Source organism: Homalodisca vitripennis, chromosome 6 (genome assembly GCF_021130785.1).
Source record: "Homalodisca vitripennis isolate AUS2020 chromosome 6, UT_GWSS_2.1, whole genome shotgun sequence".
Lineage (NCBI taxonomy): Eukaryota > Metazoa > Arthropoda > Insecta > Hemiptera > Cicadellidae > Homalodisca > Homalodisca vitripennis.
Window position 1 is genome coordinate 161,092,753 of NC_060212.1, and position 288,358 is coordinate 161,381,110.

At 34.2% G+C, this 288,358-nt stretch overlaps 3 protein-coding genes across 6 annotated transcripts in view; 1 reads left to right on the top strand and 2 right to left on the bottom strand.

Annotated features, from left to right (window-relative positions):
- Window positions 1-16,392, top strand: part of LOC124365107 (monocarboxylate transporter 12) — a 194,756-nt gene extending 178,364 nt beyond the window's left edge. The window contains exons 3-8 of the mRNA XM_046821048.1: window positions 826-969; window positions 4,917-5,508; window positions 6,319-6,532; window positions 7,053-7,218; window positions 7,726-7,926; window positions 13,305-16,392. Of these exons, the coding sequence (XP_046677004.1) occupies window positions 826-969; window positions 4,917-5,508; window positions 6,319-6,532; window positions 7,053-7,218; window positions 7,726-7,926; window positions 13,305-13,447 (1,460 nt within the window). The 3' untranslated portion in view covers window positions 13,448-16,392. The remainder of the gene's footprint in view (window positions 1-825; window positions 970-4,916; window positions 5,509-6,318; window positions 6,533-7,052; window positions 7,219-7,725; window positions 7,927-13,304) is intronic.
- Window positions 16,393-36,514: 20,122 nt separating this feature from the next.
- On the bottom strand, window positions 36,515-157,005 carry LOC124365108 (rho guanine nucleotide exchange factor 7). 4 transcript variants are annotated; one of them, XM_046821050.1, is made up of 14 exons: window positions 156,684-157,005; window positions 139,906-139,981; window positions 130,233-130,359; window positions 126,013-126,175; window positions 119,637-119,755; window positions 119,355-119,454; window positions 113,720-113,918; window positions 113,375-113,596; window positions 108,871-108,949; window positions 100,133-100,278; window positions 88,897-89,005; window positions 88,381-88,470; window positions 40,006-40,096; window positions 36,515-38,398 (listed from the first exon to the last, which is right to left on the bottom strand). In XM_046821050.1, exons 2-14 carry the CDS (start codon window positions 139,972-139,974, stop codon window positions 38,233-38,235), a joined length of 1,680 nt encoding a protein of 559 aa, XP_046677006.1. In that variant the 5' UTR covers window positions 139,975-139,981; window positions 156,684-157,005; the 3' UTR covers window positions 36,515-38,232. The 4 variants fall into 4 exon arrangements, with proteins under 4 accessions (XP_046677006.1, XP_046677005.1, XP_046677007.1 ...); XM_046821049.1 differs by lacking the exon at window positions 119,355-119,454 and having other exon boundaries at window positions 119,537-119,755; XM_046821051.1 differs by lacking the exons at window positions 36,515-38,398; window positions 40,006-40,096 and adding an exon at window positions 48,848-52,498 and having other exon boundaries at window positions 156,684-157,004.
- A 33,029-nt stretch (window positions 157,006-190,034) lies between these two features.
- LOC124365110 (mitochondrial fission 1 protein-like) lies at window positions 190,035-216,143 on the bottom strand. Its single transcript, XM_046821053.1, has 4 exons — window positions 215,925-216,143; window positions 199,934-200,143; window positions 193,995-194,100; window positions 190,035-190,719 (listed from the first exon to the last, which is right to left on the bottom strand). Exons 1-4 carry the CDS (start codon window positions 215,967-215,969, stop codon window positions 190,625-190,627), a joined length of 456 nt encoding a protein of 151 aa, XP_046677009.1. The 5' UTR covers window positions 215,970-216,143; the 3' UTR covers window positions 190,035-190,624.
- Between the last annotated feature and the right edge of the window lie 72,215 nt (window positions 216,144-288,358).

A 288,358-nucleotide genomic window follows, 5' to 3' on the forward strand; every position in this document is an offset into this window, starting at 1 on the left:
AACCAAAAAATGGCAACAGGATGTTTCTAAAGAAAACACTCGTATAGGAGATTGTGTTGGTACTGATTGCCAAAAATTGGCCTAGGAAATGTTGTGTATTAAACTTAATAATTCATGATGCATAATTTTAAGTGATAACAACAGTATTACAGATATTTGTCTTTGTTAAGTGTTTAAAAAAAAGCAAGACTTTTCAAAGATTAGAATTTGCTCTCTTCTTTAGGTCCTAAATTCTAAATCACAAATTTATCTAAGTATGCTAAAAGTATTGGATTCAACACATGATGATGAACACATCTGTCAAAGTTAGCAGCAAAAGGTTTTATGTTTAAAACAGTAAGAAATAAAAATACCCAAAACTTGTGTTAATGTTTTTATTTGGAAACCTGGCAATCCTAAAAACCAATGCCAATGGCGCAGTGTAGCGGGTACGGCGGTTATCACAAGATAACCAGATCAAGCAACGTCGAGCGTGGCCGCTGCTTGGATAGTTGACCGCTGAGCGATCCTGTCCTTGCAAGCGGCCCGCTTGCCCGGCCATTGGTGGTGGTTCGGAAGTCACCTTTAAGCCGTTGGTCTCCAGGTTAAGTGTTAGAGAGGGCTTCTTAGCCCTAACTTTGCCTGGTAAAATAAGACATTCTTTACTTTTTTTTCTTTTTTTTATCCTTTAGGGAATAGATATTTTAGTGGTTTCTTTAATGGCATCTTGAAACAATGTTGTTTTTTTTTGTGACTAAACAAAATTTGTATATATTTTTTGTTCATTGATATTTATATAACTAAATAGCAAATTACTAACAGAGCTTATTTACCAACGTGTTGCAGGTCCCATATCGAGTGCGTTTGTCAACAAGTACGGATGTCGACCAGTGACCATCGTGGGGGCTATCCTGGGCAGTGTCAGCCTTGTCGCCAGTGCGTACGTCAGCAGCGTATACATGCTTTACATTACTATTGGTCTAGGAACAGGTATTCTATTACATTTATTCTTTTTCCTAAATTACTACAGCTTTGTCTGCCCTCTAGTTATAGATTTATCAGACAAGGAAAGTTCCACATTGGTCCTGGATCAGGACTGAAATGGCAATTCCTCATTTATCAGTTCAACAATTCACAGAGCATTAATTTGAAAACCTTGCATTGAAATGAAATATTACAGTCAGGTATTTTTATAGATAAATTATGAAAAAATGTGAATATATATTGTTAGGACCTGACTAGAGTATTTACTGTGAAAAAGGATAATGACTACAACTACAAGATCTATTATATAAGAATTATATACATGAACACATTATAGTGTTGAAGGCTCAATGAAAGTGTCAACAAATTTCAAATTGTGATTGTTCTAACATATTACATAAATCATTTAGTGGGAATGAAGGTATCAAGTAAAATAAGAATCAAGTGCACAGATTTAAGGAAATATAACTAATTTTATTCTCAATCACTATTGAAATTTACATAAAATCTTTCATTAATTTTTCCCAATTGAGAATCTTTTAAACCAATGGCCAGTTTGGTGGATCTTTTGTCCTTTCTAAATTTGTATACCAACTAAATACTCATCACCATTAAACTATAAATTATCTTTTTAGTGTTGATTTCCCACTATTAATATGTGTATTTGAAAATGAAATGGCCAGAAATATATTATTATAGAACATGTACATTTCTTATTTGGTTAAAATTTAAATGAGTCAGTGAAACATAAGTATCCTATCTTTGGTATAATAGTCTAGTCTATGCTTTTTCAAGAATATTTACTGTGGTTAAACATACATCAGTACAACTGATATTGTTGTTGTTCAATATAGCAAACAAATTATTTTGTATACCAAACAATTTTGTGGAAGTAAAGAGTCATATATATTGGCAACACACTACAATGTTCCATCTTTATTATTTGATCATACTTGTATCCAAGTAATTGTATCAAAGCTAACACAAGCTTGTATGTGCTGTAATTTTATTTCCTGATGATGGAATATTTATACCGAAATGCACAATCAATATTAAATTTTGGCTGTAGACACTGTATGTTCTAACCTAAGTATTATTGTTACTATTTACATTTTAGTGCCCATTTCTCAGGCTAGCCCTTCAAAACCACATCCATAACAAGGCAAAATATAAACAACAGACCACCCTGCTTTAAATAACAGCCCACATCTCAAAGTTAGCTCCTCAAAACCACAATCATACATCAGGGATGCTACAGGTCAGGGAAATCAGGGAAGTCAGGGAAAAGTCAGGGAAAAAAAAACAGGACTGGAAATCAGGGAAAAGTCAGGGAATCCGGTCTCAAGTCAGGGAAAAGTCAGGGAATTTCGACGTTGGTCAGGGAAAAATATAAAATCCCTTTACACAAATAAACTTACTGCCGCAGCGCCGAGTCCAAGCCTGCAGACGACGCGGCGCATGAAGCAGGCAGCCGAGGTGGCTCGGCTGGCTCACCCATTAATTGCCAAAAACCCTGGGGATTGCGTCGAAAAAGGTCAGGGAAAAAATGAAAAATTTGGTCTGGAAATCAGGGAAAAGTCAGGGAATTTCATTATTGGACTCCTGTAGCAACCCTGTACATCCATAACAAGGCAAAACATGAACAACAACAGATCACCCTGCTTTAAATAACAGCCCACATCTCAAAGTTAGCTCCTCAAAACCACAATCATACATCCATAACAAGGCAAAACATGAACAACAACAGATCACCCTGCTTTAAATAACAGCCCACATCTCAAAGTTAGCTCCTCAAAACCACAATCATACATCCATAACAAGGCAAAATATGAACAACAACAGATCACCCTGCTTTAAATAACAGCCCACATCTCAAAGTTAGCTCCTCAAAACCACAATCATACATCCATAACAAGGCAAAACATGAACAACAACAGATCACCCTGCTTTAAATAACAGCCCACATCTCAGAGTTAGCTCCTCAAAACCACAATCATACATCCATAACAAGGCAAAATATGAACAACAACAGATCACCCTGCTTTAAATAACAGCCCACATCTCAAAGTTAGCTCCTCAAAACCACAATATCATACATCCATAACAAGGCAAAACATGAACAACAACAGATCGCCCTGCTTTAAATAACAGCCCACATCTCAAAGTTAGCTCCTCAAAACCACAATCATACATCCATAACAAGGCAAAACATGAACAACAACAGATCACCCTGCTTTAAATAACAGCCCACATCTCAAAGTTAGCTCCTCAAAACCACAATCATACATCCATAACAAGGCAAAACATGAACAACAACAGATCACCCTGCTTTAAATAACAGCCCACATCTCAAAGTTAGCTCCTCAAAACCACAATCATACATCCATAACAAGGCAAAACATGAACAACAACAGATCACCCTGCTTTAAATAACAGCCCACATCTCAAAGTTAGCTCTTCAAAACCACAATCATACATCCATAACAAGGCAAAACATGAACAACAACAGATCACCCTGCTTTAAATAACAGCCCACATCTCAAAGTTAGCTCCTCAAAACCACAATCATACATCCATAACAAGGCAAAACATGAACAACAACAGATCACCCTGCTTTAAATAACAGCCCACATCTCAAAGTTAGCTCTTCAAAACCACAATCATACATCCATAACAAGGCAAAACATGAACAACAACAGATCACCCTGCTTTAAACTACAGACCAAATCACAGGCTAGCTCCTGAAAATCACATCCATTCATAAACAAGAACATACATCCTGCTTTAAACAACTCTCCATTCAATGAATCAGCCTTTTTCCTTCCACTTTAATAATGTCAAATTCCAGCCATAGACTACATGCTCTCAGATGTTACCCATTCTAACTAGTCGTAATTTAGTATATCTTAGTTGGGTTTGGGTAGTGCCTGATTTGTTGACAATGAACATGGTGATGAAGTGAGAAGAAAACAGGATTTTTCTGGACATTTACCATCATTCAGTGATACAATACAATCAGTAATACTACGTTTCGAGATATACGATCTGATCTCTTCCTCAGGTGAATAACTAAAATAATGCATGACTACAGTCTAAACTAAAGTTAACAAAACATACCTGAGCGTTGTGACATGCATAAGTCAGGAACCACAACAGCCATGTTGTGTGTCTATTCCATGCACACTAACTCTAAAACATGCACTTAAATAAAAAACTAAACACTTATTATTAAAACTGAAGTACAGAATACAGGTCACAATATATCTGCACTCACCGGCTAACCAAACAGAACTAACCAATAGTAAATGGCAATAATTACAGCAGAAAAAAATGGCTGCAAAAAAGGAGGGATGGCAGTGGACCTTTTTTATTGGTTTATTCTAGATGAACTTCTTATAAACATTCTGTGACTCTGTATTGGTTTATTACAAATCTCTAATCTGTTTGATAATTTAGGTTTTATTTTTTGTTCATTTTTCAGGATATTGTATCACTGAATGATAGCAAATGTCCGGAAAAATCCTGTTTCTTCAAAATCCTTCCATTGTAAAAAACAAAAACTAAACAAAGAATGATGAACAGGCTAGAAATGTCTCACAAAAGAAGTCTCATGAGACCCATATTCATGAGGTCCCATGGGCCTGAATCTGCCGATAGCATATGTAAGTCATTGTCTGCAGTGTTTCTCTGGAGAGGCACCAATACTCAGTTCACGCACTGGTTGTTGAAGCTCAGGAGGCCTTTTGAAGAACTTACCATTGAAGACCATGTAAATTTGGCACTCAGTCTAAGGAGACTGTCAAACATATCTTGAAGTGAGAGGCTTGGAGTTTAAAAGAAGGACTCTAAGGGAAAACGCATATACTTTTTATTTATACATGCTTTTTTAATTCAGTTCATGGATTATGTACAGAATGTATATGTAAAAGTTATTAAACAAGTTATTTTTGCAGGTTTTGGATTTGGTCTGATCTATCTACCGGCCATTGTGAGTGTCACATGCTACTTTGAAAAGTATCGATCACTAGCTACCGGTATCGCTGTGTGTGGGTCCGGCCTAGGAACATTTGTGTTCGCCCCCCTAACACAATGGCTGATCGAAACTCTCGGGTGGCAAAAGGCCCTCATAGTCATGGGCTGTCTGGTGCTCAAGTGTGTCATCTACGGTGTGCTGTTCCGCCCACTAGAGATGCCAGCGAGTCGGGCGATGTCAATGGAAGAGATCAAACCACTGAAGGAGAATAATACTCCGATCCTGAAGGCAGTGTTGAATGGCAATGCTGATGATGAACAGAGGAGGCCCCACAGTGTCCACACTTTTGTCACGCCTAAACATGCAAATGGCTTGACTCTGACAGCGGTGGAAGACGAGGACATTGTGAGAACGGCACTTAGCCAGCCGATGCTGATGACTGATGTTACAACTGGCGGCCGTGTCAGACTTCACTCTGAGAGTAGCAGTGTACGCTCAGCACAGAGTGGCATCATGTACCGCAAGGACGTCCTGTACAGAGGCAGCCTCCACAATATTCCACCAGAGAACAGGTAAAATCATCATATTATTTAGTAAAAACAGTACTAACTAGGTAAGTACTACGGTGAAGTGAAAAAATTAAAAACAGAAATTCTAGAAAACTCTCAATTAGTTATTTATTAGGTACCTGAACAACTCTGTTGTTGAAGAAGTAATCTTCATTATGTACCTAAAGTGATGTATTTCTGGGGGATCTCAACACATCATCATAATACACCAAACATCTCTGAAATGTGTTGTTTAGATTGGATAGTCCCAGGGGTTGAACAGTGTTATAGAACAACTCATAATTTGAATTATGACTAATAAACACAATGTTTTTTCAAGGATTACAGTCAAAATTATAGTCAAGTTCATCATAGTCATACTTGTTTCACTAACAAATAATACTTATTTAGAATTACCACAAAACTCTAATTAAGAGTTTAATTAATCTTAGAACAGTTAAGTGTGAACCACCACTCAAGAGAATTATGCTAATTTAGTAATATGCGTCGTTAGGATTAATATATATTTGATCCTTTCAGGCTTTGGTGCTACAAGTGCAACAGCAATATATAAATTTAATTGTAAGCTTTTGCTGATAAGAACAATTTTCCATTCTTTTGGAAAATGGATGGAATTAAAATGTTGGAATTGGTCTCCTTACAAAATTACTTAATTCAACAAGATAAATACTTTTAGATAGCATATAAGAGATTTGTGTGTAAAAACTTATCAAATATGGCATTACAGAGCTTGTTGTATTTAAATTAAACTCTAATTCCTTAGTCTTCCTCCTAGGACAAGTAGTTAAAATCTACTAAACATTTAAATTCCAGGAAGAACTCCAGCATCCCAGAGAAGGTTATGATGGGCAAGGAACAGGACGATAAGGTGGTTGTCTGTGGCTGCTTCCCTTGTCATCAGGAGACACGTGACACCCTTAACGAGATGTTAGACTTGTCACTCCTCAAAGATCCCATCTTCATCATCTTCTCCCTCTCTAACTTCTTCACTAGCATCGGATTTTATGTTCCTTATACATTTATTGTTGTAAGTATTAGCTGGTACAGTTTATTATTGCAGAGGCTAAAAGTTCTTAAAGCAAAATCTCAACCCATAAGGATGTAAATAATCACAAAGTGTAAGGTACTTAAATAGATTTAGAACATTTGAAAAGGTAATGTAAATATGTATATTCATGTAACTGTTCAATAACTGTATCAAGTTTGTCAATTGTTAATTTACTACTTTTTAACAGCAGTAAGACAGCACTGTAATATTTCATTGCAAGATTATTGCCATATGTCATAAATATATGCTACAGAAATATGGTATTTCAATTCTACGATATTATACAATACAACACTATATTACAAATCTTGTCTATTTTTCTGATGCACTAGATTTTACATACTGTATTGTAATATATAATCTATAATAAAATCACAATATCATATTTTATGTGAAGTGGTTGCGCGCATGAAACGAAAATTAGTCTTTGCCTTGCTTTTACCTTTGTTTTATCCTTTTTATTGCTACTAACAATGTAAAAAATGTTCAACTTGTGCAGGCGATGGCTGAGGTCCAAGGACTGAGCAAGCCGGACCAGAGCTTTCTGTTAGCAGTTATTGGAGTTGCCAACACTGTGGGTCGTATTGTGTTAGGTTACTTGTCAGACAAGACCTGGGTGAACCGACTTTACGTGTACAATGTGTGCCTCACTATCTGTGGAATTAGTAAGTATAGCAGTTTTAACTCTATAAACAAAGTCTTAATCACGGTAAATATCAAAAAACATTTATTATTTCTTATGGTTTAGGGCAACACATTTTTCTACTTATTTCACATTTATGTCGTAAATAAATGATAAATAATATTACATCAACAAGTTATCCATTTTTAGGGTTGTATTAAGAAAATTATTACATTCTCATAAACAATGCTTTCAATATTTTGTTTGCTTTCAATGAGATTTTTAACTGATTTTAACCCTTTAGTATTATACATTTTAATGTTCATTTTAATTGAATTAAAGCCTGCAATTAATCAAAACAAACTTTTTTATTCGAAACAAAAAAATAATTGTATCTGTTGTTGCTTTAATTCAAAAGTCACCTCCAAAATTGCAGGAGAACAACAATAACAATTTATTGGATTGAATTAACAAATTATAATTTATGCTAATGATTTTTTAGCATTATTTAAATTGATCAAATGGTGTTTGAAATTGTGTTATTTTACAGGTACTATATTAAGTGCCTTATGCTATGACTTTCTCACATTCTGCATTTATGCTGCGACATTCGGCTTCATGATAGGAGCTTATGTCGGCCTGACATCTGTTATCTTGGTTGACCTCTTGGGACTGAACAAGTTAACCAATGCTTTTGGTCTTCTACTGCTATTTCAAGGAATTGCCTCATTTTTGGGACCACCAATTGCAGGTATGGGTTTTCATTTATATTCAATAATTAGATATATCATTGTACTTATAATGCTACCAAAGGAATGTTATTTAACTTTAAAGAACTATACGTAATTCACACCATTAGTTACCACTTTGAAAAGTAAAATAAAATTACCACTTATTTTAAAAGACTTTTAAATTAAAAACTAAATAATGTTCATAAAAGTTTCCAGGACAGATTGGAGGATACCAAAAGTATGAGATTATTAATTGAATATTATACTTGAAAATTTTAACTTCTCCTCATTTAGTAGGCAGTAGAGAAAATCATTAATTTTAAAATGGAATATTTAACTGCTAGTCATCTGTAAAGTATACTAAAGATTATTAAACCTTTTGATCATGTAAATATATTTTGAGAATTGAGGTCAATACAAAATATTTAACCCTAGAGCTGGTACGAAACGAATTTTCGTCGCCAAAGGCCCGTCCGATTTGGCAACGACGAAATTTGTCGCCAAAGTAGACATGTACAGTTTATTGAAATTGTAGGCAATTAACCCTCCATCGGGCGCTAAACGGAGTTTTCCTCCGTGTATGTTTTATTATTAAAAATAGTACTACTTTTCTGATGTCGGCAGTCGTTTCCCGCAGTGTACTTCACGAGCATCTTTCGGGGAAACGAAACAATAGCCTCCCGCTTTTATTTATCAAAATGTGTCAGTATGAGGTCTACTTCCGTGCGTTACTGGACGATTCCTCCGTGAGCGCCCGATGGTGTGTTTGTAGTGCTTGGACGAAATCACCGTGAGCGCCTTATTGTGTTTAGTTTTTTATGTTGTAATAATCCGTGTGCGCCTAAATGTGTGACCTGTGATGGTTTCTTTTTAAATTTTACTATATATTTTATTTGAATTTTGTGAAATGGAGAATGAAGACGAGAGACTTGTTAGTACAGTACCAGTGTGCTAGGGAACATTTCAGTAATGATTATGGAGTGAACATTGTCGCTATAACAACCAGAAGGAAAATGTTTTGAAATTTTGTGCAGTGTGTAAAAAAATTTTTAGTAAAGAATAAATTTTTATTTCCGAGCAATAATTGACATTACAATTGTATAATATCTCAAGAATTGAAGTAAGTTGTTTTTGTAAGAAGTTAAAAACTAAGTTAATTTCCATACATATTTACAGAAGGTTAAACATTTTTACAATTAATTGCATTATTCCTTAAAATTAATCATGTTGTTATTATACAATAACATTTTTTAAGATTTTGAATTTCTTATTTGGAAAATTCATTATATAAGAGTGTAATTTTTATTAAATTTCTAAAAATGAATATATTACATTGTAATTAAATCAGTATGAATATTTAAACAAATAAAAACAGTTTAAACGATTATGATATATCCATTATTCGCCAACCTGGAGGAAACCTCCGTGAGCGCCTGATGGTGTTTCTAATTTTAAGCGCCCGATGGAGGGTTAAAGTCATATAAATGATTTTTATTTTATATATTCTGGAAGAGCAATAACTATAATACTGATTTACTGTTCTTACTTCGATTATTGTCTTCTTTGTTTACCGTAATACATAGTTTTTTTTTGGACAGCTGATGTGAACGTAGTACTGGTCAACCACATTGTTGTGAAACTGTAAACAAGTGCCGGGTTTTGTGTTTGAGGTTACGAATCCAATAGTATTTGGTGTTGTTATTATTGTTTTTTTCAGCTTTCTTAGGTTATAGTTTTAGTTGTTCAGTGTGGGTGAAAACTTTAGAGACCGATCAAATGATCTTAGAGAGCTCGCAGGGCAGGATCTAGTGACGCTGAGTGAAAAATGAAACTTTGTATATATTGTACATATGTAAATAAGGTAAGATTAAAATTTATTATTTTATTTAACTTTTGTTTTAACTGTCATACTTACATAAGTATAAATGCAGTCAAGAGATTATGTTTACCCCACGAACAATAATATTTATTTAGAAATGTACGCATTTTTGAAAATAAGTAAATATGGGTGCTTTTTCACACAAAGCATTGTAACACATATACGTTTTGAGGTAAAAGTTACAATAATTATATATTTTTGGGATCAGGAAAAAAATTTCGAATACGTTATACATTTACGGTTTTGATGTAAAGCTTATTGCTAAGCAGTTACACAACGGAATATTTACAAAAAAATTTCCAAAAAACATTTTTCTTACATTTTGTAAAAAAAATAAAAATAGGTTTCCATGGAAACAATAAGATATTGTTATTATAATGCTCTCCAAATAGTTGTGAATACATTGACATATAATAGTTTAACAGGGGGCTAATGTCTAGAAAAAAATTATATTTTAAAGTTGATTTTATTTAGGCATAACTTGTTGAGCTTGTTTTAAAATGGTTTAAAGTTGGAATAAAATTTGCGGAACTAGATCAAATATAAAAATAAATCAAACTTGATATTAAGGTAGTTCTCTAGGCCGACAAAACCAGACTTGTAAGCTAATGGTTGTAAAAACAACTAAACTTGTATGAATATATTAATAATATTCCAAAACAACACTGTGAGGCTAAGAATAAGCGTTTGTGTTGTTTGAGTTAAGCATTCAAGTTTTATAAAGATGAAGTAAATGTTTTATAATTTGCTTTGGAAGCAAGAGTGACTTGAGTATGAATATTGGATAAGTGGGTCAAAAACAAAATGTTATCAGTCTGTAGTTTTAGTATTAATATGAGTGTAAGTTTCATACTGTCAACTACAAATTATGACGTAGTTAAGTGTGTTAATTCATAAGTGGGAAGGGTTGATTCAATACAAGAACACAACATTCGTATTAACAGTTATGAGTATGTAACCGAGATTGAGATGTATTGCAGGTTGGTTGTAATATGCCCTGCAGTCCTATTATCCTGAGTTGTACAAGACGGGAGGTACTCAAGCTATCAGTGTTCCCACATGGCCAACTACTAGTTATGAGTATGTAACCGAGAGATGTGTTGCAGGTTGGTTGTAATATGCCCTGCAGTCCTATTATCCTGAGTTGTACAAGACGGGAGGTACTCAAGCTATCAGTGTTCCCACATGGCCAACTACTAGTTATGAGTATGTAACCGAGAGATGTGTTGCAGGTTGGTTGTAATATGCCCTGCAGTCCTATTATCCTGAGTTGTACAAGACGGGAGGTACTCAAGCTATCAGTGTTCCCACATGGCCAACTACTAGTTATGAGTATGTAACCGAGAGATGTGTTGCAGGTTGGTTGTAATATGCCCTGCAGTCCTATTATCCTGAGTTGTACAAGACGGGAGGTACTCAAGCTATCAGTGTTCCCACATGGCCAACTACTAGTTATGAGTATGTAACCGAGAGATGTGTTGCAGGTTGGTTGTAATATGCCCTACAGTCCTATTATCCTGAGTTGTACAAGACGGGAGGTACTCAAGCTATCAGTGTTCCCACATGGCCAACTACTAGTTATGAGTATGTAACCGAGAGATGTGTTGCAGGTTGGTTGTAATATGCCCTGCAGTCCTATTATCCTGAGTTGTACAAGACGGGAGGTACTCAAGCTATCAGTGTTCCCACATGGCCAACTACTAGTTATGAGTATGTAACCGAGAGATGTGTTGCAGGTTGGTTGTAATATGCCCTACAGTCCTATTATCCTGAGTTGTACAAGACGGGAGGTACTCAAGCTATCAGTGTTCCCACATGGCCAACTACTAGTTATGAGTATGTAACCGAGAGATGTGTTGCAGGTTGGTTGTAATATGCCCTGCAGTCCTATTATCCTGAGTTGTACAAGACGGGAGGTACTCAAGCTATCAGTGTTCCCACATGGCCAACTACTAGTTATGAGTATGTAACCGAGAGATGTGTTGCAGGTTGGTTGTAATATGCCCTGCAGTCCTATTATCCTGAGTTGTACAAGACGGGAGGTACTCAAGCTATCAGTGTTCCCACATGGCCAACTACTAGTTATGAGTATGTGACCGAGATTGAGATGTGTTGCAGGTTGGTTGTAATATGCCCTGCAGTCCTATTATCCTGAGTTGTACAAGACGGGAGGTACTCAAGCTATCAGTGTTCCCACATGGCCAACTACTAGTTATGAGTATGTAACCGAGAGAGATGTGTTGCAGGTTGGTTGTAATATGCCCTGCAGTCCTATTATCCTGAGTTGTACAAGACGGGAGGTACTCAAGCTATCAGTGTTCCCACATGGCCAACTACTAGTTATGAGTATGTAACCGAGAGATGTGTTGCAGGTTGGTTGTAATATGCCCTGCAGTCCTATTATCCTGAGTTGTACAAGACGGGAGGTACTCAAGCTATCAGTGTTCCCACATGGCCAACTACTAGTTATGAGTATGTAACCGAGATTGAGATGTGTTGCAGGTTGGTTGTAATATGCCCTGCAGTCCTATTATCCTGAGTTGTACAAGACGGGAGGTACTCAAGCTATCAGTGTTCCCACATGGCCAACTACTAGTTATGAGTATGTAACCGAGAGAGATGTGTTGCAGGTTGGTTGTAATATGCCCTGCAGTCCTATTATCCTGAGTTGTACAAGACGGGAGGTACTCAAGCTATCAGTGTTCCCACATGGCCAACTACTAGTTATGAGTATGTAACCGAGAGATGTGTTGCAGGTTGGTTGTAATATGCCCTGCAGTCCTATTATCCTGAGTTGTACAAGATGGGAGGTACTCAAGCTATCAGTGTTCCCACATGGCCAACTACTAGTTATGAGTATGTAACCGAGAGATGTGTTGCAGGTTGGTTGTAATATGCCCTGCAGTCCTATTATCCTGAGTTGTACAAGACGGGAGGTACTCAAGCTATCAGTGTTCCCACATGGCCAACTACTAGTTATGAGTATGTAACCGAGAGATGTGTTGCAGGTTGGCTGTATGACGCCCTGCAATCCTACAATCCTGGGTTCTACGTAGCGGGAGGTACTCTGGCTATCAGTGTTCCCACATGGCCAACTACTAGTTATGAGTATGTAACCGAGAGATGTGTTGCAGGTTGGCTGTATGACGCCCTGCAATCCTACAATCCTGGGTTGTACGAGCGGGAGGTACTCTGGCTATCAGTGTTCCCACATGGCCAACTACTAGTTATGAGTATGTAACCGAGTGATGTGTTGCAGGTTGGCTGTATGACGCCCTGCAATCCTACAATCCTGGGTTCTACGTAGCGGGAGGTACTCTGGCTATCAGTGTTCCCACATGGCCAACTACTAGTTATGAGTATGTAACCAAGTGATGTGTTGCAGGTTGGCTGTATGACGCCCTTCAATCCTGCAATCCTACAATCCTGGGTTCTACGTAGCGGGAGGTACTCTGGCTATCAGTGTTCCCACATGGCCAACTACTAGTTATGAGTATGTAACCAAGAGATGTGTTGCAGGTTGGCTGTATGACGCCCTGCAATCCTACAATCCTGGGTTCTATGTAGCGGGAGGTACTCTGGCTATCAGTGGTCTCATGCTGTTTGTTGTCCCCACTTTACAACGAAGGCTAAACAAAAATCAAGCTCTGTGCGTCAGCTAGTACAAGATACATTACCCCTTCGTGTTCAGTGCCATTACCGAATTGTGATCTCTCTAAGTTAGGCAGAGTCTATACATTTATTTTGTATATTCATATTGTTATATATCATGGGGATGCTTCTCTTACTTGTACTATTTTTTAGTTTAGAGACGAGATCGTAAATAGATTAGGTTGCAATTGTTTTACACTATATAGCTGTTAGTCTTTAAGTGCTTTGATCAAAATTAAAGTATAAGGTTTTCATTTTGTAAGCTTGCACAGAGGTGTGAAAATGAAAAGATAGACTTACTTTGTTTGTTGGACAATTATCCAGGAAATACATAAAACATTTTCTCAAAAATATAAATATATGATCAGAGCAAGCAAGAAAAGTGTGTTTTGTTTATAAATAAATATATATATATATATATATATATATATATATATATATGGCTCAATATGATATTTAAGTCATAAATAAAGCATTACTAAGAATTTTGAACAGGGAACTTTCTTTTCCCTGATTCATCCAACAAAGGCTGCTGCCTGAATTCTTTACTTTACTTCATTATTCTATTATCCTAAATAATAATAAAACAGAATATTTTTCTGTGAATAAGTTGAGTTTATTTTAATATTAGTACATGGTTGTATTCATAGTTACATATAAGATACAAAATTATGGATTATTAAAACAACAAAATAAAAAGGATATAATAGCAACATTATTGATTTTACTGCCTCAAGGGGAAATGTATTTAATCAGTTAAAGCCTCTTAAATAATTTTATTTATCGGTGTGTAGTAGAAAATGTAATGCAATATTGTTGTAGATCTTGTTTTATATTTCTTTTTATTCTAAACCTGAATTTGGCTGCATTTTATGTACAGGTGTTTTATTTAATATTAGAAATAGACAATAAGAAAAACTCCAATGTATTATTAGTGACGCCAAACTTCTCAGAAAATATTTATAACTAATCAGTTAATTTTGATCAAACATATGAATTGAATTTTTAAAATACTAACTATGAATTGAAGTTTTTTCATGTCTGTTTATTTTATCTTGAGTACATAGATAATGAGTTGATAGAATGTGTAATAATATTATTTTCCTTGCACGCTATTTTCCAACAATAAACATTGTATTTACTTTTCACTTTGGTTTAATTAATATTGTAATAAGTAAATTTATTAAAATTTAAACAATTGGATTATTAATGTTATGTGTTAAGCTGACATGTGGCATTGCATGCCAAAAATACATACCGTAGTCATTTACTTATTTAACAACCTAAATTTTTGCCTATACTCATAACACCTTATTCCTGTTTTTTTTTTGTGATGACAGATAAAAAGACAGATAATACAGTGCACTGAATTTTAGTTTGTTTTATTGAACTATATGCTTAAATAATCTGATTTGTAATATAGTAATACCTATGCTCATACACACAGCTAGGCTAATCTAGATTATATATTGAAAATAGTTAATATTCTTTTTACCTTATGAGAATAGCAACTTGCCAAAGAAAAAGGATCATCTTCAAGGAGTAAACATAGTCAACATCATCTTTTCCTTCACAATATAGTTTGAAAGATATCAGATAATGCAGTGAAGCTGTGTACTTGAAACACTGCTATTATGTTTCAGTGTGAATGATGGTGTGTATGTTTTTTTGCGTGGAAATGTTTTTGCATATATCCGCATGTGTCTAGAGTATCCTTTGGGAAGATAAGGGCAAGACTATATTTTAGATAAATGTGTGTACATTTACATTGCATGGAGCCATGTTATCAGCCAATCAATTAATATAACTATTTGATAACTTTTGATAACTATACTCTAAGAGTATATATTGCATTAATTTTTGAATGGTGCTAATGAGTACCTTTTTATTTTGAATCCTCCTATCTATGTTTTTAATATCTGCGGTTTTGTACTTCCATATTGACAGTATAAATCATATTTATTTAAGTATTTGCTGCTCTGTTGTTCCTTGCATTTTTATACAGTTTAAAATGTTTAGTTTTTGTTTGTGTTGTATATTTCTGTTCTTTGTATTTCATAGACTTTGAGGTACCATTAGAAAAAAACCTGTGAACTATTTACTCCACACATAGGCTGATGCTCAAGTGACAATAAAATTAAAAGATTTATTTAGTATTTTTCGTTACTTCTATGTAAATTCCTCTTTATTTCTATGAATAATATATTATTATTATTATTAATACATCATCCAATATTATGTAAATGGCGGAGAGAGTAAAGTAAAATTTATTTTTTAAGTAAAATGTTAGACTTAACTTAATTGAAGGTTGTAAAAACATATGCTTATGAATCTTAACCAACTTTACAAGGCTAAATAACTCTAATCCTCTGAGCTCCAGGTGATGATCTAGGGGACTTGAAAGAATTTACTGTGCTCTCCTCTAGGGTTAGAGGATTAAGTTTCAGATGACTGAATTGATCCTAAGTTTCGTTTCATAATAACCAACACTAAATCTTAAACAATGTACATACATCCTATTGTCTATCGTCTAACCAGCTTTTACTTTACATTCAATGTTGTGAAGTTTCAAAATCCCTGCATCAGTCAACTTTGGAGGGGGTTTAATAATGCTTTAATGAAATTGTTCTGTTTTCACTAATTAAAATAACTGTTGTAACTCAATTTGTAGGGTATGAAGATTGGTCCCTTTTCCTTGGCAGACTATATTAGATTTTAGTATAAGGTTTTCAAACTAACCTCATTATTGTAAAATTAACTCTTAATAAGAAACAATGTGATATGCTTCAATTATTCTATAATGGGACTCAAATAAGTATTTCTTTATATGATATGTGTAAATAATCATACTATATGGGTAATGTAATAAACTGAATGATATGTACATAGTTAAAAGGTATAAATTTAAGTCTATTTTAATGCATTTCTTTATGTAATAAAACAATTGACCAAAGTATGATCATCTGATTAGTTATATCCTGGGTCACTGCTAGTACTACAACATATGAGCCTCATCCTAATTCTTATTATGAGGCCTCATAAATAGTGGTTGACATACAATTTATCAGTGGTAGTTCTTGGAGCCTTTCTCCATAAAAGTGAAGACATCACAGACTGAATATTGATTAATTGACACTGATTGTTATTCTTTGCTCTATTTGCTATTTATACATTTAGCGAGAGATCTATTCATGAATTTAGCAATCAGTTGCAGACAAAGTGGTTACTGTGATCCTCTCTCACCTTTACCTTCTTTGTGAACTAGTTTGTAAAGAAACAATATAAACTTGTATCCTCTTACTAAACAAGGTAGGAGTACGCCACACCAAGATCGTATAAGATTTTTCGCTCCGGTTGAATGGAAAATTTTAAGTGTATAGTTGATTTAATTAGACTACATGTGTCACTACATCATATGTTACATTTTTGTATGATTGTACCTGCGAGTTCTATGGGTAAGGTAAGGTAGGGGCCACCTCCTGTCAAGTTCCAAGAGGAAGGATTTTAAGTATTAATCTCAGTCATGTCTCCTTGGAAGAGGGGGGAGCCAGTTATGTACCAGCCACTCCAGTCAAAGAATGCAGGGGGTGGCATGCCCTTATGTCCAGGCTAGCAACACCCCTTAACACTTAGAGAGCCCCACCAACTCCAACAGTAGACTAGATCTACCAATCTACCCTCTCGACATTTGCGATGAGTGATGTACTCCACTTGGACATCCATACAGCTGCCCAGATTTAAATGACTTATCGGTTTCTGCTACACTCTGGTTCAACTGGAAGATATAAACCGGCCAGACATGAACCTTACTGAGGAACTGCTATTATGTTACCAATAAGATCAATGTAAAAATGTTCGCTAACGATCAGTTAATTTCTGTCGAGTGACAAGCACCATCATCAAGCCTTATATAGAAATGAAGCTTCATGCAAAGTTTCAAGTGTACAGGTTAGTTCATTTTTTAAAACAGGCAGAATTGAACTTTTTTATATCCTTAAGTGCTAGGTTTTGCTAACACTCAGTCAATAAAAGGAATCTTTTCTTTGTTCTTTTCATATTTAGGTTTCATGTTTCTCTTTATCAATATTAATTTACTTACATCTTGAATATTATACAAATAAATTAGTCTATATTCATATATATAAAGAATAAAATGCAATAGAAATGAAACAGCATTGTTTCCATAATTGAAACTGCACAGTAACTGATAGGTGGCGCTATTGCTGGTTTTTTAAACACAATAAATTTGATCAGTAAAAATGTCCCACTCTGCCTACTATGAAATATATTACTGTTGTATGATCAACAACACTGTTCTTATAGCATTCAACACAGTGATATTTCTTATTTTGTTTTTACACGTCATAAAAAAGGCATATAACAGTAAATAGTAGATAACAAGCCAGTTTGTTAGAAACATCTATACTAAATTCTAAATATAATTTGAATAAATAAAATATTTAGTATTAAAACTTATGTACAAAAAATTGAACGTGAATAGAAATTATCGACAGTAAACAGTAAATTCCAAAACACAAAATATCAAAATGATTGAAACCTTACTGTTTGTTATTCAGTAAGGCTTTATTTACCCTATACAAATATTTTTTTTACCAAATAATCCTAAATGTTTTTCTAAAAGAACTCTAAAGGATTCTCTGATCTGAGATCATTAGGCAAGTTTTTATAGAGACATATTCCTGCACATTAATGTAATTTTCAAAGGCTTGTGTTTTATGTAATGGATGAAAAAGAATGCTTCTGTGTCCGGTGGAGTAATCATGTACACTGAGGTGCAAAAAAAGTGGGACACTCTATTTTTGTTTAATATCATTTTTATTTTCTTAGTTTAAACCAATTTAAACACAATATTACTCTCAAGAAATAACCTAAAACACAAAAAATCAAATCAATTACTTAAAATGTACTCGTATTATGTTTTAATTAAAAAAAAAAGAAAAATAATGTTTTCATACCCAACAAAACTCCACACAATTGAGTAATAGTGTTCTTTTCAAGGAGTTCTTTTAAAACACTTGGTGGGTTTTATGTATTCCATTTCAGAAAGTTCAGTACCTCGTATTTCCTCCCCGAGATCTGATGACAGCTTCCAGCCGCCTAGGCATGCTGTCAATCACGTTCTGTATGTTCTGTTGACCAATATTGTTCCATTCTGCCTGTACAGCCTGTCGAAGTTGATCCAAAGTTAGCAGCTCGCCACGTTGACTTCTAATTGCTCTCCCAATCTGGTCCCAGATATTTTCTATTGGATTTAGATCTGGGCTACGTGCTGGGCACTTCATCGTACTAATTTGCACATCCTGAAGGAAGTCATGCACCACTCTAGCGGTATGGGGTCGAGCATTGTCATGCATGAAAACAAAATCTGGCCCAACAAATCCTGCATAAACTGTAACATGTTCTGCTAGAACCTCTTTGACATACCTCTGACCATTTAAAGTTCCTCTATCAAAAACAACTAAGTCCGTTCGAGCTTCCCTTGATATTCCGCCCCACACCATGATAGAGCCACCATTGAAACTGTCCCTGACTGATATGTTACATTGCGCATATCGCTCACCTCGCCTTCTCCACACCCTTTGCCGACCATCAGGTGATCAGAGAGAGAATCTGGACTCGTCAGAGAATAATACTCGACTCTACTGGTCAATAGTCCAGTTTAAGTGGTTTCTTGCAAATCGCAAACGAGCTTGCCGATGACGTGCGGTCAGTCTTGGGCCAGTGGCAGGCCGACAAGCATTTAATTGTCTTTCCTGCAACCTTCTTCTTACAGTCCATCTGCTAATATTCACTTCCCGAACCCTCCGAAGTTCATTTGCCAGTTCAACAGAAGTTGAAAGAAGAAGAAAATCCTGTTATCTCAGCCACCTGACGCAAGCTATTGCCATTTTCAACTAATGCCACCACTCTAGCCGCATTCACTGGTGAAAGAGGCATTTTAAAAGTAAAAAATGAACTGCAACTTAACAACTACAACTGTATTAGTTACAATCAGAAACAGGAATGAGGATATGGTGGCCAACAGTGATGTACAAAGGTCAAGATTTGGCTTGATAAGAATAGACAAGTACATTATTACAATAATAGACATGCAGAATGAGACTAATGAACAGGTTTGTCAAATTTTTATAGGCAATTAGCGGTTTTCACTTAGAACTGGAACTCATACATTGTATTTATTTACGTAAACACGATTCATGCCCAACAAGTTGATTTAAGCTAAAGGCATTTAAGAAAAACAGTGCGTCCCACTTTTTTTGCACCTCAGTGTTTTTTTTTTCCTTGGGGCGGTCTACTGCCATGCACTTAAGCCTCAAGGGCTTTTTGCCCACCCCGGAAACACACCATGAGGCCCACCAGTCTATAACTTCAGCAGTTCAACAAACCACCGAAAACAACCTATCAAGTCCTCCTGGGAAAATTCACCACCCCTGTCCAAACTACCAAAGATGGCATACCGCTCTCTTGCTATTGCAGGGCAATCAAAGAGCAGGTGCTCAGCAGTCTCCTCCTGCTCATTACACCTTCCACAGAGCGGATCCTCCTGAAGGATGCCAACTCTGTGAAGATGCTTCCTCAGGTGACCATGCCCCGTAATGAGACCAATGACCTTAGAAGACATTGATCTGTTTAATGAGAGAAGGTCCGAAGCCACCTTGGAGGAAGGTGACTGTAATACCATTCTACTCACTCTCAAACCCGGATGCAACCTCCACCTTCTCCCATGCTCCGCGCGAATCCATTTCGAGACAACCCTAGAGGATTCACACCTTGGAACATCGCAGAACGGTTGAGGGCCCGTCATAATTGTCGCTGAGCCCTGGTTGGCCAGGGCATCAGCTCTTTCGTTCCCAAGAATCCCCTCATGACCAGGAACCCAACAAACGGTTACATTGTTGATTCTGGCAAGGGAGGAAACGGTCTGATAGCAATCCCAAACCAGTTTGGATTTGATCACGCAAGAATCCAGCGCCATCAGCGCTGCCTGACTGTCCGTGAAAATGTTAATCGTCTTGCCCCTATATCGCAGACGAAGATTCTCACGAGCACATTCCATAATAGCTGCGACGTCCGCTTGAAAGACTGTCGGATACGGACCCATAGGAACCACCAGCTCCCTACATGGTCTCACTCCCAGAATTCCAGCGCCTGTGCCGCTTTTTGTTTTGGAGCCGTCTGTGAACCATTCGAGCTCCGCTGGTGGAAGAGGTTTCTTCCCCTCTGACCAATCATCCCTTGAGGGTAAAATAATCCTAAAGGGTTTGTCAAAGGAAAATTTTTGTGGCATCTGATCAGAGATCATGTGCAAAACATCCTCCTGTATCAGAGTGCTAATTCTGCAGTGCCCACCGCTGCAACCCGACCAGAGTCCCATCTGCTGAAGACAGTAGGCACTCCTCCTGGCCATAGCTCGAATGACAATGTCCAGGGGGGCGAGATTAAGACAACAGTCCAGAGCCGCGCCTGGCGCACTAGGAAAAGCCCCAGTGATAGCAAGGCAGGCCATCCTTTGGATACCCGCCAGACGAGCTACCACCGTCTTGGCCTCCGTTTTTGGCCACCATACGACAGCTCCGTACATTAGTGCAGGTCTGACCACGGAAACATAAAGCCAGTACAAGCACCTCGGCTTCAGTCCCCAGGGCCCACCTATCACACGTCTGCATTGCATTAGAGACCACTTACCCATGGCAATGACCCTTTCTAGATGAGGTCCCCAGTTTAGAACCCTATCTAGGATCACGCCCAGGTACTTGACCTCAGACTTCAGCTCAACGGGTGAGCCTTTGAATAGAAAGGGACCAATGCCCTCCATCTGTCGCCTCCTGGTAAAGGCAACCACAGCAGCCTTGGTGGGGTTGACGGTGAGGCCAACCTTATCACACCAATTTCCCACCATGTTCAGAGCAGCATTGGTCAGTTCCGTGATTGTTGTGTTGAACTTACCACTCACAAGAATCACAATATCATCTGCGTACCCTTGTGCAAAGACAACCGCTGCTATTCAAAGAATTTACCAGGTCATCCACAACCAGGTTCCACAGAAGAGGAGAGAGGACGCCGCCTTGCGGACAGCCCCTCGTAGCCTTCGCACTAACACTTGCTCCCATGAGGGTTGTAACAACAACCCTGTCCGTGAGCAAGGCCCCATATCCAGTCACACACCTGACCATCAACACCACGTCTTGAGACCGCATTGATAATCGCCTGAGTGGCTGTATTGGCAAAGGCTCCTTCAATGTCTAAAAAGACTCCTATGGCTACCTCTTTTGCCGTCAGCGTCTTCTCAATCCTGCATACCAATTGATGCAAGGCCGAGTCGCATGACCTTCCTGGAGTGTAGGCATGCTGGTTAGGATGCAGAGGTCGCTCCAAAAGAGCTCCCTCCCAAACAAACCTGGCAACCATTTTCTCCATGGTTTTGAGAAGGAAGGAGGACAGGCATATCGGCCTGAAAGACTTCGGCCGATCCATGCCCGCCCTCTCCTGCTTCAGTATGAACACCACTCTGGACACTCTCCAGGATAGTGGGATATACCTGAGAGCCACGGAGGCTCTGAACAGTCTGCACAGCTGGGGAAGGAGAATGTCCAACCCCCGCTGCAAGCAAACCGGTCTCACCCCGTCACCCCCAGGAGCTTTGTAAGGACTGAATGAGTTAATAACAGCCCATTCAATCCTACTGAAGGTAACAATACGGTGCGCCAGACTCCACTGCAAATGGGTGGCGCGACCCGCATGTCTTCCCTCACTGTCGGGTGGTTGATCACCCTCATGAACAATACAGTCCGGGAAGTCTGTTCCCATCATAACTTTTAGAACTCCTTCTGGTTCAGTAATGTAAACACCTTGATCGTCCTTGAGACTACCAAGCGGCGAGATGGGATTCTTTGCTAATAGCTTTTGTAGCCTTGCACAGCCCTGCACACTGTCAATATCGGTGCAGAGCTTCTTCCAGGCTAACCTCTTAGCCGTACGAACCTTGCGGTTGTACAGTGCAAGAGCCTCATGGTAAGTGTCCCAAGTTTTGGCTCTCCTGAATAGAGCCCTGACCCTCTTCCTCAAAGAGGCCAGTTCAGAGCTCCAACAGGCTACCTTTGATCTATTTTTATTGATAACCGGGCAGCTGAGATCGAAGGAGCCCACAATCGCAGAGGTAAGACTGTCGGCAGATTCGTCAAGCTGCGCCGCGCTGTGAATCCGTTTCCCATTAGTGGAATCAGAATCCAGCTGTGCCCTGAGGTTTTCCTTGTATGATACCCAGTTTGTGTTCCTCGGATTCCTATACTGAACTTTTTCCAGCATCTGTTCACCGATCTTAAAACAGATGTGAGCATGATCAGAGAGGGAAGGCTCGTCAGACACATGCCAGCCATGCATCCGACCAGCCATACCCTCCGACATCATGGTCACATCTAACACCTCCCTTCTTGTCCTCGTGCGAAACGTGGGCACATTTCCCACATTTGCAATCATTAGACTACGGGACATTATGTATTCTATAAGTAACTTACCTCTGTTATTGGTGTTGGTGCTGCCCCACGCCTCGTTGTGCGAGTTGGCGTCGCATCCCACCACCAGTTCCGATCCACTCCTCCCAACATGGTCCACCAAGGCAGCCAGTTCCCTGGAGGGCGTGGACTCCGCATCATCATACGGTAGATACGATGATGCAACTAGCAGGCTCGTCCAGTACCAGCCACCATCAGCCTAACTGTGGCTAGATCCCTGCAACAAAATTCCAGAACAGGAATGCTGTCCACCTTGTTGCTTACAACAATACATGTCCTGGCATTTTCAACCTGGGCACTAACAATTTTCACCCCTGTCATTGAAAGCCCTGATATTTTTCCCTTGCTGATCCAAGGTTCCTGTATCAGAGCCACATGAAAATCTTCCGACAGGAAGCGTCTGCAGAATACAGCCGAGGCAGCTTTATTGTGCTGCAGGTTGATCTGAAGGACCTTGATCCCCATGATCAGCCGCCCCACCCCGCGCCCTCAGCTGGACCTGCTCCACACCAATGAACACCCTCCAGCCCCTCCCCTTATATTGGAAAATAATCTGAAATTTGCTGCTTTTCTCGATGATAATCAGTATCTGGTAAATATAAATTATAAAGATATAGGCATCTGCTAGGTGATATTAATTTGTAAGTTATAAAATGTGTGCCAACCTTTTTACTCTGAACATGGTGTTAGTCTTAATTTTTATAAATAAATAGTGTGGAAAAGAATGAAAGTTTACTTTTGATGATGAAATGATTGTGAAGGAAACAGGATTTTTCTGGACATTTACCATCGTTCAGTGAAATAAAAAATCAGTAACACTATGTTTTGAGATCTGCAATCTGATCTCTTCTTCAGGTAAATAACTAACCTAATACATAATTACAAACTAGGTTAAAATAAACAAATCATACCAGAGCGGTGTGACACGCCTATGTCAGGAATCACAACCACCATGTTGTGTGTCAACTTCACTAACTCTAAAACATGCACTTAATAAAAACTAAACACAACACTAATTATTAAAACTGAACTACAGAATACAGGTCACAATACGTCTGCATTTGTATACCAACCTCCTACGTCTGACCAGAGGCCAAAGGTAAATGGCAATCGTCACGGCAGAAAACAAGATGGTGGAAATAAAAAGGACGGGGAACAGGAATGGGCCTTTTTTTATTATTATTATTGGTTCATGCTAGATGAACTTCTTAAAACCATACTGTGACTTCGCATTGGTTTATTACAAATATCTGATCCTTTTGACACTTTTGGTTTTCTTTTTAGTTCATTTTTAGGAATTAGCAACCAGAGCGGCCTAATCTGACTGATGGTTGGTCTGCCGATTTAATGCATGTTGCCTCTATTAATTTCCTTTTAAACAAAATGTGGTTCCAATGTACTATGTTGGCTTCATCCCAATTCATATAATGGTCTTCGGACCAACAATGGTGTGCAATTATTTACTTTTCTGTGAGACCCTTTCTCATGTTTTCTTTGTGTTCTTTTATCCTTACATTTAATGGTCTTTTTGTCTCGCTTATGTATTCCCTATTGCACCTACATTTTATACTGTAAACATAGTTTTTGGAATCCTGTGTGCTTTTTTGGATTGTTTGGTTTTGTTTTTACAAAACTTTGTCTAAGAGTATTATGTGTTTTAAACACGGTTCTAATGTACTTTCTACCAACTCTTCTAATTTTCTCAGATAATCCCGGCACATAAGGGATTGACATAAACGTAAATTTATCACTATTCTGTTTTTCTGACTCGAATGATTCTTCTGGTTCGTTTGCGCTTATTTATCACTGATTGAGGGTATCCATTGCTTCTAAAATCCGATTCGACTTTCTTAAATTCCTCTTTTAATCTATCTTTTTCTGAGCATAAGCTCTTTGCTCTATCAAATAACGAGTAGGCCACGCCTCGTATCCTCATAGTTACTACCGCTTTGCCGCTTACAGTTACCGCTTGTATAGTGGCCAACGCCCGAGACCATCAGTCGGCCGACTTTAATTGGCCAATGGACTGTTACATGTTTGGGGAACTTGCCACAACACAGTGGTAGAACTAACCAAGATAAACTTGACTACATTAGTGGAGGCAATCGGTGGCACATGTCACTCGCAAACATACAGGTATGTATATCTTCATTCACAGTTTCACGGAGCACGCCACGTAAAACATGATGTTTTGAAAATATCAGGTCCTGATACAAGGAGGACTCAAATTATCTTGATTTAATAAGTTGTTTGAAACAGAAAAATGGTTTTTGAGTTTTTTCCCACTTCTAAAGGAGGCTTATTCCCGGTTGGGTGGCCACCCTGTTTTATGTCTACCAAATCAAAAGATTAATAAATAGACAAGGAAATAAGGTTACCCCTATCCTAATCAATCTTTCTCGTTTTCCTTAAATTAAGTGACATTTTATTTTTGGGGGTCAGGGTATTAGAAAATCAATGCAATTTTCAATATGTTTATTACATAAAAATACTACATTAAAATACAATCAGTCTAGTTATGCATACTAAGGGGGTTTACTATGGAAGACATTATGCGATTGATAAAGAGATGTCACTTTTATTAGTAAGTAAATTATTGCACTTTAAAAGTTTCTACATATAACTGTAACATATGAAAGTTTTCATGCTCATATTCAATTAAATTTTACATAATACAGGATTCTGATGATAATACACAAAAAGAATGGTAATACAACAGATTTTATCAAATACAATACGTATAAACTAATCTCGAACATAACATAATTAGTAAGAAGAAATATTAAATTTCATACCAAACTGAAATTTGGTATTGCAATTAGATTATGATTAGCTCTTACAGTACAAATGTCTAGTCTGGAGACAATTAACAATCTGTAAAACTGGACGAGGTAATGAAAGGGTAAGACAATTTAGAGAAAGCAATTTTACGAACAATATTATTTAACTCTTAGAGGTAAACATGACTATATACAGGCCGCCTCCAGACAGGTACTGTTATAGTTTCACAGTTCACTAAAATGTATCAGACCAAAAATGGTAATTATCATGCAAAGACTTGCACCTGGTCATTTGTTCACGCAGGTTAAAAGGCAGTTGCCGAGAAGCCACACCAGAAGGACACAGGCTACTCTCTTTGGTTGTCTCAGGTATTGTTCAATGCTCTTGCTAGGATAGTCTGATGGTGGACATGTGGCTTGTGTATTGAATGTTGTTAAGTGAGGGTGATATAAAAACTATTGATCAGTATATACATGTACATTTTTCACGCAATTTGGATGGATCAAAGTTTTGGAATTGCAGAATTTTAAGATAACATAAAAACAAGGTCATAAAATTGTCAGATCTGAAAAAACGTTTAGGCCTAGTTTAGGGTGAAATTTTATTACAAACAAATAGAAATGAGTAACCAATAGGTATAACTTTTTGAACATTAAATTATCATTAACATATTATACAATGATAGCAGATGTGGAGGGTTATAAATTGAAACTCCACACTAAACACCAGTGCCTAAAACAAGCTACACTCCCTTTCTCGCACATTTTCGGAAGCAGACAATATATAGCAGTTACTTCCCTCTAAGTGTTAAGGAAGATTATTCTTATTTCATGCATTTATAATGCACTTTATTAAATAATTGTGTAATATATCTTGGTAGACTTTCTACAGTTTCCACAACATATAAGATTTTAGATCATAAAAGCCTTTGTAATATTTTTAATAATGAACACATGAATAAAACAATATTTAAGAAAGTAAGAAATATATTTTTCCTTATTTATTAGAAATTGTTGAATGTTTAGAATACACATTGCTTTCTGTGTGAATAAAAATCAATTACATTATTACCTGTTGTAAGTCAAAAGCAAATAATGCTTACACGAATTTAAAGATTTAAAACATTGTCAACATGAGTTCTGCAGTATAATGGTAACGAATCAAATATGATTTTGAGACATTAATTAACATAATACTGTAAACCACAACAATAACTTCGCTAAATCACATTTCTTTCTCAGTTTGGCAAGACTATTAAGGCACACTACTATATAAAACAAAAATATGTACTTATGCTAACAAATGATTTCCTCAATAGTATTTTACAAGATAAACACTCTCTTTTAACAATGTGTAATCAATATTTTAAACATTAACATGTCCCTGTATAAAAAATGTAATAATAAAACATGATTGTGAGATACATGAGAACAATATTTAATACAATGACTGGTGACTATTGGACCTCATTCTATCTTTTTAATAAGCAATGAGAAAATGGTTGGAAATAGGAAGAGTTTACAACAAGTGGTTGGAAAATCTCAATTCGGATCAACACGTACAATTGTTGATTACAAAATTAAATTCGGGAATTTATGCTTTGACAAAGATGTCTTTTATCTGTAGCACTGATACATTGAGTACAACCTATTTCTCTTATATGCATTCTTATACTGCATATGGCCTGTTTGTATGATACTACTAAAAAATCAAATCTTGATAAAATCCTCCGGATACAGAAAAAATCTCTGAGAATTATGTTAGGCCTAAAAATACATGATTCTGTGAAAGAATATTTCAAGGAATTGAAAATTTTAACTGTCTACGGTCAATATATAATGGTTACAATTATGTGTTCTAAAATTAAAAACCTAAATACTGATAACACCAACGTAATTAATTTGTATAATATACATAATAAAAATGATATTTTAATACCTCGCCATAGGCTCATTTCTTTCACAAAAAAACCAACACATTGGATCCAAATTTCTTAAATCCACTCCACTTACTATCAAACAAGAAACAGAACATAAAATATTTAAAAGAAAGCTTAAAGCATACTTGATAGACAAGGCTTTATATTCATTAGATGAATATTTTGATTTGCAAATCAGGTAGTTTTATTATAGCGTTATTTTATATTAGTGTTCTTAGATAGTTTAAATTGACACTATTGAAATGTTACATCATTGTACCTAAAACAAATAAAGAGTTTTTGACTTTGACTTTAGCTGTTACCCAATGGAAAGTGTTTAACAAATATAACACTTGAATGTTAACATTATACAGTATTAAACAGTTGACGTATTGTCAAGCAAACACTATCATTTCCATGACTATGGCGAAGTATATAAAAGAACATAATTTATTTTTTTAAACCTATTACCACACTCCATTGTACATTTTTTATATATTGGATATATAAAAAAATTGGGTGTTCGTTAACAAAATTATAGAAAGTATTTGTTTATGATTTATATATATATATATATATATATATATATATATAATAAATTTAGTATTTCAATAACATACTACAAAGAAATACAGAGTTTAACAGTCACGAAAATTAGAAAAAATGTTAAAAAATAATTTACTAGTGACAAATGTGGCCCAGTTACCAAGATCGTAAGTATAAAGTGGACTAATTCATAGTTGTGTACTAAATCTGCATTACAAAAGTGAGGTGAAACATTCTGAAAAAACATGTTCACAGGAGAGGTGTATCCATGATTTGAGCCTGTAGGATGTGGCTATTCTCTTATGAAGTTATGTATTAAAAGTACTGTTGTTTTGAAATTTATAATCAAAATTTTGATTTTTGAAACATAAACTTTTCTTCTACAATTGAATGTTTTCCTACAAGCAGACTTCCTATAGTTCATTTCCTCTCCTGTTATTAATAATCATTTTCCAATAAAAAAATGTATGTTGCTAGTAATGTCATCTAAGAAAAGAATGGGCAAAAGAAAGAATGTTATCTATATCAGTATTTATTTTTGATAGTCACCATGCCAACAAATAATTTTGGTTCACAGCACTGTTCTGATAGTTGAGTAACAATCTTTTTAAATAATCTTAACAGGTTTCAACCTTAGTGTCTGATTTCCTGAGTTAACAGAGAGCGAAAGGTATTGGTGTCTTCATGGTAATAGGGTCACTCTGAAAGTTTGAGAGACATTAGGTGTGTTCAAAGTAATCCTAGACATAGACAATAGGCTTTATTTGTACATTCTTAGAGAATTACAATTGTGTCAAAACAAAAGTATAATTCAGGGATAATACATGTATGGTTTTAAGTGTCAAGATTCCACTGAGTTTTCCAATATAAGAACTCTTCAATTGTGTAAAATGGATGATGCAGCGACCATCTTCTTAGCTCTCTCTTCATGGCATCGCTACTGCTCTGTGATTTGATGTCTTCAGGCAGGACATTAAAAAGCTTGGATCCCATGTACGATGGCTTCTCTGAAAACATTGCCGTTCTGTGTACTGGTAAGGTAAAATCTGCAGCCTGGCAGGTGTTGTGTGTGTGAAGGTCCCTTCCCCTTGTCAAGTTTTTATTGTATGCGTACATTATCACTTGAAGTATTTATAGAGACACCACAGTGATTATGCGGAGCTCAATAAAGGCATATCTACAAGTTTCTCTAGGCTATAGACCAGCTAAAATGCGGACACATTTTTTCATTCTCTCCATCATCCATGCACTTTTGAAATCAGATTTCCACTTGTTGAAAGCATCCAGTCACAAGACTTTTGAAATGGAGTTAAAATGTTTATGAACCTCATCATCAACTTCAACTTCCAAAGAAAAACAACAACCACACAAATGTTTCTTCGTATTGAAGAGTAACCAGATGTGGAACATAGTGATATCAGGTGAGTAAGGGGGTGCTCCATTGTTTTGATAAACAAACTACGAAGTTTTTACAGCAGTGGGAGATGAGGCATTGCCGTGGTGCAAAACTAAATCCTAATCGTAAGTCCAAAAGAATTTCTGGCAAGCATTGTTCAGTGTACCAACTTCCTGTGATAGTCCTTTGTCCCTCCAGTTCCAAACTCCTGAAGAAAACAGAGTACATTACTTTCTTCAATGATTGTCCTTCCTTGACAATTGTGGGAGATGGCTCATCTTCAAACACACACATGACTTTCCACTCGAGTTGGATGATATATGCATTTCATCACCAGTGACAATTTTGGAAATAATTTGATGACCACCCTTATTAAGCAGTTTGAGGGTCTGCTGGCTAATTCTCACATGCTCAGCTTTTTCCTCATCTGTCAAATCGTAAGGTAGGCATTAAGAAAATGTTTTCCTGACTTTCAATAACTTTTGCAATATTATTCGGACTTTTGAGAATCTAATTCCTAGGGAAGCTACAATAATTAAATAAGTGCACTGCTTGTCCTCTTAGATCATAGCGTCTTGAAGAAAATTGTGGCCCTTTCAAAACTTTGAATATAACCTAAAAACAGTAGCACGAGATGGTGCTTCAGAACCAAAGCCAATTTGAGACATTCTACGCATTCTTCTTGGGAAAAACCGACTTTAAAATCTTAGCTCAAAAATGTTTTTATGATAACTCCATGACTTCACAAAATTGATATTTTTGAACAGACGATACAAGTATCCAAGTTGCTGTCAGGTACTGATACGAACAGGTGCTTAGACAATCACAATAAGAATGAAAAAATTATTGCAGTATACACTGTTTGCTGGTATCTAAAAACTTTCAGAGTGACCCTCGAATTAAATCACTTAACTAAGCAAAAGCCTATGTAAGTAATGGACAATCGTCACTAAACAACTGATTATTACACCATTAATATGATTTCTGTTGCATATTTTTTCCTTCAGAGATTTCACATTAATATAATAAAATGATTTAAGAAAACTAAAAAAATCAACTGCTTGTCAACTAGCACCGATGGTGAACAGAAAAGATTAAGGAAAATGTAACCTGGCCAAGCTACTCTTAGTTCTGCTGTGTCTGTGGCCCCTGCAGCAATAAAAACCTAATTATTTTATAGTTATACATCATAATGTTATTATAAGAGTAATGATTAAAAAAAATATTATACTGACTTGACTTAAATGAGTTTTTATGGTAGCAGTAAATACTACTGACATGCAAATCTAATACAACAAAATCTAAAACAGGTAATAGAAAACATAAGTTTTAAAATTACTTTGTTCGTAACAGGTTCTGTTCCAAGTTAAAAAACTTTAGTCTAAAAACACAATAACATGGTCAATCAACGTTAGCACCTTAAAATATGTAACTCATACACATCAGACAATAGCAAATTATTTAACAATAACTAAATTTTATTTATCACAATTTAATTCTCTAACTTACTTTGTTCCAAGACAGACAGAAAGCAGCCGTTGTACACAGTCATATGGCTGCTGTCACAACCACAGGAATACTGATGGTTACTAACAAATTCATGTATAATACTAATTATATAATTAGAACAATTATTATAATTAAACCTAGTAGTTAACAGTTAATAAAATTAAAATCCACCAATACTCAACTATATATTTATGGGTTCACACAAAAAATAGTAATAAAAATGTAATGTGATTAAAAAAAACTTATATCTTGATATTGTACAGCAACTATCTACACAATTACTTACATTTTTGTATATGACTACCCATTAAGGAAAACTTATGGAGCAATTATTAAGTATCCGACAGATTCTTCTTAAAATCATGTCTCTCTGGCTGTGTGATAACATTTGATAGACAGGTCCTAGACATTTTAAATTTGGTACTTATAGAGTTCTTCCTCTTGGCATAAGGAAGACATCTATTGATTTTTTTGTAGATTAAAAGTCAAATAGCAGCAAAGTTGCGGGTAACTTATGGAAGAAAGGCTGTGATGACCAGTAACTTAATAGATAATACTTTTAGCTATGAATATATGGTGTACACAATCTAGAAACTAATAGAACATCAACTGCATGAATACAAGTTTGATGTTGTCAAACTGAACTATCACAACAATAATAGATCATCTGTCTGATCTATTTTTAATAATCCAAAAATAAATCATAGTGTTTCAGTCAAAACTTTGATACATTCTGTCGGATTCAAAAATAATCCTATGTATAATTTATTTCTTGTAACATATCTAGATTTTAACAACTTTAACTATGTGGTTAACAATTCCTGTAATTGTTCTATCTTCTCTTAAACTAATGAAGAGGCACTAGTAGTGCCTTATAAATACCCTGTCTTACAGATTGAACACTTTTAATACCAAGTGAATTGTTGCCAAAGAATTCGATTAGTAACTATTGTTTTTATTTTGTCCCTTTTTTATATTTAGTATATATATTTGTAAAATATTAAATACTCTTCACTATTATACTATTGTTTAACACATTAACTGTGGCGGACACACCTCACGACTATCTCAACTATCCTAATGTCGCCACCTGAGTCGTGTCGCAGTAAATGTGTAATGAAAAATAACAACATATTGAATCACAAATTATACCTGAAAGGTTGGCAAAACTCAATCCGATTGTAAATAATGGCAAACATATATAGTAATATAGTTCAATTATATATCCCTGTGTAGCCATCCGTACGTCTGCTTTTAGTTAATATTGTAGGAACGATCATCACTCAACAATTTTTAGCAGTACAACTTATTTAAATGGTCGCTATGGATAGCAGGATTTTGAATTATTGTCATTGTTAAATGTTACAGAACAAGTGTTAACACTTAACCCGATGATATATTCATACTGGGAAAAGATTTATGAGCCAAGCTTGTGAATCTTAGGTTAAAAATAGGGATTTTCTGAGGTTTAAAAAATCCATATTTTAAGTTCCATAAAAGATATTATAAATGGATTCCTTTATAAGAAAAAATTATAAGAATAACCTTACCATAACTTTAGCAGGTGACATACACAAATAAAAAAGATGTATATTTGTTCTTACCAATTTCTTATTAAAAAAACTAAAAATATTTTACCATGGGAACATGTTTATATGAAATCTATGTATTGTAGAGCACAATTAAACAAACTGGAATAATAAGTGGTCTACCTTACAACAGGTGTCCAGAAGTATTATACAGGTGGATCACGCCTTGACTCTAGTGACTCTAGGGCAGGGTTTGGTATATACGGCCCAGGAAGAAATTTAGCAGTGCTACTGGGAAAAAAACACCATGGTCTTCCAAGCAGAAGTCGTGGCAATAGAATCATGTGCCAGAAGATGAATACAAATGAGGCCAAGAGGAGCATAATACTTAATACTTTCAATAGTCAGGCAGGATTAAAGGCACTTGACCCCTGTTCCTTCCACTCTAAGTAGTATGGGAAGATGTACTAACAGAAGTGGCAAAGAGGAACAAAGTTACACTTTGTTGGGAGCCAGGCTACAAGGCATTCAGAGAAACGAAAAGCAGATATCCTCACCATTAAGTCAGAAACCCTTATGGTAGGCCCAGAGTCAGGCTAAGGAGTAGCTCTCGTCTACAGCAAAGCTCTAGTAAAAGTGGATTAGATCCTTAATATGGAGAGGGCCTCTGAACTATGAAAATCTAAAATGTTTATCTCTTTATGCAAAGGGTGATCAGCTCTCCCAGGAACAAAGTAAGGAGGATATGCGACTGGTAATAGGGATGTTGACAGGACATGGCTCTCTTAGGAAACATCTGAGGAATGTGGATCTAAGCCAGACTGATGAATACAGACTCTCCGGAGAAGCAGAAGAATCAGCGGAACATACGAGGTCTGTCCAAAAAGTAACCGACCGCCTACCAGTAGGTGGCCGCGGCGTAACCGACCGACTCGAACCGGTTATTGGAGGGGAGGGGCGAGCCTACTCCTTCCCATATTAGGCATTGAATACGATCCGGTCACTCAGTGAGTCACAGCGCTCTGTTCCGTACAGTACTGCCGTGTGTTTGCGTCGCATTTCAATATGACTGAACATGTTGAGCAGCGCATTTGCATTAAATTTTGCCAAAAACTTGGCCATTCAGCATCAGAAACGATTACCATGATACGGAAAGTTTATGGTGATGTGTCTATGGGCGATACATAAATAAAAGAGTGGTTTAGGCGGTTTAAAAATGGCCGTATATCAGTGGAGAGTGATGACCAATCTGGCAGGCCTTCAACGGCCAGAAACGCTGAAAATGTTGAACTTGTTCGTGCAGCAATTAATGAAAACCGTCAATTGACTGTTCGAGAGCTGGAAGAAGATTTAGGAACACCAAAATCGTCAGTTTGTAACATTTAACATGAAGATTTAAAAATAAACCGTGTTTCGGCAAAATTTATTCTGTTTGCTGACAGAAGAACTGTTGACTTGAAATCGCACAGGGCAATCTGGATTTGATAAAAAGTGACCCAGAGCTATTTAAAAAAGTTATTACTGGTGATTAGTCATGGGTTTATGGCTACGACCCTGAAACAAAGGCTCAATCTTCACAGTGGAAAACTCGCGAAGAGCAATGGCTGACAAAGTCGAAGCAATGTCAAGACAATGCTGACAGTTTTTTTTTGACCAGGACGGCGTTGTCCATCACGAATATGCTCCAAGAGGCCAGACAGTGAATAATAGCAGTGAATATTATCTTGAGGTCCTAAGGCGGCTACGAGATGCAGTGCGAAGGAAATGACCTGAACTGTGGACAAGCCGTGACTGGATCCTGCACCACGACAACGCGCCCGCTCATTCCTCAAATCTTATTCAGCGTTTTTTGGTCAAACACCACATCAACCAACTACGACAACCTACCTACAGTCCTGACATAGCTCCTTGTGACTTCTGGCTATTTCTGAAATTAAAAATTCCTTTGAAAGGAAAAAGATTTTACGATGAACAAATAAAACAAAATGCGATGAAGGACCTGTTAGCCATTCCGCAAAATGAATTTAAGGAGTGTTTCCGGAAGTGGGAGGAGCGTTGGAATAAGGTAGTGGCTTGTGGAGGGGAGTACTTTGAAGCGGACCAGATTGCCGTTGCCGCCGAGTAACGTCAGTTCATGCCAGACGTCAAAGTCGGATACTTTTTGGACACACCTCGTATATTGCTAAACTGTCCTGCCATATGTAAAATTACAAAAACATTTCTAGGTGCGTTTCTTCTCAGCCCTAAGGATATCAGAGAACAGGAGCTCTCAATCTGTTGGCTTCTGTAAGTCTCAAACTCTGAGGGTATAAACTTAAAGTAAGGGAGGCGAAAAAGCCCTTTAGGACTACGTGCAGAGACTTTTGTCTCTTTCCCTCTAAACAAAAAAATGTTTCTATGGATTTTTCAACAAAGCGTATCCGCAGACGAACCACCATGCTCAGCCAGCTAGGAGGTGAACGTGAAACGAAGAGAACTAAAAGATTCACTATCCATCCATACGGTCTTTTTTTACACAAAGAATAAAATTATAATCAATGAAGCTTCACAGATGAAGTTCATAGCCTGAAACCTTAAAAAATGATGATGTCAATTCAAACAACACCATCAGATCAACTATATATACGGTGTGGTTAGAAAATAGCCGGATCACTATTGGTAAGGCTACAGAACGAATGAATAAGGCTGAATATTGTACGGCCAGTTACGTAACTTCTTCTCCCACTCCTCCTCGAGTTTTGTGTGTCTCCCATACTTATTCCGCCTGTAGCACCATTTATAAGCAGTTAACCTTTTGTCTCTGTATCGGGAAAATGCTTAGTATCCAGAAAGAACAACGTATGAACATAAAATTTCTTTTCAAACTTGGAAAATCTTCAAATGAAACATTTGTAATGTTACAAAAACTATATGGTGACGTCAGTTTATCATGAACACAAGTGTTTGAGTGGTTTAAATTATTTAAAGATTGCTGCAAATTTCAAGGCCATGATGATTGTTTTTTAATATCTAAGGTTGGGTACATTGGGTTACATTGGTTGGGTACTGGAGGGGCAGATAATAAATCAGAATTACTACATTAGTGTCCTAACTACCCTATGTGAGCATGTATGAAGAAAACGGAACGTATTTTTGAAATACAAGTCATGGATCCTCTACCAGGTCAATGCTCCAGCTCACAAAGCTTTGTCAGTGAAGATGTTTTTGACCAAACACAACACCTTAGATTATCCACCCTACTCACCTTGACTTGGCTCTCTGTGACTTTTTTGTTCCCTAAAGTCAAGTCAGCTGTGGAAGGGATAGTATGGAAAATGATCTGCAGCGTTATTACACACAATGGAAAATTCCCATGGAGCAGTGAAAAGATCGAGGAGGGGAGTACATTGAAGGGAATAACATCAAATTGTGAATATCTGTAGGTAAAATTTGTTTTCAGCCACAGTCCGTTATTTTCTAATCACACCTTGTATAGCCGGTTGATCTTTTTCATGTGAATATCCATCTATTATATATATATATATATATATATATATATATATATATATATATATATACATATATAAATCCAGCCAGTCTCTCACTTTCTTATCTAATGACAATAGTCGACTGGTATCCAAAGAGTTAAAACACAATGTTTTGAGACCTAGCATTTATCTTCATATGTAGATGTCAAAACTTATGCTATGTGATTAATTTCACATATATACGAAAAAAGGCAAATAAAAAAAAACATGGTGATGAACAAGAAAAAGCCATCCTAAATAACAAAAAAAGTAAGTTTAGTTATGTTTTTTATTTAGTAAAACTTTGGCGTGTTCGTAAACAGGTTTATATACATGAAGATAAATATATATATATATATATATATCTGTTCTCCATTTAATGCCAAACACAACACGAAATGTATCAATATTTTAGGAAATCTTCCTAACACAGTGTTTTTAGTTAGTCAAGATTGCTGTATAACAATTTCAGCCCCAGGCGTCTGTTTACTCTACAACCAGTGTAAATATTCTAACAATGTAAATCACTCATTTTTTAATAAATTGGGTTATCACTTTTGTGTGTGATAATATGCCACTAAAAGATTTACAACACAACAAATTTACAATATATCACTAACATAAAAAACTATGTACGTAGCAAAAACAATTTTACATACCTCAACTCCTAATACACTTTGAAGACAACCTTTCAGGTATCCTAAGTGAAATTAAATCCGGTAATTATAATAAAATAAAAAAATTATCACTGTGAATTTCTGTGTCGTTGGTTTCAAGTTGTCTTATGTTTCTTAAATGCCTTTGATGTCACCGGTTCATTCAACTCATCACATAATCACGGGTAAATGTACAGATTTTTCATATCTGAATGTTTATCCAACAACAATAAAATATGATATGTCAGGTTTAGTTTATAAAATGACACAATTTTTAGCTATTTAAAAAATACGACAATTAACTGTTTATACTAAAATATTTGCCCTTTCCACTCTCACTGTACACATGTGCCTCCAACTGACAGTAATTAACATGACTGTTTCAACCTAATAGCCATACAAATTTGATGACATTTTAATTTGAAATTTCTGTTATTGTTTAGTAAATCAAACCACAATTATTTTAATTTAATTTTAAAAGGTGTTCGTATATTTTTCTGTAGTATTCATACAAAAAAGAAAAACAGTAAAAAGAAAGTTTTAAAATTCAATTTATTAAAAACAAATATTTTAGATTATACAGATTTTGTATATGCCTCAGTAAGTTTTATTGCTATTTGGCTAAAATAATATATTAATTTTTATATTCTTTTCTAAAAATAGTTTGGTGGGAGAAAAATTGTTCCTAGCATATTTCTGTAAAATTTCAGATTTGGTAATTGCATACTGTTTGGCTTGATACAGTAATTTAACTGTATCATGAACAAATAAATTAAACGAATTCACAAATCCTCAAATAATAAAAACAAAATTGTCATAAAAGCAAATACAAAAAATATTGTTATAAAAAGTTATTGCTATAAAATTGTAAACCATGTAATTGTAACCATGGAGTATAAAAAAATATATAGAAAATGAAATAGAGAAATTCTCAAGATATCAAGAATAGATAATAAGCAGAGACTATGAGCATGGTGTAGCAGAATCCAATCGTCAGGGAACAGATCCAGCATAGTTTGCAGTGTGCACCAACCTGAAAACACTTCCTGCTGTGATCAGATCCAAAGACACTGTCAGGTGGAGGTTTTAACTTGGTAGTAGCAATGGAAAAATTACAATGTGGACATACAATCTCTAAAAATAATAAAATTATGAAGTCGACTAGTGGCTAAGAAGTGATAGAAACAGAGAATTACAATGCCAGCTGAAGGCTGATGTACTAGTGGAAAGGGTTACGGCCTAGAAATATAAAATATAATCTAAACTAAAATCACTTACATTAGGTGGGTAAAACACATCTATGTATAGATAAAATAGAGATAATGCTATAGCATAATGAAACTGATCTAGTTTCATGACAAGTTTATCATGTTTAGTTGCTATTTAGTGGTGAAAGACACAAGAGTTTAATGCAAGGTTAATCTATAGAGGTCTAGTGTGAGAGGAGGCCATGAGCAAGTTGTGTACGATGGCTTGGAGATGGTTCCTGGCAACCTGTTCCTCTTCCAGCTGCTGACTTACCGACGACATCTTGTACCGGAGAGTCTTCATCTCGTCCTTGAGTGCGTAGACAGTGTCCACCAGACTCCTGTACCACAGATTACAGAAATTACATCTCTAACAAACTACTAAGTGATAGAGTAATTTATTTCTTTCATAATAATCATTTATAAGTCATTTATAATAAAAAGTTCAATCTAATTATGTGTAGAATTATAATGGAACTGTATTAACAAACAGTTTTATGAATTTTAAAAATAAGCCTAAACGGCCCTTAATTGCCAGGTTGTTGTCTTCTTTTGATGAAGTTTTCAACAACCTTCATACTATAAGTTTTTATACCTTTTGACAATCCAAATTCTCAAATATAATTACGACAGGTTTCACTGGCACAGCAGTATTTTCAGGAAAAAGTATTATTTTAAACTATATTTAATTTAATACCCAACATTGACTAAATAGTATAGGTCTAGATTAAGACACTGTAAATATTTAAATTAGATTATTATGTTTATTGACACCATTTCATGTTTGTGTACATATTTGTTTTTATGTACACATTTTGAATAAAGTTTAATTTAAATTTGGATGGCAATGATCACATGGCAGTCACAATATAAAAAGAGCCAACTTGAACTGACCAAATAATTGTATCTTTTCTCACTATTGAAGATCAATATTGATCTGTTGCACTATCCTATCTGTTTTTGAGAGTTGGGATGAAATAACATGTAAATAGATGTTGTGGAGCAGTAGATAGATGACCTGTATTATATGATGGATGTGCCTCACCACTAGTCATTGCACTCATAGTCCAAACCCACCAATCAATTACAGCCGTGATGCACATGTTGAACTACGAGTGCACTAATTTTAAACTGTAAAAATTTGTTCAATGTTATTTATTTATTTCTTCATTCGCCTTGAGTGTTTCATTCATGTAATGTAAGTTTTATGAACAATCTTTAAGGAAAATACTGCTGTGTCGGTGACACCTGTTGTAATTATATTTGAGAATTTGTATTGTCAAAAGGTATAAAATCTTATAGTATTATTGTGACATCCTGTATAGGCAACATGAATATACTTATATTCTGTTGTTATTGACTTAAGAGCTTTTGACCACATATAGATTTTTTTTATTTTTGTGTATGTATAATCTGACGCCTTAAGATTTTGTTCAACTTGAGAAGAGGGTAGATTCCTATCTTGAAAAATACTGGAAATAGTTTTATATATAATTTGTTCCCCTAATGTATATCACAAGCTCCACTTCCATTACAATACGCAGCCTACACACAGATCCACTAATTAAACAGTACATCACAACTGTGTTTTCCTTGCCTTAGAGATTCAAGGTTGGCTCAACATTTTAAAATTACATTAAGATGGCACCAAATGTTTTTCCGCCGGTGTCAAAAACCTAATGACTGAGATGTGATGAATACAGAAATGGTTGTGACAAATCAAACTTTATTCATCAAGATCCCATCACTTTTTTATTCATTCAAATAAAAACTTAATGGGAACAATTATTTTTCAAGTAATTAACTAATAATTTTTAATAAGCCTTGATATCAAATGATGAATAAAGATCTACTTCCAGATAATAATTGCTATATTCTATTAAGCTTCCATTCATAAAATTCCAAAACATAAATCTATTTATGTACAATGTTCAATTAATTGACTTACTTTTCTTGTACTCCAGTCTGATTTTCTCTTGAATCTTCCTCAATGATTTTCTCTTCTTCAGCAATCAGAAGTGGAGGTGGATCCAAAAGTGCTACAAATAAAACAATACTCATGTAATAAATCATGTTAAATATACAGAAAAATAATAAATATGGTTGAATGAAACCAATAAATAAATTAATGTTAAGTTTACAGAGGCAATAAGTACCGATCTCAAATTGAATTAAAATCCAGAATAATTTTGATGATGTACACAATAATGTTCTAATTATTTGTATTATCAGTTCTGAACCACCATCAATTGTGAAGTAAAGTACCATGCATTTCTCAAAACTTTCTTTGTTCAAGTTTAAAATATATGGAACAATTTTGGATTACCAAATGGAAAAAGAGATGCCTTCGGACTGGGAGGAAGCCATAATTGTGCCTTTACACAAAAAGGGGGACAAACAAGAGCCAAATAATTACAGGGGAATTTCATTGTTGAATACTTCATACAAGATACTGTCAAAAATAATACAGAAAAGATTAGAAGTGTACACAGAAGAAATAATTGAAGATCACCAGGCAGGATTTCAAAAAGGAAGGTCGACCATCGATCAAGTATTTGTTCTAAAAGAATCAATAGCCAAGCACTGGGAATTTGATAGAGCATTGTATGGATTATTCATAGACTTTCAGAAAGCTTATGACAGTATCAATCGAAATAAACTATGGGAAAAAATGGAGCAGTATGGAATACCTACAAAACTTACGAAAATGGCAAAACTTAGCTTAGAAAATTCCAAATGCAAAGTTAAAGTGGAAAATGAATATTCACCCGAGTTTGAAGTAAAAACAGGGGTGAGACAGGGAGACAGCCTCTCTCCATTACTATTCAATTTAGCCCTGGAAGAAGCGTTGAAAGAAATAAGAAATAGGAAACTAGGTATAAGCATTGGAACTAAGATAGGAGCACTGGCATTTGCGGATGACGTGGTGTTAGTTTCCAATGACAGAGATGAACTGATGGAGATGACAAGAATATTAATAGACAAAACCCGGTCAATAGGACTAGAAATTAACGACGCTAAGACAAAGTTGATTTATTTTAGGCGAGGAAATAATGGTAGAGAAGATTTGGAAATACTGAACCATAAATTCGAACAGGTTGAAAGATTCAAATACCTCGGAGCAATAGTTAATTCAAAAAGTAATGAACTAATAGAAATCCAAAATAGAATAAATTTGGCAAATAGAAGCATGTACGCATTAAATAATATTTTAAAATCAAAATTACTGTCTTACAAAACAAAATTAAGAATATATAAGACTGTTATAAGACCAGTTCTTCTTTATGGAGCAGAGACATGGATTATAGATAAACAGGCAGAAAAGAAATTGGTTACATTCGAGAATAAAATTTTGAGGAAAATTTTCGGACCTATTAGAGATGGAGATGGATGGAGAATCAGGCACAACCAAGAAATCAGAGAGATGTTTCAATCTCCAGACGTTGTAGGAGAAGCAAAGAGCAGGAGACTTCGGTGGGCAGGCCATGTGATGAGGAGGGAGGATGATAAATTGATTAAAGAGGTTTGGAAACACAATCCAGTTGGAAGAAGACCTCGAGGTAGACCCAAAAATCGCTGGAAGGACCAGGTGGAGAAGGACTTGCGGAAATTGAGAGCGGGTCAGGGGGATTGTGAAGACAGGGAGAGATGGAGGCAGCTGGTTGGCGAGGCCAAATACCACCTAGGGTATCCATGGCCATGGGAGTAAGAGTAAGTAAATGGAAAAAGATAGATTTGTAACATGTTTTATAAAAAACACAATGGATGTTCTATTTAACTTTACCTAATTCAAAATTTTTAACTGAAATTGGATATAGAAAAGTTACGAAAACTGAATTTTGTTCGAAAAAGTATAGGTTGTAGATTACAGTAACAACATTTTGACCAGATACTTCCAAATTTCGATAACAATATGTTAATACCTATTGATTGACAATATATACAAAATAATAGTTTAACTTTTTATGACTTTTATATCATTAATAACAGTATATTGCAAAGTGCAGTTAACATTTACTTTGTTGCGTTTATTATACACTTTTGAGTATTTATTCTTGTGAGGTTTTTGATAAAGACAGCCATAATGGTGAAAAACCACACAGATAATTAGTTTACATAAGTATTAGTTGAATTTAGAGATACAGAACAATAAGTAACAAATAAATACATTAGTTATATTTTTCAGCTTTTTGGAATCCATATTTTTAGTATTGATTAGTATCCATATTGATTAATTCATGCAACAAATATCCTCTACTAACTATCAGTATAGCTTGTTATATATATGTTAACACATGAAAACATTTCTAAACACACACAAGACAAAAGTTACAGAAGAATAAAATAAAACATACAAGATTTGTTAAACAAACACATTTAGATAAAACATATGTTACTAGAGTTAGTAATGAGCATTTGACAGAAAGTTTGAGTTGTACTTTGAGCCAAATAAGAATAAAGCAAAGATTTGATTCTACTTTATTAAATATTTTAGCCTGCTTCCTTTTTATAATAATAAATCTTTATTGCGTTCACAATTTAAGCAAATTAAATACAATCGTCAATATAAATGTAATAAAATGAATTAAACTTTATAAATAAATGTAAATGCAAGTCATTTCAGTCATTAAAAAGTTTTCAGTTATGGTGATTACAATTTAGAACAGAACTAAAGGCCTTGACAAATTTATTTCAATTAACTTCAAATTTAATCCTAGCGGCTCATCATAAACTCTTCCACAGAGTAGAACACCCTCGACACCAATAGGTTTCTCAATCGAGCTTTGAATTTTTTAGCATCATTTAAAATTTTTATTTCATCAGGAGCTTATTTATGAACCTTACGCCAACCTCGGGTGGTAAACGTTCGAATGTGGCAGTTCTGTACTGTTGAATACGGAAGATGTCCCGGACTCTAGTCCTGTATTGGTGAATCACTTGAATCGGCAGTACAGAGCAACCTCAAGGATATAGAGACAGGGCAAAGTCAGCAATTCAAGATCCCTCTACTCTGTTGAAGAGTTTATGATGAGCCGCTGGGATTAAATTTGAAGTTAATTGAAATAAATTGGTCAAGGCCTTTAGTTCTATTCTAAATTGTAATCACCATATTGATTCAAACATGTTCATGTCAAATTGAAAACAACTTAAAAATCTAAGAAAACTCTAATATAAACTGAAAACATTTTCAAGATAAAGTGAACAAATTTTTTAAATATTGATAAAATCTATATAATTTATATTGTGAATATCAATAAAATTTCAACTGGTTTATGCCACTCACTCACCAAAAAAATAAATCACTTGTTAATAATCACTGGTTTAAGTCACTTGAAAATAAATTTAACAAGATTTCTGTTTAGCTAAAAAGAAATAATTAATGTTTTTAATTTACCTTTTGTCTAATTTCAGAATTTTTTGTTTATAAAACATTTGCTGTTAATTTTGATGGAATTTGATATTACAATTTTAAAACCAGAGACAAAGTATGTCTCAAATTTTAAGCAGTAATTCTGAATCTAATAAAACAAATAACACACAATTCACTTATATTTACTCCTAAACTACAAATAAAGTACTTCTCCATTTTTAATCTTAGTGTTTTGAGATGTCCTATTTCAAATATATACCTTATACACATTCAAATGTAATTTCCAAGCTCTATGTTAGTTAATCTACAAAATATCTCAAAAGCTTCTAAAATTTAAACTAACTTTAAACAAGTACAATTAAATTATTCACGATACAATGAATAAACAAATTATATTTTTTGTGTTTAAACCAGATGTATACAAAGAGCCAAAGAACAATCCCACAAAGTGTCAGTAATAATAAATACTGTTTAGTAAGTTTGTATAGTAAATACTTTTAATAATAATATTAATACATATACAAATTATGCCAACACAACACTAAAATCACACATCACAAACAATATCCCTCCTCATAAAATAGTATTTTAAAATGTAAATGTGAATAAAGCATCAAATTTGTAAGTATAAAATCATTAATTTATTTTCAAAATGCTATTTCTTTGTATAAGGTTGGATTTAAAAATTGCTGATTATGTAAAAAAACCTAATTTAGTCATGTTTCAAGTATTTGAAATAAAACTGGATATATAAGAAAACAGGCTTTAATTGTTCATTCAAATATCAATTCACTTCTTTAATTAAAAATTGTAAGAAAATATTTTGACAAATAATAACACTGAACTGATATAGGAGGTATTTATGAACTGATTTGATTACTCGAACGATTGATAAAAGAATTGATTAGCTATTTCTATGAACTATAGACAAGTAAAACTCTTTGTTAAAAGTAAATTGAAAACTGAAATACTAATAGAACAACATCACACTTACACAATCCTGTAGAAACTATGCTTACCACTGGACTCAACCATGAAGAGTTGAAGCAATTTTCATAAAATAAATTTACCAATTTAAAAATGTCTACATGTACTGAAAATATTTCTAAAACTCCCATAATGCATATGAAATGGCATGTAATGTATTGAATTACACAGGATTAACAATATACTATAAAGGCAATTAAACATTTAGGTATTACTTCTTTTCAGTTATTATTTATTAATGGAGATATTTTCTTCAAATAACAGTTCGGCATATTGATTTTTGATTTATTTCCATTATGAATGAAATTATGATTTGGTTGTTAGTAATGATTCCACTCATTTAACTTATGCAAGTTAGCAGTAAATGTGTAACTAAATAATATAAGCATAAGTTTTTTAGAATCTTAAAAAAGTGTCTAATCATTGTTTATTGTAATCGATAAGGTTTATTTGACATCAACTTATTGGATTTAAAAATGCTATGATGTTTTGGATATATACATATACATATATATATATATACATATATAGATACATATATATATATATATATATATATATATATATATATATATATAATATATATATACAACATTATTTTACTGGTAAAAATATGACATAGTTTAATTTAGTTTAAGTTTATTTACAAAATTCTTAGTATTTTGAGCAATCATTTTGACAACACAACTTAATTTTACTGTGTTACAGTAGTATTTTGTAACAACTACAACCAAGGATATAGGATCCATACATAATAATAAGAACCACCCATCATTTTATTTAACCAAAATATATTTGTTTAACAAAATAAATTTCATTATAAACAACCTACTTACTTTATAAATTAAAACATTACAGGCAGACCATTAATTTAACTACTGTATTTTTTAGTAGTAGAAGTAGAAAGATTGAAACCTACTACTTAAGGAAAAGTAAGGCATGAGACACTACTATGTTGTTTTAATTATTGTTTTAGTCTAACTAAATAATAAACTTATACATTTTAAGTATAAAAAGAATGTAGAATAAGAGCTGTCTATAACATAACGTTTATGTTTATCAACATTTGTCATGTAGCAATCGTCACACATCTACTTACTCTATTGTTTCACTCGTTTGAAACATTGCAGGTGAGGGTAAAAATTTCATTACATCAGATGATGAATATTTTATCATACTTGTATATCATTGATATAAATGTTGTTTACCTACTTCATTATTGTAAACAGTTTTAAAAATGTGTTATTCTTCAATGTATATTTTGTGCATTTAATTTAGTATTAACACAGAGCAGACCAAAATCAGCTATATAAAATGGTATCTTCTGATATATATATTGACAACATAACTTTACCTGACAGGATTTAATGAGTTCAATGTGGATCTTCCATCGTTAAGCAAATTTGTTTAACAGTAAAAATTATTAAAATGTAGACAGTAGACAAATGCTTTATTTAAAGAAAGTTACAATGCTTTCAAACATTCTAAGAGCTCACAGAGCTCACACGGAAATACCATGAACACAATAAGTTATTTTAGCTTTAAGGGCATAGCGGTTCACAACTGAACACACAATAGCAGTATCGTCTGCATACGCAAATATGGAAAAATTTAATGGAATACTCAATAAATCATTAATATAGATCAGAAACATTAACGGACCTGCCACCCCACTTTGAGCAACACCGTACCTGATATGCAATAACTCGCTATACATAGTTTATTTTAACTGTTTGTCTTCCGTTTTTTCAAAAAGATTCTAGTAATTTACATGCAAGGCCGCCTATTCCATATCCCTTAATTAAAAAAAATAATATATCAATATCTACAACGTCAAACGCTTTCTTAAAATCCAAATATACAACTAAAGTACACCTAATATGATCAACTAATGACGCTAATGTCCACTGCTGTTGAGAACTCTCATCTACAGTGATGTAAAATGTACGCTGTTTTGTGTTACAAAAATTTACTATTTAGTGACCAATGTAAGTCAACAGTTAATGTTAATTTGTCTACAGATAATTTGTCTTTCATTAGTAATGATGTTCAGCAAGTAAGTTGAATGAAAAAACTGAAAAGGTTTTGATGCCATCAAAGATATTTTCTGTAAACAGGCTAAATACGGTGGACGCATAGTGGCTGAGTAGCAAAGTTGTGTCTGAGAGACTGAGGTGATTATTGTTAGTTTTTTGCTGAGTTGTAAAGCATCTCTATGGTGAGTTTTAAAGCAAAATATTGGGAAAAGAATAATATCCGGGTGAAAAAAGTTGTTTAATTTTCACTACAGTAAGTGCCTTAAAAAAGGTACAATTTATATAGTAAATTACATAGTGACTGGATCTTAAAATTAAAAATACAGGGTATCACTTGACCCATGTGAACCTTTCAGAGAACTTTCCCCTGAATCTTAAAAATATAAAATACAATATCATTGTGACTAAAACACTTACAGTAGTTCTTGTTTATCGTTTTGGGGTTTATAATTTTAAAAGTCAAACATGGTGCAAGTTGAAGTTTTATACTTTGCCACAGTTTTTCTCTTATTAAAACCTAACTCTCGGCTAAAAATTATTAAAATATTTTTGCTACTCTAGTTATTGTGGCTATTTAAAAATGTTAATATTAAGTTTTAAAACAACCAAGAAAAACTGAGAAAATGCATTTTTAGACTTAAACCAAAAGTGAATATTAAACATTTCGAAATAAATGGTTGTACAATAGTGTCAAACATTCATTTACAAGTTATTTTCCATCTGATCTAAAAAAGTAAATGACCAAATATTCAACATTTTGACGGTTTTTTTCTAACTGTTAATGCGTGGAATTCAATACTAAATATCTAAAACAGCCACACAAATTTTGAAATCTTAGAGAAAGTAAAGAGCCATACTAAATTACACAGCTATAACTTAAAACCATTTATGAGTTTTAAGTTAAAAAAAATGTAAGTGAAAAACACCTAAAATCAAACAAAAAGCACTTGAAATGTATTATATGATATTATACGTTTCTTTGGATCCAAGGAACAATGTCTTAATTAAAAAAACCTGTATTTAAATTTGATTAAATATATATTTATAACCAAATGGATGTTATTTTTCATACAGTTCTCATATTTCACACATATGTACTCAATCTATTTGATGGTTTATTGCTTCTTGATTGTGATATAAAATATGTAATATCAGATTACAGTTTTATTTATTTTGTAACTCTAGTATTCCTATAGTGCAAGACATATTAATGCAAACCTGGGTTGTGGTGCGGTGTTACCAGCTGTAATGAAAGAATAACTAATGATGGAATAATCAATTGAATTCAATAATCGAGCAATCGTTGTTAATATTCATCCTTAACTCTCATCGGTCTATGACACAAAAAGTGAAAATAATAATAATAAAAGTAAAAACATAAGAATAATAATAATAATAAAAACATGCACATTAATCGAACACCGGAGAAAAAAAATGTATGTAAACAACAAGAACGAAGCTAGATGTCACATTACCTCATACTGAGAATCAGCTGATACGACAATATGGTAACTCCGCAAGGTGAGGGGAAAGTGGGGTATGGTAACTGCTCATATGGCCAGGCTTGCAACAATGTGTTTCACTATATTTACCTATTATTATATATTTCAGTTTATAAAGGCTAATTTACTTCTGTACTGAACACACTATGTAGCTAGTTATAAATTCATATTACAAATATTATCCAATATGTATATATATATATATATATATATCTTAAAAAATAAAGAGTATCTCATGGTTAGCATAAGAATACTGCTGTTGCAGTCATATGCCTAGGGAGGTTTGTATATATATATATATATAAATAAAATAAAAACGTATGTCATTAGTACAAAATTTTTTATGTTACTATTGTTATTATTACTTTTATTCAGTTGTGTGGGTCCGAAGATGTTCTCATTGAATACGAAAGGCCTCACAAAAATAAAAACTTTATATTATTGGAGAGTTTGTTTAAATTTATATATAACTACCTGTTTCCCGCGGCTTCACACGCTTTTCATAAGCGTTACCCGTGTATGTGCACTTCTGGCTCAAGTAAATTATATTTCCAACGCCGATGTAGAGTTTGCTTTGTTGCCACGATCAAGAAAATCTGTATATGTTTATAGCCATTGTACACGTACATGTGTTTTATTATAAAGTGGTCTAACACTCAAGCTTTAAGTTCAACCAGAAATTTATCTTCAAGACAAATATACATCATAACTTAGCGCCTTCAAATAGTGTTTGGCTATTAAATATTCGTAACTGTCTCGTAATTGCAGTTTATAATGTACAGGTGCTTTGAAAACTATTATCTTTGGCAACGCCACTTGGTGGTGAGTTACATCAATAGACATAGCATAGAAACCTTCTTCGTGGAAAAATACATATACATACAAATTTTTGTAATGATCGGTAAAATAGTTTACGATTTCATAAAGGACAAACACACAAACATTCATTTATATATATATAGATTTCCAATAAGAAAAGAGCTTCAAGAATGTATAACTTCAATAATGGTCATGTGTCAACTCTATCACAAAATCTTTGTAAATATTGGGTGCTGAGGCTTGAAATATGAAGATTAGTTTTTGCTTGCATATCCTGAGAAAGAATTGTCCTATAGACTCATTTCTGTACATGCAACATCAACTTCGATGATGGTGCATGGCAACCACGGAATTTGGCTGAGTGTTGGTGAACAAATTTACACTGATATTATGGGTATCCATGATTTTGATATAGAATACAAAAATGTGTAAACAGAGTGAGTACATTCGACATTTTAACAGGTGACATAGTAACACGTGTAGTGATGTTACTTTATTGAATTGGACGGTTAGGTTTTCTGTCAGGTCTTTCAATACTCCATTGTATGTTTGCTTATACGTTTTGAATATAGACAAGATAGAATTCAATGATGGTGCACGTCTCTTCATGGGATTTGGTTGAGAATCACCAAAGCTCAGAGTGATATTTTGAGAATTTTTACATTTCTTAAGCTATCACTAAGAGCAAAAATCCTTTGCTGGATATCTCACAAACAACTTGAGATTTGAATCTTAAATTTTACAATTTTATTTCTATATATGCAACGTTTGATGATGCCATGTGTCTCTTTGGGATTTGGCTAAGCGTATCCATAGGCTAACTATCCGCAAGATATCTCAAGAAAGATTTCATTAATAGATTTTAAATTTTGCATGAATGTCCATCCCTTGGAATTTAGCTGAACATCAATGAAGACTATCACTCAGTAGGAAGGCTAAATTTCCCTTCTGTCTGTTTGTGTGGCTGTAAAACTATTGTTTCCGTCTGATTGTTTGTCTGTTTGTAGGGCATGTAAAGAATGAAATGACCTATTGACTTAAACATTTTGCGTGCAACTTCAATGAAGTATGTATGTGTGTGTATATATATATATGCTTATTTCATGAGTAACAGTGATTTTTACGGAATATTAGTAACTCATAAATTGTTTTAAGCTTAACGTGTGAGTATTTCTTAATGTGTTATATAATTTCCCTTGAATTCTGCTTTTTATTACACGTTTTGAAAAACATTAAAGTCAATTATTAATATATATATTTGTATGTTTAGCTTTTTACAAACTTCATTTTTTTTAGGCATTAACTTTAATTTTATTCTACATTTTATTTAAACATTCTCTACTAATATAAACATCAAATTCATTTGTATTTTCAGTTTTCTACAACTTATTGTTTCATATAGTGTAACAAAACTAGGACTGAGGACAAAACCATAATCAAAGTGCTTCTATTGTCCAGCTGATACCTCATACACTCAATAACACAAATTATTTCACACCGACTAGCCATCAAGAGAGAAAAATTCTAAGTACATGGACTTAGCAAAACTAATATTGTATTCTGGGCAGCTGAACGTGTTTTTATCAGTGGCAGATCCAGAGAACCCCACCTTCAAGATTTTAACAATAGACATTTTTATGAAAAACTTTCTGTTACCATAAAAAAATTAAATAAACTTAAATTTATGAACTAAACTACCAGTATGAGTTAATTTCATTGTTTTGTTGTATCAAAATGCAAAATTACTTATTACTGTAATAATGGTTAAAAAACTAAGATGGCTCTCTCCAAAAATCTGGACTGCATCCACCCTTGATTTGAATATTCACGAAAACGTGGTTTGAATCCACTGACATCTGCATGAGTGTTCTCAGTTTCTTATTCCTCAACTATCTCTGAACTCTGGGAGCTGCACACCTTATCACTCTAATGCTAAACTCCTAACCAAACAATAAGTATTTTTACAAATAGTATTGCGGTAGCACACATTCAAGCACAATTATTATCGTAGACTGGTGAAAAAAGTACAGCAACTTGAATCCATTATGGATAGAAACAAGACACAAACAATTATTAACTAGTTAATAGTACACCCTACAAAATTAGGTAATACTACAAAAAATAAATATACACAAAATGTTCCCGTAAAACCTACATTACTCAATATTTAAGATTCTAATATACATATAAATATGAAACTAAGGTGGCAGTTCAATATTGGAGCTGAGAAAACAAAAACCAACACAATGAGCTGGAGTTGGTTTAAGAAGCAAACAGGAATTTTATCTAGTTTTAAGTAGCATAATTTAACACAATACTAAGTTAAGTCTCATAACCTCAAATCTCCCAAACACCTTGCCTGTTAGCAGCTAGATAGTAATATCACTAAGACTGGTTAGTTAACTGAAATAACCATGACAGTCATTACATTGTAATGTACATAACATTATAATACAAGTGTTAAGTGTTCCAGATTACAAGTAGTTGGCAAAATTGTACATTACAATTATTTATAGCAACAGAAAAAACTGAAAACTATATATAGGTCTAATTACCACCACATCAATATATTCCACAGACTGAACTTTTTCCAACTTCTCTCTTTAAACAACAGTGATGAAATCTTTATAAACGGTGAATTATGAACAAAATATTGTTTAAACGATCATTTAAAAAAGTGACGACAGAACATTTTGAAACAACACTTAATAAAATATACATTAGGATATACAAAAAGTAAAATACACAAGGAAGAAAAATATGGAATTTATCAAATCAATTGTGAAAACTGTGTTTTAAAATATAATGGCTAAACAAAATGAAATTAATTAAAAGAGAGTTAAGGAACATAGGGCATGTTTAAAATATCAACAATAGGAAAGATCGGCCATGGCAAAACATGAACTTCAAACTGGACACTGTTTCAAAAATTCAAAAGTATTAAAGGAAATCCAAAATAAAAAATTCCTCTACGCTTATGAAACAATTTTTATACAGAAGAACCAAAACGATTCAGTAAGTAATGAAACTGGGCTTTCCAAAATTCACCATTACTGTTTTTGATCTGATAAAATATTAACTTTATTTTTATACATACATAAACACACTTGCCTGATTTTAAAATTTTATCTCCTTGTAATTTTTAATAGCAAATATGTTTTTATTTAAGTATAAAATTGTTTATATTATTATTGAATCCACTTTAATTTCACTTGTGGGTCTGATCATGTTTTCTTTCAAAACAAAAGGACTCACACAAATAAAAATTTTAATATTGGAGTGTTTGTTATTAAATTATGAACACTTCATAATTTCAATCCTGTTCTTAGCAAACCTGTAAGCATTAAGAGTAAGGCATAAAACTTTAAAAAATCATAATTAAAAATATGGTTTACTTTAATTAATATTCTAAAACTTAATACCTACTACTTACACGTACACAATGAAAATAGAAATCTACATAAATCCTTACTGCTTATGGAAGAGAATAGCTCTATTACAACACATTGAATAAAATAATTAACACAGAAGAGAAACAAAGACAAGCATTAATGCTACATTGAACCCCAAAGCAATAAATAAGTGACAGAGTGGACTCCTATTCAAAATGTGCTTTAGTGAGCGTGCGAAGAACAAAGTGGCCGCAACACCAAGTTGAGGCACGGCGAGTTTTGTTGCAACGGTTGCAGGCTTGAGGAGGTAGCAAATCCAGGCGACTCAGGTCCACTGGCAACATGCAACAGAATATGGCGATCATGCACCCCAACCACCACCAATACTGACACCAATACGCACCAACACACACACACACACACACACACACAATAAACATACACTCTAATTGTATGTTTCTGTGATAGCACAGATTCAAAATTTGATCTATCTGCCCACTTTGAACCTTCCTTCAATACCTTTCAATGTAATGGGGAAGATCCATTCACAAGTTTATTCATAAAAATATAAAAAGTTGCCCAAAAGGTATAAAGCAGTTTTTTGCCCCACTGACTGAAATTAATGTAGTAAATAAACTAGATATTAAACTGAAGGTGATAACAGATTCATAGTTTTAAAAGATCATAGAGATTTAATGGAAATCTTATAGTTTCATTGAAACAAATTTAACACAAAATACAATCTTACTCAAAATATAACGGAACCGGAACCTTACCCTTAAAATCCAGCACAGCCAAGATCCAGGAAACAATATTTCAGACAAAAGTTTGAGGAGTTAGTCCTATATTATTGCACCACTTATATATAAATTTAATAAAAAATGTATTGAATACAATTGTAAAAGTTAAAATAGTCTATGTATAAACTTTTATCTTATTTTAATATTTCACAATATTAAAGTTAATTGCAAAAAGTTACACATCAAGAAACACATTTTCTGTGACTAAATTTAATCCAAATAGTAGTCTAACTGCTAATTAATTTATGGACAAATTATTGTTACAAAAAACACAGTCATACAGACACACATAAATACATAACATTCCTCACCAAAACAGGAAACAACCAAACCCCTTCCCAAATTATTCAAAATAGAGAAAGCCTACTCTACTTACTAATTAATTATTTTCCTGCTTTATTTAATAGTTTCAAGGTAATTGAAAGAATAGAAAACATGCTCCATACAGTTATACAGTGACAACACAATCTTACACTGCAACTTTAAGCATTCACAAAATGCAAGTTATCTTTTGCATGCCATACAAATTAGCAGAAAAATAACTAAGGATTGTTAGTAATTATAATTTTTTAGTTTTTGCAGTAACACCAAAACTTGCATCCTTGTTGACACAAAACCTTTTTTATATGACAGCTGTTACAAAAAAAAGCTATTAGTATTTTTATTTTTTATTTACTGCCAAACAAACAGAATTGAATACTATTATTTAAAACGTTTACTATCTACTTCAATTTTAACCCTGCAACATGAGGATTTTCAATTTTGTATTACAATTTGGGTGTAGTTGTGGTATAAATGGTTCTTTAATTTTTACAGCTATTATTACGGTCATGATTAAATAATAAATATCTCGTAAAACATAAAACAACAAAAAACGAGTAGTTTCTTTTTTTAACCACAAAAATATCTAACGTCAGGGGTGGGAATCAATCGAACCCGCAACTCCAAAGCTGATTCCCGCGTCCAAGAGTAGTGCCTTAAACCACTATGATGTAATATGATGCAGTCCTATGTAGGCATACATCAGGTACTTATTATTTCAGTGTTGATGCTTAAGAGTATCAGAGTTCAACGTGATTCTTATATAATGTTTTACACATGTAGGAGCATTTCTGGTTAAATTACTTATATTTCCAACGCACTGCTGAGCCTTACTTGTTGCCTTGATCGAAAATACAAATTCATAGGTCTTGGAAAACTACTTTGGTCAAAAAGCATTTACTTCAATCTTGTCATGTACTTGCGGTCTAAGATATTTTCAGTGTCATAGTAGGGTTTGCGTTATTGTTCCGACAAAGAAAACATATGTAGGTCTGAGAAGCCTACTTTGGTTAAAAGGTGTTTACTTCAAACGGCACTTATAGTGCCTCAGTTTAATTTGCCTTATTGCATTGATAAAAAACTACATTATTATGAAGAATGGATTGTTGAGACATGTCAGTGTTCATTTCCCTATTATACCTTAAACCAATATTAAAATGCCATATAAAAATGTCAAGGAAATCTACCAGTTTGGAGTACCGTACCTGAAAATATCCACAGCTTTGTTCATTAAGGTTGATTTTTTAACAGAGTTTAAATAATATTGCAATGTATTTGATGTTTCAATTCATTACTAGTGCAATCTGGAGTAAAGTTAGATATTAACATTATTTGCTATTTGCACTACACCACTGATCAAGTACTGTACAATTATTATTTTATAAAATTTAAAATGTATGAAGAAACGTGACAGAAGTTTAAGCCTATTTGTCGAACTTAATCTGACAGTGTCAACAGCTGTTTAGTGTCAGTTAAATTTGGATTATGAAACATAAATACTACAATTCTGTCAGAACTTCAAAATATTCCAGGTAATTTCTCTTATCTTTCTTTTCTTATAAACCTTCCTCAGATTTCAACGAATATTTTACAAAAAGAATTTGCAGAATTGATCCAGCTGTTCAAGATTAACACTTATCAAAACACATTTTGCAATTCATTTTTATTTATATGAAGATATACAGGGTAATTCAAAGTTAAGGTATCAAATTTGGTAAATGATTAAACTTGCATAAACAAAGAATAATGTTTCCTACTAAAGTATGTCCCATATTGTTTATTGACATTCTTTTGTACATTATCATAGAGATAAGAACAAGGGTCATAGAAATACATGTTAAAATTCAGTGGTTAGGCATTTTGGATTATTCTGTATATTTATTTTTGAAAGTTGTAATTTGATCACTATAAAAATGGTGATATAAAACACAAATTTAAACTCCAAAGTAAAGCATTACTTAAATATTAAGTTAGTAAAAGTTATTAAATGCACATTATTTAGTTGTAAAAGTACTGTATAAATAGACTGTTTAATGAACCTATTTTTGAAAATAGTAATTTTTCATATAACTAATGAGTATTTTTCAATTAAAAATCAATAATTAAAACAGTTTTTCTCTATCTACTGTTTTATACATTGTAACTAAAATCTAAATGTAACCACAATGTAGCAAGAAATTTACTACATCATTCCTTGAGCAAGGCACTCACTGTACTGTTACACTTGACTGTAATGCTCGTGCACAACTGACAAGACTACTCGGTGTCCGGCTGTACATGTTGCCAGACATACAGCATCATACTTCCTGTCTGTTACCATTCCTTGAGCAAGGCACTCACTGTACTGTTACACTTGACTGTAATGCTCGTGCACAACTGACAAGACTACTCGGTGTCCGGCTGTACATGTTGCCAGACATACAGCATCATACTTCCTGTCTGTTACCATTCCTTGAGCAAGGCACTCACTGTACTGTTACACTTGACTGTAATGCTCGTGCACAACTGACAAGACTACTCGGTGTCCGGCTGTACATGTTGCCAGACATACAGCATCATACTTCCTGTCTGTTACCATTCCTTGAGCAAGGCACTCACTGTACTGTTACACTTGACTGTAATGCTCGTGCACAACTGACAAGACTACTCGGTGTCCGGCTGTACATGTTGCCAGACATACAGCATCATACTTCCTGTCTGTTACCATTCCTTGAGCAAGGCACTCACTGTACTGTTACACTTGACTGTAATGCTCGTGCACAACTGACAGACTACTCGGTGTCCGGCTGTACATGTTGCCAGACATACAGCATCATACTTCCTGTCTGTTACCATTCCTTGAGCAAGGCACTCACTGTACTGTTACACTTGACTGTAATGCTCGTGCACAACTGACAAGACTACTCGGTGTCCGGCTGTACATGTTGCCAGACATACAGCATCATACTTCCTGTCTGTTACCATTCCTTGAGCAAGGCACTCACTGTACTGTTACACTTGACTGTAATGCTCGTGCACAACTGACAAGACTACTCGGTGTCCGGCTGTACATGTTGACAGACATACAGCATCATACTTCTTGTCTGTTACCATTCCTTGAGCAAGGCACTCACTGTACTGTTACACTTGACTGTAATGCTCGTGCACAACTGACAAGACTACTCGGTGTCCGGCTGTACATGTTGCCAGACATACAGCATCATACTTCTTGTCTGTTACCATTCCTTGAGCAAGGCACTCACTGTGCTGTTACACTTGACTGTAATGCTCGTGCACAACTGACAGACTACTCGGTGTCCGGCTGTACATGTTGCCAGACATACAGCATCATACTTCTTGTCTGTTATCATTCCTTGAGCAAGGCACTCACTGTGCTGTTACACTTGACTGTAATACTCGTGCACAACTGACAGACTACTCAGTGTCCGGCTGTACATGTTGCCAGACATACAGCATCATACTTCTTGTCTGTTACCATTCCTTGAGCAAGGCACTCACTGTGCTGTTACACTTGACTGTAATGCTCGTGCACAACTGACAAGACTACTCGGTGTCCGGCTGTACATGTTGCCAGACATACAGCATCATACTTCTTGTCTGTTATCATTCCTTGAGCAAGGCACTCACTGTGCTGTTACACTTGACTGTAATGCTCGTGCACAACTGACAGACTACTCAGTGTCCGGCTGTACATGTTGCCAGACATACAGCATCATACTTCCTGTCTGTTACCATTCCTTGAGCAAGGCACTCACTGTGCTGTTACACTTGACTGTAATGCTCGTGCACAACTGACAGACTACTCAGTGTCCGGCTGTACATGTTGCCAGACATACAGCATCATACTTCCTGTCTGTTACCATTCCTTGAGCAAGGCACTCACTGTACTGTTACACTTGACTGTAATGCTCGTGCACAACTGACAAGACTACTCGGTGTCCGGCTGTACATGTTGCCAGACATACAGCATCATACTTCCTGTCTGTTACCATTCCATCCTGTCTGCCAAGTCATTCTTTTTTTCCAATTTGCATATTTGAATTTACTATAAAGACTGTGTTTACCCACAATGCTTCTCATAGTTTTATCTGTGCTGCCAAGTGCATGAGTGAGGAGACACTTTCTCCAAACAAACCTTTAATTTAAAAACTGTCAACGTTTGGCTCAATCTCAAAAACTCCTACTCGGTTAAACACGCCTGACACAAACAAATTTAAACAAACTGATTTACCATTTAATGAGACATTTAGATGGAGGATTCAGACTTTGTTCAGTTTGCTTTCTTATGGTAGAAGGAGAGTGGGATATAATACTAACTTTAAAATCTTTGGGGGAAACAGGGAAATTTTGTGAACGAATTAAAGGAATTAATGATTGAGGATTAGTTAATAGTTATGTAATATTGCGTCAAACCTCGGCACCTTCCCTCGTAACATTTCTGAAAACCCCTCCCCCTTAGAATATTACAAAAATTTAGGTCCGGTCTCCAAAACACTTTGATTTTTCCAATTGTAATGATGTATCACTGAGAGGCGGTCAAAATTTAAAACATTTGATAGTACTCTCCCTTCTTGGTCTTTGACTTATTCCTCCAAACTTTGCTCACCCTTCATTTTATTGTTTTAAAATTAGTAAGTCTCAGGGTACTGACTTTTCTGTAAGTATACGCATATTATACCTAAGTCCATTATTTTATTGTAATTTGGCCTGTCTGGAACGTTAGACTGAAGAAAGAAAAATATTATACATTTATGTTCTGGTTGTCAATGAACAAGTTATTCTAAAAACGTTCATTATATATACTTTTAATACTTTTACAACAGGTTATATGAATGACTTCAAATAGAAACAAAGTTGAGCACTAAATTAAAGTAAAGAGTTACCATCCTTCATATTATCAAATTTTTTCAAATGAACAGTTATATATAATCTGCAGAAAAATAGACCAAACACCTATTGGTACTTTGTTGCTGATATAAAATTGCTAGAGATGTTTAAATAATCCATTTTTATCATCAAAAAGACTGGACTCTTAATCAGACCTAAAATTATAGTAGCTACTATAGCAACTTAAACTCCTCACTCCACTTTTTTCTGAACCTTGGAAAAACCTTTGTTTTGAGATCACAAAGACAAAAAGAGACCAAGAAGAATTCAAGTTCTCCTTTAATTATATTCAAAGGATTACAAAACACCACTACAATAAGCATATAAAATATTATTTATTTTACACAATATATATATTTCATATTTAGGTAACACATTATCACACAACGAATAACTTAACAAGTAAGTAATATAGTCTTTTATGAATTACTACTATAACATTTTGATATAAAACAAAGATGAAACATAACATGTCCTATACAATAATACAAAGAAATATAATTTAAATGGGCTGTGTACCATTTCAACGATATGTACAATTTGGAATCTGGATGCTGCTAAAAAAAACTGAGATTCTTAACCCTTTGAGTGCTGTTGCCCACTCTAGGCCTTCTGGGATATGTTGTCTGAGTAGTGAGGAGTCCACTCTGGGCTCATAGAGATCTGTCATGGGTGTCACAGTATCCGATCTGCCACGATTAATTTCAGTTGAGTTCTAATTATGCAATCAGTGCTCTTGTTTTGTATGTGTTGTAGATTGTGCTAGTGTGCCTATTGTTTTATGAAGTAACTGTCATGTAAAATAAATCTAAAGATGGCCAAGCTAAATTAAGAGGGAGATGGTGAGAGCTATGGTGGTGGCTTGTAGTGCAATATGGGGGCAGTAATAACCAAAACAACAGTATTTTTTAATGAGTATGTATAATTAATTTCATCCTTAAGACAAATGTTTCAAAATATCAAATCAAAATTTTTGTCCGATTTTAGTTTGATTTGAAGGGTCTTTAAAAAAGATTTTGCCACAATGATGTTGCTTACATGAAATTTTTAAGCCGTTAAATATTTTGCTTTTTAACAATGATCTTACTTATTGCTGTAAAATAAGTTGATTTAGATATTCAATAAAACCAAAATGATTTTGATTTCTAGAAATCAGTCCTCTAATAATTAGAAGTATTGTAGTTATTTGTTTATAACTAGAAATTCAGCTGCTGTTCTGATCAGCTGACTCGGATGTCCACCAGTTTCTCACATTATAATTTTTTTAATGAGCATGGCACTCATAGTACTTTAATGTATTAAAATTGTGATATTTAGCATTTTTATCACTGTATGAATACCAAGTATATACTATATCAACAGTTTCAATGCAAATATTTGGTCAACATGAGACATGTCAATACCGTTATTACTGGTGATGCCAAGGTGTCATCATAGCATTTTTTACATAAATAATTATTTATTTATACAATCAATTATGATAATAAATTAATTCAATCAACTAAACAACGTAGTTTTGGATTTCAGGTGGAAACCCTAATTAACATTATTATAATACATTATTTTATTTGATATAAAATCCTACATTTTCAAGATGTGATCTCTTTGGCACTCAAAAGATTAATATTGGTTTTAAGCAAAATAAATAAAAATCCAATCCTATATTCAATACTGTAATAATAATAACAAGTTATGTGTAATTGTGAATGCCACACCAGGTGTCACATAATAGGCTTCACTGAGATTGTATGCGAACAGACAGGTAGATAAGCAATCGTTCAGACAGTCAAAATTAACATCCCTCCAGCAGAAAAAAAAACTGTTTTGACAAATAATACTTTGCCAGAGCAAGGAGAATAATTATAATATTAATTAATTTAATACTTTAGAGGTCTGAGACTCCACTACAGCCATATAAAACAACAAGATAAGTGTACAATATATGATCACTAAATAATTAATGACTACAGTGTAACATCACTTGAACATACCTTCATTCAATATTTGGCTTAAGTGTTTCAGTTTCTGACAACGCTTCTGCCAGTAACTGCACATTTAAAACCACAAAAACTTATACTTTTTTAACATTGGTTTAAACAATAAAGCAATAAATGTTATGAGTTTCGAATCCAATATACTTTGTTTTGGAAAGAAAGGACTAGCAATTAAATTTTATACAAAGACTGCATAACAAATTTAAATAACTTAATAATGTCAATCCATAAAGTGTTTTCTTACATCTTCTTATAACCATTATTTAATTTTGACAAGGTATTAGCTCCAAATAACTTTTTATACCGTAAGAAAAGTTCACATACTTTTCATGTCTTTCTTTAACAAAAATTTTGCTTTCTCCTTCTATTATCAAAATTTGCCATAAAAGAAAGTAAAACTCAAACACAGTTGTTTTTATTGTTTGTTTTTATAGCATAATGTATCATTTTAAATATTTTTACCTCTTCAAATAACTTGGCTTTTATTGCAAACGCTTTTAAAATTTGTATAAATTCCTAAATATCATATTAAATTACATTTAGTTAACATTGTAAACCATTTAAAATAAGGCAACTATGCTCTTTATTTAAAAAAAAGCATAAATATGTATTACCACTTTAATTTAATTAATGCTATTGTAATAAAGTTGCAATATATAAACGTAAAATATTTCTCCATCATAACAATTACTCTAACTCCATTACAAAAATAATATAATATATTTTTATAGCAATCAACAGTAATATAAAAAAACTAATGCTAGTAATAAATTTATGGAACATAAAAAAATACTTCCCTGAATATGTTAAACAACTCAACAGAAACTTTTTGACATTTAAAAATTTACATTACTTACACATTTAAAAGTATGTTATAATTGTCACACTGTATTAATTCTGTATGGTTTGAGAAAACTTAGGTGTATAATGAATGACAGATTTAATACAAAGTTTTAACAATATTATGTTATTATAAAAATGGCAACTTTACTAAGGCACTTTATATTTTGGCACCATTAATAAAGAGGCACATACTAAAGAAATATAATGAAAAAAATAATATGGGTAACTTATATTAAACATATTAACAACTCCTCTCCTGACTACAGTTATTCTTAAAAATATAAACTAATAGATCCAATATAGATTTTATTAAATTAATAATAATCCACTTAACATTTCTACTAAACTAGAAAATAACAAATAATTAGATAAATATTTTCATAGTTACTATAGGTTATCCATTGAGTAGCACAATGTACTGTATATGTAAATTAGTTATCTGTAGCTTACAATCATTTCAAAATAATATTTTAAGAGGTAGATCATTAAATGTTACTTTTTCAATCTTTAAAGGCATGTGTAAAAGACATATCTTTTTTTACTACGCCTATGAGTTTTCTGGTTCACAACATTTTAAATACAAAATTGAAATTTTGAGATATTTTGGCCTTGCTGTGGAAAGTCATCTTCAGTCAAATTATGTTAAGGGGGCTTGCAACTGAAAAAGGTGAGTCTTTGTACTAATAGTAAAGTTTTAAAACATTTTTCCTTGGAGTAGTACATAATAAAAAAATATAATTTTTATTATACAACAAAAATTTAAAAACTGTTTTTTTATGATTTTGAAAAAGTAGAAAGCGTCATTAGATTTTGGTTGTTGTTGGAGAAGTTAATAATATTTCTTTAAGGCAATACTGTCAACTACAAATTAAGTTCTGATTACACTGGTGCAACTAAATCTCATTTAACATTCACTTTTTTAAATTAAATATTTTACAAATAACTGTTTCATAAACAATGTGGGAAAAATATTAAATTTAGTCTAAAAAAATAAAATTCTCACTTTTCAGGACAAGGCAATTGAATGAAAAAGTGCACTTCAATGTTGATATAGTGAACAAATTATAAAATCTAGGTAAATAAAGATATATATGTTTATATTTTATACAAGTGTTTACCTATTTATTTATATTACCCATGTGTTTTACATAAAGTTAGCATATTGTAGCATAAAATTATAGGCCTGCAAAAATAGTAAATACTATATCTATATTGTGACAAACGCCAAACTCAAAAAAATCTGTTATTTGTTTTTTTCAGGTGAAATTATTTAAATTGACCAACTCCATAGGTTTTCTTAGGTTTACTTTTCGTTATGTCAACTCCTTTTTGTGGGTCTAAGAAAACCTTAGTTTACTCTGGTCATACAGAGCTTTAAAAATTTTTTTATGTAATGTTGACTCGTTTTTTATCTCAATAGAATTGTATAAAAAAATATCTTTTGTTATATATACGTCAGGAATGAACTACTTCTATTGCAAGTTTCTTGTTTATTAGGACCAATAGAAAAACAATACAAGAAATAGTTTTCCAAATTTGATGTTTTTTTCATCTAACAACAATTATATTTCAACAACAATTTGATGCAGAGCAAACCAGAAAACTGGAAGTCAATCAAAATTACATGTGGCAGAGTTCAGAGTACTAACTACTGATTAGTTACAGCTTGACTGTGGCTTCGTATGGCTGCTATAACTAATTTTCTTGAAAGAACAATAATTCCCCTTGTAATTTTATACGGTTTTTGCAAACAGAAAGCTGTTAACACAGCATAATGGGTCTTGAAAGACTCCTTTCATTGGCTACAGTTTTGGGCTTGAGATAGAAAGTCATACATCAACAGCAAGTTACTGGATCACCCAAAGCAATCAAGATTTCTATAAATGGTTGGTAACAATTTATAATGTGCTTAACAGGAGCCTAATTTATTTCCTTGAGGGTGCAAAATTTTAGTGGTCTGTGAAATTAAAAACAAACAGGACATCAAATTTAATACAAAAAGGTGGTCAGGGAGTTAACAAGTATGAAAAAGGGGTTCAATATTTGTCAAGGCTCATAAAATATGCTTGGTACCAACATATAAAACTGTCAATTTCTGAGAAACGTTTTTATTTCCACTACCTTCTTATGAGAACAAGCTATGATGAATTAACTGCAATTTTAAAGTCTTAAAAATTTATCCAGGGTCTCACACTTTGTGAATGTACATTACAGAGATTGTTATGTGAGGTTGTAGACTAGTCAAGCTGTAAGAGATCAACATAGGATGAGCGGTATTGATAAGTGTGACAAATTATGCTATGCTAATTGGTGCCTCATAAACACTGCAAATGTTACCTTGACATGCCACAAGAAATTGAAAAAATAACACATTTAATATCAGGAGATTTTATATTAAGTCATGTTATATGAACATTTTCTTAAAATTTGTGTTATTTCTTATCCTCGCACTATTTCCTGAGAGCTTCAAGTACAAATGAACGACGAGGACTAACAGTCCACCCTAGTGAACTTGGGAGGACAATTGAAATTAGCACAGGGAGAATGTAAATTTCTTATTTTCTTTATATAAGGGTATTATTGGCAACCAATGGTTTAAGTGGAATGGTTGCAGACAAAATTCTACTCAATTGTTTTAACCTTTACAAACAGTATTCTGAAGTTGTTTTGATTTATACAAGAACTACTTTCACTAACTAGACTTCATTGCTTTCCCCCATGGTAATTTACATGTAACTATTTTAATGCATTTTTTTCTGTAATGCTTTTAGTTAAGACTTAAAACTAAAGGTTTTAAAAATTATGGTCAAGACAAGGTGTATTAAAATATACCCCATTTATAACTGTGTAAGGATCTTATCCTGCAAAACACGGAAATGTGTTGATAGAATAGGAGTTGGAAAGTACTGAAGGTTAACACAAGAATTTAAACCTTCATTGTCTATATTTCAGACTCAAAGTTAGATGTCATAGACAGTATTCCAAAAACCCAGATACCCAATGTTTGCTAAATTGAGAGTTAACGCTAAAATTAGCAGTCAATTTATTTTATATTCAGAAAATGTTTTTTGGTGTTACATAAGGTCACAACAAATATGTGCAACTGGAATTATTATCATTAGAATGTATTGCATTTTTAGAAAGGGTAAAGAGCAATAGTAATTTTGGTTATATAGATTTACAATAGTCATTAAAGAAAACCTTACAAGACCATTACAAATATTTTAACACTTTGGAAAGGCTATATTTAAACAATTTTTACGTTCTGGAATTTAGAAAATCCAAGATAGCTAAAATATTATCTATGTTTTTCTTAAGTATGAACAGGTCTGTACAAATATGTAAAACAATATTTAATGATGCGCCTGAATGTAAAGATAGAACATGCCTAAAGATAGGCACTTTACATAGTTTAGCAAGAATAGTAATTAACACATAAGTATTATGTACAATTACATAATGTAGGATTTTTACTATTTAGATTTACCAATTGTACCTATCCTGAATCTTGTGTTTTGTTAACTACTGATTATTTTTACAAAGGTACATAATGTCAATGACAAAATCTGACATTTTGAACACTATATATAAACAATAGTTACTGTAATATATAAGTTTATAATAATATCAATTTATTTAGCCAAAACAAAGGTTGGGGGGTATCCAATGATATACAAAGCATGCATACAATGCATGTGTATTCTTTTTTCATAATATTAGAAACTAAACTTGCCAATAATAAACCTCTTCTATCATTGATGGAAGTAATACTCTGAGTTCCATATGAGTATAGACATATAGTGAGAGTATTTAGTTATTGTCACCTGGAACTGAGAATGTTATTGAGCACTAATAAGTTAATGTTGGCAGTCTTATCTCTCTGTTACCTTTGTCATCAATGGGGTCAAACTAGAGTACTGTCTACTGATTATCCAATTTATCGGTTTGTTACTGGTATGGCAATCGATTATTTATAGTTTATAGTTGTAGCGTTGTTTATTCATGAAACTGTTAAGGAGGTGCTCTATTACTAGTGTGAAAGGCGTGCCTGTAGACTGTCCGAAGATTATTTATAACTGCCCCATACTGAAAGTTGTTTAAACTTTATTACCAATAAATCTTGTAAAACATGAACCAAAATTTCTTGGTTTTCAAGTTTCCAAAAACTTTTACTTTTGAGTAATCCATTATAAAATTTAGAAAGATCATAATGTTGATCTTGAGAAATTTGGATAGGGCTTTATGTAATTTAGCAGTAGATTCTTCAGAAAAGATAAATATTAGTTTACAGATTCCAATGCAAAATCGCTTCCTGAAGACAAAAATGATCACGCCTGTAATCAATTATTATTGTTAATTATTCTGAACAATTTATAATACATAGCCTTTCTCAACTGCCTGTATGTTAGACTACTTTTTCTACTTAATAATTGCATAACTAAAACAATAGATCAGGCAGTTTCTATATCTAAATGCACTGTACCCTTTATTGTCCACTGTTCATATTTCTATTGCAAAGTTATTAATTACATTACTAAAAAATAGATAAAACAGGTTCTTTATCTATATGTACTAACAATTATGTGTCTATGTGCACCATGCCCTTTCTTTATTGTCAATATATCAGTGATTTATTTAAAAATAAATAATTTACATAACAAATATTTAGTTTACTCAGAACAAAAAATTAAATATTTCTATTGGCTGCAAATTACATTGATTTTATAACATTGATCTACAATTTCAAGATAATAAAACCAAATAAAAACTCTAAAGATATAAAAATTATTCTTTCAAGCTCACGACGAAGGCTAACTTCCAAACTTTTATATGCCTTTAAATATTTCAATAATAATGGCAAATAGCCATATCTACTTAAAAGTATGTAAGCTTTACAATAATTAAGCACAAAAAATTGTTTTAATCTACTTTTTCAATTTTTTTGATGTACTCAGGGCACCTAATAAATTAAGCAATAGTACACCATGATGGGGTATATGATAGTCTGAGGTGTTTCTTCAAGTGTGGGCTCATATTTCAAAAACCTCCAAGACAGGCAAACAATAAAAACTCAACAAGCAAATTCATAACAAAGTGTACCCCATCAAACGCATGACGCATTTACGAAAGCCTGGTGTGTATTCGATGTGTACACAACAGTTATGAAAGGTTGCATGTACCTGATGGGATATATGTTGTCATGTTAAAACAAAGGTATTTCATTCCATATTTACTTTAAAACAATAATAAGTGTCGATAATACTGAATGTTTATATGTAATCTTTTTAAAGTGTTAATGTGAAATTTGTGTTCTGTAACAGTAACAATTAATTGTTTGATATTTTCCATCTAACAAATTGTATACTAACGATTTTCCCTATGACAGTAAAATTCGATACAATAAACATATTTCTACTGATATGTTTAGTTCTTATAAAATTTACATTACAATATTTATGTGATCGGTTTTATAATAAGAAAAAATTTTAAAATGTACTAACCCAAGCATTGTTTTTATTAAATTTTAATAAAAAACTTTTATGTTATATTATTTTTAAATTACTGATTTCAAATTTTTAACAATTTTTTAACAGCAGGGAGTTATTTAACGGCTGTTTCTTGCAAAATGCATCTTTGGAGTAACAAATATCATTATGATGAAGTAAAAATAGTGTTTTACAATTTTTACGATTATGTAAAACAGACTGTTTACAGCCACCAAAACTTAACGCATGGGAGAAAGTTCTATCTGAAAGTAGTTACTACTACGTACAGTTGTAAGCGCCTACTGTCTAGTACAGAGTACAGCGGAGGCAAGACAATAAAGCGGAAGACAAGAGTATCACTCCATGAACCAGGTCTGCACACGATGCATGGAGTTGAAGAGGTGCGGAGGCGATACAGGGTTCAGCACTGACAACACAGCACAGTCAGTCTACACACTTTACACTTTGTACTTTAGTACTAACTCTTCATATTTACCATCATACTGTAGCTTATCATTTATCAATTTTTAAGTTTGATATAACCCATTACTTTTATTTTTTTAAACTAGAATGTTTATGATTTACTTATTTTTAAATTATTATTTATGCATTTTATTTGACAAAATAAAACAATACATGTTTAAAGTGCCACCTCTTAAGTATGTGAAAAATTGTTTTCAATAATTGTTTATTAAGTAAGACAAACAGTGAGAGTAAGAGAGAGGGGTGTATGGGAAGAAGTTGCAAATACAGGGTTGAATAAAACCTAGCAGTTGCTATGTCAAAGGATTTTTTAAGAAATTCCATCGTTTCAAGTAAATAAAACAGTAGCATTTCCTAAGGGCTGGGAGTATTTAGGATTATCTACAAACCAAGCAGTTGCTTATAACCGAGTGAATAACGAATGTCCTAGTCCTAAAGCTAAAATTGATAGGTTTCTGTTAAGCCACTTCCTGGACAGGCTAACTTGTAGTTTGTTTGACATCAGCCAAGGCAGAGTTTATGCAAGTTTGAGAACATCAACAGTATAGTGCTTGACAAGAGTTATGTACTGATGGCGAGAGAAAAGAAGAGACCTGGATTCTGGCCTATCTGAAATTTGCAGGCGCTACTACTAGTATGTTGCCGCGCCTTGTTTCGTAATTCCATTATTGTTTCACTGTTCCATTGCTATGATAAACAATTCGCAGGGTTGGCTGTGGGGCGAAGCGCCTGAAATTACCGCGCGGCAACACACTAATACACAGCTGTGCGCCGGCACGGGCCAGGTCTCTTCTTTTCTCTCGCCACCAGTACAGTACATGTCAGGAACAGTTCAGATTTGAGATTCTTTAACAACCACGAGTTCTTTAACGAAACTGACAGTCATGGTGGAGGACAATGAAACAAATTGAAATTTTCGTGTGTTTTGTATCCATTTCTGGTTTTAACTGGAATCTGGTTTATCTGCTGTCAAGTTTGGACCCGGCCTACAGCACACAAAACAGTAAGATTTTTTTATGGATAAAATTATTGATACAGCTAAAATTTTATACATTTTCCATTAATAGTTAAAGAAATAAATGGAGCAAAAATGTTATTGCAAATTTTTATTTGCAAACTGTGGTAAGTGTGCTACAATGTACAAATCAAAAAACCCAGTCTGCATGGGGGATGACTATGAAAATGAAAAAGGGCATATTAGAGTTAATTTATAGAATGCATGTGACACCTTAAAAGATTAACTAGTGTTAGTGCAGAGTAGCTAACATTAAACATAGCTGTTGCTTCACCTATCAAGTGATATACAAGTAACACATACACTACATCTCCCCCTTGTTAGAGATACGGAAATGAGTGTTGTGAGGACCGCATCAGTTGCTTCACCTAACAAGTGATATACAAGTAACACATACACTATATCTCCCCCTTGTTAGAAATATGGAAATGGGTGTTGTGAGGACCATATCAGTTGCTCCACCTAACAAGTGATATACAAGTAACACATACACTATATCTCCCCCTTGTTAGAAATATGGAAATGGGTGTTGTGAGGACCATATCAGTTGCTCCACCTAGCAAGTGATATACAAGTAACACATACACTATATCTCCCCCTTGTTAGAAATATGGAAATGGGTGTTGTGAGGACCATATCAGTTGCTCCACCTAGCAAGTGATATACAAGTAACACATACACTATATCTCCCCCTTGTTAGAAATATGGAAATGGGTGTTGTGAGGACCATATCAGTTGCTCCACCTAGCAAGTGATATACAAGTAACACATACACTATATCTCCCCCTTGTTAGAAATATGGAAATGGGTGTTGTGAGGACCATATCAGTTGCTCCACCTAGCAAGTGATATACAAGTAACACATACACTATATCTCCCCCTTGTTAGAAATATGGAAATGGGTGTTGTGAGGACCATATCAGTTGCTCCACCTAGCAAGTGATATACAAGTAACACATACACTATATCTCCCCCTTGTTAGAAATATGGAAATGGGTGTTGTGAGGACCATATCAGTTGCTCCACCTAGCAAGTGATATACAAGTAACACATACACTATATCTCCCCCTTGTTAGAAATATGGAAATGGGTGTTGTGAGGACCATATCAGTTGCTCCACCTAGCAAGTGATATACAAGTAACACATACACTATATCTCCCCCTTGTTAGAAATATGGAAATGGGTGTTGTGAGGACCATATCAGTTGCTTCCACCTAGCAAGTGATATACAAGTAACACATACACTATATCTCCCCCTTGTTAGAAATATGGAAATGGGTGTTGTGAGGACCATATCAGTTGCTCCACCTAGCAAGTGATATACAAGTAACACATACACTATATCTCCCCCTTGTTAGAAATATGGAAATGGGTGTTGTGAGGACCATATCAGTTGCTCCACCTAGCAAGTGATATACAAGTAACACATACACTATATCTCCCCCTTGTTAGAAATATGGAAATGGGTGTTGTGAGGACCATATCAGTTGCTCCACCTAGCAAGTGATATACAAGTAACACATACACTATATCTCCCCCTTGTTAGAAATATGGAAATGGGTGTTGTGAGGACCATATCAGTTGCTCCACCTAGCAAGTGATATACAAGTAACACATACACTATATCTCCCCCTTGTTAGAAATATGGAAATGGGTGTTGTGAGGACCATATCAGTTGCTCCACCTAGCAAGTGATATACAAGTAACACATACACTATATCTCCCCCTTGTTAGAAATATGGAAATGGGTGTTGTGAGGACCATATCAGTTGCTCCACCTAGCAAGTGATATACAAGTAACACATACACTATATCTCCCCCTTGTTAGAAATATGGAAATGGGTGTTGTGAGGACCATATCAGTTGCTCCACCTAGCAAGTGATATACAAGTAACACATACACTATATCTCCCCCTTGTTAGAAATATGGAAATGGGTGTTGTGAGGACCATATCAGTTGCTCCACCTAGCAAGTGATATACAAGTAACACATACACTATATCTCCCCCTTGTTAGAAATATGGAAATGGGTGTTGTGAGGACCATATCAGTTGCTCCACCTAGCAAGTGATATACAAGTAACACATACACTATATCTCCCCCTTGTTAGAAATATGGAAATGGGTGTTGTGAGGACCATATCAGTTGCTCCACCTAGCAAGTGATATACAAGTAACACATACACTATATCTCCCCCTTGTTAGAAATATGGAAATGGGTGTTGTGAGGACCATATCAGTTGCTCCACCTAGCAAGTGATATACAAGTAACACATACACTACATCTCCCCCTTGTTAGAGATACAGAAATGGGTGTTGTGAGGACCATATCAGTTCCTTCACCTAGCAAGTGATATACAAGTAACATACACTTCATCTCCCCCTTGTTAGAGATACAGAAATGGGTGTTGTGAGGACCGTATCAGTTCCTTCACCTAGCAAGTGATATACAAGTAACATACACTTCATCTCCCCCTTGTTAGAGATACAGAAATGGGTGTTGTGAGGACCGTATCAGTTGCTTCACCCAGCAAGTGATATACAAGTAACACATACACTTCATCTCCCCCTTGTTAGAGATACAGAAATGGGTGTTGTGAGGACCGTATCAGTTGCTTCACCCAGCAAGTGATATACACGTAACACATACACTATATCTCCCCCTTGTTAGACATACAGAAATGGGTGTTGTGAGGACCGTATCAGTTGCTTCAGTTTACCAAAATATGTCTTACAATCGGCTAGATGTTTCTACCCGAATCTAGTGTTTCTTTTATTCACTCCGTTTTGAGCATGGACTAAGGACTACGTTTTATTCACTTTACCCAAAGTTTTGTATAGCTGTAAAATAACTATTCAAAGAACTGAAAAGCAGCTTAAAATTTAATTAGCAATTAAAGCAGTGTTTCTCTGGCGAAAAAAGCATTAAAACTAGGCCAACATTGATAAAAGCCACAAAGCAATGAAAATTGAGAAGAATCTTGAGATTATATTTAAGGAAGCCCAATTGATACTGCTAAAATTAAAAATACTGTATGTAGTATTATACCTTTTAACATCTTTTGCCATAACTGTAAAAGTTATAGACATTTAAATAGATGATTATTTAAGGATGCTGTTGTGGATGCTGTGGTTATTTCTTTCTTCAAAAATACAAAAAATTCGTAACTGCACTGTTCCTTTAATAATGCAGCAAATAAAATTTATTTATGTAACTCAACTAAACAATAATACAGTTTATTAACCCTAGAGCTGGTATGAAACGAATTTTCGTCACCAAAGGCCCGTCCGATTTGGCAACGACGAATATTCGTCGCCAAAGTAGACATGTACAGTTATTGAAATTGTAGGCAATTAAAGTCATATAAATGATTTTTATTTTATATATTCTGGAAGAGCAATAACTATAGTATCGATTTACTGTTCGTACTTCGATTATTGTCTTCTTTGTTTACCGTAAAACATTGTTTTTTTTTTGGACAGCTGACGTGAACGTAGTACGGGTCAACCACATTGTTGTGAAACTGTAAACAAGTGCCGGGTTTTGTGTTTGAGGTTAGGAATCCAATAGTATTTGGTGAATTGTTATTATTGTTTTTTTAGCTTTCTTAGGTTATAGTTTTAGTTGTTCAGAATGGGTGAATACTTTAGAGACCGATCAAATGATCTTAGAGAGCTCGCAGGGCGGGATCTAGTGACGCTGAGTGCAAAATGAAACTTTGTATATATTGTACATATGTAAATAAGGTAAGATTAAAATTTATTATTTTATTTTATTTTTGTTTTAACTGTCATACTTATATAAGTATAAATGCAGTCAAGAGATTATGTTTACCCACGAACAATAATATTTATTTAGATATGTACGCATTTTTGAAAATAAGTAAATATGGGTGCATTTTCATACAAAGCCCAGTAACACATACGTTTTGAGGTAAAAATTAAAATAATTATATATTTTTGGAATCAGGACAAAATTTTGAATAAGTTATCCATTTACGGTTTTGATGTAAAGCTTATTGCTAAGCAGTTACACAACGGAATATTTACAAAAAAAATTTCCAAAAAAATTTTTCTTACATTTTGTTAAAAAAATAAAAATATGTTTCCATGGAAACAATAAGATATTGTTATTACAATGCTCTCCATATAGTTGTGAATACATTGACATATAATAGTTTATATTTTGGACTAACAGTTATGAAATGTGATACATTATAAGAAACGTCTGCAAGGCTGTTAAAATAGAGCCGCCAGTACAGAGTGACACCATTGCCAGCTCTAGGGTTAAAGAACACAATACAATGAATCGTGTCAAACTAATTTATATTGTTTACATCCTAAACACCAAAAGTTCTTGACTGACAGTAAATTTGATAACAAAAACACAGCTGATAATTTTTAACACTACAATGATATAAATATTGTTTACAATAATATAATTGACTAAAATAAGATGCTGTTTTATAGTTTAAAATATTTTTAACAAACTGCGCTTTATTACAGTAAAAGTACAGCATTATTTACAACAACGTTCTTACATGTTTTTTAGTACCTCATAGGATTTTAATACAGTAGCAATAACAAATTTTGCGGTAATAATATAAAGCAAATATGGTTGAACACAATAATTGCTATAATTTTTAATGAATATTATTTACTCACATAGAGTTTAAACATTAATTTTAATCAATCTTACCTAATTAAAAATTCCAAAACAGTGATATTGTGACTTGTTCCAAATTTTTACCTCATAATCCTTAACCCTTCGAGCGTCGGCTGACTTGTTTTAAGTCGACGTCACCTTTCTCTGAACGTCGCCGTCTTAAAATAAGACGGCGAGCACTTGCCGATCAAATTAATTCGACTGTGCTATTATTCGCGTAATATTGTTCTAAATTACATATAACGAAATCCTGTGAATTGTTCTTTACATTTAGTGGTCTTTGCATACCTCTTGGTCTGTACCAGATGCTAGTGTACGTATACCAGCTGTTATTTCGGGCGGGACGCGGCTCGCGCGATTGTTCAGTGTGTTGTTATGAATATATTATGTTATAACATTATGAATATATTCACAGAACCCTATAACCCTGTATATTTATGTGTTCATGACTAAATTTGCTATAATTTGCCTATTATGAAATTGTTGTAGAGGTAATATAACAATAACATGTGGATACTTTTATATTTAAAAAATATTAAAAAAAAATACTTTTTCCCCTTTCTCAGACTGTTGCTAAAAGAACATTGTTTTAAAGATTTTTGTTCTTATACAATCATATTCTGTGATTCTTTTCAAGAAAGATGATGTATAATACACTATATTTAAACCATTCTTAAGATTTTTTATGAATTGTGCAAAAAAAGACTGCAAAAGTTACAAAAACAGGTGGACGTTTAGGGAAATATGATGGACGCTCGGAGGGTTAAGACTGACCATACGTCCGTATTTTGTATGATCAGTTTGTACTTTTTAAGATCCAGTCCATGTCTATATCGTACAAACAAAAATATCACCAAAATGTACATACTTTTAGTATTTATCTAAAATATTTATTATTATTCTTTTAAACTAAGATTGAATTAAAAAAAACTGAAATACTTAAATAAAGAGTGAAATTTTACAGAATATTTCAATGATATTTAGTAATGTATGTAAGGCATTATTATATACTGATGAATCTGAAAAACAAAAATATTACCAAAATGTACGTACTTTTAGTATTTATCTAAAATATTTATTATTATTCTTTTAAACTAAGATTGAATTAAAAAAAACTTAAATACTTAAATAAAGAGTGAAATTTTACAGAATATTTCAATGATATTAGTAATGTATATAAGGCATTATTATATACTCATGAATCTAGTACAGAAATAAATATACTGTTTTAATATAGATTTATTTGCATTGTTTACTTCCTCTCAATCATAAAGTTAAAGGACTCATGAGATAGTTGAAATCAATCTAAAGATATACATAACATTGCGTGTTAAATCCACCCATGATAATGAATCAGAGTAGACTTAATTTACATTCACAAATTTATTTACTTGCCCAGGACCCCTTTTCTTGATATTATAAAAGCATTTTAAAAGAAAACAATTTAAATAATAAAATCAAAATTACATACTGCATTACTCATGCCCTCTAATGCTGGTATTTTCATTTTGATGACTAGAAGTAGGAGTGGACACCTTACGTTTTATATCCCAGTCGGTTTATTAGATTATTGCACATATAGCCAGAAGCTGAAATGGTCTCTCTATACATCAACATTTGTTGGTGCAATTATCAATAGATAGTTGTAAACTAGTTCTAAATTACGTCCTTTGGTCTCTCCATCTTTTAAACTAATTTGTATTTGTATTTATACTTTTTTGTTTCAAATGTTCTCAATAATAAAAGTTATTTTTCGTAACATATTGTGACTTAAATTTAAAAAATCCAAGGATTTCCTTGTTGAGATCCCAGGATTGTCATGATTAATACGTGGGTCCCGAATACCAGGATTGCAATCCCTACTTTGATATTACAACATTCATAAATGATTATATTTTAACATTTTTATTTTACTTTTTGTAATATACACAAGTTACACGATCAGCTTTTTTTATGAAATCGTTTCAGTACAGCAAAGCTCAGAAACATTTACTTATTAGAGAGTTACAATTATTTAGAAGCTTATATACGCTGGAGTTAGATTTCTTTCATCACATAACTACTCTCTCCACCATTTGTGACATAGTCTGATAAACTAGTTATAAAAGAAAACCCAATTTTTTTAACTGGTCAAACAACAAAAAGAATTAAAGATTTATTTCCAATGGCCACCACTTAACACACATAGCACTACTTAAGTTAGGTTTTGAACTCAGCTTCTGCAGTCAAAAGCGTGTATATCAATATGTAAATTACACATGAATTACTGCAAATTTTGCAATAAGCTGATAAGTAGATACAAATGTTCCATGTTACAATAAGATTACTAAATAGTTGACAAATTTCTCTAATTAACAATGCTTTTTAGGGCAGATTTTGTCTGAAGTATTACTATCACTTTTAATATCTGATAGTTAATCCAAGTTCGTCTAACACATTTCTGATTGCACTAGATCTATTTAGTTCAATCAGTTTTACAAAAAAACACAATATAAAACAATAATAGTAAACTAAAATAAAAAAGATATGATGTAAACAAAGACGAAATGACAACAACTGATCAGCAAGACTTGGAAAAAAGGTACACTTAGAAACAGCTGTCATATAGTGGCAGTCTTTGAACAAGAATGTACTCAATAGGGTTCTGTATTTCTTGTAGTTTAATACTACATAATATTCTGTCATTTACAGCCACTAGAGTGTTTTGAGGAGATCGCGTACCTGACATCTCGCTGTGCTGTGGAGGGATAAACAAGAAACTATTGAACAAGAATGTACTCAATAGGGTTCTGTATTTCTTGTAGTTTAATACTACATAATATTCTGTAATTTACAGCCACTAGCGTGTTTTGAGGAGATCGCGTACCTGACATCTCGCTGTGCTGTGGAGGGATAAACAAGAAACTATTGAACAAGAATGTACTCAATAGGGTTCTGTATTTCTTGTAGTTTAATACTACATAATATTCTGTAATTTACAGCCACTAGCGTGTTTTGAGGAGATCGCGTACCTGACATCTCGCTGTGCTGTGGAGGGATAAACAAGAAACTATTGAACAAGAATGTACTCAATAGGGTTCTGTATTTCTTGTAGTTTAATACTACATAATATTCTGTAATTTACAGCCACTAGCGTGTTTTGAGGAGATCGCGTACCTGACATCTCGCTGTGCTGTGGAGGGATAAACAAGAAACTATTGAACAAGAATGTACTCAATAGGGTTCTGTATTTCTTGTAGTTTAATACTACATAATATTCTGTAATTTACAGCCACTAGCGTGTTTTGAGGAGATCGCGTACCTGACATCTCGCTGTGCTGTGGAGGGATAAACAAGAAACTATTGAACAAGAATGTACTCAATAGGGTTCTGTATTTCTTGTAGTTTAATACTACATAATATTCTGTAATTTACAGCCACTAGCGTGTTTTGAGGAGATCGCGTACCTGACATCTCGCTGTGCTGTGGAGGGATAAACAAGAAACTATTGAACAAGAATGTACTCAATAGGGTTCTGTATTTCTTGTAGTTTAATACTACATAATATTCTGTAATTTACAGCCACTAGCGTGTTTTGAGGAGATCGCGTACCTGACATCTCGCTGTGCTGTGGAGGGATAACTATTGAACAAGAATGTACTCAATAGGGTTCTGTATTTCTTGTAGTTTAATACTACATAATATTCTGTAATTTACAGCCACTAGCGTGTTTTGAGGAGATCGCGTACCTGACATCTCGCTGTGCTGTGGAGGGATAAACAAGAAACTATTGAACAAGAATGTACTCAATAGGGTTCTGTATTTCTTGTAGTTTAATACTACATAATATTCTGTAATTTACAGCCACTAGCGTGTTTTCGCGTACCTGACATCTCGCTGTGCTGTGGAGGATAAAGTAAATAGTCCAGCAAAATCACACAAAAAATACTGATAACATCAGTATTCCGTGGCGTCAAAAACTGATTTATACAGATTAACGATATTTTGCACACAAAATCAATAAACCTTTTAGTTTGAAGTATTACAATATGTACATACAATAATAATAACAATGACATAAATAAACCAGAATATTTATTTTTAAATATAAACCATAAAGGCTGATATAACATTATTATTTTTAAAAAGCCAATTATTTAGGGTATTGCACAAAGTTCATATTATACTTCACTATTTAATTTAATATTGCAACTTATTATTTCGGTCCAGTTTATTTAAAACATTGTCTAAAAACAGATTAATTTACTTTTGGAATTCTAAATATATTGTGTTGGGTGTTTTTAGTTTTATAGTAACAAAAACAGTTACTACTTCTAACAAAAAATAATTTTAAAATTTTTAACAAAAAAGATGTATCTGGGATTTATTTTTAGATTGAAAAACAGTGGAAAAGAACTTTCTCTTACATTTTGATTGAGAATAATATGAATATAGTGTTGTTGTGTGACTAATATTCTTTATACTTCACATTTTAAAGTATTTCCCCAATATGTCAATCAATCAATCAATCAATCAATCAATCATCTTTATTCATATTTGCACAGTAAGTACAAGAATAGTGTCATATTTTATCTTATTTTCTATATATATTTTTTTTTCTTAGTAGTACACTATCATTACAATACAGAATTGTAAACAATCTAAAGACAGAACAATGCCATTACACACTCATTTATACTTAATTAAAATTTTTTATAACCACCAAACTAACATATTTTATTGCTGACATTTTAATTGTTGTGAGAAATAAACTCTTCTATAGAGTAAAAAGCAGCATGTGCTAAGAATTTTTTCAACAAACTTAAAAAGGTATTAGGGTTTTGCTCTTTTTTTATGATTTGGGGTAAATATTCAAAAAATTTAATTTCCTTTAAAAGTGGGTTTTTTTTCAAAAAATATAATTTATGAGGTTCAACCAATCTATGTGACCTAGTGTTATACCTATGGGATGTATTACCTATTGCAATTCTTTTATTGATAAATACAAATTTAACTGACTCGTAAATGTACAAACTGTAAACTGTAAATATATTAAGTTCTGAAAACAAATGTTTAACAGAGTCTGTTTGCTTCAAATTAAACATGATTCTTAGTGCCCTTTTTTGTTGCATTAAAAGTTGGTCCATATTTCTTTTTGTTGTTGATCCATAAATGCAAATTCCGTAGGAAATATGTGAATGGATTAAAGCATAATATAAATTTTTTAAAGTTTCAAATATACATGAATGGGCTAGTCTCCTTAAAGCGTAAAGACCGCTAGACGTTTTACGAATTACAAGATTAACATGTTCTTCCCAGGCTAAGTTTTCGTCTAAAGTCAAGCCTAGAAAATTTTGTTTCCTCCACCTGCTCCAATATTTCATTGTCCACAAATACTGTAGGAAAAATTTTATTCCTTGTTTGTTTTGTTGAAAAGGAAAACAAAACTAGATTTAGATGAGTTTAAAAGAAGGTTTTTACTGTTTTAAAAAGTCTTTTTATTAATGATAGGCCAATGTACGATGAAAATTCAACTAATTCTTCAGTTTTTGCATTTACGATTACATTAGTATCATCTGCATAAAGACAGACCTTATTGTTGATATCCTGTACTACTCCAGGTAAACCTTTTAGGTAGCACAGGAATAATAAAGGACCTAAAATCGATCCCTGTGGGACTCCATATTGTACTTTTTAAAAAGGTGAGAGGAATATTTTTCTTTATACTTAATTTTTTTACTATCCAAGAAATGGTCTATTTCAACATATTGTTTTCTTTGTGATAGATATGATTTGAACCAAGTTAACTCAGTGTTCTCCACTCCTAGATTTTGAAGTACATCCAACTAACTTCTTATGTTCTACGCTATCAAAGGCTCTTGACAAATCTAAGAAGATTCCAATTACTTTTTCAACCTTTATCGACAGATTCAATAATCGACTCTATAAACTCAACACCGGCTGTTATAGTAGATTTGTTGGACCTAAAACCATGTTGTTCTTTGTCAAGTATCTTATTAGACTCTAGGTATTTATAAAATTGATTAAAAACTACTTTTTCTAAAATTTTTGAAAATACAGGAAGTAAAGATACAGGTCTGTAACACTTGACATCTTCCAAATTACCCTTTTTAAAAATAGGAATGACACGAGCTAATTTAAATTTTTCAGGAAATACTCCTGAAATTAGAGAATGATTAATTATATGGGTCAGCGGAGTGTTGATAAAAGGCAAGGCTACCTTAATGATCGTAATAGGGATGTCATCATTTCCTGTTGAGTATTTGTTTTCAAAAGAAATTTACTATTTTTTCAATTTCGTTTTCTGTTGGCCCATTTCAAATTTAAATTTTGTGTCCACTGTAGGGAAATTTGACAAATTCAAATTTGCAGAATATTCTGTAATTTCTGGTAACACTAAGTCTTTGACTGCATTAACAAAAAACTCATTGAAAGTATCACATATAGCAATTGGGTCTGTTATGTAATTCTCTTGATAAAATAATTTAATATTTGCCTTACATTTTGGCTGTTTACCTGCTTCCATGTTAAACTAATTTCCATGTGGTTTTAATCTTATTTTTGGAATTGGACAATTTTTTTCCTCAAAGTAGTTTTTTTTACTATTAGCTATATTACTTTTTAGCTCTCTTTTTTTATGTTTGATAATAACTTTAAGTTGTTATCTTTAAACCTTCTAAATTGGGATTCCAATTCTATAATTTCATTCTGTTTTATAATTAATTCTTCATCAATCCATTCTTTTGTTTTACATGGGTTTTCTGTTACATACCGTTTAGGAAAATCTATATCAAAATAATGTTTAAAAATACTGTAAAAAAACTATCATATTTTAGATTAACAGTAGATTTGGTAGACCTCAGACCAAGATTCTGAGCTTAGATGTCTGCAAAAAAAATGTCTATGTTACTATTTTTAAATTTTCTTACTTCTTTCCTAGTTAAATTTGTGCTATCAGAAACTGCATTCATCAAATTCATTAGTTGACCATCATGATCCGAAATTTTGAGTAATTACTCCCATTTATATACGAACATTGTTTGGTTCTATATTAGTAATAAAGTTGTCAATTGCAGTCTTAGAGTGGTCTGTTACTCGGGTGGGAAAGTTAACCATATACCTCATACCATATATAGACAAAATATTTACAAATCTGTTATAAGTATCATTTTTTTATCAGAACATCTATATTAAAGTCTCCTGCAATTACAATTTGTTTAAATTTTGTGCACAAAAACATCTAACAGTATTTCTAAATTGTGAAGAAATTGGTCCAGATTTGAGTAGTTCGGAGATCTGTAAATACATCCTAATATAAATGAAAAACTACCTGTTGTTATCTCTGCTAGACAATACTCAAACTCTTTTTCTATTAATAATGACTGAATGGAAGGCATTTCAACACTCTTAAAATCTATATTTTTATGAGCTAAAATTATAACACCTCCACCTCGACCCGATTCCCTTGAAAAACAAGACGCTGTTACATAGTTTTTGAAATTTGTAGCAAATCCAATTCTTCTACTGTCATTTTGTGTTCGCTAAGTGCAATTAAATCCGGTTTTGATTCTTTAAGGAAAATTTCAAGTAAATCTAAGCGAGATGGAAGATGTTGTACATTGTGATGTAAAATTGATATTGTATTTTTGACTATGTTATTGGAGGAAGCAGGAAATGTAACTGGGAATGTGACACTTGGATGAGCAATTGGTTTGATTAGTCATCCCTGTAAGGTATTTTCTGACATTGGAGAGTTTAAAGAAGAGGAAGGTTTTACATCAAAAGCTTCAATATTTTTTGGTGACATAGTTAGGGTTGTAAAAGGGGGGCTTGGGCAACTGTTTACAGAGAGAGTGTTGTGCTTGAGGTGTGTAGAGAAGGTGGTTTCTTGTGATCTGTTGTGACCTCTAGGTGTAGCTGTGGCTTCTGCGTAGCTGCGATCACCGGGAGACACCGTTGGAGTGGATGTTTGGAGTACGGCTCTCGGGAGTAGGTTTCTCAGCTTGCTGTGGTTCTGCAGGCAGTTCATTAATATTTGTCTCTGGTAATAGTGTTGACTCTAAAGTTGAGGATGATGTTTCCAGTTCGGCCAAGATGGTAGTTCTAGAAGAACGCACAGGGGCAGTTTCAATAGTGTTCCTGTTGTTGTTGGAGTTTGAAGAAACTGGGGGAACCTGTTGACTGGCAGTTACTTCTTCTGCCACTTGTTTGTAGATTTCATTTGGAATGAGCATAGTTGTTGGTTTTACTCCAGTATGTAATGTTGAGGTTGATATTTGAACTTCAGTTTCACTTTCAACGACTTTCTTCATGGCAAGATTTTTTTATCATTTCAGCAACCCGGTTTTTACCTCTTCGGTTCATGTGTAAACCATGCACTGTGAACATATGTCGAGGCAGGAGATGGAGGGGAAGAAGTTTTCACCATGCCATCGTGCACTTCGCTAATGTTCTCCAGTTCAGCATTTATTTTTGTAATATTTTCATCTAGCTCCCAGCGGTCATGCCTCATGGGTAGTGTAGCCAGCAGGAGGGTGGTGTGCTTTGTATTGTTAATTAATGTTATGAACATCACTCATGAGCTGCTTGACACCTGATTTCTCAACATTATTTGTGCCTGCCATCACCAAGAGGTAATCAGAGCTGGTCAAACCTTTTGATGATCTCTCCACATCTTCTACAACCTGGTCAAATCTTGCTCCTGGCCTAACATAAGAACACACATTCAAAGATGACCTTTGTTTCAACCATAGTACTGAGCTTTTTCCCATGAACTGTCCGCTAGAATGATCAGTTTGGGCCTTGAAGTTGTATTTCCATGCTGAAGGTTAGTTTTCTGTTTTAGCATTAGTTTTAGTATTTGGTTTTACAATTGATTTATGAGTGGGCCTTGAATTTTCCTCTGTTTTATCATTTTCAACAATGTCTTCCATTTCAAGAATTTTGAAACTGGTTTTCAGTTGTAAAACTGTTTTTTGGTATGAGAGGCAAACTATTTTTTGGCATTGTTCCGAAAGTGAACTTTAACATTTGAGAAATCAGAGTATTGTAGAGGTGGGTAGCAGTGGAGACACTTATTATTTTCAGTGAATTCATTAAGTTCGTCGATGTATCCCGAAGTTTAAGAATGAGTATTTCTTTACTATTAAGTTCTTTTTCGTATTGTTCCAGTCTAGTTTAAAAGTTCTTCGTTCGCTTTATTTTCTGAAGCTTCCTTTCTTGTCTGTGTACTGGTTGAAATCAAAATTTTTGGGGACAGATAGTTTAGTTCCTCTAAATTGCAATAATTATCCAATTTGTTGTGCAGTTCCAACAGCTCTTTATCTTTCATACCATTAATTTTCTTTCAAGCAATTTTTACTTGGTCTCTGAGATTGGCTATCTCCTTCTCAAAATTCATGCACATCTCAGTAGCTTCTTCCTCCACCAGACGTAGGGATGATTCCATTTTTTTCTTTTCGTATCGTAGCTGCTGTTTATTTCATTTACTTCAATTGAACTTTGTTCAGCTGGGTCGTTTGTAAAGATCTCTTCTGTGTATTCATCAGTATTGCCAGCATTCTGTACTGGATTGAGCAGAACATGCGTTTCAGCTTCCTCTAATGCAATTTTTAAAGTAGGTGTAATTTTTCTTTTTTGGTAATTTTTCTGAATATATATTTATTATACGAGAAAACGTCTGCTTCCTTGCACAATGCAGTTTCATTTGTGCCAAAAAATACAATGTGGTATTTGTTGTTTTCGAATTTTGTAATGAAAGCAGGCCATGGTTGATATCCCCTCACTTTGGCAAAAAACAACCTCATTAGTTAGAAACATAACAGTTTTTTTTTCTTTTTTTATGTTTCTTTAATCTATTGATATAAAATAAACTTCCAGGTAACTGTTAAATCACGATTAAAAGTTCTTATTTTATTGAATTAAATTATTATATAGAAGAAATTGTCAAATTTAATTAAAAAAAGTTCAAACAAATAAATAAATGCCCATTAAATAAATTTTAATAATCATAAATTAGTTTTCTAATTAGCAAAAAGTAATCACCCACAGTAGGGATTGAAACTCAGGTCCTTCAGAGTAGCAATCTATCACTCTACCACCTGAGCTAATGGGCCATGCAATGTTGGGTAACATAAAGATAAGGTAGAGTTCACTTTGCCTCAGTTAGTTAGTCCATCTAGCAGGTAGAAAAAACTGTTCATTGGAAAACCTGTTCACTGTGAGCACTATGACCAAGTGGAAAATGTCAAAGTCAACTGTTGACTATTGCTTATAAAACTTTCTTTTCTTCTAAAATATAAATTCTTCAAGTGTCTTACGTATATATTTTTTATAATTGATGCAAATATTAGTTAGCTGGCAATCTAGCTTATAGGTTAGTTCTTGGAAAATTTGATTAAATCACTTTGAATAAAAATAATCCTTGTCTTGGAATTAAAAAACTTATTACTTAGTACGTCACCAATGGTCCCAGTCTGTTGTGTTAAAGCACATAAATAATACACTTAAATAATTTATAAACATTTAAATAGATATAATTAACTAGACACCCAATTCACTACATCTAAATCATAAAAATCCTCTGATGAAAAAAATGTCAAGCCATACTGTAATCTGGACTGAATTATATGCCACAAAATAATGCCTGATCACAGATATCTCTTGTGAAATAAAACGTACTAATGTTGTATTTTATTTTGTTGTGCAATGTTGGAATGTGTTCCATCAAACACTAATCCTCAATATTTAACCCTTACCGAGCCAATGACGTTACTAGACGTCATGCCTAAACTAACGCTAAAAGCCAACGACGTCCACTGACGCAAAATCAATTTTTTATTTTAATATTATTTAAAAGCATTTCTGGGTAACAAACTTAGTAAAACTGTTAAACAAGGTTTATCTAAACAAGAGACAACCGTTCGTGTCTATTTTGAAGGTCACGGCTCTTGTTCGATCGATCGACAAAATAGCGGGCGGCCGGATGTTCATAGTCTCCTGCAGAGCCAACGACGTCTACTGACGCGCGCTCAGTCCGCCTGTAGCCTTCCGTGAGGTTAGATGTTTATTCGCCCTTCCATTTTCGATCCGCGTATTTATCTTTTCAATTTTGATGTTAATCAATATTTTTGATCAATTTGCAGTGTAGTTTATGTATTATTATCGTGATGTAGGGCTTTATTGTCAAGTTTTTTTTTTAGTTCATTGCTTTTATTTAATTTGTATATATATATATATATATATAAATTTTTACTATATTCTTTATATTTTCTCTAAATACAAATTACTATATGCTTGTTTTTTGTAAAATATAACAATTATTGTGTTCAACTATTGTTAATTTTATATATGAACATATAAAATGTCAAAATTAAATTTTTTCAGTGAAATTATGATTTTACCATTTTTTAGCTGTAAATTAACAATAAAGAGTGAAAAAAAAATTTTGTCGTTTTTTTTACCTCTTATGTTATAAGAATTATAAAAAAAATTGGTTTTGGTATGTGGGAATTTTTTTATTTTTAAGGCGTATGGCTCTTAGGAGTAGTTTTGGTTATTTATTTGTGGCTCGCTAAGGGTTAAAATTAGGGACTTGTTAAATTACTTGACAGTTTTAATAATTAACACAATTACATTTGTGATATTTTTATATTGGAAAGTGAAGCCTCTGAGATAAAAATTAACAAATGTTAACTTATATTAACTTGCATTTTATTTATACTACCCCAATATCCATTACACTAAATGCTCACTACACTCCTCTATATCAGATTCAGAAAATAAACTTTGTTCGTATATAGTATCTATAATGTTTTTAAGTCTGATATATTTTAATGTTAAAATAATGCATGATATTTCCATACTTTCTATAAATTCCAAATACAAAAGTAAGATTTAGCTTTTTCATTTGTTAACATAAAATAATAAAGAACAGACAGAGAAGGCTATTCACAAATCCAACAATTACTATTGAAGCAAACATGCAAAGTTATGCATAAACTACTAGGGATTTAGTACTACTAATTTTACCTCTGTTTAAGAAGTTGAAATTTGACTTAAATAACAAGGTCTATTTAAAATACCAAGAAAAAATCTTCCTTGTATATTTATTCATATAGAAAAACTAACATATGTATGTTTGCAAACTCGTAAGAAACAATTTTAAAAAAAATACTCATGAGGTGCACTTTAAAGAAAAAATTAAAATTAAAATTTAAAAATGTATTTGTATGTCAGTGGATCAGTTTATACATTGACAAAATCTATAAATTTTGTGGTAATTGTCATCCATTGAAACCTTAATTTATTTACAATGGAAATCATGGATTTGACTGGTATTATAAATAGACATAATTTTTTAGTTACAATAACAACTGTAAATACAACATTATTCAATTAAGAGAAAAATTAAAACTAAAACATTTTATTGTTTCAGAAGTACACATATATTCCATCTGATGTAGTATGAGAAATGGTTTTCATGCAGCAAATCCACACATTGTATTTCTTTCAATGCCGAATACTAAAGTTTTACGTATAAAATTTTACAAAATTTATCAAAATAAAAAATATCATCATTACTACACCATCCTTTATCAATACTTGTGAATCAAATTCTATAGCTGCTATTAAAAATAATTGTCTACATGTTTTCATGTCAAGAGGCATTTTCCTACATCCGCAACTGGACAAGTGACAACATACTACATGTTCTGCAATTAACGAGAAAAGATGTTGCAATGTAAACAAATGAGACTGTAGGCAAGATTTACTCTCTATTTTCAGTCAACTGCAGTAAATTAAACTGCTATCTGTTAAACAGACAATTTCTTTAGAATACAAAGTATTAACACGAGTCATAAAATCTCTACACAACTTCAGGCTAACCACTCAAAACCTTGTCAAACTCCTGATTTTTAGTTTGTTTTCTGAAGTAATCAACTTCTGATGCTTTAGTACTTTATAACACTAAATATTAGTATTTTTACTACTGCAATACGCCCAAAAACAAAACAAAAGAAATAGACTGAACATTTTCATATACCGTCTAACAGCCAAAAGAAAGGTAACGACATATAAAGGGTGCAGGTAGGTATTTCTAAAAATCGGGTCTAGCCGTCTTCATCCCCTTTAACCCCTTCGCCTTCTCACTCTCCTTGCATTTCCTTTAGCAACCTTGCTAAAAGCATTAGTTGTGAGTTTTTGAAGTAAAGTGTTGTACATTTTGTACAAGGTTTGTTCGTTGCAATAATTTGAGTTTACAAATGATGTGATACTAAGAGTAGTTACAAGAGGGGAAGAACAATACATAATGAAGCAAGTTATGTTGCAAGTGTTATAGCTATTTGTGTCGAGGAGTAAAAATACAATAATTTAGCGTTTCCTTTAAAGAAAGTTACTGAAAGGGTTGATTTTTACATGTCTAAATCCCTAAGCAGTATTTATAAAATTAGAAGTGAATGTAAAAAGTTCGATCATTTGTCCTTGTTAACCCCAGGAAAGAAAGAAAAGGAAACTTGAGGCTCAACAGAATGTAATAATCAACAATTTTGGCAAATGTGCGATTAGAAATATCGAAAATGATTACTATAATCACAACAACAAAAACTCATCCTTCAGAGTCTCAAAGGATAAAATCGATTTCCCTCAAAAACAAGAGACTCTGTAAAATTCTACATGAAATTGGTTTAAAGTGGAATAAAAGTACTAATAGGTGCAAAATACTCATCGAACATCCAGACATTGTTAATTAGAGAGTTAAGTATCTGCACGATATTAAAGCCAAGAAGTGACAACAGGAAAATATTTTATATAGACAAAAGTTGGGTAGACTATAATCTTTTTTACATATATTTTGTTTATCTAGACAACATTGTAAACTATAGTATGGCACTGGAAATATTTTAGACCAATAGAAGGTTGCAAGAGCCGGAAGCAGACCCTTTTAGACTGAAGTAGGTTTCTGAGACCTACATCCTAACTAATATTATAAATACGTTTGTTATGCTTTCACATGTAAACTATTCAACCAATTGTATTTTACATGAATATTCTTAAGGTTTCTGGGTAACATGTAGGCCTTGTATTACAGCTAACAAATATAATTAATTGAAAGAGCCTGTTAAACGAAATCAACACGTCGGTATGAACATAGTTTTATGACAGTAAAACCAAATGTTTAATTTATTTAACCATTACTTTGGCAAATTTTCTCGTCAACATTTTGTATCAAGTCTTCATTCATGACAGTAGGCTGCCACGTTGTTCTTCTTTCATTAGAAAGCCTACACCATTTTCGCACATTTCCATCATTCATTAAACCCTCACCATAATTTTCAACAAGCTTTTGAAGAATTTCAGTAGAGCTAACTTGTTTTACATTTAAAAACCGACTTACTGACCACACTTCGCATTTGGCGGGATTAATGATAGACATTGCAATAAACATCATGACATGACATGACATGACATGAACGAACGTGACAGGATGCACTGTTGCTGTTTTCTTAAATATATTACAAATACAATAAATCTGTAATTATTTTTTAAATTATCTAAACTACAAACATTTTTTAAGTGTATATAATATTAGTATACTTTAATAATTTGAAGTAGTGAAAGTGAAATAGTAAGGCTCTGAGGCGTTCAGTAGTGTGGATGACTCATGAATTTCCTCCCCATTCTTTATTGGAGACTCCTAACTGCTCGGACCTAACTTTACTTGCTACGCACTTACTCCAAGTCTAATTCTTTCTATGGTCTATGATTGAACCCTATGAATACCACAGTGATGAAACTTTTATCACCAGCCATATATGTCAAAAAATGGGACAGTCATGGTTATAGTAAGTTATTGTCACTGGATGTATAAGGAATTTTTCCAAGGTTGCAATTAATCACAATCACCTATTTGAAGGTCATATTTTTACTATGTGTCTTTCTATGAAGTTTTGACACAACAATGTGTAGGTCCAATGCTTTTCCTTTAACATTATGTAGTTTTGACAAAATTTTAAAACAGCACAATGCACCAAAACATACATTTTAATATGGTTCAATGAGAAGAAACTTAATTGTCAGAACAATCAAAGAATAACTTATCCTATAGAGATGAATTTTTAACATACGCAATAGAAGTTTAAATTTATGTCAACATAGTCTGATCAAATGATATAAGTATAAATGAAAAGAAAAGGCAGGCTTTAAGTAAATAATATTGACTATAAAGTTTGTGTACTGCATGTCTATGTTTATGAATCGCAAAGTAGCTATACGCTGTACATGTTACATGATTAAGATTTGCCAGTGGTGTCACAGTTTAGCATCTTTTCTTTTAATTCTTCATCATTTTAGTACACTTAACATTCTTTGGTATACACACAGTTATGATTCACTGCACTGAATTGGTTGACTGCTGAGTGTGGAATTTTTTAAACATGGATATGAACTTGACATGTTAACTTTTTCATTTAGCATGCGGCATATTGTACTGCGGATGTAGGAAAACCCAACCAATCCACATGACAAAATGTTTTAGAAAAAGCATTAAAATATTGTGTATGATTTACTTTAAAAAAGAACTCACCAGCCAAAAGTATATGTAAAATTAATATTAAAATTAAAGAGGAGGCACTAGTCAGGCACTAGCTAATCTGTTTCTAAACAATGCATTGAGTTAACAAAGTTCTGTGGCTAAAATGATTGTAAGTGTAGAGCCTACCTGAATTGACAGTGTATCTAGTCTTGGCAGAAGTACAATATGCTTCAATCACACGAAGGATCTGGGCGTCTTCATCAAACCCTCTTTCGCCTAAAAAATAAATAATTAAACTTGAAAACTTTCATTTTGTACAATAGCCTAATATATTTCTGATAAATTCATATATATGAACATTTGGTAATATGGCATTTTTAAGTGAGGTTTTACTAATAAAAGTGAGATATCAAATTGAATAAAAATATTGCATTTATTTCAAAAATGCAAATCTAACAATAAAATAAACTTCATCTAAAATCTTTTCTACAAACAAGTTTTAAAATACATCATTTTATGAATAAAATACAATGACACTTAAATCTCAACAATTGACTAATGAGTTTGATTAAAAAATGTTAAAATGGCTTGGAAAACTATATCAAGCATTCTTTCATTTCTAGAATTTAATCAACCAACACACATTTTCTTTTCTTAAGATTTAGTTACAGAGTAATGTATAAGATTGATGACTTTACTTACTAGTTTTCTTAAAATTGCGGCTAGACTTGTCATCTCTAAAACGCAAGGGAGGGGAAGGGCGGAGACAGGACACACTCCACGGCCGGTTGATGTTACTTCCGCTCACCATCTACCAAACATTACAGCTTTCTATAAATATTATTTTTCCAAGTCTCGACATAATATCAAATATTACTAATATTATTTTCCCAATAATATCAATGATATTAAAAAATAATATTATTGATAGAGATCTCATCTCTACTGTTGAAAGTTTAAAAAAAAATATGAAAATCAATTTAAAACCAATTTGTACACAGTGGTTTAGTAAAAAAAATCAAGAGAACATAATTTAATTCAATTTAAACTTGATTTAATGCTCCTAAAGAATGACGGTCAATAAACCAATTCAGTCAGCAGTGAATTTATCAGCTAGAGGGTAGCTTCCACATTTGTTAACTACATCAGTTCGTGTAGAGAAATGCTTCACTACTCCTGATAAAAAAATTCTTACAAATTAAATGTGCTGCAACTGTATTCAAACACTTAAAACTGCATTTATTATTGCAGTAATTAGGAATTACATTTCTATCTTCATATAATTATTAATTCCTCATACATCATCGCAGACAAAATAGACAATCTGTACAATTCTTATATGTAAGCAAACAATATTTAATATGCATCCAAATTGATACAGTAAACAATTTGTTTATATGATTGAGTTTAAGCATTTAATGATAAGCTCTATTATCTCTAATTCCCTGAAAGTAAGTAATAGATTCTAATAAAGTAACTAATGTACTTCACTTCTTAATTACTTGTTATTTTGTTTCCTAATAACCACGAGCCATAACAAACTATGATTATTACTATATTAATGAATTACAAACTTATAATTTTTTATAGTTATAGCACAGATATACTCTTGTATACTCTGACGACATTTAGACCCAAAATAAATACAACTATTCCCAGGACCAAAGTGTGAGGGAAACTGTGTGAAATGGTACCATTTTGAATGTGGTGAAAAGTCAAAAAGTAAATACTCTTTTTCAAAAGACGAAAAGCCAAATTTTGTGAGTAATAACTGTGAACAACTACAAGAGCAACGTAACAGTGCAGTGAGTAACCTTCCAGTTTCAGAAACTGTTTCTGAAAACTTTCATGTGAATTGTGAATGTTTTGATCACATACAAATTTTGACAGATCAGATATTTGATCTAACTAAGAATCAACGTGAACTTAGTAATCAGTTGGGTGTAATGAGGACTGAAAATGCTAAACTTGTTTCTATCTTGAACAGTCATACCAAGACCATTGGTGACATTTTAACAAATAATTCTAACCATTTCAAATTTCTAACCAGTCAAAAAAAGGTCTAGCTCTGATAATTTAAGTTCTTTGACTGTGAAAGACAGTAATGTTAAAATTGATGGTACAGTTAGTAAACAAAACTTGACCATGGCAGTGAATAAACCTGATTTCTTGTCTGCTAGGAAAGTCAGAGAATATAATGCATTGCTACCACCTGCTTCGGTAAGTAAGAAAATAACTTCTAGAAATGTCAAACACAAGTTTATCAAGTCGGCAGTGGTTGGCACTGGCTGTGAATCTGGAAAAGGGCAGGCTGGGCTACATGGAAGTAACTAGATGCTTAACCCAGTATCGGTTAATTCTTCAGCTTTTAGTTCGGTTTCGACGGTCCGTGGTGTTGAGGAACCATCTGATTATGATTCAAGGGAGCCTGAAAATGAGTCGTCTGAACCAAGAAGGGAGAATGCAAATAACCTGTAGTTGAGGTTAGTTACAAAAAACACAAAATGTCGGGTCGGAGTAGGCCCAGGACAGGTAAAAGATGTATGTTTTTGACTGGTAGTGTTACTGTTAACAGTGAGAAATTAAAAACTGTTGAAAAAAAACAGAAATATTTTCGTTTCAAGATTTTCTGAAGATATGGAGTGTGAGGATCTAAGGCAATACCTGAAAGACGGTTCTCATGGTGGTAATTTTTAAATAACAAAATTAAAAACCAGGTACCCTGGCTACAGTTCCTTTAAAATCGGGGTTCCTCTGTCACTTTGAGACAAGGTTTATGACCCGGACTTTTGGCCAATGGGAACTTATGTGAGTCAGTTTAGGTACCCACGTAAAAGTGCTTCGGTACCTTCTTTTTTGGATCCCAGTCAAGGGGCAAATACAGTAAAATAGATCTTTCACTTTTAGGTGATGGTCTGGAGCAAACACCTAATAACAGTTTAATAGTAACTGAACTTTGTGTTGATAGGCCTAACCGGAAAGTTACATCCTGTGATGCAAATACAATAATTGGGTGTAATTTTAATTTTAAATTGACTTTTTGGAATGTTTATAGTTTAACCAATAAACTTTGTAGCATTGAACTATTGTATAACCAACTTAATTTTGATGTCTTGTGCATTGAGGAGCATTGGCTATCTTCCTCTGAAGTCCAGCATTTGGTAATTCCAGAGTAATGTTGGAAGCTATTTTGCAAGAGAACATCACTTGCACGGTGGAGTGCTTATTTGTGTCAAGCAAGGTATTGAGTTCTCCATTTTGAACCAAGTTCTCGGCTACTCAGAGGAGATGACTTGTGAGTTGGCAGCTGTTGTGTGCTCCCTGTGTTAAAGATGGTTGTTGTTGCAGTTTATAGATCTCCTGCAGGTAGTCTAGCCTCTTTTTAGGAAAAGTTGCAGGATGTTTTTTGCTTTTTTATATGGCATCAAAATGAACACTATTGTAGTTGGGGACTTCAATATAAACTTTATGGCAGACAATGAAGAAACCTATGAACTATTAAACTTAATTGACAGTTTTGGATTAAATGTGACTGTGTCGGATATCACGAGGCCAAATACCAACTCTTGTGGAACTGCGGGTAGCTGCATTGACAACCTACTAACTTCCCTACATCCTGATAGAGGACAATCGTCGGTGCTCCATAATCCTGCTTCTGATCACAACATCATCTTCTTTGTTGTGGATATCGAAACTGGTGGATCTACAGGAAGTAGTCTCATCTTAAAACACATAACTAGACCTTTGAGCTTGTCTGGGGTATCCTTTTTTGTGCATTATCTCAGCCAAATTAACTGGTTAGATGTATATAGGCTAAATTTAAGTATCAATATCAAGTTTAAAATGTTTCTTGACCTTCTTTTATGGGCCTTAAATTGTGCTGCTCCAATTAAAAAATTGAAATTAAAAGCTAAAAGTTCTAGTAATGGTATCATGATGGTCTTGTTAAACTTAAGTCTGAGCTGGATAGATTATATTTTATAACTCAAAATACCAATGATAATAAGGGTATAAAGGCAAAATATAGAAGTCTCAAAGCAGTGTACAAAAGTGAGATTAATAAAGCTAAACTTAGTCATAATAATAGTTTAATAGATAGATCCAAAAATAAAAGCAAAGCTGCTTGGGGTATAATAAAAAAAAGTCAGCCAAAGTCAACAGCAGGCCAGTTCCCAAGTCTCATTTCCTTAAAACTGACACTTTTAATGATTTTGGTCTCTTCTGTAGAAGAAACTTGTAAAAACATTGATAATAGTACCTATGATTATTTTTATTTTCTTGACAAGTCCTGTAACTCAGAGACTATAAATTTTAACTTTAATTTTAAGGAAATTAAGGTGGAGGAAACCTATGGAGCTATTCTTAGCCTAAGCAATAGCACATGTTTTGATGTTCTTGGTATCAATGCACATGTATTAAAGGCTGCTGCCGAACATATTTGTGAGGTCTTGACTTTAATGAATGTATTAATAGTGGAAATTTTCCTGATATATTTAAGATTAGTAAGGTTATTCCTGTTCATAAGAAAGGTCCTATAGACAAGCATTGCAACTATAGACTTATTCCTATTATTCCAGCAGTGTCGAAGGTCTTTGAACGGTTGGTACATAAACAAATTGTAGATTATTTAGAGTCAAATAAGTTGTTCAGTGACTGTCAGTTTGGTTTCCGTTCTAATTGCACTACTATAAAAGCGGTACAGGCTCTTGAAGGTGCTTGTTTTGATGGCCTTGAACAAAAAAATTGTGTTAATTTTAGAAGTTACGACCTTTCAAAGGCCTTTGATACTGTTGAACATAGTATTCTAGTCAATAAACTGAAATGTTATGGTTTTAATCAATTAGCTTTAGATCTTTTGAACTCTTATCTGAAAAATAGGTCACAATGTGTATATTTAAATGATGGCTCTTAAATTCTGTAACTAAACTAAAAGTCACAGACGTTTCACTCTGGCCCAAAAATGTAACATCTTTTTTGTTCAAGAGGAGAGAAACACCAACACAAAGGTAGGACAAACCCAATTTTACCAAGCTAAGACGAATGACCTTAAAATAGTATTTATCAATATTAGGTCAGTTTTTAATAAGGTTGAAGCAGTGGAATCGTTCTTAGAAAACGAAGGACCAGATTTTATTTGCTTAGCGGAAACATGGTTAAATAAAGATAAAAATTAATATTTTAAGATGAATAATTATTGTAAAATAGCTGAGAAATATAGAGGGAATACTATTGGTGGCGGGGTGTTGCAATATATGCTCAAATAGGTAGCCTAAACAAACTTAAAGTCAGCCCCTTAAATAAGCTGCAGACTTTATCAGTGGAAAACATTATTTTGTGAAATAATAGAAAAAGTGGAAAAAATGTTTGAATGTTGTGGCCTTCTCATATCCTGTAATGGTAATAGGCCTAGATTTGAATTTATTTTTAATAGTTTTATATAGACCTCCCAGTAGAGATAACTTTTGTGAATTTATTGAACTTTTGGAAGATTCTCTAAGCATGATAAAAAATACTTATTGTTGATCTACTGCTGGTATTTATGTGGTGACTTTAACATTGACAATGTAAAAAGAAAACTTGGGTCAAAGAATGTTTTTACGATGTCTTAGAGTCATACAACCTTCATGTAACACTTAGAACATCTACAAGAGTTACGGAGAAGACTCAACAGTCAACTAGATTATTTCATAACTGATTTACAATCAAACTCATACTGTACTGTAACTTTACCACCGTTGTTATCAGATCATAGTTTTTTATCCTTCAAAATGAACATAGGTACAAATAATGTTATAAAAGAGGAGAATCGAAAAAAAAGAAAATAAATAAATCAAACTTGGCACTGTTTGAATATTTACTGATGACCCAGAATTGGCTGGTAAACCTAGACCATAGTGATCTACAACAAAACGTAGATAAATTGTTTGATGAGTTTTATTCAACTTTCTTGTATATATTTTGATATTTGTTTTCCTAAGATGATTTTTAGTATTAAGGACAAGTCACATGTTAACTGGGTCGATGAAGAAGTTATTATATCCCAGACAAATCTAAAGGATCTGTATTGGCACACTAGAGATAATCCTAGTCACATTGTTAAGTTACAATACGCAAGAGCTAAAAGCCAACATGCCAACTTACTGTCAAGTTAAAAAAACAATTTTACAGGTCGAAGATAAGCAATGCAAAATATATTTGCAAAGAGTCTTGGGACATCGTTTAAACACTTAACATGTGATGAAAATGTAAATACTGTAGTTTTAATATTTATTTAAAGGATAAGGACGAGCTCATTTCTCACCCAAGCAATGTAGCAAATGTTTTTAACAATTATTTTGTAAATGAAATTTTAAAACTAACCGGACCAACGGTGCAAGCTGATGTGAATCAAAAATTCAGACCACCAACATGACTCATCTGATGAATTTATCTTGTGGCCTACAGATGAGGAAAGAAGTTAAGGAAACTATACTTAAAGTTAGTTCGAAGCGTGGTGCTGGTGTGGATGAAATTCCATGTAGCATATTAAAAGTATGTAAAGATATTATTGCAAAGAGCCACTCACTATTATCATTAATAAGTCTTTTGAGGATGGATACTTCCCAAAATGAAATTAAAACCTCCAAGGGTTGTGCCTATACACAAGTGCAATGAAAGAGATCAAGTTAAGCAGTATAGGCCAGTAGCTGTTCAAAGTGTTATTCTCTAAAATAATTGAGGTCATCTTTCTCTGAAAAGATTAATCCCCCTTACTTGGAGAAAAATCAAATTTTGAACAACACCAGTACGGTTTCAGGAAATGTAGGTCCACAACAGATGTAATATTGGATTTTTTAATTGATTTATATGAGAATCTTGATTTAGTGGGTGTGAACAGTTGTGTATATTTTATGATATGACAAAGGCTTTTGATCTACCATCACATGATGTACTTCTCAAGAAGCTGTTAGCTATCGGGATAAGAGGCAGGCCATTGAAGTGGATCCATAGCTACTTGAAGGATAGAAAAATGGTGGTAACTGTACGATATTCAGGAACAGATGGTCTAACTCGACACTACCGTTCAGAGGTTTTCTCCCCCCTATTAACACAGGTGTTCCTCAAGATTCAAATTTGGGCCCGTACTGTTTCTGCTCTATGTGAATGGCTTACCACAATCAATAACAGAAGGTAAGGTCTGCCTATTTGCTGATGATGTTTGTCACTGTTTTGAAGACCTGAACAAGGATTTACTAAGATGCAGAGCACAGGAAGGTCTTAATGAAATGAGCAAATGGTGTCAGGAAAATAAGCTACTGCTAAATAAAGGCAAAACTAAGGCTCTAATGTTTTACAACAGGAAAAAAAACCAGATAGTGCCCCTTTACTACGACTTGAGGGAGCAAGCATAGCAGTAGATGAAAGCGTGAAATATCTTGGCTTAACCATAAGCAGTGACCTAAGGTGGCAACAACACATAGAATCCATATCATCGAGGCTTACTGCAGTATGTTACATGGTGCGAAGGGCTCCAGTCAATTGTGGACGAGAATATGCTTTTGAAGGTGTACTTTGGATGCTTTCACAGTATCATCAGCTATGGAATTATCTTCTGGGGAAATAGTTCAATAGCGCAAAACGAATTTTTTTGATCCAGAAACGCATCATAAGAACTATCTGCAAAGTACCCTATCTAGCTCACTGTAGGGCACTCTTTGTACAGTTAAAGGTGGCTAACATTGCCAGCCATCTATATTCTTGAATCCGCAATAATGGTAAGGAGGAAGTCTGAAATATTTATAAAAAATGACCAAGTACATAAATATGCTACAAGACAAAAGAAGAACGTTTATGTCAGCCAATTAACATCCAGCCTAGCAAGAAGTGGCCCAAGATTCATGTTTGGGAAAATATATAATAGAATCCCAGCTGAAATTAAAGTAATTGAAGATATTTCAAAATTCAAGGACAGCCTTGAAGGAATACTTAATCCAAAGACCCTATTACTCAGTAGAGGAATATTTTACTGAAGAATAGACACTACATGACATGACGACCATGGCGCAACTGCGCTACCAGTGGGAGAATAACAAGAACAAGAAGAAGAACAAGAACAAGAAAACCTGTATTGTACCTCCAAAGTTGAGTGCCGCAAGGCTCAATACTGGGTCAAACATTATTTATTCTTTATATAAATGACCTCCCAGTAAATCTTAATGACAGGTGTGTAAATACTTATCTCTTTGCAGATGACTTGGGGCTGTTGGTTAGTGCTGAATCAGCTTTGGACAGCGTAAATAAACTTAGCGATAAGAATTCTACTGTCTTAGACTGCAAATAAACTTTGTATAAACATTGAAAAAGTTCAAGACCTACATCTCAATTTGTACAGCAAAAGTAGCGATAATAGTATTAAGTTTCTTGGAATACATGTTCAGTCGAATCTCAAGTGGCATGATCATATTAACTATAGAGCCTCTCGAGTTGCTAAAAGGTGTTTTATTAATTAGGGCACTAAAGGATATAATTTCAACCGATTACTTATTGTTTGTATATTATGCTTATGTTCATAGCTGAATCACTTATGGAATCACCTTATGGGGCAATATACATTATGCAACAAAACTTTTTATTCAGCAAAAAAAAGCTGTCATTGATCGCTTGTGTACCTGATAGAGATCACTGTAAAGCTTGATTTGCAAAGTTTAATATTCTAACCCTGCCATCTGTTTATGTATTAAGTGCTTTTATATATGTTAAAGATAACTTGAATGACCTTGTTAGCCTTTGTGATAACCATAACTATTTTACAAGAAATAGGAATGATCTGTTGTTGATGAAGTGTAACTACAGTAAGAAAAAGTTACTACAGTAACTTTAGGTAACCTTAGTAAAAGAAAACAACTTGTGGAAATAAATTATATAAAAAACAACACAAAATACAAGGCCCATTCCAGAACTGCTGATATACAAAGGGGTGTACCACAAGGATCGGTACTGGAACCAGTCCTATTTCTGCTTCTCACAAAAAATGACATGCCAGGATGGATAGCAGAAAATGGACACACCGTTATGTACGCAGACGACACTCTCCTCACGTTTACAGACAGAACACTTGAAATGCTAGAAGAGAAAACAAACTTATAATTCCAGAGAACCAAACAATACTGCTCCACTAACGACATAGTTTTAAATGAAAGCAAAACAGTGCAGATGACCTTCACCACCAGACGCAATAACACAACCATATCACTACCTGGACTACTTACACAAAATACTTAGGCATCATAATTGACTCAAAGCTCTCCTGGAAACCTCACGTAGACCAACTCTGCAAGAAGCTGTGCTCAGGCCTCTATGTCATCCGCAGAATCAAGCAAGTATGCAGCCCGGACTCAGCCAGAGTCGCCTACTTTGCCCTTTTCAAGTCCCACCTAAGCTACGGCATTGCAACATGGGGAGGAGCATCAAAAAACAACCTACAAAGGGTGCTTCTAAAGCAGAAAAGAGCGATTAGATGCCTAGCAGATCTTAACTATCGGGACAGTTGCAGAGAACCTTTTAAAGAGCTGAAAATTCTAACAGCAGTTTCACTTTACATCAGGGAAACAATTATGCACACCATCTCAACAACGCAGCCGAGACATAGAGATCTTCACCAGTATAACACCAGACATGCAGCAAACTTCTCACTTCCCCAACACAAACTAGCTTCAGGTATCTGGGAATCAAATTGTACAATGCTTTACCTGAACATATAAAAAAAATTATCTAGGCCTAGGTTTGAAACCTCCATAAAAAATATGTTGCTTAAGAACTGTATATATAGTGTAAATGAATTTTACAATGCTACTAATAGTATGCTTCATTAACTTAGTTTCACATGTTATAACTTGTTGACGTTGTTACACACTATTGTAGTATCCTGACAATAAATTATTCGATTTGAAAAGAAAACGTATGAACCAATTTTCATGTCTCTAGGATTTTTCAATATAGAATTACCACAGACGGAAAGACCAACAGACAGAAGGACATTCTGCCTTTTGACCTTTTGATTCTGAAATCAATATGTTTCTACCTCGGACAAGAGGGATCTATGAAGTTTCAGGATTTTAGGACTTTTCAATCAAGAGTTACCCCACAGATGGACAGATTGAGAGACGGATGAACAAAGAAACAATTTCAAGAATGCTGCTGTTTGGTTATCATACTAATTTTACAAATTATTCGTCTCATCCACTCCCACTCAATAAATGCTAAGAAAACTCTGTACTACTATAAAACAAAAATAAACAATCCAAAGATATAATGCAAGTACTTTTCATGTACTTCTTCTAATAAACTGATATGTAGCTTACATCAACGGATTTATATCATCTGCTTTTCTGACAATAGTAGTGTTTCAAACAACTAAATATTACTGTAAAACTATTAGACAAACTTGTCCGTTGTTGAACAAATATTTAAAATCTCTTGAAACCATAAATAAGTAAGCTTAAACTATGTAGTGAAGATAGTTTACCACCACTGCACTTTTCGTACATGAAACAGGTGATGAAAAATTGCTACCCCATAAGGTTAAATGCTTAGATTAAATAAAATTATATTATATGGTACTTGAATTTTAAATTGTAATTATAAATAATTGCCTACAAAAGAGAAAACTGTTGAAGCTCTAACTGAACACACCACAGAGTTTAAGCAGCACAGGAGGAGAGGATGTATGGTTGGCATGTAAACTACTGAAAAAAATATAAATCTTTCTACTAATACAAGTTAGTTTTACTATTATGGCTACCACATTTTAGCTGCAGAGTTCAAATGGTATTTTAGTGTAAAAAGCACTTCATATCAATGATAAACCAAAAAAAAAAAAGAAATGTTGAGATTATTACATGCTTCTGGAGTCATATTAGACCCACAGTCACTTTAATTAACTGTCACGTAAATCCAACCAAGCAAACACACAGACGTTGTTATTTCACACGAAAGCTTTTGTTATTACGAGCAAGTAAACGTGTGTGTGCTTGCCTGGTGGCCGTTTGACCGCCGACGCGGGAATCCTCATCTTGAGACACCAATGAGCATACATCGCAGACCGGTAGGTGGGCGTGGAGGCAGAAGGTGTGGGCTGAGGGGAGGTTCTCGGTGTGGACCCGAATGGTGAGGAACACACGCACTGGGCTTCATAGTTTCCTGATCCCTCTGACTCTGCCGGCAATGAGTTGTCAGGGGCAGGAGTTGTGAGCTCCGGAGACGCAAGGATATCAGCCAAACCGGAATCAGTGGACCGATGGCTGCTCGAACACTGGTAGCCGTCGCCTTGCACAAAATGGTAACTGTAGCTTCGGTGCAATGGTCTGATGTGTTCCTCTTCGGGTGAAGAATCTTTCACTATTTCCGCCACTGGTATCATCATTGGAGGAAGGTCTAGGCTAGAGGAATGTGAAGGCTGGATGAAAGAACTACTACATAGAACTGGAAGGCTTTGGTAGTGGCTCTGGAGATTGTTGTGAACACCTAAGGAGTGGGGCATGGCAGTGGCACTGTCCATACGTGAGAGGTCGGGGTAGCCCCCGCCGGCAGGCCTGCTTATCGTCAGTGTACTTCTGTAGGGACCCTTGATGTAACCGAGACAACTGCTGCCCTCGCTTCTCTCACCAGTTCTATCCGATGAAGCACATTCTGACCTCGACTGTCTGCCACTGTAATTACTCTCACTCTCAGAACTTTCAGTTTCTGAAATCCAAGTTCGAACTGCTTCCTGAGGATAGATTACACACTCCACCTTGTGACTCCTGCGGTCTTTCCGTCGTCTGCGCACTAAGTCCGTTCTCACAGCACTAAACTCACTGTAGAGAAGGCATTTTAGAAGTTTCCTCGTGATGACCCCCCGTCTCACAAGTCGGGCAAAGTATGCTGCTAGCCTAGAATAAGGAGTGTTCTTGAAACTTACGGAGTTGTGTGGAGGAGGCTGAGGTCGAACGGTGGGGGAGGGAGATGACACTCGCACACTGCGTATCTGTTGTCGGATTGTGTCCACCCACATCTGCTGGTCTTCCTTCGTCTGGCAGATAGCCACGATTCTCTCTATCATAGGACCTGCACAAACCAGACAGTTGTCTTTTTTATTTCAAATAAATAATATAAAATATAAATAAAATGTGTTTATTGTTTCTCATTCAAATACATGTAAATAGAGTATACAAAAATATTAAATAGAGTAAAATAGAGTAGCTTTAGAAAAATATACCAGCCCATAAAAATCTTGCACTTGGGCTATAATAAAAGTCATCATCAGCTTTTTAGTTGAAAGAAAAAAAAAAACTAAGCAGCAAACCCATGTTCTGCAATAACAATATGAAAATACAGGCAAATTTAATTGTAAACAAACCGAAATTACTCTAAACCATTAAAATAACACATGTTAATTAAAAAAATCAAACCCACCTTCAATATAAAAACATACATTTATAAATTAAGAACAAAATATTTTTACTGAACAACCAAATATAAATTTTCAACATCTTTTAACACTTTTACTCAACAACCAAACCTTTAGTCTTTTTTTAAATATATATAGATCTATTAATTTTAGTCTCATTTGGAATAAAATTTCAAACTTATAACTTAAAAACATAAAACATTTCTGAAATAAAGAACAGTTTGGCTTAGGCAATCGCAAATACTGTTGATTACTGAATCTAGTAGTATAAATAGTTGTCAATAACAGGTCAGTGTTATCACTTAATACAAAAAAATTACTAAAACTTAAAAAAGAATAATTATTTCAACGGTAAAAATATAATTTCTAACAAACAGTGGGAATGAATCTTCTCTACTATTAGCATTACATACTGATCTTATACATTTTTTCTGATGGACTATTAAACTAGATAAATTAGAAACATATGAACAAACCCACAACCAACCCATACTCCAGTCTATAATTAATCATTTAAGAAAAATAAGCCTGTCTCATTACTGGGGGCGCCCTAAGTGATGATCGCAGAGACTTTTTCAAAGAACTTATATTATGAGGTTTCCATGATAAATGTTCATCTAGAGTCAAACCTAGATACCAAAATGAACACTTTATAAACAGCTGTTGCACAGTTTATTTTGACGAATTGCTGTCAACCAGTTGGGATGTCTTAAACCAATTCAAAGGGACACCTCGAATACCAGCAGCTTCCAATTTGTTTAGCAGCAAACCATGATTAATGGTATCAAAGGCTTTCCATATATCAAAAAATAAACCAGTTACTTTGTTACAAGAAATATTATTCAAACCATTAAAACCATTTTCCAAATTGTTGTAATACCAGTTCTGTACAGAATCCCTTTCTAAAACCAAATTGAAATTTAGAAAAAAGATCTATTCATTTCTAAAAACTTTAACTTTGACTAATTTTTCTAATAATTTTGACAAAACGGGAAGTAAAGAAATGGGATGACAATTTTCTACTTAAAGTCTGTCTCTTTTTTAAATATAGGTATTACTGTAGCAATCTTAAGCACATCCGGAAAGCATCCAGAACTAATGCTTTTATTAAATAGATTAAAAAGTACCAGAGATAATTCTTCTGACATTTTAAATATTAACCTTGATGATGTGCTTAATATCATCGGAGATTCATTATTAGAATGAATCAACTAGGTTATTAGGAATGTTGACAAAATTTTTAAAACAACAACGTTGTTAAAACAGTTAGCAATTTAACAATATCAGTTATTAGATTATTGTTCTGTAATGTTACTTTACTACTACTGGATGAATTTCCTTTTATAATAAAATTGACTAAATTCCACAGTTGATTTGAATTATTACTGTATTCTTAGAACTTATCAGTGTAATATCTGTGTTTAGCTTTTCTCATCCATGTTGATAACTTGCATTGAATTTATAAAAATTTTCTGTATTCTTTGTATAGGGATATTTTTTTAAAAGCTCTATACAACTTATCTCTAATAGTAAAAGCCTTAGATAATCCAACACTCATCCATAGTTTTAACTTTTAAGATTTAACATTAGTGTTTTTTAGGTTATCAGTATGTTTATTTTTATCGATCAAAGTGGACAATTAATCATGAAACAAATTAAATTAATGTGAAGTATGATTCTTCCTCTTTACAAAGATATGAATTTTATCACAATCAGATAATATTTACTCAAAAAAAAAAAAAAAAAAAAAAACGTAAACGGCCGGATTTCCGGTGCTGCCACTTAGACAAGGCCTACCGCTCCTTATATCCGGTGCCTGCCACTTTCAGAGTTAACAACAAAAGGAAATATAAGCAAATAATGTTTTAATATGATATTCTCTTAAAATACTAATCTGAGAAGAAGTTGAAACAGATAATTAGCCAACTCACAATTTACCATCACCATTCCCTCCTATGCTGTGCGAGTATTAAATGTTTAAAATTATAAATAATGTACAGTTAAGTACTTTTAGAGAACACTACTGATGTAAATACATTTTATAGTGAGGTTTTATTATTGTGGCATACAAATATTCGTGTAAACAAAAATTTTGATTCATTTATTGCATATTTTAATTGCTTTCATGTAAAACCTCAAATAATTGTATTGTCTGAGTCTTGGTTGGTAAGTGAGAAGGAAGCCGTTTTATATAATATTAAAAGTTATCAAATATTTGCATCTTGCAACTATGCTGTGAGAAGAAGTAGTGGTGTCATTGTTTATATACATCAGTCTATAACATCAGTTCTGTGTGAGTGTGATATACCTGGTTGTAATGTGGTTTTGGTTTCACGTTGTTTAAATAATATTTCTTTTTGTGTTTTAGGTTTATATCATTGGCATTTATCATTAGCAAGTAATTTTCATAATTTCACGTGCTTTTTATCAAAAATTAAATTTTATAATATTATATGTTTGGGTGATTTTAATATTAACATTTAATCAGAAAATAGTGATTAATTTTTTGATTCAATGGCTAGACTTAGATTTTAGCAACTTATTGACTTAGATATATATATACAGGGTCATCGAAAAATAATGCCTAGATTTTAAATAACTGTCATAAAAAAACTATTAAAGGTAATTTAAAGGCTGTAGTCTTAAAATGTGCGGAAAGAAATACATTTTTTCTTCATACCTTAGTATGTTTCAATGTGAGCACCGTTCGTTGCCCTGCAGATATCAAGTCTGTAGTCAACTTCCTGCCACGTGCGTCCAATCATATCTGGCGTAACAGTTAAGATTGCGGAAGAAATTCGCTCCCGAAGATGGTCTAAATCCTGAATCTTTTCTGCGTAAACTATATTTTTTATGTACCCCCAGAAAAAGAAATCCAAAGGGGTAAGATCAGGACTTCTAGGAGACCATGAAATGGGGCCTGCTCTACCAATCCAACCGTTTGGGAAGTGTGCGTTTAGTGCAGCGCGTACCTCGCGATGGTAGTGAGGTGGAGCCCCATCTTGCATAAAAATGATTCGCTGTCCAGTCTGTTGTACGATATCGTCTAATTGGGGGAACACAAACAGTTCAAGCATGTCCAGGTAAACTAGGCCTGTAATGGTTTTTTCTACAAAAAAGAAAGGTCCAATAACTTTGTCATGAAATAACGCGCACCACACATTGAGTTTGGGAGAATCACGCACATACTCGTGGATTTCGTTTGGCTGTTGCGATCCCCATACACGGCAATTGTGACGATTTACACATCCATTTATGTGAAACGTAGCTTCATCATTAAACAACACTCTCTGTAGAGAATTTGGATTATCATCAATTTCATTTAACATAAAACTTGCAAATTGAGTTCGTTTAGGGCGGTCGGTAGGTTTTATTTGCTGTTTTATCTGAATTTTATACGCATGAAGTCTTAGCCGTTTGTGCAGTACATTTTGTATTGTTGTTTTTGGAATGTTTAGTTGAAGACTTCGTCAAGCAATGGAATTTTTTTGGGCTCCTAACACAAGATTGCCGGATACGCTCAACATTCTCTTCTGATGTTCTTGGTCGGCCTGGTCTAGATTTTTTGCCGACGGTCCCTGTTTCCCTAAACTGGTTAAACCATCGAACGATAGCTTTGTTATCAGGTGCTGTTTGACCCGGATATGTTCTCCGAAAGAGCCGCTGTACACTGACAATTGACTTTGACTCCGCGTACCAAATCACGCACTGTGCTTTTTTGTTGCACGGTCAACATCGTACTGAGCGGCGGCGCGTCTGTGGCCAGCCGACCTTGATGATTGCGCAGCTTGCCTGCGCATCACAAAGACAGGGAAACACAATCAGACGAACTAAAAACAAAACTTGCGTTCACCAGTTATCGTCCAGTGAAAGAATTACTCATTTAACATGAAAGGTTTTGATGTTATAATTTTATTAAATCTAGGCATTATTTTTCGATGACACTGTATATACCGGGTGAGTTTTTTAAAGTGATCCAATAGCTAACTTTTTAATTACACGACTTAGCACCACACTTTAAATTTAGAACTTGCTCAATTTTAAGTTTTACTCAGGAATACACTTTCAAATTTTTTGAAGATGGCCACCATTTTCCAATATGGTGTCCAACTTTAAAATCTTTTATGGAACACTCTGTATTTTATGTTGTTTTTAGATTCTTCTCTAAAAAATAAGACATTTTTGCTATTGAGAGTTTTTCAATATCTCTAATAGTTCAGGAGCTACGTGGACTGGAAGTTTTCATCATCAGTGGCATGAACTCTTAAAGCAAGTTTAATCAATGTTAGTTTTATGTGTTGTTAGTGTTTTGTTATGTGTGTAGTTTGTATGTGTTTTGATATTAGACATATTTTATGCTGAGCATTAATCATTTTGATTTGATATTCATTTAAATTTTCTACTAAATGTTTAGTAAAAAAAGATTTGAGATAAAAAAAATTTCAAAACCAGCGACTTAGATAGATCACAGTTAAACGAACACATTAAAAGAATACATATTTTATTGAACACATTTAAAAATTATATAAAAAATTATTATTGTAATAGCAATACCAAAACAAAGGACCAGTTTTAATAGCTTAATAACTTTACAAATTTAAATGAAATGTTCGAAGTGCCGCCCTTCTGTCTCAATTCACTTTCTGAGTCGTTGCACATGCACTATTTGTACCCTGATTAAAAAGTCTTCGCCAACTGAGCTACATTCGTTGCGTATCCTTTCATTCATGTCTTCGAGAGTTGTAGGGGGCGTGCGGTACACCTTATCCTTTATGGCTCCCCACAGAAAAAATCCAGAAGAGAAAGGTCAGGTGATCGAGGAGGCCACACTACCTAAAACTTCCAGTCCACGTAGCTCCTGAACTATTAGAGATATTAAAAAACTCTCAATAGCAAAAATGTCTTATTTTTTAGAGAAGAATTTAAAAACAACATAAAATACAGGGTGTTCCATAAAAGATTTTAAAGTTGGCCACCATATTGGAAAATGGCGGCCATCTTCAAAAAATTTGAAAGTGTATTACTGAGTGAAACTTAAAATTGAGCAAGATCCAAATTTAAAGTGGGGTGCTAAGTCGTGTAATTAAAAAGTTAGCTATTGGATCACTTTAAAAAACTCACCCAGTATATTATAGGGTTTTTTGTCAATTCCCTATAAATTAAAAATAAGCGCTTGTACAAATTTTGTAAACATACAAGGCAAAACCAGAAAGTAAGTGTGCTGAGGCTCTTGTCCAGAAGGATTTTTTTCCAACATGTTGGCTACACTGCCATGCAGCAATCGGTTCAAGATCAGTATGTTGAGAACTGTCAATGCGACAATACGTTTCATGAAAAATGTCAATATAATCTCCTGCTAAGTGCAACCATTACTAAGTGATTGTGTATCAAGAATACTCATAACTGATTATTATGTTCAGCAAGGACTAGAATTAAAACTCTCAATAGCTGTAATAGAGTTTTTTCTAAAATTAAATTGTGCTATCCATTAAAAACTTATTTATAAGAAAAGTTTGAATGAAATCTTCTGATAATCACGACCAAATTTCAGGGCTAGCACAACGAGATTTTGTGTAAAAATACAATATCCTTTTACCAGAACACAAATTCAACATGTCAATGTTCTGAGTATTGATTTCAGTTGTGGATGCTCTGTTGTTTCTGTATACAAAAAATATCAAAATTCAAACAATGATCAAGTACTAAAAGCAACAAAATCCTGAGAGGTATAAAAGCAAAGGAAATTCATGCAGAATTTTAGAACACACTGAGAGACTCTGCTCCTTCATACTCAAATGCTAAATAGAAAACAAGTTTAACCCTAAACATGGGTGTACCAGATATCCAGCCTGTAAGTACATGCTTTTTTATGCAACTTTTTAAAGAATCAATAATCTTCAATAACTTTTAAAATCATAAAAAAGAAAGAAGCAAAGAACAAGATATAAGTACCGATTTTGCTCAGTCTGATTTAATTTGCATCCTCTACAATTGTAAAGTCAAGTCTGTAGGAGGATGGTTTTCTGGGACAAAATAAATTAATGCTAAATTATCTTTACCTTTATAAAACAATTACTGGAGAATACTGTAGCACAAGATAAATTAAAAAAGCCCGGTTTGCAAAGAATGTCATCTTTCATCAAGACAATTCATGTCCTTGCCACACACGATGTGTTGTTGCTATGGCAAAATTGCATGAAGTAGGAAACAAATTGTTACACACATTTTCTGTATTTGGCTCCATCAGATATTTATCTCTTCTCTCAGCTCACATATTCTTTGTTAGACGGAGATTCTATTAAAAAGAACAACTGACAGCCAAGGATGACAGATAGTTTGCAGATCTACAGCAATCTGATTTTTCAAGATTGTGTCCAGATATTGGAGTATTGCTGAACCAAGTAGAGTACAGGGAAACTAGGTTACATTGAACGTTTGTACTTAAAACTCCTTCTAATAAATATGTCACAAAATGTAATCAGTATAAATGTTGTACAATCAATGTATGCTTTCGAATCAGATTTGACAATTCTGGATTCCACCTCTACGAAATATAATAAAAACACTGCTGGACAATAATAATTTTTATAACCCCATTTTATTGTATATAACATTGTTGGTGACTTTAAAATGTGTTCAGCATATGGAAAGAGTACTAATGGCAAGAAGCCAGCACTGAATATGTTTCATGTATGCCACATTTTGTATTATAATACTGTGAGGGCATTTCAAAGTCACTAACCTATGTATAGAGTGTATTCTGATATAGCAAGAAGCCAGCACTGAATATGTTTCATGTATGCCACATTTTGTATTATAATACTGTGAGGGCATTTCAAAGTCACTAACCTATGTATAGAGTGTATTCTGATATAGCAAGAAGCCAGCACTGAATATGTTTCATGTATGCCACATTTTGTATTATAATACTGTGAGGGCATTTCAAAGTCACTAACCTATGTATAGAGTGTATTCTGATATAGCAAGAAGCCAGCACTGAATATGTTTCATGTATGCCACATTTTGTATTATAATACTGTGAGGGCATTTCAAAGTCACTAACCTATGTATAGAGTGTATTCTGATATAGCAAGAAGCCAGCACTGAATATGTTTCATGTATGCCACATTTTGTATTATAATACTGTGAGGGCATTTCAAAGTCACTAACCTATGTATAGAGTGTATTCTGATATAGCAAGAAGCCAGCACTGAATATGTTTCATGTATGCCACATTTTGTATTATAATACTGTGAGGGCATTTCAAAGTCACTAACCTATGTATAGAGTGTATTCTGATATAGCAAGAAGCCAGCACTGAATATGTTTCATGTATGCCACATTTTGTATTATAATACTGTGAGGGCATTTCAAAGTCACTAACCTATGTATAGAGTGTATTCTGATATAGCAAGAAGCCAGCACTGAATATGTTTCATGTATGCCACATTTTGTATAAATGTGAGGGCATTTCAAAGTCACTAACCTATGTATAGAGTGTATTCTGATATAGCAAGAAGCCAGCACTGAATATGTTTCATGTATGCCACATTTTGTATTATAATACTGTGAGGGCATTTCAAAGTCACTAACCTATGTATAGAGTGTATTCTGATATAGCAAGAAGCCAGCACTGAATATGTTTCATGTATGCCACATTTTGTATTATAATACTGTGAGGGCATTTCAAAGTCACTAACCTATGTATAGAGTGTATTCTGATATAGCAAGAAGCCAGCACTGAATATGTTTCATGTATGCCACATTTTGTATTATAATACTGTGAGGGCATTTCAAAGTCACTAACCTATGTATAGAGTGTATTCTGATATAGCAAGAAGCCAGCACTGAATATGTTTCATGTATGCCCACATTTTGTATTATAATACTGTGAGGGCATTTCAAAGTCACTAACCTATGTATAGAGTGTATTCTGATATAGCAAGAAGCCAGCACTGAATATGTTTCATGTATGCCACATTTTGTATTATAATACTGTGAGGGCATTTCAAAGTCACTAACCTATGTATAGAGTGTATTGTGATATAGCAAGAAGCCAGCACTGAATATGTTTATGTATCTATTATAATATGTGAGCATTGTCTCTTGTATTTGTGATATATGAATATCATTTGACTTTGTGAGCATTGTAAAGTCACTAACCTATGTATAGAGTGTATTCTGATATAAATGACTAACAAGAAATGTGGAACATAAATACAATGACTTTTATAACTCATATAGCTCACCTGCAATTTCAAAGGCATTTTTGTGACTCTCTGTGTCTTCTAACTTATTAATACTGATGCCAGTTAGAGGCAACTTTCCCTGAAAAAGAAAAATAATTAATAACTGATTGATAAAATACTGTTGTACTGTGTAACAACAACATAAAGTAGTATTGTGTCATAACATAACAACATAACACTTGTGAAACGTGTATACTATTATAGTACCTCTTACAAACATAAATAAGTGACACAGTCAGCAGTAGTGCTGTTAATATGTATGTACTCTCAACTTTCTATTATCATTTATTTATTCTTGTAAAAGTGAGTAACAGTCTACAGTATTTCTCTTCTTTGACTAGTGGGTTGTTCTTTGCAATCATAATACCCCTAAAAGTAAATTTATGCCTTTGATTAGTGGGTTGTTCTTTGCAATCATATTAATTATTATTAATTATATATATATATATATATATATATATATATATATATAATTAATAATAATTAATATATATATATATATATATATATTAATATATTAATAACTATTAAATTATTAATATTGATTTTCCTTTATTTTGTACGTTTTGATAATTTGTGTACTTATGTAAATTTAATTTCATAAAGTGTATAATTTTTTCTAATTTATAACTTAAATGCTTTATCTCCTACAATATATATTACAGTGTAACGTAACACTCATGGCACACCTATTGCATGTCCCAGGTCATCCACTGCTCTTACTGACACAGTGTTCCCCATCTCATTGTTTTTATTATTATTAAAATAATGGTCAACTTCTTCAATCATAAAAAAACTCAGATATATTTATTTTAAGCTTTTTCCCACAAAATTAATACTATACTATATATATATATATATATATATATATATATATATATATATATATATATATATTTACTATACAATTAATAATGCCAAACGTTTAATTGCTAACCATTCCTTCCAATCCAAAAAAGTAACACCCACCAATTTTATAAATATTATTTTACTAAATAAGACAAATGCAACAACAAATACGAAACAAATCAGATTATTGCTTTTCCTGATCTGACAACCCACAATGAATCAGCAAGAAATTATAACACTAAAAAGAAATGAAAAATATACTATCCATTAGACAAATCAGAAACTATGTAGAAAGTGTTTTTGTTTTTCTGCTAGATAGGACATGCATTTAGGCAAGCATTTAACCCTCCCAGCGTTAGAAGTCAATTATTCGATGTCGAAGTACACCGCTGGAGTGTCAGTTATCGAATAATCGACGGGTACACAGTAGTTTACAAAGACGCCGCTAGATGCGTTTCTATCGCAACAAACGTCAAGTATCGTATATCGTTGTAAAGAGCAGATTACAAGCTTTCTGCCATGTACTGTCTCAAGGCAGTTATAATGTTTGGTGAGCTGTACAGCTTGTAGAAAAACAATGACGTGTTACTGACAGCTGTTCTTGCACAACAGGTTGCCGTGGCGTTGTTTTGTTGTGGTCAGTTCGTGTTTATAGTTGGTTATCTTTTGAAAATGAGTGACAATTTACGTTCTCAATCTAGTCCTATACGGAATATATTAGACGAAGTGATTTCTAGTGAAGATGAGAGCAATGGAAGCCACATTGATGTGGGAAATATTTCATCTGACCATTCGTTAACAGATTTTTCATCGGGCAGCGGCGAGGAATACGTTCCCGGTTATGAAGACTTGGAAACATCTGACAGAGAAAATCCAGGTAATGAAGATGATATTTCTGATAATGGTAGTGTTGTCGGTGATAGGCCTGCAGGCCATTTGAATCCATGGCTCAGAATTTATCCCCCAGAGCCAGAAAAGGACATTAGGCTGTAGTTCCAAGTCAGAAATCCTGGTATCAAAAACTGCCCTCCTCGTAATAGTAGGCCTATTGAGTACTTGAATTTGTTTCTAACTGCAGCTTTTTTGGCAATTACTAACTAGAGAAACTAATGCATATGCTGACAGAGCAATAGCTAAAAAACGAAATGAGGGAACCCTATCGAGAAATTCAAGATGGACAAAATGGTCACCAGTCACAGTAGCTGAGATGAAAAAATTTATGAAATTGACCATAAATATGGGGATTATTATTAAAAAAAATGTGAAGCACTTTTGGGATGTTAGGACCTCTCAGGGCACACCATTTTTTTCCATGGTTATGAAATCAAGCAGATATTTTCTAATAAGTGGTTTTTTGCATCTGTCATCAGCAGTGAACATTGAAATAGGTCAGCCCGGTTATGATCCCTGGCAAAAAGTAAGATACTTTCTTGACCATCTAAATTTAGCTTTTGCTAGGCACTTTGTACCTTTCCAAAGTGTTTGCATCGATGAAAGCCTAATTGGGATGAAGAATAGGTGCACCTTCATCCAGTATCTTCCCAACAAAAAACATAAACAATATGGGATCAAAAAATTTGAGGCCTGCGATAGCTCAACAAACTACGTATTGTGTGTTGAACTTTATAGTGGAACTGACTATCCAGCAGTTCAGCGCAATGATATAAATGAACCAGTCTTGTTCACCGAGAGAGTTGTGATGAATATTATGGATAAATGTGGACTCTTGGACAAGGGCTACCATTTGTTTACAGACCAGTTCTATACGAAAATTCCACTAGTAAATATTCTGTTGTACAGAAAGACCTTTTTAACAGGTACCATAAATAAAAACTCTAAGCCCAGAGAAACCATATATTTCAGGAAAGGAGATTTGCTGGTTGTCGGGTTCAAGCAGAGAGCTGGTAAAAAGCCTGTGTTTGCTCTGACAACTGCATGTCATGCAGAGGATCAGCTGATTAGAAGCAAAAAAGGCCTGGAAGGGATGAAACTTCTCATTCATAAGTATAATCAGGATATGGGAGATGTGGATGTAAGCGATAAGTGTGTGTTTCACACTACTTGCAACCGCCAGACAACTAAGTACTGGAAGAAAATATTTTTCAATCTGTTTGATTTGGCTCTTTTCAACGCTTATGTTCTATACTCCCTAAACAAACTGCTGTATGGGTGCTGAAAAGCCCATGGACAGGAGAAATTTTATTGTAAGCATCGTGGACACTCTTGCTGCCAGTGAAGAGCCTGTGGTTGTAGGACCTGCTGGTGACGCTGGACCTGATCCTCATCGACTGGAGCGTCTTCCTGGGGTCCAAATGAGGAAGTGTGTTGTTTGCGATAAAGGAAGATCCACCTTCTGGTGTCCAGGATGCAACTGTGGTGTGCATCCCAAGTGCTACCACTTACAAAAACACTTTTGGAGGCCTATGAGGGGTGGAAAAAAGAGAAGGCGACGGGAAACCAGTAGCAGTTCCTCTGACTGAGCAATATCAGTCTTTTCCAAGAGTGTACATAGTTTCGTTTTTTAGTTGTAATTATTCTAAAACTATATATAATGATCTAAGTGTTTATATTTTCTAACAGAAGACTAAATTCTGGACAAAATGGCTATTTTGGATTTTTGAACTTTTTGTTTGTGTGTTTTCTAGGGGGGGTGCAAAGTTTTCAAACAAAAATTTTTTTTTCCATTTTCAAGGAAAAAAAGTTTATAAAATGCAAGGTAAGGTTATTACATTTAATTTTTATGTAATCTCTATTCATTTGTGAATAAAATGATATATAACAATGCATGGTTTTGTTAGTAAATATGACAGCTGTATATTTAAAAAAAACCCTTACAAATGGTAGAAAATGGCTGTGACGCCAAGAGGTGTTAGAGTGGACGCTTGGAGGGTTAAAACTCAAGAAACTACACAGAAAATATTGTTTTAGTGATGTAGCAGATTCTGCAGAACAATAGACATTACAGTTTGTGGCATACTATTAGCCAAATGGTTAATGTGTACTCTCAATTTAATTTCATCACACACTTATAAACAACTCTTGTACATATGATTAAGTGAGACTACCCCACATGCAGAACTTACCTCACAGTTAAAAACACTCATGGTCTGGTTGATGCTCGGTATAAGCAGGAAAGTGAGGAACATGACCTAATACCGAGCCCATGTGCAGAACTAACCTCATAGATAAAGACACTCATAATCTGTTTGATGCTCAGCATGAGCAGGGTTGTGGGAAACAGGACCAAGTAGCGATATAAATGGGGTCTGGTTCCAATGCTACCGAGCCCATGTGCAGAACTTACCTCACGGATAAAGACACTCATAATCTGTTTGATGCTCAGCATGAGCAGGGTTGTGGGAAACAGGACCAAGTAGTGATATAAATGGGGTCTGGCTCCACTGCTACCGAGCCCATGTGCAGAACTTACCTCATAGATAAAGACACTCATAATCTGTTTGATGCTCAGCATGAGCAGGGTTGTGGGAAACAGGACCAAGTAGTGATCTAAATGGGGTCTGGTTCCACTGCTACCGAGCCCATGTGCAGAACTTACCTCATAGATAAAGACATTCATAATGTGGTTGATTTTCAGCATGAGCAGGAAAGTGGGGAGTATGACCTAATACCAACCAAATCCTAATGCAGAACTTACCTCATAGATAAATGCACTCATACGCTGACTAACGCTCAACATTAGCAGGGTTGTGGGAAACAGGACCAAGTAGCGATCTCTATGGTCTGGCCCCACTGCTACTGAGCCCATGTGCAGAATATCGCCTAGGTGGGTCAGGTCCTCACCCTCCCATCCCCGCACGCCTCCACTCACCACTTCTAGCTCCATCTCTTTCTGTCGCCTCATCACGCAGCAAGCAGACTGTCAACACATTTTTCATATTATAGCAAATACTTAAAAAAGTGTGTATGGCTATATTTAACTTTGTAATGACTAATTTAGTTTACTGGTAGGAAATAGATAATGTATCTAGGGACAACTCACAGCAATATCCTTGTAGACACTGACAGACCTCTGGGTGTCCCCGCGGTCAATGTGAGCCTCCTCCACGTGGCGTTCCATCTCTGTGAGCATTCCAGCATACTTGTCCAGTCGGCGAAATGGCTTGCTGAGCCCTGTCGTCAACACCAGAAGCCCTGGACTGGCTGCTCCGTTAGCCTCCATCAAGGTACTTAACTCCTGCCTAAGACATTGCATCAAATTACTAAAATAAAAAGTATTTTGAAGTTTGGATCTCAACAATCCAAAATGTTAATAAACTGAAATAAATATACACTAATAAAACTTTAGATGCTTTTTTTATTAATAAGTTAATTTTCTTCCTCATAACCAAAAAAGGAATATATTTCATTAAGATGGCTACCTGATGAGTAACTAAATAATCATTACTATAAGGGCTATTCAGAAATTAAGAATGTTTTGGAATAAAAAAAAACCAAGTGCAAGAAAAACATTTTATTATTACATGTGAAAGAGGGATTAAAACACTACACTTCTACATTAACACCACACAAATGCAGGCACTTATCATATTGGTGAATAAGCTTTGAAATTCCTGTCTCATAGTATTGTGCCACTTGTGATCTCAGCCACTCAGTGTCATGTATCTGGAGCTCCTCATCGTTGTCTGCCACTTGTGATCTCAGCCACTCAGTGTCATGTATCTGGAGCTCCTCATCGTTGTCTGCCACTTGTGATCTCAGCCACTCAGTGTCATGTATCTGGAGCTCCTCATCGTTGTCTGCCACTTGTGATCTCAGCCACTCAGTGTCATGTATCTGGAGCTCCTCATCGTTGTCTGCCACTTGTGATCTCAGCCACTCAGTGTCATGTATCTGGAGCTCCTCATCGTTGTCTGCCACTTGTGATCTCAGCCACTCAGTGTCATGTATCTGGAGCTCCTCATCGTTGTCTGCCACTTGTGATCTCAGCCACTCAGTGTCATGTATCTGGAGCTCCTCATCGTTGTCTGCCACTTGTGATCTCAGCCACTCAGTGTCATCTGGAGATCGTTGTCTGCCACTTGTGATCTCAGCCACTCAGTGTCATGTATCTGGAGCTCCTCATCGTTGTCTGCCACTTGTGATCTCAGCCACTCAGTGTCATGTATCTGGAGCTCCTCATCGTTGTCAGAACACTGTGTTGATAGCCAGGTCTTCATTATTGGGAACAAGTGAAAATCACTTGCAAGATCAGGACTATAGGGGGGATGAGGAAAAAGGAGGTTTTGTAATGTTTGGCAATACAGCTCAGAGTTTATTGTTGCACCACGCTCGAAAAATCAATAAGAAGAACACCTTGCCTGTCCCAGAACATTTTTACTATGATCTTCCTTGCCGACAAATTTGCATACAATTTGGTTTTGCAGTGGAATTTGTGGGTCCCCACTCCATTGACTGTAATTTTAACTCACATTCACATAGTTCACCTAGGTTTCGCCTCCTGTTATGATTCGATTCAGTAGTGCATTACCATGACTGTGGTAGGCACCCAAAACATCAAAGTTGCCCCAATTTGTTGTACTTCATGGTGACCAGTAAGCATTTTTGACACCCATCTCGCACGAAATTTGTAGCAGCCTAGTTTCTGTTAAACAATTTTAAACAATAAAGTCTGTGAAACTTGGGGCAAACATAAAGAAAGCTCAGTTATTGTGAAACAGTGGTTTTCACAAATCTTTTCGTCAAATTTGGCAACCATATTGTCAGTTACAATGCTCGAACGTCCACTCTTTTCTTGATCATGAATGTTTGTTCTGCCATTTTAAACTGAATGCACCTCTGAGAATTTTCAGTCTTTACGTTGTTCCTGTACACTTCACACAAGTTCTGGATGAATTTCTATTGGAAATTTTATGCCAACAAAAAACGAATTACAGACCACACTTCACAACTGACTGGATTTTCGATTGCAGCACATATTTCAAATTTGAATATATATATATATATAAATATACAAACGGATAGCACGGAGATGTTCTCTGTCACGGGTGGACGCTGACTGAGATGCCGAGCACGAGTACATCAATATATACGCGACTGATACACATCTGGCGGCATCAGGTGGACGTGCCACACTTTCTGAATAGCCCTTGCATAAAGCGATGAAAATTTAAATTTTAATTGACTTAATTCTTCATTCTTTAGCATCATCACAGCCACTAAAGAATAAACAAACTAGCAATATATTTAGAGACACAATACTTGTAATTTACCTTATGTTTAAAAAACTGGATAAATCCCCATTGTAGATGGATGAGTTATATATCAGGTAAGTCCAATTTATTGAGACAGCCAATGTCTGTATTAGAGATGTAGCCTCGAAAAGTGTTTGATAAATATGTATATAATTATATACATAATGTCTGTATGCTTTTTAGTGTTTAAAACTTTAATTGACTTACAAGTCCAAATCCTGTTTGTGACCATAGCACATTTACCCATCTGACATTCACCTTGTATTGTCCACTTGACTTTTCTCTCTATTTGGTTTGATAAAACTCCTTGCCCAGAGCAGTGGTCTATGGGGACAAGCAGAATAAGAATAAAAAAAGATAGGCTTCTTCCTTTTATCTACATTATTATGTTAAAAAGAAATTTTGCAACATTAGCAAAAGCATATTGATCTAAATGATCTACTTATTTTTTTAATTCTCATTAAATGATTATGGTCACACTGATAGCAACCCACTAACCTGGGAAGGTAAAATGTCAAATAATTACCAGTTGTTAAAAACATGTGCTAAAAATGTATAATTTTATATTATTTAGGTGTTTTACGAGGTGTGTCCAAAAAGTATCCAACCTTGACATCTGGCATGAACTGACGTTACTCGGCGGCAACGGCTATCTGGTCCCCTTCAAAGTACTCCCCTCCACAAGCAACTACCTTATTCCAACACTCCTCCCACTTCTGGAAACACTCCTTAAATTCATTTTGTGGAATGGCTAACAGGTCCTTCATCGCATTTTGTTGTATTTGTTCAACATCGTCAAATCTTTTTCCTTTCAAAGGAATTTTTAATTTCGGAAATAGCCAGAAGTCACAAGGAGCTATGTCAGGACTGTATGGAGGCTGTCGTAGTTGGTTGATGTGGTGTTTGACCAAAAAACGCTGAATAAGATTTGAGGAATGAGCTGGCGTGTTGTCGTGGTGCAGGATCCAGTCACAGCTTGTCCACAGTTCAGGTCATTTCCTTCGCACTGCATCTCGTAGCCGCCTTAGGACCTCAAGATAATACTCCTTATTCACTGTCTGGCCTCTTGGAGCATATTCGTGATGAACAACGCCGTCCTGGTCAAAAACAACTGTCAGCATTGTCTTGACATTGCTTCGACTTTGTCAGCCGTTGCTCTTCGCGAGTTTTCCACTGTGAAGATAAGATTGAGCCTTTGTTTCAGGTTCGTAGCCATAAACCCATGACTAATCACCAGTAACAACTTTTTTAAATAGCCCTGGGTCACCTTTTATCAAATCCAGATTGTCCTGTGCGATTTCAAGTCGACAGTTCTTTTGGTCTTCTGTCAACAGCCGAGGAACAAATTTTGCCGAAACATTGTTCATTTTAAAATCTTTGTGTAAAATGTTACAAACTGACGATTTTGGTATTCCTAAATCTTCTTCCAGCTCTCGGACAGTCAATCGACGGTTTTCATTAATTGCTCCACGAACACGTTCAACATTTTCAGCGTTTCTGGCCGTTGAAGGCCTGCCAGATCGGTCATCACTCTCCACTGATATGTGTCCATTTTTAAACCGCCTAAACCACTCTTTTATTTGTGTATCGCCCATAGACACGTCACCATAAACTTTCCGTATCATAGTAATCGTCTCTGATGCTGAATGGCCAAGTTTTTGGCAAATTTTAATGCAAATGCGCTGCTCAACACGTTCAGTCATATTGACGCACACACACGGCAGTACTGTAAGGAACAGAGCGCTGTGACTCACTGAGTGACCGGATTGTATTCAATGCCTAATATGGGAAGGAGTAGGCTCACCCCTCCCGACAAATAACAGGTTCGAGCCGGTCGGTTACGCTGTGGCCGCGTACTGGTCGGATACTTTTTAAACAGACCTCGTATATAAATTCACAATAGAACAAATTTGCTTTCTGTTAACCTATTGAGTGCTCATGCCACTTTTAGCATGTCTCTGAAGCGTGTGTAGCCCTGAAAATTTAACATATTTGAAGTATGATTTCGGTTTTATTTTTTATTTTATCATAATTTTGAAAGGTTTTTTTATATAAAATGTTAAAATACATATTTTTCAAAATTGTATAAAAGAATTATAAATATCTGCTATTAGATATAAAAGTTATGACATTTTATAACTATCCATGCAAAAAATGCTTTTATTATTTTTTAAGCATTTTGCACTGTAAGCAAATTGCTGAAAATGGCTCTGGAATTTTTTTAAAGGCTAGGCATTTTTACCTGGCATTCTGAAAATAGGTTTGGTACTGTATTCTTGTTAGTTCTTTAGATCTAGTATTGTTATACATACAATTTGTGCATATTTTGAAAAAAAATTGGTTGAAAAATAAACTTTTGTGTTGTTACATCAGGAACTTTGGTGTTGTTGTTACATGTTTTAGTATGTGTGTTGGTAGGAAATTTTAAAGTAAGCCGTTTACTTCCAGTGGGAATTCCTGAAGACACCTCATCAAATTGTTCTTCTGACCAATTTGACTACTTGTTATTATGGTCAAATTAAACCCACCAGAACTCATGTAATGAATTTAACACCTTGGTCAGCTGACCCACATGTCAACTTAACCACATGATTAACGTTATTCGCCTGATTAACTAAACTCTGACCAATTTATTAATACTCTGATCAACAAAAATCCAAGGTCAATTGAATCAATAGGGCAACTATCTCCCCAAATACCATACAATGATTTTAACTAACATTTAATTCGACCCAAACACCACTAAGAGCCTTGGAAGTGAAGTAAAATTCATGTATAAAATGAAATGTAATTTTTGTATCATAGAAATACAAAACTAAATTTTCCTATTGGTCTCTAGCCATTCATAGATGGTTGGACGGCGAATGCAGACCTATTGGGACCTGTATTCTGTAGGTAGTTTTAATAATTAGTGTGGTGTTTTGTTTATATTAAGTGCATGTTTAGAGTTAGTGAATTTGCATACAATATGGTGGTTGTAATTCCTGACTGAAGCGTGTCACAACGCTCTGGTATGATTTGTTTATTTTAACCTAGTTTGTGTTGTAAATTATGTGTTAAGTTAGTTATTTACCTGAAGAAGGGATCAGATTGTACATCTCGAAACGTAGTGTTACTGACTTTTTGTATCACTGACAGATGGCAAATATCTGGAAAAATCCTGTTTCCTTCACAATCCTTCCATTGTCAAAAAAAACCTCACACAAACAATAAAAATTGTTTTTAATTACATCTAAAAAAAACTGGAATTGATAGATAACCCCTGAAGGAGTTGTTAGTATTAGTTAAAGAGCACAGTTATTAAGAGTTGAATAAAGGTTCTCCAATTTTGTAAATCAAGTAATAACTCAACTGTCTTGGGGTTGCACTATCTGCCAACCACGTTATAAAAGAAAACTAAAAAAAGTAGACATAAAAACCTACTTGTATCTGTCAAGTATGCAGACGGCACGTGGATGTGAGGAACAATAGGTCATGTGGACCTGCTTCAGTCTGGGAGCAGTGGTCAGGAACAGGTTGCCAACTCTCTGCTCGGCCGCTGGGGTTGCACTATCTGCCAACCACGTTATAAAAGAAAACTAAAAAAAGTAGACATAAAAACCTACTTGTATCTGTCAAGTATGCAGACGGCACGTGGATGTGAGGAACAATAGGTCATGTGGACCTGCTTCAGTCTGGGAGCAGTGGTCAGGAACAGGTTGCCAACTCTCTGCTCGGCCGCTGCCTTGTTTGCTATCTCCTCCAGTGATGCCAACAGAGTTTCGTGCACCTCCACCACTTCCGGCAGGTTGCCGATCAGCTGCTGGTACTCGCTGGTCTTCATACTATATAACATACAATTTTATCAGTTGGTGGGAAAGGTATATTTAATATTGGTAATTCAGACATTTGCCACTGTTGTATGTTTCAAAAACTTGTATCAAGAACCTTCTCATAAATGTTCCCAGAACTGGTAATTATCCTGTTTTGTTGGACGTGACAAGATTAAACTTGAATGGAAAGGTGTAAAGTATAACTTTTTCTATGGAAATTTGTTATACTCCTGTGCCACTTTAATTAGTTGTAACATATGTTTTTGAGAGAAAATTATCCCAACTAATTTGCTAAATGTTTTTAATTGACCTCCACAATAGTATTTTTAATGTAACTCCCCTGGAGACAAACCCATGACCTCTCGTTTAGAGTCGCAGCCTTACACCTACACTACAGTGAAGGTTTTTTGGCATTTCCATTGCCATATTTTGTTGATTTGCTAATTAACGTGCATGGTTAACTTCGTTTTATGTTTTAAGGAAAGAAGAGGACAAATATCAGTCCCTGTAATGTAGTGTTTCAATTTTGTTACATATACCACTGTCAAATATCTGAAATCTTGTAATTATAACTTTTTACTAATCTTGAATTATGGGATTAGCTGAATAGCATAAACATACAGTGAGTATAAGGACTCTGAAGCTACATGATAAACTAATATTCAAACATGTTCACTGCTGATGATGCCTTTTAGTAGCCAATTCGGTTAATTCTTTTTGTAAAATGTCCATTGAAATCCGAGGAAGGTTTTTATAAAAAAAGTTACCTGGGATATTTTGGAATCCAAAAAAACTTGTAGTTTTTACGTTTCATAATTCAAATTAAACTGGCATTAAACAACTGTTGACAGCTATAGTTCGACAAACTTTCTGAAACATCTGTTCATTTAAATTTTATCATTAATAAGTAAACAGTGCTTGATAGGTAGTGTAATGCAGATAGTAAATAAAACATTAATTTATAAATTTTACTCCAGATTGCGCCAGTGACGAATTAAAACCATCTAATGCATTAAATACTGTTATAAAACTAACCTTAATGAACAAAGTCAAATCAAATCAAATCCATCTTTATTCACATATACATTGAGTACAGTGTTGCGTCATAACAATAATAATGAGAGTAGTTTCAGTTTCTATAGACTCCTCCAGTCCTGAAACTCCTGTATGGTGTATATGGATCGGTCTAAGAGCCAGTCTGAGAGTGCTTTCTTGAACTGTTTATCCTGTAGTTTCTGTAGGTCTTTTGGTAGCCGGTTAAAGAAGGCAGCACCTCGATAAGAAGGCTTCTTTTCATACACGCTGAGTCGATGTGCCTGTAGTTGAAAGTTGTGTCTGTTTCGGGTGTTGTAGTTATGTTGATCCACCAATCTGGCTTGGTCTGATCTTAACGCATATATTGTAACTTCACGTATGTATAGTGAGGTTATTGTCAAAATCTTGAAATCTTAAAAGCTTCCCTGCAGGAGTCTTGTGGTTTTAGTCCTTTTAATGTTCGTATTGCTCTTTTTTGTATTACTAACACCTTTGCAGATTTGTTGCGCTTGTGCCTCCCCATACTACGAGCCCATATCTTAGGTGTGCTTCAAACAACGAGTAATAGGGCAGTCAGCGCTGTTTCTTTGTCACTTATCTGCACTAGTCTTCGCACAGCATATAGCCCGCAGTTTAGTTTTTGACATAGATGGTCCCCATGTAAGGTCCAGGAAAGGGTGTTATCCAATATGATGCCTAAGTACTTATTTGATGACACAGTTTCTAGTTCTGGTTAGTCCACAATAATTATTTGAAAACTGTTGTGAATATGAGTTGATTAGTTTTTGTCTCATTAAGCACTAGGTCATTTTTGTAGCAGTACTGTTTTTGCCATATTGAAAGCAATATAACTGCTTACTTCAAGGTCTTCCATTTTTTTTTGTTGGCGATAATTAGGGCAGTGTCATCAGCAAACATCACTGCTTCACAATATTCCTCTAGGTATTTTGGGAAGTCATTAGCTAGAAGTATGTAAAGCACTGGTCCAAGTAACAGATCCCTGAGGAACGCCTCTGCACATTGATAAAGCTTCAGATTTTTACTCTCTGTATTTTGTTGTTTACCTTACAGGTGAGCTCTACTAGTTGTTTCCTGTCACTCAGGTAGCTTTTAAACCATTTTGCTTCTTTTCCTGTATATACCAAGGATATTAAGTTTTTCTAAAATAAGTTTATGATCAATGCAGTCGAATGCTTTACTGAAATCAAGCAGTATGCTGGTTGCTATTTGGCCATGTTCCAGTTTATCAATAATGCTTTTCAACAAGTTGTGCTACCGCTGTTGTTGTTGACCTGTTCTTTATGAATCCATGTTGTCTAGTAGTCAGAAGGTCATGCTGTTGGAGATGCTGTTTAAGTCTGCCAAGTACCACTCGTTCTAAGATTTTTTGAGAAATTTGATGTCAGTGATATAGGCCGGTAGTTGACTGCTTCAGTAGTTTTGCCGCTTTTATGCTTAGGGTAGACCTTGGCCACTTTTAGACAGCTTGGGAAGATGCCTTCATTTAGGGATTTGTTGATTAGTGTTGTGAGGGGTGCTATAATTCGTTTTTACAGAATTTAATGACTATAGAAGTTACTTCATCTTCTCCAGCTAAAGTTTTTGGTTTCATTTGTATTAATAATGTTTCTTACTTCTTCTTCAGTGGCGTTTAGAGAACTGCAGTTTTTGGTCAAATGGGTGCTGCGTGTCAGATTCTACAGTGTTTCCATGTTGGTTCTTATTATGATAAAGTGTTTTCTCTGCTATTGTGGAAAAAAAATTATTTAGAGAGTTGGCATACTGTCAGGTGTACTGTATATCTCTCCTTCTACACTTATGCTATCTGGGAGGGAGGTGGTCACTTTGTCTTTTCTCTCAGAGTTAATTACTTTCCATAGAGCTTTAGGCTTATTGTCAGCTTTATTTACAAGTTCCGAATTGTTTTCCTTTCTTAGCTCCTTTAGCTTTAGGTCATATGCCCTTTTTCTGATCGCAGTAGTTTCTCTTTTGTCTTCGGGATTGCCTGTAATTATTTCTTTATTAAGTGCTTCAAGGTATATTCTTTTAAGTGTATCACAGTCAGAGTTCCATATGCGTTTTATGGTGTTTCTTTATTGTTTTCAATGGGCATGCTGTGTCAATGGCAAATTTCATCACAGCACTGAAATGCATTAAAAGCTGATTCTGTGTCTGCTGCCCCCATAAACTTGTACCCAATCTTGAGCAGCCAGTATATTTCTTAGTTTGTTCATTGTACTCTGACTGAAAACCCTCCTTGTACTCTGTGATTGATCATTCTGTGTTTCCATCTGGACAATACTCATCTGTGCTGTATGGTCTGATAGCCCTGTTTTAAAAAACTCTATGTGATATTTCATCCTCACATAGATTAGTACAAATAAAGTCTATAGATGTCTGACTGTGGTATGTAGTCCGTGTAGGGGTAGTTTTAATCTTTTTAAATTGTATCCCTCCAAAGCCTCTTTTAAATAGATACTGTCACTACTGTTTGTCAAATTGTCTACATTTACATCTCCCATAATTACAATTGGGTTACTTGGATTGTGAATTTTATTTAATTCTTCTATCATAATCTCAGCTGAATTTTCCAGTGTGCTGTTTGGAGGTCTGTAAATACCCATAATGTGTAGGTTGCATTCTTTAAGATTAATTTTTAATTAATACAGACTCACACAGCAGCTACAGAGCTAGGGTCCGAGATGGATGTAACACTGACATGGCTGCTAAGTCTGTAGCTAGAAAAGATAGCAACTCCACCTTTTCTATGCTGGGATCTTGTAAATCCCCCAATAAGTTTATATTCTGGTATTCTTGTTGTTCAATTTCTCACTGTTTAGTCCATGTTCTGTTAAGATTAGGATATCCGGGTTCGTATTGTAAAGAAAATGTGATAGTCTTTCAATCTTATTTTTGAGGTCCGTCTATATTTTGATGTGTGCTATTTTTATTTTGCCATGTTTTTTGCAATTTAGATTTTTATTACGACTCTCTTGTTTTACTTCATTTTTCCTTCCTTCCTCTGTCTCAATTCTAAAAAAGAACTTCTGGCTGATATTTCCCCTGTGATATCCTTAATAACTGAGTCATTTTCAGGTATTGGTTCATTGTGCGATTGTCTGTCAGGTAGTTGTAGCTCATTGTTAAATCCTAACAAAAATGGTTTATAGTAGTCAATGTATTTTGTGTAGAAGTTTTCTATTGTTTCGTCTGGTAGTCTTATTCTTGCCATCATAGGAGGTCCAAAGTGTTGATGTTGTGCAGTTCTGCGACTGCTTACGGTTCAGCCCATCTGAGTCCAGGCACGCAGCAGCACGTATTTGCCTGAGTCTCATTCTTGTGTTTTGCAGTAGAGTTGGATTCACAGAGAGCGTTGTATTTAACATTTAGCAGTGAGGCGCTGTAAATGTTAGCATTTTAAAAATTATGAATGTTTCCACAAAAGTTACTTTAAACTGGTGGGCTTCCTTGACATTATGATATTACATTTTAACAATGGCTTATGGAAAAACAGAGAAATGAATACTAACATACCTTAACGATTCATTCTTTCCCCAGGGACAGCCAGCTACAGTCCAAAAAACAAGTGTAACGCAAAACTTTAATAACGATTATTTTGGAATATTGTATACCTTAATAAGGATTTCCCTCTTATACCGAAAGTACATAAGAAGTAGGTAGGACTTCCCCCTAGGTCGTAATAGGCTTTTCAGTCCTACTTATGTGTGTATTTTCTTCATCAGGACAAGACAAACTCAACTATATCAACATGATTTTGACCAAAATAGATTTCCGAGAACTAGATAATCGAACGTATATAGTATTTTGATCAAGGAAATATGGTAAGCTAAACTGTGACATAGTAGGTAAGTGAATTTAAACGCTCTTAAGTAGGCACTTTTTAACCGAAGTAGGCATCTCGGTCCTATGTAAGTATATTTTTTTTTCTTTGTCAGAACAACAAGGCAAACTCTACTATGGTACTGGAAATATCTTAAACCTGAAATATGTGACAAGGACTGGAAATATACGCTTTTTGACCGAAGTAAGTTTCCGAGACCTGTGTGATCCGAGATTTGTGTTTTCTTGATCGGGATGACAAGGCAGATTCAGCTGTGACGTTATGTATACAATTAATTAGAACCAGAAATGCTCCTACACGTGCCAAACATGATATAATGATTAAGTTAAACTCAGATACTATTTACCATGAACTTAAATAATATCTACCTGATGTATGCCTACTTTCGTTTTAAAATTTTTATAGGACTCCCACCATAATAGCTTTTACTAAGTAATATGCGAAGCCGCGGGTAACAGCTAGTTACTGAATAAAATAAAAACTTTCACGATTGTGATGTTTACGGTAAGTGGAATAGATGAACTCAGAATCAGAGAACTTCTATAACAGTACAACACCCTGAAACCCTCCAAGTTGTAGGAGTAATAAATATGATTATGTATAACCTTGTTATTACAATTTTATAAAGTATGTACACCTATATGAATATTATCTCACATACAAACTCATCAGTAAAGTTCATACATTTTTTACAAAAGTAAACAATGATTTTAGAATTTTTGATTTTAGATTGTATTTTCCCACTGAGTCCAATGTTGAAATGACAACAATTGTGTTATTGCATACTAAGCAAAAAAGTTGTGCCTTTTTCTAATGATGATGACAGGTAACATTAACTTTTATAATAGAAATCAGCAATGGGAATTCATCTAACATGATAAAACATATTTCTGTTTATTTTCAAGACATGTATAATATATTTTGGAGTAGCAATGAATGTATTAATGATCCAAGTTCAATAGCCCTTATTTAACATAGCATTCATATGCTCTATTCAAAAGAAACCTTGACTGAGAAGCAATCGATTCAATGACAACTCTTCACTGATTGATCTGAAATGTTAATATATAATTAATAATATTTAAAATATTGTAAAACAACCGTTTTACCTTATTAAATCAATGTTAAAATTCAAACAATTTTACAACCTCATTTTTGGTCACAGAAGTATGAAAGAAGTCTTATTTTAAAGATTAATATACATACAAATGATTTTAGTTTTTTCAATACAGTATACTTTTTTAATACAAAAAGATCAAGTATAACAAATTTGAGAGTTTTTTCTGAGACATTAATAAAAGTATCAATAAAAACTAGTGAGGCTAAAATTAAGATAGCCGCCAGTAAGCAACATCATTAAATGGTGTCTTACATTTCTGCATTTTCCAAGGGTCGAAGAAAGTTCTTCATGAGGCCCTGGAGTTCGGTTACATGAGCTCTTTCAGAGTCAATGAGGTCCTTCAGCACTACGCTGCGGTAGACCTTCTGCTGTGCAACAAGGTCAAGAGGTGTAGGTGCCACTGGGCTGAGGCTGTCTGGGGACAGATGAAATCATTGATTATGTTCGGTGACATGTCATCTCTCGGAGTTGATGAGATCCTTCTGGATTTTACTGTGGTAGTCTTTCTGCTGTCCTACAAAATATGAGCGGAGATTGTCTGCTGACAGACAACTTGCAATGCTACCTTGAACATAAGCCATGTTGGCACAAGGCCAATAGATAAGTAGGTAACTAGATGCACGTAGTCTGATGCAGATAACCTGTAGTGTAGACAGCACTGTCTTAAAACGAAAAGTAAGCTGCCCGTAAATCTAGCTGGCAGGTTGACCTGCACAAGTAGTAGACAACCTGGCACTCCACCACTGCAAAACGGAATGGTCTACGGTACTACCCCAAGCAGACTGGCAGAACCTAGCTGCGAGCTGTGGCGCTGTTATTTGTTTGTGCAAATGGTGTGCACAGTTTGTTAAAATGGCCCCTTGATGGTAAGAAAAAATTAACCATTCTTTTCAAACACTATACACTGGCCTGTGGGTCAATTATGAGTTGAACAAAAAGAAATTGAGCCGGGAAATGGCACTACTTGAAATTTCCGTTTCTTGAATATTCCAGGCTTAAGTTACCATATTAAAATTAAAGATAAAGGTTCTACACGCAACCACCATAGTTCAAGTAACAAAACAGTAGTGCAACATCAGGCTGCAGTACAGCTGGTGTATAAAATGTTAAAAACTTTTATAATTGACAAGGAGGCTGCCACAGCCTGCGGTTGTATGTGAACCGGACATGAGGAACACTATCAATCAGGTTACCTGTGTCAAGCTAGTTGCATCAAGTTACCTGCTTGACTGCTGGCCTCGTGCCAATAAGACTTCTAGGTTATTGTACTGAGGTCTCTCAGCATTACACTAAAGTAGACGTTCTATAATAATAGAAGGTCAACAGTCAATAGTCACTTATTGCCATTAAACACAAGTAAATATATATAAAGCAATGCCAGATTACTCAACCAACACTAAATCATGAACATGGTTATACAAGTGATCTCCGTAAAAATGATCCCATTGAGACTCAAAATAATTATTACAGAATTCCTACCACTTTGTAAGTAAATCTGAAAGACTTTTATCAGAATAGACTTCAGTTGAGCCATCATGTTTACCATTGTTTCATTCCTAGTCTCAAATTAGGATCTCTACAGGGGCATCAGCTCCATGAGAGGAAACAACCAGAAATTACATGATACCATATCAGGGGATAAGAGAACATACCATATTTTATTCCCTAAGTTTATGACAAAATTTGATACATTATCGCTGTTCCACATATCGTTCTATCATATTAAAACTGCACTAAACAAAAATGTTATGAGTAACGGGTTTGACATTTAACTACCTGTATCCAACTGTCACAATAAGGTCACATGTCTGGCCAGAGCATGAGCACTACAGTTTAGAATAAAGTTTGAATAGTAATAATAATAATGGGAGTGTTATATTTTAAATTGTAGTTTATTTTGTGCCCTTTAAAGTGCTATTTTTGTCACCCTGGAGGAATTTGGTTTTATGAGTATATATTTTAATTCTTTTATCTACGATTTTCAAAATTGCTGCTAAAAAGGGCCAACAATAATTTATGGTTTTTTATGTCCTAGTCAAAAATTCCAAGCTATTTTTGGAGAAAATGTAAGTGTTTTGTAAAAAGCTCATAACTATACTATTTTTAAGATAACAAGCTAATTCATTTTACTTTTATTTATTATATGTAGTTTAAAAAACATGAAAAAAAAACAAAATAATATCTGTAAAATATTTTATTTTTTAACATTTATATACATAAAGAATAAATTAAAATTTTAAAATTTCAAGTTTTTTGGTGAAAACCTAATAGCTAAAAACATACTTGTACACAAATAACTATTTATTTTATGTTTAAATTTAATTTTTATTCTAATGAAACAAATATTATAGGCAATTAATTACAAGGTGAGTAACATAAATTTGTATAGGACATGTTTTTTTTCCTTTTTGCCATTTTTGTGCAAGTAAATGAAACACAAGCTTTGAAATTCATAGTACACACCCAACAAGAAAAACCAAAGTTATTTCTGATAAAATAATTACAATTGTTTACTGCAAATACTTACAAATATAAAAAAAAAAACATTTAATAGAATGTTTACTTATCTAGAATCTATTTTCAGAAATGTCAAGATAGCTCAAATCATCATCACTATTTACATTCACACCGCTTGCAACTAAGTACTAACTGGTGCGTTTTAGAAACTTTAAACGATTCCTTTTACTCACTATAAAATAAAATAAGTAATAATTTAATATTTAACTGACGTACTTTATACTGTTTTAATATAACATTAAACAAAGTGGAAAATTCACAATGTAGTGAAATACAGATGTAATCACTGAATAGTCAGCTGAGAAAAATTGAAATTTCTCAATCACAGACAGACAAAATATAAAGTCAAGCTTTATGAACAATTATATTTCAATGTAATACATCTTTTTACACAAGTCTGTGGAATGTCAAAGCTTTAGGTAAAATAGGTGACCAGTAAAATAATACATAGTACATGTCCGCACTATATGGACGTCAGGAGTTGACGCCACATCTATACGGATGTTGGGGTTAAAAGGGTTAATTATTTTTGAAGTTACAGATCTTGTGTTATATCAACAATGTTTTGCTTACGAGTCACTTAATTGAAACATAACATCTCTACGATGTAAACAAAAAAGCTTTAAATAGCCAAGTCAACTGATTTTCACTGCAAAGTTTAGCAAAAGAAACTGGTAAAAACAATGAGATGGAAGCACTCAAAAGAATTGTGACCAGTTATTTAGCTTACAAGCACTTTTCTGCTAGAAACTAGTTAGAAATGTAAATATAGTAAACTTTACAACAATTCATAACTCCTGATATGTCATGGTGAATGAGATTAATGGAGAATAACTGACATTCACAACACACTAACCATACAATCACACATTGTCAAGTACAACACAGAGTTACTCACTTTGAGTCCGGTTTACAACAATTCATAACTCCTGATATGTCATGGTGAATGAGATTAATGGAGAATAACTGACATTCACCACAAACTAATCATACAATCACACATTGTCAAGTACAACACAGAGTTACTCACTTTGAGTCCGGTTTACAACAATTCATAACTCCTGATATGTCATGGTGAATGAGATTAATGGAGAATAACTGACATTCACCACAAACTAATCATACAATCACACATTGTCAAGTACAACACAGAGTTACTCACTTTGAGTCCGGTTTACAACAATTCATAACTCCTGATATGTCATGGTGAATGAGATTAATGGAGAATAACTGACATTCACCACACACTAATCATTACAATCACACATTGTCAAGTACAACACAGAGTTACTCACTTTGAGTCCGGTTTACAACAATTCATAACTCCTGATATGTCATGGTGAATGAGATTAATGGAGAATAACTGACATTCACCACACACTAATCATACAATCACACATTGTCAAGTACAACACAGAGTTACTCACTTTGAGTCCGGTTTACAACAATTCATAACTCCTGATATGTCATGGTGAATGAGATTAATGGAGAATAACTGACATTCACCACACACTAACCATACAATCACACATTGTCAAGTACAACACAGAGTTACTCACTTTGAGTCCGGTTTACAACAATTCATAACTCCTGATATGTCATGGTGAATGAGATTAATGGAGAATAACTGACATTCACCACACACTAACCATACAATCACACATTGTCAAGTACAACACAGAGTTACTCACTTTGAGTCCGGTTTACAACAATTCATAACTCCTGATATGTCATGGTGAATGAGATTAATGGAGAATAACTGACATTCACCACACACTAACCATACAATCACACATTGTCAAGTACAACACAGAGTTACTCACTTTGAGTCCGGTTTACAACAATTCATAACTCCTGATATGTCATGGTGAATGAGATTAATGGAGAATAACTGACATTCACCACACACTAACCATACAATCACACATTGTCAAGTACAACACAGAGTTACTCACTTTGAGTCCGGTATTCTTTCACATAATTGGAGGGAAACCAACCGGTTTTCTCACCGAAAGTACCCTCCCACCATCCCCCTTCCTCCATCTGGGTGACTGTTATTATGTCTCCTTTCTTGAAACATAACTGAAACACATATTCAGAAATATCTTAAATCATTTGAGCTGCATAACATATTTGATATGTTTTATTATGAACTTAAAATACAAATATAATTATTGATAAATAAATGTAAAATAATGTATGAGTTTTACTTAAGATTAAAATATAAAATCAACAAATAATTTTACTGACAATTATTCCACAACTATTTATTCTTACATTATATATCTACATTTCTCAATTAATAAAAACTAAGTTGACTCAATTTGTAGTCTGATTTAATGTGAGTAACAAAATGTTGGAAAATATTTAAGTAGGTGCAATTGATTTTGGTTTCAGAAAATATTTATTAAAGTCTTAGATAGCTATTTAGATAACTTCCCTCGATACCGTACATAAAAATATTTTTATCACTACCAGTACATGTGGTTACAGACATTACTTCTTACTACCTACTTTATACCATAAAGTAGGAAATTAGGCAATTTTGTAATTAGGCCTAAGTAAAAATGACTGAAGATAAAACTTTCAAAATCGTTACAGTATGTACATGAATTACAGCTTCAGGGAAAGAGATGGTGTTTATTCATGTAGTGACTTACAGAAATTATATTTGTTTTTCATTTACACATTTTTCTTAAGAACATTAAATTTCTTTATACATTCTTTTTAGGCTGATTACAAAATTTCCTAATTTTCCTATTTAAAACATCTTAAATTTCATGTGGAATTATGAAAAGAATGTTTATCACTTTTTCTGTATTCAGGGAAATTATCTTTAAAAGCTATGAATTTAACATGAAAATACTTTCAACCCCCAAAACTGATTGCATCACCTTACATGACTTATATTTTTGTTTTAAATAATTTTACTCATTTCTAATCCAAAATTCTAATTCTAATCCAAATTAAATATTATTTTGGCACATCAGTCGATTGCCTTGGGATTGTATCTGCTATCACGATGATCACTAAAGAATGGCTATATAAATTATAAATTAGATGTTTGATGCATCCAACAATAATTATCAGCTATATTGGAAACATTTTATTACTATATTGTTCAGAAAAATAGTTTAGTAGTTTTCAATAAGACCACTTGAAGGTAAACAGGATTCTATACTAAACTATAAAAATAGAAGAAGGCTTTAAATTTGATCCTTGTTTTTTTCATGAATTTTCATCAAAAAGTGTATATTCTGACAATGTTTTATGGTTTTAGGATTCCCACATAGCATTTTCTCTCTTTTTAAGACACCAAACATCAAGTCATAAGCAAATCTGAGTGTAAAGTGTATTCAGTATCAGAGGAAATCAATTACTATTATTTAGTAACTGAATTAATTATCAATTAACTTAATTACTAGCAATTAACTACTACTATTTTTTAGTCAGCTAAAAACCCATTATACAGAGAAGTTCTCCACTATATGGCGCATTCTAAACTTGGAATGAAAAACACTGCATGTGGTGTTTATCACCAATGCCAATTAGAGCCAAGTCATAAACAGAAGTTGTGTCCCGGGAAGGGGTCCAACTTCCTGATCTGGCGGTAGAAATACAGAAAGAACCTGAGATTCCTTCATATTGACACAACGACTGTGACCAGTAAGGGTATTTCTGGCCCACAACGCATGCTTATAATTAACCCGTTTGCATCTATTTATAGTTTTACTGTTATTGACAGAGGAGATCTCTGTGACTAATCATCAGATTGCAGAAGTTTGTGGAAACCATGATTGGATTAGCTGACGAAATATTTCTTGGTACTTAATATTTATGTTGTGAATAGAAATAATGATTATACTAGTGCAACATTAAATGAATTAATCAAAACACTTCTCAATTAAAGAATTTTACCATTTTAATAAGTAAATATTGACAAAACAAAAATCTGCAATATTCAATAAAACATTCATTCAAAACTTTTAATTTTCCTAATTTATTGTTTTCAATTTCATACACTTTTAATCCCTTATTTCAATCATCAATCAATTATTTAACTTTACTAATTTAATAAATTTTGGAATCTCTAATTTGACGTGAATATATACCTCATATTTCAATTGGGTTTCTTGGCTATTGAATGTCAGTTGGTTTTGTATAATATATTTACTGTATTTGTTTATTTGAAATGTTTATTATTTATTCACTTGAGGGACGGGTGTTCAAATATTTTGTGACATGAATGATGACAAACATCTATGGTTCCAGATGTGGTTTAAGATCTTATTAATATTCAAATACCAAGAAAAAGAAGTGGTCTTTGATATTTTTACTACAGATTAATTTTAATTCATATTAGATACATTTATTCTATATATTTTAGACATTAATTAAAACAAACTGTTGTTATCTCCAAGGGCTATTCAGAAAATAAGGGACATTTCCACCTGACGCCGCCAAGTGCGCGCCAATCACATATAAATTTGTGTGCTTGTACTCGGCACCTCAGTCAACATCCATCCGTCACAACGGGAACATCTCCCGCACTGCCCATTTTTTTATATTCAAATTTGAAATGTGTGATGCAATAAAAAATCCCACCATATTTGTGAAGTGTGTTTTGTTGTCAAAATTACTTCCAATAGAAATTCATCGGGAACTGTGTGAAGTTTATTGATGAAAGCATAATGACTGAATGTTCTGTCAGGAAGCGCTGCATTCAGTTTAAAAGTGCCAGAACAAACATTCATGATCAAGAGAAGCGTGGACGTCCCAACATTGTGTCTGACGATATGGTAGCCAAAGTTGACAAAAAGATTCATGAAAACCGCCGTTTCACAATAATTGAGCGTTCTCTATGTTTCCGACAAGTTTCACGGACTTTATTGTTTAAAATTGATTCGTAGAGGAAGCCCCAAAGAAAACTGACGTTCAAAATTTTGCTTCTGCATGACAATGCTCGACCTCACAGGGCAAACCATATGCAAGAACTCTTGAAGACGGAAGCTTTTCCTCATCCCCCCTCATGATCTTGCTCCAAGTGATTTACACTTGTTCCTGAAAATGAAGATCTGGCTAACAACATAGCATTTTGACTATGATGAGTAGCTTCCAGGTAGGCGTCACTGAGTGGCTGAGACCACAGGTGGCATAATTCTATGACACAGGTGTACTTCAAAGCTTGTGCACCGCTATGATTAAGTGCCTGAATTTGTATGGTGATTATGTAGAAAAGTAGTATTTTAATCCCAGTTTCACATGTATATGACAAAATGTTTTTGTTGTACTTAGTTTTTTAGACTCTAATACGATCCTTATGGTATGTTCCATATTGTTCAGAAAAGTTTAATGTAGTGTCAAAAATTCTTAAATAACATATGTATTAGAGATCCATATATTATTAATTTCAATTAAAACATCTCTTTTGTCTTATAAATAAATTTATTGAAGAAAACAATTTATAATTTTTAAGAGCTACATTAGATTTATTTTTCAATTTCTAAATGATATCAACTGATATAAATGATAATAACATTAAAATGTACATATCATGAATGAATGAGCAATTTCTGAGTATTGAACAGTGTAAAGCACTGAGTTTGTAGTGCAGTACAAAGATGTGAAGGATTGAATGAAAGGAAGAAACATGAGAGAAAGTATGTTGGTAGCTGGCCAGAGACAAGACGTCACCCACATAGCCACGACTAATGTTATGTTGCCGTTAGCTGACAGGTGAATGTAACCATCTCATGCACAAGTTCAAAATTTAAACAAGTTGAAACTAAACAGATATTATACACACATTTAGTTTACAGTAAACTTTGTAAGTAGAGTAAATTAGCTCTTACGGGTTAAACTAATAATGTACTCCAATAAAATATTATACAAGCTTATCAAGAAGCAGCAATTTAACAATAAACTTGATAAGCTCTGTCTAATTATATGATCTAATATTGGATTATTACATCAAATTTAATGGTGCAAATTCGATTATTTCCACACCAAAGAAAGAGGAGAGGCAATACAATAATGTTGTAAAGGAATAAATTATACTAAAAATTCCTGATACAATACAAATAGACAGCAAGTAGTTAAATAAATCTGAAGTAAAATTACAAAAATATGTATTACAGTGAACAATATAGTAAAAGAAAGTATATTAGAAAGAACAATCATATGATAACCATGCTCTGATCATTCTATGTTTAATCACTGATTTTAGTCACCAAAACACATTAAAAAAATTGTAACCATTTAGCTTGCAAGAAGATAACATTGCAGGTTTAACTAAAATTTTCAAGCTTTGTATGAAACCAATCAATCCACTTAGAATGGCTAACTTACTTTAAAATGGTAAATATACTCTATTTTTTTACTAATTTGTTTATTCTATATTTTATCACCACTGATGGCAGAGCATTTGCTAACGTGCGGCTAACTCAGCTAACATTGGGCGTATTGTATTTTCTAGTCATGGGATTATATAATGGTAATTTACTTTTTAACTGACTTTTCTTTATCTGATCAAACTTCAGTCCTGTAGATGGTCGAAAAAGGGCATCTACAGTATAATATATTTAAAACTTCTGTCAAACTGCAAGTCTATAAAATTTTTATTTTTGGATTAATACGGGACCAAAGCTGTACAACCTGCTGCCAAATCACCTTAAGGCAATAACAGAGGAGCGGCACTTCAAGAAAGAGGCTCGACAATGGCTACTGGAGAGGACATTCTATACCATTGAAGAGTTTCTCAACTGGAAAACCTAATCTTAAGATACCTATAAAATTGTTAATATTTGCATCTATGACACCATTGTATTTCTCAAAGAAATTATAATAAAGATGATATGACTATGACTATGACTACATGTATTAAATAAATTATTTTACTTATTGAAGTCTTAATATTTCACTTCCCAGGTTTCCATCGTGTCCAAAGGAATACATCTAGCTTTATAATGTGTAGCTCATATTCAATCTTAATTTCTCTAACTGTAGTTGTCAAGTGTACGTGGGATGTTGTAGCAACAGTCCGTAGCAAATTATGCCTATTGGTATCTCCATTTTTATCAGATCAAAATTTCCTCTCAATAATCTCACCGACTAATTTCCCCAAGTTATCCTGGAAGAGTTGGAGAGTAATCATATGGGTGCTGTGGATATTTTTAAATCTGGCAAATAACAGGGTTGCCCAGTACTTTGTGTTTGTTACTTTGTATGAAAGACTGATCTAGATAGGGTTCTGCTGGAAAATTACAACTTAGGACTTTGCTGGAGGCACAATAACAACGATAAGGTGCTAAGATTCTACTAAAATTCTCTAACCAGAAAACTTTTAAATGTGCCAACCTAACATTAGTCTTACTAATATTTTACAAATACAATAAACTGATGATGAGTGTTCATTTTCATCAATTTTATAGGTAGGTGAAAATAGTTCACCAACCAAGCTATTTTAACCCCTTGAAAAGAACCCTAATCAACTAATATCTGAGGTCCTAACTTAACCAATAAGTCGGGAATGACCAGGTTCACATTATATGAACGAGAATGGTAACAAGAAGACAATGTTAATCAACCAAGTCTTAAAAAAAGATGAGTAGAACTGAATTATGGGTAGCCTTGTTAAATCCATTAGGTTGACAGATCCAATTAAAAATAAGTGATTAACTATTAGGTCATTGATATTGGAGACTGAGGAACCTACAATTTAACATGAGCTCTGAACCACTTAGTATGAGTCTGCTTGTAATGGCTGATTGACAATGAGAAATTTCTCTATAATTGGCTTCAAATATGTATGACGCCATTCCCGTACTGAAAATAGACAATGAAGTGGATTGATCAAATAATAAATAAATAATTCTGAGAAATAAAGTTGATTTCTGGAACATCTGATATGACTGTAAGGCTGGTGAGAGGAAATGACATGTCTAGGCTACTAAAGTAGGAGCCAGTCTGTCTGTCTGTTGGTCACAAACTTGTGTGAGGATCATACCAAATAAGATAATAGAGTCTATGCAGTTTAAGATGGACAGTGCTGATAAAAGAGTGCTCTAATTTCAGGCAAGATTTGAACCAGTGCTATCTCTAACACAGATTTAAAGCCTCATGTCTTGGACTATGGCAACTGTCTCTCTAATAAAATAAAATATGTATTAATTTTATAATTCCCTGAATGTTGTTCTCTTCCTAATAATACCAATAAATATTTACTTATAACAATCAAACTAAAATATCTTATAAATAAAAATAAGTTACACAATATGTTGCTGAGTGCTAAACTCTAGAATGGCTAAAACAATTCAGCTAATTCTTTTTTTTTAATATTCTTTGAAATCCGAGGAAGGTTTCCGGGAATATTTTTTAATTCAGAAAAAATGGGAATATTTACTTTCTACAATTCAAATTTAACTTAAACTAAACAGCTGTTGACACTTTCAAGTGAAGTTTGTGAAAGAGGCAGAAACATTTGTTTTCAACTTAAAATTTAGAACAGTGTTTGATGATTAGAGAAGCAGATAGCAAAGACAAGGTAATATCTAATTTTTACTTCAGTTTGCTCTGGACACTCCAGTACACCAACAACCGATGAAAACGTGAAAAAAGTGGAAGAAACTGTTACGAACGATAGCTGTATTACGAGCAGAGAAGTCGCTGAAGATGGTATATCAATTGCCTCATGCCATGATTTTTTAATGTTTTAGGTATAAAACGTGAGTCAGTAAAATTCAAATTGCTCAATTTTGAACCAAAAACAGTATTGAATGAAAGTTGCTTAGAAGTAACTTAATGAAGTCAGTGACGATGCAGAATTACTGAAACATGTTATAACAGGTAACAAATTATGGATTTATGGATATGACATCAAAAATCTAAGGCTCCATCCCAGTGGAAGTATTCTGGTAATACTATTATTAATTCATTCACTGCCCAAAAATATGACACCCTTCAGATTAAGGTTTTGTATTGTTGAAAAATAACCATGCAAGAGTGGTTTGGAACAACCTTTCTAAAGCACCATTAGTGTTTTTAATTAAATTACATCTAAGAAAGGAAATACACACAAGTAATATTCACAAAAGAACCATTTTTCTTATACCGACTTGAAAAATTTAATTGTTTTCTAAGGCTGTAAAATACACAGAGCAGAAGCGATGCTATACGATGTGTGAATACTGTATGTGCTATCTGTATATTGGTCAAGACACAGCCTGTGTAATTGTACCAATAGCTGTGGAACATACTGTGGTTTATACTGACTGTATTATAACTTGCATGCTGATAATTGTAATTTGTTGGTGTAAAAAAGTACAAAACGTATATTATATTGATCCTGTTATAATTTTTGTTATATAATAACAATGTGTAATAAATAATGAATGAGGGGTTTGTATCCTTTTTTGTTCCAAGTCTTCTCAAGTATTAGATGAAAATGTCTGTCCACATTTTTTGTTAACAGTACGCCAGGAGGTAGCAATAGCAGCAGGAGGTAGTATTTTATTTACGTCCTATATTACAATAACATATTTTTTTTAATTTTAAGAACATATATTGTAGATAAATTTTTGTTCAGACTGTATAATCTCTAACTACCTACTACAGCTATACAAACTAATAATATGTATATACACCAAAATTTGGTTCAAACATAAGTTTTTAAAACAGGGAAAGTTTTTTTCATAAAATATGTTATATATTCTACAAATTATACTCTACTAATTAAAGAATGTATAAAAATAAATGGAATAATTCTTTTTCTATAACCTTTATCAAACCCTGCAGTATGAAAGAAATATGTTTTTTTGTCATCTAACTGTTGTGAAGTGAGCTGGGTCTGGTAAATGTTAACAGTGTTATGACATTAATGAGCTAATGCATCCAGCGTATCTACAGGATACTCTACAGCACGAGAGTTAACAGTGTGAAGACATTAATGAGCTAATGCATCCAGCGTATCTACAGGATACTCTACAGCATGAGAGTTAACAGTGTGATGACATTAATGAGCTAGTGCATCCAGCGTATCTACAGGATACTCTACAGCATGAGAGTTAACAGTGTGATGACATTAATGAGCTAGTGCATCCAGCGTAAATACAGGATACTCTACAGCATGAGAGTTGACAGTGTGATGACATTAATGAGCTAGTGCATCCAGCGTAAATACAGGATACTCTACAGCATGAGAGTTGACAGTGTGGTAACATTAATGAGCTAGTGCATCCAGCGTATCTACAGGATACTCTACAGCATGAGAGTTAACAGTGTGATGACATTAATGAGCTAGTGCATCCAGCGTATCTACAGGATACTCTACAGCATGAGAGTTAACAGTGTGATGACATTAATGGCCTAATGCATCCAGCGTATCTACAGGATACTCTACAGCATGAGAGTTAACAGTGTCATGACATTAATGAGCTAATGGATCCAGCGTATCTACAGGATACTCTACAGTATGAGAGTTAACAGTGTGATGACATTAATGAGCTAGTGCATCCAGCGTATCTACAGGATACTCTACAGCATGAGAGTTAACAGTGTGATGACATTAATGAGCTAGTGCATACAGCGTATCTACAGGATACTCTACAGCATGAGAGTTAACATTGTGATGACAGTAATGAGCTAGTATCGACTGTATCTACATGATACTCTACAGCATGAGAGTTAACAGTGTGATAACATTAATGAGTTAGTATAGAGTGGATCTAGAGGATACTCCCCAGCAAGAAAGTTAACAGTGTAATGAAATTAATGAGCTAGTATCGAGTGTATCTACATGATACTCTACAGCATGAGAGTTAACAGTGTGATGACATTAATGAGCTAATGCATCCAGCGTATCTACAGGATACTCTACAGCATGAGAGTTAATAGTGTGATGACATTAATGAGCTAGTGCATCCAGCGTATCTACAGGATACTCTACAGCATGAGAGTTAATAGTGTGATGACATTAATGAGCTAATGGATCCAGCGTATCTACAGGATACTCTACAGCATGAGAGTTAACAGTGTGATGACATTAATGAGCTAGTGCATCCAGCGTATCTACAGGATACTCTACAGCATGAGAGTTAATAGTGTGATGACATTAATGAGTTAGTATAGAGTGTATCTACAGGATACACCCCAGCAAGAAAGTTAACAGTGTAATGACATTAATGAGCTAGTATCCAGCCTATCTGCAGGATTCCAGCAAGAGTTAATAGATTCTACAAGTAAAATATTCTACCCTTGCAAATATTTTCAAGTAGATGTTATTTATAATGGCCTTATCGCCTGTTCAACCTATCAAATGTGGCTTATTCACTCTTACTGAATGTATGAGTGAACAACCACTTAGTATACTTTTTAGACATTTTCCTATATATATATATATATATATATATATATATATATATATATATATATATATATATATATATATATATGTATGTGTGTGTGTGTGTGTGTGTGTGTTCAAATTATGAAACAACTCAATCAAACAATTAAATTTAAGTTTACATTATAAATGCCCTTTCTTCATGTTGACTGACTTTACAGATCACAAAGTATATAGTGATGACATTACATTGACATACTGTCTGTCTGATATGAACAAAAGGGACTTACCTCATCGTTGTTTTTACCCTTGAACGAGTAAACAGCTTGAACTAGCACCGGCTGTGATTCCGCTGCCATGATAGCTCTGAAACACAATCACTAAGTCAAACACTGGGACATGGTGAAGTAAACTAGTGGATGACTGCTATACTACAGACACATCTCTGCTCTCAGGAATCTTGGCAACACACCTCGAAGGGGAACTTTACTTGGACCTGTGCCATCAGCCAGTGGCCTCACCGATTTCTTCAAACTGGCAATGCTATTCACTATTCACTTTACCTCAAATGTACTCAGCAACAGTAATTTAGATTCTTGTTACCTCTCCATTGATTGTTGTATTGCTGACTGGTAATTGAATCGAGTACAATATAAACAGCCATAGTATGCTTGTAAGCTACAGGCATTATTAGGAATATACTCATTTTCCATAAAAATAGCACAAAAAACTTGACCTGGCATATTTGACAGAGTCATAAAAAATCTATCATTAAAACCTTTAAAATGAAACTTGAGCTACACTTACTTTTAAAGCTTCCTTGAACTCCACCATTCACTAACTTCAAACTTATTGTATTTTTCTTAGAACTTTTCTTCAAATCATCTCTCATTGATACCTTTAAAATAATACAGGCTTCATCTATGTTCATTCTTAAATTTTTCTTTAACAGAACACTGTAATGAAAAGAAGACTAGATTGTCTAAATTACTAGTTGTCTTTCTGGTGAAGACATACAAAGGCATGCATACAGTGAATTTGGGTATTCAAAATTAAAATATTCTAGATAAATAGTTGAGAGTTTGACTGCTAATTACCTAAAATTGGATTGGCAATTAACTGATTAGACAGTTACTTAGCACTATAAGTTATTCATATTACCTACTCAATTTCTGTTAACCTCTTTCCTGCAGTCTACCTTTAACAGCCCTGTGAATACCAAGGACAAATATTATCAGTTCAAGGTGTAGAGTGCTTGATAATTGCCAAGAGACAAATGTATCACATACTCCAACTTTATATTTTCATGTTCATAATGTTGATAATATAAAAAATATTTCAAATTAAAACCATAAAAATTCACAAAAGAATTCACATATTCATACGTTACTTTTTGTGGTATTGTAGATTACTTGTATCTATGAGGCTTTGAAGATGATCTAACTGTGCTGCTCTGCAACTGTTTTGTTACAAAGCTTGAATAGAAATACATGTTGCAAACAGTGCACATTTACAATACTGAGAAAATATGCAATGAGAGTATTATTTGAATATAACCATGAAGTAGTAGGTGTACATATTCAAAATCGTAGTAATTAAAATTGAAGATCTTACAATTAGAGCTATAGGTACAAAGGATGGTGTAGCATATATGGGGGATATCTTGGACCCCTTTTGTTTATGTTCTGTATAGATAAATGAGTTATTAAAATAACTGAATTAACAAATTGTTGCATATAACGATTCAATTACAGTATTTTCATAATAGGCCCAAAAAATACACTATGACAGTTCATATCATATGATTTTAAAGTAATATCTAACTCTCCTATATTATTTGTAAAATATCCTAAAGGTAAAGCAATAAATATAAAGTATGTTGTAGCACATGGCACAGATCTCAAAATCCATTTTGTTTATATTCTGTTTAAATAAATGAGTTATTAAAATAACTGAATTAACAAATTGTTGCATATAACGATTCAATTACAGTATTTTCATAATAGGCCCAAAAATACACTATGACAGTTCATATCATAAGATTTTAAAGTAATATCTAACTCTCCTATATTATTTGTAAAATATCCTAAAGGTAAAGCAATAAATATAAAGTATGTTGTAGCACATGGCACAGATCTCAAAATCCATTTTGTTTATGTTCTGTATAGATAAATGAGTTATTAAAATAACTGAATTAACAAATTGTTGCATATAACGATTCAATTACAGTATTTTCATAATAGGCCCAAAAATACACTACGACAGTTGATATCATAAGATTTTAAAGTAATATCTAACTCTCCTATATTATTTGTAAAATATCCTAAAGGTAAAGCAATAAATATAAAGTATGTTGTAGCACATGGCACAGATCTCAAAATCCATTTTGTTTATGTTCTGTATAGATAAATGAGTTATTAAAATAACTGAATTAACAAATTGTTGCATATAACGATTCAATTACAGTATTTTCATAATATGCCCAAAAATACACTACAACAGTTGATATCATATGATTTTAAAGTAATATCTAACTCTCCTATACTATTTCATGACTATTAATAAATACTAGGCCTAGTAGGATTAAGTGAAATTGAATGTGTGAAGACCTTAAAAATTAGTAATTTACATACACTTAAATTAATATATTTCTCTTTGATCCATTCCACATTTAGCTTACAGAATAAGCATTTATGGAGCAACAACAATAAGTAATTTAGATAGGCTTTTGGTCCTACAAAAAAAATCTTTGAGAATAATGAAAAATTTAAGATATACAGATTCTGTTAAACATATTTTTTCTGAACTTGGAATTCTGACAGTATATGGTTTATACATATTTGAATCAATAATTGTGGACAATGCCGGACAAAGGGCATATAGGTGTATGTGCCCTTTTTTCCGGCAATTGCTTTATTGGATCCGCCATGTTGTTTAGAATGTGCCCTGAAAGTTTGAAAAAAAAAATCTCTATTCTTTGGTTTCTGAGAGAATTTTTTTTGCAGCTGTGCAGCTGACAAAATCCAAAAACAATGACATCTAACATCAGTGCTGTTTCTATTTTCAGCTTGTTGAATTATTGAGGTTATGTTCATTGTTCATAAGTTAAATCCTTTTTAAAAACTAGAAGCTATTAAGTGCAATGGATCAGCCGAAAGTTAAACGCAAACGTAAAACTATACAGTAACAATACAAATTTGAAACGTGAAAGTGCTAAAAGTGAAACGATTTAAAGGCAAAGAGTATGTCGGCAGGTCTGGAAAGACTGTAAGTTTTTTTATGTTACCGAGTGTTGTAGTAAGAAATGTTTTGAAAGTTTTACTGCAGAACATCAGAACGAATTATTTTCATCATTCTACAACCAAGGTAAAGAGTTGCAAGACTCATTTATTTCTAAATGTATAGAAAAGATTGATCAACAAACTCAGACCATTCAACCCAAAAAAAGCCCGAATTAATATTTGGGCCTATAGTATCAACGTTGGTGGTTTTAAGGTATCAGTCTGTCAAGGTTTCTTAAGAAAACTTTTACAAATAAGTCCTAAAAGAATAAGAGTAATCCAACAAAAAGTGTTAAATGATCAGGACTTTACAGAACGGAGAGGTCATCACACTAATCGACCACACAAATTGAAACATAATGTTTTTGATTTGATGAAGACACACCTTGAATCAATTCCATAATAGCCTAAGCCATTATAGTGGCAATAAAAACCTCTCTAAAGTACTTTGACAACCCGGAGCTCAATATTAAAACTCTTTACACATTGTTTCAAGAGTTTTTATAGGTCTGAAAACAAATGAAAACTTGAAAATGAGCTACCCCCACTACTTTAAGTGTTTCAAATCTAAGTTTGGCCATGAATTTGGTATGAGGTCACCTAAAAGTGATGTGTGCGATTATTGTACAGAATGCAGAGGAAAAACTGTCAAGAAATCCTAATGATCCAATCAAAGTACCTTATCAGATTCATCAGCGTAAATATAAAAGAAGACTAGCTTTAAAACCTGAGTTCATAGAAAAAGCAAAAACTGATTCTTCTTTTTTGGTTATGTGAATTTGACTATGCTCAAAACTACCCAGTGCCAAAGAATTAATGTGAACAGCCAATTTTACAAAAGGCTTTTATGGTTATATGCATTTAACGTACACATTTTCAATGATGACGAGTCTTACTTCTACTGTTTTCATGGAATCACAAGCATCTAAGAATTGGAACAGTGTGGCTTCATTTCTGTACGATTGCCTTAAGAAATATATTGAAAAATTCAGAAAGTAAAAAACTGTTGTTTTGTTATCGGACTCTGCTGGGGGACAAAACCGCAACGCCACAATGGTTAAATTTTGTTCGTGGTTCAGCAAAGTGTTTGACGTAGAAAATTATACAGTTGTTTTCCAGTTAGGGGCCATTCATTCTCACAATGTGACCGGAAACTTTGGTCTTGTTAGGTTCTCATATCAAAAAAGAGAGAGGTCATCGGAACTGCAAAGCCATGGCTGCAAGCTATGGTTCAGGCTCGGCAGAAGCCTAGCCCTTTTACAGTAATAATGGATCGAAGTCTCATAAAAGATTGGGAGATAAGAGCCTTCAGGCCTTTCTTCGAAGACTTTCAAAAGTTGGCTAAAAAAACAGAAGTTTACAATCTATGAAGTACGTAATAATTAAATACAAAAGTGATGGAACTGTTGTGTGTTCTAGCACTTTTGTTCCTACCTACTCTCCTTTCAAGTTCATGAACACTGTAAATTAAACAAACATTAGGAGAAATTCAACCTGCAACAGTGCCATTTCCTGAAAGTGTCGGAAGCTAAAATCATTGATGTCCGAAGTTTGATGAAGTACTTGACCGCAGATGACGAAATATGGCTGGAGCAAATTTTTGAGGAAAATTCTTGAAAACCTTATTTTTATGATTTTGGCTATGTGATGTAATAAAGTTTGTTCTTTATCAACTTGTTTTTATATTTCACTGCATTTATCCATTAGTTTAGGTTATAGGCTATGTATTGCTAAAAAAGGGCACATACATCTCTTATAAATTTTATTTTTTACTAATTAGTACTTTTCAGTAAATACAAGAGTAATAACATTATAATAAAGTTTATAAAATATTCAAGTACAATAAATTTTAAGCACAGGATCCTTTAAGTGTTACAAAATATCTTTTACAACTATAAACTTTAAGAAGCCGTTTCCCGAAAGTACAATATCTTACTATGTGCCCTTTGTCCGGCAAGGTCCTCAATTTATGTAAAACAATTTTTTTGATCCGATACTACAAACCAATAAACATACATATAATACCCGTTTTAATAGACATGTCGATCAACACAATCTTGAATTTTACAAAAAGAAAACATATTACAGAGGTGTTAGATATCTACATAATTTACCAACAAATTTATAATGGAAACAAATCTGTTAAAATTTAAAAAAGAAGTCAAAGATTATTTAACTAATTTGTCTCTATATTCTTTTGAGGAATATTTCAATACAAAAACCAATTAATTCATTTAAAGAAGAATTGAAGATAAATTGTTGAGATGTTACGATTGTATTTTTTTTACTTATATTTTAAAATTAATATTAGTATTTAGTTTCATTGTAGTGACGCTATTCTTTGTACCTTGTACATATTACAGAATAAAGTAGTTTGACTATGACTATGACTATGACCTACACAACACAAAGATATTAGTTTCTACTGTTCCCTTAGAAAATTAAATAAGGGTAAACAAGCCTACTTGAAATATTCAGGGGGAGTAAACATAGTAAACAACAGTTTGAACAAGTTAATGTTCAAACTGTGAAATTGATGTGCAATAACATTTTATAGATACATTGAGAAAGATAACTACTAAGAATTATGAGTTTAGACCATGTGATGGGATTTAATCAATCACAGGGGGCTTTGATTGTATATATATATATATATATATATATATATATAATATTCTATATAATATACATATATATAATTCAATAAATAAAAACAACACAGCTACAAAAAATTCTCCAGCACAACAATTACATGTTATGTAACAAATCAATAATATTTTTTTATTAAATATAAATAATGTTATAAAATGAGTTATTATCAAAATCTAACTAAACTGATTAGTTTGCTGGTAAGTGCTCAGATTTATTATTATAGTTTTCTCAGGGATAAAAAAATATTATACCCACACGTGTATTCGTTATTAATTTATCTAATAGATATCTTTCAGTATCTAACCCGTATATTCATTTAATTATGACAAGATTAATTATATATATTTAGTTGGGTACTTATCTATTATAAGTAATTAAGTTAAGAGTATATTTTTACTAAGATAAGTTAATATTTGTTAAGGGATCTGTTCCTAAATTTAAAATATCGCTCCTTAAAGTGATCCATGGTGGATTACTATAAGATAGTAACACCAGTTTTGAGTAACTATAAAGATAACTTTTCCACTATAACTAATAAACATTCAACATTTCACTTACACCGGCTCTGTGAGCACCAAACTTAGTGACCTCTATGTTTAAAATTCAGTTTGTTGTCAAATCTGTAATAATCAACTTGTAATTTAGTAACTAAAGTTAGAATCTTTTCGTTATTTTCTCTTTAAAAATTAAGCTGACCTCATTTCAAATTACTCTTTAATTCAAATGATTTTTACTACTGTGATTAATGATTTACATTTGATGCGATGTCAATCCATTTCTTTCAAGTGCAATGTAATATCAGTATCATTTTTAGTATTATTTTGAGATACTAAAATGTAAAAAAACATAAATGTAAAAATGTATTGAAACAGGATAAAAATTTAAATTAAAACAATAAAGCTAGTTTAGTAACTTGGCTTTTCGAATTTTCATTGAATTTTAGGCTGTGTTTGTTTTAGTAGAATAAGCCAGAATGAAAACATAAAAATAAAAACACATGTTGCTCAGAAAGGCACATAGGTTTTGAATTTACAAATCACACGACTGATGGTTTGTAACAATAGTATTTTGTATACCAAAACCCACAGTTCGAGGAAAATTGCTAAAAAGTACTGTCATATCTATTTTTTAATTCATGTGTGTTTTCACTTATATATAAATATTTACACCTAATGCAGGGTGAGGCAGACTACCCCTCCACGTTGTTTAGCAGGTGAACAGAGAAACCTACCTTCTCCGTTTTGTATTAAAAAAAAACCCGTATTTTGATCCCCAAAGATTATATAGTGAAGATTTTCAGTCATTATCAATAAAACAAGTTTGTGAAACTCATTGGCAAACAAGGTTTCTTCATTTCAATCTATCAGGTAACAATGAATGCCTTTGGCGCCACCCCAAAAATGGATAAACATCCTTCGAGATAGTACCTAAATTCAAGCTACTTAATGAGCATTATATGGCAGAAATAAAAAACTAATTGTCGTAATTTTCACAGTACGTCAAATAAAGTCTGTTATTTCTTGTAATATACTTATTTTTTAAGGACCCCAAAAAGAAAAACTTCCAAAAATAATAGACTACGAATAATACAAAAGTATTGGTAACTTTAACTTCAGCTGCGCTATTATTAGCGGCTACCACAACAATCGAATCAGATAAGGTACCAATAATTATTGAATTATCAATATTAATGAGTACGAATTATCGATATAACTACTCAAAACAAATTACAAATATATATATAGGTATTACAAATTACAGTATAGTTCGGCTGTTTTTATATCTTAAAAAGTAATAATTCATTGATAAATAAAAAACTATAGTCAATAGTCAAAAGTTCTTTATTTACAACAGCATAAAGAAGTGTAATGGCGTCAAAATTTACAATGAATTAAAATCGTCAGGTCTCTTGCTTTACAATGTACTGTTTACAGAGTCAAAAAATTCTGTCATGGTGTAAAAGGGTCTCTCCGCCAGTCTTGAAGGCTGTTCTTGAACTCATTCCCTCCAAGATTTTTCAGGTTGAGAGGTAGGGTGTTGAAGATTTTTCTTCCCATGTAGGATGGTTTCCTGCTGTACCGTGTAGTATGGTGTCCAGGAAGGAGGTAGTCAGTTGCTCTCCGGGTGTTGTGGGAGTGAGTATCCTTAGCTCTTGGTAACTCCATTTCAACTGTCTGGACAACTACAGAGTAGATGTACAGTGCTATGACAGTCATGAGTTTTAAAGTCTTAAAAGCTTCTCTGCAGCTTTCAAGTGGTCCCAGATCTGCCAGTGTCCTTATTGCCTTTTTTTGGAGGAGTAAAATCTTGCTAATATTATGGGCAGATGTTCCTCCCCATACTGATATACCATACCTTATATGGGATTCAAAAACAGCATGGTAAGTTGTCTTTGCCGCTTGCAGTCCTCCTATCCTCTTAATTCTTCTTACTGCGTAGATTCCAGATCCAAGCTTTTTGGTCAAACTGTTAAAATGATCAGTCCAGGTAAGATCACCATCAATCACTATGCCTAATAGTTTTGATTGTTTTTCTATTGTGATTTTTGGACATTAGGAACTTGATCTTGTCTTCTGCTAAAATTAATTTGGGTGGTCTTTGTTGGGTTAATTGCCAGGTCATTTTTCAGGCAGTACTGCAGAGTTTTGTTTGTTGATGTGACAATGTCTGCATGCAGGCCCAGTGTGGAGTCATTTTTTATAAGAAGGGTTGTATCATCTGCATACATTATAGTTTTTACATTATCAGTGTTGATATAATGTGAAAAATCATTAGTAAAAAGTACAAACAAAAATTGACCCAATACTGAGCCCTGTGGGACTTCTCTATTCACTGGAGCTGTTTTGGATCTGTAAGTACAGCTTTGTCCATTTGCAATTTTCTGTACTTCAACAATATGCTTGCGTCCCTCGAGATAGCTAGCCACCCAGTCATTTGCTCTGCCTTGAATCCCTAGTGCGGACAGTTTCTTAAGAATCAGCTCATGCCCCAAGCAGTCAAAAGCCTTACTGTAGTCTAATAGGACTGCTGATACATAATTATTGTCTTCAAGTTGGTCAATGACGTATTCAAAAGGCTTGTGATGGCACTGATTGTAGATTTTCCTCTGAGGAAGCCGTGCTGACTTTTTGTTATTAGGTCATAGTGTTCAAGGTGGACCAGCATTCTCAAAAGTGCAATCTTCCCTATGATCTTTGAAAAGGTGGAGATCAGTGAAATTGGGCGATAGTTTTCTGCTTTGGTTGTGGAGCCTTTTTTGTGTTTAGGGTAAATTTTGGAGAGTTTCAAACCAGATGGAAATTGGCCAAGATTAAATGATTTATTTACTATGCTTACAAGTGGGGCTGCTAAATGTGTTGCACAGTGTTTTACTACTTTTGGCGGAATTTCATCAACACCACAAGAGAGTTTGAATTTCAGTGACTGAATAACTCTTAGTACTTCACTGGATTCAGTAGGAGTTAGATTTAGTGGTTCACCTTGATATAAGGTGAAGGCATTTCCAGTTAGGGGGAGTATGTTATTGTTTTGAATATCGTTACGGGATTTTTCAAGTGTTGTGTCTGCAATCTGTGCGAAGTAGAGATTTAGATGTTCGGCTATAAGATATGGATTGTTTTCTATCTTGCCATCTATTTCTAAACTCGATAAAGAACTGCATGATAGTTTGTTTTGTTTTTCTGAATTGATAATCTCCCAAAGAGCTTTGGACTTGTTGTTTGATTGAGCTATATGTTCAGCGGCACTGTTGCGTTTAAGGGTTCTAAGTTTAATGTCATACGCTTTTTTTTTTGTAATCATCGCTATCCTGTCGCTTTCATTCCCCGTCATTTCATACTTATAGTGTGCTCTAAGGAAGTCATCTTTCATCATCATAACTTCTTCATCATAGTAGACCTTAAGCTTAGATTTACGTTTTGTTCTAGTTCTTTTCTTTGGGCAAGCATGATCCAGTGTTCTAGCCATTATGGTTTGAAATGATTTGAAGGCTTCTTCTGCATCAAGGGCATTGTGAACGGAATCCCAGTTTTCTAATGCAAGTGTGGCTTTCATGTTTTCAAGGTTTCTCCTACTAACTGTAGATTCTTTTGAATGAGCTTCTATTTTCATGTGTACGTTTTAATCCTAGATGGAAGCTACATGATTGTCCTAAATGGTCAGATATTCCTGTTTCAGTAATTGAAAAGCTTACTTTATCCTCTGATAGGTTTGTACATATACAGTCAATGGATGATCTTGAGTTGTGAATTATTCGAGTTGCCGGCAGTGGAAGATGTCGGAGTCCGTAAGTCAGTAAATCCTCTTCAAACAGTGTGTTGTCAGTATTTTCAGTAAGTCTGTCAAAGTTAACATCACCCATTAAGACTAGGGATTTATTTTCAGCTTGAATGGATGAGAGAACAGAAGAGATGGTGTTTATTGCCAATCTTGCTTGCCCTCCTGGTGGTCGGTAGATTCCAAGCACATATATTGTGTGTGATTTAATAATAAATTTTGCTAATGCAGCTTCACACACGAGTTCTAGACAGTGTTCTGATATGTTAATCTCTTCTGCTTCAATGTTTGCTGTATCTTTGATGTAAATGGCCACTCCACCTAATTTGTGATCTTCCCGACAGAACTTTGTAACCAATGAATAAACGTCAAATTTTGTTCGTAACAGGTTGTTAGTATTTAATCCATGTTCAGTTATTATTAAAATGGTTGGGTTATCAGTATTTAAAATGTGGTTAAGCCTATCTATTTTCTTAGATAGTCCTCTTACATTTTGATGGTAAATTATGAAGTCATTTTGTACTGTTTTTTTAGTAGGTTGGAGTTCAGAAAAATTCGGGGACTGTGCCTGGTCTGGTTTATTTTCTTCTTGGTGTGAGTGTTGTCTAAAAAAAGAGAGGGATGTTTGGTTTGATGGCTGTTGATATTTCTAACGAAAAACTGTTCATAAGTTTCGTTTTCTCCTAGCTTTTGGGATGTCACTGGTGGGCACCTCTTCACTTTTAAATAAGAACCAGTCACGGGGCTAGTTTTCTCTGGTGGTGTTTTAATCTGTTTTTCTGTCGGGGTTTGGCTGATTCCCCCAGTTAATCCAATTGCCTGAGAAGTTGTCGGATGGCTGGATTCCTCTGTCAGCGTTGTTGTAGACAGTTTTTCTGTCGGGGTTTGGCTGATTCCCCCAGTCAATCCAGTTGTCAAGTGGTAGAGATCCTCTGTCAATGGTCTTGGTTTACTTTTTGCTACCTGTTGGGAAACATTAAACAAATTTTCTTTTTTACCAAAATGTTTAGGTTTTTTAATGCTAGTGTAAGATTGGCCCTTTGGTTTTTGCTTGTCTTTATTTGTTTTACTGCAGACAGGGCAAGGGACCATTTTAATCTTATGCTGTTCCGGGTTGGGATTGTTTTTGAGCTTATCAGGTTCCCTTACTGTGTGTTCCATTTCTTCTTGCCTCTTTCTTAGCTGTGTTACTTCTAAGAGGAGTGGTGTGGTCAAAGTAGTAGTAAGATATCCATCGAATGTTTGAGTTTCCGAAGTGTCGTAGCATTTTGGTGTTGGGGTCTCATTAGCTATTTCTTGTTGATGATTTTTTTCATCGTTCAGTTTTAAAAGGGATTTCTCCAAAATGCTTATCTTTTCTGAGTACTGTAAAATAAGGTGGCCTTGAGTTTGATCGTGTTCTTCAAAGATGTTTTGTATTTCTACTTGTTGCAGTTTACTTTTTTCCAGTTGTAGAAGAGTGTCCTGCAGTTTTACCTAGAGAGCTTCAATTTCATTGATATATTTTTCCTCATTAGCTAGCAGATCTTCCAATTTAGCTTCCATACTAGCCAGGTTTGCTTTTAGGATAGAGTTATGGGATTGTATGTTCTGGTTGTCTTGCTTAAGTCTTGAGTTGTCTTTAAGTTGGTCATTTTCCAGCAACAAAGCATTTCCAGCCTCTGCAGCTAAAGTCAATGACGTTTCCAGGTCACGTTCTTGCGTTTCGTGTTCTTTTAATTTTGATTTCACCTCCTCAAGCTCTGGTATCTGACTGGTTTTCTTTGGTGAAGGAGCATCTTCCTCAACGGAGGGGTTATCAGGAGTCTTAACTGTTGTACATTTAGTACAAGTCCATAAAGTAACATCTGACTTGGTAATTTTTGTGAGTTTTCTCTCAGGCCTGTGCACTTTATACCAGCGTATTTGACTCCAATACCACACTCACCGCAGGGAAAGTTTGTTGGTGCCATTACATAAAAAGGATAGTACAGTTTATATTAGGGGGAAAAGAAGGTATTACTACTATAAATTAATAAATGGTAAATTATAGCCAAGATTTAACTGTGAATTTAAATTATAGGATTTCAAGCTCTTGATAATTATTGTTGTTTATAATACTGCAGTACATGAGTTTTACTTTTTTTATACTAGATTTGGCAGACTTCTAGTGGTCAGGGTAAAAATATGTCAGGTCAATAAAGGGAGCGGTTTTTTATACTAGATTTGGACTTCTAGTGGTCAGAATTAGTCAGAGGTTGAAAATAAATGTGTTTGATTTATGGGTGATCAACTTCTTGTCACTGCCAGATAGAAGCAGTATAGTGTTACACACCCAGACATGAATCGTTATTTGACATTTTGCTCCTACTGATTACTAGATTAGCGTAGAACAATATTTCGTCAATATAAAACAGGAATTGTCTTATCGCAAACCCCTCCCTATCCTCAGACAGAGGTCAAAGTCGAGCAGTCTAGTAGATAACGTGATTGCAGAGTCTCCTACATTTCTCTAAACACAAAAATTCAACAAAAACAAACATTACCAAACAAAAAGTAAACTCTTTATTGAAAAAACACACAAAACTTGTTTTTATTCTTGATCACACTCCGCCACCCAAAATGCTTAGGTGCTGCCCCGCGCTGATGTCAACGACAGAAAAACATCCCTCGAGATAGTACCTATCAGTAAAATATCAAATTTATTCTAGAGGGGCTGATCAGAAATATAAATTGAATTGTAATGGAAAGGCAATTATGTACCGTGCAAAAAAGTTAAATAATCATGTGATGCCGCGCGGCCTGCTGTAATCGGGATTCTCGAGAAAGATAAGATAACAGCGACAACAATACCGATCACAATACCTGGAAATGCTTGTCGATTGATGTAATTTTGTAATTAAAGAGTTGTTTTTTCGTTCTATCATGTTTGTTTCTATAAATTTATATTTTTGTGTTCTTCATATTGGTGTGGTCAGTATAATCCCAAAGTACCATGTTCTGTTTGTATGCTGTGTCTGGATATCTGTAAATGGTATTTATTTACATTAGCGTGACCATGGAAAATGGACTTTTTTTCATGGGTTGGGCATTTATAGCCAAGTATTATTATCACAGGTGCATATGAACTGGGGGGAAAGTATATTATTGTATTATATTGATGCCTTTCAGACATTATTGCGTTAAGGAGCAGGGGTATCACGTGATCTGGGATTCGACTTTTGCGAGCTCGAGTTAATTTTTTTTCTAAAAGAGCAAGCAGTGCGCAGCGGGCAGGCATCGTTGACAGGATTAACGTATTAGTCAGACTCGTCTTTACGAATTGCTTCCACGTGAGATACCGAACATCCAACACAAAGGTGTGCCATTACCACTACTGAACTAGGAGGTTAAGAATAGATGTGGAGGAACAACAGTAGTTCAAAATGGCGTCCCTTCTTTATTTGAGTAATACCAAACTGTCAAATATGGATAGTGTTGCCAGAGGTACGATAATTATCGTAAAGGTATGATAATTTCATTGATTTTATACGCCGGTAAGATACACGATGGGTAGTTATTATCGTACTATGAAAGATTTTTGACAAATTTATACAAGTAACAAACCAAAAGTTAATTATAACATAATTTATTATACGAACATAACATACTTTTTCATTAAATGTGTTTGGTACGATTATTTTATATGAAAGTACGATAATTTCTCGTTGTTGGTATGATAATCAGTTTTAAAATCTGGCTATACTGAGTTTGAGCAGACGCGGAGTTATAGGAAACTGTCAAAAACGGAGTTTTCAGAGGATTTAAAAAAATCGTAGCTCCTTTGATTTTTGTTGCCGACTAATTTTTTCTTCAATATTGTTTTCAGGAAAAATTGTAGTTTTCAGGAAAAAAAATTAACATACCTTTCCATGGTCACGTTAATGTAAATTGATACCCTGTAAATATTATCTGCGGCTGGGACTGATAGCGTATCTGTTATTTGAGCACTCCGGGGCAGAAGTCAGTGCTTCACTAGATATTGTGTACTGTAGTTTGGATCGAGTGAGTGCGTGACGATCATGGATCAACCATCCACTAGTTCGACCAATCGTAGTGAATTGGTGTGTCGGAGTGTTTTGTCGGGCATGTTAAGAGTTTACGTTTCAACCGAAACGAGATTTACCTACTTTTTTATAGAACATGGAATTTTTAATGAGTGTATTTGTTCATCGTGCGGTCGCGTATTGTTTTCAAACCGGAAGACTTTGATGTTTCGTTGCGACAGAAAAATTCATAAAAGTTGTAAAAAATTAAAATGTTGTAATTTTTTAAATCGGCCCGGACAGGTTCCTTTTTTAACCCTTTATAGGGCAAACAATAGTTTTTGCCATTTTGCTGGAAAGCTCTCCGGTCGAAAAAATCAACCACCCTGAAAATCTTGAAAATGACCAACCACTTTTTTACCATGTTTTACATTTTTAACGATTTTGTTTCATTGTAAATGCTAACACTAGACATTACAGATCACTAAATATTTTTTTTTATGTTTATTTAATTTTTTAGAGGGCGGTTGAATTTTTCAACCGGAGAGCGTTTCCCGCAAAATGAACTATGTATGTGTTTGCCGGTTTAAAAATCAACCACTTAGAAAACTTATGAAATTGAAGGAACAATTAAAACAATAGATTTTAGCAAAACATAAAAACTACCTTTTATTTATACAGAATTTGAAAATTGCACAATATTGTGATACAAAATCTTGTCAGGTGGTACATATTTACACCTTTAAAACATATTATATAAAATTGGCCATATTTATATATGAATGTACCTATGTAAAAAAGGAAAAAACAAATATAAACATTTAGTTTAGATAATAAAATACGAGTATAAATGACACTTAGTAAAAAATTAAAAAGTCCTCCAAATAATACGTATGCTTCTGTGTAACGATATCCTAATGTTACTGTTTTTGAACAACTAATCAGTACTATGGAACGGGGCAAAAACACGCCTTACATAGTGCAACCTTGCAAGTGGAACATTCTATACTTGATCTTTTGGGCTTGGCTGTAGTACTACATCTGGCACATCTTCTACTTGATGTAGCAACAGGAAAATGTTCACCCACATTTCTAATGTTGACAGTTTTTCCTATTCTTCCACCAACTTTCTTTCCTCTCTTACAAACCGCTGGCGAGTTTGTTGTTTTTCCGGCTGGTAAAATTTCCAATTAACTCTGCACCAAGTTTTTCTTCGGAACATCAGATGTTTCATCACTTTTTGTTTGTTTTGTTTAGCTATATACCTGTACAAAATAAACGAATTTACCATAAACAGAATCCAACAGAAAGTAGAATATTTTAATCCACCATTTCTTAGACTTTTAGGCAATACTATAGCTGGACAGTAAATGATCAAAATGATCTACACCACCCATGTACAGATTATAATCGGCCACAGCTCGAGCGCATTTAACTTTAACTTTTTCACCCCCTTTTATTTCTTCTCTCAACCTCAGTAAAATCTTCTGGGTCGTGCATATTTGAGATTATTTTTACAGACTTTTCCCTCTATCCTTCCATTTTCACCACAGATATCTCACCATCAGCCGCAAAATCGCCGCTATCCTCCCATATTGAGTTCTTTATCCTTTTTTTAGTAGTTCATTAGGAAATTCTTTTTCGGTCACTTTGAATAGTTGCATTGCACAGCCAAATATTGATTTGCTTGTCATTCTCTTGAACAAAGGCAAGCTTGAAAAAAACCTATCGAAAAATATTATTGTACTTTTGGCCTAATATCTTGCCTGCACTGACTATTTATATCTTAAAACGCCCTAATTTATCTTTTGTCATAATTTTAAAGTGTTATACTAATGTATGTAAAACTCTGAGGACTATATATATTTTTTTATAAATATTTTCCAATGTCATGATTTTTAGGTTAAGTGTAGAATCAAAGACAAAATTGTAGTTAAATAATTTCAAGTGACGGTGACAACGATAAATGACTGACAAATCAAATGCCTAAAAACATTATAAATAAAAATTAAAGTTATTACAAAGAACTTCATATTTACCTGTCAGGAGATAAATTTGATATTAACTCGCTATTACACCAACTGCTGCTTGGTTCACGAGCTGGAAAGGTCTCTGGTTGATAAATCAACCATTTGCCACTCTTCAGATTAAAACTGACAACAGGAAGCAACAGGCTAGCTGCACAAAATTAGTAAGCTTCCATAAAACCTACCAAGCTACAGGAAAACAACAAGAACGACAACTGCATGCTCTGTCACCGAATTATGAACCATATTGTAAATGGTTGAATTTTTAACCGGAGACTGTTCCCGCAAAAGTAATAAAATTTCCTTGCCCATACAAAAGGCAAATTAGGTGGTTGATTTTTTCAACCGGAGACTGTTAAAGGGTTAAAGAACACGCTTAGACATATTTTGGTTTGATGACCACGTTGTTGCATTTGAAGCCACAGAGACAACGCTATTATTTCGTTGGAGTTTGGCGTTTCTGCACAATCTGTGGAACACATTAATGGTAAGTGTTCTCTATTAATGTCCTTTGCATTACAATTCAATTTATATTTCTGATCAGCCCTTCTAGAATTTGATATTTTACTGATAGGTACTATCTCGAGGGATGTTTTTCTTTTATTGATATTTATAAATAATTGTTTGGCCTGCCTCTTTAAGAACACATAGCCCAGAATATTGTACAAAAGGATTAAGATAATATTAATAAATCCTACACATAATATCTAATTAACAGCTGGCCCTATTTTGATATTAAGCATAAACTGTAACATAAATTGAGATAGGCCTAGGCTAAATTTAATAGTATTATTTTAAAATGTACTTGAACTGCAAAATCTTATCTTACCTTAACTTAATTCTCTTGGAGAGTAGTCAATTACTTGGTATGGAATCACTGCAGCATTGAAAAGTTAAATATGAAAAGGTCACGTCACTGTCTGCATTTATGGGAACATTTATTAGCTACAGTAGGCCTTTATTTGGAACACTTTGGTCAACCTAAAATCAATACAAGTTACAAACTAAACAATTATTATGACTTAAATAATAACCCTCTTTTGTCTCCCAAATACTAGTCTATTCAACTACCTCAATTCTACAAGCAAGAAGCAAACATTAATAATAGAAAGAATTAACAATCTATATATTAACTTATGTAAACAGCTGATTCTGTGTAAAACAATGTTTCCAAAGACCAACAACCAACTACTGGGTAGCAGAATAGATTTGATTTTGTATGTAACTATATGTTTATTGATAATTGATGTCAGCCGTTCAGCTTAAAGATGGTTCTTATCTGTTAGCTAGACTTAATCTATCACCATACAATGCTAATCCTATGTAGACTTATCATCAGATAATAAAGACCTCTTGTGTCCAGTCTCTGTGACAAAATCAGTTATTCTACAACCTACGCCCTGGTTTAAGTTGGTACCTCTTAAAAACCGAGATATCAATTCACGTGGTAAATATCTTAGGTCTAGAAACGTCTTCTCTACGATCATAAACATCTGGACATAAATGTCTACACGAACCTTATTATTTACATATATAATCAATCTGTATCTGTAAACTAGGTTCCGGTATATAATTCCACTATACAAAGTATAGACTAGAAAAACACTGACTAGACTTAATTTCAGACCATCACGAATACATGAGTTCAGCATCTAGAGTATGTTCCTCTACACAACATCTGTAAAACAAATTTAGATCCTAAAAGGGCTAAAACTGTTATTGAAGCCGAAACAAAAGCAAATTTTGTTGAACAGTTCTTAAAACTCAACTGTTTTCAGTCGTAGGGATTTCTTGATATGGATTATCGAAAAAGTATAGACTGAGTTTTTAATACGTTTAGCAAGAGAGTTAGAGTCACAATCAAAGCACTTAACTTTGAGGAAGAAATCGCTCGACAAGAAATATAAACAACTTTCTATTAAAGTGATTACAATATATTTTCCTACATCCATAATCAATACAAACTGCTATCTGACAAATCTTAAATGAATCGCTTTTACTGACGATAAGCTCAATAGCAACTCATACACCCGATATGGACAAATTTTTCGAGAATTTAGTGTCGAAAAAGGACGATCAAATTCTGATTACAAGAACTGTTCCTCAATCATCATGCGTTTTTCGAGGCAGATCAACCGTCACCAATCTAGACATTCTACATAATAACATAGTGTAGGCGTTCAAAAGATTTGAGCAGGTGGGCGCTTTATACTTAGACTTTTCCAAAGGGTTCGATAAGGTTAATAATCCTCTCCTTATTAAACAGCTTGAGGTTTGTAAAATCACAGGTAATCTTTTGAAATGATTTTCAAGCTATTGTCTGATCACCAATTGTCAGTGACGTTTGCTTCCTTAATCTCGCAACCCTTCGCATTAGTTTCTGGTGTGGCTCCAGGGATCGCATCTAGGACCAAAGCTATTTAATATATTTATCAACGACATTGCCCGTACTCTGGAAGCTAATACGTTACATTTTCCTGTGACATCGAAGACGTTTAAGGCGGTTAAACATCCTGATGATTGTAATGTTCTTCAAGACGACTTGGCTGCGGTAAAAGAATGGTGAGATCACACCAGTATGACGCTATGTTTAGCATTTACATTTCACATGGTTAGATCACTGTGATCTGTTTGAAGTATAGACACCGACCTTGAATGCCGATGCTCATATTACTAAGAAGTGCTTGCAAGCCTCCCGAGCCCTTGTTTTATAAGAAATCCTCTAAGCTATTTAGTGATCCTGTTACACTTGGAACGTTGTATTGTCCAATGGTAAAGCTGATTGTCAAACATGCCTCTGCCGTCTTATCCTCATCAAGTCCTCGCACCAGTCATCCGTGAAAAGTGATATCCAAAGGATTCAAACAGAGTTTTTACGTTATCTGAGTGTCCGAACTGGCCTTTTGTACATAGAGGTCCCTGTATATTATCTGGCTGAAGCGTTATGTCTTCCACCTTTGGCAGCAAGAAGAAATGTCTAATATCTAGTGTTTCTTTACAAAAATTATCAATGATCTGCTTAATTGTCATGAGTTGCTCGAACGTGTGTTTTTCGTTTGCTTTCTCAAACAAGATCCAGACAACATTTTGGTAGACTCCATCGTGTGACCAGTTGAATCGATTTATGTTAAAAGGGCGCAAGTCCGCAACAATTAACAGAAAACAATATAAATTATGTAATTTTCAACCTGCTGTAAAGTTCAACCATGATAAATTTACATGTAGTGGTTTAAATTAACCTAAAATGTGATTGCATTTGAATACATTATTTTTAAAAGAGTGTAAGTTCAAGGCAATTCATGGGCAACTTATTGTTTGAAAAGTTATATATTTTATTTAATGTAATATTTTAAAACCTTTATAAATTACTTAACTTAAAATAAATGAACGTAAATAAAAAGTTTAAAGTCAAAAATTTAAAAAAAGTCATGGTCACAGAAGAGAAACTGACGGTGTTTTGCCCTTTAGGCTACATTCTTAGTTTTCTGAATTTTCATTGTCAGTTTCATCCTCATAGTCACTGTCTGGTCCATCATTGTTGTAGGCCATTTGTACAATTCGTCATAGAAAGCAGATTACACAACAGGTATATATTCCTACAGTTTTAATATGTCAGCAAGCTTTTTCCTGTTTTATGGGAACTTATTTTGTGGATATGCGTGTTGAGTTGGGGGGAAACAAGCTTCATTTTGATCATGAAGAAATTATGATAAATGAGGTTATTGACAATTGAGGTTAAGGTTATTGTTACAAACTACCTATTTAAAAATATTGCATTCTTTTTAGCAAAATTTTCACTTCCATTATCGTTTTAAATACGTGCTTTTGTGTAGTATTGCTTTATCCACGTTTTAAAATCGAGGATTTTGTCTGCAGTAAACAAAGTTCCAGAGAATTTTCCTGGAATTGAAGAACTTTTCTCTACGACGTCTTTTACTTCTTCAGGTTTAAATAATCGGTCACATCTCCTTAATGCTTTCGATACCAAACCAAAATCCCTGTCACAGGGTAAAAAAAACTGTGACTTGGTATAGGAAAGAACTGATTTTAAACTCCTTGCTGTTCGTGAGGTATAAACAAAATCTCGATAAGGCCTGATTTTTACTTTGACCTCTACGGTGTCACAATACAGATGCAACTCAGTGTACTGCGGAGAAACCGATTTCAAATATTCCATTGAAAAGATACATACCTAATTGGGACCTTTTTGACTATTTCTTCAACGTATAAATAAATAGGACTTCTGTTTTCTTTAATATTTAGTATGCAAAAGAGGTTAAGGGATAACTGTCTCATATAATATAGTTCCTGAATAGGCATTTTAGGAAAACTGATTGTTTTCATGTAGTCAAATGTAAGAGCTAAAACATGATCTTTATTTCATTTTTTCTCCATCGAGCTTAGTGTAAAACTTTTTACTTTTTCTTAAGTGAACTAACTTTTCTATCACAGGAGCCATTTTGACATATTCGTTCAGGTGGGATGATTTGATTTCTACATTAAGCCCTTCACAAACAGTACAAATATCTACTTGACACCTTCCAAACCTAAAAATTGAAATCTTCCCTGTAGTACAACCAATAAAAAAGTAGGTAGGTTATGAATATTTATAGAGCTTGTTTGAGGGTGTAATTTTATATCAAAATTGTCTCTGAAGCAAATAAGTCTTAGGCGTTTATACTTGGTGTTCATACTAGTATTTTGGTGATAAAAGAGAAGAATTGATAGTGTGCTCTTGTGGGTTGATTGGAATATTTTAATGAGTGGAGAAATATTCCCTTAAAACATCATCAACAAGGACGACTGGTTTTATGCATTGTTGGTTGAAGTTAGGTAATCTAGATGAGAATGAATACTTGTATTTTGAAGTATTTTTGAAAATATCAGTGGTGTTGATGCTGTCGGAACAATTTTGCTTATTTATATTTCGGAGGGTAGTATTGTTTGAGGTTCTATTCTATCTTTCAATACGTTTCCACAAAGCTTGGAGTCGTTTGTGAAGTCATGATTAGCTTTTGTCACATATTTGAAGAAGATTAAATTCCCAGTAGTAATTGAGTCATTCTTCAATTATTGGACTGAGTTCCATAACATCATAGTTGTTAGGTAGAGTGAGAATCTTCCAGAAAGGAGTTTCTGAGGTGTTATTTTAATACTGATGGGGATGAAGACATCTGGGGATACGTTTATTTATTTAACGGAAACTCAGTACATCACAATATGCATCCAATATTTTGAAAAAATTACACATATTGGCTATATACTACAAGGATTTTCGTTATCTACAAGCATTAACAAGAAGCGATTATGCAACATTCAATAATAATCAACAACATTAATCATGCACAACAAGTAGCAATCGTGCACAAGAAGCATCCAAGTCCAAACAAAATTCAGCGTATTAACAACCAATATCAATATTATAAGTAATATCAATACGATAACAATAACTATAATATATAATATAACAATATACGATAAATATAATAAAAACAATAACAACAATTATTGTTGGATGCGGATGCGTTGGGCAGAGCACATAGATTACGGTACATGAAAAACAAAAATTAAGAAAATTTAGTATTTTTGTATTTAGGCAGCTACGTGAAATTTTAAATTTTAATGAATTGAAACTTGCTTATTTTGATTATTGTCAATCAATGTTATTGGTTGGTATTATAGCTTGGGGTGGTGCCTATAAATCAGTATTAGAACCTATAAATGTTGTCCAAAGGAGCCATTCTTAAGACTGCCCTGTGTAAAGGTAACCGTTTATGCATCATCTGCACTTTTTAATGATATGGGTTTTTTGGGGGTCAGGCAGCTATATGTTAAAAAACATTGGTTTTGTATATGTATAAAAACAATAACACAATTTTTAAACGAACTAACCATAGGTACGGAACTAGGATTTCGGTTTCAGTAAATATTTTAACAGATAGATTAACTAAAAGCTTTACATTAACTAATTCTCATTATATAATGCAAATTTTGATTAGAAATTTACCGAGACCATTAAACTGATTTTTATAATATAAAAATTGGAATATTTAAGAAGCTACTGGTTAATTGGCTCACGGATTTGGGAGGGGAGGCAACGGAGAACGTTATTGCATCCAATTACAGATAGGATTTTCTTTTTCTTTTACTTCAAGCTCATGTCTGTTACTAGCCTATGCCCCGTTACCTTACTTACTTTTTTTAGCTCTATTGTAATGGGAGCTAGGTTTATGTATTTATGTATGTACGTGAGTGTGATAAGTGTGCTACATATCTGAGTTATATATGATTAAAACTTATCGGCAATGTGGGTCGACCTATCTTTTTCAACGACTCGTGCCCACGCACAGGCTAGCCTATGTGGGTACTTTTTTCCTATATTTTAAACCCTCCAACTGGCAGTCATTTTTTCCTGTAGTGGCGCAGCATGTTTTCGAGCCTCGTGCAAGGGTTTTTTAAAAAAATTTATTAAAAATATAAATTAAAAGTAATATATATAGAAGTATATATTTTTGTGTTCAGAATTAAAAATATAATAATATTAGTATTTAAATTTGGCCTTAAAAAAATGTTGACTAAAAATTTTTTTCCATGAAATTCAAAATTTACATTTTTTTTTTTTAATTTGGGAGGACCATACCTACCTAGCAAACCAAGTTATAGTAAGAAAACTATAAAAGTGAGATATCCATTTTATGTCAAATTTATTCTAGTTTCAGAAACACATAAGCATTTTACAAATTTATGAAACTATAATAACACTATATAACAAAAAGCAGCGATGCGCATAAATTGTGAAAATAGGGTGTATATGTAAGAGTTTGCTAATAAAAGTTTTACTAATACAGTTTTACTTCAATACATGTTATATTGCATATTTTATTACTCAGAATGAAGTAAAACTATACAGCAGTAGTAAAATAAATTCCATAACTTTTTTTTGAAGAGTCGAAAAAAGTTTCATTTTGTCATTACTCAAAACTTTTGCGAAAAATTTTCGAAAAATGTATTTATTCTAAAATATATTTATTTACACTACTGCAATATTTAACAATTCACCACACACTAAACACAACACTAAAACACAAATAAACCTACTAAAAACTTACTAATAAACACGACTCGTCACATCAACAACTCAGACGGCATCGACAACATGGCGGTCACATCTTTTACGTTCCAAAATACGAAACTTGGTACATTGCAAGTACAATACAAAGAGGAATAAAACTATAGTATTCCTTAGGCTTTTTTTCCCGAATCCAATGGTGCATGAATCGAATCGATACGTTGCCGGAATATACTGTAATGAGTGATTATGCAAGGGAATGTTTGTTCATCAAAATTTTGATGAACAACAGTTTGGAGGGTTAAGTAATGTTAATGTTTTAATCATACTTGAAAATTACTATAGTATTGTGGCGTTTGCCACTTTATTTTGTTGGTCTTTGGCCGGACCGGGAGCTGTTTCCCTACAGCTGGTCGAGCCATCTGTTTTACCAGATGGTTGATCTCTTTCTAGATGTTTTTCTGTGGCTTTCTGCCTTTTTGATTGGTTCTAGTTTTTTCAGGTTTTCTAGATTTCTGGAATTAGGTTTCTTGATCTCTTCTCTTCTGGCTTCCGTAGGGCGAGGACATCTTGGAGTTTTTTGAGGTCGGAGTTACAAAATCAAAAGCTGGCTGCCCGCTCCCTCGACGAACCGGCACGGTGTTTTGGTGTTAATATCGTAATGCCTACCTTCCAATCAACGTTTCACGACCTCGTTTAATATTTAGGGACCCAGTCTTTCCAAATTCAGTGTACGAATTCAGTCCGCAGTATATATTACTCTATTATGGAACTGTAATTTCTTTATTTGGAAATAAATAAGGTTTTGAATTGAATTGAATTGAATTAACATAAATGATCTATTAGCATTAACAGGAAAAGATTATGGAACATACAATAAAAACCAATCAGCAATAACATCGAATAACAACTCTGCGACAATACTTCAATACCAACAATCATATAACCATAATCACAGCTACTCTAAACTAGTTATGTGCCTCTCTAAAAGCACCACCATTCGCAACTCTGGCACTGATCACAATGAGCCATCAGTATCACTAGTGATAACATGCCTTACTGTGGCCCTTAAAGGTACCACCAATTACACATTAACACAAAGAGCACAAACGGCTAATGATTCCCAGAGACGTGGACGTCCTTTGACTGATCATCGGAATGTAGCCTCCAACATGAAGAACATCCACATTTTCCGGCAAAGAGTTTTCAAGACGCTGCATCCTGACCATAATTCATTAGTTCATTTCATAATTGAATCAGTTATTGTTAAAAGAGCGTAAATTACATTTTTTCCAAAGTTGACTTTATGACGGAAAATTTTTCTTTACAGAAACACGCATCAAACTGTGTTAAAGGACGTCCTGAAACAGTTTAAATGGAAGTAATATGCAACTTAATATTTGAAACATTTTTTAAAGGGGCATATGTCCTAACAGTGTATTTGTTATAAAGACGTAACTCCAAAACAATTAATACTAAAGATTATCAGCTGTGGAGTTACGCCCGTCTAAAAAAACTCCAACTAAGTATTCGCTTGGTAATCAGCTAGGTTTCATGTCACTGTATGTGTTTGTTCTTTTGTTTGAAGGCTAACCTCAATATTACTGGATGCGTTGTGAACCAGATTTGAACTAGTCGGTACTGTGGTGCGTTGTTGACAAATATGAATAATTATCCAATTCCTCGTAAAAGAAAATTTGTTGATCCTGAAACATATCAACGGACAATAAATAAAAATGCTCGTCTGAAAGGGATGGATTATGTTATTCGCAGTGGAAAACAGTTGCGTCTAAGCATCCTGAGTTTGCTTGCAGGTAAGATTTATTATTGTTATTTAAAGATTAATCGCAATGTTATTCTTCGTAATTAATATATGTTACTAAAATATTGTTTTCCAATTAACGCCTTGTTATTATTTGGAATCTAACAAATTTTTAAAGGCAAACCTGTGATGTTAATCACAACAACATTATACCACGTACAAGATGCCTTCATCATGATATCATACCATACTAGTAACACATACTACAACATTGTACACAAAATACCACATACATATTGAGATTATTATAGGTCTTTACATCTAAAGATGTAATTTAGGCTATTGATGATAGCCCAAATTACTTTATAACGTGTAATCGGGTCAGGAATAGTTTATAATACTGTATAACCCTAAGACAACGGATAGAACAGCCGAGAGGGGTAAAATCCATGGTTCGAAAGGGAGAGGTAGTTTCCAAGTTAAGCTCAGGCCCGAATTAATGTAACACCAAAAGATCAACAGGCTTTCATCATCGCCAACTCGGAAACGAAAAGAAAAAAAAGGGAAGGCGTCAGCATTTGAGTTAGGATAACTGTTTTCCTATCTAAACGTTCCCTAACACGGCAGTTGATAATTCAACTCAAGCTCGAAAATAAGGAACGCTGGTGCCAACGTACGTCAAGCGACCCAGCGGCCTCGAAAAGAAACGATAAACTAAATAAAAATTGCGCCTAGCTCGAATTGAGCTCGAAACTAAGGTTTTTTGGTAAGAACAATCGGTGAGCTCCACGGATACGAAGACGGTTCGACCACTTCAGCTTCGATCATACGCTTTAATCTCTTGGCAATGCAGGATGTACTAGTAAAAGAGGATCCTGTATAGTATCTTTGTTTAATAGGTGTATTATCGATTAGACGAATCAATTGTGTTCGACTAGTGTTGTTTTACCCCTAAAATCATCGAATTGAGGCAACTCCTCTCTTAGAAATTTTTCTAAGACCTCTTGTTCATCTTCTGACAGATGATTCAATCCGCTCACATCCCCAACATCATTCTTATTTAAGAAGGTATAACCTTCGGATCACGTATGGGGAGGGAAATCATATGTCAGCAACCCCAACGATTCAATCGAATCGACACCAACTATCAGGTCCGAAGTAAGTGACGGCACGGATATGGCGATTGTTTTGCCAAAAAACCTCAACCAACAGGAGTGAGCTAGGTATTTGGTTACTATTTTGGACGTCTCACTCCAACTCGAATATGTACCAAAAGCGTGGAAATTCCTTGTTATGTTGGTCCCCAATCCCTTGAGAGACTATAGATATTTGTCTATTAACCAATAAGAGTCACTTTAGTTGTTTCAAAACTGGTTGGAATATGTCTTGTCACAAGTCTCCACTCCCTTCTCAATGGATACAACTACTTTCCACCAACCCTGATTAGTTTTAGACCAGGTTATAATGTATAGGATTAAACCAACCGTGTAAGCCTTAAACAATTGTAGCCTACTGATTTTGTTCAGAAACCGTAATTGCAAGTATAACGAGTTCATACCGTACTGAGTTGATAAGAAATAGAAATCCCATTAGTTCAAAAAATGTTAAACTGGTTTAAACAATTGGCCAATTGATATATCAATAATTGGGCGTTACAGGCTTTATCCACAACAATTATAGTTGCGTGATTGATGTTTGCCATGTACACCATCAGGACCAACTTATTGGTAGAAGATATAACTAATTAATAAGACTGGAGGGTAACGAGGGTATCTGGACGTGACTTTAGAATGGAGAGGTATTTCAATAACAATCTTTAAATGCTTTGCACGGATCATGGGCTTAGAAGTATCCACGAGAACACCCAAAATCGGTCACCTGCTGTCAAAGATACATTAATAATACAAGGAAGCGTAATAACATTAGGTAGGATTGCCTGGAGAAAGATCTTTGCTTAAAACTCACTATTGGTGATGGATTATTTGAGGAGATAACAGTATATCGAACATTTACCATCGGAATGCATACAGGCTGAAATCTTAAATTTCTGAAGTCGACACCTATTCTTGTTTTCAGAGTAAAATAAACCCAAAGTCATACAATTAAGCATGGACGTACATTACCGAATCAATAAAAGTATGAAATGAAATGAAATATGCCTTTATTCAAGACTAAAGGAAGTATGGTGGTGTCACACCATTTAAACTTGTACTTGACAATATAAAAGTCGTGTTCAGAGAATTAAAAATATATCTTATGCAAATGTGATGTTGCTGGACATCTGTGCTGTGTGCTGGTGTTTTGTTTCTGCTATTCCTTTCTGTGGCGCTGGTTATCAAATATGTTTAATTTTTGGCGCACAACTGTTCTGTTGTCTATTGACTTATGCGTGTTGACAGCAATGGTTTCGTTGATTTGTAATTTTATGTTCTTGCCTAACCATGCGTCAGGTTTTTGACACGAATAAAAAACCTGACGAATAAAAAACGAATACGGATAAGTAACAGTTCTCAATACACGATTTCATTTTTTCTTAATAAATAACGAGATAGGATATATTTTTAAGAAGATATTTGGACTTGTAAACAGAGATTATAACTTTATATGTTGTCGATTGCAATGGAGTGGTTTGCTTTCTAAGTTCGGATTTTTTGGTTAGGTCAAGATACTTGGCTCGCACCTTACTCGAGTCAATTGCGAATGTGAAGTAAGTTTTCAGTCACGTTGTTTTCTTTTTCCCTAGTAAATCTCTTACAAGACTTAAAACATACCTACAATGTAAAAATACCTAAATATATCATGCAGTACAAAACACAAAAAATAAAAAAACGAACTATTCGGATTCACATTTTAATTTTTACTGATTATCAAGCATTACAAAACGATTTACATGCATGTTGAAATATCGTTAGTGTTAAGTGTACCTGTTGTTAAATTGTAATAAAATATTTCTATATTTTCTTATCTTGTTACAATTTTATATTGTTTGTATCATAAAACATGTAAAGACTACGTTCTGTACGTCAAGATTCAATTTATTGTCATTATGCATATTAAATTTAAATTGCAAAATAAGTGCAGTTTTTACTCATGTGGATTCTTATATTTAGGAAAACTGTCATCAGACGTCACTTGAAAGTAACAGATTATTATGGAACCATATTGAAAACTTTGTCAGTTCTCTAACAGGTTTTATGAACTGATAAGAGGTGGAAGGGGTGTAGAGCTTCTCTTGTTTACATATAAAGTGCATCACTTGCTTTACCCAAAGGATTGTTGTTATCATTAGTAATCAACGTAGCAGGATCAGGCGGAAGGGGTGCAAAGTAGATGATAGTTTGTCCTGGATGGGAAATAATTCCATTGTGTCCGACATTTTGGACATGAATACATCTTACTTGGGTCACTCCGAGAATATGAATCAGTAGAAACACCTGCACATATATTAATACATGTTTATTATTTGACTGCAATATCCTTAGAAAAACTGTATTCATACTTACAGACAGATCTGAAAATTTTGTCTCATCTTTCCCTTATTATTTGCCTAATAGACAATCAAATTGACTCCTTACAGAAATGGTCTAAGTTAAAAACTTTAATCTACTTGTGATAGATATACTTTCTATTATGATAAATGAAACTTTGCTGGGCTATGTTTCTGCTCACACTAATGGTAGTAAAAGTATTTAATTTAAGTTTTTTTACTATTTTGAGGGATACACATCAAATGATGTTAAATATATTGAAACAAATAACCTTACAAAAATTGCGACAAAAAAGTTTGCCTGTGTAAGAAGTTTTTTTATTTCTCTCAAAGATTTTCAGAATTTACTTATTTTGTTTGTTACATTTACCTTTTTATCAAATATATAGTTTAGCTTTTAATTGAATCTTAGTGAAGTATTTTACTACAGTGGCCTTACGGTATACTTCACATAAATACAGTACATACCGTAATATATTCTAGAATGTTAAATACTTCTGTGTACAACCATAAAATACATGGTTATCATAAAAGAATGGTGCGGTTTCGAACATGGAAAGAAACCCCTAATTATTTACAGTTAATGTTGTTTATTCATCTAATTTATCGTCTCAAACGATTTTTATGATTAATACATTTCAATATGTGCGCCCTTAGTCGCTCGGCAAATGTCCAAACGATACTCAACTTCTCTACAAACATTCGTTAACATTTCTTCGGTTATGATTGTCATTGCTTCATTAATTCTGTGTTTTAAGTGGTTCAGGTCGAGCTTTTTTGCGAATAAACAACACTTTTGATTTACCCCCACAAGAAAAAAATCACAAGGTGTCAGGTCTGAACTCCTTGAAGGCCGCAGCACAGGTCCTTACCGACCTATCCATCGATCTCCAAATCTTTCGTTCAATGCGCCCGTAATCAATGCACTGAAGTGTGATGAAAAAAACATCTTGTTAGAAATGAAGTTGATGGATGTTTTCGAGTTCATATAGCTGAGGAAAGCAATAACTGGTTAACATGTCAAGATACACAGCTCCATTGATTGTTTTTTTCAGCAAAGAAGAAAGGCCCTATTACGCGATTTTTCATAACACCGCACCAAACATTAACTTCAGGCGAATCACGTTGTTTCTCAACAATTACGTGTGGGTTTCAAGAGCCCCCCTCCAATATTCGTGAATTGCGTCTGTTAACACATCCATTCAAATGGAAAGTAGCTTCGTTTGTAAAAATTATACCATTTAAAAATAGTTTCTTTACACTTATTCTGTTCAACATTTCAACAGCAAAATTGTAACGGTTTACACAATCATTGGGTTTCAATTCCTGCAGTATCTGGATTTTATAAGCGTTTAATTTGAGTTTTTATATACAATTTTTTGACTGTTGTTTTTTGAATACCTAATCAGACACTTTGACGAGGGATGGAACTTACTAGGAATTGTAATTGCCAAATGTTTAATTAGAGTTTACAAAGTTTACAAATGACTTTATTTTCAATAACATTTTCAAACCGTACAATGTCAGGTGCTCACAGAGCATGTTTGACTTAATATGTAGTAGTGTTAATATTAAATTGCCATAACATTTATAACCATATTAAAGTTGGTAAAATATTACAGTCTCTTTTCTTTTCTGAAGTTCATCCACCGTGGAGTTTTTCAAATTGTTATTTTGATGACAAGTAAATAAGAGATTATTGCCAAATGTCCATTCCCCAAACACACTCAAAAGTATAAACTAAATAGAGAAAGCAATAACAAATATTAACATGCATATAAAGTGGCATAACTAAGTAAATATAACAAATGTAAAAATTTAACAAACTCAACAATTATAAAAATTTAAAATATAAAAAAGATAACAAATAACAAACAATATATAATAAACAGTGAATATATAACAATAAACATACAACAATAAATACTTAACAATAAATAAATTATAATATATAAATAAATAAAGACTTTCAATAAAAACTATAATTTCTTCGCTGTTTACAACATACCCCTTTACTTTCATTTTAAATTTTGGTTTGGTTTCAAAAATCAGATCAGTTCCCATGTGTGATATGCATTTGTTTATAATCTTTGGGCCCATATAGCTGAACCGTTTTCGTGCAATTTCTTTGGAATAACAAGGGACTTCAAGGAATTAGTTCAACCGTTCCGTCTGACACAACTGATATGCCAGTTGATTTCTGTTTCCTAACTTGATCCAGTTTCTTCGAATTGTTTAAACCAACGTGTTATGTTATTTTTGTGTGGTGGATATTTTCCAAATTTACGTCGGAACGCACGTTGAACTAAAATTACGGATTTTATTTCAGCCAACAATAAAACACACTTTGCTTTATCTTTATCCAAAAACATAGTAACTCCCTAAACTCACCGTAAAGGTTGGGACACACATAACCGCACCGTGTCCGACACGTGAGTCAGGCGATTGTCGGTGCGGGCTCGGCTCGGTTACCGTGAGGCCACACATGTCCGTATGCAGTCCGAGCGCAATAATCTCACTGTTTGTACAAGAACATGTTTCTTTTGAATTCGAAGTGACAAATACTTAAAAAATATTCGGAAGATTAAGTATTGCTTGAGAAAATTGTTAATAATTATCATTGTTGTTATTTTTATTAATCGCTGTGGTGAATGAAACATTGTAATGCTACAGTAAAGCTTTGTACAATCAGCTAGTATGTAAAATTTGTAAATATAATTATCTTGGTTATATTTTTTATCCCTATAATTCTTGTTCATTGTGTTTCATTGCAATGAATTTCGGTCAAATACACTATAAACAGTATATTTAATGTTTTTTGTATTAAACCCAAGAGCTATAGTGTGATGCCAGAGAGTTTGCCATGTTACAAGCCCTTTTATAATAATTTGTAAAACATAGTAAATATTTGTAAAATATATACTGGAGAACTTACAAAAAACAGATTTTACAACATTTTTTTCTTTTATAGCTCCGAGGACAAATAATTTATTGCCAGAATTAGTCAAAAATAGTAGAAACATAAATATATTTTCTAAAAACATTAGAGTATGGTTGATCGGTCAAAATGATATTGAGTATTTGTTTAAGATAATACATTAGTGTATGGTTAGTCTTGTCTGCTAAGTTATAATAATATTTAAATAGACACTTTAGAGCATTATAAAATAATGATTTATAATATAATATTTAATGTTACATGTGTAAAGCCTAATATTTGAATTGTAAATCATGCATAAATCCTTTTTGTTAAATACAGCACACTAGTTATACTAAATTTAAACTTTGAAACGTAAAAGTACATTATTTAGTACATAAGCTACAATAACTCATTTTTATCATTTCATTCTTGCTCGATTCCGCTATTTTTATATTTTACCCTTTTTGTATGTAGTATCCCCAACACAGGCACAGCCTCTTATGGGGTACCTAAATTTCCCTTATTTTGTAAATCTATTGGCCTGATTATTAGTTTAAAAAAAGAAAGAAAAATCTAAAAGGATGTAACCTACTTTTTATATTTTATTACTCTAAGTACATAAATTTGAAATAAAGTAAGTAGAAAACATTTTTTTATTTGTTTATTTACTGCTATTGTAAATACGTTATGTCATAGTATTATTTATTATTAAGCACTGGCAATAATATTTATTTGTAATATTCAGTTTGTTATTATGGGAATATAAATGATTTATTATTATTATTTATTTTTAAAATGGGTTTTTCTTGCTTAAAAATCTTATTGTAAATAAAATATTTTTAGTTTATTGAAGTAAAAAGAATAAAAAAATAAAAATGTCATAAAAACATTCTGAATATGACCCTTACAAAATACCGGAATAAATGTATCAAGTAACTTCAATACATCGAAGAAAAATATATTTTCGCGCAAATAATTACATGCTTGTTATTTTTTAATTAATTAAAAAAAAATGTTTATAGATTTTTCATAATTCGAATTTAGTTGTTTAAGATCACTTAAGGTACAACATGGTTTTCAAATTTGTTGTAATAAGAAAATATGCACAATAACAAAAAATGACTAGTTTACTCTAAGGTAAGAAAATGTAATACTTTTAATAATAAATATGATTTTGTACGCGAACACAGGATGTAGAGTTAGTAGGCTATACTAAATAATTCACTAAAATGGAACGTGTAGACTACTTAAATAGTTTTGAAAGGAAGAACGCAACAGTAAACAACATATGATGCCGCTCGTAGACCGCACCGTGCCCGTCAAAATTCAAACTAAACATATCGGTGACGGTACGGGCACGGTGCGGCCACGACGGTCTGGTGTCGGTGCGGACATGTGTGGACTTGCAGGTTGAAAACTGCGCTGCAATTCTTTCACCGTATGACGGCCAGCATACGGCCGACTTACGTGACGGGCGCGGTGCGGTTATGTGTGTCCCAACCTTAACAACAATACCAGAACTGATTTTGAGGTTAGAACAGATTATAAACACACTTTTGGGTTGGGGGCTTACAGAAATACCAATATAACATCTAGACATTATTCTCTACTATCTTCCTACGAATTACAGACACTGCACCATTATTTTATGATAACCCTGTACTATACAGGGTGTCCAGCAAACCATTCGAACAAATCTTTGCCACATTGTTCAGCAGGCCAAAAACTAACAAATAATGCAATATAACAGGTGCCCTATTTCATTTCGTTTAGCGTCTGTCTGTCTGTATGTGTTTTTGGGGAAAAAATTACTACTCAAAAACCACTTAAGATACAGAATTCAAACTTAACAGTTATGTTAACCTAGTGTTGGTCCATTTCAGTGAAAAAAAAAAAAAAAAAACTATCTCATTGCATTTTAAAATGGCGGCCGTTCAAAATTTTCAAATTGTATTAGCTTTGAAACGGCTACTTTGACAACCAATTCACCAGGATAACTTTTTTTAGCATATTGTATTACCAATTCAACAATTTTTTGTTTCAAAAAGATTGAATAACAAATAACTGAGTTACAGCACCAAACGTAAAAACAGGTTAAATCCATGCATTGCAAGTACATACAACAATGTAGTGGATTTTTTACGAATAAAACTTTTTAAGGTTCCTTTATTTAAAATTACTGAACAATTATTATAACCTAAAAAAATATTAGTATCATTTTTGTTCCATTTACAGTAATCAATGTGTTACACACACACACACCACAAATAAAAAAGAAACAAACTATTCACAACGCTCTTAAAAAAAACAATAGCATAATATTACATGAAAACAGCTGACCAACAATCAGCAACCAAATCAGGTGTTTTAAATGAAGAAAAACTAATAAACAAACTATCAAGACATTGTTGAGCAAGTCTATGTTTTGAAACGTGATTGTCACTGTTTGAATGTTCTGTTCTTCTTTGTAATTCCTGTTAGTCTTTCCTGTTCATTAAAATTTTCTTTTATTACTTTGTTTCTTGTACGATATGAACCGTTTTTTACTTTTGAAGAGTATGCTGATATTCACTTTGTGTACGGACTTGCTGGAGGCAATGCCAGATTAGCTAGCAGATTGTACAGAGAGCGCTTTCCAGATAGGCTGCACCCAGTTCATAGCGTCTTCAGTTGCCGTTCATATTCGTCTTAGGGAAACTGGACATTTGAAAAATAATGTAGAACGGGTAAAATCCGTACGGACTGTTGATTTTGAAGAAGAGGTTTTATTATTCGTAGAAGAAAACCCCTCCACCAGCGTTCGCGCTATTGCTCATAATTTGGATGTATGCAAAAGTTCTGTGTGGAAAGTGTTAAATGAAGAACGTTTGTGCCCTTACAGACATCAGAAAGTACAAGCCTTAGAACTTGCAGATTTTTTTGGTTCCTTCACAAATTAGTTGATGAACCCGATTTTTTTAAGGTATGTTCTCTTTATTGACGAAGCATCATTTACTCGAGATGGCATATTAAATAGCCGAAACAGCCATTTATGGGCTGAAGAGAACTCTCATGAAATTGTTGCAACGTAAGTTTCAGCACAAATTTTCTGTCAATATCTGGGCTGGAATAGTAGACGGATATTTGATTGGGCCATACATTATACCAAACAGACTGAACGGACCTACTTATGAAGTTTTTTTGAGGGAAATCTTACCTGAGCTGTGGCAACATGTTCCTATTGAAACTAGACAAAGAATGTGGTTCCAACACGATGGAGCACCGGCACACTTTTCCCTGATTGCTAGACAACATTTGAATGAAGTGTATGGAGATCGTTGGATTGGACGTGGAGGTCCCGTCCCTTGGCCTCCACGGTCACCTAACCTCACACCCATTGATTTTTACTTGTTGGACACATGAAGCAATTAGTGTATACCACTCCCATACAGAATGAAATGGATCTAGTAGCTAGAGTTGTTGAGGCTGCTGCAGTTATTCAAGACAGTAATCCTTTTGAAGTGGTGAGAGAATCGTGCTTACTACGCTTCAGAATCTGCAACGAGTTACAAGGACGCCACTTTGATCAACGATTATGAAAGTTTTACAGTAATGTAATCATTGATTTCTTAATAAAAAATATCATGTTCAATAAAATTTTTCAAACACATTGAATTAATTACGCTGTTTTCACACAATTGCCATGTAAGAAAACCCTATACCCAACCATAACGTAGTCCTATTGACATTTTTTTTAAGATATAAAAACCAGGATTCACAATTGGTTAAGAACTTTTTTTTAAATTTACCTTAAAACAAATTTAAAAAATAAATATTAAATATCAGGTTATAATATTGTTCACTATTTTAATAAAGAACCTTAAAAAAGTTTATTCGTAAAAATCCACTACATTGTTGTATGTACTTGCAATGCATGGATTTAACCTGTTTTTACGTTTGGTGCTGTAACTCAGTTATTTGTTATTCAATCTTTTTGAAACAAAAAAATTGTTGAAATTGGTAATAAAATATGCTAAAAAAAAGTTATCCTGGTGAATTTGTTGTCAAAGTAGCCGTTTCAAAGCTAATAAAATTTGAAAAATTTGAACGGCCGCCATTTTAAAATGCAATGAGATATTTGTTTTATTTTTTTTTACTAAAAAGGACCAACACTAGGTTAACATAACTGTTAAGTTTAAATGCTGTATCTTAAGTGGTTTTTTTAGTAGTAATTTTTCCCCCAAAAAACACATACAGACAGACAGACGCAAAACGAAGTGAAATAGGGCACCTGTTATATTGCATTATTTGTTAGTTTTGGCCTGCTGAACAATGTGGCAAAGTTTGTTCGAATGGTTGCTGGACACCCTGTATTTCATTATTGAGACGAGATTTATTTTAGTCTTTGTAATAAATATTACTTTAATTAATTATACAGCAAAAATTATTTGAAACTTCCCTAAGTTTGATTGCGTTACTATATCCCATTCATTATTTTAACAGAATCATTTGTTTGGATTCGAACGTAACAAGCGTTTGTAGTAAATTATAATTAGTATATATGTTAGCAGATTTTCCTATCAGGTACTCACAAAAAGATTAAAAAAACCAATTCAGTTGACAAAATTGTCATAAAATATTTTGTTGACAGAAATTCATTAATTGAAAAGAAAGTCCTATGCAAACACCATTTTCTTCAAAGAACTCGTCATGTTGCCGAGTCTACGTTTTGAATACGATGACAAGTACTAAGTAGTATTATCAAAGTATTCTACTATTTTGGTCTTGGTGCATCCCTTCAGATGGACGTGAACTTTAGATACCAGGAGTCTAGTCTGTGGCAGTTTCAGATCTCAGACGCTGCATTAAGCGGAAGGCGAAATTGAGCTTAAACTCCACATTCATATTGACTCAACTCTTCGCACAATAGATGTATATTATTGCAAAATCTGCGTTTAAGCGACAAACTCCATTTCTTTGACTTGGAGCCGCCATATTAGCAGCAGTTATTTTAATTTCTTATTGTTGTATTTTGCATTATGCATCGGGTTTGCGGAGATTGAGAATGTCGACCATGCCGTGTATGAGTTGTAGTCTGGTACTTGAAGCGTTTTTATTTCATTGGCAGCCGATAAGCACGTTCTGCCCCTGGTTGGGGTGGAATACCGGCTAAATTTGTTTGGATTGTTTCCAGACTTTTGGCGCTCCTCTCTTACACATTAGACACATGAATGCTAAAGCTTCAGCTCTTAAAAATATTCAATAATCTTCCTTATCTATAAATCAGGCTCCAAAACATCCAAGGATAATTTCAGACCCATGTCCATTTTGTCAACTATTGGTAAATATTAAATAAACTTGTTAAAAAAATCGAGTTTGGATCGCTTTAAAAAACAATTGGGCTTTTGTTATGACATGGTTTCTGATGCACCTTTATAAATCATGAAAATCATCGTTAACGACTAAAAATACAATACTTCTGACTTTTTAGATCTTGGAAAAGCTTTTGATACTGTAGATCGTAAAGGGTTACTACAAACAATGAAATACATCTGTGTTCAAAATAATGTTTTGAAATGGTTTACTAGTTATTTTGAAAAATTTACGCAGAAAATAGTAATAAATGGGATTGAAAGTCACATCGAAAGTGAATATGACTTTAACCAAGGTAAGCACTCTTGATCCACTTCTTTTTTTACTTATATAAATTAGGTACCGAAGATTCAGCTAAGTGGCGATAATGCCTTTTAGCTCGTAACATTGCCCTGGTTTATGGTGCTTTCAGGTGGGAGGGGACATACAGTCGGGTAAATTTTGATCTAGTAAGAAGTAAAGAATGACCACAATTCTCTAACTGAAAATATCACAACACGAAACATGACAAAACATCTCCCTTTTTATATAAAAGATCAAAATGATCCAGGTCGAATACTCCTAAGGTTGCATATCTGTGACGATCACAGGCCAACTGCCTGCGGCTGCTGCACAGTTGAACGTGTGTGACAGTATAAGTACCTTGGCGTAATAATAGATAGAAAAATGAGCTGAGTTTCACATGTTCAACACATTAAAACAGTTTGAATACTACGATCTAAACCTTGACAAAGCTTGCTGAGGTTTTCCCGTGGATCGTTGTAGGGATGTTTACTTCGCGTACGTGCAGTCGGTGTTACAGCATGGCATTCAGGCGTGAGGTGGTTTCTTTGTGGTAGTCCAAAGAGCCATCATGAAATTAATTGTACAAATAACTAAAGAATTAAAATCTATTTTTATATTTCCCTGTTTTTACTACTAAACACATTTTATAAGATTTATATATATTGTTATAAATAATTGACAATACCCGCGTGTATTGGTGGTTCACACAGACACACACTACGACAGCAAAGAAATCAACGTGCGCATGCGCCAACTTTTACAACAGCTGTTATAGATAAATATTATTATTATTCTTTTCCGTACGTCTTCCACGTGTTACATTGTCGGTGTGCTTAAATGTGTATATATTTGCTAATTAATAAACATTAACTTGATTATTAATCCTCTGACTATTTATTTACAACAGGTTATGGGCCCAGTAACGTTTGTGTGATAGCGTTGGGCATTAAAAGTTAATAAAAGTCAGTAAAAGTGAAAATTAAGTGTGTGTATCACGTTGTGTTAAAAGTGGTTTGTATAACCTAAAAGGGATGGCTGGTACAAGTAGCAATATACAAGCACTGTCGAAGGACAATTACGACACATGGAAAATTCAGATTCGGGCATTGCTGATTCAGAAGAAATTATGGCCGTATGCCGATGGAAGTCTCCAGAAACCGGCAGAAAGTGTTGAAAATGGAATCGCTGTAGTCAAGTGGGAAGATGGAGATCAATCAGCTCAGGCAAGCATCATTTTGGCGATGGCGCCATCAGAGTTGAAAAATATTAAAAATTGTAAGACAACTCGTGAGCTGTGGCTGAAACTTGAAACGATCTACGCATCAAAAAGGGGCCGGCAAGGAAAGCCACGTTATTGAAGTCGCTGTTCGTGCACAAGGTGAAGGAGGGGGAAAAAGTATACACCAGTACCTGGACAACTTCTTCGACGTAGTTGACAAATTGGCGGGAAATGGATATCGAGATTCATGAAGATCTGTTAACTACTATGATACTGCACGGTTTGCCACCAAGTTTTGAGAATTTTAGATGCGTAATCGAGAGTCGTGATCAATTGCCAAAGCCGGAAGAGCTCAAGATAAAAATCTTAAATGAATGTTTGGCCAGGTGTAGGCGATTCACAAGACGCCGAAGACAAAGCATTCATGGCCAGATCCAGAAACACGTAATTTTGGTAGACGTGGCGGCAGCGGGCGAAAAAGGAAATTTCAAGGGAAAATGCTTCAAATGCGGCAAGGTTAGCCATTTCGCCAAAAATTGTCCCGAAAAGGAGGATGGAAGATCAACACAAGGGAAGTGCTAGGGTAGCACAGGATTTTTACATCTCGGAACTGAACCGAGAAGAGGTTAACAAGGTTCAAGGTCATATAGCCAATCCAAGTGGTGTTTGGATAGTGGATGCACAACTCACATGTGCGGCGACGAGGATATTCTTGAAGATACGGTGACGTGCGATTCGGTGCTCAAGTTAGCAACAGAAGCATCGACAAATGCAAATATAAAGGGCGTAGCCAAGATAAATGTAAGTGGTGGAGTTATTTCAACCGCGAACTTACATGGCACGCTGTATGTACCGGAATTAAGAACTAATCTGATGTCGGTATCGAAGATTACTGACAAAAGGTAATACAGTAATCTTCAATGACAAATTAGCTGAGGTACGTAATACAGATGGCAAAACCGTGATTATCGCCGATAGACTGGGAGACCTGTACTTTGTAAGAGAAGAAAATACTGAACATGCGCAGGTGGTTACGCGAGCGCAAGCAAAATTCTGAGGACACGTCAAGTCAAAAACCTTTTAGAAAAGGGGCAAAAATTTCACCGAAAATTTGGCACAGGAGACTTGGGCATATACACATGGATGCAGTCAATAAATTATTTTGATGAGCAGCTGGCAACCGGGATAAATTTGTCGTTCAAGGGCAAAGCAACAGTATGCGACGTTTGCTGTCGCGGTAAGCAGGCTGCCAGACCGTTCACAGAAAGGGTTGACAGGAGTAGAGTGCCACTAGAGATTGTACATACCGACGTTTGCGGGCCAATGAGGGCAAATTCCAACGGCGGATCGAAGTACATGGTGACGTTTGCCGATGACTACAGTACGTGTGTGCGAGGTGTATTTCTTGAAGAAGAAATCCGAAGTACTCGGTAAGTTCAAAGAATATAAAAATTTGTGTTGAGACATTTTACTGGCCGAAAAATTAAATTTTTTACAGTCGGACAAACGGTCGGGAATACCGAAATGGAGATTTCGACGAGTACCTGAAGCAGGGAGGGATCCAGAGAAGACTGTCAGCGCCGTACACACACCTGAGCAGAACGGTGTAGCGGGAGAGAAGAACCGAACGCTGCTGGATACAGCCAGATGCATGCTGATCGAGACGGGATGCCAGAAATCATTTTGGGCTGAAGCCATTGCGACGGCGAATTATATCAGGAATCGCTGTCCAAGTACATGTATCGGTGGAAAAAACCCCGTACGAGATTTGGCATGGCAAGTTGCCGGACCTCAAAACACATGCGTATATTTTGGTTCGAGAGCGTACGTGTTAGATAAAACAGTCGGACTTGGAAAAATGGACCCGAGAGAGCTGCTGCAGGTAGATTCATAGGATACGACCTGGAATCAAAAGCGTACAGAGTGCGGCTGGATACTGGAAAAAACGGTCGTGACCGAGATGTACGTTTTGACGAGAATATGGGGTCATCGAGAGCCAACGTTGATCCACTGGAAGAGTCGATAAAAAATAAAAATTTTGAGAATCAACAATCGAAAATTCAGGACCAGCCAGAGATAATCTACGCGAAGGTCGAATTGGACCCACTTGAATTCGAAGAAGAAGAAGAAAAAGAAATCGTCAACGAGCAGGAAAACGGGGAGATCTTCATCATCAATAGAAAAAGAGTCGGCAGACCGCCTAAGATACGGACCGGCAGCCGAGGCCGTCCACGAAAGTATCGTAGACCCGAAAGTGTCTCTAGCATTGGATCAGGCCGCGGAAAAGATATGGATACTGGTGACGACGACGTATTCATTGACGACGAGCAAGGTCGTGTTTTTAAAAGGCCGTTAGAATCCATCCTTTGTGCAAGTTGGAAAGAGACACCGCGAGCAAAAAAGACTCCTGCGATTCTGATGAATGCAACAACGAAGATAGGCACATCTTAGAGGAGTTAGTGTTCAATGCCGACGTGCAAACAGATAAAGCATTAACTGGAGATGACGCTGAGCTGTGGGAAGCGTGCTATCATGGACGAGGTGAAGTCACATCTCGAATATGGGACTTGGAAAGTAGTGCAAGGCCGGAAAACAAGAACGTCATCGGTACACGAACTGTACTCAAAGAATAAATTAAATCCAGACGGTACAATCGAGCGCAGAAAGGCGCGCATTCGTCGCACGAGGTTTACTCAACGACCAGGATTTGATTTACGACGATACATTTGCTCCGGTGGCAAGATTCGAGTCGATTAGAACTGCGATGGCATTAGCAGCAGGGTTTGAATACCAAAAGTTCAGCATTGGGATGTCAAGGACGGCGTATTTGAACAGTGAGCTCAAGGAAGAGCTGTACATGGAACTGCCTGAGGGGCTAGCTGAGGCCGTGAATGACATCGTACGAACTGAAAGACGTGATTCGAAGACATACAAAGCAGCTATGGAGATGCAGAAAGCATTGAAGAAAAATAACCAAGTATGCAGTTTGAAGAAGGCTATCTACGGGTTAAAGCAATCAGGGGAAAATGTGGTACGACCATTTAACCAAAATTTTAAGAAAAATTGGATTGCAACCGACGGTATCAGACCCGTGTTTATTCACTGCAAAGCACGAAAAAATAATATCATCGTAATTTGCTGTCTGGATAGATGATATGTTGGTATTTGCGGACAATGAGGCGCTGCTGGATCACGTAAAACATGAAAATAAATAAAGAAATAGGCATCAAAGACCTTGGAGAAGCCAAATATTTCTTAGGCATCGAAAATTGATCAACAAAACGGGATCAAAATGGGACAAAGAGGATACGTTCTGGAAATTTTGAAGAAATTTGGAATGGATTCCTGTAACCCGGTGGAAATACCAGCGAGTCCAAGTACAAAAATCGAGGGAACAGCAGAAGACCAAGGAAAATCTTCAAATAATCATCCGTACAAAGAGCTGTTAGGCTCATTGATGTACTTGGCGGTATGTACGAGGCCGGATTATAGCATACACCGTGAGTGTGCTCGCACAATTCAACGACAAATCATCCGATCATCACTGGGGTTTGGCTAAAAAGGTTTTGAGATACCTCAAAGGGACAGCCAATCATTCCCTGCATTTTGATGGAAATATCCGAAAATTGACAGGCTACGCTGATGCGAATTGGGGTGCATGTACACTGGACAGAAGGTCATACACAGGATACACCTTCTTGTTGGGCAGCGCAGCCATAAGCTGGCAAGCCAGAAAACAAAAAACAGTGGCACAATCAACTGCCGAAGCCGAATACATGGCTCTGGGCGAGGCTGCAAAGGAATCAATATTCCTGAATCGTCTACTGGTTGAATTGGGAGCAACGGAGTCAATCGACGGAACAATTCTTTGCGACAATCAGAGTGCCAAAAATGATGTCAGAAAATGCTATGTTTCACCCCCGGACAAAACATATAGACATTCGTCATCACTTCATCCGAGAGAAAGTGCAAGAAGGCCAGATCAAGGTGGAAACATATACCGACGGACGAAATGGTAGCCGATATTTTCACGAAATCACTACCATCAATCAAACACTGGCAACATTGTGGGACCTTGGGTCTGAAGTAACCGATCCACGCAGATATTGAGGAGGGGTGTTATAAATAATTGACAATACCCGCGTGTATTGGTGGTTCACAACAGACACACACACTACGACAGCAAAGAAATCAACGTGCGCATGCGCCAACTTTTACAACAGCTGTTATAGATAAATATTATTATTATTCTTTTCCGTACGTCTTCCACGTGTTACATTGTCGGTGTGCTTAATGTGTATATATTTGCTAATTAATAAACATTAACTTGATTATTAATCCTCTGACTATTTATTTACAACATATATAAATACGCAAAAATAAAAAACCTATTATTTCAAGAAAGATGTAAATGTAATTTAACAAGAAATATGAGGAGGTTTGTACAGACGAATCCAATGCTGCTTTTTAACTTAGAATTAATAAACTCCTTTGAGAGATAGCGCACCATTAATACTACAAGATCCCACGTGAGGTGGTGTTGGAAGGATAGCAGTCTCATCATATTTAAGCGATTGATGGACGAGTGGATCTGTCTGAGTTGGGCGGTTGTCGAATGTTTAATTTTGTTTCTGTACGCATAATATAAGTATCACTTACCAATATATCTCTAGACGGAATTTCACTTCACCGTAAACATTTAATAGTAAAAAGTCCAAGTGGTTTTATTTAATTTTCTTACTATTAAACACACATACCACAAGAAACTCTACAAGTTCCAAGTCAAAGCACCCCCTGTTTTTAATTTGCTTTCCCAAAAGTTTTTCAGTAGATATTCACGTATGAACAAGCCTGGTTATACTCAAACGTTTGTAGCTCCGGATCTTCTTCTGAATAACATTTAAAGATCCAATGTAATGTTACTTAGTCTAGTCTTTTCTAGTTTTGACTTTTCAGTTTTGTTTTTGTTGCCGTTTAAGAAGTATATTTCTTAGTATTTCCCATAATTTATATATTTTATACTATTACACTAGAAATACAGATTAATACATAAAAATGTTTGTTCTTAAGAGGCATGCACGCACAGACTCGCTCTCCGCTACAGTCGAATAGACTTGCGGAAAGATATTTCTATTGATGTATATATGTAAAGTAACAAACTGATTTTTTATTTTTATGGAATAAAAATCATATTCTATTCCACGCTTGTAAATAATAAGAGAAAAAAATGATTAATTCAGTAATTTTTTGATTAGTTTATCTGTGATCAATATAATGATCTTTGTCGTTTTAGTACAAAGTAAGTTTCACTTGGTAAATAAATGAATTGTCTGTTCAAGTTTGACATGCAAGCAAAATTACAGTTTTGACTTAATATACGGTAAGAAACACAGATGATATTAACAACGTTTTGAATCATGATATTGAAGAACATTAAATAGGTAATATTAAACATTTATGTTTAAAAAGCTTTCACCTTTAATTTAAAAAAGGACATTTTAATTAGACATAATATGTTGAGTATGAAGGAAATTAGAAATATTAGCAATAATATTTTGTAAAAAGTTTATTCTGTAAAAAATATTTTTCTTAGTTGACCCTTCCTGACTTTTTAGACTGTTTCCCACCACCATTGGATTTTTTGTTGCTAGCTTTAGTTTTTTTGTCTTGCTTAGCCTTCTTAGATTTGCTCTTTTTACCCATGACATCAATTGTGTGCCTATACATGGGCTCGTACCTCCCAACACTATGTTGCTGCACTATGAAACTGCTCACTTGTGCTAAAAGAGAGACTATCACAGCTACGGCTATCTGCGAAAATATGAAAACATATTCCTAATCAGTCAATTATATGTGATTATCAAAGAGGAAGTTATATGTGATATATCTGTATTGGAAGAATGACTAAACTATGGTGTTCGAATATGTGGAAACGTCTTAGCAATGTGTATATACTCGTATTGTTTAACTCATAAAACTTAACGCAATTACACTTTAGACATTAATGTTACTTTTTCCCTATTCCCATAGTAAGTTTCATGAAGAATTAAATCTTAGTACTATTCAGTTATAGCCTAAGTTTTAAGCACGTTTGCATTAATGTCAAATGCAAATACATATATTGTACAACTAGTTTGCAAATCCCATTTACAACATATATTCTTGTCTTTGGCTACCATGAATTTGTCATTTTAGTTAGGTTTTTTGTAAACATCATGTAAAAATTGTAATTAATCTACATGAGTACATTAGTGTAATTAATGCCTATATATTATAATTAAGTTAATACCAAGCATTAAACTTATAAATTGCTGCCTACAATTTATTTTTGGGGCCATACTAATTGAATTTATTGCGAATCACTATTGAAAGTAATAGGTCCACATTTAAATAACTATTTGAGATAAGAATAAAAAAACTAAACTGTTAAGGAATTAATTCCCTTTTTTGAAAGGAGAAAAATGTGGTGAGGCTACATCCTCTGTCTCAAACTTGTGTACATTTAAAATACCTAGTTGACAGTCAGCAGGGACGAGAAGCCTGTCATTATTCAGCCAAGAATAAAAAGGTAAACCTGGCGTACCTGCTGGTATCCTCTCAAAGCAAGCTTATCCTAAATCCCCAAGAAAGATGGAGGTACGCTGCTCTGAAAACAAAGAGGAAAAGGGAGAAGCAACATCTAAGGAGAATGTTTTACTATCAATCCAAGTAAGGGCAAGTAATGGATGGAGGTCATTAAGGGCATCCGCAAGGTCATGAGCCGAGAAGTCTAGGATGAATGGGTGTCAGAAAAATTCACAAATTTGGGATAACACAGTACTTTTGGAGCCCTCTAAGTGCATTGGTTGTTTAAAAGAGAGTCATTACCCATGATTGCCATTATTACGATTATATGGACATTAATTGAGGTCCATGATGAACAGCTAGCTGTGGTGATCTGAACCAGATCCATGGTATATACGTTCAGGGTATCGGGAGGGGCTTCATCGCAAGAGCTTGTATCATCGACACAGCCAGCTGTTCTCCTTTTCAACTGGGAATAAAATCGTAACCATTGATCAAGCGATCAGGAGTGTTTAGAGTTCTCATACCATTGGGCCTTGGGAACTCTTTCTCATATAAACATTACAATGTAGGATTGCAAGTTTTGGCTTAGGGACAAGATCATGGACAAAACTTCCGTGGGGTGTATCAACTTCAGCTTACAAGTTGGCAAACTATGGTTACCCGATGTTTCAGTTGCTTGGGATTTAAACATGTCTGGACTGAATGCAAAGGCCCTGATAGAAGTGGTGCTGACTAAAGTGTGGTGTGTCAAGGTTGAAATCCAGTTACTGAACTGTCACATACGAAGAATGCTATTTATAGCAAGAGAGATGATAGGGTTCCATCACACAACACAGACATTTCAGGATCTGGAATAAGCCGTTCTTTCTGCAACATCTACTGTAGTCGATAACAAAGAGGAGGGTTAGGTCTTGCCAGCTTTTGGTTTATTCAAGGTAGTCTTAACAATGGTAGGGATGCTGACTGTCTCTTGGGTTTGCATGTGCTTGAGACCAGAGCTTTTGCAGTTCTTTAAACAAGCAGTACATGGGTAGAGGAGATTTAAACTGTTCCAGGCAGGAACATAATTTAGTTTATTGACTCAACTGTGATCCCAAAGATAGACCGTGCAGCCAGTGAAAGATTCGCCTGAATAATTTGTAAAAACATAACTCTTATGAGTTTCTCTGTCTCCAAACGATACAAGATACTGAGAAAAGTTAGATGCTGTGAAGGATGTAATTCGAGATATGTGGAGGACTGACTTCTCAATTCTAGAATTATGGCTTAAACTGCTATTGAGACTTGGGCTTCCACACTTAAGACTCGTTATTCTAAGAAGGAAATATGCCAACATACTACAGCACGAGATTTGGTGATACCGTTTATGATGACACTCTGATTCCATAAGATTTGGCTTAAAGAATCAGTGGCTAAAGGGTGATAAACTGTTACAATGCAAATGAACTTGTGAATATCAGCTCCTAGCTTGATAAACGTAAAAAAATACAGGACTCTTGAGATTAATAAACTTATTTTACACTAAATAAGTTATAAATTTATTAAGAACAATTTAATTAATATTGGTATTAAATATGACTAGATTATGTTCTAATACAAAAAGAATATCTAAATCACGGTATTAACTGGACTATTAACATAATTGGATAACTTCAAAGTACATGATGCAGCAAAAATAAGTTTAGATATTAGTGGTACTGGTGATTTCTTATAAATGTAGTATTTTTTAATAAAATGATAGAATATGAGTATTAATTACTAAATAGGTAAATGCTTTTCAAATTTGCCATCCCTGACAGCTGAGTGGGAAGTATTTTAACTTATCATTCCATAGACCTCAGTTAAAATCCCGATTTAAACACGGCATTTTCACACAAATATATCGAAAACCGTATATAATAATGTGATGAATAGCCTAATGATAGGCTACAGGTTTAAATCATCTACCAATAAAAAGTTCAAATTGTAAATAATTCATGTCGTTGCTTGTGTATTGAAAACAACTAAAATCTGTCACAATTTGTTCTTGAAATATCAGTAAAAAGATTATCTATCACTGAAGTTATTTATACATACTTTACAGAGATTTATTGTAATATAGTTTTAATTCATTCTTGTTTGTAACGATTTTTTGCAAAATAATAACAACATCTCTCTGTTTAAAACATGTAAAATAACACGACTCAGTGTGACTACTTTCCACACATTCTTAAATAGTGGTTTTAAAATCTCAAAAACATTAATTACTTTTTCTGAGTATGACTACAAAATCCAAACTTCTAAATTTTTTAGAATGAAACTATAAAAGTTTAACTTTTAGAGGGTTTGTTTACATATACTTATTAAAGTTTAAATAATATATTATACATTTTTGGATGAACTTACAAGGAAGAGTTGGGATTGCATGCTGAACTATTATATGTGAAACTATTTACAGTCTAATTTAAACGATAAGCCTTAACTGACGAGTAGCTATTAACAATACAATCTACAATCTTAATGTAATTGTGTAAATCATAATTATTGTGCGTGCTCATTAACTGTGCCTTGACCTCATTTATATATCACCTGCATTTATACATTAATTGATTTCATATCAGATCACACAAGATACCGGGTTAGTTTACTGAGAAATACCGGTATTTAAGGGAATTACTGAGAATTTACTACATTAAGAAGTGGGTTTGCTTACATAATAATTCTTTGTATGAAAATAGAAAATTCATTTTGCAAGAGACAAGGCACTGTCACATTAAAAATTAATTGTACGATCGAAAAAACTTCCATTACGTATTCTGAATGGATTTACATCTATACAATATCTACTGAGAATGTTTACTTGCCAAGTTTTTTAAAATAAAAATAATATGTTTTACAAAATAACAAAAATCTTCTTTTAACATTAGAACTAAAATTTTTACATTTTATGAAAAATGTAATTAAAGTCATGGGAGTGAAAGATAATAGAACCAGCTTACATTCTCTTGTGCTACTGTCTGGTGGTGATGAAATGCCAAAATACAATGTATGCAGGGAGAAAGTCTGTGTCATGTTATTTTGAACTGGTTACACAGGTTTTAAACCTTTAAACAAGTTGAAACACATATGGCCATCTAGGTATTAGAAGATGGTCCATACCCGATTATTTATACGGTATATACAAAGTGTTTCACATAAGGTGTCTCAAATTGATCGTTAGAGAGCGGATTATCGCAGAATATCGAACTAAACGGTTCCTACGAAAATAAATCCTAGACAACTGTTTACAAATATTTTTATACATTTTAAGTGCAGGTGTGGCAAAACTAGGTCCGAGGTTCAATTCTCAATAAATAGAAACTATATGTATATATAACTATTTTTATATTTACATTCACAATAAACTCAGGGTTATTTTGGAATGTAACATGACAATTAATTTAATGAAACATTTTACTTGATAATTATATGTTTCAGCAAATAATTTCAGCTGTTAGCTACAACAATCAGCTGATCATTAATCAGCAGTCAAATAGCGGTAGGTAACTCGCGTACTGCTGATCAGCTCTGTCGTCCGCGAATATATATATATATTGCAGACTTGTGGCGACGTATGTAGAATAAGCACACGTCTACAAGCATAATATTCTTGCATACGATTAGGGTTACGTATCATACACAAAGTACAACAAAATGACGTTTTTGCGATCGGTAATTAATTTATTAAATGCCGATCAGCTGTCATCTAGGAAGGTACGCAGTAGACTCGAGGCGATATACGAACATAAATATAATACTAACTGCAAGCAAAATCTATTTACGACATTTAAAACACAAAATACAACATCTGATCTGATCTGAATCTGGATTCAGATTCTGAATCTTTCTTGAAAATATAAGAACTGATATTTTTTAAAGAAAACTTTGGTGACAAAGTCATTATCCGTGATTTTTTGTGCGTACCCCGTTACATTCCGTAACTTTCGTGGTTGATGACACCCTTTCCAAGAATAAGCGGAAATTTTCCCGGTATATCGTGAACTTCCTCATATTATTAAAATTCCCCGACTACTCTCGGTTGCCCCTCGGACCTAAAATTGTCTAGACACCCCGGAAATAAAATTAGCATCGAAATGCTCATATGAAAGTATAAAAATGTCCGTAATATATAAAATTGAATATTTCACTATTCTTGTCAATTTTTATGAATTCTTGCGTTCTTCAGTTATTACAGTTTGAAAATTCTATATGGCCACCATTTTGTAACTTAATAGGCTATATATATTTCTCTGAAACATTTTTTTCAGCAGGTTAGACTAAACATATTGTAAAATTTGAACTTTATACATTTATTCAGATTATAGATATAATTCTTTTCATAAAAATCACAAACAGATTCACACAGCCAGATAACGTTTCTTGCTTATTTTGACCTGACAAATCAAATGGTGAAGTTTGATAGAGTAATTTCTGGACACCATGTATGCAAACCTTCTTTAGATGTTTCCTAAGGAGGCCATGACCTGTCAACATCCCTAATATCAATCTTATATCCACCTTACATTGTTCTAGGAGAGCTGACCACCCTTTAATATGAGAGATGAACTTTTTAGATTGTCTTAGTTCAGAGGTCCTACTCCATTTTAAGGATCTAATCCTCTTTTTCCAATCTTTCACAGCCTGGCTCAGGCCCTACCATAAAGGTTTCTGTACCTATTTTATTTACCTGACATTTCTTACTTAGTATTGAGAAGGAGAAGAGTTTTATAAACTAAATTATAAACTTAGGATTAATTACGATACTAAGATCTAACCAACAATCTATGGAATGGAAACAAACAGGATCCTTCAACAATAAAAATTCTAAACAACAATGTCTGTACAAAAAATATTAGTGTATTATATTCTTGGATAGAAAAGGGGGTTTATTCATTTAATTTTGTATGTGGCAAGTTAATGTGAGATTTTGAGGAAACTTTGATGTGCAATAAAAGAAAGAATATATTGATGGGTGACTAGTACAGGAATTGTTTTGCAGCATGAAAATGCTCAGTCTCATAATGCTGGTAACATTCACAGGTTTATTGAACAGTTAAAATGGAAGCAATTCACTCATCTACTATAAAACACATACTTGGTATACTGCGGCTACTACTTGTTCCGACAAATGACACACAAACTTGGTGGTAAGCTTCAAATGTATATCAACACACAAAGTGACATATAAATGATACGGCTGTCTTCACTGGGGGGATATTTCTTTGTGGAGGTTTAAATAAGCTGGTCACCTGCTCAGACAAATGCCTGATGGTACTATGTTGAAAAACAGTTTAACAAGTTGACTGCAGCAAAAGCCTTATAGCATGGTGTATTTTGAGATTCCTTATAATCACTCAGTATAGACCAGCAGTAAAGGTGTTAATTAAGATTAAACACTACTTTCATGTAAAAATGATAATTAAAAAATGTTTGTTTTTTATTTTGATTTGGGGTTCAATTCAAAAGGAAAAGGGTACTTTTGTAGAAGAAAATAAAATTGCTGTGCTTCAAAATATACTATTATTTATCTGTAATTAATGTACAATGTTTATACATCACACTAACATGCAGTAAGTTAGAATAACATCAAAACAACTCAGTGACTATAAATAAATCTAATTCATAAATACTTCAAATAATACACAATATCACATTATCAAGGAATTTTACAATGGCAAACTACAAAAACTCACTTGGTAACACTGTTAGCATACAGATATCGCACATGTGTGAAACACGAAACTGAAAAGGAACATAAATGGTAAAAAAACTACTTTTGTATTGATATTGATAAAATAAAAACAAGATAACTGAACCTAACTGACATCATTGACTCTGTGTACCTCTTCTATATAATAATTTATTAAAACACTCAACTTTAAAACATTTTCTTAGCAAGCACAATAAATAAAAAGTGAAACTATGTTCTTACTGTATAAAAATAATCCTGCTGTATCCCAGAATCATATAATAAAGATAAAACAGTTTAGGATTTGCCACTGTCACTTTATTCTGAAAAATACAAATGCAACCTAATTATTACAAATAATTATGGATAAAAACAGTGGATTTGGTATTTTTGAGATTCAGATTAGGATTTCCCCTTGGCGAGTGCTACTCCTAGTGCAACAAGGCCTCCCATGGCGAGAACAGCTGTACCTGCCAGTGCCATGCCCATCAGTCCTTCTGTAACAATTCAATAAGACATAACTCATTGTATTACTATGCAGAACTGTAATATAGAACTAAACAAATGTAATATAAATTGTATTGCACACATTAATAGTCTGTATTATTTGGTATAAGCACGATCCAAGAAGTAAAATTTAAAAAAATAACATTGATTTATTTTTGTAAAAATGCAATAGAAACAATTTGGGAATAAGCACAAAACTATTCCACAAGGCTGCATTAATTGTTGGAATTTTGGTATTATCTGTGGAGTCCACTATTATCAGTAAAGCAAAAAAGAGAAACATCCCATGAAATAATATCTAAATTCAAGCTCTGGTCACATAACCGCTTGTTAAATTTTGTTATTTATAATGCATATGTATGTATTTACTTACTTATATAGCCCGATAACAAATTGTAGATAGGAACAGAGTGACCTCATTCTAACTAACATTGCTTCCTTTTGGGAGGCAAAAAACAAGAACCGATCTTCATAATAACATGCAATTTTCACAGTAAGTCTAACAACATCTATTCTTAATAATGTAATTTTTTTAGAGTCCCGTTAAAAAAAACACTTTCAAAAATAGAGACATCCTGAAAATACAAAAGTACCTGTTGTCTTTAATTCAATGCTCCCTTTTCAATAAACTCTTTTCATTTAAGAAAACTCTATGTTCATTGGTTATAAGGAATATATCTGATACCTTCAGCTAATATAGACTTCCTAAAATGTGCATTTACTGATATGTAATGAGATCAGATCTGTTAAAAAAATGTATGATCGTTTCAGATATCCTAAAAATAGCCTCACTAAACTATACATCTTAGCCAATGTGATTCTTAAACTGCAAAGGCTCCTTGGAAAGCTGTCATCATCTTTCTTGGAATATGGGGAGTTTGAGATGCCCCTCTGACCCTTAGTAAAAGGGTTACTGGAACACCCATGTTTCCTACCTGTTGTTAAGTCTTCTAAAGTTCAATTTATAACTGCTCCAGAATTTCAGTGAATACTCATTGTTAATTTTGTTCATCACTCGTGTTGAAGTGCATTGCAATTGCTCTATGTCTTCAATGGTTTCCTGCGCATTCTTGAATTCAGCAAACAACAAGAAAACCATTGCTCTTACAAGGTGTCTTTTGTAAGCCTTGTTAACCAAGTCAAGCAGCTTAAATGTATTTTAGATGAGGTAATAGTAAGATTTAATTGTATAACACTGCTACTACAACAAATTTATTTCTGATGTTTTGTGCTACCCAGCTTTTGTAACACAAGCGATGTTCACTACGTCAGAACTCAGTTGCTACTGATCCCTGACCCCAATCACCAATCCTGCCATCAGAATGTTGTTGGTGATCGGACAAACCCTCTATAATCTTCCCATTTTATAAGATCTTATACCACAGGCAAGTCCCTTAACCCACTGAGTGACAAGGGTGTCATCTTATATCAGAATACTATTTATTATTCTAAACTGTTAAATTATGCGTAAGAATTGAAAACCAGAAGTAGCCAACTGAAAATAGTGTAAAATATTTTTTATGGTAAATATTAAGATCAGCGACTACCGCTCCAATCGCCGTAATTTTTGCATACTAACACAGGTTAACGTAATTTCACCGAAAAAAATAGTCCCGATTATCACTAACATATAAAAACCAGTTTTTCGGCAGTACAATGTTGGCAATACAAAACACATAAATAACAAGATTTTCGACTATCAAACTAAAAACAATGGCCGACCATGGTTGTTTTGATGAGTTGACAGTAGTCACGTGACAAACAGGAAAGTTTCCGATTGGCCGGGAGAATCACGTGACCTATAGGACGGCTTCGATTGACCGCCAGACGTAAACAAACAAACCCATATGGACAAGGAATAATTAGTGAAGTTATTGACATGGCGTGCGATGGTTCTGGTCACACGCTAAAAAGACCCTAGCTTCCCTATTCAAAACTCAGATCACGCGATGCTTGCCCGCTGTGCAGCGCTTTGCGCTGCTTGCTCTTTTAGAAAAAAAATTAACTCGAGCTTGCAAAGTCCAAGCCCAGATCACGCCATGGCTGCTTACACACACAAAACTCAGACAGAACTAACGCAGGTTTCATTACAGGCAAAAGATAAGCGGCGCACATTTATCACTGATAAGATAAGACGACTTTATACTAGAAGTAATACCTGGACTACTGCCCTACGAACTAATAACACCACAAAAACAAATAAATGCACTGTCAGTCAGGTTTTTTTTTTAATTTTATTTTTTTTCAAATTTTTTGGGGGGGGGGGGGTAACGGCTACGGCGATAATCGGGACTATTTTTTTTTGGTGAAATTACGTTAACCTGTGTTTGTATGCAAAAAATTACGGCGATCGGAGCGGTAGTCGCTGATCTTAAGATTTACCTTTTTTATTAGTCAGAATTTGTTGGCATTTGTCTAAAACTGTGATCACAACACTGTGATACCAATAAATATAAACAGAACTTTCACTTTTTAGATGAATATGTTTTGAAAACATGAAAGTTTTAAGCATTTTTGTTTTTGAAATATTTACAATGTAAGTCCTGTTCTAGGTGGTTTAATATTCTAGTCTCGTCTCACGTTGTGAAAGTTAAACTTAGTAAATAATTAATGTACTTAAGATAGTTATTGACTCTCCACATCAAATATTGTTAGTTTAAAATAATGTACATTTAGAGTTATACTCACGTTTAATTTTTTGGCCTAACTCCTTGTAGACCATCCTCCATTGGATGTGAAGAGTCAATAATTACCTTGAAAACTATTTCTTAAGTCCAGTATTCATTTACTAAGTTTAACTTTCACAACTTGAGCCAAGACAAGAATATTACACCACTTACCTACATTGTAAATGTATCAAAATTTAAACCAGCTTAATTTTTTAAAGAGTAAACCTTTGCAGGTAATAAATAAAAACATAAAAGGAAATGTAAGAATTTTTTAAAAAGAGAGGGAGAAATAGTTTTGAGTGACCTCTATCGCCTACACCACAAATAAACCTTACAGTTGACTTTTAAGATATGAATGGCCTTTGAACATGGTTTAAGCTACTCAACAATAATATCTGTTTTTGGGTCATTATAGATAAGATGGCGTTCATATGTTCCCCTCATTGTGATGGACAGTAGCAAGCTAATGTTCAAAAGGTTTCTCACTAGTGTTTTTATAGATGGGCAACAACCCATACTGTACGAATATGCATGTTAAAGTTAAAACACAAAACCACACTGATGCTTAAGTCTACATTTGATGTGTACAAAATTACCTTTTTCCATTCTCTTTTTAATGGTAGCTTCCAACGCCTGGACTTGTGCATTTGCTGGCTCCAAATTCAGAAATGATCGAACATAGTTTAAAGCTTTGGAATATTCCTGCAATAATAAAACAAAATAATACATATTTAACACTCAATATGGTTGTGTTCACTCCTGTACTTAATAATTATCTGGAATTTTAAAGCATTTTATAAAACTTATATTACCTCTGCCAATAAACCAATACATGACTTTATAATAAATAGATGTTTTCAGAAAATGTAAATATAATAAAATATTGGCAAAATCCAAATATAATAATATATTTTGTAGTTTTATAACTGCATTATATAATAATAATAAGTAAATAAACAAAGTACTATGGGTAAAAGAAATTAAATACTGAATAAAGTTCACAAAAGAAAACAAATTTTACGACTATCGAAAATATATACAGTTTTAATCTAATATATCTTCTAGATAAAAATTTCTATTGTGCGAATGTTTTTACTAAATGCAAAATGTATCTACTTTTAGTCATTTCTAAACTTTTTGTTATTTTGAGTTAAAAATTAAAAGTTATTTATCATGTAAATCCCCCCCAATATACAACTACTTATTAAACCTAATTGTTTTTGGAAAATTAAATTATTTTTTACTGTGTATTATAAGATTCAAGATCTTTATTGGCCATTAAATAACATTTTCAGTTACAATAGACTTTGTCATGAAAAACATTTGATATAATTTAAATGCCTAATTTGGTTACATTAACCAGCTGTATTTCGTAACAGATCAAACGTGTTGCACTTCATGTACTCGTCAACAGAGTAGTAAAAAGCTTTTGTCTTAAGCCAAGTTGAAATCCTTAGTTTAAACTTATTAATTGGTAGTTCTCTTATAATTAATGGTAGTTTGTTGAATAATCTAGTCTGTTGGGAATTGTAACTATTATAGGTCTGAGTTAGTCTTACTTGAGGTGCTACAAGATTATAATAAAATCTAGTGTTGTAATCATGTACTAACTCATGAGAGATAAAGGCAGTACCGCATTTCCCTATAGGCCCACTAGGCCCAGGCCTAGGGCGCAAAATTTTAGGGGGCGCATAAATTTTAAAGCACACAAAAGAAAAAAGTTGCGGTGGCGGGTGGTGTTGGCGCTCGGCGGAGCGGGTGGCCAAGGTCAACTAGGTCCGGGGTGCGACGTTGACTCATTCATTGGTTCATTGCTTTTATTTATTCAAAACACTCCTATATATATATATATATATATATATATATATATATATATATACTATTGTAATTATATTTCATCAAAATTACGTAATTAAGAAATTTACTGGATTTCTACGTCAGTGTAATCAGAGTCCTCTGGGGGGGGGGGGGGGCGCTCTTTGGTCTGTAGGCCTAGGGGCGCCGAATTTGTAAATGCGGCCCTGGATAAAGGTGTTGATATTTTCTCTAACATACATTAAATTCTGATATATGTAAATACAAGCAAGTCATTATTTTGGAATTATAATGCAGGACTCTTGATTAGAAGGATCTGCCATTAACCTGATTGCCTTTTTTGCCACACAAAAACTTTTTGTAGGCACTAGAGTTGCCTCATAGACGGGTACCATAACAAAGGTGTATATGGAACAGTCCACAGTAAGTCATTAACAATACTTCAAAATTAACACAATACTTAAGTTTACATAGGAGAAAGATTACTCTAGAACGTTTTTTACAGACACCTCCCACATGTGGCCTCCAGCTAAGTTTACTTTCGAGTACAATCCCCAAGAGCTTAACAGGTTTAATGTAGTTATCGTCTAAATCTAAATTATTATTGCATGTAAAAATTATGTTTTGAATCTTATTTTCATTTATAATAAGATTGTTGGCTTAATACCAATCTTTAGCTTGTTGAAGAGCATTCATTAATTGTACATTAAGTTGCTACACATTAAAATTAGAACAAAGAAGAGTTGTATCATCTGCATAAAGTACAACAGACATGGATGAAAAATTAATATGAAAATCATTAATAAAGACTAAAAACAAAAAAGGACCAAGTACAGAACCTTGGGGAACACCTGCTACCATCTTCTGATACTGTGACAAAACATTGTTTACAGTAACCATTTGCATTCTATTTATTAGGTAACTTTGAATCAACTTTAATGCTTTGTTCCTTACACCATAGAAATTAAGTTTTTCAAACATAATAGAGTGAGTAACAACATCATAAGCCTTTGCCATGTCTATAATGGTAGAACCAATTACCTGTTTGTCTTCTGGACCCCATAGAATTGAATTTACTAGACATTCTATAGCCTTAGCAGTAAAGTGATTTGGCCTAAATCCAAATTGGTTCTTTTACAGTAAATTGTTTTCCATAAAATACTTATATAATTGCTTAAACATACGGGTTTCTATAATTTTGCTAAGGGTTGGTACATTAGTAATAGGTCTATAGTTCTCGGGCATTTCTTTTTGGCCTTTTTTGTGACATACTTGAAGTACAGTATTGAGTATATACTGTTTCAAGTCTGTTATCTCATTATCAAAAGAATTTCTTGAACTATATTTTTTGTACATATTTGCTATTAAATAAAGGATCTTATTCTGTAAATGCGCCTTTTTTGTGGATTTGGGTTTCATCGACTACAGGGCTCTCTCCCATGGGTTTCTAAAATTACAATGAATCATACGAGAGTATTTTAGTGTTTAAATTAAAACACCTGGTTATGTAATGTTGAAGATGGAGGTTATAACTTATTGGTTTAAAAACTGTAATCAACATTAAAAACTTTTTATTTTGTGAGGCCTTTTGATAGTAAGGCTCACAAATCAAAACACACTTAACACGCACACTAAACACACTTGGTTATTTGTCACACTTCAATACTTCACAAAAGTAAATGAAAACACGATGTTGGCAGTGAAAGTGTTAAAAATGATTAGTCATTATTTCAATTATTCTTTAGTTGAATAAAAGCAAATTTCTCATATGACTTTTGGATGTCTAGTATCCATAGTCAACATGCGAATATATGTTCCCACTGGGATTTTTTAGAAAAATAATAAAAATGAATTGAAATAGATCTCATCCGATATCCCATTAAAAAAAAATCACTCTACCATTATTGGAACTACCTACAATAAAACTCCATGTGAGATTATGTTGCTATTAACCCTACAACCAACAGGCTGTTTTCAGGTGATTTGCATGGTATTTGTATAAAATCCATAAAAAATCTTTTTTAAATGTTAATCTATGTATATGCAGTATAATTTTGTTCACAATGAACTGTAGATCACTTTGATATATAACACTTATGGTAAGTTAAAATGGAAATTCTTATAAAAAAAAGGGGGGATGTACCTAGAAAAGGTAGTTGCGTGAACAAATTTAAAATTCTATGATGGCAAAAACATCTCATACTTAGTCTTGGTGTATAAACTAGAAATAGTACACAGAATTAATTTTTATTAACCTTTTGGACGCTAATGTCCGACTGAACGGACGTCAAAGTTTAGCCGAGAAACACCAACAACCGATCAACCAGATTGTCAAGGCCTGGGCGAATTTGACTAATGGCTTATTTATCAGCCGTTCGGAGAAAATAATCTGTTAAAAGTTATTTATGAACTTGAAAAAGTTTTTTCAACCTGTTTTAGACTATTTTTGAAATCTGTAATCAATATAAATGTCGGTAGTACTAATGACCTTGACACAGCTGTTTCTTTTTGTGGTTTCTATGCAACTGTGTTACCCGTTATTGTTTGTCTTTTTTGCTAAAGATGTTTGAAATTGTAACTGGTGTTTGGGTGTGTGTGTTGTAGACTACAGCCCAAGGTGGAAAAAAAACAAGATATTTTTGTAAAAACTGCAAAAGGTGTGTGACGTAAACACAACTGCATGTTAAAACAAAAAACAATGAACTATCTACATTTTTCAAGTTGCCATTTAATGTATATAAAAAAAGTCTATTCCAAAAAATTTACCTATACGAGCCAAGAAGCAATGTATAGACTTCTTAAATTACATACAAACATTAAGCAACACTTCTTAAACATTTAAATTACCCAGACAAAATTTAAAAGAATCAAATAAACAAACCAAAACATCCACAAAGTAGCTTCAATTATAAAACACAAACAAAGTTTAATACACAATTTTTTCCTGGACTACACAAAATTAACGGTTTTATGAACATTGCCCATAATGTTTTACTATCATCTTCAGATATCCAAAATTTTATGGCTAAAGCTCCTAGAGTAATATTTAAAAAACCTCCAAATTTGAAAAAACAATCTTGTCCAACCTAAACTACACCAACCCGTTACTAATGGATGTGAACCATGCAACAAACCATGTTGCGGTTCATGCATAATTATGAAAAACTCTAGGGAATTCAAAAGTAGCGTAACTGGTATAACACATGTACCATCATTCGTAAAGTAAACTGTGACTCTATGAATGTCATTTATCAAATTCATTGTACATTTTGTAACAATCAGTACATTGGACAAACATCTAACCACCTTAAGAGTCAGAATAACAGGGCACAGATTTGATATTTTTCATAAAATACAAGAAGCCATTGGCCAAACATGCTGCTGAGCACAAAAAAGACAAAATTGAAGATTGTTATGATCTTAAAGGAATTAACAAGGTCTTCCCTTGTCCTGAAGAAAATTTATATAGGTTAAAATTAAAAAATTCTTGAACAAGCCCATCAGTTACTTCTAAAATCTAAATACCCAAATGGTTTAAATTTAAGATGAAATTAACTTTTCCAAATTTCCTTCTGTGCTATTAATGATATAACAGCAGGGTCTTTGAATGTTTTAGTTACTTATTTATATTTTTGGTTATTTTCTTCTTGTTGTTTTTCTTATTCTTTTTATATTTTTATTTTGCTTTCTCAAGATGTGGGTATAAAATTCCATGAAATACAGAAGCGTTATATCTTTGTTTTTTATTTAAATAAGTGAAATACTATATATATTTATAGCTATAAAATATAACTATAAATAGTAAAAACCTAATAAATTTACTAGTAGAAGAACTAGACTACAAAAAAAAAAACGTCAAAATTAAAACCGTATTATTGCACAAAACACATCACAAAATATATTAGTAAGTAGTCACTGCAGTCAGTTCAACACATAATAAACACTATTTAAGCATACTTATACTTTATTTTCAAAACTGAACAATAACCACAGCAAGAACCAGGCTTGTTCGAGCTAAACTGTTACGAACATGACTACATTTCAAATACATTTTGAATTGTATATTTGTGATGATGCAATTGACATAGAGAAATAAAGCATTACAGTGTTCAGCATTTATTTCCCGGCCCCACCAGTATATAAATCATATCGACATTCACCTGGTAAATGTACCACAGGTGACGAGAGAGAACGAAGTAAAACAACGGGTGTTCCGTTGATTGCCAGTAAAGACAAGAAATAAGCCACAGAAACCCCGCTGATTGTCAGCTGTTGGGTTAATAATTAAATACTATTTTATTTAATGCTCTATAATATGTATTCACACTCATAAGTTTTACTACAGTGTATGCAATGTTCATAATTAAACTATAACACTGTAGATTCAAAACTCACAGTTAATTACTGTACCACATGCAATTCATAATTATAAATTAAACTAACTTTGATAGTAATCATTGTTCTCTGATTTGAAAAAATTCCATGCTTCCTTCATGAATTGTTTAGTTTAACATAGCAAGATATACATTGCTGAAGCTTATTACTTATTGGAGTTCTTTAATTAATTAAAAAACAATCACTCCAATAATATTTTTGTGAGGCCTTTCGTTTTCAAAGAAAACATTATCAGTCCCACAACTGAAATTTAAGTGGTTATAATATTATACTATTGCAATATTTGTTACCAAGTACACATTTTAGATTGAATGACATAACTTACCTTTATTCTAGCATTCCCAATTGCCAAATAATACAAATAGTCACGTCTTTCATCTCCTTGGTTGTCCTGGTAAAGGTCTTCCAAAAGTAAGATTCCTTTTCTAATGTCTGCAGGATATTTACTACGCACCAGACACCAAGCATAATTGAACTGAGCTGATGTAGTTACTTGGCTTTTATAAAGTTGTTCATGATATTCACGTTCGAATTTCTGAAATCCAAGAGCCAATTATAATTAAGAAACTTGAGGTAGGTATTTGATTAGGAACAAAAAAACAAACACACACACACACACACATATTTTGATATATGTATTGTTAATTATTATATACATATAGATGTTAAAGTAAGTGACGTTCAATAGTAGGTTAGTACTATGAAGTACTAGTAAGTTTTTAATATGAAACTCACACAAAATCAATTTAAACGTCACAGAAAATGCATGACATTTTAAAGTGCGACTGTGGAAAGTATTTTATTACATTTAATTGTGAAATTGAAGTGGTTAAATGTGAGAAAAATATATTTTGAGGGTTAGAATAAGCTAACAGTATATGCAAGAAACTGTGCACAATTTTATTGTACATTAGGAACAGCTGGCTACTGTCTCCAAGCAAAAAGTACAATAACTTAGTGCTGGCAGGACAATTGCTATGCCAATGACATTTTGTATCCATGTTGTACTTTATTCTAGCTTTTATCTGGTAGGAATAATAAATTATTATGAAAATCTGACACTAATAGACTAGTACTTAACACATTGAGTGTGGCGCGCGGGAGTTTCCCGCGCTTTTGCACCCTTGATTGTTTACAACTCAGTCTGTGGTTAGCATTGCTTGGTGTTTGTTTCGCGGCCGCAGCACTGTGTATCGGCTATAACCTCACTTTTGTGCAGTTTTCAGTTTCCGAGTAGCGCCTTTCGTTTAGTTTTGATCGTGTGCTTCGTAATTTACTTAGTTTGGGGTGTTGTTCTTAGTTAATAACACATTTTATTTTATTGTGTTAGGGTTTTAAAAATTTTAATAAATGGCTGCTTCGACCTCTAGACAAAATAATGACACTGCTAACTCTAGTGACAGTGAAGCAGACATAAGTGAGGACAGCGACTATGACCTGAGTGGAGATGAAAGTGACAATTTGGATGAAGATAATGACCATCTCAACCCTTCGTGGTCTCCCTTTACACATAAGGACTTCGCTGTATACCATTTACAGCAGGTTCAAAGTACCAGTACCTGGTAACAACAAGCCAATAGATTGGTTTACTCTGGTACTTGATGATATTTTCCTAGAGAATATTGTTCGAGAATCGAACATATATGCATTTGAAGTGTATGGTAAGCAAAATCTTGGGGAACACTCAAGAATAAACAAATGGCAAGATTTGACTGTTCCCAGAATTAAAGGTATTTATAGGTTTACTACTGCATATGGGAACCATCAGACTGAACCGTTCCCAGGACTACTGGAAGACATCCAGATTATTTGATATTAAATGTTTCAGAGATCAAATGAGCAGAGATAGATTTTTGCTCATTCTTAGATGTCTGCATTTCTCAAGAAATGTAGAAGGAGAGGGCAAAGATGACAGATTGAAAAAAATTAGCATTTTGGTTAGCTATTTTCAATCAAAAAATGGACGATTTATATTATCCATGCAGGGAACTTTCCCTTGATGAGGGTTATGGTGCTGTGGAGAGGGCGTTTTGCTCTTTCGACAGTATATCAAGGGGAAGCGCCACAAATATGGCGTAAAGTTGTACTCCCTTTGTGAGCCTCAGGGCCTTGTGATTAGGTTTGCAGTGTATTCTGGTAGTGAAGGTGAGTTAGGGGGCAAAGGCCACGCCTCTAAGTGGTTATGCACCTAATGAGAGGGAAACTTGATTGTAGGCCATTCGTTATATATGGATAACTACTATAATAGTGTTGCTCTTGCCTCCAAGTTTGTTTAGCAAATGAAACATACTGTACTGGCACCCTCAGACTCGACAGGAAGCATGTTCCAGCTGACGTCAAGACAGCTAAGCTGCAGGTGGGGGAGACAATACAATGATACGCTGAAGGAGTCATGGTGGCCAAATGGAGGGACAAGCGGATAGTGTCATATCTATCTACTGAACATGAAAACAACATTGTGCTAACATCTAATCGACGTAATGTGCAACGAGAAAAAGTCCATGGCTATTGTCCCAGTACAATGCCAACATGAAGGGGGTAGATAGGAGTGACCAAATGCTCGCCTACTACCCCAGGGACCATAATCTGTACGTTGGTACAAGAAGATTTTCATACATCTTCTACAAATGATAATGGTAAATGCCTACAAGTTTTACAATGTTGCAAATGACACCAATACTATGCAACTTGTATGATTTTCGCTTACAGGTTATTGATGCTCTGTTACCTCCCAAAACAACAAGCTCCTCCAGTGCGGCATCCACGCAACCCGGCTGCAACGTTCTTTCAAAGACCACTGCGCTTGACAAGAAAGCACGACTTCTAGGACAAAGATGCCGTCAGTGTCTAAAGGAAGGAAGGCGCAAAGAAACTGTGTACATGTGTGCGCAATGTCCTGGCGAACCGCCACTGTGTGCGTTGGGTTGCTACGACAAGTACCATGCGCAGCTTCAAGAAATAAGTGTCAAAAGAGGATGTTGGGTGATTTTGTAAATATGTATATAAAACAAATACTTTGTTTTTTTCCTAAATAGTTATAGGGTATAAATATAAACACTAATGGCCACTGATTTCTAACATTCTTTTTGTGGTAAATGACATAACGACATGGTATGTGCTCGCTCAGTGCTTGGCGCGGGAATTCCCGCTCAACTTTAACGACGTCATCAATTGCTTTCCAATTGCGACTTCATAAACACAACTGGACATCATATTTCAACTATAAACAGCCAAAGGTACACCACATTCACGCATAAATAAACTATTTTAAAATATTCATATCTTGCACTAATGCTAAGCGCGGGAAAACCCGCTTATAATAATGACGTCATAAAAATGTATAAATTTTGTTATGAACCATTTTTTATTGTTATACGTTTAGTTTCTGAGGGCCAAACTTAAAGATTTTTCAGTTAGATGATTTCAGCTTCTTGCAAAAATTTCCTAAAAAACTATACAGCAGTCAATGTGTTAAAAAGTTATAAAATTTTTTTTGCACAAATAAAAGTTAAATTTTTCAGAATATCATTTCTGATTTAGTTAATACAATTACATTCTGGAATTTCAAAATTATTTACTGTAGGCCTTCTTGTAATGTACCAGAGAGAGGGTTAACTGTAGAACTGGCTAAAGACTCATGGCGAGTCCTTTATATGTGTTCCCTCATTGGCAAAAGACTCTGCATGTATTTTGAAAATCGTTTAAAATATTGAATTTTTTCGGAAACTACATACAGCTTATGATGTAATTTACGTTGCACTCAAAAAGATATACTAAATATATTAGTATAAGATGTTTGAGGCTTACATAAACAAACAACTTATGAAATTTTAAACTTTATCAACTTTAGTAAACAATCACAATCAATCATTGTGGCCACAACAATGATGAAACTTCATATTTGAAGTTTAATTATTGAAGTTGATAATTTATAAAGTTTTATGTTAGTACCAATGTGTTCTATATCTCTTTGAATACAATGTATTAATCTGTTCTTTGCTGCAGCTTTGTCTTTCGAAATACAGGTTTTATTCTTAAGTGAGTTTCTATTATGACGAAAGGCTTGTATAGAATCTTTAGTTTTTTATTGTTCTAAGGATACTTATATCATTTTATATTGAAGTTATTGTTTTATTTTAAACTAGAACAAATTCTATATTAGACTAATCTGATATTTTAGTGTTTGTTTATATAAGTTGTATAGTTTGCAAGTTGCCATGTACAAGGTAATATCAAATTCTTTGGTCACAAAAATGGGGGTTCAGTTGAAAGGGAATATCTATCTACACATGTTATACCACAAATCAGTGGTACAGGTCTGAGTACCTTATATACCTGATAAGCGGACCCGGTTTTTTATATCGAAGAATGTAATCATCGATACCTAATATTCAAATCTCTAACTCTAGACTATCAATCGATATAAAAGTGTATATATTCCTAAATAACAATCATATGTTTTAAATTAATATATGAATGTATTATTTACAGTGATCAAACAAATTATTATAACCAGAATTAGGAAAACTGAAGACGACCATATTTGCTCCTCTCACAGTTACAGTTGTTTCTTTCCCACAAATTTCACACAATGGGTTTTTCGGTATGAGTCCATGTTGAAGCCACGAAAAAACATGTCTCATCATCTTTCAAAGCAATTTCAAGTAGTAATTTTAGTAGTAATTTCTAAAATTGACTGCAATTTTTAATAAACAAATTTTACTTATGTATAATTGATATATTACCTTACGTGTGTATTGTTTGAAAGTGTTTACAGTTGTTGATATAGGTTATTTAAGTTAATTATTGTTCAAAATAATTAATCAGTATCGATTGATTATATCGATGGTTATAATTAAGTAATATCATTTGCCAATTTTGATATAAAAAAACTGGGTCCGCTTATCATACCCTACCCATCTGGAGGCCGCTATTTTTGGACAGATTTTCCTTATCGGGGGACCAAAATATCTGCAGTAATAATAAGAACAAACAAACAAACATGGCAGACTGACTACAGTCTTAGTATAGTGAATTCCAGTGAAAGTAATGTTATAAGTGGTAATTATTCAACAAACATCACTAAACTTGTGCACAAACCTTAACTGGAACAACCGTAAGTCTACTCACCAATTAAACTCCACCAAGGAACTTAAATTTACAACAAAAACTTAAGAAAAGTAAAATCTGACCTACTTCACAATGGAAGCATATTAATAACTTTTTATCATTTTTATAAAGAACTTCTCAAGAATTTACTAAGTGAAATATTAACTCAATCAAAAAGTTCTTAGTAGTCTGAGTTGTTGATAAAAACTGACAAGTCTAATTTATAATTCAAACTAACCTAAATGACCAACAAGTGACGTGACAAGAGTTGGCCAATTCACAAGTGCTGAGTCTCCAACTCATCACCACCTGTGACAGTTGCTAGTGTGTCAACTCGGACTGGGAGCAGTAACCCGCTGCTGCTGAGTCTGCAGTCCCACAACTGACCTCACACACTAGTCAACACTGCTGTATACTACCATCTCACTCTCAATGCTTGTCTAGATTATTCTACTTGACACGGTACTTGATTAAACCTGACAATCAAATAAAATTATACATTCCTTCTGACACACTTCTACTTTGAAGAACTGACTCTGTTATATTAAATAAGAGACTGACTCACTGTTAAATTATTTGCCTCTCACAAACTCTGTTTTACATTACACCAACCTGAATAAATATTTATCACTTTATTAACCCAGTCTTAACTTGACTTAGATTTGAAATGCCAACAAAGTATTCTTGTGGCTCTTGTACTGTAGGAGTTAAATTCTCAGGAATAAAATGTTCTGGACCCTGCAATATGTGGTATCACGCTGGATGTCAGAATATACTTGAAAAAACCCTCAAAAAATGGACTAATACAGAAATTAATGTGTGGAAATGCAGTAACTGTAAAACATTAGATCAAGACACCTCAAATTTTGACACTACGGCCAATGAAGCAGGCACTCATCAATCTTACTTCCTCGCAGATAAGCAACTACCAAGCACTTCCCACATCCTTGACCATAAAACTGACCACACCTCAAACAAACCAGTCATTAATAATGAATTCACTTCCTTGACACAAGTAACAATTGATGAAGTTCAAGGAAAAATTAAAAACTTGGAAGATGATGTCCTTGAAACTTCACTTACCTTAGCTGCTGAGGTAGGAAATGCCTTGCTGGCCGAAAATGGAAAACTAAAACAAGACCTAAATAATTTAAAATTCAAAAATGTCCAACTATGACAACAGATCACAGACCTAAAAAATACAGTGAAATTGAATATGAAATGAAAATTAAAGATTTGGAAAATGAAAAAGACGCACCAATCAATAGAAATTTGGCCTTAACTGAAACTCTAAATCAAATTGAACATCAGCTCACCAAAGAGAAACAATTTCAAATAGAATTAGTCAAAACTTTTGAGGAGCAGGACCGGGAGAAGGAAAAAATTATTTTAAATTATGAAAAAGAAATTAAAAAACTTCAAGATGAACTTAAAAAACAGAAAACTAATTATATTGATCAAGTTTATCCAAAACAAGCCTTAACAACTGTAAAAACACTCAGGAACACAAACCGATACCTCAGAGTCCAGCACTCTATCACCTATGACTACACCCCTCCTTCTTGAGCTGACAAAAATGAAGGTCCGCTAAGACCACATAGAACACCTTCTCAACTCTTTTCAAGAACAACTGCATGATATAAAAAGTAACCCAGCGACAGTGACCCCCGCTACTACAAAAAGGCTGAGTTATAGTTACTGCAATTCCCCCAAAGTCACAAAAAAGAATGCAAGCCGAGGAAAAAATCATTTCAGTGTATCTCTGCAAGTGGCAAAAGCTCAAGCAATCACACATCATAATGACAAGAAAGAAACTAAAGGGTCATACAATCACTCCACGGGGAGGGTCCACAAAATCCAAATCACTACTGGAATTTCATCTACAACGGCAGTTGCCACATCTCCGCCAATCTCTGCAAAATTTTGAGAGCCCAGTGAATGCATAGAAGAGTTTTTCAACAAACACTACAAAATAATAAACAAAAAATACTATGAGGGACAACTAATTCAAAGAGGCAACTCATATTCGATTTTGTATATTTCAAAACACTACACTCTGAGCAACAACCAGGAAACTCAAACATCAAATTTGCAAATACTTCGGATGATATGACACTTAATGCCAACATAGCACATGCCACAGACAAGGAGAAGAGAGCACATCTGTCACAGAAACAACAGCTAACACCAACACAAGTAATTTTTTTGACCTGCGACACAGAAAAGAAAAGAAATTCAAAACAAGGACTTTCTGGAACACGACTTATCAAATAACCTACCTCTCTTCACCTGGAAAAATACAGTGTAGAAATGGTATGTGAGGTAACTCGAATAACAATAAAAATAAGCAATAAAATAGACTTACATATACTGGGCTATTATAGACCACCAAATGCCAATATTGAGACAACACTCCAAGTTTTAGATGACACTATAACAGAAGTACATACAAACAACTCCTACATCATTGTCACAGGAGATATCAACATTGATAACCTTACCAATAACAGAGAACGAGCTTCACTAAATGAACTGTTGGCCTTACATGATCTTAGGAGACTTGCCCTGCCACCAATGAGAGTTACACCTACCTCTAACTCCTCTATTGACATCTGCACTAACCACCCTCCAGGTAAACTAAATGTAGAAGTCTGTAACACTGGTCTCTCAGATCATACCGGTCAATACTGCACAGCTAGTCTTCCTAAAATACTTGACTACTCAACATCTTCAACGTATAGGGATACAAGCCCAAGGAATCTTAAACAACCTAAAACACCTCTTAGCCACAGAAACTTGGGAAAATGTGACACAATCAAACTACACTGGTGACGCTTATGACAATTTCCTTATCATCTTTACTAGGGCCTTAGATGTTGCCTGTCCATTCAAAACCAAGAAACAACATCACTCTAAAAGGAATACATACCACAACGAAGAAGCCTTGAGCTTACGGAAAGAATTTATTAAAGCGCAGGACAAGTTCAATCTCACAGGAAGAATAGAAGATAAGACTGAAGCAAACCGGAAGAAAAAAGCTTATGATCTAAAACTCAGAGAGCTTAAAAAGGAGGCCAATGCAGACTATATAAATCAAGCTAACAATAAAACCAAAGCAATCTGGGAAATTATAAATAGAGAAAGAGCTGCTAAAAACCAAACAACACCAGGCCTGACTCATTTAAAAATTGATAAAGTAGAAGAAACAGATTCAAATAAAATCGCTAACCACCTTAACACCTTCTTTGTTAATATTGCTGACAACACCATAAAACAACAACAAATATCAAATGACAACATAGTATATAATCCACTGTACAACATAGAAACCATAATGACAGAGATGACCCCCACCACAGTTATGGAGATTAAACAAACAATCCACTCACTAGCAAGTAAAACCTCCTCTGGGTTGGACAAAATGTCTTCAAAAATCATAAAATTTTGCGAGGCTGAACTCTTAAGACCAATACACCACATCACTAACCTATCCTTTATGCAAGGCAGATTCCCGAAAAACCTAAAACTGGCCAAAATATATCCTAAATATAAACAAGGAAATAAAGATGAAGCCACAATCTACCGTCCCATCTCACTACTACCGACTGTATCTAAACTAATAGAAAAAATAACTATCTAGACTCCTCACTCACCTGCAAGCCAATAATCTCCTGTCAAATAAACAGCATGGTTTCAGAAAAGGAAGATCTACATTAACTGCAATAATGGACCTTGTTGAATTTATTATAGACAACCTAGAAGAAGGCAACACCATCACCAGTATCTTTCTAGACCTGAGTAAAGTTTTTGACTGTCTTGGCCATAACCTAATCCTAGCCAAACTACAATCTCTTGGCATTCAACAGTCAGCTCTAATATGGTTTGAGAGTTACTTGAGTGAAAGATACCAAGTTGTGGAGGTCAAACAGAGAAGAAATGGAGACACCTGCACTGTCAGGTCTGGAGGGCTACCAGTGACTCGAGGTGTTCCCCAAGGCTCCGTCCTAGGGCCAATCCTATATATTTTATTCACAAATGACTTGCCAACTTTCTTGGAAAACTACACAAATTCTATTATGTATGCAGACGATACTGTTCTGCTATCTGCCCAAAAGGATGTTGAACAGCTGGAAATAAACTCCTACATCTCATTTAATATGGCCCAACAATATTGCAGATACAATGATCTAGTATTAAACAGCTCCAAGACTAAGCAAATCACTATAGGAACTAATAAAAACTAGGTGTCCGAACTCCCTGACCTCCAAGAAGCAGAAGACATGAATTATTTAGGAATAACAATACAATAAATAATAAGTTAACTTGGACAAATCACATTGACAATTTATGCCTAAAGCTAAATTCATCTCTATATGCCTTACGACGAACCCATGCAACTAGCAACCTTGAATCCACTAAACTATAGTACTATGCGCTATTTGAAAGTCATCTTAGGTATGGAATAGCAGCATGGGGAAGCACAACAAAATTCAACCTTTCAAAAGTCCTCAAAATCCAAAAGAAATCAATGGGCAACCTAGGACCTAGAGAAAGTTGTAGGACTACATTTAAAGAATTGAAAATACTTACAGTAACATCCCTTTACATAATAGAAACAATATTGTATTGCCAAACAAGAGACCTTCCTTGAAATGGTGATCTCCATGAGCATAATACAAGACATGGTCAAAACTTCCCACTACCTCTTCACAGAACAACCTTATTTGAGAAAAAACCTACCTACGCTGGGAAGAAAATCTTTAATGCTCTGCCAGAAGAAATCAAGAATAATCTAGATAATCTCAAGAAAATGAAGACAGCAATGAAGAACTGGCTGCTGTAGAGAACTATCTATACAATAGAGGAATTCTACTCTTGGAGGCAACTCAATCAAGACCACTAATACTCTATAATAAGACTTAACAACTATGTACATCTTATTTTCATTGATGCTACTTGTAATCTTAAAGATTACCAATAAAGAATCTCTGATTTCTGAACAGGCTTTATTTAACCTATTTTGAAATTTACAAGTCATTACGACTAACAATTATTGTATTCTGCTTCCCATCAGGAAGTAGTCGGCAAGAATTGAGTTGACTGCATCACCACATGTTTTCTATTGATAAAAAAATGTTACTCTTCAGTTCGAGGTAATCAACTCCCAGAAACGAAGATCATGATAAATTTATAAATTAATCCAGCGAAAAACAATCAATGAAAACAAACACTAAAAAAAGATGAAGTAATGAAAGATGATTCATAAGCCCAGGCCTGCTCGTCTAGCGTATTTGGAGACAATTTGGCGACAGGAAGTATGATTTATCAAGTATTTTTTTGAATCATTATGAAACAAGGAAAGTAGGCTACTAATAACACATAATGAAGTTTATTTTGGCCCCAATAAGGAAATATTTTTCAAAAATAGTGGCCTCCAAATAATACTAAAGTACCAAAAATAAAGTTGAGAGCAAATATTAAAGCCAAACTATGTCTATATATTATATATATATATATATATATATATATATACATATATATATATATATATATATATATATATATATATATATATATATATATAGTATGAAGTTTATTTTGGCCCCAACAAGGAAATATTTTTCAAAAATAGTGGCCTCCAAATAATACTAAAGTACCAAAAATAAAGTTGAGAGCAAATATTAAAGCCAAACTATGTCTATGTCTATATATATATATATATATACACAAGGTCCAATCAAAAATTATCCGACCTCGTCGTGTATTGCGGCTTCTGCTGCCAATAATGAAATAAGATTTGTTGCGACAATAGTTCCTACTATGATAAGGAAAGGTACAAAGTCTTATCTTGATCCCCCGACTGGTTCGCCAGAGACGGGTCAGTATGTACTGATAAGTCAAGTGCGCGTATCGGTTTTCTCTAACTGTGAAGATGATGGAAAAAGTGGAATAACGTTATTGCATTATATTTTGCGTGAAACTCGGAGAAAAACAAAGTGAGACCATTCGGAAAATTCAGCTAGCATTCGAAAATGAGGCAATGAGTGTTACGCAGATTAAAGAGTGGTATAACCGTTTCAAAAGTGGTCGAACCTCGGCAGAAAGTGACGCGTGTTCGGGGCCGACCAAAAACAAGTCGAACTCCGGAAATCATCGAGAGAGCAAAAGTTTTGATCTGTGAAAATCGTTGAATGACTGTGGAGGAAGTAAGTACTGAGTTAGATGTCAGTTTCGGATCAGCTGAAGCAATTTTAACGGATGACTTGGGATTGCGCCGGGTTAGCCTCAAAATTTGTGCCAAAATTGCTGACAGACGAGCAGAAGCAACGGCGATTGGATGTTGCCGAGGACATGCTGCAATGTTTTGAGGATGATGCGGACTTTTTGACATCGATAATAACTGGAGACGACAGTTGGGTCTATGGATATGACCCTGAGACCAAATTTCAGTCATCACAATGGCAGTCTCCCCAGGATCCTCGGCCAAAAAAAGCAAGGCAAGTTCGAAGCAATGTCAAAGTGATGCTTACTGTTTTTTTCGACCACCGTGGAGTTGTGCACCATAAATATGCCCCTGAGGGTCAAACTGTGAATGCACAGTACTATTTAAGTGTCCAACGTCGTCTCCGAGATGCGATTCGCCGCAAAAGACCTGACTTGTGAGCGTCTCAAAATTGGCGGCTACACCACGACAATGCGCCAGCTCATTCAAACTTTTTTGGCGAAACACGGCACTCCGCAAGTTCCTCAGCCTCCGTACTCTCCAGATATGGCTCCATGCGATTTTTGGCTCTTCCCCCACCTCAAAAAACCATTGAAAGGCACTAGATTTGAAAGTCGAGAAGCAATTATGAAAAAAAAAAACGACGGCTGATCTCATGGCGATGCCGAAAAGTGATTTTCAAGACTGCTTCCAGAAGTGGAAACGTCGCTGGAATCGTTGTGTTGCTTCTCAGGGTGCTTATTTTGAAGAAAATTAACACCAGCTTTTTTCAGGTAACTTCAGTTTTACGTTGCACCAAAAGGTAGGATACTTTTTGATTGGACCTTGTATATAAAAGGCTATTGCCATTTATACAGTTTAATGTAAATAAAAGTAGTTTGACAGGTATTTGGTCTGCCGATCATATGTTAGTTTGCTTATTTAAACGCATTTTATGTGACAGATACGGCCAAATACAAAATAATTGAATCGGAAAAAGTAAGCGCTAAGTGGTGTAATGGTAGCACATTCACCCGGCAAGTGAGAGATCCGGGTTCGACTCCCGGCGGAACAAGTACTTTTTGCGATTCAATGTTTATTGAAATTAAATAAGGCTATTGCCATTTATACAGTTTAATGTAAATAAAAGTCGTTTGACAGGTATTTGGTCTGCCGATCATATGTTAGTTTGCTTATTTAAACGCATATGTGACAGATACGGCCAAATACAAAATAATTGAATCGAAAAAAGTAAGCGCTCCGTGGTGTAATGGTAGCACATTCACCCGGCAAGTGAGAGAGATCCGGGTTCGACTCCCGGCGGAACAAGTACTTTTTGCGATTCAATGTTTATTGAAATTAAATAAGGCTATTGCCATTTATACAGTTTAATGTAAATAAAGTCGTTTGACAGGTATTTGGTCTGCCGATCATATGTTAGTTTGCTTATTTAAACGCATATGTGACAGATACGGCCAAATACAAAGTAATTGAATTGGAAAAAGTAAGCGCTCTGTGGCGTAATGGTAGCACATTCACCCGGCAAGTGGGAGATCCGGGTTCGACTAGCAAGTACTTTTTGCGATTCAATGTTTATTGAAATTAAATAAGGCTATTGCCATTTATACAGTTTAATGTAAATAAAAGTCGTTTGACAGGTATTTGGTCTGCCGATCATATGTTATGTATGTCTTTGAATTATATCAAACGCAGATGATCATATGTTAGTTTGAGATATGTGACAGATACGGCCAAATACAAAATAATTGAATCGGAAAAAGTAAGCGCTCTGTGGTGTAATGGTAGCACATTCACCCGGCAAGTGAGTGATCCGGGTTCGACTCCCGGCGGAGCAAGTACTTTTTGCGATTCAATGTTTATTGAAATTAAATAAGGCTATTGCTATTTATACAGTTTAATGTAAATAAAAGTCGTTTGACAGGTATTTGGTCTGCCGATTATATGTTAGTTTGCTTATTTAAACGCATATGTGACAGATACGGCCAAATACAAAATAATTATATTGAAGTTTATTGAAATTATATATAAAATGCAATTGACTTTTGGTTGCAGTATAATGAGCAGCCTTTACCACAATCAAATAATTGATATTTATTACTATGTAAACTACCAAAACCAAAATGTTAAACTGAATTACATTATAAGCATTTAAAATTAAGGTATAACTTAGTTGTCATTTTATATCTAAAAAGGAAATAATTTAATGAAAAATAAAAATCTATCTAGGCTATGTGTATTTATTAAATGTTAAAAACAAAGCAGTCTAACATTTAAGTTACTTTTTATTATTTTGAAGTATAAAAGTTCTGACAGCTTGTATCTTGTAGTAACAACACAAATAATGCATGTCCATCGACATTTTAGTTGTGGCCACTACTCAAATAACATACAAATGATTTTACTTTGTTTAAATTAATTTTGGACAATATTGTTAATTAATACATTAAAAGAGCTGACAATAATTAATTTTAAATAACTATAATTGTAGTATGGTTTTTTACTCAATAGTTTACTTATTCCTAATTTATAATTAGACTCCCTGATTCAATTGTGGTGGTGGCCACTTACTATACTGCAGCCTAACTTTTTACTGCGTTCAATAGGTTAAATTTGGAACATTTTAGAAATTAAGCGATATTGTTTTTATTGTAAGAAATTTAACCTCTGATTCAGCAGTAAAAATAAATTATGAATTTATTCACTAAAACCATCATAATTTCTGTCAACCAACTGATTTAAATGGTAATTATCATATTAACCGCCGGGGCGGAAAAATACGAGTTTTGCGTTCTTAACTTATTGGAATCGTCCTATATAAAAAAAAGTATAAGGTTTGATGGGGTGGAAATGAGAAATAACGAAGTTCTAGAAAATAAAAAATTAAATAACTTTCCAGTAATATCTCCATGTTCTACATCCACGTCTAGCGTCACGTGACCTTTTGTGGCCAATGATTGAACCTCGTGATGACGTCATCGGTTGCGCCGCCATCTTTGCAAACGTAAATGAGAAATTACAGAAATGAGCAGAATTTTGATCAAAATTAATAATGTTTTTCTTAATTTCGAGAAAAAAATTAATTACGAGTGCCTCCGGCCATCAGCGCGGGCTTCGGCAGCACCTTCGGTGCTGCCCCGCGCTGATGTCAATAAAAGAAAAACATCCCTCGAGATAGTACCTATCAGTAAAATATAAAATTCTAGAGGGGCTGATCAAAAATATAAATTGAAATGTAATGCAAAGGCAATTATGTAAAGTTTAAAAACTAAATAAATCATTAAAAACTCAAATATATAGATGGATATTAACAGAGAACACTTACCATTAGTGTGTTGGCGGATATAGCTAAACAGCAGCAACAAAAAAGTGGTCTATCACAACGAAACGACACAGTCTCCCGGTTTAAAAACACCACTCGACCGCACGACGAACAAATACACTCATTTTTTAAAAATGCCCTGTTCTATTAAAAAAGAGATAATTTCGTTTCGGTTAAAACGTAAGCTCTTTACGTGCCCTACGAAACACTCCGACACACACAATTCACTAGGGTTGGTTGAACTAGTGGATGGTTGATTCATCATTGTAAACTCACTCACTCAATCCGACCTACTGAACACGATATCTTGTGTAGAACTGACCTATGCCCCGGACAACTCAGATAACAGGTATGCTATCAGGCTGCTATCAGTCCCGGCCGCAGATAATATTCAAGTAAACAGATTATCCAGACACAGCACACAAACTGAACATTAAAACATTAGAAACTTTACCACTTATCAATATACCCCCTAAAATCATGTTATTTGTCATTTGCACCCCATAGTACTATATATATTTTTTGTTCAGGAGGGTGAGCAGAATACGTTGGTAACGTCAAATTCGTGATTTGCCGCCCCGGCGTTTAATCTTACTGGTACCATTTAAATGTTCAATTTAAAATGTATAAATAATTATGATGATAATAGATGGCCTGTTGAAATTTTACAAGAAAATTGACACTTTTTGGTGAAATGTTACTAATATTTAGTTTACCTATTATTATTAAATTACATAAATATTGTTTATCATTCTTATAAATATAGCTTAAGTTTTTGATACCTTTTGTATGTAAGTTAATAACTTTTTAATACAAAATTTTTTCCAACGGGGTAAACTTGGAATTTTAGTTCAAACAACAAACTCTTTTTCATTCTACACATAAGAAGTGTGTCTAGACGATAACAAAAAATATAATTAGGAAATAATATGAAAGGGCAATTTTTTCTGAATAAAATAGGATGAAAAATGATTAAGCATAAGAACTGTATTTTTCTTAATTATAGCTGGCAGAGACATCAAAAACACCTTGCTTGTCAGTTCTAGGATTTAATATCCACACTAAATAGGCTACAAGGTTTTGTCAAATAGGGTAAATTGCATTTAGGCCTACTACAGTAATGGGAATGCTAAATGAAAAACAAAATAGTTGCTAATCAGAATCAACATTTGGAAATACCTAGGTTGCAAGAGTTCAGTAGTTTGTTTATTCTATTCTTATCAAGGCCTACATAAAATCATTCTGTCATGAAAAATAACCATGATGCTATGAAGATGACTCATGGTTTGAAAGCAATTTGTAACCATTATCACTATTGCACCATTGACTAAAATGGTACAATCAGTTCAAGAGCAAGATTTGGCCAAACATAAATCTTGAATGAATATTGCTTATTTGTGTTAGTTAATCAAATCTTAGAATTGGTAACTATAAATCATTTAGACAAATAAAACAAATATTCATGTATGGACACGTATTATGAGTTAAGACTACCAATAAAATAGATTTAAAATATGCCTACAACAGTTAGCCTAAAATTATTAAACTGAGGAAAAAGATTGATAGCCATTAAATAGTTTATAATAGCCATAAACGATTTGCTGCGTTATATTAATGTTCAAAAGACAAACTACTGATCTGTAATTTGACATAGTAACAACATACCTTTAGATCTTCACTTGAAACAACTTCGTCTAGAACCTCTTCCATATTTCTTTTTCAATCTATAATACCCAACATAGAATACAAATTTTATATTACTAATTAACACTTTTTTTAAATAAATTAGTTATTAACAAATACAATTATTTTCACCTAGTTAAAACAAGACTGATCACTGATCAACCTAAAAGCAGAACAACTGTATTATGCTGTTAACATTTCAACGAAGACAGCTGGAGCTTCTGGTGGAAAAAAGCATTGTACTTTTTCATCCAATCACAACTCATCCACATAAAAATGAAGCACTGACCACAGAATCATTCCAACAAAAAAGCTTGGACACAACATGGAGTATCCGACGATTTCATTTAATATTTTATAACAAAATTAGTAATTTTTATTACATATATAGATGCAACCACCACAACAGAAAAATACTATTACCATTAAAGCGAATAAATTTGGCGACTGGAGATTTTGTTTTAGAAATGAAAGTCGGTAAAGCTCTGTTCGGTGACGCGTAGTTAAGCGTTATGCAAATACTAAAGCTTATGTTAAGAATCATAGTGTATTTGGATCACCTAGTATTTACCTAATTTATATGAATACAATTTAATAGGTATCCTAGGGGGGGTTTTACATTATTGTCTGAGTATATCGCATGTTTTACATTTTTGATACCGTAGTATATGTATAATATCTGTTTCTTTTGTATGTCGCATTATAGCGCGCAACCACAACATTTCATGTGGCAACAGATTTTGCATTTTATGCCAACATCTCTACGTCACGCTATCCGTCCGGCCGGCCGTGTGCTCCTCACCTATTTATCACAATTAATTGGATTACAAGCCTGGAGATAGAAGCGATGCAAAGAACTACAGACCAATCACTATAATTTCTGCCGTTGTTAAAGTATTCGAGAGTGTCGTATTGGATCACCTATACTTCAACCTCAAGAAACATATTTCGGTGGATCAACATGGGTTTATGCGGGGTCGCTGAATTGTGTCTAACCTTTTAGTCTTCCAGAACTGTGTTATGTATTCATTTAACGATTCACGCCGAGTTGTTTGCAATTACTTGGACTTCTATAAAGCCTTTGACAAGATGAACCAGACTCTTTTAACAGCTAAGATCAGCGGTTATGGCTCTTTACTGGAACTTCTGGAAGGCTATCTTACAGACAAACAACTCATGGTTAAGTTCGTCGGTACTGCCTCAACGCCTTTTCCTGTTCCTTATGGAGTACCTCAGGGTTCGAACCTTGGGCCCTCTTTATTTAACCTCTTAATGAATGACATTAGACAAGTCATTGCAGTTGAACATATTTTGTTTGTAGATGACATAAAGATCTTTATGAAACTTGACTCTGCCTATCCCGTGCAAATCTTCAAACCTCTCTAAATAACATCAGCGCCTGGTGCTGTCAAGTCTAACGCCATGGAATTGAATGTGTCTAAGTGTGTTACCATGTCATTCTAACGTCATACTAACAGACTACTCAATCGATGGGTAGCCTTTAAAAAGAGTTAACTCTGTCAAGGACCTTGGAGTGAATTTGAACTCTACGTTTAGCTCGCACGTCCACATCTCCCTTATATTTTGTTCCCGAGCCAACTCACTGCCTGGATTTATCTTCGGGGATACAGGTGACTTTAACTCTCCTGTGTCTCTTGTGGTCCTTTACAAGGCTCTTGTGCTACCCATATTGGAATATGGATCGGTAATCTGGATCGGCCCAGATCAATTTTAAGAAGACGACACCTTCCAATCAACCAGGTATGCTTACAACTCTTGCGTTCAACGACTTCTGAGATCTGGATGTGACACTCCCCTACTGTGAATTTCTTTTCAACGAGGGCGAATTCCTTTAAAAGTGAGCTGCTAAAAATGATCCAGTGCAATAAAAGAGAGTTCTATTCTTGGTCTGGCTTCTTGGTTAATTCTGATTTCTTTCCTGTGGTTAAGGTACTTTTTATGTTTTGTCTGCTACATATTTACTATCATTTATTTATCTTGTTATCATTGTTGTCATTTTGAAATTTCTATAGTTATTTTTCTCCTTAGCCTATTATTGTAGCAACTCTACTGTTTATTGTATTTTTGCAGTATTTTGTTTATAAAAATGGTGTATGCCGTTGGAAATAATAAACAAATAAGGCCGCGAATAATCTGTTAGTTGTCTGCTACAAACTTTTGTTGAACGTATAATACTGTTAATAGCTGACATTTACCACATAATGTTTATTGTGTATGGTGATAAAAGATTAAAATAGAATCGAATTGAAATGTTTAAATTATTCCTGATTATGACTTTGTGTCCCTAGATATTCTAGTAATTACAAAAGAATAACTATACAATACGAACAATTATGAGTCCGAGCGCACGTTTATTCCTATTGTATGAAGCGGAGCATTCGGACGGGTCGTATGACGTCACAGTGTTTGGTATCTGGCGAGTAATACACTCTGACCTTGCTTATACACATATTTCAAAAAATCTTTTTTAAAGGCTATTTATTAAGATCGGATTCGGTGAAGAAAGACCGTCGAAATGTGAAATAAATAACTGTCAAGAAACTATGGATCATTCAATGTTGTTTATAGGCTTTTAAAATTACGATTCTCAACATATTATCAATACCTTAGACATTGGTTAGCTTTTTCTACATTAAGTGATTCTTTCCTTACTTGGGTGAAAATTCAGTCCCATGCTTGAAATTATATTTCTTAAAATAAATACCGGGGGTAAAGTCAAACATGAAGGATGGATTAATGCCTTGAAAATTTTAATGCATCAAGCATAAACATTGAAAACTCCTTTCTTTCCGCATTTGGATAGTAATTATTCTTATTGTTGAACAATCAATCTACCCAAATAAAAAAAGAAAAGCATTGAAAATTCGTTCCCACTGAAAAATACCGTATCATTTAAAGATTCCCCATTTAAAATAATAAGTTTTGAAATAAGAGTGTTTAAAGGCAAACTCAATATTAACCAAAGTTTACATGTTTTTATGTTTATTTACGCTAGTTGAGTGCCAAATACCAATCAAAATAATTATAATTAAGAGCTACCAGACAGGTCCATTATCATCAAGAACAGAAGTTTAATTGTTTGTTAAATTTTGAATAGCGTGAGGTGATTCTAGCTGCTCAAATAGTAGCCTATTTAAAATATTATTTGAGGCATTACAAATTAAAAGGTATGGAATTGTAAGGTTGTTTGAGGGTTTGCCTCCACAATTTAAAGTTGGATTTTGAACCACTATATACGAGGGGTGTTTAATAAAGACAGACAGTACTCTTTCAATACCTTTAATTTAAAAGTTTAGACTTTAACACTTGTATCTCCTTCTAAGTACTCACCATTTAAAGCCACACACTTGTTCCACCGCCTCTGCCACTCGTAGAAGACGTGTTCAAAGCCCTCCTTAGACAGAACCTTCAAAATCGTCTCTAAAATTTTAATAGCGGCAGTAGCAGTTGGAAAACGCCGGCCTTTGAGCTGGCCTGAGGATACAGAAAAAAGTTATTTGGAGCCAAGTCAGGGCTGTAGGGGGAATGTGGCACAGTTTCGATTCCTTTTTTGGGTAGAAACTGAAGCACAGTATTGGCAAAATGGGGGCGAGCATTGTCGTGATGCAGTTTCCAGTGTCCGACGGGGTCTGGCCGCTTTTTTGGGAAGTGATCTTTGATTAGTTGCTTCAATACTAAAATGTAGTACTCCCCATTAATTGTCTGACCCTGTAGTACAGTACGGGTGTACACCATTCCACGATAATCCAAGAACGTAATCACCATTGCCTTTGCAGAAGACCTTTAAGCACGAGGTTTTTTGACGTCGGTCCACATTTTTCACACCTTTGTACAATATTCTTCAACAATCTTAAATTAATTTGAAATAAAAAGTATCTTCCTAGAATAATAGTCTTACGGACATTTTGCCATCATTAGCCTATATGTTACAAAATGTATAATACTGTTTTCGAGGACTGAGATATACGCTCTTCATCAGTTGTAAACACCTAATGCGTAAACATATACTTAAATCTTACAACGTGCGGTAATAGACTGCTAAACAAATGGTAACATGTCCGGAAACATCTTGAAGTCCAGACAGGAGAAAATGAACCTTGGCGTCCTTTCTGCACAGAAGTCAAGAGCGCAAAATACACGTCACACCGGCCCAAACGAATCTGCAACACTAACAAGAAAATCAATGTCGGCATTAACTGTAGTATCGCGGCGTGTCATCTGAAACTTTGAGCAGAAGGTGATGGTCGGGAGAGGGAAGGTTAAAGTGTAAAATCTTATTATCCTTTACAACCAACCAACCATTGTCAATAACAAGCTTTAAATATGCAATATCTTATGCTTCTACGTACATTTTCCATAATTTATTTTGTCCCTCTTCTTTCTGGATTTAAAATAATAATAATTATTATTAAAATCAATAGTTCTTTATTGTGTAATGATGCGATTTGTAGGTTGTTAATTTCAAATCATTCATATAAACTCTTATCCATTAGTAATATGTGAGCAATATTCATACAGTTATATAATGATATATTCATTGCCATATAAGAAACCTGTCTATTATTCATTATTCAGTCTCCTGATTATATATTGTGACACATCATAAATCGATTATATTCACCAATAATAATTTATAACACAAATCACCAATTATAATTTTCTTAGTTAATGTTGAAATGAAAACTAGTCTCCCTTGTTTGTTTTTATTCGACCAAATATTAATTAACATCATAAACCCATTGGGGATTCTCGAACCCATTTAAAGCACTATAATAACTTATTAATGTTTATTCATCCCGTAAATATAGGAAGATTGTTCTAAAATAAGTGTATCTTTAATTTTATAAGAAGATTTACAATAATAATATATTTTCTTTATACGATAGGTATACAGTTTTAGTCCCAATCTGTTTTCTGTTGTATAAAATAACCTTCCCAGATTATAATTATCACACTTTTAAAAATCCATTTCATTGCATGAAATGCGTTAAAGAAAAAAAAGAAACCTGTTTTTATTTCTTAGCCTTTAGTATTTAGTTATTTAAAAAACACAACTTGTATATACAGTTTCTCTAATCGTTTGATCTCAAGAAAATGGTTATTACTTTCAAATGTATTACAACAACAATTACCAATCAATAACCCTTGATTGTCCTAGTTTTAAATTCTTTTATACATTATTAAATATGGGTTTAGTTTACTATGGTATACATTTTTATGAGAAGGAGCGTGAACTTTATTTGCACAATGTACGCATTTGTTATAACTTTTAAATTATAAGCCAACAATTAGGAATGAAAAGAAATGTGGAAATGTGACAGACGGACAGTGACTTACTCTGTTTGTTCTCGTTTTCTATAACCACGGGCAACTGAGAAGATAAAACTTTACTGAATTGAAACGATGAAAAGTTGACACAGAAGATAATAGAATTCACGAGACAATACAACCATCGAGCATAATTTAACTTCTCAGTCTAAATATACTTTCTTATTAATGACTTGCTATTCAAACATCATCACGGAATACAATGGCGCACTTCTGTACCGGAACAATAGAACAAGCGATAACTTTTTAAGTTATATCATTGCAATCCGTACCGAAGTTTGTTTTAGCCCTTAGGTATGTTATTTTAACACGTCTAAATGTATATAAGGGAAGAAATTTCTACTTACCGATGTTCTTATTGTGTTATACAATGAAACAAGAAAATTTAGAATATGTAATACGTACAATTAGAAGTAAACCAGATTTTATGTGAGGTTATACACTTTAAGGGTTCTCAATTTTTGAAACCACTGAAAATTACTTATTTCAAAACATCTCTAACTTAAATTATAGGCTACTATTTTTTCTTCACCACCACGTTAGAAATTTTTCACTAAGTCTATGTCTACAATTTTAAAATTGTCAATGGAATTGAATTTATTTAGACTACAAAAGTGAATGAGTATATATTTAAAATTCAATGTTTATATGAACATAGACATATTAACAATTAAGATAAAATGTGTTACAGTGTGTCTATGCAGAGAATTCGCTTTAATCACTGAGATATATATCTTTATAAAGACACAGCCCTCACTTACTCACTCGTCAGTTGTTATCAGTCGCTCGAGCTGTGCGGCTGTATGAAACTAAAGCAAGGCGCCCACTGCGACCGACCCGGCCTTTTTGTGGTCGAAATACACGCAATCAAATGGACACTCGCCCACTGCGAACGGCCCGGCCTATCCGGCCTCGGTCCGCTCCTGGGGCTACTGTTGAACGTAGTGTTAAGTTGGAGAGAGACTACTGACTGCGCTGGTGCAGAAGGGGTAGATATCACGGCGTTGACGTAACAAGGGCTGACCGGGCCGGTCGTGATGGGCGGGTACATCTGGCAATTCGCGGAGGCAGACCGGAAAAGCCGGGCTGGGCTGGGTCGGTCCCAGTAGACGTCATGCTTTAGATCAACTGCGGCACGTGCGGTGGTCGGCTTGTAAAGAAAATCAATATTTTATTGAAACAGTTTATTTTTGACACTAAAATGCCGGTTATCTGCAGTGTGTGCGGATTCGAATGCAACAGTGAAAATGACTCGAATGTGTTGGATTATGCCAAAATGTTTGATGTTCAATAAAAACCACAAATACATTAATTTTAAGTAATAATTTAAAGCAGATTAATACCAACAAAAACAATACGGAGACTTCTGAAGTTTTATTGGAAGGATCCAAATATGACCTTTATTGTAATATCGTTAAAGTATTTATATTGTTTGCATCACAGTATATTATTGTCAAGTTGACCAAGCGCGATCCGAGAGAATTTATAGTACAAGTCGGGTGCTGATTTCGCACCCCAAACGCAATAACCCAACCCAGTTTATTCTTGCAAACTCCACCCTCAAATCCTCTCCCGCCATTGGCCTTATGTTGACCCTTTCCCTCTTCTCCTCTACAGTTGTATACAACTGGGCCGTCCCCAGTATTTAATGCGCCCGGGGCAAATCATGCCTTGGGGCCCCCACATAAAAATTACATTTCGTCAGTACAGCCCATACCAAGTGATAAGGAATTTTTGGAAATTTTTATATGTAAAATAAATAGTACTCCAGTTTTCTGTGTGTAACAAAATACCAAATATATTATATATGTACATTTAAACATGTTTTAGAATAGATAATAGAATATTGAATAGACCTATATACACAGATATAAAGAAATTATTACTTTGGCTCTTTGGCATACAATACTTTTGTGGAACTTTAGGGCTATTAATAGTAGTAACAGATATAAACGCAATGCATAACTATTTCAATCTTAATGTCATAACTATTATTTACCTTTGACAGAGATAGTTTTATTTTTAAAAAGAAATCTTCCTGGCCTTTGCACTAGCAAACTCTCTTGATAACGTCTTCTAACTTCAGCCTTTTACATTCTTCATTTTCAATAGACAGCATGGCAAGGGATGACAGTCTCTCCTGAGACATTGAAGAACGCAAGTAGGTTTTTATTAATTTAAGCTTACTAAAGCTTCTTTCACAATTGGCAACAGATATGGGAATAGTTAGAAGGATTCGAAGTGCAATCCATAAGTTTGTGTATAGGTCATTTCTGTCTGTCTTCTTAATCAATTTTAAAACTTGTAATGGGGTTGCCTTAGCTAGGCTTACTTACAATAGTTTTGACATGAAGGAGTTCCTGATAAAGTTCTTTTTCCGCTTATGTCAGAGGTTTGCCCAAACGATAGGTGTTTCTGTAAATTTTCACAACATTCCTTCAAATCTTCTGCGTGAGGGAGTTGTTTAAGGTCGTATAAGAACCCCCATTTCAAGTTTGGTGGTTTGAAAACTGAATCAACCTTTCGTTTAGGGAAGCCTGCATAATGTCCAATAGTGGGTAGAAAACGTTTCTTTTAAATTCTTCTTCTGGGGTTGCTTTGTAGTCACTTTTACTTTCATAATCAGCTTATTTTTTGTTCTTTGGCGTTTTTCTTTAAACAATGGTTCCACGTCAATTTCACTACAAATCTCTTTGGCTTTTGAAACTGAAGCCATTTAAACCGTCTTTACGAAAATCATCTATGAACTGTAAAGTTTTTTGCAGCAGATTTGATGTTAAAGCAATATCAGGTGCTTTTACCTTGTAAGGTTTTACTTATCAAGTTTACCTCAAACAAAACATCGTGCCAAACAAAAAGGCAAACCAGAAATGAAGTCTTCCATGTGAATGAATTTGGAGGGACTTAGCTTCAGATGAGATTGTAGGGTCATTGACAGTTTCACTCAGTTCTACAAGAGCGTCAAGGACGTCTTTGTACTGGTATCGAAAGGCAGATACAGAACTTATTCGAGCCTCCCCATCTTGTTTCACAAACCTTTTTTTCAAAGTTAAACCTTTAACATGGTCACTGACAACGCACCAACGTTTTGGAGATGATGCGAAAATAGTGTAAATCCTTTGAAGGATTCCAAAAAAGTAGAGTAGACCTTGACGGATGATCTGGCTCCATCTGCAACAACCAAGTTGAGGCTGTGGCATCCGCAGGGTGTAAATACAGCTAAAGGATATTCTGAGGATATTCGTGATTGGACCCCTTTTTTAGCTCCTGCCATGTTTGCGCCATTGTCGTACCCTTGCCCGCGGCAGTTACTCATGTCCAAACCACATAACTCTACCTCTGCTGTTAACAATTGAGTCAATGCTTCCCTGTTGACTCCTCAGTAATCGTGTAAGCTCAGTAATTGTGTGTAAAACTTTCTTCAATAACAATTTCACCATCGATCTCTCTCTTCTTCGTGAACATAGCGAATGGGGGGGTGAGAGATGTTTGTTCCTTATGACACGTCTGGCGTACAATCCAACATAACTGAGAAGTACCGTGACAGCTTTATTTTCTCGATTATATTGTTTTTCACCTCCTTTGCTAGACAGTTTATCAACTCATTTTGAATATTGACACTTACATTTGAACTCGATATTCACTCTCTTCAATGCATCTTAAATGTTCCTTCATAACCGGATCAAACTCTCCTAGTAACTGGATAAGGCCAAAGTTTCCGTTATTTTTTGTAAAAAGTTTTTGTTGAGTTTCCACGGGAAAAGCCAAGTTGTGTTCTGCTAAGTAAATAATAATAGCAATAATTCTTCTTAGTATGTTTTGCCATCTCTCGGCTTCTTTTTGTATTTGGCCCATGAGCTCAGTATCAATTGCTGCATTTTGGTTGATTCTACGTTTCAGCTTCAATCCATTGCTGGGTAAACTTAAAATGCTTAGATGACGTTTTCGTGAGAAGCTCGCTCATGAAATTTTTTCCAATTATTGAATCCCTTGCTTTTTGCCAAAACTTGAGTGTGGATTATTGTCAAATAAACGACATGGAAGCAGAACGCCATTTTTCTGGCGTGGCGATATTGAAAATCATTTGAAAAATGACGCTTTTCACTGTTTAGTGGATAGTCATCATTACTTTTTTTAAATGACGGAGCACCCCTTGTTATGATTTCATCTCTCTCTCTCTGACAGTTTTTTAAATTTTCAGGCCAAGTTGATGGGTCATTTGAAAAATTTTTATTTTGGTAGTTTAAACATTTCAACAGTTCCCTTCTTAAGCTTGTCACTGGTTTCCTCCTTCAGTATTTCAGCAGTCTTCTCTACCTCAGTTAAAATTAGGTCTTGTTCACATTCATGGTCAAAGTCCTGGGTATTTGAAGTAGCGAGTAAAGATGAAGTAGGTTGTTGGATAGTGCCCTCAGCTATTGTGAAGAATTTTGTCAACTTGGATACTTTACTTAAAAGAGCACTGTGAGCTAATTAACTGTCTTTTGTTAATTTCGTCTCTGAGCACCTGAAAGGTTTTTAGACATTTTAATAAAATAATCTGAAAATAAAATGAAACTTCTTCAAAAAATTATGCTTGTTTACTTAAAATGAAATTAAAAAATAATGTTTAAATCTGTTGGTCTACATGTTGCGTAGTTTTTATGCCTACGCTACGACATGCAAGCTAGAGTGCACATAGTACCTTGGTCGAAACAACATTTACATAAATTATTACCAATACATATGACAACCAACACATATTTAACTACCACATTTGTCTGTAGCTTTTGTATATGTAGGTACTAATACAATAAGAAGCTCACCTCTCACGTACACATTCGCTTAATTTCACAGCTCTAAGTCTCTACAAACACTAAACACACGAGAGTAGTTAGCAACCTAACCTATAACGGTGTAGACGCAATGACAGTGACAGTTGGAGTTGCGAGTGCGGTGTTGCCAAATGGTCTAAGTTGTTTTTGCCGCGCGGTGTTGCCAAACTTAACTTACTAAAAAATAAACAGTATTTTTAAGTATATGGTTCATACCAAGTTCTTTTTAACAAAATATTAAGGCACCTGATTGGGGGTTTGTATGTACATAGTAGAATATCGTTGAAATTTTGTTTTACAAATTTAATATTGACTATGAGTAAGGCACCTCCTAGCCTCGGCGCGGCGGCCCCTGGGCCGCAGCGCCCGGGGCGACCTCCCCGTTCGCCCCCCCCCCTTCGGACGGCCCTGGTTGTATACACTTTAAACTGTTATTTGTGAGCTTTGTCCGTTATTTTAAAGGAACGGCTTTTAGAGTAACTTGAATTACTGCAGAATATGTTGTGATGTAGTTATAGCCTATATGAGATATTTTTTATTATTAAATAACTACAATTATAAAATTAATTGTGACAATTCTGAAATAATCATAAAATAATTAACATTTAAAATGTTTTTAACACTTTACTAGGGTTACTGTCTCTCTCTTTGGTATTTTAAATTCTGTTCAGCTGGCCAAATTTCAACCAATCTGGATCACCAGTCAGTCTTTTTCATGATATTTTTAAAAAGTGTACCAGCATTTAATTGAAATTTCATAGTAGTTGTAATAGTCTTATACTTTTCCCAGTTTGTCTTGCTAAACTACTAGCAGTTAACCACGCCTTTGCATACAATTTAAAATAAATTATATTTCCGAAGCCAATGTTGAGTTGTCCTTGTTACCACGATCAAGAACATATGTCATAAAGTGTGTGTGTGCGGCCAGTTTAATTTACTCAGGTCGTAGTGTTTTTTTCATAGATGAGTCTGCCTTGTTTCTCGATCTATAAAATACATTCGCAGATCTGAGAAGGCTAGTTCTGTCAAAAGACACTATTTTTTTAAATTCTATGCGTAAAAGCGAACCCAACAAACAAAGGCTCTTTAGTTTTTATAACATTATTAGGATTCGAATTTTCATATTCTATTACTAAATACTTATCTCATAGTCTCATACATTTGTACAGGCACCTCATTATGGGATCTCAAAGGACAAATATAAAGTTTCTCCAAAGATGAAAAAGGCGTAAGAATGATATTAAAATTGAAGAAAACGTGTCATGTACAGAACATTTAAAAGAATGAACTTATTGATAAATTCAAGAAATAACCCAATTATGATTTTTATCACTAAATTCATTTACAATTACAATTACAACAACGACAACGACAACAACAACAACAGCAACAACTACTACTACTAAACACACACACACACACACACACACACACACACACACACACACACACACACACACACACACACACACACACACACACACACACACACACACACACACACACACACACACACACACACACACACACACCTTTAAGAGATATATCATTAAGTTTTATCAACAGTTCTTCCCTTTGTCTGATAATTTTCTTCATAATTGTATCTCACTTTACCCCAACAAGATTTGCTCGTATTTTTACAATCCCGAGGGAAAGTTTGTTCAATGCAAACTGTTTGTTAACCCAATTCTTAACTTAATTCTTAAAAGGCTCCGCTAATGTTGCATGCAACATTTCAAGTCTATAGTTCATTTTATTCTCGAGATTTCCTGTGGAAAAATAAACAGACATGCAATTATATATTACAAAATTTGTACATCCCCGACAGACAAAAAAGTAATTGTTTTAGCATTTTGTGATAAAATAATGAAAAATGTTAAGCATACAGATATAATCTTTCTTAAGATATCTTGTCACATGATACATACATTAACATTTTTTTGATAGCAGTGTTTAAATAATTAAAGTCTACACACCAAGTTATGATGTATGTTTAGAAATGAAGCTTAGTGTAAAGCTTTACGTCTATAGTTATCTATCTATACAGAGTGAGTTTTATGTCCTGGCACACCTAGATATAATTTAAACGGCCCGAGATATCTATGTGAAACCTTGACCCTACCTATTATAACATATTTTTTTAATTTTTAAAGTTGTTGAAAATTTCCCCCCCCCTTTTCTAAAGGGGGGTAAAGGGAGCAACTAAACATTTTCAAATACAAACCCCTATCATGTGACCCCTCTTTTTAAAGGGAATAAAAAAATAAATCCAAACTAGAGGTCTCTGCGATTATTTAAACAGATTTTATGACAAATTTACAATAATAAAATCAGTAACTGTCTTGTGTTGTTTATCGTAACATGAGTCAACACTAACGCAAATTCTAAAACCAGTTACCTGTTTTAATGTAGCAGGTGTTCAAACTGTTCACCTTCGGCTGTTTGACAGTGTGCTAGACGTGTGTAAAAACTTGAGACATGATAGGGGTTTGTATTTGAAAATGTTTAGTTGTCCCCCTTTACCCCCCCCTTAGAAAAAGAGGGGCAAAATTTTCAACAACTCGAAAAATTAAAAAAAATATGTTATAATAGGTAGGGTCAAGGTTTCACATAGATATCTCAGGCCGTTTAAATTATATCCAGGTATGCCAGGACATAAAACTCACTCTATATATAATTTTCAAGATATCGTGCTGATAGATAGACAGACAGAAATTAATTTTTCCAGGCACCCGAGTGATTGTCTTCGCTAACGCTCAGTAAATAAAGTCAACTTCTAACACTGACCAACCAATACATTGTATAGTTTTATTTTTTGCTATACTCAATTTTTTTATAGAATCGATATGTTTATCAAACATCTCTACATTGTTATGAAGTCATCTGACGACTAAAGCACTAATATGTTTATTTTGTTACTTTTATGGTTTACACATAATACAATGCTACGATGTATCCAGCGAATACATCACTGGAGTATGATTGTTATTAAAACAACATTACAAATATTTTAAAAAACAAACTCTCAAATACGGAGTACAAAATAACAACAACGCAAAAGTTTAAACAATAAGCCTGCATTGTTTGCCTACCTCATTTCTACTTTTATTCATTGACAAAACGTTCTACCGGCCAATCATTCACTGCAGTCCGAGCTCTACAAGCAGGAGTATTGTCAGGTAGATCCATTGTCGCGTTTATTAGCTCCTGATGGCACAGGTTCGTTTTGTCCTCAGCATTGACACGAGATACTGTATTGTCTGTATATTCCTCTACGTCATCAGTGTGTTTGTACCTCTAGAATGACAATATATTGTCTTTATTTTAGCGGATATGCTATGCACTGTTATCTATTCATTTTTAATAGACCATCTTTTCCGTAAAATTGCTGATCAAGGAGTAAAGAAATACAAATAGAAGTTCGGTCACATATACATAGCAGTTTGTTGGTCCCAATTTTATAATATGTTGAGGCTTTTCTCGCCATCATATGGGAATTTTGTATGTTCTCTATGTACAAACTATATTGGATAGAGCAAAATAATTTTGAATGTTGAGTTTTGCTCCAGTTTCCTGCCTTTTATTGCAGCGCTTGGTATATGACGTGGAGTCGTGGAGTCTAGTCATGTTAGTCTGAAGAGATCCAAAGAAATTCGGTGACGAGAAGCTCAAAACGAACCTTTAAATCGTTTCAACATCAGAGATACCTATAAATAGGTAAAGTGGCTGCCTCATCGACGCATCAGGTGCACAATTTCCGATAACCTAAACGTCTATAAAAAAGCTTTAAATTGATTTTGAACTGCAAAATAAAAAAAATATTTGTTTAATTATATTAAAATAATGTAATTGTGAAATCGTAAGTAACTTTTAAATGTCAGGTGCATATGAAACTTAAACTACTTTGCTGTTATCCTCGCTCTGAATCTAAATCCGCATATCAGGTATTGAGACTTTGATTGACAAAACATAGCTATTTCCATAATTTGTTTATTTAATATTACAATTTCTATTACAAAATGTAGTTACACCTGCATTTATTCGAAGAAATTAAGTTCTTTTGATATCCAATATAACGGGTTAAGAGAATAAAGCAGTGAGTTAGATTAAAAAGAAAATATTGAAACTATATGAATTAAATTTTAGAAAAATAAATAATCAATACTTGAAAAACAATATAATCTAATTAATCGTAAATATTAACCCATTAATTACCAACTTTTTAGTTTTTTTTTACAAAATCGAAAAAACTAAGGATTTTGGGTCCAAATAACATTTCATTTATAGTTATATCGTTTTTTTAATAAAAAAATGAATTTTTAACACAAAAAAAATGGTGTCCTATAAATATGACAGTGGTAGTCCATAGTGTCTTTGTATAATAACCTGGTGTCTCCTAAAATTATGACAGTGGTATTGTAAAGTGTCATTACGTCAAGCTAAATTTTTTAACAAAATATAATGTTATGTCAGTATTTCTTAAGATATGAAAATAATATTACTTTAAAATTACATAAATGATTGTAAAAAAGATAAAAAAGACCTAAAAATCTAAAAACTTATGGCTTATATACGCTCACTTAGAGTGGTAAGGGCCAAAACATTTCTTACAAAGGGTCACATTGCACTTTTTGCAAAACGTAAGAGGCTTTGAAGTACACAGTCGCATTTGGCATCTTCTTTGCTTGTCTCTAACGTGTAAAAGATGATCTCTTTCGTCAAATCTTGCGTCATCAAAAGGCGCTGCCTTGTTGACTACGGGTATTACTGAAGGTCTTCCAATGGGCAGACGTTTATTACTTGCCTTCAAATAAGGAACAGCTATAGCACGCCTGAAGTCTAAGAGAGGAACAGGATTGTCTGATGTAAGCTTGTGGATAAATCCAGGCATTTTACTAATGTCATGTCAATAATTCTGGTAAATAATGGCCAATACCACTTTTTCCCTTTTATTTTGATACAATATTTAGATGCCAACCAGTCATGAAGATCCACTCCCCCCCATAAAGCTACTATAATTTTTAATACTTTTGGGGACTGGGAAAGGGACTTTTTTCTTTTCTTCCTTACTGTACCTAGTAACATTGGCCAGGGGTTCAACACTGTCGAAGTTGGTTGCAACTGTTACTATATTATTGTCATTCCACCTTGTCAACATAATTCCACTATCCAGATCACTAGTGTAATCATAGCCTCCTCTACGTAGTTTATTCATTTCCTTTTTGTCCGGTAGGGGACATTTTTGTGTTCGATTTTCTCTTATAGTCCCACTAGCCCTGAATCCTAAGTCAAAGAGTTCTTCAAGCAATTCTATACTTGTAAAGAAGTTGTCAAAATATAATTCGTAGCTCAAAGGATCATTAACAACAAACAAAAGAGATTGAACAACTCTCCTGCCTAATCCAATATTTTACTTTCACATCCTTGATCTTTACCACAGTACAGATCAAAATTGTAACAATAATCACTTGTACCACATAATGCCCCAAAACTTATATCCAAGCGTACTGGTTTTCCCTCTGATGAACTGCTTTAAATTATTTCGACCAACATACTTATTATCATCTCATCAACAGCAAGTTTATCTTCAAAAACACCAAAACTTTGCAAATGATTGCTGTATTTTTTTTTCCAGGAGGGGCCTCACTTTAAAACCTCTATCACACTTTGTTTTCATCATTGAGCATAGCATTATCTGCAAAATGAATATAAGATTTTATAAGCCAAAAACGATTTTTTGACATTGCATTTGCCACAAATGGGGACACACCTAAATCCTCTGCAGTACTCCAATAAAGTGAAACTTGAGGTAAACAATTGTACCCGGATAACAGAAGAATGCCAATAAACAACTTCAATTCATCAACTGAAAAGGCAAACAACTGGTTATTTTTTTATTTCTAAAGCGTATTTCATAGTTTGAGTAACAATGTCTTGCATAATGTCTGTTGTTAGTAAGCTTTCAAATATTTCAACTGGTGATTTGCTATGAAAACCTTTCTTTTAAATCATTGAGACACTGTGAAGAACCATCTCCTTTAGCTGGAAAACCATACTCAGGTAGACACTTTTTTTCCAAGTCCGAGGGTAGTTCTACTGACTTTCTTTTTCTTACTATCAGTGGATTTATGTGGTTTGTTAAACTTTTCTTTTCAATACTTTTTTCTAGAGTTAGTGTTCTCGGGTTTTACTTTTAGTAGGTTTGCTTTCATTTGACGTTTTACAGTCTAGAATCATTATTTTGCTTCAACTCTAATTCTAAAGTACCACATACCTCAGAAATATCCACATCCTCAGTATTATCATCATTAAACTGTTCTTCATCAGTAAGACAATCGACATTTTGTGGCGGTAAAACAACAACATTAGCACTAGCTACATTAGCTTCACTTTCTTCAAAATCTCCTAATAAAAGAAGTATTTCTTCAATCGTCATGTGTGATGTACTTGCCATTGTTTATGAGTAAAAATACACATTTATCAATAAAAAAACACAGAACTAAAATGATTCATCACAGTAAAGACAACGTTCAGCAAAAGTAAACTGCAGGCACTCCATTGAGTCTCTGGTGGGGAGAGATCAGTTGTAACTAGTCTCTGGAGCAGATACTGCGTAAGCCACTGCTATTTACCACTGTCATATTTATAGGACAGCTTACAAAAAACATGGCTGAGAGCTAAGTTTAAGCTTTTTTCATGAAAAGTTATACTTTTATTGAAATATGATTATATAAATAAGAGATTTGTGTTGTTTAGCTCAAATAAAAATAAGTAACATTTATTGTACATATAAATGTATCATGAAAGGTTCGCAAGTAGTTTTTTTTACTTATTTAAAGGCAGTAAATATAGGGCTTAAACCTAAAAATTTGACAATAAAAAGTGTTAAAAATATTAATTCAGTATATAATTAGTAACACAAGAGGGTTTTTAACTATTATCCTAGTTTTATATATTAAAAAAATAAAATATTTTAAATATGTCCTAAAAATATGATAGTGGTAGGCAATGGGTTTAATACATAATATGGCGATAATCACGTAAAATACTTTTTGAACACTACGCGAGTTCAATAATTCTTTTTTATGCTGTTAGTTATGTTGTCTGTTTTCACAACACAAGAGTTTTCTTTTTCAGTACATATTCATTAAAATAGACATTAAAATAAAATTTCTCTTTCGTGGTTTATTGTTTGTGATATAGTTGGTAATGGATGGTACAGTTTGGGGGTAAAAGGTCGAATGTTTTTTCGAATCCCCTTAAAATATTCTAACCAGAACATACGTATTTTTAGTATTAAGAGTCAAAACAGTTTTTAAATATTATTATCAAATCTATAAATTTTGTTTTACTAATCTTATAATTTTACACATTATTTTTTATAAAGTTTCAGAATTATGAAGAATTCTTTTTAATAAAAATTTTTCAAAAACTCGAGAAATCAAATTCTTATCCTCTCTCATATAAATTTTTAGTTCACGTTTTTAATTAAATATTTATTAAAAAACATAGGTGTACTTTTTAAAATTCTACCATGATTTTACATAGATTATATATAAATATGTGTATTATATATATATATATATATATATATATATATATATATATATATATATATATATATATTGCTATGAAGTTAGATCATTAAATAAGCAGCTATGTAAAATTACATACATTTATACCTCATTCAGTATATGATTCTTAAGCTAAACACGGATACAAAGTAAACAAAGCATTTATGACCCATAGTCATCTAACTTGTCACTTATTCATTCAACGATTGTTTCTTCATTTCGATGATAGTTTGCCACTTTTAGCAGTGAATTAAACCGAATTTTTAAGACTAACTCACAATATTGATTTGAAATAAAATCTTCTTGTATATTTGCGAGTTCGTTACCAAGTTTATATTCATTCCAAATATTCCTTCGCTATTAAGAAAACTTCTCATTTTTTCTTAAGGTTTTCTAATGGTAGTATAACAGTATTTATCTATAGCGACAATTTTCCATAGCTTGTACTTAAGATAAATTATGTTCTGGTGAAGTGTAGATAATATAGTCTGATTATCAATCACTGTACTCCATGGCCAGCTGAGGCGGGAGGGCTGTCGCACAGTACATAATATAGAGCACGGTATAGTCTATAATGCATCATGGAACTTGGCCCTACTGACAGACACAGACTTGCTACTAACTGGAAGTCTGACTACCGACACAGTACATAATATAGAGCACGGTATAGTCTATAATGCATCATGGAACTTGGCCCTACTGACAGACACAGACTTGCTACTAACTGGAAGTCTGACTACCGACACAGTACATAATATAGAGCACGGTATAGTCTATAATGCATCATGGAACTTGGCCCTACTGACAGACACAGACTTGCTACTAACTGGAAGTCTGACTACCGACACAGTACATAATATAGAGCACGGTATAGTCTATAATGCATCATGGAACTTGGCCCTACTGACAGACACAGACTTGCTACTAACTGGAAGTCTGACTACCGACACAGTACATAATATAGAGCACGGTATAGTCTATAATGCATCATGGAACTTGGCCTACTGACAGACACAGACTTGCTACTAACTGGAAGTCTGACTACCGACACAGTACATAATATAGAGCACGGTATAGTCTATAATGCATCATGGAACTTGGCCCTACTGACAGACACAGACTTGCTACTAACTGGAAGTCTGACTACCGACACAGTACATAATATAGAGCACGGTATAGTCTATAATGCATCATGGAACTTGGCCTACTGACAGACACAGACTTGCTACTAACTGGAAGTCTGACTACCGACACAGTACATAATATAGAGCACGGTATAGTCTATAATGCATCATGGAACTTGGCCTACTGACAGACACAGACTTGCTACTAACTGGAAGTCTGACTACCGACACAGTACATAATATAGAGCACGGTATAGTCTATAATGCATCATGGAACTTGGCCTACTGACAGACACAGACATGCTACTAACTGGAAGTCTGACTACCGACACAGTACATAATATAGAGCACGGTATAGTCTATAATGCATCATGGAACTTGGTCTACTGACAGACACAGACATGCTACTAACTGGAAGTCTGACTACCGACACAGTACATAATATAGAGCACGGTATAGTCTATAATGCATCATGGAACTTGGCCTACTGACAGACACAGACTTGCTACTAACTGGAAGTCTGACTACCGACACAGTACATAATATAGAGCACGGTATAGTCTATAATGCATCATGGAACTTGGCCTACTGACAGACACAGACTTGCTACTAACTGGAAGTCTGACTACCGACACAGTACATAATATAGAGCACGGTATAGTCTATAATGCATCATGGAACTTGGTCTACTGACAGACACAGACTTGCTACTAACTGGAAGTCTGACTACCGACACAGTACATAATATAGAGCACGGTATAGTCTATAATGCATCATGGAACTTGGCCTACTGACAGACACAGACTTGCTACTAACTGGAAGTCTGACTACCGACACAGTACATAATATAGAGCACGGTATAGTCTATAATGCATCATGGAACTTGGTCTACTGACAGACACAGACTTGCTACTAACTGGAAGTCTGACTACCGACACAGTACATAATATAGAGCACGGTATAGTCTATAATGCATCATGGAACTTGGCCTACTGACAGACACAGACTTGCTACTAACTGGAAGTCTGACTACCGACACAGTACATAATATAGAGCACGGTATAGTCTATAATGCATCATGGAACTTGGTCTACTGACAGACACAGACTTGCTACTAACTGGAAGTCTGACTACCGACACAGTACATAATATAGAGCACGGTATAGTCTATAATGCATCATGGAACTTGGCCTACTGACAGACACAGACTTGCTACTAACTGGAAGTCTGACTACCGACACAGTACATAATATAGAGCACGGTATAGTTCTATAATGCATCATGGAACTTGGCCTACTGACAGACACAGACTTGCTACTAACTGGAAGTCTGACTACCGACACAGTACATAATATAGAGCACGGTATAGTCTATAATGCATCATGGAACTTGGCCCTACTGACAGACACAGACTTGCTACTAACTGGAAGTCTGACTACCGACACAGTACATAATATTATAGAGCACGGTATAGTCTATAATGCATCATGGAACTTGGCCTACTGACAGACACAGACTTGCTACTAACTGGAAGTCTGACTACTGGCACAGAGAAATAGTTAAGTAGATAAGTACATTTATTGAATACTTTAATCACACTACTCCGTCGTCCGTTTAAGAGTTTTATAATGTTTTATATAAATATTAAAATGAATTCTATTTTGTTGCTGCATAGACTGTATTATTTCTAAATGTATATTATTATTGTTAAACATCTCTCTGTTTCATTTTAAAAACTATTTGACTAATAAAGAATGTATAAATTATTAGTATTGTTATTGAATTCTAGCACAATATGAAGCATCAAAATGTAATATTATCGATAAAATTATTTTTAGTGGATCCATTACGTTTCAGTGAAATATGTATTATTATGTTTCATTAAGATCAGAAAATACAGAATGAGCCAAAGCGTGTTTTCTTATAAAGGATCTAATTCTCTATTTGCTTGTTAACTAAATGTGAATGTGTTAGCAATAATTATTTTTGTAATTATAATGATACTAGTGTTGTCTGAAACTTTATCGTGATTGATAATTGAACATTATTATCGAAGTCTTACCATTTGATGTCTCTCAATTTAATCTTAAATAACTTCATAAATTTAAATTATATGAATTTGCAGGCGTCATATTTTCCAGACATCACCTTTTTCAGTTACTCTTTCAAATTGTACCTAGTTAAACTAAAAATAAATACATCCGTAATATTTTACCAATAATGACGTTATAAATTATTTGCAGAACATGTTGAAATATCATCAGGTTACCGGGAGTTTTATAAAGGAAACAGGATTTTCCGGACATTTGCCATCGTTCAGTGAAACAAGAAATCAGTAACACTACGTTTCGAGATCTGCAATCTGATCTCTTCTTCAGGTAAAGAACTAATCTAATACATAATTACAAACTAGGTTAAAAGAAAGTTGAATCGGATCTCAGAAGCAATGGATACCCTCAATTAGTTATAAATAAGTGCAAACGAACCAGAAGAATCATTCCTGAGTCAGAAAAACAGAATTGTGATAAATTTGCGTTTATGTCAATCCCTTATGTGCCGGGATTATCGGAGAAAATTAGAAGAGTAGGTAGAAAGTATAACATTAGAACCGCGTTTAAAACATACAAAACTCTTAGACAAAGTCTCGTAAAAACAAAACCAAAAAATGACACACAGGATTCCAAAAACTGTGTTTACAGTATAAAACGTAGTTGCAATAGGGAATACATAGGCGAGACAAAAAGACCACTAAACGTAAGGATAAAAGAGCACAAAGAAAACACGAGAAAGAGTCTCACAGAAAAATTCAAAAATTGCACACCATTGTTGGTCCGAAGACCATCATATGAATTGGGATGCCAACATAATACATCGGGAACCACATTTCTTCAAAAGGAAATTAATTGAGGCAACATACATTAAATTGGCAGACCAACCAATCAGTCAACCATCAGTCGAGATTAGGCCGCTTTGGTTGCCAATTCTAAAAAATGAATTAAAGAGAAAACCAAAAGTATCAAACGGATCAGATATTTGTAATAAACCAATGTCCTGTGTAAGGTTTTTACTTACAGCGGTGGATGTCTTTAAGGACCTTAATACCAAGTGCATTAGAGAAGCTAAAACTATCGTGGGACATTGGTCTGATTGTATTAGCTAATAGTTACTCCAATATATTAGTTTTCACACTTACTCAAGTAGTAAGTTGATTTTACGAGAATGTGTTAGTTGGTTCCAAATCAATGACAGTCGCAATAGAGTTCAATAACTTGGCATCCAAACGTCGCGTCGCAGGTTATCTATAGTGGTTTTATTGTGTTTTGGGACGCAATTACTTGTAAAGTAATGAATATTGCTGCCAATTTTACCTTGGGAATTTAGATTAAATTCTCTTTTTGTATCCATTCTTTTGTTTCCAATTCTGTTGTGGTGACGTAAGAATTGTGAAGTTAACAAGAATGTTTCGGACATTTCTCATCTTCGGCGATAAAAATATCAGTTACACTACTTTTGGAGATCTGCAATCTTTTATTTTCCTCAGGTTGATAACTAACCGAACACATTAGTATGTTGTAAACTAGCAGTTACCTGTGACTTCACACACAATTTCGTAGGCTATGTACATGTATAAGCACTGCTGGTTTTGGGTGAATTATATTTCAGACGTCGGTGTTGAGATTGCCTTTTTGCCACGATCATAAAAATATGTTAAAAAGCTTTTAGTAATTGCCCTTGTATTTTACTCTGACCTCAGTATTTTCTGTTCTATTGTTTATTTTGCCTTTTCCCGATCAAGAAAATATATATACTCGTACGTGCGCAGGTCACAAGCGCTAAGAAGCTTACTTTTGCAAATGAAAACTAAGGTGGGTTTTATAATAGTCTTTAAATTTGTAGTAAACGTTTGGTAGTAACTTTGTCTTTCCTGTATATTACTAAATATTTGTTAATAATTTACACGTGCAAGTACATTAACTACGGACACTATTTAAGAGTTTGTTTCTATGTCAATGATATTTTTTTTTTTAAATATTTTAGAAAATTAGAGCTGAAATTTGTTCATTAGATCAAACACACAGTCCAGCAAAATTTCATCTGGCATAGTTCGTGCCGACTGTTTAAAAGGGAGTTTTCGGAATCAAATTCCGATCATCTTATATTTTTGGAAAATTCTAAGATAGATGAGGATATACCTAATCGCTGAAATCTAAAAAGTTTATAAAAACTAACGGTTACTCCTTAGAAAGTTTACTCGCTATACATATACAAAAATTTAAAATAGCGTTAAATTAATCAAACTTACGGTTGAGCTGTCACAAAAAAAGTTTTACAAAGAACAATTGTTTACATTTAATAAGGTTCTTTAAATCAATATTGCGTAGCTTGAGAGGCCACAAGGGAACTTTTCCTACTTTAAAGACCAATGGGGCGTTGTCCAGAGGGATTTTTGAAATAATAATAGGGGTATATTCATACCAGATATCGTAAGTGTGTTTATGTACAAATTCATTACAATCGGTTGAATAATTTACGCGTGAAAAACAAAACAAACAAACGAAAGCACTTTCGTATTTATAATATTATTATTAGGATTAGAAATAAACAGATCATACCAGTATGTTATGACAGGCATGTGTCAAGGGTAACAAAAACTCAATGCGGACCATCTCTAAGACATACACTTTATTAATACATAAAAACACTAAGTATAATAAACAGAACTAAAGACTAAAAAGTCATAATAGATCTGTACGTATTAACCAACTACTATCAACTGACCAGTAGCCAATAGTAAATGGCATACGATACGATAGAAATATCATGGCAGAAAATCCGGAACCGGTTCTTAAAACACTTATTAACACCGTCTTGATACTTATTATGTTTGATTTTTAAGATTAATTTTTAGTCATTATTACCTTGCAAATTTATAGTCTAGGTTATTTGGTATTGGCGAAGAAGAATGAGTACTCATTTAAAAAGTAACGGTTTAACATTTTAGAAGACGTTAATAGCAACAAAACAAAATTACGCAAAATTTACCCCGAAAATTGCTATGAAAAACGAAAGTGCACTATAAAAAGATATTCCTCGTCAAGCCAGAGTGCCGAGACGAGTTAAAGTTTATCCCGTTGTTGAAAGTTAGTCGAGTTACAGGAAACAACTCCTTCAGCGTCTTGGATACTTTCATATTACACTTCCTGTTATCTCCAACTTGCATTTATCAATTCTTCTACGACGTCGTATTTTATATATTTTATGAAATAATAAGATTTATAGATTAAGATACGAGTACAAAATTTGAAAGCTCAGAACATTGACAAGTAAAATATTTTTCTAAAATAAACATAGTTGTATGTAAAGCCTTTCTTGATTTGTACGTTCCATTGAGCTATGTTATTTTTTTTAATTTTAAGTACAGTTGCATAAAATACAAATCACTCTTTTATAGATTATTGTATGGTTTTAAGTTTAATAATTCAATAATTGTTATTTTAATTGAGAAAATGTTATTTTTCGAATTAGAGTATTTCAACTACAGTCGACTCTCGATAACTTGAATTTTAAGGGAACGGCTGTTTTCTTCGAGTTACGTATAGTTCAACTTAAGAATAGTTCGAGTTATAGAGGTAATATTTCACTAAATTCGACTTACAGAGGTAATTCGACTTACAAAGGTAAACAAAATAAAATTCGAGTTATAGAGGTACAAATAAACTATGTTTTTTATTCCCTACATCCTTTACAAAACTAATGTATGTACTGTAACTACATACAGCATTTGTACTTACTCTCACACTGTGTATGCCTACAATTCATACGTACATACAATACAAAATTTCGAGTTGTAGAGGTAATTTTTCTATCACTTCGAGTTATTGAGGTAAAATTCGGGTGCAAAATTAATTCGAGTTACGCATGGTTTTTTTTTCGACTTAGGTAGGTTTTCTCAAGGGAACGGAAAAAAAATTCGAGTTATCAAAGAATTCGACTTATTGAGATTCGAGTTATCGAGAGTCGACTGTATCAGTTTTTGTCCAATTATACAAAAATTAAATTTTTTAATTACAAATTTATTTATTTCTAATTCTAGACCACAGGTCTTTGTGCTGGAAAATAAATTAAAATAATGTGTGATTTTCAGAATTTATTAAAAAATGGTATTAAAATACGATAATTATTAAGCCAGTAAAGTGTAGCGTTTATGTATGGAAACAAAACTTGACCTTCACCGTGACCGAAAGGTCACGAGTTCGACTCCCGGAGAGGTAAATAAATATTTGGAAATCTTGTATAGATCGCATGTATAATATTGAGATATTATGTGTGGTATCCAGTACTAAAATAATTTAGATGGTTGCCAAATTTTAAATACTGTTTAGATTTATTTGCATTATTCAATGTATTATTTTCATTGTTAAAGACATCCTTAAATGCAAGTCTTTCTATCCTCTGAGAAAAGTGACGTTTTACCACTTGTGCTACAAAAAGTACATTTTTATCCTATAGTGACGTGTTTTATTTTGATATTTTACAAAAAAATAACTATAAATATAATATAGCGTTTGATTAAAAAATTATTTTGTTTCTGTTGTAACAGAAAGGTTTAAAGAATTTCATATTTTTTAGGAATAAACACCATTATTATATACAATTTTCTAAATCATTTTTATAAAATTGGAGAAGAGAAATAGGAGTGGAATTAATATTTCAAGTTCCTCAAATTCAACTGAGAACCTTTTACTGGTAATTCAATAATTGAATGAAGGGACAGGATTACATAGGACTCTTGGTACATTTGCATAGTTGACATTCCTCTGCCGACTCAGCGTCTCTACAAAGCTTGTTCGCCAACTCCCTGCAGCAGAACTAGGACCGTCACTTACCATAATGTTCATTTTCTGACCCTCCATTCTTTTCACTTCTAATAATAAGGTGCAAGAAAATCCAAGGTATTGAATGCGGGCTTTAAGCTGCTTGTAGTAATCCACTAAACTTTGCAATACAAGATATTTGAGAAGTATATTTTTTGTACAATGTATTGAATTATGCATTTTATAAGTTAATACTATTAGAGAGTCTTGGTCATAACAGACGTATATGTAAGAAGGATAACACAGAACCAAATAGGGTGTTTTAAATTGAGAGCATAACAGTCTGTTGACCTCAACGTTTAGTTTAAAAAAATACAGTAGATCTGAATTTTTCAGATTGAATGAGATACTTTCAAAAACTCAAGAAAATGCCGCAGTTAAAAAATTTGAAAATTGACAAAGGTTTTAACAGAAAGTTTTGAAGAATTTATACATTAATAAATATAATTTTATAAATCATTTATAGAAAATTGGAGAGGAAATAGGTGTGGAATTATTATATCAAGTTCCTCAAATTCAACTGAGAACCTTTTACTGGTAACTCAATAATTGAATGAAGGGATAGGATTACATAGGACCCTTGGTACATTTGCATAGTTGACATTCCTCTGCCGACTCAGCGTCTCTACAAAGCTTGTTCGCCAACTCCCTGCAGTAGAACTAGGACCGACATTTATAAGTTCTGTTTGTAGAATAATGTTGATTGTACCATACAGACATACCAAATATTGTACAATAATATAGATTTTATGACCCTTCATTCTTGTCACTTCATCAAAGCAATAAGATGCGAAAAAATCCAAGGTGTGGAATGCGAGCTTTACGCTACTTATAGTGTTCCCCATTCTCTTTGAAATAGACTAAAATCTGAAAAGTATATTCTTCTGAACATGACTTATGCATTTTATAAGTATGTACTATTAAAGATACTCGGTCAAAATAGACGCATTCTTAAGAAGGACATGGCAAAATAAGAAGTTTTAAACTGAGAGCATGTCAGTCCCTTGACCTAACGTTTGGTTTAAAAATTAAAATAGATGTGGAATTTGGTTACACTGAATTAGATACTTTTCTAAACCCATTGAAATGCTGCAGTTTATAAATACTTAATAATTGACAAAGGATAGAAATAAAACGTTATAAATAATGTATCAATGATGACAAGGTATAACAATAATAATCCTGATATCCCTATTGTGCTAATTATAAATACACATTAACTTGTGAAATGTTGACTTAAACTCTGAGAAATGAAAAAAAAAAACAGACTAAAATAAAGAGAACAGTTCAGTTTAGACTGTATATTTCTCTAGTCACGTTTATTTATAGCATGCGATGGTTAGAATGTCATATCTTCTACACTAATGTTAAAGTGGAATTATCTCTCGTTATAAATCTCATCGAGGCCTGATCGAGTTTCGTAAGTGAAGCACGATTTCTTATCAATATTATGTGGTATATACTCGTATTCATTATTCTTATTTCTGTATATCTTTTGTTTGACATTGTAATGATTCCATTTTGTGCTTATCAGCCAGTTATGAACACCTCTGTAATGAAGCACGATTTCTTATCAATATTATGTGGTATATACTCGTATTCATTATTCTTATTTCTGTATATCTTTTGTTTGACATTGTAATGATTCCATTTTGTGCTTATCAGCCAGTTATGAACACCTCTGTAATGAAGCACGATTTCTTATCAATATTATGTGGTATATACTCGTATTCATTATTCTTATTTCTGTATATCTTTTGTTTGACATTGTAATGATTCCATTTTGTGCTTATCAGCCAGTTATGAACACCTCTGTAATGAAGCACGATTTCTTATCAATATTATGTGGTATATACTCGTATTCATTATTCTTATTTCTGTATATCTTTTGTTTGACATTGTAATGATTCCATTTTGTGCTTATCAGCCAGTTATGAACACCTCTGTAATGAAGCACGATTTCTTATCAATATTATGTGGTATATACTCGTATTCATTATTCTTATTTCTGTATATCTTTTGTTTGACATTGTAATGATTCCATTTTGTGCTTATCAGCCAGTTATGAACACCTCTGTAATGAAGCACGATTTCTTATCAATATTATGTGGTATATACTCGTATTCATTATTCTTATTTCTGTATATCTTTTGTTTGACATTGTAATGATTCCATTTTGTGCTTACCAGCCAGTTATGAACACCTCTGTAATGGTTAATAATATAATAAAATAGATCACTGTTAACCGTAACTACTGTAATTGATTATTTTACATTAACATTTAAACTACTTACTAACATTTTCTGAACGTCTACCATAGGTAAGATTATAAATAAATTATTTTTCATCGATAACATTAGAGCCTTAGGACCTATATCAAATAACCTCATAACACATTGAGAAGCTAACTTTTTAGCTATTCAATAGGGTCTTACCTAATAAATTCAGTTTAGTTGTTGTCCCAACCATTCGTATTATATTTAAAAAGAGCATTCTTCGTGAACGATGTGATTTTCGCTTCATCATCTTTCTTTAATATTTGTCTACCCTAATATCATTTCCTATAACTGCACAACGTTGTCCATTATATCAACCTGTGAACAAATATTTGAACATTTGAATTACATGTTTTATTGATATGTAATTAAACTAAACTTTATTGTACTAGAAACATAAATTACAAAAATCTACAATGCATGATTTTACTATTGTTTTTTTTGCGTAGAACATGTATGTGCCGTTCATTACAATAATGTAATTTTAACTTCCTCCACTCATAGAATGTAAATAATTGGAAATTAAAATTTATGTTACGTTTTGAAAAAGTAACAAGTGATTATGTTCTACAATCTATAATGTTGTTGCAAACATGTCCATAACACCTATGACCACATAACAACAATTATACTTTATCCTAACTTTGGATTTGTCCATTATTTGATTTTATCTTTTATTTTCTATTGCTATCATTGCTATTAATTAAAAAAATACATTTTATTTTTACCTTCACTTTTCACCTTTTAACTCCAAAATCAAAATATTTTTTTCTTGGACCTACATGTACCAATTTTCAAGACTCTAGGACTTTTTTTATAAAGAGTCATTGGACTTCGGACAGACAGACGGGCACACGACGACAAGGTTTAAGGATGTCATCCATGTCGGCCTTTACTAACCTAGTATACCCTAAAACACCATGTATTACGAATTGTATCGTTCATATTCTTATCATTGCCAGTGTACAGATTACTTTTTATTTATAACCACGGAAAACTAATTTAGCCAAACTGCTACTGTACTGTAATATAAAAAAAAGTTTAAAGTACCGTATTGTATGTACTGACTAATATGTTTGTTTGTGATAATGTACAAATACAATGCAATGTCGTATTAAGAGACACGAATTTCATCATCTATCCCAGTGCATAAATAACACTACAGACATGAAATTATACAACCCTGGATTATGTAAACTGAAGGCACTATCTATAATCCAGGCTAAGCTCAGATATTTTATATAAAGCGTGATATAATGATATCACTTTATAAAACCCGGCTATTTCGTATAAGACTGGACTTCGTGTAAAACATTATTTTAAAAGCCATGCAACATATAAAAATAACCTAAAGTAAAGTATCTTTATATAAAATCACTTTTCAAAACAGAATACTCGAACTCACCTTAGGGGATAAGATAAATATAGGATCTCAATAACCGACTTAAAACATCGATAGCTGATATTCACAATAGAGCTATAGCAATTCTCATCTAGGCCTAAATTGAGGGTAATACTTGAGTTGTGTCAGGCGCAATGTGCAGTCACTGAGTTGGTAAAATCACAGTGAAAATATCAAAGGGAAAATTTAGCACCACGGTTTTATTGTCCTCCAGAGAGGGAAAGAGTGAGATTGCTGTGGAAAACTTTCTCAGCTTGTTTGAGTTTCCTTTCTGTACTACAAACCCTGGACAATAACAGTATTTATTTAGTTTACAATGATGATAAATTTAATGAGGAATCATATATGATATACAATAATAACATATCATATACAAATAACCCGTTTTCATACAACGATTGTGACCTCATTTGGTTGAATTCTAAAGTATATTTAACTACTAATTGTTACCTATAGATGTACACTTATTACTCCTGTAATGAATAATAACTCATTTTTAAATCATACACCAAATTATCTCTTGGATCCATAATGATCATTAAAAGGTACCATCATTCTCGGATACAAATCATGGAATCTGTATGTTTAAATGATAGTGGATCGGAGTCCTAAGTCGCAGGGCGAAATAGTATTCTAATTAGTACTTATATGACGACACGATTGTATATGCGGAATTCCATAGTGTTTGTTCGTGTAGGTCTAAATATTTCAGCAATTCATACTGAAGAAAGAATTAAGGCTAATATTGTGGAGCTCTCTGAAGTCACAGACCTGATGGTTTTAATCAGTATTTATATCGACACAAATGTTTATAAGGGATTTCAAGGTGTTAGTTTGGAATATACTTGTATAATATTAACAACTCTGTTTTTTTTATAAAACATAATTTTATTGTTTGTACCGTTAGTTAGTTCCATTTTATATAATGCAACATTTCACAACCTAGTTAGCCAGTACAACTTAATATTATTTTTTATCCAATGTTCCGGAACTAAATTATCGACGGACTAACTACCTAATTGGCACGCGTATGAATATTTTATTGTAACCCTTCGTAGCAGCCCAACTACGTGACCGATTTCACCTCGCGCGCTATGTCCGTAAGTAAAATTTATATTTTCGTATTATTAAATTAGCCCTTTGATGCCAAACATATAAAAATGAATGTAACGTAAAGTAAAGTTGTAAATAGTAAAGTAACTTACCCTTGAAGATCTTTTATTTGCTTGATTGAAATGGATACAAGTTGTGGCGTCGCGTCGTCCTTCTGACGAGCACGTTGTCGTGATAAGTTTTTTGTCTCATTAAATGGCTAATACCGTCGCGAATTTGTTTTAGGCGAGCTCATGTATTACTGTATTTGAGTAGATGGCTACCACTTTCATAACTTCTACTCCTCTTCTAGTAATTACCGACTAGAAATAACCCTTCTTAGACTACAGCTTCAATGTCTCGTGCCAAGACACCGACGCCCGGGTTGTGAGTCTACATATTGCGAAGGGAAGTAAAATCTTAAAGTTTTATAAAGTAAAATATCGTAGGCATAATTCCATAGAACATTGGATGTTTTAGGCCCACCTATCAGATATACATTTTTAGTTCTTCTACTCTAATTGGCAGCAACGTGGCAAGGCATACATTTAATTTACCAACTAAAAGTGGTGCTTGTAAGTTTCATTAATTAAATTGAACTTATAAGTAAACTTTGCAATTCTAGTATTTATTACTACGACCTCAGAAGTCACCACCCCCATGTGTTATCGTCATTCGGTACATGTTTAGATGATTTTTTCTACATTTCTATATTTTTTATCTATAATAAGATTGGAATGATGTCACGTGACGTCGAGTGATTAGAACGATGGCGCGGAGTCGCTTCGCCCCCGGCCGGCAGTCAGCATTCCATTATGTGAATCCTGGAGTGGCAGATCTGGATCTCGTTGCTCGTCGGAACTTTAATAGTCCAACCCTTTGATGCTGATGGACTCTGAGTGTAAAATGTGTTGTATTGTAGTATCAGCTGTAAATGTACCTATAGACGGTGTGTCGAGCCTGTGACAGTCCTTTGTTAGGATGGGACATCACAGCCGTACCGTGTTGTGCCTGTAGCAAGTGAAGACTATTCGAAGAGTTATTCAACCATTTCCTCTCAATGCACACTTTTCTTTCCTAACCAAATTTGTTTTTGACTTTCTAAAAATGTATGGTTAGTTCCTAAGACTGATTAATTTAAGGATACTTGGGCGAATAACTGAAATTTCAGGATGAAATAGTCTATTAATCAGAACTTATATGATAATACGAACACAAATTTAATAAATTGCAGTAGGGTATAGCTCTGAAATTGGATAGATATTTCTAGTTCGCACCTTTGAGATGTCAAGTATATGTAAAATTTAATGCCATTTCCAGAATATTGCGATAGTTCAGATATGCCTAAATTTTAACGCTAACGGACATTAAAGTGGAAAGCATGAAGGTTTCTTGCACGCTATGAGATAATATGACATTTTTCAGAGTTCTCTGTTTATAGAATGTTTTTATCTGTTTCCAGGGTTAAAATAAAGTAAAGTAAATGTATAAGGCTAAGAAGCCCTCTATAACACTTAAACAGCTCCAGAAACCAAACAACAGTCCAAAAAATACGCAGAGTGCACTAAAGAAGGCAAAGACTGTTTTGTCAACTGGAAAGGTGATGGCTACTGTCTGTTGGAATTCCCAGGATATAATCCTGATAGATTGATAGACTGATAGATCTATCTTGAAGAAGGCAGATCCATAACTGGGTCCTATCATGCTGCTCTGCTGGATAGTTTGAAACATGAACTCATTGAAAAACGTCGAAGATTGGCACGGAAGTAGGTGCTATTTCACCAGGACAATTATACAGCCCACACAGCAGCTATCGCAATGACAAATGTGCTTGATTTGAGATTCGAATTGGTTCTCACCCACCCTGTTTACCAGACTTGGTTCCGAGCGACTTCTTCTTATTCCTAAACACACAACTAATATTTTAAATAACTAGGAAAGAGGAAAGGTTTTCATAGAAGAATGTGACCTTGCATATATTGGGCTCTGGTCTGTTTGAATTTGACTCCAAGGGTAATTTATAACGATGAATGATTTCGTGGGATACAAAATTACTTATTAATCTATGGTCTCGGTGTTCACACTGCACATGTGTTCAGTCTGTTTTAATGACTGATATCTCTCGCGCTTTTTGATGATGAAATGAAAACCAGACATTTGTAATTCTATCATACTATTTATGTTGACTAAAAGGGTATGCAAACATCTAGCATAAGTCAGAATACTTTATTGAAATATCAACTTCACGGACCTTCCAAATATTTGGCAATAAAGTAATACGTGACAGGAATTTAATTATTACGCACACGAGACCGGTGTCTTGACTGTTATCGAAGTTTTCCGTTGGACGTTTCCAATACAAGCTATCAATCAGAGTTCATACTAAAACTTTTGTTCACTGAAGATATCCTGAACGAGGGCGACATAATTCATGATTTGAATTGTAGTAGAAATATTTCAAAGCAGTTTAGACCGTAAACCATTGATAGTCTTATTATAGACTTTCTCCTCAAATATGTTTTTTTATTGAGTATAAATACAGTGCTATCTACTCTCAAAACTTTGATACTTTAACAAGTGCAAGAGAAATGTACATACAGATTAGAAAATGTTCCAAATGGACTGATATCATCACTGTGGACTGCAGGAATGTAGCTTTGGTTCTATTCTGCACTGAAGGTGACGAACGAAAATCATCCCTTGACATACCTATTACTTCAGCAGATCACTTTTATAGAGGATTAAACCTTGAACTCCCTAGAGACAAATGTTATAAGCTCAACCAAAGCTTTCGAAAAACAGTTTTGGGTACAGATAACGGAGTCTAATTAGATTAATTTCTAAATTAACATAACATTTAAAGTGTGTGGCGTATCTATTGAAAATTCTTGATAAAATTTTATCACAAGATGAAGCAGGATTAGAGTTCTGTAAAACGTACAGTAACCAGACAGTTTTATTTGCAGGAAGTATCCATGTAATGCTGGAAATACGATGTGAAAAATAACTGAGGGCGTCTCCACCGGCACTGCTTTATTGCCCTCCAGAGAAACAGCTGGGATTGCGGCTCGGCCCACTGCTGCCTGCTGTCTGGGCCAGCTTTAATCAGTCTAGTCTTAACTTTACTACTTAGTAATAGCTTGGGTCTAAACTACCTATTATCTCTCGAGTGGTTAATAATATGTGATAAATAACGTGAGGGATTGAGATATATTTTTAAGTAATACACCTACATAGAATGCAGTAAAAGAGTTTAATTTTATACTCTATAAAGGTATAATGTACTAAATAAAGATATAATGATATAGTCATATAACACAAAATAATAACTTGTATTATATATCACGTGAGTATTGTATTATATATAAATGAATCAAGACATAGGCTAGAACAAACACAAAAAAGTAAGACGTTGAGGCAAGCTGATTACATCAACGCCATTCTTGTTTTTTATTTGTTTAACCATAAAAAGCAAGGAAAGTACCAAGTGTTATACATTTTCTTAAACAGGATGAAATGGAGATTTTTTAAAGATAATAATAGAAATTGAATTTTTTAACCCTCGCCACGGCATGCTCCCCTTAAAGAATACCGTCTTTCTTATCTCTTGTACACGGTCCTCAATGTTATTACACCGTTGTAACAATCCTATAGTCCTATTATCCGTATAGTCCTACAAAGTACGTTATGGACACCAACCGCGTAAGCCTAATAGCTCAGAAAACTTTGTTAAGTTTATTTCTATTTTTAAAATTATTGGGACTTTGATGCACACAATATATATAATTCCGTAATATTTAAAAAAAATTAAGTTCACACAGCATCAATACATGTACATCGCAATGTAATAATCATAAACATTATATATTACGAAAAATGTAGTCTTTACTGAAGGAAACAGTCCATGGTTAAGAGATCATTAACTAAATATTTTCTTAAGCAAAACTGAGGAAGTTTTAGTTTTAAATTTCTCTGAGACCGTAATATCTCAAGGTATCTCAAGATTATAATTATGTTAGCAATTTTTTACCCAGAGAAACCCCGAACACTGGAAGATAGTCAATAGCGAACTGTATTAACACAGAGGTAAGTCCGAGTTACAGCTTAGGACAACGTAAAACATGAAGATTTCTTTATATACATTAAAGATTCATACAGCTAAAAGTTTACTCTTCATTCCACTTCTTGTTTACGACTACCGCTTGCGCGGAAAGAGGCAGGGTACATTCATAAAACCAGAATGTTTGTTGTTTTTGTTGAGTACAAAGTAAGTCTTAAATTCTTCAACTTTTACTCTTTACCTTTGATAAATGGACAAAGTTTCCCACTGTTGATGCTTCTGGTTTATTACCTCAACATTAATCCTGTGCAGCGGATCTCAAACTTTTTCACTTCTTCAGTGTGTAAGTTGAATATTATTTTGTATATACAAATGTTACAGTTTTGTTAGACATATAGCCGGAAATTATTGTGATATTGTATTTATTATTTAAAATACGCACACACTAAATTTATTGCTATTCAAATATATGTATTCCTTACTGATATATATATATATATATATATATATATATATATATATATTACTTTTGATTTATTATTGTTATTATTTAACAGTCCCTAGGTACATTCCTGTGTTGTATCAGAGGTTTATTCTAGTTTTTTTATAATAAAGGCTATAGCTGAAGCCCTAAAGATACGACATACATTAGGATATCAAGGAGTTGATTAGTAAAATAAAATGATTACATTCCAGGCCAGCGTTGTTGGAGTAATTAAAACATTTTTTATAAAAGTGCCATAACAAGACAAAATCTTGCCCTTCATGAGCAAACGACTTCACCAGCGATTAGAACGCTGTTGCTGACAGTGGTCCCTGGCAGCTGAAGAGATTAGAACGTTATTCATTCGGGAACGGTACTTGACAGTGATCCCTGGCAGTTAAAGCGATTAGGACGTTATTCATTTGGGAACAGTACCTGACAGAGGTTCCTGGCAGTTGAAGCTATTAGGGTGTTATTCATTCGGGAACGGTACTTGACAGTGGTCCCTGGCAGTTGAAAGGGATTATGACGTATTTCATTTGGGAACAGTACTTGACAGTGGTCCCTGGCAGTTGAAGTGATTAGGGTTATTCATTTGGGAACAGTACCTGACAGAGGTTCCTGGCAGTTGAGAGTACTTGACACAGTTGAAACCTAGTTATTCATTCGGGAACGGTACTTGACAGTGGTCCCTGGCAGTTGAAACTATTAGGGTGTTATTCATTCGGGAACGGTACTTGACAGTGGTCCCTGGCAGTTGAAACTATTAGGGTGTTATTCATTTCGGGAACGGTACTTGACAGTGGTCCCTGGCAGTTGAATTAGGGTGTTGCTACTTATTTACTTCATTCGGGAACGGTACTTGACAGTGGTCCCTGGCAGTTGAAGTGATTAGGACGTTATTCATTTGGGAACAGTACCTGACAGAGGTTCCTGGCAGTTGAAAGCTATTAGGGTGTTATTCATTCGGGAACGGTACTTGACAGTGGTCCCTGGCAGTTGAAACTATTAGGGTGTTATTCATTCGGGAACGGTACTTGACAGTGGTCCCTGGCAGTTGAAACTATTAGGGTGTTATTCATTCGGGAACGGTACTTGACAGTGGTCCCTGGCAGTTGAAACCATTAGGGTGTTATTCATTCGGGAACGGTACTTGACAGTGGTCCCTGGCAGTTGAAACTATTAAGGTGTTATTCATTCGGGAACGGTACTTGACAGTGGTCCCTGGCAGTTGAAACTATTAGGGTGTTATTCATTCGGGAACGGTACTTGACAGTGGTCCCTGGCAGTTGAAACTATTAGGGTGTTATTCATTCGGGAACGGTACTTGACAGTGGTCCCTGGCAGTTGAAACTATTAGGGTGTTATTCATTCGGGAACGGTACTTGACAGTGGTCCCTGGCAGTTGAAACTATTAGGGTGTTATTCATTCGGGAACGGTACTTGACAGTGGTCCCTGGCAGTTGAAACTATTAGGGTGTTATTCATTCGGGAACGGTACTTGACAGTGGTCCCTGGCAGTTGAAACTATTAAGGTGTTATTCATTCGGGAACGGTACTTGACAGTGGTCCCTGGCAGTTGAAACTATTAGGGTGTTATTCATTCGGGAACGGTACTTGACAGTGGTCCCTGGCAGTTGAAACTATTAGGGTGTTATTCATTCGGGAACGGTACTTGACAGTGGTCCCTGGCAGTTGAAGTGATTAGGACGTTATTCATTCGGGAACGGTACTTGACAGAGGTCCCTGGCAGTTGAAGTATTAGGGTGACGTATTCATTTGGGAACAGTACTTGACAGTGGTCCCTGGCAGTTGAAACTATTAGGGTGTTATTCATTCGGGAACGGTACTTGACAGTGGTCCCTGGCAGTTGAAGTGATTACGACGTTATTCATTTGGAACAGTACTTGACAGAGGTTCCCTGGCAGTTGAAAGCTACTAGGGTGTTATTCGGGAACGGTACTTGACAGTGGTCCCTGGCAGTTGAAGTGATTAGGACGTTATTCATTTGGGAACAGTACCTGGCAGAGGTCCCTGGCAGTTGAAGATTAGGGTGTTATTCATTCGGGAACGGTAGTTGACAGCGATCCCTGGCAGTTAAAGGATTAGGACGATTTGTGACAGTACCTGACAGAGGTTCCTGGCAGTTGAAACCAGTAGTTAATGCTCAGCCTATATCACCTTGGGAACACTTGGTTTGGGCTCAGTTTGGTCATAGGACGTAGCCTGATGTAATGTAACTTAATAAGTGATTCCTGGCTAATATTCAGAGTAATTTGTTCAAGAAACCAGATCGCGTCTATTAGAAATACTTTTTATGGTTATTTACATAAACCATCCCCTTGCAGATTATTAGAATTTTATTTTTCTGGAACTACTCTACGTATAAACTGAGTAAATAAAAATATTTAGTAGTATCTTAAATTTAAAAATAAAATGAAATATTTTTTGGTATATTAATGAACTGTTTATGATGGTAGGAGATTAATGCTTATTATTGTATGTTGTTACATTTCATAACACGAGAAAGTGATGAGGAACTTCATATTAGCATTTTTCTTTGGGGTGATCTAGAACGTGTTGCCGACGGAGGTTTTGATACCCCATCACTTTCGTCAATCTCACAACTTTTGTCATCATTCCTATAAAATGTATTCGTTTTGTAATCCAATTACGGTTTGCATTTTTAGGGCAAACATTATTTGTTTTTGTAGAAAATCATAAATCGATATGATATTTAGGACAGTTATTAAAATGATTGAAACGGACGCTCTAGGGGTTCTGTAAATTTAGAACACTGAATTGTTCCTTTGCAAGAGAAGCATTTAGGAGAGTAGTATTATTTGGCCTCAACTCTTATCATTTTTGGCTCCCTTTCGATTTTTCCATAACCATAGCCTCTTGTCCATAATGGTCCGAGATTGCTGTATTACCTACAGCCACTGCGACTTTTGGAATATTGGAAACGATGTTTTCGATAACAGTTTGGGTTGTTGGCGTTAGTCTTGTTGGATTTAACCAACACCTCTTGACCGATGGAACGCAGCATATCGACAATTCTTTTTGTTGTTGCATGTGTGATGTGCATCAACATTGAAGTCACCCATTATGACATTAGTCAGGTGAAGGTTGTTTAGGTCTGTCAGTAAAGATTTAAATTGGCATAAAAAGTCCACTGTCAGAGCTCGGTCTATCTGAGTGGCGTGAGCTACCAGCACAGAAGTCTACAGTTGTAGGCGAGGATTTGTTTGGAAGGAATGGTACGCTGAGGGAAGTCTCGCACGGAGTCCACTGTCAGCTCTCGGTCTATCTGAGTGGCGTGAGCTACCAGCACAGGAGTCTACAGTTGTAGGCGAGGATTTGTTTGGAAGGAATGGTACGCTGAGGGAAGTCTCGCACAGAGTCCACTGTCAGAGCTCGGTCTATCTGAGTGGCGTGAGCTACCAGCACAGAAGTCTACAGTTGTAGGCGAGGATTTGTTTGGAAGGAATGGTACGCTGAGGGAAGTCTCGCACGGAGTCCACTGTCAGAGCTCGGTCTATCTGAGTGGCGTGAGCTACCAGCACAGAAGTCTACAGCTGTTGTAGGCGAGGATTTGTTTGGAAGGAATGGTACGCTGAGGGAAGTCTCGCACGGAGTCCACTGTCAGAGCTCGGTCTATCTGAGTGGCGTGAGCTACCAGCACAGGAGTCTACAGTTGTAGGCGAGGATTTGTTTGGAAGGAATGGTACGCTGAGGGAAGTCTCGCACGGAGTCCACTGTCAGAGCTCGGTCTATCTGAGTGGCGTGAGCTACCAGCACAGGAGTCTACAGTTGTAGGCGAGGATTTGTTTGGAAGGAATGGTACGCTGAGGGAAGTCTCGCACGGAGTCCACTGTCAGAGCTCGGTCTATCTGAGTGGCGTGAGCTACCAGCACAGGAGTCTACAGCTGTTGTAGGCGAGGATTTGTTTGGAAGGAATGGTACGCTGAGGGAAGTCTCGCACGGAGTCCACTGTCAGAGCTCGGTCTATCTGAGTGGCGTGAGCTACCAGCACAGAAGTCTACAGTTGTAGGCGAGGATTTGTTTGGAAGGAATGGTACGCTGAGGGAAGTCTCGCACGGAGTCCACTGTCAGAGCTCGGTCTATCTGAGTGGCGTGAGCTACCAGCACAGGAGTCTACAGTTGTAGGCGAGGATTTGTTTGGAAGGAATGGTACGCTGAGGGAAGTCTCGCACGGAGTCCACTGTCAGAGCTCGGTCTATCTGAGTGGCGTGAGCTACCAGCACAGGAGTCTACAGCTGTTGTAGGCGAGGATTTGTTTGGAAGGAATGGTACGCTGAGGGAAGTCTCGCACGGAGTCCACTGTCAGAGCTCGGTCTATCTGAGTGGCGTGAGCTACCAGCACAGGAGTCTACAGTTGTAGGCGAGGATTTGTTTGGAAGGAATGGTACGCTGAGGGAAGTCTCGCACGGAGTCCACTGTCAGAGCTCGGTCTATCTGAGTGGCGTGAGCTACCAGCACAGAAGTCTACAGTTGTAGGCGAGGATTTGTTTGGAAGGAATGGTACGCTGAGGGAAGTCTCGCACAGAGTCCACTGTCAGAGCTCGGTCTATCTGAGTGGCGTGAGCTACCAGCACAGAAGTCTACAGTTGTAGGCGAGGATTTGTTTGGAAGGAATGGTACGCTGAGGGAAGTCTCGCACGGAGTCCAAACACTCACGAACAATAACAGTACAATAACGTAAATAACAGCTAGTCGTGTTCAGTACTTTTTGATGTAGGTTTTCCCAACGTTTTTTGTTTACGTCTAAAAAATCTATAACTTAGCAAAAATTGTGTTTAACCAAAAAGAATTAAATAAATTACATATGAAGGATAGATATAATTAATGTAAAAACACAATTGAAAAAAATATTCTAGATTATTTGGCGTGATAAGTTTTAATCGATTTATTTCCCTGGGCTGAAACTTTAAATGTTTAGTTTCATCTTAAATTAGAAGACATCTGGGTGGACTCTTCTACTTAGTGAAGATAAGATAAATAAGTGAACAAGTTAGAAGGAAACGTAATTTGGGAAGAACAACACAAGTTTAATGACGTAGTGACGCAGCGCTGTGGCTGTATAAGCATAGTTTGCTTGGACAGATTTTGAACAACATTCACTTGTCAGAGCAAATATTTAATCTGATCAGCGAAACAAAATTAGTACGAACAAGTTTGTTTACAAATGTTCTTTGTTTTTCAACGCGTAAAACGGTATACGTTTCCAAGAGTAAAGATCAAATCAATATTAATGTGAAGTAATTTGCAACACTACAAGTTTAAAATAAAACCATAAGTCACCTTTTAAAATCCGCTTAATATATACGAGAGTTGGCACCTAATCGTAACTTCTTTTGACTTCTGATATAACCTATTTTAACCAACCAGCTAAAATTAAGTATTTCTATTGGATTGAGAATAGAAGCTAAAGTCTAACCTCACGGTTGTTTCAGATAGGCTTGGATATTTTAAACTACACAAAATACTAGCATAATATTAATATTGGACCTTGGGGGGCACGTGGGGCGCCGAGCCCTTCTATCGAATGGATTTTAATATATTACCAAATGCATACGTGAGTGATATGAATGTAAGAGATTTCTATTGGCACGGAATACGTATATGAAAATAGCTATAACACCTGAAATCACTGTACCAACATCAAAAAATTCTTGTAATAGATTACTCATAATTCTTATTTTAAACCGCAAACTCATGAAGGGAAGTCTGTAAAGATCTTTGCTAGTAGAACATGTTTTTAGTACTTTTCTAATGCTATCTCAGAGTATTGTACCTCACTCATTAGCTATTCAATTTTTCCCATACGCTATTCATTTTATTAGGTAGTACCAGTTGCCCGGTGCTTTGCCCGAGTTTCGTAGGCTTTTGTCAACTTTAAAAACTCAAGAACGCATAACTTCACCTTAACCGTCTGAAACATACTTACAGTGTGCCGGTCACATTTACAGTTTAGTCTTTAGTGTAATAGCAACTAGGGAGCCATATTAAAAAAGGGTCAGAAAAGTTGGAATTTGTCTACTGACAGAAAGTTAGTCGGGTCGCTACAAACAAGTTGTGCGACATCTTGGATGCTTCTTTATTAAGTTTTCTTGTCATCTTCAACTTGTATTTTCTTGGAACACTTTACTATAATATAATATAGGTCAAACTGAAAGGTTATACGAGTATAATCCTCAACCTCATTTCATAGCATGTGCTAGATTTAATTGAAATAATTGTATTCCAATAAACTCGTATAATTGGCTTTTTAAAATAAGGCATTTTTAAATTTCTAACCAATAGAAAGTCTAAGAGATAAGACTTGACTTTGTATTGTAGCTTTATCATTACGTTTAGTGAATAATTTGTTTCTTTCATTAAACAATTTATAAGGTAATGTCCGTTCGCATTTCAGAAGGATATTATATCGACTATTGCACAACAACCCTGCTAGCAAGGGTTAAAAGTTTCTGAACAGTTAATATATTAACTTACGAATCAAAAAGGTTCTTGATATAATTTGAGGTATGGTAGCTGTGCAATATTTTGAGAAGTACAAGAAAATTTATATGAGTAACATAACAAAAACCTTAATCGATTACTTAATGTAAATAATCTCCAACAATTGTAACTTACATTATACCCTAAACATGTACATACAGTATGTTACATATTTCCAATTGGTATTTCAGTATACTGGTCTGTGAACAAGTTTTACAATTTCTATGTCACGGTATATATTATTCAGGAAAGTTTTTTAAATCGATAATAGTATCTCATTTTCACAAGCGATGCGAAATCATACACATAAAAAATAAACTGTACCAAACACGTCACAAATTGATAAAAATATCTTATTTCTTTATAAATATTTGAAGTATTACCACTTTTTCAGGTTTCAAAACACAACACATGCAATTAAATATAATGTTATACTATAAATGTATTTTGAAATTAAAATTTCAAAACGATTTAAAAGATAATTTTCACTATCTTTACTAGTTTGAAGTTTCCAAGGAACATATTTGTCATAAAATATCCTATGGGTAATTTATATATTTTATACATAGAAAGTACGAAACTAAAACCAGCGCTAAAAATAGTGATCCTTATCTTTGATCAGGTAAAGACTGCAACATTGATTTAGTCAAGACTAATTATTAATACCTTTCACAATTAGATTTATTAATTATCATCAGCATTATTTATTCATACTAATTTAAAAGCATCCTAATTTTCTTTACTTTTATACAAAAATAAACTAAAATAGCATTTCACAGAGTTTTTAAGTACTAGTAAGTATTTTGCGTTAGAAATATATTTTTAATGTTCAGTAATTATAAAAGTATGGAACTTCTAATAGTTAAAATTTCTATGTAGGATAATATATTTGACGATGAATGCTTAAACATGAGATTTTATTCCTCACCTCCCGTTCAGTGATTTAGCAACGAGTAAAGTCCGAAGGAGATTACCATAGAAAGCATCCTTTGAAAATCTGTGAACCTTGTTAGGCGTTCCCAACCCTCCTAAGACTTGTTGGTACCGTGAACCATTAGTTGGATAAGTTACTGCTTGCCTTGCAGTAAACTCTGTTAGATAATTTAGATTATGCCTATATATTGATCGCACATTCTCTTCTTAAAAACATAAGGTTTGAATTTCAATCTTACTTCTAATAGTTAAAAAACCTGATTTAACGTATAAATTCTGAATGCATCAATTAATTAAATTTTTTGCAAATTAAATATTTTCATAAACTTTCCTTAACTGCAAACAAGGTTTCTGCAAACAGAATGCCCATAGTTGAAGTTTATATTTAGAATAAAATATTTAACGATGATGATTAAGTAAAAGGTTTTTATCACCTTGCGATAGGCGAGTGACCGAACAGAGTAAAGGCTGAAGAAGGTAACAATTTGCATAGATGGCGTCTTTTGCAAACTCAGCAAAATGTGCAAACCTTGCTGGTCGTTCCCAAGCTCTAGTTAGACTTGGATATGTTATGTTTTTCTTCTATTACATATATCGGACGATTTAGAATATAATGTTCAATATTTGCAGGTTTTAACTTTAACCTTTACTTCGAGCACTTACAAACCTAATTAGAGAATAGTTTATATTAGTAGCAACTTAATTTTATGATATAATCATTTATTACTTGTTGTTAATGTTTCACTTTGCATTGTGCAATAATTATTATTTGAATTGATGAAATATGGCCTATATGAAGATGGAGAGCGTGCTTACTCCGTAGGATACAGAACTAAGTTTGCAAGATCTATTTCTTATACTATTTGCAAAATAGTTTGACTTAATTTTATAATATAATAATATATATATATATATATATATAACTTGCATATATATATATATATATATATATATATATATATATATGCAAGTTTTATGTCTACCTATATACTCAAGGCTCTACTCTTTAAATTTTGACAGTATTCATACTCTGACCCTCTTATAAAAAAGGTTATTTTTAAAGGGGTTTAAAATTTTAAAGCCTTTGATCTAAAAAAGTTTATAAAAAACTTGCAAATTTATTCTGGATGGAAATGCTTGTGTTTTTACCATGATAATGCGTATTATTTAAGATAAAAACATTCTGATTATAAACATTATACTAAGTATACTACCAAACGTGCAAGCAAGAAGAGACTCAATTGCTAAACCCTAAAATGCAGTCTGAAAACTTATCCTCTTTGTGTTTTACACCTGGATAGTAGAAATATTTTGCTTGTGTCAACTTGCTTATTGTATAATGCAGCCATTCCAGTGAATAAACGAAAATTTGCTTTGTAACCACTGCATAAACTCAGTCTCCATAGTTATTAAACCCATATTCATATTTGTACTCAATTAAGTGTTTTCTTCATTTTTATAACATATTTACCTTATAGTATGAGATATTTGATACATTCAGATATTTATTTCATTGATAAACACCCATCAATATTTAATTTTTCTCTCTTTGAACTTTCTAAAATAATCTCCAGACACAGTAACCTTACATAATGGTGACAGCTTTCCCCCTTTTATTCAGTTTTATTCGCTAGTTCAGTACTAAACTGACACTATGGCTACCCATAACAACTGTATTTCGTATTAGGATATTTTATGGAATTCTAACATCCAATTGTTTTATTCAAAATTTCTGGAACTGTTCATATTTTCTTCAATAATGATTCCCAATAACTAACCATAGCTAAAATGAGTGTTTATATACATATAAATTACATTTAAAATGTTAGTTTGAATAAATTCGTTAGCTAATTTAAACTAGTAACAAGTTTCAGGTGACGGACGTTCAATCAATTCGCGATTCTTATTAAATTTCTGTCATGCATTTAAGACATCTAGCAAAGCTCTAGGGGAGGCATATCAATTTCGTTAAGTCAAACGTGGATCTGGACAGGAACAGTAGACCCTGTAAGTAAACGTTAGAAGGATTAAATAACTCCATTCTCCGACTTTTTGTTATTACGTTGCCCAAAAACTGAATGATGGTCTAGCCAAGTGTAATGAAATGAGAAATGTCTTTATTGAATACAACGTAAAACATACTCAATTGGCGAGGTTAGGACTATTAAGTACTCTCTTACACCTAACCATAAACTATACTATTACTGTAAAACAAGAGCCACAATACAGTTTACATTACTATTTTACATTTAAAAATTATAACCTATCGTTATATACAGTAACAAAATGAAATTAAGGTTCTCTATGAAACTAAAAATAAATAAATAGAATAAAACTTACAAATAAATTAACAGACATTTACCCATCACCATTCATACAAAGCCATTGTCCCGCACCCTATGCCACGATATCGTCAACCCGACGAGGCCCGAAACAGATGGTCACTAAGAACCTCCCAAAACCGTTCCCGACTACGAATACCTCTGATATGATCCGGGAGATTATTCCAGAGTCGACAAGCAGAGACTGTGAGTGATTTACCGTAAATAGAGGATCTATGAACAGAAATAGATAACAGAGAGGCTCCACGTCGAGTATTCCAATTGCTTGTTTCAGAAATGAAAGAAAAGCGTTCTGACAGATAAGAAGGGGAATAATCGTTATACAAAATAGAATGTAACATGCTAAGAATGTGAAACTGACGGAATAGATTCAAATTTAACAGATGTAACTGATTGATGAAGGGTGTTATATGATCACATCGTCTAAGGTTGAAGATAAAGCGGACACTTTAATTTTGAGCACGTTGTAATCTGTCCGAAAGCTCAACCGTCATGTCATTTATAACTTCGCTACAGTAATTGAAATGGCAGAAAATCAGGGTCTTCACTAGCATTACTTTCAAATTCAAGGGTAAATAAATAGCAAATTGTTTAAGACTATGAATACCAGCAAATATCCTGCTACAAGTCTCAGTAACATTATCGGCCCAACTAAGAGTTTTTGTAATAGTCAGTCCAAGATTTTTGACCTTGTTGATTTTTGATGAAAGAGGAAGACCGTTCAATATGAGTGTAGGAGAGTTGTTCAAGTCGATACCGCTCAGAAGTCTAGAGGTTCCAATAAGAATAGTTTGAGTCTTGCTCTCGTTAAGTTTCAGTCCGTGTTTGAAGGCCCACATTGCAATAGTGTCAATGTCAGTGTTCATGTCAGCAACAATGTTTGGATAGTTTGAAACGGGAAAGTGACTGTAAATTTGCAAATCGTCGGCATACAGGTGAAAAAATGAGTGTTTGATCATAGCAGTCGAATCGTCGATGGAAATTGAAAAAACGAAGAGGGCCAAGGACAGAGCCTTGTGGCACCCCTCGATTCACAGGTCTCCATTAGGAGTCTTTGTCGTTGAACCTAACACACTGCTGACGATCTGACAGGTACGACCCAAACCACTCCACACAGCCATTAGAGAATCCGATTTTAGACAATTTCAAAAGAAGCAATGGGTGGTAAACGCAGTCGAAAATCTTAGAAAAATAAAAAAGCGTTAAAATGCATAACAAGCCTTTTGTCCATTGCCGAATGTATAGCTTCAGTGATTTTTAAAAGAGCTCTAGTTGTACTGTGATTAGTATGAAATTCTGATTGAAAGTTGAAAATATTTTTTATTGGATTCGAGAAAGAAACATACTTGCTGATGCACCACTCTCTCAAGGCATTTATATAAAGCTGATAGAATGCTAATGGGTCGAAATCTTAGGGGTTACCAGGACATGAACATTTTTGAAGTGGACGAACAATAGCGAGTTTACAAACAGACGGAAATATTGAAGAAGAAAGAGATCTGTTAAAAATATTTGTAATTATAGGAATGGCTACGGGAAGAATATATTTCAACAATTTCATAGGTATTTTATCGGCTCCAACTGCGTTACTAGAAATCCTCAAGATCGCACTCAAAACGTCAGTCTCAGTCACACCAGCAAAAGAGAACTGATGCCGAGCACTATCAGAAATCAGAAATCAAAATTCTTTATTACATGGACTTTGAGAACAGTAATAGTGTCAGTTAATACAAATACATACATACAATGACAGTGCGTGTTTTCCCAATGGAAATCAGAATAAAAAGATATAGTCTTTATGGCAGTTTTATTATAAACTCCTCCACTGTGTAGACTGGATTCTCGGTCAACCAGGCATTAAGCTTGCGTCTCAAGGCATCACTTGTCACTCGTTTAAAGTCTGCAGGAAGAAGGTTGTACAGTTTGGCACCAATAGAAGTGGGTTTCTTGTCATGAAGGGCCGTCCGGTGTCTAGTGACTGGGATTCGTGACGCATGTCTGGTGTTGTAATGGTGTCTTCTGATGTTGTTGGGGAGACCAAGTCGGTCTACGTGAAGGATGACTTCTTGAATGTAGATTTCTGTGGCAGTTTTAATTTTTAATTCCTTGAAAGCATCTCTACAGCTGTCACGTGGTCCCAGGTTGGCTAGGGTTCTGACTGCTAGCTTTTGCCCTGTCAACACTCTCTTGAGGTTATAGGCTGATGTACTGCCCCACACTATAATGCCATACCTTAGATGAGTTTCTAAGAGAGCGTGATAGGCTACTTTTGCTGAGTCAAGACTACATATATGCTTAATTCTGCGTATTAAGTAGACTGCAGAGTTAATTTTTTTGCAGAGAGCATTGATGTGTGGTCCCCAGGTGAGATTGGCATCCAAGGTAATTCCCAAAAGTTCTGTTTTTTCTACTTGAGTAACATCAGGTAGAGGAGGAATTTGGCTTCTCCGTCTTCCAAAGTTTATTTGTTTGGTTTTGGATGGGTTTGCAGCAAAATCATTCATCGAGCAGTACTCATACGTCATATTAAGGGCTATATATGCGCTTATGCTTAGGTCTTCAGGATCGTCATTCTGAAAAAGCAGTGTTGTATCGTCCGCATACATTACTGCTGTACTGTAGTCCTTAATTATATTGGGGAAGTCATTGGTCAGCAAAATAAAAAGTACAGGCCCAAGCACCGATCCCTGGGGAACTCCTCTTGTTAGGGGAAGTAGCCCAGACCTTGTAGCTTGAGAGACTCCATTGATATTGTGCCTCAGTTCCACTAGCTGACTTCTGCCAGTCAGGTAGCTGTCAAACCACCTGTTTGCAATTCCTTGAATTCCCATTGACTGAAGTTTAGCTAGGATAATATCGTGCCCTAGGCAGTCAAAGGCTTTAGAGTAGTCCAGTAGGACAGCTGAAGTGTATTTGCAGTTGTCGATTTGGTCAATGACATACTCAACCAGGTCTATGATAGCCGTGATGGTAGACCTGCCCTTGATGAATCCATGCTGATTTGGAGTTAAGATGTTAAGGCGAGTGAGATGTTCTACTAGTCTTTTTAGGGCAATCTTTTCGATTATTTTTGAGAAAGTGGGCAGAATTGATATTGGCCTATAATTATTTAGCTGAGTTTGGTCTCCTTTCTTAAGTTTAGGGTACACTTTTGCTATCTTGAGTGCAGATGGGAAGACGCCGCTGTGAAAAGACTTGTTGATGATTAATTGCAGGAGATAGGCAAGGCTGTTAGCACAATGGTTAACCAGTTTAGCTGAGATTTCATCAGTTCCACTTGATGTTTTGTTTTTCAGGGAGGCTATGGTGTCCTTAACTTCCTTTTCATTAGTTGGAGTTAACAGGAGTGTTTGCTGAGAAGGGACTGCTATTGGTGGTGTGTTTATTTTTGTGTGGCATGTTTGAGTTGCAGCTCTCAAGGTGTTATCAGCAATTGTAGAGAAATAACTATTGAATTCGCTTACAATAGTTTCAGGTTGTTTCAGTTTTCTCCCACCTATGGCAAGTTGAATTGGCCTATCTTCTCTTTCATTGGTTCTTCATTCTTGGTTGATGATCTCCCAAATCGCCTTTGGTTTATTGTCAGCTTGGTTAATATGATCAGATGAGGCCTCATGACGCATTTTCTTCAATCGGAGGTCGTAGAGTTTCTTTTTCTCCACCATGGTAGCCTTGTCTTCTTCTTTTCCTGTAAACCCATATTTTTCAAACGCTGTAAGATAGTCTCGTCTTAGTTGCATTGCTACTGGATATGAGTACTTCCTTGACGTTCTCGCTGATTTTAATGTTACTGACTTTGGTGGACAGGTGGCATTCAGTTCCATTGTGACTATATTTATAAAGACATTGTATGCCTCATCAGCTGTCTTTGAAGATTCAACATCCTTCCAGTTGCAACCTTTTAAACTCATGTTAAGCAGGTTAAGAGTGTTTGAATTTATTTCTCTCTTCATCTGGTGCACTTTTGAACTTAACTTTGCTTTTGTAGTCAGTGTGCATAGTTGTGCTCTATGATCTGACAGGCCTGTTTTTATTACCTCTGCCTTAATGTCGGTTATGGGAAAATTAATGCAGACACAGTCAATTGAAGTTGCAGTGCAGTGAGTAATTCGTGTAGCGGGGAGGGTAAGCCTTGTGAGATCGTAGAGTATAAGTGTTTCTTCAAAGCTGTCTTTTGGTTTGCTTGGTTTCAGGCTGTCGATATTAATGTCACCTAGAATTATCACCTTATGTTTATGTGTGTTTAAGTTTTCAAGAAGGCGTGATAGAATTTCCAGCCCCTCTTCCAGGTTTACATTTGGTGGCCTATAAACCCCAACAACAAAGATGATATCAGTCTCAGTTTTAATCAGAGACATAGCCGTTTCAAAGACCATTTCTTGACTGGGGTTTTTTATGTTTATAGGAATTTCTTCCACTTCAGTATCATCTTTAAGGTACAGAACTACTCCTCCATAGTCGTGGTGTGATCTGCAGAAACTAGTGAGCTGCCTATATCCAGGGATAGTGGTGTTGTTAAGGTTTGCCTCTGGGAGGCCATGTTCGGTAAGGACCAATATGGTTGGTGAAACTTCACTGAGAAGGTGGTTTAGTCGCTCCCTTTTGTTTTCTAGTTTCCTAATGTTTTGATGGAGTAGTGTAATATTTTCTTCCACCTGTTTTTGTTTATGTAAGTTTTTGTTTTTTATCTTCCGTTTTTTGGGTTGCACTTGCCTAAAAAAGAAGCTTCGTTGATTGTGCTAACTTCGAGGTTTGTTTTCTCTTTGTGGCAGTTTTTAGCAGGTGACGTTCCATGAGTAGTCTTAGCACCAGTTGGATTCTTTATTGTACAAGCAGAGTTTGTGTTAGAAGGCGTGTTTACCTTGGGAGTGCACAAGGAATCCATAACGTCTAGGTCTTTAGCCGGAGGATTGATTTTTCTCTTCAGTTTGAGGGCTGGTAGCCCTTGGTTTTTTGGTAGCTCTGGCTCAGTTCCATCTATGTACCTATGAATTTCTGGCTGGACTTTGATGATATTTGGGCCTTGTTCTGGTGAAGACATTGGGCTATTTCTAGATTGCTGGTGTATTAGATGGCAGTGGCTGGAATGTGTCCTGTTTGTATGGTCTGTATTCAGGAAAGTGTCGCAGTTTTTTAGGCAGGGTTTGTCTGATTCCCTCGAAGTCGCAGTTGTTAGGTGTGCTTCAGAGTTTTTTTGGCAGGGTTTGTCTAACTCCCTCGGGTTCAAAATTTTAAAATGGTTTGCGCAGTTTTTTTTGGCAGGGTTTGTCTGATTCCCTCAGATTAAGTGGAGCAACACTCAACTCATTGGTATAATCACGGGCACCGGATAGATCAATAGGGATATCCACAAAGTAGTAGTTTATTATATTTAGATCAATTGAGATAGGCTTTTTAGAGTTAACTTTACCTGTGCCAAACTCTTTTACCTTTTTCCATAACAATTTTGTTGATTGTTGAACAAAACATTGTAGATAGTAAAATCTTATTTTGGCATTGCGAAATTGTTGCTTGGCTCTGTTCCTTAGTCTTTTATATATTAGCCAATCAGCAGGTGACTTCGTACGTTTTACTTTACGAAATGCAGAATCTCTTTGAGCCTGCAAATTACGTACATCTGTGATCCAGGGAGCAGACCGCCTAGTAACCCTCCTCGTCACCAGTGGAGAGTGCTGGTCACAAAGTGAATAAACAAAAGAGCTAAATTAATTCACCATAAGATCAACAGTAGGGGCTAGAATTACCTCAGTCCAAGGTAAAGTCCACGCATCATTGAGAAGAGCATCTGAATATATGTTAGGTTTTCATATTTATTTACACTAATGAATTTAATTTAAATATTAATATATTTTCTTACTGATAACCAAAATTTGTGTATTTTATTTAGAATTGCTCATTGTCCACCATGTTTGATACCATGTTAGTTATAAAGGAATCTATTTTCATGTATCTTTGCACACACAACACACACACACACAACACACACACACACACACACACACACACACACACACACACACACACACACACACACACACACACACACCACACCACACACACACACACACAACACACACACACACACACACACCTGCATCCCAAATTATAGTGGTCCGACTGTGACGTAGAATAAGGGTGACTTGTGTCGACCAATCACATGCGTCCAGGAAACGCGGACGAGAAAAGCCCTCCGAGGCATCTTCCTTAGTTCTTTCACAGGACTCCGTATCGCTCGGTCGTACGTTAACACCACCTTTAACTTAGTTTGGGCCGTGCTCCCTTTTTCTTGTTCTTGTGAGCCGTTCTATGGCAATTAGAAGCCTTGCCACTTCATAGTGTAATAATTGTCGTCAACCCCTTGCTGGAACAGCATGGAACAGTCCGGCTGGGGTACAGTAAAGTCATGAAACCACTCAGCAAAAGTTACCTAACCTCTAGGGGAGCAATAATAATTGATAATGAATTTTTGCATTGATAATTACATTGAGCTCAAATTCAAAATCATTGGCCTGCTGATGACAATTTATTTCTTCCAGACTACATTGCGGTAAACACAGATTTACAAAATGTTTACAGCTGACTTCTTATTAACACCTACCATAGAGTCCATATGATAAGCCTTACAACTAACTCGATCAATGAATAAAAGGGGCCAGTGAGATCCGGAATCTGTTCTCTGTGTATCAGTGCTATTATTGCCACACAGAAATAGCCTACATACCCAGATGAATAAAAAGGTGATTTAGACAAGGTGTCGACTATTGCATCGGAAGATCCCACGTTTAACAAATGAGTCACAGCCGGGTCAAACAACAAAATATCATCTCTACCTTTGACACTTTCAGCCATGGCCGAAAAAATAATCTGCAATAACATGTTCCTCTACCCATTTGTAAGAGGTGATCTTATTGTTACTATTTACATTTAGTTCATTCTTTAATAAATGCAGCTTATAATTAAGGTTATTAATAGCCAAACAGTTTTTCTCATTTGATTCAGTCGATATTAAAAGCTTGCTTTTTACACTACGGACATTTGTGAAATTAAAGTGTTATTCTCGTGGGACGAGGGCCGATATGCGGAGCTCACGCTGGCGTAACTTGTCTTGCAGCGATTCCACTTTCTTTTTAAGGTCGAGAATTCCACCATTTGTCTCGTGTAGGATTTTAAAAGAATTGTTCAATTCATTTTTCCCTTGTTCCTTTTCAAAGTCGAGTTTTTGCTGATATTAACCCGAGTTCGACATTTATTTTGAGTAAGATAATTCAAACAGCACTTATTACGTAGAGTTTTGTTTGTCAAATTTGTGTAGAAGGTCACTTATACGAGTATGTATACTAAGTTTTGTTATATCAAGTTCTGGATGGTTGGCTACGAGGTTGTTCATCTCCATTGTTAAAGAAATTAGGCATTCCTGAACAACATCGTCGGTTTCATCTGTAAATGTTTCCTCATTGTAATTCATTTTGGAAACAAAATAAGGGTAAATGCCAAATAAAAGTAAATTGTAAAATTAAAAAATAAACATAACGATGTTTGTAAACAAGGCCTGTATTTAGTGGCTGCAATATTCACAACGTCCTGTAGATATCTTGCAGTCCACATGAACGTCAGGCGCAATCAAAATGCAGTAACTGGCAGATCTCGTCAGCCGGGAAACCAGTCAGTCAGGGGGAAATTTCAAAGCAGCTAGCAGCCTGCAGTAGTTATCAGTACGCGTGCGCGGACACGGGCATGAATGAAACCGTCTGCGGTCCACGTTGGATTTCTAGGAACCAGTACACTATCACTGATAACGGCAGACCTTTTATTCCAGTAGATAAGACTACTACTTACTCCACAGTCCAGAGCAGGTTAGAAGTTAACCTAATAAAAAAATCTATCGTTTAATCATTATTATAATTAATAATTATTTACCTCGTTTTTTTTTAATTAACTGTTATTTTAGAGTATATTTTGATGACATTTTTATTTTTAATTAGGTACTTTTTACACTCTACTATGTTAAGTATTCATTGTTTGTACTGACTCCTATACACTTTTTTATCAAAGTTTTATATTGTCGTTGTCCATATAATATTGTTAACTATATGGTATGCTATAACTATTATTAAAGTTTAAATCTTTTTACAAAATGATTAAATTATTGGTAACATGACGTATTATTTAATTATTTAAAAAATAAAATACGACTAAGTGCGGTTTTACGGTATGCGTGGTAAACATCTTGGTAGTCACTGTGAATATTTAAAAATGGAAAATAGTTGCAATTGTCCAGTGTTATAATAAGATATAGGAAGGAAAACAAGTGCAGTGAAAAGGAACGGCAAAACAAATTTATAAAACGGCATAGATGTAGGAAATCAGAGGATAGAGGATATGAAATGAAGGGGACTTTATGGGAATCAGGAAATATGCTGCGTTGTAGAATTTCTAAACAAATTAACTTTGGTGGAAGCTTCACTCTACTAGTTCCGCTATCATAAATTGGGTACATGGCTAGTGTAGCAGTGTAGGTGTTTAAAATAGATTCTCTATATATAGATAGATATGTTTAACACATTGTCTGCAGAGGACGCTCCTCTCGAATACTGGGGCTGTACCACAAAGGCTATGACTAGTGTCACAGTGAAAGTACATGCATATGCAAAATTAGGTCATTGAAAAAAACACACATGCGCCAAAGTATAGAATTGAGTTCACCTCATGTACTTGTTTGTAACAAAGGCAATGACCGCAATAGCTAATTTTTATGGAAACTGTTATTTAAGTAAGTTGTTGTTATTGTTGTAAGTTGAATAAAACAGAAGACTGATGTGGACATGTATGATTATAAATAACAGAAACAAGTTGTCAGAGTTAAAATCTACTAATGTTTATAAAATCCAAACCATCCATTACTTGACCATATGAGAATTACAGCAATTCGTTTGCTGAAAACCCGTTAATACATAGACATTCAATAACGGATTTACGCTGCGCTGATGCAATCAACGCCCAACTCAATTTGCCACAAGAAGCTTTCGACTAATCGTATTAAAGACGTTCCCAGCTCTGAACATGGGGAGAGAAGTGATTAAGGCTTTTAAATTTTAACGAAAAAGCCTGTCTTTTACACGCCCGGACATGATTTAAGTGCAAAAGTTTTAATATGTTCAAACAAAAGACACAGAGTTGATACTTAATTCAAATATTGAAGGAAATAATTATTTATATTACAACTAGGAGTTTAATATTGTATGTTGCTTGGTATTTTTATTTACTTTTTCAACACAAGTAGGCTAACGTTATTAATAGTTATGAGAGGAAAAATAGTAACTAAAAATAGGTTATATACTACCGTCAATAATTCAATCCACTTTCGTGCGGTTTTAATGGTTATGGTGACATGTTTCGAAGGGTTACCTAAACCGTCAGACCTCAGTAGTCGTGGTGGTGAATTGCGTTGTCACACAACACAACACAGTATACATATAGATAAATAAATACCACTAGCACAATATACACAAACACGATTGGTCGCGCGCAATGTTTTTCTGCACGGAATAAGTCATATAAAAACTACTATCTATTATATACATATAGATAAATAAATAACCACTAGCACAATATACACAAACACGATTGGTCGCGCGCAATGTTTTCTGCACGGAATAAGTCATATAAAAAACTACTATCTATTATATACATATCAAATCAATCATCAAATCAAATCAATTTTTATTGCCAGGACATAATCACATGATATAGCAATAGTCAAGATATTCTAAAATTAATATCTAAAATTTAAAACTTTCACATCGCCTCAAACCAACATTCAAACGTACAAATTTTCAGCCAACTCCACATTCATCCAGCCAATATTCCCATTTCCAGCGCCGGTAGTCAGTTTGCTAATTGTGCGGTCACCCAGTCGAATGCCATAAAACTCGTCAGCACTGTAAAATGCTTGCGACACTAAAAAGCGTCTTAAACGAGTTTTTAAACACCTTAGGCGTTGGGGCATTTCTTAACTGATCTGGCAACTTGTTGATGAACCGAATACCTGCCTGGGAGGGCAAGTGTTCGTAAACCCCCGTCCTGTGTCTTCCAGTTCGGTAGGCATCTCTGCCTCTTGTCTCATACTCGTGTATGTCACGGCCCCGGGTTAATGCACATTTGGACAAACAAAATGAGCTTGTCTCAAGAATGTAGAGACAAGGCAGAGTCAACAGTTGCAACGTTTTGAAGGCTTCTTTGCACGATTCTCGGAATTTCAATTTTGCGATTATGCGAATCGCTTGCTTCTGAATTTTGAATGCTCGGAAGAAATGGTTGTTTGCGCAGGCTCCCCATAACACCAGACCGTAAGTGAGGTGGGGGTAGATCAAGCCATAATACGCCGTCATCAGTACCTGAGTAGGGCAGTACTTGGCTAAAGATCTCAAGACATAAATGCCTGAGGACAGTCTGGAACAAACGTGGTCAATGTGAGCATTCCAAGTCAATCTTCGATCAAGGAATATTCCCAGAAACTTTGAACATTCGACTTCATCCAGCACTGTGTTCTTCCAATAATACGGCTGCACCGTCATTGAGATTTCCTGATCGCAATGCGAAAGTCAGGACGTTTGACTTTGAAGAATTTTGCTTTGAGGTTGAGGCTATTGAAGTGCTGGACACAACTGTTGACGTCGAGAAAAGCTTTGTTGTTCCAGAATCATTTTGGATTTGCTGGTAAAACAAAGTGTTGTGTCATCAAGCATACTGCACAAGTTTCCCGTGCAGTAGTGATGAGTCCTATGTCATTGACATAGATGAGAAAAAGAATTGGACTGAGAATTGATCCTTTGAGGGACTACCATATCTCAGCTGCAACGGCTCGGAAAATTTGTTTGAGATTTGAACAAGCTGTTTTCTGCGGCTTAGAAATGAGCTAAGCCACTGAAGAGGCACGCCTCTGATGCCATGGGATTCAAGTTTGTCAAGCAGCTTCACGTGGTCGACACATGGTATATAGATAAATAAATACCACTAGCACAATATACACAAACACGATTGGTTGCGCGCAATGTTTTCTGCACGGAATAAGTCATATAAAAAACTACTATCTATTATATAACATATAGATAGATAAATAAATACCACTAGCACAATATACACAAACACGATTGGTCGCGCGCAATGTTTTCTGCACGGAATAAGTCATATAAAAACTACTATCTATTATATACATATAGATAGATAAATAAATACCACTAGCACAATATACACAAACACGATTGGTCGCGCGCAATGTTTTTCTGCACGGAATAAGTCCTATAAAAAACTACTATCTATTATATACATATCAAAGATTATACCGTCGAAAACAGTTACTTCACCTAAAATTATTAATTAGCCTCGTAATCTGTCATGATCTACTTAGAGCTGTCAAAGAGTTGCCATAAAGCGCCTATAGGCACTCTGATTTTTAAAGGTTTTTAAGAATAAACATTTAAGAAGTATTTGCTCAACACACACGACACTGAATAGCTAAAAACATACAAAGCATAAAACTGAGGATCTAGTCTATACAACACCATTTGTTGCGATCTGTATATACATAATATAAAGTTGCTTCTCTTACGTTTATCTTAGCTAACACAGATATTTTAGTGTTATTATTAGAAGGTGAAGGAGTGCAAGGATATAATGAAGACGCTAATGAGTATGATCCATGGTGGGATATCAAACGTATGATGGTGATTACAGTATTATTTAGTATTCCTAGCTCATTGAGCGAGATGTTCTTAATTTTGATTTGACTGGTTCAAATATGCCAAAAATCCGTGATTATCTAGTTTGGTTTGGAGGTTACGAAAGTAATTTTCCATAAGCTGAATTCGCTACAAAAATGGGGGCTTGATTGACACACGATGGATTAATCCCAACTTCATGCCTAACTGAGGAATACACTTGCAAACCGTAGAAGAGATGTGTGTAGCCTACATACTGGTATGCTTTGTGAAAACGAAGCAAGTACCTTCTATCCGGTCAAATGTGACTCAACACTTTCAGCAATTTTAAACTAAACTTTGTCTTCAAAGGGGTATCCCAAAAACTTGACGTATATACATACTGGAGGAAAGTAAAATAATAAACTATAAAACAAAATTGATAACATAAAACACGAGTTGCCAAAATCAAGTTAAATTTTCCTGAAAATATTCACTACAAGTTTTTTGTTATTGGATTTTTGTTGTATAATTATATTTGTTATTTCTATTAACTTATGTGTTCCTTCAATATTTCGTCCTAAATTTTGACACCTACATTGGTGTGTATCTGTCCTGTTATCTATGCGAATAAAAGTGAAAAATCACTACGAATTTGTTAATTTAAAAAATTATAAAAATAAGGTCATAGATGAGGCTTTTTAGAAAATAAATCGTATTCTCACTTGCTTCAGACCTGAATAATCACCATTTCTCTAGTAACTGTTGGCATATTATGTAATAGACTTGTCTTGTTACTTAAGATTGCACGTTGTAAACCAGTTTTTAACTTAACAATAGTTTCATTAAAACCGTGCGTGGTTCATTAAAACTGTTACAAAAGTGTTGTACGGATTTGTACAAATATTGAAAAGTTCAATAAAAAAACATAACTCTTATTCATGATAAATAGTAACAAATGCTTCACACCTGACGTTTCACCATTTCTCTAGTAACTGTTGGCATATTATGTAATAGACTTGTCTTGTTACTTAAGATTGCACGTTGTAAACCAGTTTTTAACTTAACAATAGTTTCATTAAAACCGTGCGTGGTTCATTAAAACTGTTACAAAAGTGTTGTACGGATTTGTACAAATATTGAAAAGTTCAATAAAAAAACATAACTCTTATTCATGATAAATAGTAACAAATGCTTCACACCTGACGTTTCACCATTTCTCTAGTAACTGTTGGCATATTATGGAATAGACTTGTCTTGTTACTTAAGATTGCACGTTGTAAACCAGTTTTTAACTTAACAATAGTTTCATTAAAACCGTGCGTGGTTCATTAAAACTGTTACAAAAGTGTTGTACGGATTTGTACAAATATTGAAAAGTTCAATAAAAAAAACATAACTCTTATTCATGATAAATAGTAACAAATGCTTCACACCTGACGTTTCACCATTTCTCTAGTAACTGTTGGCATATTATGTAATGGACTTGTCTTGTTACTTAAGATTGCACGTTGTAAACCAGTTTTTAACTTAACAATAGTTTCATTAAAACCGTGCGTGGTTCATTAAAACTGTTACAAAAGTGTTGTACGGATTTGTACAAATATTGAAAAGTTCAATAAAAAAACATAACTCTTATTCATGATAAATAGTAACAAATGCTTCACACCTGACGTTTCACCATTTCTCTAGTAACTGTTGGCATATTATGTAATAGACTTGTCTTGTTACTTAAGATTGCACGTTGTAAACCAGTTTTTAACTTAACAATAGTTTCATTAAAACCGTGCGTGGTTCATTAAAACTGTTACAAAGTGTTGTACGGATTTGTACAAATATCGAAAAGTTCAATAAAAAAACATAACTCTTATTCATGATAAATAGTAACAAATGCTTCACACCTGACGTTTCACCTGCACCGTTTCCTCATAGTAAAAGTATTTAAAATACCTAAATAAAAACATTTTGTAATTATTCATCAAGGATTCAAACCGATAGTAAATTTTAATTTAAATACTAGTTGATGGCTAAGTTCAATATTTTCAAATAAATAATTTGTTGACATTTCCATTAACAGTAATATTTGCTATTTAATGGGTAGTTCACATTAGTTGACTTATTTTGTAGAGAGAATAGAGTTTTTTAATATGATTTTAAGGTAGGTTTAAAATAAATAAATAGAGTAGATATACATTGAAGTCTCCCAAATCTCATTAGAAAATGTATTATATTTTTGACGTGACAACGTCTTAAATTAGGTTGCGGCTCGGAGTCACTCATGAAAAAAATGTAACGCCCGGTAACGTTACGATGCCCGTCCAGTGAGTCCGCCGCACGGGATCCGCACGGGATAAAGCAGATAACTGTGGGTCCGCCGCACGGGATAAAGCAGATAACTATGTTTATTCGTGAAAATGTGGAGTGCTTAGATTCGTCATTTACAACAACTACAACAATAAAGGTAAATAATTGTACACTGATATTTCATTATCGTAAACTATGATTGATTGATTAATTGTTAGATTGACACAAAAGTTGAGAAACTGAGTTTATAGGTTATGTCATACTATTGACAAATGTTGATAGTGTTAAGTAAATTATTAGTTTAAATCACTCTGCAATCAATCGTAATTCAGTCGATTGAGAGAAGAAACAGTGCGTATTGCTAGTCAAACATTTAAAATAACAAATTATAACCTCTAACTTGTCATAACAGTGCGACCAAACAGACGAACTAAACCGACCAAGAGTTAGAATTGAACTGTGTTTAGCAAGAATTTCAAATTCCAATTTTAGTAAATGTTTTATTCAACTTTACCATTTACAATAACAAATTTTAATTAATTTCAAATTATGTACAATGTTTTAGTAAACAAAATATATTTCTATAGTTAAAATTTGTGCAATTCTTATTTTCATTCAATTCCTTGTTCCTATTGTGCAATTTAATAATATTCATATCAATAAATATTCTACCGAGAAAAAGACGTTGTCACGTAAAATCTTCGCCCGTAAAACCGACTTTACAGGCAACCATAATTTTTTTTATGATGAACAGAATTTGCACAGATTTGCTACTAATATCACATTATAAAAATGTTCATGCGAGTAATCCTGTCACTCCGCTTACTGAGTAAGATTGAAATATTTTCTACATCGGGGGTCCAGCGGCAATCAACATGTTTTGTGTTTTATCCGTAAATAGTTCTCTTGCTCGCCAAATATTATTCCTGTGGCTAGCAATTTAAAGTCGTATAATGTACCGCGAAAACCAATTGTAATAATGGACAATGTCATAACTGTGTGATGTATTCACATTATAGCTGGTTTAGCATAAAGCTATAGTAAACATCGTCAGAGGTATAGTAAACAAAATTTACATGAGGTAAGACTGTGACAAAAAAGTAAAATAAACTGTAGTTGGCGGCTTTGTTCCTTGTGTAATGCAGTTATCTCGAAACTTCCTTTGAAGTAAACCAACGCAGGATAATTAAGACTCTTTGTTTTCACAAAAGAAAAAGAATTTAAAGCCATTGTTAGTAAAAGAAATTTCCAGTAGGGACCAGTTGAAAACTAAGTGGACAAAAAGTTTTAATTTAGGTGGACTCTACTTCCTCAGTCGTTAAAGGAAGAAACTTATTGGGGGAGAGGTGGCTTAACGAATGCAAATTGTGTTGATTATATGAACAAAGTTAAGTACTACTGGTTGTATATTCGTTGTAAATAAGATATTTCAAAAATAAAACATACTAAATTAGAAACATTATTTTCCATATACTTTTAGAATGAACCATGTGGAAAAGTTTAATAAAGGACTTAACATTAAGGACAGGTAGTTTTTAAAAACCGGGATGTTGTGCCTGTTTGTCCTTCCGTGCATTAACTATTAATACAATATTCCTAGAGGCTTGTAACTTGTTTAAGGAAGAACTATATTAATTTTGAGTTCAAAGTTCGAAGTAAAACTATAAAGTCCAAAGTCATCCTTTAAATCCGAAATTCAGGCTAGAGAAGTGAAATGGCTCAGTGGAATGCTAACTTCATGTAAAGAACTCGAAAACAATACCAAGTAATTTTAACAGAATAGCTGAAACTTTTTCCATTGTTGAACGGGATTTTTTCTTGACATTTGTTATCGTTCAGCGATACAATACAAACAGTTTCACTACGTTCCCAGATCTGCAACCTGATCTCTTCTCCAGGTTGCAGATCTCTAACCGTAGTGTTACTAATTGTATTGTACTGTATCACTGAACGATAACATATGTCAAGAAAAACCCTGTTTCCTACACCGAACTTTTATACAAATATATACATACAGTACATAGGTCTGAAAAGTCTTATTCGCTCATAAAGTGTCTCTTTACGGTAACTGTACCCGGCTTGCAATCTAAGCTACTTTCGGTGCTGTAGAAGCGTTTCTACCTAAAGGTTTACCTTAGGTGGTTTACCTTTTAAGAGCATAGGACACGTGTATTCCAAATTTCAGACTTCTAGGACATACGAATTTAAAAACAATAATATAGTTCTTCCAGCGTTGTTGTCTCTCTTCAAGTCTGTTGTCTTTATTTTTCAGTCATAATATACGTGTATGTTAACATTTATCTTTTTAGGACACGGTTAGTTGGAAAAACTAGACATATTTGCTTTTATATATATATATATATATATATATATATATATATAAATAATTTAAGTAATCATAGAATCACAAAAAGTAGTTGCTCCGCCGGGACTCGAACCCGAACCTCTCACTTGCCGGATGAATGTGCTACCATTACACCACAGAGCCCTTACTTTTTACGATTCAACAATTTTGTATGTGGCTGTATCTGTCACATATGCGTTCAAATAACCAAACTAACATATAATCGGAAGACTAAACACCTTTAAACGACTTTTATTTACATGAATAACATTTGTGTATATATATACATATATATATATATATATATATATATATATATATATATATATATTTTCAAGAACATCTTAGAAAGTTTAAATTTTACACACGTGGCTCATCACTTAAATACAAAAATCAAATCATTTTCATGAAGATCCATTGCTCATTGGGGTTGAAATAAGTGTGTAAACCTATAAGAATTATATATTTTTTTTACTTTCTCCTATTCAAAATAATTTACCACATATTTGCGTTATGGCATCAAAATAAAAATAAAATATTTTTTATTACGACCAATCACTTATACAGGTTTGAAATAGAGTTACAACCCATAGATCAAATATTTAGTTTTCCTAACTTCCACTGTCATAGAAAGGTAAATTAAAGTGATAAAACCTAAAAATACCTTAAACCAGAAGTAGACTACAATCCCAGAAATATAAGGTTCCCAAACCCAAGAAGACTTTTTTAGACCCTGTATGTACAAACGGGACAGTAATGCAAACGCTCCTACAGCACCGAAAAGATCTTAGATTGCAAGTGGATTACAATGGCCGGAAAAAGAAGAACGAAGGAAGCTTTACATACCTATTTATGTATATATACATATTTTCTTGATAGGGGCTACAATACATACCACTCTAGGGAACAGGACATACATTCAACCGGAAGTTGCAATATCAGAAAGAGACGATTCTTTACTAAAGTAGATTTGTCCGAGCTAGTTCAATATTTTTGTAGAATTGTTGTTGGAATAATCTGCCTGTCCGGCACATACACAAATTCTGGACAGTCAGAGCAATTGCGTTTATAATATGATGTCGTTATTATTTTAAATTAAGTGTTTTATAGCGTTAACACGTGTAATTTTATCAAGGATTCTAGATGATAAAATGGCTTTATCCAATTTCAATTATTTCTTTATAGTGTTATGTAGCTTATATCCAAATTCTATGGAAACATATTTTCATTATTTTAAGGAGTGATGTTCTTATTGACTAGATTTTTTATTTAATTTGTATCTATTCAAAACAAGTAATTGTTTAATTAAATTAATTTCGTAGTTATGTTCTTGAGCAATAGTGGAAAATTTAACAGGATGATATTAGAATGGAAAATTGCATGTCAAGTATATTTTGTTTTTGTATATTTATTGTATTTAATTTCATCCATTGCTAGTTCCAATTAACCAACCTATTAGTTATAATGGTAGGCCTACATATCCTGAATTCTGTGGCAAATATTATATTACTTTACTATGCATTTTAGCTTATAATACCACCACGGTTGTTATTAAAGCAAAATTCAAAGCTGGGAGTAAACTTTTTGAGATTAGTAAAATACACTAAAAACACAATATGTACTTAGGAGAAAGAGAGAGAAACAGCTGATTTTGCCTGCTTGAGCAAAGACAGTGACGTAACCAATTGTTACTATGGCTAATACTATAGGCTAATACTATGGCTAATAGACTGCATTTACATCAACGCACCAGTACATTGATGACCAACAAAATGCTGCCCTGTCTGTGGTAGAACTTCACAATCGACCGTCACAAGTTACCTTCTGCCAGTAGGCTACGCTTTTTTTCAAAAAAAGGACAAGTTATCCTCTGCTCCTGGCAGTATAAAGCCATGGTTTGTCACCGCATATTGTTTCACTTTCAACAACCGTTCTCATTGTCCTCTAATCTAAGGAAGTATAAGTTGTAGTGTAAAAATATGTACTGTGATAGATCTTTACTTAAATAGAGAAGACAATGTTAGAGTGAGGTACTCCTTAAACTTTAACCGAGAAACGTTGTACTTGTGTCAGATCGTAGTTACGGTGGCAACTAGAAACTATTCTCGAATAACTAATCTGGAATCTATAGTTAGTGAGTCAACGTCAGTCAGAATGTGAAAAATATGTACTGTGATAGATCTTTACTTAAATAGAGAAGACAATGTTAGAGTGAGGTACTCCTTAAACTTTAACCGAGAAACGTTGTACTTGTGTCAGATCGCAGTTACGGTAGCAACTAGAAACTATTCTCGAATAACTGATCTGGAATCTATAGTTAGTGAGTCAACGTCAGTGAGAATGTGAAAAATATGTACTGTGATAGATCTTTACTTAAATAGAGAAGACAATGTTAGAGTGAGGTACTCCTTAAACTTTAACCGAGAAACGTTGTACTTGTGTCAGATCGCAGTTACGGTAGCAACTAGAAACGATTCTCGAATAACTGATCTGGAATCTATAGTTAGTGAGTCAACGTCAGTCAGAATGTGAAAAATATGTACTGTGATAGATCTTTACTTAAATAGAGAAGACAATGTTAGAGTGAGGTACTCCTTAAACTTTAACCGAGAAACGTTGTACTTGTGTCACATCGCAGTTACGGTAGCAACTAGAAACGATTCTCGAATAACTGATCTGGAATCTATAGTTTAGTGAGTCAACGTCAGTCAGAATGTGAAAAGTATGTACTGAGATAGATCTTTACTTAAATAGAGAAGACAACGTTAGAGTGAGGTACTCCTTAATCTTTTAACCGAGAAACGTTTGTACTTGTGTCACATCGCAGTTACGGTAGCAACTAGAAACTATTCTCGAATAACTGATCTGGAATCTATAGTTAGTGAGTCAACGTCAGTCAGAATGTGAAAAGTATGTACTGAGATAGATCTTTACTTAAATAGAGAAGACAACGTTAGAGTGAGGTACTCCTTAATCTTTTAACCGAGAAACGTTGTACTTGTGTCACATCGCAGTTACGGTAGCAACTAGAAACTATTCTCGAATAACTGATCTGGAATCTATAGTTAGTGAGTCAACGTCAGTCACAATGGGAAAAATATGTACTGTGATAGATCTTTACTTAAATAGTTAGAGTGAGGTACTCCTTAATCTTTTAACCGAGAAACGTTGTACTTGTGTCACATCGCAGTTACGGTAGCAACTAGAAACTATTCTCGAATAGTTAGTGAGTCAACGTCAGTCAGAATGTGAAAAATTGCATTTTAACTCTTATTATATATAAAAAAGAGGTATGGGAATGGAAAGTTTAATGACTTTAAGGATATGGATGGAAATATATGTGAATAAACATTTTCCATTACCATAATAACAAACAATGTGCTCTAGTTTCTGTACGCGTTACAAGCTCTACTGTATACTCCACAGCCTTGTTTAAAATTCCAAATGAATTTCTAGCTTTGAGTTACGTAGATCTACAGAACGAGCAACTTACTGTTAACTGAATTAAATTTAACGTCAAATGTAACTTAGAATTTATCAAAAAAGTATTTTATATATTGTTTTTGTACAATTAAATATAGCATACCACTGTAACTTATATTGCTTGATATTAATTGATAAAATAATAGTAAAATTGAATAATTATATATATATATATATATATATATATATATATATATATAATATATATATAATATTATATATGTGAATATAGTAGGATACAATTTATTTTGTAATACATATACATATATGTTATAAAATAAATTGTATACCACTATACTCACCAAACTAAATATGCTCATTAATCCAATATCACTCCTAATTGACAGTTCCAGATTTCTGGCACTATAAAGTAGTGAAGTATTTATTATTTTCTCTACAATATGGCCTATCTAAAATCGATTGCAGAACATATAAATCTATTAAGCACAAATTACATTTTTTAACTTCTTGCCTAACTTTTTATATCATTGCACGTTCTTAGAAGTAATATAAACTAATTTATTTACAGTTTAGTGCTTTCTGAATATCTTGCTTTTGAGAATATCTATATGTACAACTCTGACGCTTGGATAATCTGTTTATGAATTCTGTTAAATGAAAAGGTGATTAATTAATGAAGGTAAATTACCATTAAAATTCGTGTAGTCAAACTCATGACTCATGACATATTATAGTACGGGAAACTGAAATATATGATGGATAAAGAAGTAGATAATTTATCCTTCGTAAAAATATTAATAATACTATTATATAGTCTTCGGACTTCATAAACACGTTTTAACACAGTTAAAACTTTATTTAACTCTAATAGTAAAATATCATTCTATCAAATAACAATAGCAGTAGAACAAGTAATGAAGATAGTCTACATCAATGATTGTACGCTAAACAAACCTGTGATGTGGCCAAGGCTCAATCAGAAGAATCAAGCAAGACAAAGTTTGGAAACAAACCACGAGAGAACAGTGATTTTAACCCAAGCTAATTATCTGTTGTAAAACAGGACTCTGGAGATAGATTTCTTTCCGAGGAGCGTTTATATTTTACTGGGTCATTTCAGTCATTCGCTATAGTAAATTTTTCAGTCTGTCAAAACTAAGATACAATACAGTCGCGCTTATCTTATCTGCGTGGATTGCGCTTTATCCAACATGGTACGGTGAAACCATTACACTCTTTTGGCGTGCTGAGGTTGTAAATGCTATCAAAATGATAAAAAATAAGCATTCAAATGGAGCTGATGACATATCCAATAGATTATTGAAGGCTTGTTCATATGAAATATGTAAACCCCTGTCTGTTATAATACGTCCTTCTTTCCAGCAAGCTACTTTTCCATCTTTACTAGAAACTAGTTTAGTGATACCTGTATTCAAAGGAGGGGACAGTACGTCTCTCGACTTTTACCGACCAATTACACAAATTTCAAGTCTACGTAAAGTATTCGAACTGATTTGTAAAAATAGATTATCACCGTAATTGCTCACAAATAATATTCTAACAGACAAGCAGTTCGGTTTTGTCAAGGGCCGCTCTGCTGGTGAGGCATTGGCGACTTTTGCATCGCATGTGGTCACGGGACTGGAGAGAAGACAACGGACACTTGGTGTGATGATGGATCTGACTAAGGCGTTCGACTGTGTCCAGTCATGACAGACTGATGGAGGGTTTGCAACGCCTAGGTTTTGCAAATGAGATACTGAGGTGGCTAGAGTCGTATCTTAGGGATCGAAAACAATTTTTCAAACCCAATAACCACTGCTCGGGACTGATTGAGATTAAATTTCGAGTCCCCAAAGGGTCAGTACTTGGACCAATTTTGTTTAATCTTTACTTAAATAATTTAGTGCTCACTATAAACCACAAAAATACTATTATGTACGCTGATGATATTGCCTTCATATTTTCTAATTACAGTACAGAAGAACTCGAAATTAACAGTAATGTAGTCTTATAACAGGCATATCAATTTCTAAACAATCTGAATTTACATCTTAATAAAAAAAATACAATTTACAGAATATTAAAAAAATAATCATCTTCAGCCTCCATATGTTGAAATAAACGAAGAAAAAATAGAACACCAATTATCAGTAAAATATTTGGGACTTCAGATGGACGATGACTTGACTTGGCGATCCCACATAAACTTTGTGTCTGCCTCTTTGTCTTCATCGTCCTACCTGATGTCTCAGTTTGCAAAATATCGTCATGTTCAGTTATTAAAACTAATATATTTTGGTTTGGTAGAGTCACGGTTGCGGTATGGACTTCTTGTTTGGGGCTCGTCACCTCAGTACTTACTGAAAAGGGGTTTTCGTTTTACAGAAACGAATTGTGCGTGTTGTGGCTGGCATATCTCGCAGAAGTTCATGAAGAAATGCATTTAAAGAGCACAGCATTTTGACGTTTCTATCTTTGTATATCTACGAGACCATCATCTATGCCAGGTTTCATTGTGCAAATGTAGTAGATGGGGCTGCTATACATGACCACAACACGCGAGCCCAAGTAGATATGCGACAAACCCAACATCGCTCGGCTCTGGCGGGTGGACTGCCTTAAAATTCAGTGGCTAGGTTTTTCTGAAAGCTCCCGGTCATTTAAAAAATATAACAGAAAAAACAGTTTTTAAAAAACAACTAAAAGAATACCTATTTAGAGGGTTGTTTTTATTCGGTTGGGGAGTTTCTAGCCTAAACTCTATTTTATTAATAATTTGTATTCTTTTATTATTTAATGTAAAATTAGTTATTATTCAGCTTGAATTTCATAACAATATTGTATTTTTATATGTTAAGTATTAATAATGTAATACTGACTTTTGTCATACATGTACTACATGTCTGCGACGGTAAAAATATTGAAATTGAAATTTTACGAATTACAAGGACAGCAAAGTAAAAATAAAAGATTATTCTGTTATAGTTTGCAGCATTATAGATACAATTAAATATGTAAAAGTAAATACGAAATGCGTAATACGTTAGCAGGAGGAGATAGATATACGCGACATTGTTATAGAAAAGAATCTTGTTTTTATTAATTCACCTTTTGTTTCCAATACAATTTGTCTACTGCGGTAGTCGATCACTTATATCTCACAGTATAATTTCGTATGACCTGTAATGTTTATCCTTTTTGCCTAACAGACAGCAGCGTGTATTTAATAGTTTTTATCTTTTGAAGATTTGACGATGATTTTATTTTTTTAACGTAAATATTAATAATCGTGTAAGTTGATGTCTTTTTTAATGAGGAGATATTGCAATATTACATTTTACCCCATGAAGGAAATAAACAATTCTTATCGGTGTCTTCAAGAAAAAACTTTAAAAATAAAAAAATTCCCTTATTAAAAATTTTAGATGTTTCTGTCTGTATTTCCGTGCGATATATCGAGAACGAAGGGACTATAATTTCTATACTGGCAATATCAAGTTTGATAATGATGCTTATTATTCTCTGAGATTCGTCTGAGTGTTAGCTACAGATACAAATAGTGTATCTTGTTACTCGGCAAATAGTGTAGCTTGTAGGCCTGAGATAGTCTGAGTGTTAACTACAGATACAAATAGTGTATCTTGTTACTCGGCAAATAGTGTAGCTTGTAGGCCTGAGATAGTCTGAGTGTTAGCTACAGATACAAATAGTGTATCTTGTTACTCGGCAAATAGTGTAGCTTGTAGGCCTGAGATAGTCTGAGTGTTAGCTACAGATACAAATAGTGTATCTTGTTACTCGGCAAATAGTGTAGCTTGTAGGCCTGAGATAGTCTGAACTATAGTTTTAGAGGATTGCTTCTGTAGTTTAACTCAGTCTGTACTGTGTTATACAATTTTAAAGTGGCAATAATTAGAATTTTAAATACACTTAGGGCACTAAATTTTGATTTTACTTGTTAAAACCTAATTGTTATTATTTGATAAAGTACAGAAATCTAGTTTCAGTTTTCTATAAAACTTTATATTAACCAATGTGATAATTTATTAAATTCCACATTCTTCATTACTGTCACGATGTGAAATGTTTCTTTCCGTAATTATACACGTAAGTACAACACAAACTACAAAATACACTACCAGACATTGTCTGCGTGCATTGTTACAAATTAAATACATCTAATTTATATTCTAATTTCCTATTCATACGTTTGATGTGATTCATACGGCCATTATTGCAATTTAAACGCCAAGCTTCGCCTTAATATCTTTCTAAATAAAATGAGTTACTTAAGGGGAGCCAGTCGCGACGGCTCCTTCCATGCTATTTATATGGACAAACATAACGACACATAGGTACCGTTTAACTGAAAAGTATTAAAGATACAGACTTGAAATTTTTGGTGGGTGACTTTTATTACTTAAGGCATAATTTCATGCAATTTGAGTGTTATTGCTTAAATTTTTCAAATTATAAAACAAAACTAAACATTGCTTAAAAAATTAATGACCGGTAAAAAAGTTATATTTTTTTATTATAGCTTATATTCGTTAAAATCCTAACAAAAATGCATGGCATTACTCACCATATAATGGAGAAGGTATGTACAAAATTTGAAGGTGATACGTTGAATAGTTTTTGAAATAATGGTACCTAAGTTTAAAAAAAACACAGGTTTCGGGAAATTGAGTTTAAAGTCGAAAAAAATCTGAACACTACTTCTAAAATCCACCAGGACAGTAATCAGCACTTTCAATCTTTTCTCTCGTTTCTTCTTAAAATGGCTCCTTCTTACTCTCTTCTTCTTGTTTTCCTCTCTTACTTCTATATTGGCTCTTTTTATCCTTTCGCTAGCAATGTTCCGTAGGCCTTCGACCATAAACTTTCCGGTTTGAAACCCCAGGAGTTTGAGGACATTAGTTTTGGCTATAGATCCCTCATTGAAGCACATGACAGCATCAGTTGCACCTAATTTAATTACATTTAGTCCTACAAAAACAGTTTTTTGGCAATCTGTGCCAAATAACACCCATTCAGACTCTCGTTCGGGTTCTGAGCTTTCCCGTTTAAGCACCGTTTCAAAAAGATTTGGATTTGACAAATCCCTAAAAACAGGTTTTGATCAAATCCATGACAGCATCTGGCAAAGAGTGTTTGTGGCTGTAGGCTTCTACTGTTTTGTTTCTGCTTATTGTACTGACACCATATTTCGCTATCATTAGGACACAGATGGTGCTGTGCTGAGGCTTCTCGTCAGAAGACAATTTATGGTAAAAGGTGGCCCATATCACTTTTTGCATAGCCTCAACGCTTTCTGTATTTTTCCTAATGGCAAGGCCATAGTACCTTTGCAACTGGTCTATCTCTTCATCTGTTAGTCTCCCTTTTCCTCCCAATAACTTACCATCGCTCAAATTTCACGCATTATTTTCTTTCAACTTCCGCAATCTGGTGCCTACACGTTTCTGTACGTGTCCAACACATTCTAACTTACATATACTAACATTATCACCATATGGATTTACTCTCCAGAAAATGCTGCAAAACCCTTTGAGTCACCATCACCCAAGTATTGGGTGTAGCGTAGATCTAGCTTCACTCCTAACGTAGGCCAGTCTTAGAGCGAGCTTCAAAATTGAGTGTAAGGGTTTACTAACTATTTTTTAAATAAATAACGAAATATAATAACTATAAAGTGTTATATATATTCTTAATCTGGAAGAAAACATAGAATTAAAAAAATATTATTTTTAAAATATCCATTTTTTTATATATTTTCGCGACTGGCTCCCCTTAAAAAAAAACCGTGTGTTCAAATGTGTTGTTTGCTTCATCACTAAGTTTAATGCAACACTGTAAAACATTAATTTATCTTCTTTATCGAGGTGCTATGAAATACAATCTAATTAATACATCTTTTAAAGAATTTTTACCGTAGCAACCATGCATGAGAAGATAGAGAATTTTCTCTTATATCTAATTCATATAATTATGTTTTCTTTAATTAATCTCTACTTGGTTATTAGAGTAATCTCTTAAACATGTAGAGAATCCAAATACAGAATAAATAGCTACATATAAAAATATTAATATTGATATTTGTACATAAATTGAAATGTTTTAGAAACTTGTTTGGATGAAATATAAAATTATACTTGTCTTGTATCACTGCCCCTTCAAAAAAGAGAACTTGAAAGGGTTAAGTATAGGAAAATTGGGATTTGAGAAAGATTTTACTATCTAAAAACATTATATTACATACTTATATATAATTTACATTCATATGTCTTTGCATTATAAGAATTTATGTACATGTAAATATGCTGTTATAAATAAATATTTATAAAATAAAAACTTGATGGCCAACCAATTGCTAAATTCTAACTATTTTTGAAATCGTACAAGAGCTGTGTACATGAGTTGTGTCAGTTCAGCACAGCTAATCCTGTGTTATGTTACAGTTGCCGTAACGCACAAGTGTTATAGCACCAGTTCTTGTTATTTTACAGCTTCATTTTCCTGCTCTGATAACCAAAAGAAATTTAAAAGTGATGTTGTCAGAATGAACATTATAAACGAAACGACGCCACAGGAGGTGATAGGAGCACAACCTTGTACATGAGATGTGTCATATTACAGCACAACTAATCCTGTGTTATGTTACAGTTGCCGTAACGCACAAGTGTTATAGCACCAGTTCTTGTTACTTTACAGTTTCATTTTTCCTGCTCTGATAACCAAAAGAAATTTAAAAGTGATGTTGTCAGAATGAACATTATAAACGAAACGACGCCACAGGAGGTGATAGGAGCACAACCTTGTACATGAGATGTGTCATATTACAGCACAACTAATCCTGTGTTATGTTACAGTTGCCGTAACGCACAAGTGTTATAGCACCAGTTCTTGTTACTTTACAGTTTCATTTTTCCTGCTCTGATAACCAAAAGAAATTTAAAAGTGATGTTGTCAGAATGAACATTATAAACGAAACGACGCGCCACAGGAGGTGATAGGAGCACAACCTTGTACATGAGATGTGTCATATTACAGCACAACTAATCCTGTGTTATGTTACAGTTGCCGTAACGCACAAGTGTTATAGCACCAGTTCTTGTTACTTTACAGTTTTCATTTTTCCTGCTCTGATAACCAAAAAAAAAAAAGTGATGTTGTCAGAATGAACATTATAAACGAAACGACGCCACAGGAGGTGATAGGAGCACAACCTTGTACATGAGATGTGTCATATTACAGCACAACTAATCCTGTGTTATGTTACAGTTGCCGTAACGCACAAGTGTTATAGCACCAGTTCTTGTTACTTTACAGTTTCATTTTTCCTGCTCTGATAACCAAAAGAAATTTAAAAGTGATGTTGTCAGAATGAACATTATAAACGAAACGACGCCACAGGAGGTGATAGGAGCACAACCTTGTACATGAGATGTGTCATATTACAGCACAACTAATCCTGTGTTATGTTACAGTTGCCGAAACGCACAAGTGTTATAGCACCGTTCTTGTTACTTTACAGTTTCATTTTTCCTGCTCTGATAACCAAAAGAAATTTAAAAGTGATGTTGTCAGAATGAACATTATAAACGAAACGACGCCACAGGAGGTGATAGGAGCACAACCTTGTACATGAGATGTGTCATATTACAGCACAACTAATCCTGTGTTATGTTACAGTTGCCGTAACGCACAAGTGTTATAGCACCAGTTCTGGTTATTTTACAGCTTCATTTTCCTGCTCTGATAACCAAAAGAAA

What these genes read in the sequence shown, in the direction of transcription:
- LOC124365108 (XM_046821050.1), bottom strand. Translation starts at nt 139,974, where the DNA reads ATGGCAGCGGAATCACAGCCGGTGCTAGTTCAAGCTGTTTACTCGTTC. An exon ending in CCCTTGGAAAATGCAGAAAT is followed by an intron (nt 119,756 to 126,012) that starts GTAAGACACCAT and finishes TATGTTATATAG; the next exon opens with TATGAAGACCAGCGAGTACC. An exon ending in GTGTCTACAAGGATATTGCT is followed by an intron (nt 113,597 to 113,719) that starts GTGAGTTGTCCC and finishes ATGTGTTGACAG; the next exon opens with TCTGCTTGCTGCGTGATGAG.
- LOC124365110 (XM_046821053.1), bottom strand. Translation starts at nt 215,969, where the DNA reads ATGGAAGAGGTTCTAGACGAAGTTGTTTCAAGTGAAGATCTAAAG. An exon ending in TTTCAAGTGAAGATCTAAAG is followed by an intron (nt 200,144 to 215,924) that starts GTATGTTGTTAC and finishes CTTGGATTTCAG; the next exon opens with AAATTCGAACGTGAATATCA. An exon ending in TTGGGAATGCTAGAATAAAG is followed by an intron (nt 194,101 to 199,933) that starts GTAAGTTATGTC and finishes TTATTATTGCAG; the next exon opens with GAATATTCCAAAGCTTTAAA.